Raw genomic sequence first — 264765 nt, 5'->3', positions numbered from 1 at the left:
CTTTGCTTCTCTCTCCACAGATGCTGCCAGACCTGCTGAGTATTTCCGGCACTTTTTTGGTTTTATTTCAGATTTCCAGCATCTGCAGTATTTTGCTTTTACTTCAAAACTACTTAATTGGCTGTAAACTGCATTGAGATGTCCTGAGCTCAGGAATGGTGCTATATAAATGCAAGTTCTTAGAATGACGCTGAATGGATAGTTAAAGTATAAAATTTCTGCGTCAATATTCTGATAAATATCCTTCGAAATCCTGACAATATTTCAAATAAACACTTCGCTTCTGGCTGTGAACATGTCTTCCTCCAAACAATCACTGGTACTGATGTGTGTAATGATGGAGACCTGAGGGGGCAGTTAAAGAATGCAGGGCTCATGAACATTGAATTCCCGAAACAACACCACAAAGGCTTTGAAGTCTTTCATAAAGACTGACAGAGAATCCATTGTCATGGAAATAGATGATTCAATTCAGTGAGTAATAACAAGCCTGGCCAGCACTAGGCAGTGGCTTTGTGTGAACTAATGTGTTAAACTGTGGCTCTGCTGTCACAGGCCTGATATTCCCCGAATGGGACTAAATGGGTGGGTAGAGTTCATGATTGGATAGAGTGTACCAGAGCTGTGGAAGGAGATTAAATGAGTGGGGAGAGTCAATGATCCTACATGGGCTGTGGAAGGAGTGGCATTGATGGGCTGAATGGCCTTTTTTCATTTCGATCCTTTCTTGTGTTTCTAATTATGGTGGCTTGAACACAGAGAGAGTGAATATCTAAATGGAGTGAATTGCAGAGTAAAGATTTTCAAATGGAAATTTGGTGAGAGTAGAAATTAAGTGCAGAGGGGGAAGGAGGTGTAAGTGATTAAAATCTAAGGGCAACAGCAAAAGAGAAGGACGGAGAGAGTGAAGCTTTCGAAATAGAGAAATTTAAGTAAATAAACAGTTAATTTCCATAAAATGGCTGAAAAATGAGACCCATTGCCTGCAAATCCTGTGCCATGTGGGAACTCCAGGACACTTTGTTACCTTGGATAGCCACAAGACAGGCAGTGCTTCTGTCTGTTTGAGCACAAGTTCAGAGTTTCTAATCTCGAGGGGCTGAAATCTCACGTTCCAGGAGGTGATCACCCCACAGCCACAAAGAGTCTAGGAGGACAGTAAGTGGGTGGGCTATCTGGAAGGATAGGAGGAAGGGGGAAGCAGTGCAGGAATCCTCCAGTGGTATGGCACATTGCTGAATACTGTTGAGGGTGACGACACCTTAGGAGGATGCAGTCCAAAGCATATCCATGGCACCAATGGAGTAAAGGACTGCACAGGGAGGCACAGTAAAGTTTAGAAGTGCAGTGGTCATAAGGGATTTGATAGTCAGGAGGTTAGACAGGTGTTTCTGCAACTGCTGACTTGAATCCACATGATGTGTTGCCTCCCTAGCACCAAGGTAAAGGACATTACTGAATTGGTGCAGGAACATACTGCAGGAGAAAGGGGAACAACCAGAAGTCATGGCCTAAGCTGGAATAAATGACATAGGAAAGAAAAGGGTTGGGATCCTACAGATAGAGTTCCAGGAGCTAGAGAGGAGGATAAAGAGCAGGATATCAAAGATGGTATCTCTGGATTACACCCAGTGCCACATGCTGGTGAGTATAGAAAGAGCAGGATAAAGCAGGATAACACATGGCTGGAGAAATGGTATAAGAGGGAGGGCTTCAGATTCCTGGGGCATTGGAACCAGTTCTGGGGCAGGCGGGTCCTGTACAAGATGGATAGGTTGCACCCGAACAGGGCTGGGACCAACGGCCTCGCAGGAATATTAACTAATTCTGTGGAGGAGGGTTTAAACTAATTTGGCAGGGGGATGGCTGGAAGGAATGTGCTTAAATGCATGGAGTATGACAAGATTGTGTAAACTACAAACAAATTGCCAGGTGGTGGGATTATATTATGGTCAGTTGGCTCAGAGAAGGGCAGGAATAGAAACATAACATTCCTGGCTGCAATGTATGCTGGAGGAATAGGGAGGGAATAAAATAAGGGGGAGTGGTAGTGTTGATCAAAGAAACTGGAATCAGGTGGAAGACTCTGGACTGGCTGGAGTCACACCTAGCACAAAGGAAGATGGTTGTGGTTATTAGAGGCCAATCATCTCAGCCCCAGGACATCACTATCAAGGGTTCCAATGATCTTCAGCTGCTTCATCGAATGACGTTCCCTCTATCATAAGGTCAGAAGTAGGGATGTTCGCTGATGATTGCACAGTATTCAGTATTCATTCACGACGCCTTAGAAAAGGAAGAAGTCCATGCCTGCATGCAGCAAGACCTGGACAACATTCAGGCTTGGGCTGATAAGTGGCAAGTAACATTTGTGCCACACAAGTGCCAGGCAATGACCGTTTCCAACAAGAGTGAATCTAACCATCTCCCCTTGTCATTCAATGGCATTACTATTGCTGAATCTCCATCATCAACATCCTGGAGGGTTACCATGGACCAGATACTGAACTGGACCAGCCATATAAATACTGTGGTTACAGGAGCAGGTCAGAGGTTGGGAATCCTGCAGCAAGTAAATCACCTCCTGACTCCCCAAAACCTGTCCACCATCTACAAGGCACAGGAGTGTGATGGAATACTTTCCACTTGCCTGGATGAGTTCAGCTCCAACAACACTTGAGAAGCTTGACACCATCCAGGACAAGCAGCCCGCTTGATTGACACCCCATCCACCACCTTCAATATTCACTCCCTTCACCACCGACACACAGTGGCTGCAGTGCATACCATCTACAAGATGCATAGCAGCAACTTACCAAGTCTCCTTCCAAACCGCAACCTCTAATACCTAGAAAGACAAGGACAGCAGATGCATGGCAACACCACCACCTGCAAGTTCCGCTCCAAGTCACATACCATCCTGACTTGGAAATACACCTCCATTCCTTCATTGTCACTGGGTCAAAATCCTGGAACTCCCTCCCTAACAGCACTGTGGGTATACCTCTCCCACATGAACTGCAGCGGTTCAAGAAGGAAGCTCACCACCACCTTCTCAAGGGCAATTAAGGATGGGCAATAAATGCTGGCCTTCCCAGCAATGCCCGCATCCCATCAATGAACAGAAAAAGTACCAGGGATGAGGGACTTCAGTTATGTGGAGAGATTGGAGAAGGTGGGATTGCTGTCCTTGGAGCAGAGCAGGTTAAGGGAAGGGTTAATAGAGATGTTTAAAATTATGAAGGGTTTTGATAGAGTAAATAAGGAGAAGGTGTTTCCACTGGCAGGAAGGTTGGCAACCAGAGGACACAGACTCAGGTAACTGGCAAAAAAACATGAGGGGAGATGAGCAGAATTTATTTTATGCAGTGAGTTGTTATGACCTAGAATACACAGCCTGAGGTGGAAGCAGATTCAATAGTAACTTTCAAAAGGGAATTGGATAAATACTTGAAAAGGAAACATTTGCAGGGTTATGGGGAAAGAGGCAGGGAGTTGGACTAATCGAATAGTTCTTTCAAAGAACCAGCACAGGCTTAATGGGCCCAATGGCCTCCTTATATGAAAATGTACAGAAAATCAAAAAGTAAAGCAAAAATAAAAACCATAAAACACACAAAAAGAAACTTCCACAACCTCGGTGTTACGACCTGGTGATGAAGGTGTCTAGGGGTCCCTCTCAGCCTTCACCTGGTCTTACCGTTACAGGGTTTAATTTTAAACACACTGTTTTTAGCTCCCCCTTGGTGAATCCTTGATCATTGCTTTCCAATTATAAGGCAAAGAAACCAGCACAAGCAGGCTTTCTTAGGTTTAAGGAAGAAATCCTGAAATGTATTAAACTTGAACTTAAACTCTAATTCGGTTGATGCCTACGAATACACGACACATCCACACTAGCATGCATATTCGATACACACATGCAAATAGAGACAGAAAAGAGCGGAAGGAAAATAAAGTGGAAATATTTGAGGCAATATTTGAAGAGTTTTTGTTACGGTTCTTCGAGCTCACTGTAGAGTCCTTGATTGTAGGTAGATCTTGCTTTTCGTTGGGGCCCAGTATTCTTCTTAAACCTTATTCGCTGTAGGAGACTTTTCTCTCTTGGGGTTTATGTGTCTCCAGAGGCTTGTGAGAAAGAGATGGGAGCAGACAGGAGAAATCCTCTCAGTCCAGGAGCAAACAGTCTTTTCTGAATTCAAACTCTCTGTGGCTAGTTCAAAAGAAAACCCTGGAACAGGCAGGAAGTCATATGACCCACTGGTCTAACCAGTCCTGGCCCTTGTGGATTATATCCACCTTAGCAGGCCCTGGAATGCGCTTCCTTACCTTCGATGTCTGTTAGTATGTAAATTTTTTTTCAGCCACGGCTAATCTGTTTAACAAGTCGTTTCCTGGCTCCAACAACAGTTAAAAATCAATGTTTATGACAAAATTGATGTGCCTCATTCTTGGCAGGTGGGGACCTTGCATGACATCAGACTCAGATAATATGAACCAACGCTTAGGAGTAATTCCACACAGTCTGACTGAAAGACAAGGGGTGATACAGAGATGGCTTGTCCAACATCCAGTACTGAATGAGAAGAAATTTCCTCCAACTAAATATTGGAAAGATCAAACCAATTGTCTTCTCCCTCAGCTCATCTGCTGCTGAATCCCTCATCCATGCCTTTGTTATCTCTAGTCTTAACTATTCCAATGCTCTCCTGACCAGTCTTCCATCTTCCACCCTCCATAAACTTGAATTCATCCAAACTCTACTGCCTGTATCCAAACTCACATTAAGTCCCATTCACTCATCACCCCTGTTTTCACTGACCTACCTTGGCTCCTGGGCTGGCAAAGCCTTTGTTTTAAAATTCTTATCCTTGTTTGAACCCCTCCCTATCTCTGTTACTTCCTACAGCCCTACAATCTGTTATGTTTAATCCGTGTTGCTGGATATATTATATATATATATGATTTATCTCAGAGTAATGCAGATATGACACTTGTATTAAATCACCAACTAGTTTATTTACAGCACTTTTAAATATCTCAGCACTTACAAGATCTCAGTGTAATGTTTTCTCAGAACAGTCCCTGTTTAGTAGAACATTCCAGCTCTGTCTCTTTTAGTTTCAGTTTCAAACTCTTAAGCTCCAGCTGTAGGCTTGAGCAATCAAGCACAGTGAACACTGAACAGACTAATACAATCAAACCTAGATCAATCCAACAGTACATTTTCCCCCTTTTGACTAAAGACATTATTTTTAATTAGAAATCGTCATTGAGATAGGAAGGTCTCTTAGGTCTATAATTAGATTTATGATTTTGAAGTTGTGGATCTGTTTGATCAGCTTGATGAGGCAGATTATCAATATCACTCGTAGGAAAAGGAAATGTATCCTCATAACAACCATCCTCAAAATATCCTGCTCTGCTCCCTATCAAATGTCTCGCATTCCACTTGGTGCTGTCATCCAGCAGATAAGCATTGGTACCTAGCACTTTTTAATCTGCTTTGGGCCTGATACTGATGAAGCAAGTTTGTGGTCATGATTTGGCCGTTTGATTCAAAACCAATCTCCAACTTTAAATTGTGGTTCCCTTGCACCTGTACGTTTGTCAAAGTATGCTTTTGTTTTACCTTGCCACTTTGTTTCATCTGTTTTCACTCTGACATCCTCGTTATCTGGTAGTGATGGCTTAAGAGTAGTCAGTGGCATATGAAAGTTACAACCTATCATAAGTTCAACTGCTGTCTTTCCGGTCAGAGAGTCTGTAGGCTTCACTCCAGCTGTTGTCACTCTGTAACCTAGAAAGTCAATCTCGGGTGCTGCAAATGTGCATTTGTCCTTATTGAGCATCAAATTGTATTTTGCAAGTTGAGTGATCACTGCTGATAATTGTTATATTTTTATATTTTATATTTAGAGACACAGCCCTGAAACAGGCCCTTCGGCCCACCGAGTCTGTGCCGACCATCAACCACCCATTAAAACTAATCCTACATTAATCCCATATTCCTACCACATCCCCTCAATTCCCCTACCACCTACCTACACTAGGGGCAATTTACAATGGCCAATTTACCTATCAACCTGCAAGTCTTTGGCTGTGGGAGGAAACCGGAGCACCCGGCAGAAACCCACGCAGTCACAGGGAGAACTTGCAAACTCTGCACAGGCAGTACCCAGAATCGAACCCGGGTCGCTGGAGCTAGCTTTGTTCGTTCCGTGAACACCAACGTCATCAAGTAGGTTAAGCGTTCCCTCAAATCCGACAAGACTGAAGAAACGATCTTCTGGAATGCGCCTGGTGCTGAACTTAGTCCACAGGGCATCTGTGGTACTGAAACACACCTTCATGGGTAACAAAGGCTGTAAGATATCGGTTTTGTCCTGCTAGAGGTATCTGAAGATAACTCTCATATATCAAGCTTTGTGAAGACTGTGGAGTCATGAAATGATGCTGACAGTTCTTGAATTGTTGGAAGTGGATACTTGTCTGGTTATCTGCCTTTAGGTCAATGCATAGTCTAAGTTCTCCATTCTTTCATCGTGCAATGACTAGATCCATGGCGATGAGTCAATTCACTCAATGATACCATCTGCTTCTAGTCATTTCTGCTCCGATGACACTTCAGTACCGATTGCAAATGGCAGCCATCTCAAATTTTGTGAAACTGGTTGAATTGATGTGTCAACACGCATGACAGTACCCCTTGATCTCCCCAAATCCAGTAAATAAGGAAAGATACTGGTGTGTATAATCTGCATCATCAATCCCATTAATGTGTGTTCCAATGGGTTCAGCGTGTTTGAATCCGAGCCTATTGAAAAGGTTTACCCCAATAAGGCTTCGGCCTTCAGCTACATAGAATGTGAACCTGTCTAGGGTGTAATTTCTGTAACATATTGGAACTGTGATCATCCCCGAAACTGGAATGATAGTGTCGTCATAAGCTTGAAGAGTGTATGTCGCAGGAGTGAGAGAGAATTGCAAAAAATACCGATGTAGAGTTTGTCACTCAAAATAGTTACTTTTGTGCCAATATTGATAAAAAGTGACACTGAAATGACTGCAATCTCGACTGAGCTCTCTTTAAAGTGACCTGGTGCTTTACTTTTTGTGATGGTAAATAAATGTTGTACCTCACTCTCAGGAAGAGACTCCCCCACATGTTGAACCAATGAAGTATTTTTCTTCGACAACCTGCACATCTTTGCAAAACGGTTCCACTTTAAACATGAGTTACACTTTTTTTCCTCAAGCTGGACCTGGCATTGTGACTCAATGAGCATTTCCACAATTTGGGCCCAATTTTGAAGGTAACTGGCCGTGATGGGGCACTTTTAGATGAGGTTGCTGAGGTCTTCTTGTCCATAATCCTTGCACTGAGGCTGGTTGGACAAGCTGTGTCTGCAACCCTTAGTCCAAGGATGCATGTGTGCGTAGCCTCTTTGAATCTAACATGGCAGATTCGATCTGGACTGCCAAGGTTATGGTTTTTTCCAAGGTTAAACCATCATCCTCCATGAGAAGACGTTCCCTAATTCTTTGAATTGAAGTCTTTTCAATTAATTGGTCACAAATTAGTTCATTGGTTAATGTGACAAATTTACATGTAGATGCCAATTGCTGTAATGCTGTCACATATTGTTTAATGGGCTCACCATTTCCCCGGGATCTCTGGCGGAATGTGTATCGCTCTATCATCACACTTTTCTTTGGCCCAAAGTAGTTTTCGAGAACACTTACTGCCGTATCAAACATGGATGGATCTTCTGTGAGCTGCTCAAATATCCGCTGGCCTTCTGTTCTGCGACAATGTATAAGTATCGCTTTATTTCTTATAGATCGCTGCTATATCTGGGCTGTCCATCCACGTAGCGAGCAAGTAGGTCTTGAACCCTGAAATCCATCACTCCCAGCACAAGGGAGGATTTTCCTGTGTTGAAAAAAATGGTTCTGGAGCTGATAGCATTAAATTTTGCTGAATCAGCCTTGTAGCTACATTTTTGTTATATTTATGCTGCGTTGCTGGATATATTATATATATATATCTGATTTATCTCAGAGCAATGCAGATATCACACTTGTATTAAATCACCAATTAGTTTATTTATAGCACTTTAAAATATTTCGCCACTTACAATATTTCAGTATAATGCTTTCTCAGAATAGTCCCTGTTTAATAGAACATTCTAGCTCTGTCTCTTTTAGTTTCAGTTTCAAACTCTTCATCTCCAGCCATAGGCTTGAGCAATCAAGCACAGTGAGCACTGAACAGACTAATACAATCAAACCCAGATCAATCAAACACTATACAACTTTCTGTGAAGTCTGTGCTCCAATTCTAGCCTCATGAGCATCCTGATTTTAATCACTCCACCATTGGCGGCCCTGCCTTCAGCTGCCTAGGCCCTAAGCTCCACAGTTCCCTCCCTAAACCTCTCCACCTCTCTGCTGCTCACTTCTTGTTTAAAGCGCTTTCTTTGCCTCTTTGAACAGGTTTATGATCACTTGTCCTAGTATCTCCCTTCTTGGCTTGGTTTCAAATTCTGTTTGATAATGCTGCTGTGGAGAACCTTTTATGACGTTAAAGGTGCTATATGAATGCAAATTATTGTAGTTGTTGAAACATTGATAGTTACATGAGGTTCATTATCAGAGGCACAGGGAGCCTTTCCATAGCTCATCCAAAGGCCAATTCCTCACGGATGAGTCTTTACGCTAAAGGTGTTCAACCATAGGAGAAGAATCACAACCTCATCTGATCCTGTCGTCACCCAATATTTACACCCATACACCCACACACACACACATACACACACACACACCATACACACCCACCACACACACACCCACACACACATACACACACACATAAACACACACACAAACACACACACACACATAAACCCACACACACACATAAACCCACACATACACACCCACCACACACACACACACACATAATCCCACACACACACACACCATACACACCATACACACCCACCGCACACACACACCATACACACCCATCACACACACACACATAAACCCACACACACACACCATACACACCCACCACACACATACACACACACACCATACACACCCACCACACATACACACACCCACAACACACACACACACCCACAACACACACACCCACCCACCACACACACCCACCCACCACACACACACCCACACACACCATACACACCCACCACACACACACACACATAAACCCACACACACCATACACACCCACCACACATACACACACCCACAACACACACACACACCCACCCACCACACACACACACCCACCCACCACACACACACACCCACCCACCACACACACACCCACACACACACACACACACCATACACACCATACACACCCACCACACACACACACACATAAACCCACACACACACACCATACACACCCACCACACATACACACACCTACAACACACACACACACACACACCCACAACACACACACACACCCACCACACACACACACACACCATACACACCCTCCACACACACACCCACCACACACACATTACACACCCACCACACACACATTACACACCCACCACACACACACACACCCACCACACACACCCACCACATACACACACACCCACCACACCCACCACACACACACCATACACACCCACCACACACACACACATAAACCACACACACACACACATTACACACCCACCACACACACACACACACACACACACCCACCACACACACACACACACACCACACACCCACCACACACACACACGCACACCATACACACCCACCACACACACACACCTTCAATGTGCCGTATTGTCTACTCCTGCTCCTATTTCTTATGAATTAATTTTTATACTGATCAACGTCAGGAATTTTAATGCTGGGGTGGAACAACTTCCATCTGAGACTAACACAAAAGCAAAATACTGCAGATGCTGGAAATCTGAAACAAAAACAGAAAATGGTGGAAATACTCAGCAGGCCAGGCAGCATCTGTGGAGAGGTCAAATGTTAACTTCGCACAGATGCTACCTGACCTGCTGAGTATTTCCAGAATTTTCTGTTTTTGTTCTATTTCAGAGTTCTGGGCCTGAAATTTCGTTCTGCGGTTGGGAGCCCGATCATTTCTGGTTCTCACCCCCACTCCGCGGCAGTGTTGCTGACACAACGCTATTTTCAAATGCAAAGGACCTAATTGGCCAGGGCGCAAGAATGGGCATCTAATTAGCAGCATTGGGACTGGCATGGAGGCGGGACTTGGTGAAGGAGGGCCCTTTGAAAGGGCGAGCATTAGCCATTGCTGGACTTGCCACTCACAGAAGAAGTGGAGCAGCAGGGAACTTCTAGGAGAAGCAATAGAACAGGCAGGCGTTCACCAACCTCCCCATGATTCTCAGACGCCTCCCTCAAGGCATTAACGGAGGCTGACAGTGAGAGGAGAAACGTCTTCTTCCCACCATCATGGGGAAGAAATCACCAAAGGAAACAAATATAGGCATGGATGAATGTGGCAAGTGAGGTTGGTGGCAGGCGAATGACCCGAACGACATGGGTCCAATGCCGGAAGAGATTCAACGCCATCATAAGGTCTGGAAAATGAGTGACAAGCGGCAGCTGGATGCCAGGTGACCAGCTCTGTATGCAGCAGAATGCAGGCGGACTGAATATCCATAGGTCTCCCTAACATTGTCAGATCAAGTGGCCAGTTCTATCACTGAGATAGCAGCCAACCTCACACATGTAGCAATATTCAGAAGGGGGCATCGCTGAGGAGCATGCCAGTTCATGTGAATGTCATGCTGGAATAGGCGAAGGAGGGCATCCTGCTCATGAATCTTTCTCTCCTCATCCTGCAGGAAAAGCGAGCCCACAATGCCTGCAGAATGGCCAGAATGGGTGATGGTGTGCCTGACCTGCACAGTCTTACGTAAATGAAGAAGGCAGCGCTGGATATTGCCAGGGTGCCGACATACCAGTCTGTGGGCAATGGGGAGATGGGAGGCCGAGATCAACCCGGTTATTTGATAGCACTATCTTGGGGTGAAGGGCATGGAGGACATTCTTGCCCAATTCCCACTTTAGCTCTTCGACCAGCAAGGCCCAAAACCTTCTTTGTTTAAATAGGCCCGTCTGTGTCATAGTGGATGTCATCCCCTGGCCTCTTGAATATGGTATCCGTGACCTGCCTGATAGTGTGATGAGCTGCTGATTGCGAGATGCCACCCAGATCTGCATCTGATCCCTGGAACGACGCGGTTGCGTCAAACTTCAACCCTATGGTGATCTTGACATCTGTAGGTAAGGGACTGCCATGGGGACCACGATCAGAGCAGAAGTGTAGGGAATCATCTTTCTGGATTGGTGCAGCCTCTAATGGCACTGCCACTCTGTCATTTGAAGGTAGTTGTCTCATGGGCAGTAGACCTGATGTTTCGGGTTGCTCCTGCTTTGCTCCTCTGGCCTTCTCCTATCCAGGAGGTTGCATCTGCTGAAGCTCATCTGTCCAATGCAAGAGTAGCCTGTTCCCATCTCAGTTCCTTCAGCTGGGGTTCCTTTGTTCACCAGAGCCTCCCCTGCCAACCCCAGCTGCCCAAGTGATGCCAGCGATCTCACGTCCCTCTCCAGATTCCTACCACTCACCACTGACAAATGCAAGTCTTCCAGCTCCAGCAATGGCTACTCTGTGGCACTGTTTGAACATTGAGCTTTATTCTGCACTTCTACAATATGTTAAACAGCCTTTCCAAATGCCATTTTCCAGACATTGCCCTTTCCCCTTGTCCTATTGAATATCACAAACTGCTCCTGCCAAGCCTGTCAATGAGCTCCTCAACAAGGTTAACAACCAATTAATAGGAGACGTGGAAGTTTCTCTTTCCCCTTCTTCCCAGTGTCCCTTTCAAAATCACTTTGCATTCCGGAGGCATTGGGATCTTGAGACGCTTTCCAGGAACGTGATATTCAATCTGTGCCCACACCCGTACTCACCACCAGATCATATTGAAAATCCAGCCACCACCCCCCACCCCACTCCCTCCCCACCCCCGTGTGTGTGAATCAAACAGCTAACAGGTTTAATGCAGAGTAAAACTCCCATCAAATATTCTCAGGGTAGATAAAGCACAGGTTAGATACAGGTTTTCCCTCTACACTGTCCCCATCAAACACTCCCAGGGCAGGTACAGCATGGTTAGATGAAAAAATGGGTTAGATGCAGAGTAAAAAGCTGCCTCTACACTGGCCCATTAATGTGCATCAGTCTGAATTAGGAAGAGCCTCCTCACTGCACCAATATTTCATTTTCTGGTGCAAGGTGAAATAGAATAAAATATTCATCACGATAAAAGTTCCAATTTTCTGAGTTTAAGTACAGGATCAGGATCAATGACCCTTCCGATGAAGGGTCACTGACCCGAAACGTTAACTTTGCTTCTCTTTCCACAGATGCTGCCAGACCTGTTGAGTGATTCCAGCATTTCTTGTTTTTATTTCAATGTCCTCAGTGACGGTTTGCTAGAGCTGTTGGGGAGGGTTTAAATTAACTTGGCAGGGGGATGGGCACCAAGAAATAGCATTAGAAAGGAGAAACAAGGTGCACAAAGAAGTGCGAGAGGCAGGTAGCACTACAGTAAGAAATAGTAAGGCATTATAGGGTGGGGTCAGACAAAGAAGGAGTGCAATAAGGTCTAAATTAGGTCTAATTTGTACAATGCTTTCGTGACAGTTTCCTGGAACAATACATTGTGGAACCAACAAGGGATAAAGCTATTTTAGATTTAGTATTCTGCAATGAGGCAGGGTTAATTAGTAAACTCACAGTGGCGCAGTGGTTAGCACCGCAGCCTCACAGCTCCAGCGACCCGGGTTCAATTCTGGGTCCTGCCTGTGTGGAGTTTGCAAGTTCTCCCTGTGTCTGCGTGGGTTTCCTCCGGGTGCTCCGGTTTCCTCCCACATGCCAAAGACTTGCAGGGTGATAGGTTAATTGGCCATTATAAATTGCCCCTAGTATAGGTAGGTGGTAGGGAAATATAGGGACAGGTGGGGATGTGGTAGGAATATGGGATTAGTGTAGGATTAGTATAAATGGGTGGTTGATGGTCGGCACAGACTCGGTGGGCCGAAGGGCCTGTTTCAGTGCTGTATCTCTAAAAAAAAAAATATCTGCTGGGAAAGTGATCATAATACAATTGAATTCCATATTAAGCTTGAAAGTGACATCCTCCAGTCCCAGACACAAATCTTAAAGTTAAACGAAGCCAATTGCTTAGGAATGGGGGGAGAGCTGGCTAAGGTTGATTGGGTAAATAGATAAAAGGTATGGTAGTAAATTAAGAGTGGGAAACATTTAAAGAAACAATTCAAAATGTTCAACAAACATACATTCCATTAGAAAAGAGAAACTCAGAAAGAGAAACTCAGCAAGAAACATCCATCTCTGGCTTACTAAGGAAGTTAAGAATAGTGTTGGTCAGATGGTTTCACAGGTCGGCACAACATCGAGGGCCGAAGGGCCTGTACTGCGCTGTAATGTTCTAATTCTAATTCTAAAAAGTATTAAATTAAAAGAATATGCTTATAATGTTGCAAAGAATTGTCGTAAGTCTGAGGATTGGGAGTGTTTTAGAAACCAGCAAAGGGCCACCAAAAATTTGATGAAAGGGAAAAAGTAAAATATGAGAGCAAACCAGCCAGAGATATAAAAAAATAGATTGTAAGAGCTCTTTCAAGTATATAGAAAGGAGGAGAGTAGCTAAAGTAAATGTTGGTCCCTTAGAAGCAGATACAGGAGAAATCATCATGGAAAACAAGGAAATAGCGGAAATATTGAATAAATGTTTTGCATCTGTCTTTGCAGTAGAAGACACAAGTTATATACCAGAAATAGAGGGTAACCTAGGGGCTAATAAGAGTGAAAAAATTAAGGTAATTGATATCAGAAGAGAAAAAGTATTGGAGAAAAATCCCCAGGACCTTATGGCCTACATCCTCAGGCTCTAAAAGAGTTAGCTACAGTGATAGTGGATGCGCTGGATATGATTTTCCAAAATCCCCTAGATTCAAGAACATTCCCTGCAGATTGGAAGTTAGCAAATGTAACACGATTATTCAATAAAGAGGGAGAGAGAAAACAGGGAATTACAGGCCAGTTAGCGTGACATCAGTCATCAGGAACGTACTGGAATCTATTATTAAGGAAGTCTTAACAATGCACTTAGAAATTTGTAGTATGATCAGACAATGTCAACATGGCTTTATGAAAGGGAAATTATGTTTGACAAATTTATTAGAGTATTTTGAGGATGTAACAAGTAGGGTAGATAAATGGGAACCAGTAGATGTAGCATACTCAGGTTTCCAAAAGGCATCAATAAGGTGCCACACAAAAGGTTAATATACAAGATAAGGGTTCATGGAGTTGGTATGGGTAATATATTAGCAAGGATAGAGGATCGGTTAACGGACAGGAAGCAAAGAGTAGGGATAAATGGGAAATTTTCAAGTTGGCAGGCTGTAACGAGTAGAGTGCTGCAAGGATTAGTGCTGGGGCCTCAGCTATTTACAATCTATTTAATAACTTAGACGATGAGGCAGAGGCAAATGTATCTAAGTTTGCTGACGATACAGAGCTAGGTGGGAATGCAAACTGCGAGGATGACACAGTGAGGCTGCAAAGAGATATAGACAGGTTAAGTGAGTTGGCAACAAGGTGGCAGATGGAGTATAATGTTGGGGAGTGTGAGGTTATTCACTTTGGTCATAAGAATAGAAAAGCAGAATATTTTTTAAAAGGCGTGAAACTTGTAAATGTTGATGTTCAGAGGGACTTGGGTGTACTCATACAAAGAACACAGAAAGTTAGGGTGCAGGTACAGCAAGCAATTAGGAAGGCAAATGGCATGTTGGCCTTTATTGCAAGGGGTTTGGAGTACTAGAATAAAGAAGTCTTGCTACCATTGTACAAGGCTTTGATGAGACCACACTTGGAGTACTGTGCACAGTTTTGGTCTCCACATCCTCAGACCCAATGAGAAAGGAGGCATTGCTGGATCTGGTTCTGGGGAATGAAGTAAGTCAAGTGGATCAAGGGGCAGTGATAATAGTATCATAAGGTTTAGGTTATTTATGGCAAAGGGCAAGGAACAATAGAGCCATAGAATCATAATGGTACAGAAGGAGGCCATTTGTCCCATCGAGTCCATGCCATCTCTCTGTAGAGTAATCCAATCAGTCCCATTTCCCTGTTTTATCCCTGTAGCCCTGTAAGTGTATTACTCTCAAGTGCCCATCCAATTTCCTTTTGAAATCATTCATTGTCTCCACTTCCACCACCCTCGTAGGCAACAGGTCCTGATCTGCTGCCCAAAAACTTAAATCTGTGTCCCTGAGTCCTTGTACCATCAGCTAATGAGAACAGCTTTTCTTTGCCTACCCTATCCAAACCTGTCATAATCTTGTACACCTCTATCAAATCTCCCTTCAATCATCTTTGCTCCAAGGAGAACAACCCCAGTCTCTCCAATCTAACCTTGTAGCTAAAATCCCTCAACCCTGGAACCATTTTGGTAAATTTCCTCTACACCCTCTCAGGCACCCTTATATCCTTCCTAAAGTGTGGTGACTGGAACTGGGCACAATACTCTAGTTGTGACCTAACCAGAGCTTTATAAAGGTTCAGCATAACTTCCTTTCTTTTGTGCTCAATACCTCTATTTGTGAAGCCCAAGGTCCCATATGCTTTGCTAACTACTTTCTCAATATGTCTTGCCACCTTCAAAGTTCTATGCACATGAACCCCCAGGTCCCTCTGTCCTTGTACACTCTTTAGAACTGTACCATTTCGTCTATATTGCCTCTCCCTATCCTTTTTGCCAGATTGCATCACCTCACATTTCTCTGTATTAAATTCCATCTGCCACTTGTCTGCCCATTCTGAGAGCCTATCTATGTCTTGTTGCAGTCCATTGGTATCATCCTCATTGTCTGCCACACCACTGCAACTCACTGTTTTCTGTCCTTAAGCTAATTTTTCTGGAGTAAAAAGACTTAATTGGAGGAGGGCCTTTTCATGGGATGAGAACAGATCTGTCCCAGGTAAATTGGAATCAAAGATTGTCAGGCAAAATTGTAACAGACTTTAAAGAGGAGATGGTTCAGGTACAGTCGAGGTACATTCCCACAAAAGGGAATGGCAGGGCAACCAAGGCTAGAGCTCCCTGGATGACGAAAGAGATAGAGAGTAAGATGAAGCAGAAAAATGGTGTGTGTGACAGATGTCAGATTGATAATACAAGTGAGAACCAGGCTGAATATAGAAAGTTCAGGAGGGAAGTGAAAAAAGAAATAAAAGAGGTAAAGAGGGTGTCTGAGAAGAGTCTGACAGCTAACGTAAAGAGAATTCAGGGCCTGAATTTTCTCCAAGGGAAGGATGTCCTTTCGCTAGGACCAAAAGCGGGACCCAACCCACATGGGCAGCCGGCGGGACCCTGGGCAGCATTTTACCAGTGGTGGCCAATTAGGAGACCACCGGCGGGATTGCTATCCAATTGAGGGCCGGCAGCTCAGCAGCACCACCAATAGAAGTGGCTGCTCCTGAGGTTGCAGGAAGAGTGAGGGTGCCTCCGTGCTGAGGCAAGCAGGCCCCGGTGATCGGGAGAGAGCACCCTCTAGCAGAGGTAACCACAGGGGTGGCCATTGCCACCGGCAGCCCCTCCATGAGACATGGAGAGGCCATAAAGGAGGGCCCCCCCTGGGAACTTGCTGGGAGGTTGCCAGGTTTACCTAGCAGTGTCCCCATGTGGCGTTGGCCCCTCCCACGCCGCTAAAATCTCAGTGAGGACAGGACGTGGCCCTCAGTTTGGCAATTAATTGGTTTAATTTGTTACCTGCCGACTGGAGGCGGGTGGCCGCGCTGCTGACATTCTCACCATTAGAAACATCCCACAGTGGCAGGAAGACATCGGACTCTCTTCCCAATGCCTGCCACTGCCATTTTCCAAAGCTTCCTTCCTCCCAGCCTGTCTCCAAAGGGCTGGTGAAATCCAGCCCCAAAAGTAACAAGGTATTCAGAGGAGTGGCGGTCTGATTAGGGACCAAAACGGGGTATTATGCATGGAGGCACAGGGCATGGCCGAGGTAGTAAATGAGTATTTTGAATCTGTCTTTACCAAGGAAAAAGGTGATAGCAGAGTCATAGTGAAAGATGAAGTAGTTGAATTACTGGATGGACTAAAAATTGATAAGAGGGGTTATTGGATAGGCTGGCTGTACTTAAAGTTGACAAGTCACCAGGACCAGATGGGATGCATCCAAGGATGCTGAGGGAAGTAAGGGAGGAAACTATGGAAGCACTGGCTATAATCTTCCAATCCTCCTTAGATAAGGGGGTGGTGCCAGAGGACTGGAGAATTGCAAATATTACGCCCCTGTTCAAAAAGGGTGTCAAGATAAAGCCGGCAACCACAGGCCATTCAGCTTAACTTCAGTGCTGAGAAAGCTTTTAGAAGTGATAACCTGGAACAAAATTAACAGTCACTGGGACAAGAGTGGATTAATGAAGGAAAGCCAGCATGGATTTGTTAAAGGCACATAATAGGCGTGCCAGCAAAGTTGAAGCCAATGGAATAAAAGGGACAGTGGCGTCATGGATACAGAATTGGCTGAGTGGTAGGAAACAGAGAATAGTGGTGAACACATTTTGGTAGGAAGAATGAGAAAAGGCAATATAAAATAAAGGATACAGTTCTAAAGTGGATGTAGGAACAGAGAGATGTAGGGGTATATGTGCACAAATCATTGATGGTGGCAGGAAAGGTTGAGAAAGTGGTTAAAAAGGCATATGGGATCCTGGGCTTTATAAATACAGGCATACAAAAGCAAAGAGGTTATGGTGAACCTTTATCAAACTCTGGTTCGGCCTCAGCTGGAGTATTGTGTCCAAATCTGAGCACCACACTTTAGGAAGGATTTAGATTTTTTTAGATTTAGAGATACAGCACTGATACAGGCCCTTCGGCCCACCGAGTCTGTGCCGACCATTAACCACCCATTTATACTAATCCTACACTAATCCCATATTCCTACCACATCCTCACCTGTCCCTATATTCCCCTACCACCTACCTATACTAGGAGCAATTTATAATGGCCAATTCACCTATCAACCTGCAAGTCTTTTGGCTGTGGGAGGAAACCGGAGCACCCGGAGGAAACCCACGCAGACACAGGGAGAACTTGCAAACTCCACACAGGCAGTACCCAGAATTGAACCCGGGTTGCTGGAGATGTGAGGCTGCGGTGCTAACCACTGCGCCACTGTGCCGCCATAATGTGAACATTTTACAGAGGTTGCAGAACAGATTTACAAGAATGATTCCAGAGATGACAGACTTCAGTTGCGAGGATAAATTAGAGAAGCTGGGGTTGGAGAAGAGAGGGTTGAAAGGAGATTTGATAGAGCTGTCAAAATCATGAGGGGCCTCAACAGTGTAGATCAGGAGAAACTGTCCCCATTGGCAGAAGGGTCAAGAATGAGAGAACACCAATTTAAGATGAGTGGCAGACGAAGCAATGGTGACATGAAGATGAACTTTTCTTTTTTATCTGGCAAGTATTTTGGATCTGCAATACACTGCCTGAGAGTGTGGTGGAGGCAGATTCAACTGTGGCTTTCTAAAGGTTATCGGATGATTATCTGAAGAGAAAAAAATTGCTGGGCTACAGGGAAAGGGAAGGGGAATGGGACTAGCAGAGTTGCTCTTGCAGAGAGCCAGCATGGACATGATGGGCTGAATGGCCTCCTTCTGTACTGTAACTATTCTATGATCATCGAGATATTCTATGATTTTAATCAAGTAATAGACCATATAATGACAATGCTGTATCCAAATGGGTAAGTGTGCTCATTTACTCAAAATCATCCACTGTTTCAACAGAATAAGGACAAACTAGTTGCCCTCCAGCCAACTCGGAACAGGATCACTTAGCAAAACGCTAACTGTCTACACCTCTGCTTTAAACAGACTCCATCATAGAGATACACACTGTGGGAGAACTAGCTCATGATGTTGGGGAGGAGACACAGGGTGAGTCACTGACATTGGTGAGGAAGGGATTCCAGTGGTTGGGGAGCCAGCTGGTACAAAGTCGATGGCCAACAAGCTGAAACAATAGAGTAACAAGAAAAATGCTGACTGTTTACTTCCTCTTTAATCATGTTAGTTGATCCATTTATAAAGACACAAGAACCACAGACCAACACTCATCAAATATCTGTCTTTGATTACCATAAACTTATCACCACTCATGTCTACATTTTGGTTAAAATTAATGCAGAGAAAATGATAGGCCATAGTATAGATGTTTCTCTTGGATGGAATGTTATAGAGTACATAACTCTGATATTGTGAGTATGAGTGAGTACACTGCAAAGTGTACCTGTGTGCTATATTTCTGGAATTCAATGCTGCATTGGTTGGCATTATTGGAGCTACATGTCGTGTTATGAAGGTGCTTCCATTTTTTGTAAAATTTTTTTGAGGACTTGGGTTTTCAAACTGAAAAGGATTCCATAGATGCTGGACTTTGTTTTTTTGTTAAATAGAGGTCATCGGAAGGTCTTTTGGACTTGGTTTGTAAACAACCTTTACCAGAAGTCACCTGTCTTCAGATAAGTACCCAGCAGGGGACTTTTTGACCTGGGAAAGATGTTACAGAGAAGTGACAGGTCAAGATTTATAAGGGTCAGGAGGCTTGACTCTTGCGATATTGTTTTTGGTTTTGCTTTGGACAGTCAGTTGGGGGTGTGGAGTGTTTTGAAAGGAGTTTTAAAAAAATCAACCTGCCAAGGACAAAACCCCAGCTCAGCCTTTTCCATCTCTTTGAAAAGCCTGCCAGCTTTTCCAACTCTGAGAAGCGAGTGTGAGAAATAGAGAAACTGATGCGATTTTTCTCCTGAAAAGCCTGCCAGAAACCCCTGTTGTCACATTTCTCCTGGGTAGCTTGTCAAACTTATCTTCAATGTCACCTGAAAAGAACTGTTTTAGAGAGATACCAGTGACAGCCGTCTACGCATATTTGGGGCGCCAAACCAAAAAGGAACAATGGACATCTTTCCATAACCTCTTTTTTCTTCAAGAATTAGCAAGTATTTGGCCAAAGTATTCTTTTTTGTATTTTTTTTGTAACAGAACCCTAAAGAGAAAATCTCTATTTTTCAGTTAACCAGTGTATGTGTGTGAGGGGCTAAGTAAAAAAAGGAAACTTTCATATTTCACTCTGTGTGTTAATGTATTGCTTCATTACTGGTTATGCCTTGTTTTATAAGAATCCTGGTTGGTGTATTTTATTCTGGAATAAAGAGTAGAGTATATGATTGACTGTAACGGTAACGGTAAACATTTAAGTATATGTTATGACCTGTGGAGTAGTTGAACTAGAAAAGACAGTGCACTCCTCCCACCTCAGTCGTAACAGGGTACATAACTCTGATATTGTGAGTATGAGTGAGTACACTGCAAAGTGTACCTGTGTGCTATATTTCTGGAATTCAATGCTGCATTGGTTGGGATTAGTGGAGCTGCATGCCTGCATTGTTTGGAATTCCTGGAGCTGCATGGCTGCATTGATTGGGAGTAATAGAGCAGTGTCGCTGCATCATTTAGGATTTCTGGAGCTGCATTGCTACTGTAGATCAGTGTGTTGTACAACTGTGATAGGCTTATACTAATATTGAAAAAAGTCTTGTTTATATAGTAAATATCTCTGAGGAATGTCCCCAAACACTTGCAAAATTACTTTTGGAGTGCAAACTTCCAATTTATGCACAGCAAGATCCCACTGAAAGCAATGAGATAAATGATTAGTTAGCTTTTTTCTTGTCGTAATGATGTTGATTGATGGATTAATATTGACTAGGACATTTGGCTGGGAGTGTATGGGGGGGGGGGGGGGGGGGGAGGCGGTGAATTGTGTGGTGGGCTGGGGGGGTGGGGGGTGGTGGGTAAGGGGGTGCTCTCTTGCTCTTCTACTGCCAACCTTTTCCAACCACTGGAGAAGGGTCCGACAGTGCAGTACTCCCTCAGTACTGCATTGGAGTTTCAGCCTGGATTGTAATGATGCAGCCCTGGGAGTGGGAATGACATGTCGTGGGGATTGCAGGGGACTGTGCTGGTCGCACTTTATCCGGAAGCTGCCTTGACTTTCCCTGAAGTTCAGTGGCTGGGTTTGATTCAGGCTGTCGCCCCGGGTGAGGGAGGCGGTGTGTTCTCATCCTGCCCCAGCAGGTGAGTAAGGAATGCTGCAGTTAGTCAGAGGGTGACGCTGTGCCTCATCACCAGGTACATACCTGCACGGAGAGAGAGGAAAAACAAACTTCTCCTAACTCTGGGAGGGACTGCATTCGGGCTCCGATCCACCAAGCGAGACAGTTAAAGTGGGAAGGAGAATAGCCCAAGTCAATATTTAACCAGGACAGTCATCTCCAGCCGGCTAGTAACTGAAGGTAGGTGAAGTTCAAGGGTTTGGGGAGTGGGGCTGAGCTGCTCACTCGGGAGGGAGTTTGAGGAATTTGGAGGGTTCGCTCCAGGACCAGAATTTGTTACAATTAAGACGAAGTTTTTACTTTTGATTGTACCGAGGGCAGATCAGAGCGGGAGAAAGTGACAAATTCGCCCTGGGACTGCGAGGGAAACTGACCAGAGGAGGCACCCAGATCCCGGGGGGAATTCGCCCTGATCCCGGGGGGAATTCGCCCTGATCCCGAGGAAACTGCACACTGAACCCGGGGGGGATTGCAATCTGAACCCGGGGGCAATTCCAGTCTGATCCCGGAGGAAATTCCAGTCTGATCCCGGGGGGAATTGCAATCTGAACCCGGGGGCAATTCCAGTCTGATCCCGGGGGCAATTCCAGTCTGATCCCGGGGGGAATTACAGTCTGATCCCGGGCGGAATTGCAATCTGATCCCGGGGGGAATTGCAATCTGAACCCGGGGGCAATTCCAGTCTGAACCCGGGGCAATTCCAGTCTGATCCAGGGGGCAATTCCAGTCTGATCCCGGGGGGAATTACAGTCTGATCCCGGGGGGAATTGCAATCTGATCCCGGGGGGAATTCCAGTCTGATCCCGGGGGGAATTGCAATCTGAACCCGGGGCAATTCCAGTCTGATCCCGGGGGGAATTACAGTCTGATCCCGGGGGGAATTCCACTCTGAACCCGGGGGCAATTCCAGTCTGATCCCGGGGGGAATTACAGTCTGATCCCGGGGGCAATTCCAGTCTGATCCCGGGGGGAATTACAGTCTGATCCCGGAGGAAATTCCACTCTGATCCCGGGGGGAATTACACTCTGATCCCGGGGGGAATTACACTCTGATCCCGGGGGGAATTGCAATCTGATCCCGGGGGGAATTCCACTCTGAACCCGGAGGAAATTCCAGTCTGTTCCCGGGTTTGAGTTCCCCTCCAAACCGACCTTTTGATTTATTCCTTTCTGCCCATTGGCGAAGTTGGATCGGCAGCGGCGGACCCCTCTGGTTGTCCCGACTTTCCTGAACATCATTCCGAGTCTGTTCAACTGAACTCATCTGCGAAGGAGCAAGGATTTGTTTTAAATTTCTAAAACCTAACAGGATCTGGAGATGGATTGGCAGGTTTAAAGTTGTTTGTGGGGTCAGGTGTATTTCAGGAAGATTTTTACATTTGTCTCTTTTGGTGAGAGTTTGTTTTTTAAACTGTGCCGCCCTCAACGACTTTTATGAAAAAGCTGAGCCCTTCCACCGTTATAAGATAAAGTGTTTCAACTGTGACCAGCCTGGAATGAGTCTGGGGTTCAGTCAGGGGAGGGGGAATGAGTCTGGGGTTCAGTCAGGAGAGGGGGAATGAGTCTGGGGTTCAGTCAGGGGAGGGGGAATGAGTATGGGGTTCAGTCAGGGGAGGGGGAATGAGTCTGGGGTTCAGACAGGGGAGGGGGAATGAGTCTGGGGTTCAGTCAGGGGAGGGGGAATGAGTCTGGGGTTCAGTCAGGAGAGGGGGAATGAGTCTGGGGTTCAGTCAGGGGAGGGGGAATGAGTATGGGGTTCAGTCAGGGGAGGGGGAATGAGTCTGGGGTTCAGTCAGTGGGAGGGGGAATGAGTCTGGGGTTCAGACAGGGGAGGGGGAATGAGTCTGGGGTTCAGACAGGGGAGGGGGAATGAGTCTGGGATTGAGTCAGTGGGAGGGGGAATGAGTCTGGGATTCAGTCAGTGGGAGGGGGAATGAGTCTGGGGTTCAGTCAGTGGGAGGGGGAATGAGTCTGGGATTCAGTCAGTGGGAGGGGGAATGAGTCTGGGGTTCAGTCAGTGGGAGGGGGAATGAGTCTGGGATTCAGTCAGGGGAGGGGGAATGAGTCTGGGGTTCAGTCAGGGGAGGGGGAATGAGTCTGGGGTTCAGTCAGTGGGAGGGGGAATGGCTCTGGGGTTCAGTCAGGAGAGGGGGAATGAGTCTGGGGTTCAGTCAGTGGGAGGGGGAATGGCTCTGGGGTTCAGACAGGGGAGGGGGAGGGGAACTGGGCCAAGGTGCTATGTGAGGGGATAAGGTTAATACCTTGGTGAAGATTTTCGCCGGTTCGGAAATCCTGGTGAAAATACAAATGTACTTTGAAACTGACAGGAAGTTTGCAATTTTACCAGAAATGTTGTTTACAGGATGGGGTCTGACCCTCCCTCCAAGTGTGCATCACACCAACTTTCTTCCCTCACCCTAGTTCCTGAAGCCATGGACTCTTGCAGGGTACAGATGATAGGTACTGTCTATCCTCCGGTACCCCATCCTTATGTTAGACCTAGTGTCAGTGTTCTGCTTGCAAAGACTTTATCTAATCCTGTTCTCATCTGACATCCACACATGGGTACTGGGACAGGGATGCATCAGAGGGAAAACTCTGGCTGATATCCACCTCCTTATAACAGTGATGGATAGAAGGTACATTCATATAGTGCCTTTTGGCACTGGCATAATGGGGCAAATGGCCTCCTCTGTGCTGTAAGATTCGATGATGATTTTTATCACCACCTCAGGTGCATCAAAGTACTTCAGTGAAACCAGTTGATCCCGCAGTCAGCAAATTGAGATCCAGTTACAAAGAGACTAGCAACCCTCACCCAAGTGAACAGTTATTTTATTGATGTTGGTTGAGAGATAAATATGGAGTGGGGCTAGAACCCAGGACATTCTGACTCACAGCTAAGAGTACAACAGTGGTGGCTGAGCCCAATCACAGTATCCCCATTGCTTTTCTGGCTCAGAACAGAAACTCACCAGAGGCTGGGATTGAATATGGGGCCTTCAAGTCTGTTGGCGCAGCACCTTTCCCTGCTAGTCTATTGTGAAACTATCATCTTCTGTCTATTTAGGCTCTGTAATTGTAGCTGGTTCTGCAGTATATATTTGGAAAACTGGCCCTATATTTTATACAGCCCTAATCATTGTACATTCTGTTTATTGTTTGCAGGCCCCATATCCCACAGATTCCTAGTTCCCTTTGTAATCTATGGGTTCCTGGATTACTGTCTATTCCATACATTGGTTGGCTTGACAACGTGATGCAGTGGGTTAATGCAGTGTCCATTCAATTCTGGGACTTGGTCCCAAATTCATCCCTGAAACAGTGAAGACTTCCTTTTTCTCTCTGGAGGATGAAGAGTGTCTTCATCACTTTAGCTCTGATTGGTTAAAACTACTTCCTCTCTCTTTGAGGGGTATAGTTTTATCTCTGAGGGGCAAATTTACTCTAATGAGTGAAGATCCCTCTCTAATGAGGGATGAAAATCTTTCTGCCTAACAAGTGATGAATTTGGTCTCTGAGGTGAAGATTTTCAGAGTAAGGCTATTTTCTTACTCTCTAAGATGTTGTCTTTACTGGGTGAAGGCTGTTCTCTGTCTCTCTGATGTTGTGATTGGATAGACGCTGTATTTTTACCTCCAGGATCTGGAATCAAGTCCGTCGGATGTGTCTAGATGAAAGCTTCTTCTTTCTATTGGCTGGAGTGGTCCTCCATGGCATAAGTTTGGGCTGGTTCCATCCTGTTTCCCAATGAGTGGGGACTCACAGCACAAAGCTGCTGTGGTCTGCAGTCCTTCAGAGCAGATCGACAATGGAAACATTCATTTTGGTGCACTGGACAATCTCTGTAAAGTTCAGTACTCTTCTTGCCTCAGCTGAGATCACTAACATAGGAACGGAGGAGGCCATTCAGCCCCTTCAGCATGTTCTGCCATTCAGTTAGATCACAGCTAATCTGCACCTCAAGTCCATTTACCCACCTTTGTTCTATATCTGGAGAAACCGTGGAGGAGCAGAATGATGTATTAAGGTTCCAAGTACAGAAATCACTAAATACAAGTGGACAGATACAGTTTTATAACTGGAGAGTAGCTACAAGCAGTGTGTAACTGAATCATGGAGTCATTTACGGCACAGAAGGAGGCCATTCGGCCCATGGTGTCCATGCAAGCCCTCCGCGGAGCAATCCAGTCAGTCACACTCCCCCATTATTTTCTTCAAGTGGCCATCCAATTTGGAGGTATTCATAATCATGAGGGGTTAAGAACGAGAGGGCACAGATTTAAAGTATTTGGTAGGAGAAGCAAAAGTGACATGAGGTAAAACTTTTTCATGCAGCGAGGCGTTAAGGTCTGGAATGCGCTGCCTGAGAACGTGGTGGAGGCAAGTTCAATTGAAGCATTCAAAAGGGAATTAGACAGTTATAGGGAAAGGAAGAATGTGCAGGGTTATGGGGAGAAGGCGGGGGAATGGAACTGAGTGAATTGCTCTTTCAGAGAGCTGGTGTGGACATGATGGGCCAAATGGCCTCCTTCTGCACTAACAATTCTGTGATTCTGAATTTCCTTTTGAAGTCATTGATTGTCTCCACTTCCAGCAACCATGTGAGCGATGAGTTCCAGGTCATTACCACCCACTGCGTAAAAACGTTCTTCTTCACATTCCCCCTGTATTTCTTGCCCAAAGTGTCCCCTAGTTGTTGTACCATCAGTTAATGGGAGTAGTTTTCCTTGTCTAACTTATCTAAGCCCTGTTATAAACTTGTAAACCTCTATCAAATCTCCCCTCATTCTCCTTTGCTCCAGGGACAACAACCCCAGCTTTTCCCACCTAACCTTGAAACTAAAATCCCCCATTCCTGAAACCATTCTGATAAATCTCCTCTGCCTCCTCTCAAGGACTCTCACATCCTTCCCGAGTGTGATGAACAGAACTGGACGCAATACTCCAGTTGGGGCCTAACCAGAGCTTTATAAAGGTTCAGCATAACTTCCCTGCTTTTGTACTCAATGCCTCTATTTATGAATCCCAAGATCCCATATGCTTTACTAACCACTCTCTCAATATGTCCTGCCATCTTCAAAGATTGATGTCCATGCACCCCCAGGTCCCTCTGTTCCTGCACACTCGTTAGAACTGTGTCATTGTGTATATATTGCCTCTCCCTATTCCTTCTGTCAAAATGCATCACCTCACATTTGTCTGTATTAAATTCCATCTGCCACCGCTCTGCCCATTCTGCTGGCCTGTCTAGTTGCCCAGTTGTAGAAGGTTCATATCATCCTCACTATTTGCCACACCTCCAAGTTTGGTGTCATCGACAAATTTTGAAATTCTATTCTATATTCCATCCATTCAAACCGGAAGAACCCAGCGTTAATCTCTTGGCCTTAGTGCTCCAGAGAACAGGGAGGGGAAAAAAAGAAAGCTTGCATTTGTGTATCACCTTTCACTACCTCAGGACATCCCAAAGTGCTTTACAGCCAATAAAGTACTTTGGAAGTGTAGTCACAATTGTAATGTAGCAAACATGACAACCAATCAGTGCACAGCAAGATCCCACGAACAACAATGTGAAAAAGATCAAATGATCTGTTTTGTGAGGTTACTTGAGGGAAAGATAATGGCCAGGTCATTGGGGATAATTCCCCTGCTCTTTATAATAGTGCCATGGAATCTTTTACATCCACCTGGGAGACCAGACTGGGCCTTGGGTTAATATCTCATCTGAAGGACACTACCTCTGACAGTACAGAACTCCCCCAGTACTGTTCTGGAGTGCCAGCCTGGATTATGGCTCAAGTGGAGTGGAGCTTGAACATACAGCCTGCTGACTCAGAGGCTAGAGTGACACAGTTCACAAGATCTTAAATGCAGCACCTCAAGTAAATAAGGTCAGAAAGAAACTAACCGATACCAGGCCTTTACAACAGAAATATGGAATATAAAGTCAACATGTCATGGTGAATTTACATCAAACCTTAGCAGGACCACAGTTGGTGAACTGTGTACAGTTTTGGGCTCCATACTATAAGCAGGTTGTGTGAACAATGCAGATTCACTAAGCTGGTATGAGGAAATAAAAATACAAAGAATGATGTGAAAAATTGAAGCTGTTTTCATTGGAACAGAAGAGATTATATGGGGTGATTTGATATGTGCTTAAAATTATGAAGGAAGATAACACGGTAGCAATGGAACCAGACTGACTTTGGTAACTGAGAGGTATAGAATAAGAGGATATAGATAAAAGATCAGCTGTTAAGACGTTAAGAACGGGAGCAACCTTATTACACAGAACACCTTATTACACCTTCAAATCTGAATTATTGTTGGAGATTTAACATAAATAAATATTTTCTTTTACTTATTGCTTCTACCACTTTTGCCCCTCTCTTAATTCCAACTTTCTCTCCCTCTCCATTTTCTGTACATGATTTGCCATTGAGTTAACTATTCAAACATATACTTCCTGATTCAGACTCTGTGCTCCTCATGAACGATTCTCCAATCTGATTGATGAAGGAGAGACACAGCCTCTTGCCCAATTCACACAGGTCCCAGATCCCCTGTAGAGGATCTGTGCTGAAATGGCTCTCTAATTACTGTAAGTTCCATTGCAAAAGCCTACAATATTCTAAGGACAAGTGTTGGTGCAATGAATGGCCAGTGCCACTCATTCAACCCTTGACTACAAAATCTGGGCTGATGTATTTTTGGGCAGAAATGGGTCTGAGGGATATGGTGAGAAGGTGGGCAGGTGAGGGTAATCTTTGAAAACGTGATGGCTTGTTGGGTCAAAGCAATGTTTCCTCTTCCTAAAAGTTCTTATTACATGATAAAAATGGAAGAGATTGTGAATAGAGGATTGATCAGTAGCATAGTTGAACCTCTATCTAATAGTGAGTAGGAACCATTAACTCTTTGTGTTTCATCAGGAGATGGAGCGGTGGAAGATATGGTGCTCGGTGGTGATCGTGGTCCTATCAGGAGCTGTGTGTCAGGGGGACAGAAGTGAGGTTTCTACTTTTATCTCTGCTCTCTCCTCTTCTTTGACATTTTCCCAGTGAGGAACTCACCTCTATGGCCCAGGAATTCCCTGTCGGGAAAGATCACTCTGCCAGAATGGCTAAACTCTAGGCATACCTGGTGCTGGGACTCAAAGGGGCAGATCACTGGCTGTCAATTTTGAGTACCTGCATCGCTGGCAGCGATGAGCAGGGAGAGGGTGCGTGGGGTGGTTATGGTGGTGGGAAGGCAATTAGTAGGGGAGAGATGATTAGGAGAGGGGGGGAAACGATTGGAAGGGAGGGGTGACTTGGAAGGGAGGCAATTGAGATGGAGAGAATGACCAGGAGAGGCAGGGAGGCGATTGAAAGGGGCCAGAAATGGCATTCGTCACTTACATTCAGGAAAGTATTTTTCAATATATTTACCTTTTTTGGTGATGGTCCCTTTAAGGAATTGCAGTATAGTCCAGAAGTAAAGCAAGTTATTCAGGTGCAGATGTCTGACTGTATGTCTGGTTTGATCTCTGACTACTTGATGCTGAGTGTTTGACGCTATTTCAAACTTTCTTTTGGTTTCAGGCAATCACTGCATTCTCAGTCGAGCTAAAACCTGCACTGAGTGCATGAGAGTGAACAAGGACTGCTCATACTGTGCTGATGAGGTAACTTCGAAAAACCACAGCACACCCACCCCTCGTCTACACCCCCTCCCACACCTCCAAACACAACACCCCCCCCCACCTCCAAACTACAACAGACCCCCACCTCCAAACTCCAACAGAACCCCCCACCTCCAAACTTCAACAGACCCCCCCCACCTCCAAACTCCAACAGACCCCCCACCTCCAAATTCCAACAGACCCCCACCTCCAAACTCCAACAGACCCCCCCACCTCCAAATTCCAACAGACCCCCCACCTCCAAATTCCAACAGACCCCCACCTCCAAACTCCAACAGAACCCCCCACCTCCAAACTCCAACAGAACCCCCCACCTCCAAACTTCAACAGACCCCCCCACCTCCAAACTCCAACAGACCCCCCACCTCCAAACTCCAACAGACCCCCAACTCCAAACTCCAACAGACCCCCCTCAGCTCCAAACTCCAACAGACCCCCCAGCTCCAAACTCCAACAGACCCCCCCCCACCTACAAACTCCAACAGACCCCACACCTCCAAACGTCAACAGACCCCCCCCACCACCAAACGCCAACAGACCCCCCCCACCTCCAAACCCCAACAGACCCCGCCCACCTCCAAACCCCAACAGAACCCCCCCACCGACAAACTCCAACATACCCCCCACCTCCAAACCCCAACAGAACGCCCCCCACCTCCAAACCCCAATAAACCCCCCACCTCCAAACCCCAACAAACCCCCACACCTCCAAACTCCAACAGACCCCCCCACCTCCAAACTCCAACAGACCCCCTCCACCTCCAAACTCCAAGAGAGCCCTCCACCTCCAAACTCCAACAGACGCCCCCACCTCCAAACTCCAACAGACGCCCCCACCTCCAAACCCCAACAAACACCCCCCACCTCCAAAAACCAACAGACCCCCCCCCCACCTCCAAACTCCAACAAACCCCCCCATCCTCCAAACTGCAACAGACCCCCCCCCACCTCCAGACTCCAACAGGCACCGCTACATCCAAATTCCAACAAACCCCCCCATCCTCCAAACTCCAACAATCCCCCCCCCCACCTACAAACCCTAACAGACCCCTCACCTCCAAACCCTAACAGACCCCCCCCACCTCCAAACTCCAACAGAACCCCCACCTCCAAACCCCAACAGACGCCCCCACCTCCAAACTCCAACAGACCCCCCACCTCCAAACTCCAACAGACGCCTCCACCTCCAAACTCCAACAGAACCCCCCCACCTCCAAACTCTAACACAGACAGCCCCCACCTCCAAACCCCAACAAACACTCCCACCTCCAAACCCCAACAAACCCTCCCACCTCCAAACTCCAACAGAAACCCCCCACCTCCAAAGCCCATCAAACCCCCCCACCTCCAAACTCCAACAGACCCCCCACCTCCAAACTCCAACAGAACCCCCCCACCTCCAAACCCCAACAAACCCCCCGACCTCCAAACCCCAACAGACCCCCCCAGCTCCAAACTCCAACAGACCCCCCCCACCTCCAAATTCCAACGGACTCCCCACCTCCAAACTCCAAGAGAGCCCCTCACCTCCAAACCCCAACAGAACCCCCCCCCCCAACCTCCTAACTCCAACAGACCCCCCCACCTCCAAACTCCAACAGACCCCCCCCACCTCCAAAGCCCAACAACACCCCCCCCCCGACCTCCAAACACCAACAGACTCCCCACCTCCAAACTCCAACAGAACCCCCACCTCCAAACCCCAACAGACCCCCCCCATCCTCCACAGCCCAACAGACCCCCCACCTCCAAACCCCAACAGACCCCCCCACCTCCAAACCCCAACAGACACCCCACCTCCAAACCCCAACAGACCCCCCACCTCTAAACCCCAACAGACCCCCCCACCTCCAAACTCTAACACAGACAGCCCCCACCTCCAAACCCCAACAAACCCTCCCACCTTCAAACTCCAACAAACCCCCCCCACCAACAAACTCCAACAGACCCCCCACCTCCAAACTCCAACAGACCCCACCCACCTCCAAACTCCAACAGACCCCTCCACCTCCAAACTCCAACAGAACCCCCCCACCTCCAAACCCCAACAAACCCCCCCACCTCCAAACTCCAACAGACCCCCCACCTCCAAACCCCAACAAACCCCCCCCACCTCCAAACACCAACAGACTCCCCCCCCACTTCCAAACTCCAACAAACACCCCCATCTTCCAAACTCCAACAAACCCCCCCATCCTCCAAACTCCAACAGAACCCCCACCTCCAAACCCCAACAGCCCCCCCCATCCTCCAAACCCCAACAGCCCCCCCCATCCTCCAAACCCCAACAGACCCCCCCACCTCCAAACCCCAACAGACACCCCACCTCCAAACCCCAACAGACCCCCCCCACCTCCAAACTCTAACACAGACAGCCCCCACCTCCAAACCCCAACAAACACTCCCACCTCCAAACCCCAACAAACCCTCCCACCTCCAAACTCCAACAGAAACCCCCCACCTCCAAAGCCCATCAAACCCCCCCACCTCCAAACTCCAACAGACCCCCCACCACCAAACTCCAACAAACACCCCCGACCTCCAAACCCCAACAGACCCCCCCAGCTCAAAACTCCAACAGACCCCCCCCCCCACCTCCAAATTCCAATGGACTCCCCACCTCCAAACTCCAAGAGAGCCCCTCACCTACAAACCCCAACAGACTCCCCCCACCTCCAAACTCCAACAGACCCCCCCCACCTCCAAACTCCAACAGACCCCCCCCACCTCCAAAGCCCAACAACACCCCCCCCCGACCTCCAAACACCAACAGACTCCCCACCTCCAAACTCCAACAGAACCCCCACCTCCAAAGCCCAACAGACCCCCCCATCCTCCAAAGCCCAACAGACCCCCCCATCCTCCAAAGCCCAACAGACCCCCCACCTCCAAACCCCAATAGACCCCCCCACCTCCAAACCCCAACATACACCACACCTCCAAACCCCAACAGTCCCCCCACCTCTAAACCCTAACAGACCCCCCCACCTCCAAACTCTAACACAGACAGACCCCACATCCAAACCCCAACAAACTCTCCCACCTTCAAACTCCAACAAACCCCCCCACCAACAAACTCCAACAGACCCCCCACCTCCAAACCCCAACAGAGCCCCCACCTCCAAACTCTAACACAGACAGCCTCTACCTCCAAACCCCAACAGACCCCCCCACCTTGAAACTCCAACAGTCCCCCCCACCTCGAAACTCCAACAGACCCCCTACCTCCAAACCCCAACAGAACCCCCCCACCTCCAAACCCCAACAAACCCCCCACACCTCCAAACACCAACAGACCCCCCCACCTCCAAACTCCAACAGACCCCCCACCTCCAAACCCCAACAAACCCCCCCCACCTCCAAACACCAACAGACTCCCCCCCCACTTCCAAACTCCAACAAACACCCCCATCTTCCAAACTCCAACAAACCCCCCATCCTCCAAACTCCAACAGAACCCCCACCTACAAACCCCAACAGCACCCCCCATCCTCCAAACCCCAACAGCAACCCCCCATCCTCCAAACCCCAACAGACCCCCCCACTTCCAAACCCCAACAGACCCCCCCACCTCCAAACCCCAACAGACACCCCACCTCCAAACCCCAACAGACCCCCCCACCTCCAAACTCTAACACAGACAGCCCCCACCTCCAAACCCCAACAAACTCTCCCACCTCCAAACCCCAACAAACCCTCCCACCTCCAAACTCCAACAGAAACCCCCCACCTCCAAAGCCCAACAAACCCCCCCACCTCCAAACTCCAACAGACCCCCCACCTCCAAACTCCAACAGACCCCCCCACTCCAAACCCCAACAAACACCCCCGACCTCCAAACACCAACAGACCCCCCCACCTCCAAACTCCAACAGACCCCCCCACCTCCAAACCCCAACAGAACACCCCACTTCCAAACTCCAACAAACCCCCCTATCCTGCAAACTCCAACAAATCCCCCCATCCTCCAAACTCCAACAGACCCTCCCACCTCCAAACCCCAACAGACCCACCCACCTCCAAACTCCAACAGACCCCTCCACCTCCAAACCCCAACAAACACCCCCCCACCTCCAAACACCAACAGACCCCCCACCACCAAACTCCAACACCCCCCCCCGACCTCCAAACACCAACAGACCCCCCCAGCTCCAAACTCCAACAGACCCCCCCCACCTCCAAATTCCAACGGACTCCCCACCTCCAAACTCCAAGAGAGCCCCTCACCTCCAAACCCCAACAGAACCCCCCCCCAACCTCCTAACTCCAACAGACCCCCCCACCTCCAAACTCCAACAGACCCCCCCCACCTCCAAAGCCCAACAACACCCCCCCCCGACCTCCAAACACCAACAGACTCCCCACCTCCAAACTCCAACAGAACCCCCACCTCCAAACCCCAACAGACCCCCCCCATCCTCCACAGCCCAACAGACCCCCCACCTCCAAACCCCAACAGACCCCCCCACCTCCAAACCCCAACAGACACCCCACCTCCAAACCCCAACAGACCCCCCACCTCTAAACCCCAACAGACCCCCCCACCTCCAAACTCTAACACAGACAGCCCCCACCTCCAAACCCCAACAAACCCTCCCACCTTCAAACTCCAACAAACCCCCCCCACCAACAAACTCCAACAGACCCCCCACCTCCAAACTCCAACAGACCCCACCCACCTCCAAACTCCAACAGACCCCTCCACCTCCAAACTCCAACAGAACCCCCCCACCTCCAAACCCCAACAAACCCCCCCACCTCCAAACTCCAACAGACCCCCCACCTCCAAACCCCAACAAACCCCCCCCACCTCCAAACACCAACAGACTCCCCCCCCACTTCCAAACTCCAACAAACACCCCCATCTTCCAAACTCCAACAAACCCCCCCATCCTCCAAACTCCAACAGAACCCCCACCTCCAAACCCCAACAGCCCCCCCCATCCTCCAAACCCCAACAGCCCCCCCCATCCTCCAAACCCCAACAGACCCCCCCACCTCCAAACCCCAACAGACACCCCACCTCCAAACCCCAACAGACCCCCCCCACCTCCAAACTCTAACACAGACAGCCCCCACCTCCAAACCCCAACAAACACTCCCACCTCCAAACCCCAACAAACCCTCCCACCTCCAAACTCCAACAGAAACCCCCCACCTCCAAAGCCCATCAAACCCCCCCACCTCCAAACTCCAACAGACCCCCCACCACCAAACTCCAACAAACACCCCCGACCTCCAAACCCCAACAGACCCCCCCAGCTCAAAACTCCAACAGACCCCCCCCCCCACCTCCAAATTCCAATGGACTCCCCACCTCCAAACTCCAAGAGAGCCCCTCACCTACAAACCCCAACAGACTCCCCCCACCTCCAAACTCCAACAGACCCCCCCCACCTCCAAACTCCAACAGACCCCCCCCACCTCCAAAGCCCAACAACACCCCCCCCGACCTCCAAACACCAACAGACTCCCCACCTCCAAACTCCAACAGAACCCCCACCTCCAAAGCCCAACAGACCCCCCCATCCTCCAAAGCCCAACAGACCCCCCCATCCTCCAAAGCCCAACAGACCCCCCACCTCCAAACCCCAATAGACCCCCCCACCTCCAAACCCCAACATACACCACACCTCCAAACCCCAACAGTCCCCCCACCTCTAAACCCTAACAGACCCCCCCACCTCCAAACTCTAACACAGACAGACCCCACATCCAAACCCCAACAAACCCTCCCACCTTCAAACTCCAACAAACCCCCCCCACCAACAAACTCCAACAGACCCCCCACCTCCAAACTCCAACAGACCCCACCCACCTCCAAACTCCAACAGACCCCTCCACCTCCAAACTCCAACAGAACCCCCCCACCTCCAAACCCCAACAAACCCCCCCACCTCCAAACTCCAACAGACCCCCCACCTCCAAACCCCAACAAACCCCCCCCACCTCCAAACACCAACAGACTCCCCCCCCGACTTCCAAACTCCAACAAACACCCCCATCTTCCAAACTCCAACAAACCCCCCCATCCTCCAAACTCCAACAGAACCCCCACCTCCAAACCCCAACAGCCCCCCCCATCCTCCAAACCCCAACAGCCCCCCCCATCCTCCAAACCCCAACAGACCCCCCCACCTCCAAACCCCAACAGACACCCCACCTCCAAACCCCAACAGACCCCCCCCACCTCCAAACTCTAACACAGACAGCCCCCACCTCCAAACCCCAACAAACACTCCCACCTCCAAACCCCAACAAACCCTCCCACCTCCAAACTCCAACAGAAACCCCCCACCTCCAAAGCCCATCAAACCCCCCCACCTCCAAACTCCAACAGACCCCCCACCACCAAACTCCAACAAACACCCCCGACCTCCAAACCCCAACAGACCCCCCCAGCTCAAAACTCCAACAGACCCCCCCCCCACCTCCAAATTCCAATGGACTCCCCACCTCCAAACTCCAAGAGAGCCCCTCACCTACAAACCCCAACAGACTCCCCCCACCTCCAAACTCCAACAGACCCCCCCCACCTCCAAACTCCAACAGACCCCCCCCCACCTCCAAAGCCCAACAACACCCCCCCCCCGACCTCCAAACACCAACAGACTCCCCACCTCCAAACTCCAACAGAACCCCCACCTCCAAAGCCCAACAGACCCCCCCATCCTCCAAAGCCCAACAGACCCCCCCATCCTCCAAAGCCCAACAGACCCCCCACCTCCAAACCCCAATAGACCCCCCCACCTCCAAACCCCAACATACACCACACCTCCAAACCCCAACAGTCCCCCCACCTCTAAACCCTAACAGACCCCCCCACCTCCAAACTCTAACACAGACAGACCCCACATCCAAACCCCAACAAACTCTCCCACCTTCAAACTCCAACAAACCCCCCCACCAACAAACTCCAACAGACCCCCCACCTCCAAACCCCAACAGAGCCCCCACCTCCAAACTCTAACACAGACAGCCTCTACCTCCAAACCCCAACAGACCCCCCCACCTTGAAACTCCAACAGTCCCCCCCACCTCGAAACTCCAACAGACCCCCTACCTCCAAACCCCAACAGAACCCCCCCACCTCCAAACCCCAACAAACCCCCCACACCTCCAAACACCAACAGACCCCCCCACCTCCAAACTCCAACAGACCCCCCACCTCCAAACCCCAACAAACCCCCCCCACCTCCAAACACCAACAGACTCCCCCCCCACTTCCAAACTCCAACAAACACCCCCATCTTCCAAACTCCAACAAACCCCCCATCCTCCAAACTCCAACAGAACCCCCACCTACAAACCCCAACAGCACCCCCCATCCTCCAAACCCCAACAGCAACCCCCCATCCTCCAAACCCCAACAGACCCCCCCACTTCCAAACCCCAACAGACCCCCCCACTTCCAAACCCCAACAGACCCCCCCACTTCCAAACCCCAACAGACCCCCCCACCTCCAAACCCCAACAGACACCCCACCTCCAAACCCCAACAGACCCCCCCACCTCCAAACTCTAACACAGACAGCCCCCACCTCCAAACCCCAACAAACTCTCCCACCTCCAAACCCCAACAAACCCTCCCACCTCCAAACTCCAACAGAAACCCCCCACCTCCAAAGCCCAACAAACCCCCCCACCTCCAAACTCCAACAGACCCCCCACCTCCAAACTCCAACAGACCCCCCCACTCCAAACCCCAACAAACACCCCCGACCTCCAAACACCAACAGACCCCCCCACCTCCAAACTCCAACAGACCCCCCCACCTCCAAACCCCAACAGAACACCCCACTTCCAAACTCCAACAAACCCCCCTATCCTGCAAACTCCAACAAATCCCCCCATCCTCCAAACTCCAACAGACCCTCCCACCTCCAAACCCCAACAGACCCACCCACCTCCAAACTCCAACAGACCCCTCCACCTCCAAACCCCAACAAACACCCCCCCCACCTCCAAACACCAACAGACCCCCCACCACCAAACTCCAACACCCCCCCCCGACCTCCAAACACCAACAGACCCCCCCAGCTCCAAACTCCAACAGACCCCCCCCACCTCCAAATTCCAACGGACTCCCCACCTCCAAACTCCAAGAGAGCCCCTCACCTCCAAACCCCAACAGACCCCCCCCCCCAACCTCCTAACTCCAACAGACCCCCCCACCTCCAAACTCCAACAGACCCCCCCCACCTCCAAAGCCCAACAACACCCCCCCCCCGACCTCCAAACACCAACAGACTCCCCACCTCCAAACTCCAACAGAACCCCCACCTCCAAACCCCAACAGACCCCCCCCATCCTCCACAGCCCAACAGACCCCCCACCTCCAAACCCCAACAGACCCCCCCACCTCCAAACCCCAACAGACACCCCACCTCCAAACCCCAACAGACCCCCACCTCTAAACCCCAACAGACCCCCCCACCTCCAAACTCTAACACAGACAGCCCCCACCTCCAAACCCCAACAAACCCTCCCACCTTCAAACTCCAACAAACCCCCCCCACCAACAAACTCCAACAGACCCCCCACCTCCAAACTCCAACAGACCCCACCCACCTCCAAACTCCAACAGACCCCTCCACCTCCAAACTCCAACAGAACCCCCCCACCTCCAAACCCCAACAAACCCCCCCACCTCCAAACTCCAACAGACCCCCCACCTCCAAACCCCAACAAACCCCCCCCACCTCCAAACACCAACAGACTCCCCCCCCACTTCCAAACTCCAACAAACACCCCCATCTTCCAAACTCCAACAAACCCCCCCATCCTCCAAACTCCAACAGAACCCCCACCTCCAAACCCCAACAGCCCCCCCCATCCTCCAAACCCCAACAGCCCCCCCATCCTCCAAACCCCAACAGACCCCCCCACCTCCAAACCCCAACAGACACCCCACCTCCAAACCCCAACAGACCCCCCCCACCTCCAAACTCCAACAGAAACCCCCCACCTCCAAAGCCCATCAAACCCCCCCACCTCCAAACTCCAACAGACCCCCCACCACCAAACTCCAACAAACACCCCCGACCTCCAAACCCCAACAGACCCCCCCAGCTCAAAACTCCAACAGACACCCCCCCCCACCTCCAAATTCCAATGGACTCCCCACCTCCAAACTCCAAGAGAGCCCCTCACCTACAAACCCCAACAGACTCCCCCCACCTCCAAACTCCAACAGACCCCCCCCACCTCCAAACTCCAACAGACCCCCCCCACCTCCAAAGCCCAACAACACCCCCCCCCCGACCTCCAAACACCAACAGAACCCCCACCTCCAAACTCCAACAGAACCCCCACCTCCAAAGCCCAACAGACCCCCCCATCCTCCAAAGCCCAACAGACCCCCCCATCCTCCAAAGCCCAACAGACCCCCCACCTCCAAACCCCAATAGACCCCCCCACCTCCAAACCCCAACATACACCACACCTCCAAACCCCAACAGTCCCCCCACCTCTAAACCCTAACAGACCCCCCACCTCCAAACTCTAACACAGACAGACCCCACATCCAAACCCCAACAAACTCTCCCACCTTCAAACTCCAACAAACCCCCCCACCAACAAACTCCAACAGACCCCCCACCTCCAAACCCCAACAGAGCCCCCACCTCCAAACTCTAACACAGACAGCCTCTACCTCCAAACCCCAACAGACCCCCCCACCTTGAAACTCCAACAGTCCCCCCCACCTCGAAACTCCAACAGATCCCCTACCTCCAAACCCCAACAGAACCCCCCCACCTCCAAACCCCAACAAACCCCCCACACCTCCAAACACCAACAGACCCCCCCACCTCCAAACTCCAACAGACCCCCCACCTCCAAACCCCAACAAACCCCCCCCACCTCCAAACACCAACAGACTCCCCCCCCACTTCCAAACTCCAACAAACACCCCCATCTTCCAAACTCCAACAAACCCCCCATCCTCCAAACCCCAACAGCACCCCCCATCCTCCAAACCCCAACAGCACCCCCCATCCTCCAAACCCCAACAGCAACCCCCCATCCTCCAAACCCCAACAGACCCCCCCACTTCCAAACCCCAACAGACCCCCCCACCTCCAAACCCCAACAGACACCCCACCTCCAAACCCCAACAGACCCCCCCACCTCCAAACTCTAACACAGACAGCCCCCACCTCCAAACCCCAACAAACTCTCCCACCTCCAAACCCCAACAAACCCTCCCACCTCCAAACTCCAACAGAAACCCCCCACCTCCAAAGCCCAACAAACCCCCCCACCTCCAAACTCCAACAGACCCCCCACCTCCAAACTCCAACAGACCCCCCCACTCCAAACCCCAACAAACACCCCCGACCTCCAAACACCAACAGACCCCCCCACCTCCAAACTCCAACAGACCCCCCCACCTCCAAACCCCAACAGAACACCCCACTTCCAAACTCCAACAAACCCCCCTATCCTGCAAACTCCAACAAATCCCCCCATCCTCCAAACTCCAACAGACCCTCCCACCTCCAAACCCCAACAGACCCACCCACCTCCAAACTCCAACAGACCCCTCCACCTCCAAACCCCAACAAACACCCCCCCCCCACCTCCAAACACCAACAGACCCCCCACCACCAAACTCCAACAAACACCCCCGACCTCCAAACCCCAACAGACACCCCCAGCTCAAAACTCCAACAGACCCCCCCCACCTCCAAACTCCAACAGACCCCCCCCACCTCCAAAGCCCAACAACACCCCCCCCCCGACCTCCAAACACCAACAGACTCCCCACCTCCAAACTCCAACAGAACCCCCACCTCCAAAGCCCAACAGACCCCCCCATCCTCCAAAGCCCAACAGACCCCCCCATCCTCCAAAGCCCAACAGACCCCCCACCTCCAAACCCCAATAGACCCCCCCACCTCCAAACCCCAACATACACCACACCTCCAAACCCCAACAGTCCCCCCACCTCTAAACCCTAACAGACCCCCCCACCTCCAAACTCTAACACAGACAGACCCCACATCCAAACCCCAACAAACTGTCCCACCTTCAAACTCCAACAAACCCCCCCACCAACAAACTCCAACAGACCCCCCACCTCCAAACCCCAACAGAGCCCCCACCTCCAAACTCTAACACAGACAGCCCCTACCTCCAAACCCCAACAGACCCCCCCACCTCGAAACTCCAACAGACCCCCTACCTCCAAACCCCAACAGAACCCCCCCACCTCCAAACCCCAACAAACCCCCCACACCTCCAAACACCAACAGACCCCCCCACCTCCAAACTCCAACAGACCCCCCACCTCCAAACCCCAACAAACCCCCCCCCCACCTCCAAACACCAACAGACTCCCCCCCCCACTTCCAAACTCCAACAAACACCCCCATCTTCCAAACTCCAACAAACCCCCCCATCCTCCAAACTCCAACAGAACCCCCACCTACAAACCCCAACAGCACCCCCCATCCTCCAAACCCCAACAGCACCCCCCCATCCTCCAAACCCCAACAGACCCCCCCACTTCCAAACCCCAACAGACCCCCCCACCTCCAAACCCCAACAGACACCCCACCTCCAAACCCTAACAGACCCCCCCACCTCCAAACTCTAACACAGACAGCCCCCACCTCCAAACCCCAACAAACTCTCCCACCTCCAAACCCCAACAAACCCTCCCACCTCCAAACTCCAACAGAAACCCCCCACCTCCAAAGCCCAACAAACCCCCCCACCTCCAAACTCCAACAGACCCCCCACCTCCAAACTCCAACAGACCCCCCCACTCCAAACCCCAACAAACACCCCCGACCTCCAAACACCAACAGACCCCCCCACCTCCAAACTCCAACAGACCCCCCCACCTCCAAACCCCAACAGAACACCCCACTTCCAAACTCCAACAAACCCCCCTATCCTGCAAACTCCAACAAATCCCCCCATCCTCCAAACTCCAACAGACCCTCCCACCTCCAAACCCCAACAGACCCACCCACCTCCAAACTCCAACAGACCCCTCCACCTCCAAACCCCAACAAACACCCCCCCCACCTCCAAACACCAACAGACCCCCCACCTCCAAACTGCAACAGACCCCCCACCTCCAAACCCCAACAGAACCCCCGACTTCAAAACTCCAACAAAACCCCCCATCTTCCAAACTCCAACAAACCCCCCCCATCCTCCAAACCCCAACAGACCCCAACCTCCAAACCCCAACAAACCCCCCCATCCTCCAAACTCCAACAGAACCCCCACCTACAAACCCCAACAGCACCCCCCATCCTCCAAACCCCAACAGCACCCCCCCATCCTCCAAACCCCAACAGACCCCCCCACTTCCAAACCCCAACAGACCCCCCCACCTCCAAACCCCAACAGACACCCCACCTCCAAACCCTAACAGACCCCCCCACCTCCAAACTCTAACACAGACAGCCCCCACCTCCAAACCCCAACAAACTCTCCCACCTCCAAACCCCAACAAACCCTCCCACCTCCAAACTCCAACAGAAACCCCCCACCTCCAAAGCCCAACAAACCCCCCCACCTCCAAACTCCAACAGACCCCCCACCTCCAAACTCCAACAGACCCCCCCACTCCAAACCCCAACAAACACCCCCGACCTCCAAACACCAACAGACCCCCCCACCTCCAAACTCCAACAGACCCCCCCACCTCCAAACCCCAACAGAACACCCCACTTCCAAACTCCAACAAACCCCCCTATCCTGCAAACTCCAACAAATCCCCCCATCCTCCAAACTCCAACAGACCCTCCCACCTCCAAACCCCAACAGACCCACCCACCTCCAAACTCCAACAGACCCCTCCACCTCCAAACCCCAACAAACACCCCCCCCACCTCCAAACACCAACAGACCCCCCACCTCCAAACTGCAACAGACCCCCCACCTCCAAACCCCAACAGAACCCCCGACTTCAAAACTCCAACAAAACCCCCCATCTTCCAAACTCCAACAAACCCCCCCCATCCTCCAAACCCCAACAGACCCCAACCTCCAAACCCCAACAGACCCCCCCACCTCCAAACTCTAACACAGACAGCCCCCACCTCCAAACCCCAACAAACTCTCCCACCTCCAAACCCCAACAGACACCCCCACCTCCAAACCCCAACAAACCCTCCCACCTCCAAACTCCAACAGAACCCCCCCACCTCCAAACCCCAACAAACCCTCCCTCCTCCAAACTCCAACAGACCCCCCACCTCCAAACTCCAACAGACCCCCCCACCTCCAAACCCCAACAGACACCCCCACCTCCAAACCCCAACAAACCCTCCCACCTCCAAACTCCAACAGAACCCCCCCACCTCCAAACCCCAACAAACCCTCCCACCTCCAAATTCCAACAGACCCCCCCACCTCCAAACACCAACAAACCCCCCACCTCCAAACCCCAACAAACCCTCCCACCTCCAAACCCCAACAGACCCCCCCCATCCGCCAAATTCCAACAGACCCCCCACCTCCAAACTCTAACACAGACCGCCCCCACCTCCAAACCCCAACAGACCCCCCACCTCCAAACTCTAACACAGACTGCCCCCACCTCCAAACCCCAACAAATCCTCCCCATCCTCCAAACCCCAACAAACCCTCCCCATCCTCCAAACTCCAACAGACTCCCCCACCTCCAAAGACTAACACAGACCCCCCCACCTCCAAACTCTAACACAGAGTTCCCCCACCTCCAAACCCCAAAAGACCCCCCCATATTCCAAACTCCAACAGACCTCCCCATCCTCCAAACCCTAACACAGACCCCCCCACCTCCAAACCCCAACAGCCCCCCCACCTCCAAACCCCAACAGAACCCCCATCCTCCAAACCCCAACAGACCCCCTATCCTCCAAACCAACAGAAACCCCCCATCCTCCAAACCCCAACAGACCCCACCCCATCCTCCAAACTCCAACAGACCCACCCCATCCTCCAAACTCTAACACAGACCCCTCCCCCCACCTCCAAACCCCAACAGACCCCCCCACCTCCAAACTCCAACAGATACCCCCCCCCCCCCACCTCCAAACCTACTTTGATCTGGACCAGCCTGTGATATCTACATTTGAACGAAGGTCTTGTGGATGATTTCCTCTTATCATTGAGCTGTGTGCCGCTCTTCTGTTCTTTAACAATATGTTGTATCTTATGGATCCAGAACAAAGATGTACTGTTCTGATCTAGAACAACATGGTATAAAATGGCACAATTAATACAACTGAAGATTACATTATGAAATTTGTTCAATTTTGGCAATCAACGGGATGGTATAGCGTGACCAAAATTATTTCTAAATTCTTCATTCCTTAAATGGTTAAAGCCTACAGATCAGATCGAGTGTGTAAGGGGTGTGCGGGTGGGAGGTGGAGTGGGGTAGGAAAGCTGACCAGAATCAATCTATTTTATTGTTCATAAATAAAATGAATGGCATGATGGAGAGGAACGCTCCAAGCTGAGGCAAATACAGAATGGACACCTTCCAGCTCAGGCAAATTCTTTGGAAGAATCCAATTGTTCTCACTCAAAGAACATTAACTTCAATTTCTACGGTCATAAAAACATCCCGAGAGGGGAAATGGACCCTGACAAGAGTGCGAGTGGGGACTGAAAGCACATTTGCAAGGATAGGTTCTGAGGAGGCCTTCAAAAGGTGGGTAAAGGAGTGACAGTAGGGAGAGGATTCGGGAGAGAGTCCCCAAGAGTAGGGACTGGAGAGCTGAAACTATCATCAATAAGCAAGGGGCTTCAAGAAGGGAGGTGGGCAACTTACACAGCACCACTGTTGGAGCATCATACCGTGTAGGCAGGAGGAAGCTGTGGAGAGATTCTGAGTTTGTGTTGGGGCTTAAGGAGCCAGTGGAGGTTTGAGGGGTGATGTGTTTTGCTGAATGAGCTGAAATGGTTGCAATCTTTGGTGTTTCTTGTTTTACAGAAAATTTATTTCTCCAGATGTGATCTGCAGATCAACCTGCAGTCGAAATGCAAACAGATTATCCAGATGACGAGCTCGATGAAGATAAACTCGGTATGTCCCCCACAGGGTAGGAGATGATGCACAGTCTATAGTCAGTGAGCAAGGAAGCCAGACCTGAAATATTCCCTCTCAGAGAGGAAGTCTTTCCATCAGGTTCTCTTTACTCCTCTCACTCCTGAATGTGTTGACTTTTGCTGCGACACAGTTTACGTCAAATTGGCTGCCCCCCTGTTCCCCTCCTCCTCCTGTCCCCCTCCAGTCCTGGCAACTGTCCTTCAGGTGTGAGAAGCTAGTTCACCACAGGGAACAACACATCCCAATCAAATGCTATTCTTCCCTCACACTCAAGGAGTGACCAGGAGTAGACGCGTTGCCTTATTTCACCTACCTTAGCCCATGGACAGTGACTTTGAGTAAAGCACCTCCACTGCTGTACCAACTGGGACCTTCTATATCTGTATGACTATTTTATTCCTGCTCCCCTGAAAACCATGACTCCATGCTAGGGTATGACACTGTGGGGATATGGTTCTGCGAGGGTGTGATTCTACTAAGGTATTGTTCAATTGGGGTGTACTTTTGGGGTATGGCATTGTTGGTGAACTGTTCTATTGGAGTATGGTTCTACTCAAGTCTAGTTCTACTAGGGTATTGTTTTATGGGGATATGGTTCTTTTGGGGTATGGTTCTGCTGGGATGAGACCCTGCTGCAGTATGTTTCTGCTGGGGTGTGGTTTTTTTGGGGCTGGCCACCTTTGGGTGCTTTGTCAAAGAAGCCATCATTCATGTGAAGGTGGTGACTGTGAGTGCCATTGGAATATTCAATCACTGTGAACTATGAAACCACGAATGTCCTCGCCCGACATCCAGATGCAAGCTTCTCCATCAGGGATGGCTGGACAGCAATTAGGAGCAAAAGCCCTGGCTGGTTTTCTCCTCCCTGCCCCAGGGCCACTGATACCACTGACTGAGATCAGCTACCTGAGTACAGTCTGGGCTCGAAACTCTTCCTGGTTTCTCAGTGCCTGGAAAAAGCCCACTGAGCCACTGAGGTGCAGTTTATCTGTGAAATACATTGAAGATCAATACACCCTAAATCCCCCAAATCAAATGTCCTTTAGTCATAGGAACATGCAGCACAGGAGGAGGCCATTCAGCCCATCATGCCTATGCTATCTCTTTGAAAGAGACCCATTCACCTGCTCTTTCGCCATAACTTCATAATTACTTTCCTTTCCAAGTATTTATCCAATTCCCTTTTGAAAGTTACTTTCACAACAACGCATTCCAGAACAACTTGCTGCATAAAATAATTCTCCTCATAAACCCACCAGTTCTTCTGCCAATAATTTTAGGTCTGTGTCCTTCAGTCATCAGTTGACAGTGGAAACAGGTTCTTCCTACCTGTCAAAACCCTTTGGAACATTTCTAATTTGGAACATTTCTAATTTCATCTGCACTATTCCTAAAGTGTGATGCCCAGAATTCAACACAATACTCTAACTGAGGTTTAACTATTGATTGATATAGGTTTAGCATAATTTCCTTGCTTTTGTACTCTATGCCTCTATTTAGTCCTCTTGCTAAGTTTTCTAATATTCTTCCCTCAGGTCACCACAGTCAGCAGTATTGTATTCTTTCATTTCAGTTGTGGCCCAGTGGTGACAGTCTTGCTCCTGAGTCAGGAAAGTTGATGGGTTCAAATTCTACTCCTAGAATCATAGAATGGTTACAGCCATTCACCCCATTGTGTCCATGCCAGCTCTCTGCAAGAGCAAGTCAGGTCATCCCACGCCCCTGCCTTTTCCCTGTAGCCCTGCAGTTTTTCTCTTCAGATAATTATCCAATTCCCATTTGAAATCCATGATTGAATCTGCCTCCATCACACTCTCAGGTAGTGCATTCCAGATCCTAACCACTCGCTGCGTAAAATAAGTTTTTCCCCATGTGGCCTTTGGTATGTTGCCATTCACCTTAAATTGGTGTCCTCTGGTTCCGTATCCTTCTGCCAATGGGAACAGTTTCTCTCTATTTACTCTGACTGGACCCTTCACAATTTTGAACACCTCTATCAAATCTCGTCTCAACCTTCTTTTCTCTAAGGAGAGAAGCCCCATTTCTCCAGTCAATCCTTGTAGCTGAAATCTCTCATCCCTGGAACCATTCTCGTAAATATTTTCTGCACCCTCTCTAAATCCTTCACACGCTTCCTAAAGTGTGGTGCCCAGAATTGGACACAATACTCCAGTCGAGGCCAAACCAGAGGTTTATAAAGGTTTATCATAACTTCCTTGCGTTTGTCGCTCCTGAGACTTGAACACAAAAATTTAGGCCGACACTCCAGTGCAGCGCTGACCGAGTGCACAAATTGGCTGTTATGTTTCCTACATTACAACAGGAACTCCACTTCAAAAGTGCTTCATTGTCTGTAAAGCACATTAGGACATTCCAAGTCTGTGAAAGGCGCAATATAGATGCAAGTCTTTCTTTCTCAGGCAACTAAAATCAATACCAGAATCAAGCAGAACCAGATCTCACCACAACAAGTGTCCATGAAACTGCGGGCGGGGGACGAGAAGACAGTGGACATTGAGGTCTTTCAGCCAGAGGAAGCTCCAGTCGATCTGTATTTCCTCATGGACTTCTCCAACTCGATGAAGGACGATTTGGATAACTTGAAGAAACTGGGCCTCAAGCTGGGTAAGCAGCAGAGCGTTTAGTACAAAATTGTTTCTACATTTGACCCATTGCACCAGCCATAACATTGTCATAGTCCCGGGGGGCTGTTAGTTTGTTGTTAGTTGCCACGAATGCTTCTTGAAGGAACAAACAGACTGCGCTAATTGGAGGGGGTCTCCAGCATGGATTGGTATAGTATAGGCCAAAGTGTCAGCTGTAGCTCAGTGGTAGCACTCTTACCGCTGAGGCTGAAGGTTGGAGGTTCAAGTCCCACTCCAGGGACTTGAGCACAAAATTCAAGTTGCTACTCCAGTATCGTACTGAAGGGGTGCTGCACTGTCAGAGGTGTGGTGAGATGTTGATCCGAGACCTTACCTGTCCTCTCAGATAGTTATAAAATATTCCATGGCACTGTTTTGAAGAAGTGCAGCAGAGTTCTCCCCAGTGTTCTGGCCAATATTTACCCTTCGACATCACTGTAAAACAGGTTATCTGATCATTATCACTTAGCTGTTTGTGGGAGCTTGCTGTGCACAAACTGGCTGCTGTGTTTCCTACATCACAAAAGTGACCACGCTTCAAAAGTAATTAATTGGCTGTAAAATGCTTCGGGATATCCTGAGGCCATGAAAGGCTCTATGCAGATGTGAGTCTTTGATATCAGTATGAATATTTCTACATCCCAAATTCTCATTGCTTGCATTTGACAGCTAATGTTGTGCGGAATATGTCAAGTGACTACACCATCGGCTTTGGGAAGTTTGTTGACAAAGTGACTGTTCCACAGACAGATATGAGACCTTCAAGGTAAGACTTCATGGTTATCAGAGACCTAAGGGGAGTGATGTGCAGACAGTGACTCTGTGTTTCTGCTTCTGTGTTTTGTGTGTATACATATGTGTCAGAGTTTGTGATGTATATGTAGGCTTGTAAAGATACAAATTCACACCCAATCTCTTACTTTTTTATTAATTCCTGAGATGAGAGCATGTCTGGTAAGGCCAGCATTTATTGCTCATCCCTAATTGCCCTTGAGAAGGTGGTGGTGAGCTGCCTTCTTGAACTGCTGCAGTCCACGCGGTTCAGGTTTTTGAGTCAGTAACAGTGAAGGAACAGCGATATAGTCCCAAATCAGGATGGTTTGTGGCTTGGAGGGGAACTTGCAAGTGGTGGTGTTCCTATGCATCTGCTGCCTTTGTCCTTCTAGGTGGTAGAGGTCACAGGTTTAGAAGATGCTGTCGAAGGAGCCTTGGTGAGTTGCTGCAGTGCATCTTGTAGATGGTACACACTGCTGTCACTGTGCGTCGGTGGTGGAGGGAGTGAATGTTTGTTGATGGGGTGCCAATCAAGTGGGCTGCTTTGTCCTGGATGGTGTCGAGCTTCTTGAGTGTTGTTGGAGCTGCACCCATCCAGGCAAGTGGAGAGTATTCCATCACACTACTGACTTGTGCCTTGTAGATGGTGGACAGGCTTTGGGGAGTCAGGAGGTGAGTTACTCGCCTCAGGATTCCCAGCCTCTGACCTGCTCTTGTAGCCACGGTATTTATATGGCTGGTCCAGTTAAGTTGCTGGTTATTGGTAACCCCCATGATGTTGATGGTGGGGGATTCAGCGATGGTAATGCTGTCAAGGGGAGATGGTTATATTCTGTCTTGTTGGATCATTGCCTGGCACTTCTGTGGTGTGAATGTTACTTGCCACTTATCAGCCCAAGCCTGGATATTGTCCAGGTCTTGCTGCATTTCTACACGGAATGCTTCAGTATCTGAGAAGTCGCAAATGGTGCTGCATATTGTGCAATCATCAGCAAACATCCCCACTTCGGATCTCATGATGGAGGGAAGATCATTGATGAAGCAGCTGAATGTGGTTGGGCCTTGGATACTATCCTGAGGAACTCCTGCAGCGATGTCCTGGGACTTAGATGATTGGCCTCCAACAACCACAACCATCTTTCTTTGTGCTAGATACAACTCCAGCCAGCAGAGAGTTTTCCCCCTGATTCTCATTGGCTCCAGTTTTGCTGGGAATCCTTGATGCCATACTCGGTCAAATGCTGCTTTGATGCAGGGCTCTCCATCATTGAGGATGGGGATATTTCTGGAACCTCCTCCTCCTTTTATTTGTTAAATTGTCCACCACCATTCACAACTGTATGTGGCAGCACTGCAAAGCTTTAATCTGATCTGGAGGTTGTGGGAATACTTTGCTCTGTCTATTGCCTGCTGCTTCCACTGTTTAGCATGCATGTAGCCATGTATTGTACCTTCACCAGGTTTGCACCTCATTTTTAGATATGTCTGGTGCTGCTCCTAGCATATTCTCCTACACTCTTCATTGAACCAGGGTTGCTCCCCTGACTTAATAGTAATGGTAGAGTGAGAGATGGCTAGGCCAGAAGTTGCAGATTGTGGTGGATATAATTCTACTGCTGCTGCTGATGGCCCACAGCACCTCATGGATGCCCAGTTTTGAGTTGCTAGATTTGTTCTGAATCTATCCCATTTAGCACAGTGGTAGTGACTCACAACATGATGGAGGAAACAATGGGCAGAAGGGCCTGTTTCTGTGCAGTAGAACTCTATGAGGGTATCCTTAGTCTGAAACCGGGACTTCATCTCCACATGGACTGTGCGGTGGTCACTCCTACCAATACTGTCATGGACAGATGCATCTTCGCCAGGTAGATTTGTGAGGACATGGTCAAGTAGATTTTTCCCTCTTGTTGGTTCTCTCAGCACCTGCCACAGGCCCAGTCTGGCAGATATGTCTTTCAGGACTTGGTCAGTTCAGACAGTAGTGGTGCTACTGAGCCACTCTTGGTGATGGGCATTGAAATCCCCCACGCACAGTTCATTCTGTGTCCTTGCTACCCTCAGTGCTTCTTCCAGGTGGTGTTCAACATGGAGGAGTACTGACTCATCAGCTGAGGGGGGCGCAGTAAGTGGCAATCAGCAGGAGATTTCCTTGCCCATGTTTGGCCTGATGCCATGAAACTTCATGTGGTCTGGTGTCAATGTGTAGGACTCTGAGTGGCACTCTCTCCTGACTGCATGCCACTGTGCTGCCACCTCTGGTGGGTCTGTCCTGCAGGTGGGACGGTTCATACCCAGAGGTGGAGATGGATGAGTCTGGGACATTGGCTGTAAGGTATGATTCAGTGTGTATGACTGCGTCAGGGTATTGCCACTAGTCTGTGGGACAGCTCTCCCAATTTTGGCACAAGTCCTCAGATGTTAGTGAGGAGGACTTTGCAGGGTCAACTGGGCATGGTGTGCCTTTGTCGTTTCCAGTGCCTAGGTCGATGCCATGGTGCCAGGTGGCCCATCTGGTTTTATTCTCATTCAACTTTGCTCTTCGCAGTTTGATACAACTGAGTGGCTTGCTAGGCCATTTCAGAGGGCAGATAAAAGTCAACCACATTGCAGTGGGTCTGAACTCACAGGTAGGCCAGATGGGTTTTTATGACAATCTGGTAGTTTCATGATCACCTACTGAAACCAGCATTTTTAGTCCAGAATTATTAATTAATTGAACTTAAACTCCTCCAGCTGCCATAGTGGGATTTGAACTTGTATCTTTGAAGCTTTAGTCTGGATTATTAGACCAGTAATCTGCTACCATGAGTGGTGACTGTGTTTAGTGACTTATTATGTAATCAATGCAGGATGATATAGAAGAATTGGGTGCTTATTCTACAATGGATACAGGGAGATAATATATTGGGTGTGACATTATTGTGGTTTCTCCGCCCAAACAAAATGCTAGAGTTTTACCTAAGATCTTTGCATGAAAAAATAATGAATCAGAAACTGGCAAGCAATAACAAAATAATTTCTGATGATACAGGGGGATTCTCCTCCATGATCTACCCATATTTTATAGACTGTGGGGAAAGAGCAGAGGAGTGGGAGTAATTGGATCACTTTTTCAAAGAGCCAGCACTGGCATGATGGAATGAATGGCCTCCTCCTATGCCCTTATCGATTCTAAAGGGCTAGACTTTAATGAGGTTTCTGAAGGAGGAATGTCGAGGGAGTCATTCAGAGGGAGTTAGAAAGTTTACGCTAAAGTACATAAAGACCCTGCTACTGAGTGGGGGGAGGGGGGGAGAGGGGTGAGACGTGGGTGGGGAGAGTCAGGGTGGACAGTATGGGGATGGAGAGGGTAGGGGAGTGGGGAGATAGGGGAGAGGGAGTGTTTAGGGAAGACGTGTGAGTAGGGGAGAGCGGTGGAAGCCTTTGGAAATTCGAGTTGCATGAGACAGATAACAGAGAAATGACAAGATCACAGGAAAAAATAATAAATGGGAATTCTTTCGTGCAACTCCAGTCAAAGGATAATTTTTATGTTCCAGGCAGCTCCCTTTTTGTAGGACTTATTTCTTAAAGGCAGACAGCAGTAAAAATCATTGACACTAGGTGTGACCAGGAACGCACCATCAGCACTAAACTGGAGATAAGAGAACTTTACTGCCTCTTTGCTTCAGAAGGTCGCACCCCAAAGAGTTTACAGTTTATATCAGAGTACAAGTAAGTTTGTTATCATTTATAAAGTACAATAAAGTGGCAGACCAAAGCCAGGCAGGGTGTGCCCAGATGAATGGGAGAATTGTTCCATTCAAATGGAGTGAAGACAGTAAGTCACAGATCCATGGGATACAGAGAATAAATTCATTGAGCAAGAGTTCTGAGTCTTCTTTCATGCTCGTGAGGGGCTGGAATTAATCACTTGTCTGTATATTTATCATTGAAAGGCCTCCAGCAACTTCCTGTGCTCAGGGAATCTCTCTCTTTCTCCTACTGCCTCTGTATCTCTCCCTGTGTCTCCCTCTCTCTGTCTCCATCTGTCCCCTTCTCTCTCTCTCACCCTCGCTCTCTCTTTTTCCCTCTCTCCCTCCCTCCTTCCCTCTCTTTCTCTCCCTCTCTCTCTCCCTCCCTCTCTCCCCCCCTCTCCGTCATTCTGTTTCTGTTTCTCTGTCCCCCTTTGTTTCTGTATATCATTCACTCTCTCTGTGCCTCCTTTTATCTCAGTGCCTGTCACTCTCTCTCTTTCTGTCTCTCTCACTCTCTGTTTATATTTTTCTCTACACAAGCATATTTCCTTAAAGGGCAATGTCAAATACAGTCGCTGTATTTGTTCAGTGAGGACGGTATAGTGCAACCTAAACTGATCCATACAAACATACGCATTAGGAGCAGAAGTAGGCCATTTGGCCCATTGAATCTGCTTTGCCATTCAATAAGATCATGGTTGATCTGTTTGTGTTTCGAATTCCACATTCCCATCTACCCCTGATAACCATTGATTCCCTTGCCTAACAAGAATCTATCTACCTCCGCCTTAAAAATATTCAATGACCCCACCTCCACCACCTTCTGAGGCAGAGAATTCCAAATTCGCACAACCCTCTGAAAGAAAAAAATTCTCCTCATCTCTGTCCTAAAAGGGCGACCCCTAATTTTAAAACTGTGCCCCCTAGTTCTGGACTCATCTACAAGAGGAAACATCCTTTCCACACCCATCTTGTCAAGACCGTTCAGGATCTTATAAACTTCAATCAAGTCTCCCCTCACTCTTCGAAACCCCAGTGAAAACAAGCCCAATCTGTCCAATCTTTCCTCATAGGATAACCCACTCATTCCAGGTATCAATTCAGTAAACCTCCTCTGAACCACCTGCAACACATTCACATCCTTCCTTAAATAAGGAGACCAAAACTGCACACAGTATTCGAGATGTGGTCTCACCAATGCCCTGTATAACTGAAGCATAACATCCTTACTTTTATTTTTTTTTTTACTTTTTAAAAAAAATTTTTTATTTTCAATTCCTCTCATAATAAAGGATTGCAATCCATTAGCCTTCTTTATTACTTGCTGTATCTGCATACTTCTTGTGACTCATGCACTAGAACACCTAGATCCCTCTGCACCTCTGAGTTCTGCAGTCGTTCTCCGTTTAAGTAATACTCTGCTTTTTTATTCTTCCAGCCAAAGTGAACAACTTCACATTTTCCCACATTATACTCCAGCAGCCAGATTTTTGCCCACTCACTCAACCTATCTATATTGGTCTGCAACCTCCTTATGTCCTCTTCACAACATACTTTCCTACCTATCTTTGAGTCATCTGCAAAACTAGTTACTATGCCATCGCTCCCCTCATCTAAATCATTGATATGAATTGTAAAAAGTTGAGGCCTCAGCACAGACCCCTGCGGGACTCCACTCATCACATCCTGCCAATCAGAAAAGGACACATTTATGCATACTATCTGTTTTCTGCCAACCAGCCAATCTTCTATCCATGCTAATATGTTACCCACTACATCATGAGCTCCTACTTTGCACAATAACCTTTTATGTGGCACCTTGTCAAATGTCTTCTGGAAATCCAAGTACAGTACGTCAACGGGCTCCTTTATCCACAGCGCATGCTACCCCTTCAAAGAACTCCAATAAATTGGTTAAACATGATTTCACTTTCACAAAACCATGCTGACTATTCCCGATTACCTTGGTTTTTTCTGAGTGCCCAGCTATAACCTCCTTAATTATCGATTCTAACACCTTCCCCACGACAAATGTTAAGCTAACTGGCCTATATTTACCTGTTTTCTGCCTCCCTCCACTCCTTGAATAGAGGGGTTATATTTGCTACTTTCCAATCTGATGGAACCTTTCCAGAATCTCGCGAGTCCATCATATTGGAGCCGAGTTCAGGGTTGTTTCATGGAAATGGAGAGCAGTGAAGTGCCTCCTTATTGTTTTGTCTGAGAATGTGAGCTTCTCACTTCTGATTGGCCTATTTAAATAAGCCAATCAAGTTCCCAGTTTTTAAACAGAGATATTGGGCCTAAATGTTTAGTTCCCGCCGGGGGCAGGAACGGAGGTGACAGGTGATGAGACTAGTGGCACGGCCAGCATGCTGGTTTCCCACCGCCGGCGAATTCCCAAATGTGTCCAATTAAGGTAGTCAAAGAACTCATTGAGAGCTCATAGAGAAAAAGTCTGAGACTTTGGCAGGGGCGCACGGGCTGCACACTGGGTCAGGAGCAGACCAGATGAATGGAGCCAGCCATGCCTTGCCCAGGGAATTAGGTGGGTCCATAAAAGGGAAAACAGGGCAGTGGGGAATCAGCCATTGGCACACAGGTGCCATCGGGTCTGCGCATGTTGCAGGGACAGTGTTGACTATATGCTTGGGTGGTGCAGGGGGTCATCACCCTCCTGGCATCGTGGAGGCATAAGGAAACAGCAAGGTTTCCATACACAATTGGGAGGTTATCTGAGCACAAGGAAGGCAGCAGCTGGCAATGGGAGAACAACTGTCAGATTGCAGGTCCTGTGGAGATGAGCAGCAACATGCTCCACAGGAAGGGCAAAGCTCTTGGTATTAGAAAGGCAGAGGAGAGGGATGAGGGGCAAGAAGAGCACAGAGGCCATACCCTCACCACAGACTATACTGCCAAAGATGGAGCTACCTGGATTTGTCAGAGAACTAGGCTGCAGGAGACTGCAACTCTCCAGTCAGATGGTCACAGAGATTTATGCCCTCATGGTGGAGGACCTCACTGCATTGCTTGCCATGCCCTGCCAGTAGCCATCAAAGTCACTGTGGCCTTGAACCTCTCTGCCTCTGGCTGCTTCCAAGAATCAACTATAGACCTTAGTGGTGTCTTGCAAACGGCTGCACCTCGCAGGTCACTCATCCCCTGTTTGTGAGAGCTGGGCAGTGCATTCAATTCTGGCTGGGGCCTCTCAGGCACAAAGGGCAGTGGGTTTCACCTCCATCGCTGGATTCCACAGGTGCAGGGCATCATTGATTGCACCCATGTGGCCATCAAAGCACACAGTAACCGGCCAGTGAGATTCATCAACAGGAAGGGCCTCCACTCCCTCGGCATTCAACTGGTCTGTAACCACAACAAGAGCTTCCTGCATGTGTGCACTCGCTATCCTGGCAGCTGCTATGAATCCTTCATCTTCCGGCAGGCTGGGCTGCCACAGCTCTTCATTCTCAACTCTGTGGATGGATTCTAGGGGACAAGGGATATCCTTTGAAGAGCTGGCCACTCACCCCTTTACGTGACCCTGAGACAGAGCCGCAGAGGTGCTACAATCACAGCCATCTGCTCACAAGGACCACCATTGAGTAGGCCATCAGGCTTCTGAACCTGTTGGGTGGGGCCTGGACCGGTTGGGTGGTGCCCTGCAGTATACGTCTGCAAGGGTCGCTGTCATTGTGGTGGTCTGCTGCAGTCTCCATAACATGGCCCTCCAGAGTCATATGGACCTTGAAGAGGGTGAGGTCTTGGAACAGCACAGCTCATCGGAGGAAGAGGAGGAGCAGGATGTGGGAGAGGAGGAGGAAGAGGATGATGCAGGATCTTGGGATTCATAAATAGAGGTATTGTGTACAAAAGCAGGGAAGTTATGCTGAACATTTATAAAGCTCTGGTTAGGCCCCAACTGGTGTATTGTGCCCAGTTCTGGTCACTACACGTCAGGAAGGATGTGAGGTCCTTAAGAGGGTGCAGAGGAGATTTACCAGAATGGTTCCAGGGATGGGGGATTTTAGTTATAAGGTTAGGTTAGAAAAGCTGGAGTTGTTCTCTTTAGAACAAAGGAGATTGAGGGGAGATTTAATAGAAGTCTGCAAGATTATGACAGGCTTAGATAATTAGACAAGGAAAAACTGTTCCCATTAACTGATAGTACAAGGACTAGGGGACACAGATTGAAAGTTTTGGGCAAAAGATGCAGGAGGAATATGAGGAAGAACTTGTTTATTCAGTAGGTGATTATGATCTGGAACTCGCTGCCCATGATGGTGCTGGAAGCAGAGATGATCAAAGACTTCAAGTGGATGTTGGATGGCACCTGAGAGAAATAAACTTGCAGGGCTATGGGAATCGAGCCAGCGAGTGGGACTGACTGCATGGAGAGCTGGCATGGGCCGAATGGCCTCCTTCTGTTCCGTAAATGGCCTCCTTATATGCTGGAAACGACTCTACGACTTTCTGAGAGGTGCCCCGGCTGCACGGGGAGGTGCCCGGGCCTGGTGAGGGACTTGAGGCTCTCATCAGGATGCCGTCAATGTCATCTGATCCAGGCACGTTTCAGCTGAAGCCTTCTAACCCAGGAGGACAGCGTGGTCTGGATCTCACTTTGAGCTGCCTGTGAGAGCATTAGCATTGAAGATGCAGCCTGCAATAGATTCACTCTTACCACCAGTGAAGGATGCACATCTGTCCAGAGGTTTCACTGTGCCCGTTCACAGACCCTTTCTCCCCTTCACCATTTCATCCCTCTTTTCTTGTCCCGCCATTAAAAAATGGAAGCTCACAGGTCTGGCGTCATGCGTCAATATTTACATTGTGTCGAAAGGTGGGGAAAGTGCGCAGTTACAGGTGAAACAAATGCCAGTGACCCACTCAGTGCTCTGCCCGATGCAGTGATCTCCGCTCTAGCTCACTTCTGCATGGTGCTCCTTTTGTGGCCTCAAAATAGGTGGAGGCATCCTGCTTGCTTGTCCCTGCTGGCGACTGAGTTGCTTGTGGCGGTCGTCCTGGTCGTGTAGCTGCCAGGAGGGGCACCTTCAGAGGCTGCTGCGCTGGCATCAATGGCTGGGCCGTCACTGGGCCCTCCTGCATATATGGTCCCTCATCAGCGTGACCAAAGAGGTGTCTAATGATGATGATGGTGGTGCCCCATGAGAGGTGGCACCCTCATCCCCCTCAGAGACTGCCTCAGCCCTTGGCTGGTGCACCAGATGGAGGGGAGAACCGGCTGAGATTCAACTGGCAGCCCCTCCAATCATCTCTGTGCCATCAGTGCCACTGACTGGTCAAAGCTACAGTGTGGCATGCATCCTGTGAGCGCCAGTACACAATTCCTGCATGCCCTCAGAGTGCTGCTGCATCTGGCTCTCCATGACATAAAAACAGAAAATTCTGGAAATACTCTGCAGGTCTGGCAGCATCTGTGGTGAGGGAAGCAGAGTTAACGTTTCAGGTCGATAACCCTCCATCAGAACACATTGCTGTGCTGAGGCTTCCATTGCAGCTGAGTCTTTTACTCAGGATTTAAACTGTCGGACAGGCTGCAGTGCAATGTACCCACTTCAACTTCGCATTCCAGTTTCGATTCACCCTCTCCAACTTCCCCAATTTACTTGTGGTCAGCAACCCTGGCGATCTCCATGGTTCTATCTTCCATTGCAGTGACAATGTGTAGTATGGGAACACCTCCTCTTGTCTGCACTCTTTCACGGGCATTGTGTGCCCATTTCTCTTGCAAGGACAAAAGAGAGCGAGATACTGCTGGCCTCTATGTATCAGTGCTGGCAGGTCCTCAGCAGCACTATGGCTCTGAGTCTTGCTGAGGAGTCAGTAAGTACCCTGGGCAGACACTCCTCCCATGTTCTGGAGCAGCATGAACCCTCAGCTGGAGTATCTACTGGAGGTTGAATACTCAGAGGCCTGTCCTGAGGGTCTGGTGTGGCACTCACCTTACCAGAATGAAGAAGCTCATTAAACCTCTTCTTGCTCTGGACCCAGTTCCTGCTGACCGCATTCCGTCTGCTCACGGTCTCAGCCACCTCGATTCAGGCCTGCTTGGTCTCAGAGGATGGCCTTCTCCTGCCACCCGCAGGAAAGAGGACCTCCCTCCTCTCCCTAACTGCCTCAAGGGGGACCTCCGGGTCAGCATCAGCAAAGTAAGGGGCATCCCTGCCCCAGGCTCCAGCCCTCTGCCTTTTCTGCTCCATGAGTAACAGTACCACAGCAAATGGTTCAGTGCAACAGCAGCCACAGGAGTGGCTGCCATGGTTTGTTTAAATCAGGCCCGGACTCTTTCCATTCCGCTTCCGTTCCTGGATCCATAGCCACTAATTGGCCACCCAACCCATCCTCCAGCCAATCAAAAGTCCACAACCCCAACACCCTCCCACCCCCACTCCCGTGAAAATCGGGGGCAGGATTGGAACCCGGCAACTGTCCAGACGTCTGTTTCCCGAGCCCGGAAGGAAAATCAGGCTCATTGTTGAGTAACATGCTGGAATTGATCACCGACACTGGCCTCCTGATTCAAAGCAGAGCATCTGCAACTGCTCAATCAAAAGTCCAGATTCTGTTAAAAATCAGTTTAATAACTCTCAATTACATTCCAATCAGTCTACACAGAACGAAAGCTTGGAGGTGATTGAGGATTTGTACAGGCACAGAAATTAAATGGAGAAGCTGAGTCAGAGAGTGTTCAGTGAGACTAGAAAGGCTGGGATTGCTCTCCTTGAAGCAGAGATGGTGAAGGGGAGATTTAATATAGCGTTTAAAATTATAGAGGGTTTTAATAGAACACAAGAACACAAGAAATAGAAGCAGGAGTAGACCATATGGCCCATCGAGCCTGCTTCACCATTCAATACGATCATGGCTGATCTTGGGCTTCAATTCCACTTTCCTGCCTGCTCCCCATATCCCTTGATTCCCTGCAAGACCAAAAATCTATCTATCCCAGCTTTAAATGTATTCAATGATGGAGCATCCACAACCATCTGGGATAGTGAATTCCAAAGATTCACAACCCTTTGAGTGTAGTAATTTCTCCTCATCTCAGGTGAATGATTGACCCCTTATCCTGAGATTGTGTCCCCATGTCCTAGATTCCCTGACCAGTGGGCACAATCTCTCAGCTTCTACCCTATAAAGCCCTTTCAGAATCTTGTATATCTCAATTACATTGCCTCTCATTCTTCTAAACTCCCAGAATATAGGCCCAATTTACTCAGCCTCTCATTATAGGACAACCCCCTCACCCCAGGGACCAATTTAGTAAACCTTCGCTGCACTGCCTCCAGTGCAAGTATATCCTTTCTTAAATGTGGAGACCAAAACTGCGCACAGTATTCCAGGTGCGGTCTCAGCAAAGCCCTGTACAAGTTTAGTAAGATTTCTTTATTCCTGTACTCCAATCCCCTTGCAATAAAGGCCAACATGCAATTTTCCTTCCTAATAGCCTGCTGCACCTGCATGTTAACTTTGTGTGTTCCTTATATGAGTACCCACAAGTCTCTCTGAACATCAACACTTATCAGTTTTTAAAAAATATTCTGCTTTTCTATTTTTACGACCAAAGTGAACAACTTCACACTTCCCTACATTATACTCCATTTGCCATCTTGTTGCCCACTCACTTAACCTGTCTATATTTCTTTGCAGCCTCTCTACATCCTCCCCGCAGCTTACCTTTCCACCGAGCTTTGTATCATCAGCAAACTTAGATACATTACTCTCTGTCTCTTCATCCAAGTCATTAATATAAAATGTAAATAGCTGAGGCCCCAGCACTGATCCTTGTGGCATCTCACTATTCACTGCCTGCCAGTTTGAAAGTGCCCCATTTATGCCCACTTTCTTCTTCCTGTCTGTTAACCAATCCTCTACCCACACTAATATATTACCCACAACACCATGAGCCCCTATCTTGCCTATTAATCTTTTATTTGGCACCTTATCGAATGCCTTTTGGAAATCCAGGTATACTACATCTACTGGTTCCCCTTTATCTACCCTACTAGTTACATCCTCAAAAAACTCTAATAATTTTGTCAAAATTATTTGTAAAACCTTTCGTAAAATCATGCTGACTTGTTCTAATCATACTATGCTTTTCCAAGTGCAGTGTTAAGACTTCTTTAATAATAGTTTCCAGCATCTTCCCAAGGACTGATGTTAGCCTAACTGGCTTGTAGTTCCCTGTTTTCTCTCTACCTCCTTTCTTGAAAAGCGGTGTAATATTTACCAACTTCCAATCTGATGGGACCATTCCTGAATCTAAAGAATTCTGGAAAATTAAAGCCAGCTCATCCACTATCACTGTCGCTATCTCTTTTAGAACCCTACGGTGTAGGCCATCTGGTTCTGGGGACTTGTCAGATTTTAGGCCCTCAAGTTTCTCCAATACTTTTTCTCAGCTGATATTAATATCCTTAATTTCCTCACTCTTTTTAGCCCCGAGGTTACTGCCTATTTCTGGTATGTAACTTGTGTCTTCTACTGTGAAGACAGACACAAAATATTTGTTCAATGCCTCGGCCATTTCCTCATTTCCCATGATTATTGGGCCTGTTTCTGCCTCTAAGGAACCAATGTCTACTTCAGCTACTCTCTTCCTTTTTATGTACTTATAAAAGCTCTTACAATCTGTTTTTATATTGCTGGCTAGTTTACTTTCATATTCTATTTTTTCCCTATTTATCAACTTTTTGGTGGTCCTTTGCTGGTTTATAAAACACTCCCAATCCTCAGACATGCTCCTATTTTTTGCAACATTGTAAGCCTCTTCTTTTAGTCCAATACTCTCCTTAACTTCCTGAGTGAGCCACAGATAGATCTTTCTGGGCGAGTTTTTGTGTTTGAATAGAATGTACTTTTGTTGAACCCTTTGAATTGTTTCCCACTGTTCATTTACTGCCGTACCTTTTAATCTATTTACCCAATTAACCTTACCCAGTTCTCCGCTCATACCTTTGTAATTGGCTTTAAGTTTATGATTCTTGTCTGTGATTGAAATGTGTCACTTTCAAACTTATCATGAAATTCAATGGTATTATGATCACTATTTCCCAGTGGATCTTTTACTACAACTTTGCTAATTAATCCTGTTTCATTACACAATACGAGATCTAAGATAGCTTTATCCCTAGTCAGTTCTACAACATATTGCTCCAAGAAACTGTCATGAAAACATTCCACAAATTCATCTTCTAGATCGTTGTTGCCAATTTGATTGTCCCAGTCTATATGCAGATTAAAATCCCCCACAATTAATACATTACCTTTGTTACAAGCTCCAATAATTTCCCGTTTAATGTGCTGTCTAATAATTTAACTACTGTTAGGGGCCTGTAAACTACTCCCACCAGTGTTTTCTGACTCCTGCTATTCCTAATTTCCACCCAAACTGATTCTACTTCACGATCTTCTGAGGCCCAGTCCCTTCTTATTAATGTCCTTATGTCATCCTTTACTATCAGGCTACCCCTCTTCCTCTGCCATTCTGTCTGTCTGTCCGAAATATTGTGCACCTGGAATATTCCTTTCCTAACCTTGATCTCCTTGTAACCATGTCTCAGTAATGACAATTAGATCTAGATCATTTACCTCTATTCATGCCACTAGTTCATCTATCTTATTAAAGATGCTTCGAACATTCAGATAAGTGAACTTTAATTTCATTTTTACAATGACCTTATTTGCCAATGTAGAATTTTTGTTAAACTCTCTGTCCCTTCCTGTCCCATTCTGTTGGCATTTACCCACATTACTACATCATTATCCTGCTCTGAAGCCCTGACCTCTCTCTGTGGATTTCTAAATTGCCCTTTATCTAAACCCTCTCCACCTCTGTTAGTTTAAAGCCCTGTCTACAGCCCTAGTGATGCAATTGGCCAGGACACTGGTCGCAGCCCGTTTCAAGTGAAGCCCATCCCAACGGGATAGCTCCTTCTTCCCTGAGTACTGATGCCAGTGCCCCAAGAATTGAAACCCCCTTCTTCCACGCCACTCTTTGAGCTACACGTTTAGTTTTCTTATCTGCTTGACCCTGTTCCACATTGCTCAGGTAAATAAGGAGAAATTATTTCCAGTGGCAGGAGGGTCAGTAACCAAAGGACACATTTAAAATAATTGGCAAAATAACCGGGAGGGAGATAGGGGCATTTTTTTTACAGTGAGTTGTTGTGATCTGGAATGTGCTGCCTGACAGAGTAGATTCAATAGTAACTTTCAAAAGGGTATTGGATAAATACTTGAAGAGAAAGAAATTGCGGGGATATGGGGAAAGAACCAGGGAGTGGAACTGATTGCATGGATGGGATTTTCATTCCAGAGGTGGGAAACAGAAAACAGGTCTGGTTTTATTTTCAAATGAGTAAGCCCTTAAGAGGTATGGAGATGGATTTCCTGTCCATGTGGAGCCAGTGGGATTGAAAAGGGAGGTGGGTCAGATCAAGTGTGGGACTTGTGTAGACTTCCACGGCAGCCATCAATGAGGCTGCTTGTTGTCCTGAAGGAGAGATCTGTTTTCCACAGCACCAGAGGGAAGTGAGATGTCATCGGGAAACTGGAGGCCTTTCACTAGGGGCAGGATAGACCCTCGCTTCATTGATGCTGACCTGGATCTAATGCTGGTGGCCATGAGGGAAAGGAGGGAGGTTCTCTTCCTGGAGGGTGGCAGGAGGAATCCACCCTGTTGTGCAACCAGGGCACCTCTCTGTTCAGTGCTATCCGCCTCAGGCCCCTCTTCCTCCTCTTCTCTTACCTCCTGCTCCTCCCCCAGTGAGCTGTCTCCTTCCAGGGCCTCACTGTCCTCAAGGTCCACACCTCTCTGCAGGGCCATGCTATGGAGAGTGCAGCAGACCACCACAATGACCAAGACTCTTGCAGGAGCATTTTGGAGGGTGCCACCCAACCGGTCCAGGCACCAGAATCACCTCCTCAGAAGCCTGATGCTCAATGATTGTCCTACAGAGCAGGTGGCATTGGTTGTTTTGCCTTTGCGGCTCTGTTTGGGACTGTCGTAGAGGGGTCAGTAACCAACTCTTCAAGGGATTTCCCTTGTCCCCTTGGATCCATCCACACACTATGGGGGATGGTGAAGATCCAAGGGAGCCTGGACTGGAGGAGGATGAAGGAGTCATGGCAGCTGCCAGGAAAATGAGTGCACACATGGAGGAAGGTCTTGTCGTGGTCACAGACTAGCTGGATGTTGAGGGAATGGAGGTCTGTCCTGTTGATGGATCTCACTGGCTGGTCACTGGGTGCCTTCATGGCTACATGGGTGCAATCGATGACCTCCTGGACCTGAGGGAATCCATTGATGGAGGCAAAGCTCAAAGCCCTCTATGCCTGTGCAGGCTCATCTCTGTCAAAGTGGATGTATTCCCCTGTTCCTCAAGTATGGCATCCGTTACCTGCCTGATGGAGTGATGAGCTTCCAATTGCAAGATGCCACCTAGATCCACAGCTAATCACAGTGATCCGGTTGTATAGAAATTCAGGGTGACGGAGACCTTGATGGCTGCAGATCGGGGCGAGGCCTCACGTCATTGTGGATCAGAGCACATAGGATCGAGAGTATCTTCTTGGATAGGTGCAGCCTCCTACGGCACTGGCACTCTGTCTGGTAGCTGACTCTTGGGCTGTGCACTTGATGTCTTGAGTAGTGCCTTCCTCCCCTTGCAGCAAACACCACCCCCCCCCACCCTACTGTGCTCCTCTGACCTCCTGCTATCCAGGAGGTTGCATGTGCTGCAGCTCAACCTGGCTGTTTGTCCAATGTCAGAATAGCCTGTTCCCATATCAACTCCCTCAGCTGGGCTTTGTGCATTCACCAAGCCTTCCCCTGCCAATCCCAGCTGCCCCAGCGATGTCAGCACGTTCATGTCCCTCTCCAGATTCCTACCATTCACCACTGAGCAAAGCAAGTCTTACAGCTCCAACAATGGCTTCTCTCTGAAGGAGCTGAACTTTCTTTTGAGCCTGAACTATCTTAATCAGCTCTCCCCATAGCCCTCATGGCCCCTGCTGCGCTCACAATTTGTACACCCCTGCGTGTTCCAGACATAGTGTCTCCATGTTCCCTACCTTTAAAAAATGGGAAACTGCAGCAAACAAGCCTGTTAATGATCTCCTCAATGAACTCCACAGGCACTTAATTGGAGGTGTGAGGGGTTGCTGTTCCTACCCGCCCAGCATTCCTTTAAAAATGCCATCGCGTTCCGGAGGCAGCAGAACCCAGTGCTGACCACCGAGAACACGATCTTCAAATCGCATACACACCCACTCCTGCCCCGGGGTCTTTAAAAACCTGGCCCAATATCTCTACAAAAGAACCAGCTCAGGCACAATGGGCCGAATGGCCTCCTTCTGTGTTGCATCATTCTATAAGTAGGACCGGTGGAAGTCAGCCCCTCTCACTCTCTCGCCAGGTTAGAGTGTCCTTTTCCTTTGTGATTGGGGTGGAAAGCAGTTCGACCTGGGTCCCTCCCGCTGGGATTCGGCTCTAGTTTCTTGGGGGATGGTGGGAATTTGTTGTCCGTATCCATATCACACCCTGTCGGCTTTTCCCCTGTTCCAGGCTCAGGCAACCCTGGCCCAACAGCGATGCCCCATTCTCCTTCAAGAATGTCATTCCTCTGACAGCGGATGCCAATGAATTCATCCAGGAGCTGAAGAAGGAGATTATTTCTGGGAATGTAGATGCGCCGGAAGGTGGATTTGATGCAATTCTACAGGTTGCTGTTTGTAAGGTGAGTCTGTTTGCTCCGGAATTCTTTAGATCCTTTGCTCATGTTTCCCTGTGTTATGATGTTGTGACGACAGGTTTAAATATATTAAGAAATAGGAGCAGGAGTAGACCATAAGGTCTGTTGATCCTGCTCCGCCATTCAATACAATCTTTGGCTTCAACTCCGCTTTCCAGCCCTCTCCCCATATCCCTTGATTTCCTGAGAGGCCAAAAATCTGTCAATCTCTGCCTTTAATATATTCAATGATGGAACATCAACAGATCTCCACCTTGTAACCATGTCTCCGGAATGGTGATTAGATCGAAACTATGTAAAAAAGCAGCACGTCCTTCCCCCTCTGCACTGAATTCCCTGCTTAGCACTCGGCTCAGGAAGCACTCCATCCTCGGACCACACTGTGTTTCCTCATTAAATGTGCTATGTTGTGACCAGTGGGGAATATTTAACCATCACCACTAGAGGAGTCTGCAGTGTATCGTGGGTTGGACATTGGCTGGGGAGGTTCCATGTGAAGGGATGTCACCATTTCCAGCCAGTGAACAGTGTGCAGGGGTGCAAAATGGAGACAAAATTTCAACATTCTTGCAAACACTGGGGGATCAATTATTTTGTATCTAACCAATGCTGTACTTGTCCTGGAAAAGTTTGAGATGACAGTGGGTGCCCCAAAATATGTCTCATTTTAAGTAGATTTTATAAAAGTATATAATATGTGCAGTGTTTTTGCGGCTCTCAGTACTGTACCCCAGTGCTATATAGTGACAGACCTGTACCCACCAGTACTGTACCCCAGTGCTATATAGTGACAGACCTGTACCCACCAGTACTGTACCCCAGTGTTATACAGTGATAGACCCGTACCCACCAGTACTGTACCCCAGTGTTATGCAGTGACAGACCTGTACCCACCAGTACTGTACCCCAGTGTTATACAGTGATAGACCTGTACCCACCAGTACTGTACCCCAGTGTTATACAGTGATAGACCTGTACCGACCAGTACTGTACCCCAGTGTTATATAGTGACAGACCTGTACCCACCAGTACTGTACCCCAGTGTTATACAGTGATAGACCCGTACCCACCTGTGCTGTACCCCAGTGTTATATAGTGACAGACCTGTACCCACCAGTACTGTACCCCAGTGTTATATAGTGACAGACCTGTACCCACCAGTACTGTACCCCAGTGTTATACAGTGATAGACCCGTACCCACCTGTACTGTACCCCAGTGTTGTACAGTGACAGACCTGTACCAACCAGTACTGTACTCCAGTGTTATACAGTGACAGACCTGTACCACCAGTTCTGTACCCCAGTGTTTTGAGTGAGAGACCTTACCCACCAGTTCTGTACCCCAGTGTTATACAGTGACAGACTGGTCCCCATCAGTACTGTACCCCAGTGTTATACAGTGAGAGAACTGTACCCACCAGTACTGTACCCCAGTGTTATACAGTGACAGACCTGTACCACCAGTTCTGTACCCCAGTGTTACAGAGTGACAGACCTGTACCCACCAGTTCTGTACCCCAGTGTTATGCAGCGACAGACCTGTACCCACCAGTACTATACCCCAGTGTTATACAGTGACAGACCTGTACCACCAGTTCTGTACCCCAGTGTTACAGAGTGACAGACCTGTACCCACCAGTACTGTACTCCAGTGTTATACAGTGACAGACCTGTACCACCAGTTCTGTACCCCTGTGTTATACAGTGACAGACCTGTACCCACCAGTTCTGTACCCCAGTGTTATACAGTGACAGACCTGTACCCACCAGTTCTGTACCCCAGTGTTATACAGCGACAGACCTGTACCCACCAGTACTGTACCGCAGTGTTATACACAGACCTGTACCCACCAGTACTGAACCCCAGTGTTATACAGTGACAGACCGGTACCCATCAGTACTGTACCCCAGTGTTATACAGTGAGAGACCTGTACCCACCAGTACTGTACCCCAGTGTTATACAGTGACAGACCTGTACCCACCAGTACTGTACCCCAGTGTTATACATTGGCAGACCTGTATCCACCAATACTGTACCCCAGTGTTACAGAGTGAGAGAACTGTACCCACCAGTACTGTACCCCAGTGTGAGACAGTGACAGACCGGTTCCCATCAGTACTGTACCCCAGTGTTATACAGTGAGAGACCTGTACCCACCAGTACTGTACCCCAGTGTTATACATTGGCAGACCTGTACCCACCAGTACTGTACCCCAGTGTTATACATTGGCAGACCTGTATCCACCAGTACTGTACCCCAGTGTTAAAAAGTGAGAGAACTGTACCCACCAGTACTGTACCCCAGTGTTATACATTGGCAGACCTGTACCCACCAGTACTGTACCCCAGTGTTATACAGTGACAGACCTGTACCCACCAGTACTGTACCCCAGTGTTAAAAAGTGAGAGAACTGTACCCACCAGTACTGTACCCCAGTGTTATACATTGGCAGACCTGTACCCACCAGTACTGTACCCCAGTGTTATACAGTGACAGACCTGTACCCACCAGTACTGTACCCCAGTGTTATACATTGGCAGACCTGTACCCACCAGTACTGTACCCCAGTGTTATACAGTGACAGACCTGTACCCACCAGTACTGTACCCCAGTGTTATACAGTGACAGACCTGTACCCACCAGTACTGTACCCCAGTGTTATACAGTGACAGACCTGTACCCACCAGTACTGTACCCCAGTGTTATACATTGGCAGACCTGTACCTACCAGTACTGTACCCCAATGTTAAAAAGTGAGAGAACAGTACCCACCAGTACCCCAGGGTAATGCAGCTGAAATATTGTTGACAGATCCATTCAGTCTGTTGGTTTTATTATTACAGTGTCTCTGAAGAGTGACATTCATGTGAAGAGTGTAGAATTGGCAGTATTGGAATGTATTATGCCCTCTCAGTGCACAGTGAAACTGTACTCCTGGATCAGTTCTCTTACGCCGCGCAGAGGCACCGTACTCCTGGATCGGTCCTCTTACAGTACACAATTGGGATGTACTTCCCAGTATGCAGGTTTCCCTGTGGATTACAAGAGCATCTGTCCTGTTCTAATGCTGATGCATTGCATTATGGCAATGCTAAACTTACCATAAAACTCTTACAGTGTTGTCTGGAGCTTTATTTCATGTCCTGTTTCCCTTTAAAGTGCATTATTGAATACTCTATCCTGCATCAATGCTTCACGCATTGCACTGTCTCTTTGCAACGACAGTAATGATACATGTTTCTGTTTGATTCATTCCTATACTGAGCAGAGTATTCTATTGTTTGCAGGAACACATTGGTTGGAGGAGTCAGAGTACCCACCTGCTGGTCTTCTCCACTGAATCTGCCTTTCATTACGAGTCTGATGGCTCCAATGTCCTCTCTGGGATCCTAGCACGGAATGATGAGAACTGCCATTTAGACAGGACAGGCACCTATAGTGAGGATACATCGCAGGATTACCCATCAATTCCAACTCTGGTTCGCCTCCTTGGGAAGCACAGCATTATCCCAATCTTTGCAGTTACTAACTACTCTTACTCTTATTATGAGGTAAGATGTCTATCAGGAGAAAACAGGGCTAAACTTGTGTAACACTTTCCACAGGGCACATTGTATATTACATGACACATTGTATATTACAGGACATGATGTATATTACAGGGCGTGTTGTATATTACAGGACATAGTGCAATTTACAGGGCATATTGTACATTACCTGACATGGATGTATGGTACAGGTATGGATGGATGTTGTAGAACATGTGTATTACAGAACATCTTCTTTATTCGAGGGTTAATGGCGAGACCCTGAGAAATAAAGGCTCACTGTCTATACAGATTATATTACAGGGCATTTAAAGTCCATGATACAAAATTAGTGTTTGGACACTGTATATTATTCGTATGTATTATTACTTTATATTACAAGAGTCTCTATAATGTACATTACATGATGTGTTATACAGAATATAGTTGAGCGTTAGTCTCTAAACTAAGTAGGATGCATACTATACAGCACATATTACAGGATTTGATACAGTGTATATTACAGGGGGTGACACCATTTTTATTTCAGGTTGTATGATTCAGTGTATATTACAGGGTGTATATACAGTGTATATTACAGGGTGTGTGATACTGTGTATATTACAGAGTGTGATACAGTGTCTATTACAGGGTTGATGCTGTTTATATTACAGGGTGTATGATTCAGTGTATATTACAGGGTGCATGATTCCATGTATATTACAGGGTGTATGATACAGTGTATATTACAGGGGTGCTGCTGTTTACATTAAAGGTGTATGATACAGTGTATATTAAATGGTGTGTGATACTGTCTATATTACAGGGTGTGATGCAATGTATATCACTGGGGGTTTGATACAATGTATATTACAGGGTGTGATACAAAGTGCATTACAGCGAGGTGTGATACAATGTATATTACAGGGGATGTAATAGTGTGCATATTAAAGGGAATGGTACAGTGTATATTACAGGGCATAATACCATGCATATTATAAAGTGTGATACAGTGTATATTACAGGATGTATGATACAGTTTATATTACAGGGTGTGATATAACGTATCTTACAGGTGGTGATGCCATGTATATTACAGGATGTGTAATACAGTGTATATACAGGGTATGATACAATGTACATTACAGGCTGTGTGATAAAATGTATATTACAGGGTATGATACAGAGTACATTACAGTGAGGTGTGATACAATGTATATTACAGGGGATGTAATAGTGTGCATATTAAAGGGAATGGTACAGTGTATATTACAGGGCATAATACCATGCATATTATAGAGTGTGATACAATGTGTATTACAGGATGTGTGATACAGTTTATATTACAGGGTGTGATATAATGTATATTACAGATGGTGATGCCATGTATATTACAGGATGTGTAATACCGTGTATATTACAGGTTATGATACAATGTACATTACAGGCTGTGTGATAAAATGTATATTACAGGGTGTGAGAAAGTGTATGTTAAAGGGGGTGTGATGGAGTGTATATTACAGGGGTGTGATACATTGGGTATGATACAGTGTATATTACAGGGGTGTTATGCAGTGTATATTACAGGGTGTTATGCAGTGTATATTATGGGGTGTGATGCACTGTATATTACAGGGGGTGTGATACAGTGTGTATTATAGAGAGCAGTAACATGTATATTACAGGGTGTGTGATCTTGTGCAAATTACAAGCTGTGTGATACAGTGTATATTACAGGGTATGTGGTCAGGTGTAAATTACAGGCTGTATGATACAGTGTATATTACAGTGGACATAATACAGTGTATATTACAGGGTGCAATACAGTGTATATCAGAGGATGTGTGATACAAAGTATATTACATAGTGTGACACAGCATATATTACAGGTGGTGATACTGTGTTTATTACAGGGTGTGATACAGTGTATATTACTGGGGTGTGATCCCACGTATACTACAGGGGTGGGGTGATGTCCTGTATTTTACAGAGTGTGTGATACATTATATTGTACATGGGGTGATACAGTGTATATTATAGTGTGTGTGATACCATGTATATTACAAGGTATGTGGCACTCTGTATATTACAGTGTGTGTAATACAGTATATATTACAGGGTGTGTGAGACTGTGTATATTACAGGGTGTGTGATACCATGTATATTACAAGGTATGCGATACTCTGTATATTACAGTGTGTGTAATACAGTGTGTGATGTGTTGTACATTACAGTGCATGATATTGTTTATATTACAGGGAGTGATACTGTGTATATTACAGTGTGTGTAATACAGTGTATATTACAGGGTGTGTGATATGGTGTATATTACAGGGTGTGATGCAATGTATATTACAGGGCGTGTGATACTGTGTAGATGACATGGTGTGTGATACAGTGTATATTACAGGGTGTGTCACATGTATATGACAGGGTGTGAGATACTGTGTATATAACAGGGAATGTAATACAGTGTGATAATTAACTTAATGACACTTGTTCTAATCTTACCAATGATTCTTCTCCAAAAGTCCCGGCCTTCCAGGCAATGATACTTTGACTCACAGCACATGTAGAGGTTCCAACTTTAGCATGCATCTTTTTTTTCTAGAAACTGAGAGAGTATTTCCCCGTGTCTGATATTGGGCTGCTCCAGGAAGATTCCTCCAATATAATCGAGCTGTTGCGCAAAGCATTTGAGGTAAAGCATCTTCCAAGCACTGTTTCCATGAAAACAAACTCACCTATTGTACATACCACATTGTAATGTTACTTGCCGGGTGTGTATACGACAATGTAATGTTACATGCCTGGTGTGTACACCGCATTGTAATGTTACATGCCTAGTGTGTATACAACACTGTAATGTCACATGCCTGGTGTGCATACCAAATTACAATGTTACATGCCTGGTCTGTATACCACATTGTAATATCACACGTCTGGTGTGCATACCATGTTGTAATGTCACATGACTGGTGTGTATACTATATTGTAATGTCACATGTCTGGTGTGTGCATACCATGTTGTAATGTTACATGCCAAGTATGTATACCATGTTGTAATGTCACATGTCTGGTGTGTGCATACCATGTTGTAATGTTACATGCCAAGTATGTATACCATGTTGTAATGTCACATGTCTGGTATGTGCATACCATGTTGTAATGTTACATGCCTAGTGTGTATACCATGTTGTAATGTTACATGCCTAGTGTGTATACCACATTGTAATGTCACATGCCTGGTATGCATACCATGTTGTAATGTTACATGCCTAGTGTGTATACCACATTGTAATGTCACATGCCTGGTATGCATACCATGTTGTAATGTTACATACCTAGTGTGTATACCATGTTGTAATGTCACATGTCTCGTGTGTGCATACCATGTTGTAATGTTACATGCCAAGTATGCATACCATGTTGTAATGTTACATGCCTAGTGTGTATACCATGTTGTAATGTTACATACCTAGTGTGTATACCATGTTGTAATGTCACATGTCTCGTGTGTGCATACCATGTTGTAATGTTACATGCCAAGTATGCATACCATGTTGTAATGTTACATGCCTAGTGTGTATACCATGTTGTAATGTTACATGCCTAGTGTGTATACCACATTGTAATGTCACATGCCTGGTATGCATACCATGTTGTAATGTTACATGCCTAGTGTGTATACCACATTGTAATGTCACATGCCTGGTGTGTATGCCATGTTGTAATGTCACATGCCTGGTTTGTATACCACATTGTCTTGTCACATGCCTGGTGCATATACAACATAGTAATATCACATGCCAAGTGTGTATACCACATTGTACTGCCCCACAACATATGTATCTTGCTGCAACTTCATTGTAACTGTTGCGCTGTGATCTCTTATAATAGCAGTACAGTGCCCTCAGTCTTTGTTACTGATCAGTGTGTGTCCTGTCTCCTTCCTTCTCTAGAACATCCGCTCAAAGATGGAAATGCAGCCTGAACAGATCCCCAAAATAATGAGGGCTAAAATATCATCATTATCGTCTACCATGTCTCAGAGCGACTCTTCTATCTTCACTGTGACCCCAGGAGAAGTGGTAAGAAATCTGAGGCTAGGACCGCAAAGATCAACTGAGTAAGGCAGTACTGAGCCATTTAAAAAGAATTTCAATCCTTTCCGTGGGAAAATGGCATGAATTCCCAAAGCAGGACACAAGAACAACAACTTGCATTTATATAGTGCCTGTAATGTGGAAAGATGTCCCAAGGCACTTAACAGGAATGTTATCAAACAATATTTGACACCAAGCAACCTAAGGAGACACTGGGAGGGGTGACCAAAAGCTTGGTCAAAGAGGTAGGTTTGAATGAGTGTCTTATAGGAGGAGAGAGGTGGAGAGGTTGAGGGAGGGAATTCCAGAGCTTAGGGCCCAGGCAGCTGAAGGCATGGCTGCCAATGGTGGAACAAAGAAAATAGACAATGTGTAAGAGGCCAGAATCGGAGGAGTGTAGTTATCTCGGAGGGTTATAGACAGGGGTCGGCAACATGTCCGTACGCGGATACCAGTGTCTGTGGTAAAGAATTTTGAGGTCCATGATGATTTTAAATGTCTTGCTCCAAGCCTTTAAACTTGTGTTTTAAAATAACCTAGCAACATTTAAAATTACCAAGAGAGAAAGTAATTAGAAAGGATTGGGCAGAGCCCTGGGGAAAGAGCTTGCACAGACATGCAACTGTTGGCTGCTGTGAAGTCCATATGCTACACCTGTACAGACAGGCTAGGATTCTCGGCCGACCTTTCACCTTTCCGTAGTGACACAGCCCAGATGAATTTGCAGGATTTCATTTTGAAAGAGGTGAGAAACGGAGAAAATTGCAGAATCACGGGTTAATGGAAGGGGGTCCCGATCTGGTGCGCATAAAGGGGCTGCCGGTCAATGGAAGTGGGCCCAGGTCCCATAAAAGGGCCACTGGCCGGGAATCAGTTTCAATCAGCGTTAAAGAGGCAGCTGGTCTGCGGAGGCTCAGGTTCCATGAATTTTTCATCATCTGGGCTATTTCTGGGGTGGAACTGGTACCTTGACAATTGTTATTTGCATTTTGGGCACTCAACGTTGAAATTATTTTGCATTTAAAGGTCTGATCATTTTCAAACAGTTTGGACACCATTCCTGTTTTTGTTTGTGAGGGAGGGTCTTGACCTGGAGAATCAAAATCTGTCTCTCTCTTTGCAGATGTTGACGGACCTGATTCCTGTAGTTTCAGTGTTTTCTGTTCTGGTGATGGTGCTGAATGTTAAGGTTGCTATGACAGCCAAGCTCTCCTGCACATTTGACAAGATGTCATTCACTCTTCAACTCTTGCCACTTTCAGTTGCCAATTTGTCCTGGTCGTAAATACATATAAAAGATAGCAGAATTTGCAAGAAAAACATGTCCAGACAGCACAGTAATTGCTCTTGATTTTTCTTCTGGGATTTCTTTCCAGTTTCCAAGGGTAATTGAGTGTGAAACCAATATTTTAATGCAATTTACCACTATGACCATCTATATTCCCCGCAGCAAATTATTTCACAGAGTATTTTTATGGTTTAGCTGGCTGGCTAAATGCTAACACAACATTACCACTTGGTGTAGCTAGCTCTAATCTGTCAACAAAGGTAATTCACATTGGCATTGCATACTGTTTTGCTTGCTAACGAGCGAATACAGTTCTGCTGCTCTCCATTGATGTTTGTATGCATTGATGCTTTATTTATAGAGAGCAATGTGTTTTAAATCAGACTGTGCATTAGGTTGGTTATACACTTTTTATATAGATTAATTCCCCCATGTCTGTGTCTGAATCAATAACTTGGTAAGATGTCTGTGTTGCAACATGTTGGTGCCTCTCTGGTTATAGGACTGGAGGAGGTTACAGAGATAGGGAACATTGTAGGGCTGGAGGAGGTTACAGAGATAGGGAGGATTGTACAGCTGGAGAAGACTAAAGAGATCTAAAAGGGCTATAGGTTTGGAGAAGGTTACAGAGATTTCTTTTTCACTCATGGGATGTGGGCATCACTGACTAGGGCAACATTTTTTGCCCATCCCCAATTGACCTTGAGAAGGTGGTGGTGAGCTGCCTTCTTGAACTGCTGCAGTCCATGTGGGGTAGGTACACCCACAGTGCTGTTAGGAAGGGAGTTCCAGGTTTTAACCCAGCAACAGTGAAGGAACGGCGATATAGTTCCAAGTCAGGATGGTGTGTGACTTGGAGGGGAACTTGCAGGTGGTGGTGTTCCCATGCAACTGCTGCCCTTGTCCTGCTAGGTGGTAGAGGTCGCGGGTTTGGAAGGTGCTGTCTAATGAGCCTTGGTGCGTTGCTGCAGTGTATATTGTAGATGGTACACACTGCTGCCACTGTGCGTCGGTGGTGGAGGGAGTGGAGGTTTGTGGATGGGGTGCCAGTCAAGTGGGTTGCTTTGTCCTGGATGTTGTCGAGCTTCTTGAGTGTTGTTGGAGTTACACCCATCCAGGCAAGTGGGGAGTATTCCATCACACTCCTGACTTGTGCCTTGTCGATGGTGGACAGGATTTGGGGAGTCAGGAGATGAGTTACTCGCCACAAAATTCCTAGCCTCTGACCTGCTCCTGTCGCCACGGTAATTATATAGCTACTCCAGTTCAGTTTCTGGTCAATTGTAACCCCCAGGATGTTGATAGTGGGGGATTCAGCTTTCGTAATGCCATTGAATGTCAAGGTTAAATTCTCTCTTGTTGGAGATGGTCATTGCCTGGCACTTGTGTGGTGTGAATGTTACTTGCCACTTATCAGCCCAAGCCTGGATATTGTCCAGGTCTTGCTGCATTTCTACAAGGACTGCTTCAGTATCTGAGGAGTCGCAAATGGTGCTGAACATTGTGCAAGCAACAGCGAACATCCCCACTTCTGACCTTATGATTGAAGGAAGGTCATTGATGAAGCAGCTGAAGATGGTTGGACCTAGGACACTACCCTGAGGAACTCCTGCAGTGATGTCCTGGAGCTCAGATGATTGACCTCCAACAACCACAACCATCTTCCTTTGCGCTAAGTATGACTCCAGCCAGCGGAGGGTTTTCCCCCTGATTCCCATTGACCTCAGTTTTGCTAGGGCTCCTTGATGCCATACTCGGTCAAATGCTGCCTTGATGTCAAGGACAGTCTCTCTTACCTCACCTCTTGAGTTCAGCTCTTTTGTCCATGTTTGAACCAAGGTTGTAATGAGGTCAGTAGCTGAGTTGCCCTGACGGAACACAAACTGAGTTTCAGTGAGCTGGTTATTGTGAAGCAAGTGCCGCTTGATGGCATTGTTGACGACACCTTCCATCACTTTACTGATGATCGAGAGTAGACTGATGGGGCGATAATTGGCCGGGTTGCATTTGTCCTGCTTTTTGTGTACAAGACATACCTGGGCAATTTTCCACATTGCAGGGTAGATGCCAGTGTTGTAGCTGTACTGGAACAGCTTGGCTAGGGGCGCGGCAAGTTCTGGAGCACAGGTCATCAGTACTATTGCCGGAATATTGTCAGGGCCCATAGCTTTTGCAGTATCCAGTGCCTTCAGTTGTTTCTTGATATCATGCAGAGTGAATCGAATTGGCTGAAGACTGGTATCTGTGATGATGGGGACTTCAGGAGGAGGCCAAGATGGATCATAATCTTGGCACTTCTAGCTGAAGATTGTTGCAAATGCTTCCGCCTTATCTTTCGCACTGATGTGCTGGGCTCCCCCATCATTGAGGATGGGGATATTTGTGGAGTCACCTCCTCCAGTTAGTTGTTTAATTGTCCACCACCATTCACGACTGGGTGTGGCAGGCCTGTAGAGCTTTGATCTGACCCTTTAGTTGTGGGATCACTTAGCTCTGTCTATCGCATGCTGCTTACACTGTTTGGCGCACAAGTAGTCCTGTGTTGTAGCTTCACCAGGTTGACACCTCATTTTGAGGTATGCCTGGTGCTGCTCCTGGCATGCCCTCCTGCACTTCATTGAACCAGGGTTGGTCTCCTGGTTTGATGGTTATGGTAGAGTGGGGGATATGCCGGGCCATGAGGTTACAGATTGTGGTTGAGTACAATTCTGCTGCTGCTGATGGCCCACAGCGCCTCATGGATGCCCAGTTTGATATTGCTAGATCTGTTCGAAATCTATCCCATTTAGCACGGTGATAGTGCCACACAACACGATGGAGGGTATCCTCGATGTGAAGACGGGACTTTGTCTCCATAAGGACTATGCGGTGGTCACTCCTACCAATACTGTCATGGACAGATGCATCTGCGGCAGGCAGATTGGTGAGGATGAGATCAAGTATGTTTTTCCCTCTTGTTGGTCCCCTCACCGCCTGTCGTAGGCCCAGTCGAGCAGTTATGTCCTTTAGGACTCGGCCTGCTCGGTCAATAGTGGTGCTACTGAGCCACTCTTGGTGATGAACATTGAAGTCCGATGCCCAGAGTGCATTCTGTGCCCTTGCCACTCTCAGTGCTTCCTCCAAGTGGTGTTCAACATGGAAGAGTACTGACTCATTTACTGAGAGGGGGGCCAGTAGGTGGTGATCAGCAGGAGGTTTCCTTGTCCATGTTTGACCTGATGCCATGAAACTTCATGGGGTCCGGAGTCAATGTTGAGGACTCCCAGGGCAACTCCCTCCTGGCTATATACCACTGTGCCATCACCTCTGCTGGGTCTGTCCTGGCAGTGGGATAGGACATACCCGGGGTTGGTGATGGTGGTGATGTGGTGGGGGGAGGGGCGTTGTAGGGCTGCAGGAGGCTGCAGTGATACCGAGTGTTGTCTAGCTGCAGGAGGCTGCAGTGATAGGGAGTGTTGTAGGGCTGCAGGAGGCTGCAGTGATGGGGAGTGTTGTAGGGCTGGAGGAAGTTACAGAGATAGGGGGAGTCATGGGTTCTCAGAATGGGAAATAGACCTCATCACGATGCAGAAATATTAAAAGTCTGAGGGAGTTTGAGTCCTTGTCATGAGCTCAGGATTGCATGCGGTTGGTGTGGGTTGAAATGCCGAGCTGACTTTGTCTTCAGAGATGAACTCTCGGGCCAGCCTGGAAAGAGCTTGAGTGTAATTGCTGTTTCTTTTTTCTGTTTGCAACCAGAAAAAGTTCAAGCTTAATGTGAAAGCTTTGGATTACGTTGGTGAAAATCATGTGTGCACCAATCGCAAGGAGGACCATAGAGGAAACATAATTGTCAAACCCAGTACTTTCACAGATGCTTTGTCAGTAGATGCCTCCCTTCTGTGTGACCAATGTCCCTGTGAGCTGGTAAGGTCCTATCGCCACATGTTATTTCAGAAACTGGAATTGGTATTTCACATTCTCACCCGTTTTTCTTATTGGTCTTCTATGATTCATCTACAGACTGCGGAGGTGAACTCCCTCAAATGTAACTACAATGGTGACTTTGCGTGTGGGCAGTGCTTGTGCAAGGGTAATTGGTAAGAGAAACAAAACACTTCTATATTTTGATTAGAAAACATCAGGACACAGCTGTGTAGGAGTGTCCATGAAAGAAAAGGAATGGATTTGCATTTCCATAGTACCTTTCAGGACACCCCCAAAGAGCTTTCGAGCAAATGAAGTACTTTGGAAGTTTAGTTGCTGTTGTAATGTGGGGAGTCAGTAGCATAGTGGTAACGTTACTGGACTAGTACTCCAAAGGCCTGGACTAATGCTCTAGAGACATGAGTTCAAATCCCACCACCACTGCAGCTGGGGAATTTAAATTCAATTAATTAATATATCTGGAATCAAAAGCTACTTTCGGCAATGACGATCTTGAAACTGCCAGATGGACATAAAAACCAATCTGCTGGAAATCTGCTGTCCTTATCCGATCTGGCTGACATGTGTCTCCAGACCTACAGCAATGGGGTTGACTCTTAAATGACCTATGAAAAGGCCTAGTAAGCCACTCAGTTACATCAAACCACTAAAGAAAAGTTGAATAGAATAAAACCTGACAGACTACTCAGCATCGGCCTCGGCACCAGATACAACAAAGGCACACCCTGCCCTGTCGATCTTGCAAAGTCCTCCTCACTAACATCTGGGGACTTGTGCCAAGGTTGGGAGAGCTGTTCCACAGACTAGTCAAGCAACTGCCTGACATTGTTCATACTCACCGAATCTCCCAGACTCCTCCATCACCACCAGTGGTGGCAGCACTGTGGTATACAGTCGGGAGGGAGTTCCCCTGGGAGTCCTCAACAATGACTGTGGACCCCATGAAGTCTCATGGCATCAGGTCAAACATGGGCAAGGAAACCTCCTGCTGATTGCCACCTAGCCACTGCCCAACCCCCCCTTCAGCTGTTGAATGAATACTGCTCCTTGTTAAACACTACCACCTTCTCAACAGCAGTTAAGGATGGGCTATATCCCAAGAACAAATTTTTTTTTAAAAGCACTTGGAAGAAGCACTGAGGGTGGCAAGGGCACCAATTGTACTCTGGATGGGGGACTTCAATGTCCATCACCAAGAGTGGCTCAGTAGCACCACTACAGACTGAGCTCTGAAGCACATACTTGTCAGACTAGGCCTGCGGCCTGTGGTAGGTGGTGAGGGAAAAACCTACTTAATCTTGCCCTCACCAGTCTATCTGTTTTAGATGCATCTGTCCTTGACAGTATTGGTAGGAGTGACCACTGCACAGTCCTTGTGGAGATGCAGTCCCGTCTTCACACTTAGGATACCGTCCATCGTATTGTGTGGCACTACCATGGTGCTAGATGGAAAAGATCTAGCAGCTGAAAACTGGGCATCATTGAGGTGATGTCGTCCATCAGCAGCAACACAATTGTATTCAAACACAATCTGTAAACTCACCGCCCAGCATATCCCTCACTCGACCATTACCATCAAGCCAGGAGACCAACACTGGTTCAATAAGGAGTCCAGGAAGCATGCCAGGAGCAGCACTAGGCATGCCTAAAGATGAACTGCAAACCTGGTGAAGCAACAACACAGGACTACATGCATGCTAAACAGCTGAAGCAGCATGCTACAGACATAGCTAAGCGATCCCACAACCAAAGGATCAGATCAAAGCTCTGCAGTCCTGCCACATCCAGCCATGAATGGTGGTGAACTATTAAGCAACTAACAGGAGGAGGAGGCTCCACAAAATCCCCATTCTTACTGATGGCAGAACCCAGCACGTTAGTGTAAAAGACAAGGCTGAAGCATTTGCAACTATCTCCAGCTAGAAATGCCCAGTTGATGATCCATCTCCGCCTTCTCCTGAAATCCCCAGCATCACAGATGTCAGTCTTGAGCTAATTCGATTCACTCCATGTGCTATCATGGAACAGCTGAATGCACTGGATACTGCAAAGGCTATGGGCCCTGACAACATTCCAGCAATAGTACTGTAAACTTGTTCTCCAGAACTAGCTGTGCCCCAAGCCAATCTGTTCCAGCACAGCTACAACACTGGCATCTACCTGACAATGTATAAAATTTCCCAGGTATATGCTGTACACAAAAAACAGGACAAATCCAACCTGGCCAATTAACGAGCTACCAACTAAGATCTAAACATTGCTTAACTGGAAGCCAATGTAGGTCAGTGATGACAGGAATGATAGGTGAACGGGACTTGGTGCGAGTAAGGACATGGGCAGTAGAGTTTTGGATGACCTCAAGTTTACATAGGGTAGAATGTGGGAGACCAGCCAGGAGTACATTGGAATAGTCCAGTTTAGAGGTAAAAAAGGCATGAATGAGGGTTTCAGCAGTAGAAGAGCTGAGGCAGGGGCAAAGTCAGGTGATGTTATAGAAGTGGAAATTAATGGTCTTCGTAATGGTACGGATATAGGGTTCGAATCTCATTTTGGGGTCAAATATGACACCAAGGTTGAGAATGGACTGGTTCAGCCTCAGCCAGTTGCCAGGAAGAGGGATGGAGTTGGTATCCAGGCAACAGAGTTTGAAGCAGGGACTGAAGATAATGGCTTTAGTCTTCCCTATATTTAATTGGAGGAAATTTCTGTTCATCCAGTACTGGATACAGAGAAACTATTTCTTCTGATGGGGGAATCAAGAACAGGGGGGAATAACCTTAAAATTAGAGCTAAGCCATTCAAGGGTGTTGTCAGGAAGCACTTGTTCACACAAAGAGCAGTGGAAATCTAGAACTCTCCCACCAAAAAGCTGTTGAGGCTGGAGGTCAAGAATGAGATCGAGAGATTTTTTTTGGTAAGGATATTTATTAAGGGATGTGGAATCAAGTTGGATAAATTAAGTTGAGATACATATCAGCTATTTGAATTGAATGGTGGAACTGGCTGGAGGGGTAGAATGTCCTGCTCCTGCTGCTAATTTCCCAAATAGTCAGAAAAAGTAACCTTTTCTTTCCTCTTTTACAAAACACACAACAGTCAGTGATTGAAGGTCGACATTTCACTAATGTTAAAACTCTACCTTTCCTCCCACAGGCGAGGCCAATTCTGCGATTGTGACATCAGTATTGAGGGAGATATTACAGCCTGCAAGAATCCCAATGACAACTCCCAGATTTGCTCCAGTCGTGGCGAGTGTCAGTGCGGCATTTGTCACTGTTTTCCATCAGAGAACCATCTAGAAAGAATTGACGGAGACTATTGTGAATACAGCAACCTGCTCTGCCCACGATTTGCCGGCTTTACGTGTAATAGTGAGTGATACCATGGCCCTTATTATAAAGGATCGGGGTGGGGGCATAGAAATTGAGGTCACAAAGCATATCTTTCCCTGGATTTAAAAACTAACAGCACTAGGATATATATATCACCGTAGCAGATTCTCAGCAAGATCCAAAGTGCTTCTATTTTGAAGGAGGCTCGTGTTTCCCTGCAATGCAAACGCGGTGGCTGTTTTGTACACAGCAGGATCCCACATACAGAAAATAATCCTTTTTGTAAGCCGGCTGTTTGAGGGATAAATGTTAGCCAGGGTACCAGGGAGATCACACTGTTCTTCTTCTAATAGTGTTATCGGCTCTTTTTAACATCCATCCAAGATGGCAGACAGTTTCATAGAATCATAGCATTTGCAACAATCTTCAGCCAGAAGTGCCGGGTTGATGATCCATCTCGGCCTCCTTCTGAAGTCCCCAGCATCACAGATGCCAGTCTTCAGCCAATTCAATTCACTCCGCGTGATATGAAGAAACGACTGAAGGTATTGGATACTGCAAAAGCTATGGGCCCTAACAACATTCCGGCAATAGTACTGAAGACCTGTGCTCCAGAACTTGCCGCGCCCCTAGCCAAGCTGTTCTAGTACAGCTACAACACTGGCATCTGACAATGTGGAAAATTGCCCAGGTATGTCCTGTATACAAAAAGCAGGACAAATCCAAACCGGCCAATTACGCTCCATCATTCTACTCTTGATCATCAGTAAAGTGATGGAAGGTATCGTTGACAGTGCTGTCAAGTGGCCCTTGCTTCACAATAACCTGCTCACTGACGCCCAGTTTGGGTTCCGTCAGGGCCACTCAGCTCCTGACCTCATTACAGCCTTAGTTCAAATGTGGACAAAAGAGCTGAACTCGAGAGGTGAGGTGAAAGTGACTGCCCGTGACATCAAGCCATCATTTGACCGAGTATGGCATCAAGGAGCCCTAGCAAAACTGGAGTCAATGTGAATCAGGGGGGAAACTCTCCGCTGGTTGGAGTCATACCTAACGCAAAGGAAGATAGTTGTGGTTGTTGGAGGTCAATCATCTGAGCTCCAGGACATCACTGCAGGAGTTCCTCAGGGTGGTGTCCTAGGCCCAACCATCTTCAGCTGCTTCATCAATGACCTTCCTTCAATCATAAGGTCAGAAGTGGGGATGTTCGCTGATGGTTGCACAATGTTCAGCACCATTCGCGACTCCTCAGATACTGAAGCAGTCAATGTAGAAATGCAGCAAGACCTGGACAATATCCAGGCTTGGGCTGATAAGTGGCAAGTAACATTCGCGCCACACAAGTGCCAGGCAATGATCATCTCCAACAAGAGAGAATCTAATCATCTTCCCTTGATATTCAATGGCATTACGATCACTGAATCCCCCACTATCAACATCTTGGGGGTTACCATTGACCAGGAACTGAACTGGAGTAGCCATATAATTACCATGGCTACAAGAGCAGGTCAGAGGGTAGGAATCCTGTGGCGAGTAACTCACCTCCTGACTCCCCAAAGCCTGTCCACCATCTATCAACAAGGCACAAGTCAGGAGTGTGATGGAATACTCTCCACTTGCCTGGATGGGTGCAGCTCCAACAACACTCAAGAACCTCGACACCATCCAGGACAAAGCAGCCCGCTTGATTGGCACCCCATCAACAAACATTCACTTCCTTCATCACCGATGCACAGTGGCAGCAGTGTACCATCTACAAGATGCAGTGAAACAACGCACCAAGGCTGCTTAGATAGCATCTTCCAACCCCACGACCTCTACCACCTAGAAGGACAAGGGTGCACATATACACCCAGGTTCCTCTCCTCCTGCACCCCTTTAATGGTACCCTTTAATTTATAAAGTTTCTCCTCATTCGTTTTACCAAAATTTCACACTTTTCTGCATTAAATTTCACCTACCATGTGCCTGCCCATTCGACCAGCTTGCCTACATCCTCTTGAGGTTTATCACTATCCTCCTCAGTTCACAATATTTCCAAGTTTTGTGTCATCCGCAAATTTTGAAATTGTGCCTTGTACACCCAAGTCTAGGTCATTAATATATATCAAGAAAAGCAGAGTCCTAACACTGACCCCTGGGGAACCCTCCAGTCCGAAAAACAACCATTCACTGCTACTCTCTTGTTTCCTGTCACTCAGCTAATGTTGTATCCATGCTGCTACTGTCTCTTTTATTCCATGGCTCTAACTTTGCTGACAAGCCTGTTGTGTGGCACTTTATCAAATGTCTTTTGGAAGTGCATGTCCACTACATCAACCACATTACCCTCATCAACCCTCTCTGTTACCTCATCAAAAAACTCAAGCAAGTTGGTTAAACACGACTTGCCCTTAACAAATCCGTGCTGGCTTTCCTTCATTAATCCACATTTGTCCAGGTGTCTGTTAATTTTGTCCTGAATTATCATTGCTAAAAGCTTTCCAATCACTGAGGTTAAACTGATTGGTCTGTAGTTGCTGGGCTTGCTCTGACACCCTTTTTTGAACAAGGGTGTAACATTTGCAATTCTCCAGTCCTCTGGCACCACCCCTGTATCTAAGAAAGATTGGATGATTATGGCCAGTGCCTTCGCAATTTCCACCCTTGCTTCTCTCAGTCCCCTTGGATGTATCTCATCCAGTCCTGGTGACTTATAACCTTTAAGTACAGCCAGTCTATCTAGTGCCTCCTCTTTATCAATTTTTAGCCCATCCAAGTGTCTCAATTTCCTCCTCTTTCACCATGACATGGGCAGCATCTTCTTCCTTGGTAAAGACAGATGAAGAGTACTCATTGAGTACCTCAGTCATGCCTCCTGCCTCTATGCATAAATCCCCTTTTAGATCCCTAATTGGACCCACTTTAAAGTCTCATCTGAAAGATGGCACCTCCAACAAAGCAGCACTCTCTCAGTACCACACTGGGATTTAGATTGTGTGCTCAAGTCCCTGGACTCATGCTTGAACCCATGATGTTTGGACTACGATATGCCCAGTGCATGAAACCCTGAGCAGTGGGTAAAATAAATCACAGAATACCAAGGTATGATTGAGCTCAAAACAGCAGGAGGTGCGAGCTTCAGTTGGCAATCTGTGCAGGTAGGACCCCTTCCAAACAGCATGATTGGCCTCAACATCGAGGGATAGCAGTGAAGAATGTTGCCCGGGTTTGTCGTTCCTGACAGGATAGACATTTGGCTATCGTTACTGCAGGGTTATTGGTGGCTTATGGTGAAGCCTCCAAACATGGGAAAATACCTTGAAAGAAGGTGAGCAGGAAACTGTGGGAAAGGGCAGTGGTGAGTGTTTATTATATAATTATATTATATATTATAAAATTGAACTGAATTATCTAGTATTCCTTAAAAGGAAGCTGAAGGATTCCAGGGATCATATTCTCTAGGGATCAAACAGAGAGCCCATTCGGATCCAGGGATAAAAGACTTCTGTTGGCTGTGAGGACATAGTGGGGGTGAATTTCCTTGGAATTTCTCCCGATCTGCAGCTTTAACCAGCTGAAACCTAGCCTCCCCGAAGCTCGCCAATCTTAGGCTGGTGTCACCACATCTACGATGAAAATAAGCAACAAGGCAATCAGCATTTGAAAGAGTAAAGACAGGTTAATATTTGGAGACTCAGTGTCAGAACTCTGAGTTAAACCTGGCTTTTCCCTTTCAGATGTAGACAACTGATCTGTGTGTTACCAGCAATTTCTGTGTTTATTTGATCAAAACTCCAAATTGATCCAATTTGCATTGACCAATGGGTTTGGCAGTACGAGAAGCACTGACCAATGTGGTTGGCAGTATGAGTTGCACTGACCAATGGGGTTGGCAGAGTGAGTTGCACTGACCGATGAGGTTGGCAGAGTGAGTTGCACTGACCAATGTGGTTGACAATATGAGTTGCACTGACCAATGGGGTTGAAAGTATGAGTTGCACTGACCGACGAGGTTGGCAGTATGAGTTGCACTGACCAATGGGGTTGGAAGTATGAGTTGCACTGACCGACGAGGTTGGCAGTATGAGTTGCACTGACCAATGGGGTTGGAAGTATGAGTTGCACTGACCGATGAGGTTGGCAGTATGAGTTGCACTGACCAATGTGGTTGGAAGTATGAGTTGCACTGACCGATGAGGTTGGCAGTATGAGTTGCACTGACCAATGTGGTTGGAAGTATGAGTTGCACTGACCGATGAGGTTGACAATATGAGTTGCACTGATTTGTCAGGCTTTCCATTGTTGTGGTTTGGTCTGTTGACTTTTGTGCCCTGCATGTTTACATGTTGTAATAAAAATAGAAAATGCTGGAAATACTCAGCAGATCTAGCAGTATCTGTGAAGAGAGAAACAGAGTTAATGGCCAGAATTTTATGTCCCCCCACAGATCCTTTCGCACCCCCACTGCAATTTTACAAGGGACAGCGGCAAAAAATGGCCTGCCCACCACAGGTCAATCAAGGCCGTTAAGTGGCCAATTAACGGCACATAAGGGCCTTCTCCCGTCACCGCTGCGGGCGGGTGCCTCAGGCCCCAGAATGCCACTCAGTAAAACCTGGCAGCCTCCTTGCGAGTGGCCGGGGGTGGGCAGGGAGGGCCTTCCTGTGCCCCACGGAGGACCCCTGAAGTCCCAACCGCCCCCATTGAAATAAAGTCCCCCTCTCAATCGACCACCCCCCTCCCCCTTGCCTCTCCAGAACCTGGCTGATTATCCCCAGCAAGGCCCCAAAAACATACCTGTCTTCCGGGGCTGTTGTCCCAGCTGTGGCTGCGTTGCAATCCCAGCTGTGGCCACCGTTCCTGGTGGCGCTGCTGGGACTGAGAGCTACCAGCCCACTGATTGGCTGGCAGCTCTATTAGGCAGGACTTCCTGCCTCAGGGAGGTGGAAGTCCCACCCAAGGCCAATTAAGGGCCTGGGGAGCATAAAATCCTAGCGTGGTTCCCCAGGCCCAGCGGAGGCAGGCTCGCCCCCGACTTTTTGGTTGGTGAGCAGGCCCTCCTGCCCAACGAAAGATTCCGGCCAATGTTTCGGATCTATGACCTTTCATCAGAAGTGGGAAAAGTTGGAAATGTAATAGGTTTTAAGTAGGTCAAATGGGGGAGGGTGGAAAAAGAACAAAAGGGAAGTTCTATGATAGGGCAGAAGATGGGAGATATTAAATAGAATCATAGAATGGTTACAGCACACAGACGGAGGCCATTCAGTCTGTCATGTCCATGCCAGCTCACCTAGTTCCAGTCCCCTGTCTTTTCCCTGTAGCCCTGGAAATGTTTTCTCTTCAGATAATTATCCAATTCTCTTTTGAAGGCCTTGATTGAATCTGCCTCCACCGCACTCTCAGGCAGTGCATTCCAGATCCTGCATAAAAAAGTTTTCTCTCATGTTGTCATTGCTCTTTCTTCCAATCACCTTAAATCGCTGTCCTCTCGTTCTCTATCCAGTTGTCAATTTAAACAGTTTCTCCCTATCTCTGCCCACTGTCTCGATGATTTTGAACACCTCTATCAAATCTCTTAATCTTCTCCAAGGAGATCAGCCCCAGTTTCACCAATCTATTCAAGTAACTGAAGTTTCTCATTCTGGAACCAATCTTGTAAATTTTTTCTGTACCCTCTCTAATGCCTTCACATCCTTCCTAAAGTGTAGTGCCCAGAGCTGGACACAATACTCCAATTGAGGCTGAACCAGTGTTTTCACAGGTTTATCAAAACTTCCTTGCTTTTGTATTCTATGCCCCTATTTATAAAGCCCAGGCTCCCATATCCTTTATTAACCACTTTCTCAAACTGCCCTGCCACCTTCAATGATTAATGCACATATACACATATAGGCGTTTGATAAGGTTCCCCATGGTAGGCTGATGGAGAAAGTGAAGGCGCATGGGGTCCAAGGTGTACTAGCTAGATGGATAAAGAACTGGCTGGGCAACAGGAGACAGAGAGTAGCAGTGGAAGGGAGTTTCTCAAAATGGAGACATGTGACCAGTGGTGTTCCACAGGGATCCGTGCTGGGACCACTGTTGTTTGTGATATACATAAATGATTTGGAGGAAAGTATAGGTGGTCTGATTAGCAAGTTTTCAGACGACACTAAGATTGGTGGAGTAGCAGATAGTGAAGGGGACTGTCAGAGAATACAGCAGAATATAGATAGGTTGGAGAGTTGGGCAGAGAAATGGCAGATGGAGTTCAATCCGGGCAAATGCAAGGTGATGCATTTTGGAAGATCCAATTCAAGAATGAACTATACAGTAAATGGAAAAGTCCTGGGGAAAATTGATGTACAGAGAGATTTGGGTGTTCAGGTCCATTGTTCCCTGAAGGTTGCAACGCAGGTCAATAGAGTGGTCAAGAAGGCATACGGCATGCTTTCCTTCATCGGACGGGATATGGAGTACAAGAGTTGGCAGGTCATGTTACAGTTGTATAAGACTTTGGTTTGGCCACATTTGGAATACTGCGTGCAGTTCTGGTCGCCACATTACCAAAAGGATGTAGGTGCTTTGGAGAGGGTGCAGAGGAGGTTCACCAGAATGTTGCCTGGTATGGAGGGCGCTAGCTATGAAGAGAGGTTGAGCAGATTAGGATTATTTTCATTAGAAAGACGGAGGTTGAGGGGGGACCTGATTGAGGTGTACAAAATCATGAGAGGTATAGACAGGGTGGATAGCAAGAAGCTTTTTCCCAGAGTGGGGGGATTCAATTACTAGGGGTCACGAGTTCAAAGTGAGAGGGGAAAAGTTTAGGGGGGATATGCGTGGAAAGTTCTTTACGCAGAGGGTGGTGGGTGCCTGGAACGCGTTGCCAGCGGAGGTGGTAGACGCGGGCACGATAGCGTCTTTTAAGATGTATCTAGACAGATACATGAATGGGCAGGAAGCAAAGAGATACAGACCCTTAGAAAATAGGCGACAGGTTTAGATAGAGGATCTGGATCGGCGCAGGCTTGGAGGGCCGAAGGGCCTGTTCCTGTGCTGTAATTTTCTTTGTTCTTTTGTTCTATACCCCCAGGTCCCTCTGCTCCTGCACCCCAGTTAGAATTGTACACTTTAATTTATATTGCCTCTTCTCATTCTTCCTCAAAAAGCAGTGGAAGCAGAGTCTTTGAATATATTTTTAAGGCAGAAGTAGATAGATTCTTGATAAGCAAGGGGTGAAAGGTTATCGGGGGTAGGTGGTAACGTGGATTAATCAGTTCAGCCATGATCTTATTGAATGGCGGAGCAGGCTCGAGGGGCCGAGTGGATTACTCCCATTCCTAATTCGTATGTTCGAATGTTCCTACCAAAATGAATCACTTCACACTTTTCTGTATTAAATTTCATCTGCCACTTGTCCACTCATTCCATCAGCCTGTCTCTGTCCTCTTGAAGTCGATCACGATCCTTCTCGCAGTTCACAATACTTGCAAGTTTTGAGTCATCCCCAAATTTTGAAATTGTGCCCTGTACACACAAGTCTAGGCCATTAATACACATCAAGAAAAGCAATGGTCCTAGGATTAACCCCTGGGGAATCCCACTATATACCTTCCTCCAGTCCAAAAAACAACCGTTCACAACAACCCTCTGTTTCCTGTTACTCAGCCAACTTCATATCCACAAATATTGTACACTAAATTGCAAGAAGTACACATAAGTCACTGTTTCGCCTGGAAGAAATGTTTGGGGCCTTGGACGATGAGGAGGGAGGAGGTAAAAGAGCAGGTGTTGCATCTCCTGTGTTTGCATGCAATGATGCCTTGGGAAGAGGACGGGGTGTTGGGGGTGATAGTGAAGTGGATCAGGGTGTCGCAGAGGGAACTGTCCCTTCAGAATGCTGAAAGGGGAGGGGAGAGGAAGATGTGTTTGGTGGTAGCATCACGGTGGACGTGGCGGAAATGGTAGAGTATGATCCGTTGAATACGGAGGCTGTTGGGGCGGTAGGTGTGGACAAGGGGAACCCTGTCACAGCTCGGGATGGGTGAGAGCAGAAGTGCGGGAAATAGGTCAGACACAGTCGAGGGCAACCACAGTGGGGGGGCAATCATCAGTTGATGAAAAAGGAAGACATTGTGAAGCACAGATGTGGACAGTCACATCGTCGGAACAGATGTGATAAAGACAGAGAAACTGGGAGAATGGAATGGAGTCCTTACAGAAACAGGGTGTGAGAAAGTGTAAGGTCAAGGTTAGTGTGAGAATCAGTGGGCTTATAATGATTATTGGATGATAACCTATCACCGGAAATGGAGAGAGAGAAGTCAAGGAAGGGAAGAGAAGAGTCTGAGATGGACCATGTGAAGATGAGAGAAGGGAGGTAATTGGAAACAAAGTTGAAGTTTTCCAGGTTGGGGCGACAGCAGGAAGCAGCACCGATACAGTCATCAATGTACCGGAAAAAGAGTTGGGGAGGGGGCCTGAGTAGGACTGGAACAAGGAATGTTCAACATATCCCACAAAAAGACAGGCATAACTAGGACCCATGTAGGTACCCATAGCAACACCTTTTACTTGAAGGAAGTGAGTGGATTTGAAGGAGAAGTTGTTCAATGTGAGAACAAGTTCAGCCAGGCGGAGGAGGGTGGTGGTGGATGGGGACTGGTTGGGCCTCTGTTCAAGGAAGAAGCGGAGAGCCCTCAAACCATCCTGGTGGTGGATGGAGGTGTAGAGAGATTGGACGTCCATAGTGAAGAGGAGGCAGTTGGGCCCAGGAAAATGGAAACTGTTAAAGTGACAGAGGGCGTCAGACCTGCTGAGTATTTCCAGCATTTTCTGTTTTTATTTCAGATTTCCAGCTTCCACAGTATTTTGCTTTTGTTTAAATGTTGTGTTTGATTCAGTTTCTGTTCTGGTTTTTCCACAGATCATGGTGAATGTTTAAAGGAAAAGTGCGAATGTGTAGAGGGATGGACGGGCAACTCATGCGAGTGCCCCATCAGCAATGACACATGCATTGACCCCAATGGGGTAAGACTGGAATTGCATTACAGCACCACAGACACATTGGGCAGTAGCTAGACTCTGGTGATGGTGACTTGACCATCTGTCTCACATCCCGCCTGGGATTCGTTTGTGTAGGGTGTAAATGAGATACTCATTCACCAAAGACCACTTTTACCCCCTTCCTTTTTCAGATCATATTTAATTTCATGGATCTGGTGTGTGATTCTCTTCAAATGATACCTGGGGCTTCCAGGGTAAATTATGAGGAGAAGTTGCATAGTGGTTAGCACCGCAGCCTCACTTGTGTGCTAAAATGTCCAGTATTCATTTGTCACACTGTAGAATGTTACACTTGGAGATATCCATGGAGCCAAGGCATGATTGAGCCCTGTTAACGTTACCTTGCTTTCTGCTGGAACAAGCCTGGGAGGTGATACTTTGTGTTAGAGCTCCCTCTGCTGTCATATGTAGAATTGCCAAGACTTCAAAACTCCTCAGGGTTTTTTCCAGAATCGTTTCTGGGAGTTTCCTAGCTGCCTTTTTTGGGGGGGGAACATTCCTATCCACCCACCCAAACCAAACAAATGATGGCCATGAGGAGGATTTGGGTGCAGGGACTTTCTGTAAAGCAGAGTTCCCAGGTATCTCACCTGTATTTTCCTGATTACAGGGACTCTGTAATGGTAAAGGTGACTGCATCTGTGGAAGATGTGAGTGCGAAGAAAAAAATACTGATCCAACCTGTGGCTCCATGACCTACTTGGTAAGTGAAGATCGTTTAAGGCATTTATACCAGGCCTTTCCTTATTTCAGGATGTCCCTAAGCGTTTCACAGCCAATGAAATACTTGTTAGAGTGTCACTATTGTAATGTAGAAAACGTGGCAGCCAATTTATGCACAGCAAGCTCCCACAAACAGCAATGTGGTGATGACCTGACTATCGTTTTAGTGATATTGCTTGAGTCTTAAATTTTGGCCAGAAGAACTCCCTGCTCTTCTTTGAATAGTGCCTTCGGATCCTTTGCATTCAGCTGAGAGGGCAGACAGCGCCTTGGTCCACAAGGCAGTACCTCCAACAGTGCAGCACTGTCTCAGTACTGTGCCGGAGTGTCAGCCAGAATTAGAGACTCATGTCTGTGGAAAGGGGTTTAAACCCCTGACTGAGAATGGGGAGTACTACCACTGAGCCATGGCTGATGTATACCCCGGTTGCTTAAACCTCTTCCCTTTCATTCTCATTCTTTAATTCATTCAGTTAGTCAGCCACTCTTCCATTCCCATTCTGTACAATTACAATGAATTAAGCTTCTTGCTGGTTTTAGGGAGTGAAAATTATGAAAACATAGGGTGTACTGTAGGTGAATAGCAAGTTACTTTGAGAGGAGTGATAGTTCAGGAGTAAATTCCCATTGTTGATAAATGGTGATTTTGGGATGTCTGCCGGGCTGGATTTTCATAAGATTTCTGCCTGCACCCCAACCCCACCTGGACCCTGGTCTGGTTTCCCGGGTGGACTTCCGGTGGGAAGCAGGTCAGCAGGCCAAAGCTCACCATCAGGACTCGGGAAGATAAAATCCGATGCTGCTCTGGGAAAACCACTGTTTCATAAGCCCTGGGCAGGGAGGTTCAAGGTTTCTTTGTGGGGCGGGAGCAATCAGGCCTCCCTTGGCCTTCAAGAAAACCTTCAAATAAAGCAAACTTACCTCAGCCTCCAGAGGCCCTGATCATGTCTGTCACCAGATTTCACTTATGCTTGTGGCACTTACTTAACCCTGAGTGAAAATTGCCTCAAGGTCCAAATGATGTCATCGGACCCCTGACCTTTGCATATTTGTGAGGCCTACGTTTTCCTCCAGTGCCTGCCGAAGCCCATGTGTTAAAATGGCAGTGCGTGGGTGCATTTAGGGGACACAGAGATATGGACGCTGTTCCCAATTTGAAACCCTCCCCGGCACCCCAATGCCTTTCCATTCTTATTGTGAGTTGGGGGTTAAAATCCGAGCTCTAGGCTCCATGAGTTTTCCACCGAGCCACTTCCAGAGATTCAGGAACAAGGTTGCATCCCTCTCTAATGGAAGCTGATCCGTTCTCCCTCTCTGTCTCTTGCAGAAACTCCTAGGCCTGTGTGAGGACACTCGCACCTGTGTGCAATGCCAGGCCTGGAACACTGGGGACAAGAAGGGGCAGAATTGCAAGAAGTGCACAAATGTGTTCAAGTTAGTGGAAGAACTGAAATCAGGTCAGTCTGAACAATATTGAATAATTGGAAAAGGATATTCGACCCAAGGTCTTACTCTTCTCCAGAAATTGTCTCTTTAACCCATTAATCATATCCAGTTAGACATCCTTCTTTGGTAGCATATTCTACTACATGAGGAAGTTCTCTCAAATTCTCTTCCTACTCATAAGCTTCTCATTTTTTAAACTTATAATCATTTGGGTTTAAAACCATCATCTCGGTCAATGATATTCCCTGATCAGTTTTGCCAATTCCCTTTGTAATCTACAAATTGAAGTTCTAACGTGCTTCACATATACTGCGAAGTGCGCTCACTGTTGCCCGATGGGCAAAGGATGCAGCCAAATTTACGCACAGCACGATCCCACAAACATCAAATGGGATGACCGCCCAATCTTGAGGGATGAATGTTGCTAGGGCACCGGAGGAGCCTTTTCTTCCCATAGTGCCTGAGAGGGCAGATTGGGGCCGCGGTTTAACATGTCATCTGGAAAGACGGCATGTCCGACATTGCAGCACTCCTTCAGTACTGCACTGGAGCATCGGCTTAGAATGTAGGCTCAAGTCTCTGGAGTGGGGCTTGTACCCACAAACTGCAGGTGAGGGTACGATCGAGTGAGGCATGTGAGACTTAAAAAGAGTTTTATTTTGTGCCTACAGAACAGCTGGTGACGGAGAAGTGCGAGTTCCGTGATGAGGAAGATGACTGCACTTTTTACTACACAGTGGAAAAGCTTCTAGGTGGCAACACTACTTATGTAGAGGTTCTAAAGAAGAAAGGTGTGTGGGAAATAAAACTGGAATTTCAACATTTATTTATTTTAGAGTTTTTAGGTTTCCAACCCTCTGATATGTTGAGAATAAGGACGAAAATATATGAGCAGTTTGAGACCTAATATGTGGTGAGTGTAGCATACATGGGAGGAACAGGTGACTTTAAACAGATGGTTTCCAAAGCTCTTCACCGCTGGGGATTTACCTCACCTCATGATTGGGTCTGGCGTTGAGTAATCAATAGAGATTGATTGCTGAGATTAGTCAACAACTCCATTATCGCTGTATCATGTGACTATCAGGATGATAGAAGGTGAATGAGGTGGACCGAGGTCTTTTCTTGTCTACTTTCTGGTGAAATGATACAGGAACAAGAACAGGTCAAACTTGCTCGACGCTCTCACCTTCTCAGAGAATCAACAAGCTTTATGGCATCAAAGGAGACTATTCAGCCCGTCGTGTCTGTGCTGGCACTCTGAAAGTTTCATCCATTCCATTCTCACCATATTCCCCAATCCATTCTCACCATATTCCCCAGTCCATTCTCACCATATCCCCCACATTCTCACCATATTCCCTATTCCATTCCCACCATATTCCCCAGTCCATTCTCACCATATCCCCCACATTCTCACCATATCCACCAGTCCATTCTTACCATATCCCCCACATTATCACCATATTCCCCAGTCCATTCTCACCATATCCCCCACATTCTCACCATATCCAGCAGTCCATTCTTACCATATCCCCTAGATTCTCACCATATTCCCCAGTCCATTCTCACCATATCCCCCACATTCTCACCATATCCACCAGTCCATTCTTACCATATCCCCCACATTCTCACCATATTCCCCAATCCATTCTCACCATATCCCCCACATTCTCACCATATCCACCAGTCCATTCTTACCATATCCCCCACATTCTCACCATATCCACCAGTCCATTCTTACCATATCCCCCAGTCCATTCTCACCATATTCCCCAGTCCATTCTCACCATATCCCCCCCATTCTCACCATATCCACCAGTCCATTCTTACCATATCCCCCACATTCTCACCATATTCCCCAGTCCATTCTCACCATATTCCCCAGTCCATTCTCACCATCTCCACCACATTCTCACCATATTCCCCAGTCCATTCTCACCATATTCCCCAGTCCATTCTCACCATATTCCCCAATCCATTCTCACCATATTCCCTAGTCCATTCTCACCATATTCCCTAGTCCATTCTCACCATATTCCCCAATCCATTCTCACCATATTCCCCAATCCATTCTCACCATATCCCCCACATTCTCACCATATCCCCCACATTCTCACCATATTCCCTAGTCCATTCTCACCATATTCCCCACATTCTCACCATATTCCCCAATCCATTCTCACCATATTCCCTAGTCCATTCTCACCATATTCCCCACATTCTCACCATATTCCCCAATCCATTCTCACCATATTCCCTAGTCCATTCTCACCATATCCCCCACATTCTCACCATATCCCCCACATTCTCACCATATTCCCTAGTCCATTCTCACCATATTCCCCACATTCTCACCATATTCCCCAATCCATTCTCACCATATTCCCTAGTCCATTCTCACCATATACCCCACATTCTCACCATATTCCCTAGTCCATTCTCACCATATCCCCCACATTCTCACCATATTCCCTAGTCCATTCTCACCATATCCCCCACATTCTCACCATATTCCCTAGTCCATTCTCACCATATTCCCCAGTCCATTCTCACCATATCCCCCACATTCTCACCATATTCCCCAGTCCATTCTCACCATTTTCCCTAGTCCATTCTCACCATATTCCCTAGTCCATTCTCACCATATTCCCTAGTCCATTCTCACCATATTCCCCAGTCCATTCTCACCATATCCACCAGTCCATTCTCACCATATCCCCCACATTCTCACCATATTCCCTAGTCCATTCTCACCATATTCCCTAGTCCATTCTCACCATATTCCCCAGTCCATTCTCACCATATCCACCAGTCCATTCTCACCATATCCCCCACATTCTCACCATATTCCCTAGTCCATTCTCACCATATTCCCCAGTCCATTCTCACCATTTTCCCTAGTCCATTCTCACCATATTCCCTAGTCCATTCTCACCATATTCCCCAGTCCATTCTCACCAAATCCCCCACATTCTCACCATATTCCCTAGTCCATTCTCACCATATTCCCTAGTCCATTCTCACCATATTCCCCAGTCCATTCTCACCATATCCACCAGTCCATTCTCACCATGTCCCCCACATTCTCACCATATTCCCCAATCCATTCTCACCATATTCCCCAATCCATTCTCACCATATTACCCAATCTATTCTCACCATATTCCCTAGTCCATTCTCACCATATTCCCCAATCCATTCTCACCATATTCCCCAGTCCATTCTCACCATATCCACCAGTCCATTCTCACCATGTCCCCCACATTCTCACCATATTCCCCAATCCATTCTCACCATATTCCCCAGTCCATTCTCACCATATTCCCTAGTCCATTCTCACCATATTCCCTAGTCCATTCTCACCATATCCCCCAGTCCATTCTCACCATATTCCCCAGTCCATTCTCACCATATCCCCCACATTCTCACCATATTCCCCAGTCCATTCTCACCATATTCCCTAGTCCATTCTCACCATATTCCCTAGTCCATTCTCACCATATTCCCTAGTCCATTCTCACCATATTCCCCAGTCCATTCTCACCATATCCCCCACATTCTCACCATATTCCCTAGTCCATTCTCACCATATTCCCCAGTCCATTCTCACCATTTTCCCTAGTCCATTCTCACCATATTCCCTAGTCCATTCTCACCATATTCCCCAGTCCATTCTCACCATATCCACCAGTCCATTCTCACCATATCCCCCACATTCTCACCATATTCCCTAGTCCATTCTCACCATATTCCCTAGTCCATTCTCACCATATTCCCCAGTGCATTCTCACCATATCCACCAGTCCATTCTCACCATGTCCCCCACATTCTCACCATATTCCCCAATCCATTCTCACCATATTCCCTAGTCCATTCTCACCATATTACCCAATCCATTCTCACCATATTCCCCAATCCATTCTCACCATATTCCCCAATCCATTCTCACCATATTCCCCAGTCCATTCTCACCATATCCACCAGTCCATTCTCACCATGTCCCCCACATTCTCACCATATTCCCCAATCCATTCTCACCATATTCCCCAGTCCATTCTCACCATATTCCCTAGTCCATTCTCACCATATTCCCTAGTCCATTCTCACCATATCCCCCAGTCCATTCTCACCATATCCCCCACATTCTCACCATATTCCCCAGTCCAATCTCACCATATCCCCCACATTCTCACCATATCCACCAGTCCATTCTTACCATATCCCCCACATTCTCACCATATTCCCTAGTCCATTCTCACCATATTCCCCACATTCTCACCATATTCCCCAATCCATTCTCACCATATTCCCCAGTCCATTCTCACCATATACCCCACATTCTCACCATATTCCCTAGTCCATTCTCACCATATCTCCCACATTCTCACCATATTCCCTAGTCCATTCTCACCATATCCCCCACATTCTCACCATATCCACCAGTCCATTCTTACCATATCCCCCACATTCTCACCATATTCCCTAGTCCATTCTCACCATATTCCCCACATTCTCACCATATTCCCCAATCCATTCTCACCATATTCCCCAGTCCATTCTCACCATATACCCCACATTCTCACCATATTCCCTAGTCCATTCTCACCATATCCCCCACATTCTCACCATATCCACCAGTCCATTCTTACCACATCCCTCAGCTCCTCTTTCTCAAAACCTCTTCAATTCCCTTTGACTTCTTGTTACACTCTCCACCTCAGTGTCTTCCTTTTGTGACTCAGTTCCCCATTGGGTGAACAAATTCCTTCAATTTCCTTTCTTTCTGTTAAAGTCCTCATTTTAATTTGCATTCCCTGGGATTTGAACCTTCCACCATAGGGAATGGGTTTTGTTCAATTCCTTTAACAATCACAATGCCTTAAATTAGATTCCCCTCAAACTATTGTTTTCTGAAGGAAGCAAGAGTGAAACCTTTGCAAAGATTGGTGATAAAGCATTACCAGCCAGCTTGCTCTTGGAGATTCAGTGGGTAAGTGTGGCAGAGGAATCTAGTTTGGAGAATTGCAGCCATAATTCCAACAAATCCCAATTCATGAGGGGCATGTAGTTCCTGATCTTGATCTAATGATCTTGGGGATGGGGGTGGGGTGGTGGCGGAGTGGTGGAATGGGTGGACTGGCTTCAGAGACTCCCCCCTTATCTTTTTTGGAAATGTTTCTCCTCCATCTCCTGAAGGCACTGATTCTTACTGGGGTTGGTACGATTCCACAGTCAAGAGCAGCCCTCTGATCGTCATGACAATGAGTGTCAGAAGGTTGATGGACCCATGGATGGGGGCGTCGCTGCTCAACATTGTCCTCACCTGCTATGCTCTTTACAATAGGTGGTTCCTGTGATTAGGAGCATAGAGAGCCCCAGATAATTTCCTCCACTTCTCCCCACCCCCTCTCGCCTATGGGCACTGGGGCAACTTATGGGACTCCCAACATTGCTCTAGCTGAAATCTGTGAACTCAGGACAAACTAGTAACTAGACCTGGAAACATCCCTGTCCATGTTGCACTGTGCTTTAGCCCACTGATCTATGGTCCCAGCATCAATGTGTGTTCTGATGGCCTCAGAAGAATATTTTTTATCAGTTGTTCTTGAGATATGGGTGTTGCTGACAGGGCCAGCATTTGTTGCCCTTGTCTAATTGCCCTTGTGAAGGTGCTGTTGAGCCGCCATCTTGAACTGGTGCAGTCCGTGTGGTGTAGGTACATCCACAGTGCTGTTAGAGAGGGACTTCCAGGATCTTGACCCAGTGTCCATGAAGAAACACCAATATATGTCCAAGTCCAGGTGGTGTGTGACCGGAGGGGAACTTGGAGGTGGTGGTCTTCCTATGTGTCTGCTGCCCTTGTCCTTCTAGATGGCAGAGGTTATGGGTTTGGGAGGTGCTATCGAGGGAGTGGATGCAATGACCCCTAATGTTTTACTCTCCTCCTCCAGATTGCCCCCCAGGAGGTTTCCTCTGGCTCATTCCACTCATCATATTCCTGATGCTGTTGTTGGGTCTCCTGTTGTTGCTCTGCTGGAAGTACTGTGCCTGGTGTCAGGTGAGTGATCATTTCCCTAGTGTGGAGAGGAGACCTGACTTGTTGTGGGCCAGCTATCACTGGGTGTTCAAACATTTCAGAATTTTGGGAACTTCAGCATAGGCGCCACATATTTTGTTACATCTTGTATCTGGTTGACGGTCCTCTCAGGAGAATTGGCTATCACTTGGGATTGTTTTAGACTAGGTGGGATGGGGACAAATCACCTTCAGAAAATTGAGTTGCTGATTGGCCTGGATAATGAATTGTCACATTGGGGATTGGGCCTTAGAATTGGAATTGGGCCTCAGGTCAAGTTGAGTTGGGTAAGGGAGCTCAGGTTTGGAGATAGAGCTTCAGAATTAGGGGTTTGGGTGTCACATGGAGTTGGGTTCCATCTCCGAGCTCAGATTTTCCCAGACCGGCCTTTGTGTTAGCTTCAGTTCTGTTCTGTTCTTTAAATTCTCGCTATAAGTTGATTTCTAGGTTTTGAAGGCTACCAATTTAAAAATTTGTGAGCAAAGAGATATTATCCTAAGCCAGAAATGTATTTTTGTTTATTAAAGGCTGGTGTGGCTAATGTTGACTCTCTGTCTTCACAGGCCTGCTGTGCAAGGCTGCCATGCTGTGCAATGCTACCATGTTGTGCTGAAGGTAACCTCAGTCTTGTGTAATCACGGCCAAGAGTTTGATTTCTTAAATTAATCATGTTGTGAAGAATCTCAGGCCTAGAAACTGGATCAGGGGTAAAACGGGTGCTGAAGGGTCCAATATAGCACGCAACATGCATACGTTCATGCCACATTGCCACGCACCATATCGGTTAGAGTGCCCTGCAGCACCAGTCTGGAAGAGGTGGATATGCAAACCTGGGGCCTAATGCCCAGTTCAGGCCCCGTTCTGATTTTGGATCGCAACGGACTGCTGCAAGAATCCTGTAAACCAAACTCAGCACGTCATCCAATCTCTCAGAAAAATGTTCTTTTAACATGTGTTTTCATGGAGTAATTTAATAAACTGGAGAGGACCATTCAGCCTCGTGTGTCTGTTCCACCATTCAGTTAGATCCTGGCTACTCTGTACTTCAACTGTAGTAATCCACCTTTTCTCCATGTCCTTTGATACCCTTACCCAACAAAAATCTATCAATCTCAATCTTGAAAGTTCCAATTGACCCCTAAAGCCTATTGGAGGAGATAGTTCCAGATTTCCATTATTCTTTTTGTGGAGACGTGCTTCCTGACATCACCCCTGGGCAGCCTAGCTCTATTTTAAGGTTATGTTCCCATTGTTCTGGACTCCCGCACCTGAAGAAATAGTTTCTCTGTATCGCGCCAGCATGTGCTTGTTGAGTGCTATATAGTCTGTGTAATCTGTGTATTCTGTGTAATTCTACCCTACCAAATCCTTTAATCATTTTAAATACCTCATTTGGATCACCCCTTAATCTAATTTCACTTCAACTTTTATTTTATCTGCCCTTGGTTCCATTTCCAGGTACCAAGGTTGGGTTTAAGGAAGACCATTACATGCTGCGTCAAAGCATGCTCACCTCCGACACCCTGGACACACCAATGGTACGGACAAACAAACCAGTTGGGAGGGACGTTGTGAGGTGGAAGGTGATGGATAATGTGCACAAAGAGGCTACTATACGGCCCCAGGCAACCAACCACGACGACACTAGTGAGTATCGAGCAGACTCGGCTCGGGTGGGGAGGGGGAGGGGCTCGGCATTTCTGAATGGGAAGAGCACTAAAGCTACTCAATGGCTTTAAAAGTAGCATGTTGGTATTCTCTCTGTTAAAACAGTCCTTTGGGACTTCCATGCTAGCCTGTATCGTGCAGCAACAACAACATTTATATAGCGCCTTTAACATAATAAAACATCTCAAGAAACTTCACAGGAGCATAATCAGGCAAAAATTGACATCAAGTCGCATTAGAAGACGTGATCAACAGCTTGGTCAAAGAGTTAGGTATTAAGGACTGTCTTAAAAGAAGAGAGAGAAATAGAGAGGTGGTGAGCTTTTAGGCCGAGGCATCTGAAAGCATAGCCACCAATGGTGGAGTGATGAAAATAGGAATGTGCAAGAGGCCAGAATTAGAGGAGTGCAGAATTGGAGGAGCAGTGGATTAGGAAAGGCGACATCTTTCAATGCTGTACAGCCAATTGAATTCCAAAAGTCAGGAATGTGGGAGCAGTGCAATGTTTTTCATACTCCTCTGTCAAGAGCCAACATTTTTGTTCTGTAGTTTCCAAATTTGTTTCCCCATTTTTAATCTCCCAACAAGGGCAGGTTTTTTAATTTGCATTGAACTGCATTCTGCAACTTGAAACATTATTGGACGATTTGTGGTCATGGAGCAATGGACCAAATGGTTACTTTTATTCCTGGCTTTGTGTCTTACCCATTTCATCCCAAGCAATATACAGAGCGGAACTGGTTCAACATCACAAGAGGAGGGTCTTTAAATCAAACTCCTAGTAGTATGAGAATATACAACGCCTGAATGATAAGAAGGACCCATCAAACTTGATGGAGTCATGCTGAGTGCTGGAGCTCTATTGCTAGCTTGTCTAATGTTTAAATACACAGTCCAGTCTGGGTGAGCCTGGTACAAGGTTCAGTCCCTGGGCCATATTAATTTATTCTGCTGTTGTTTGAGTACGACAATGAATGAATGAATTTAGCTTCTCGGCCGCTTAGTATTTACAAAAACCTCCACCTCCTTAGCAACCATGGGCACCTCAACACAACTGATCTCCTAACATGAGGCATTACTAAAGCAATTTATCCTTCATCAGCATCTCATTTGAATAAACTCACCCAAATATGGGCAGGCATATTCCATGTTTGCCCATCACTTTGAGAGGAAAATTCCTGAAGTGGCTGGACTGACCCCTCGCCAGGCCCACCCTGGTACTGTCCAAAAATAGGCAGGTAACAGGGACAAAAAGTTAGCCCACCAAGACAAATTCTGTTCTGTCAAGCAAGTGTGACATTTAAGAAGTGTGCACTAAATGCAAGACTTTTCATACAGTAATAGATGATTCTGCCTAATTTGCTTTCCTTGTTGAACTTTGAAACTTTATCAGCATTTTCTGATCCTGGTTCTACTTTTTACTTTCAGTTCTGTACAACCTGTCACTGCGAGCAACTCGAGTATTCAATGATGAACTGAGAAAACCAGACTCAAAGGAGTTTGATCAGCTGAGACTTCATGTGGAGGAGAATGTAAGTGTGCACACGAACGTACGACAGTGCATTTAGCAGGACTGTATGGAGTGTCTGCCCTCTCCCAATTGCCCCTGTTCATTTTTCAATCTGAGTTTTTTTTAAACCCCATCTAACATGTACTTTCTTCTGTTTAAAACTCATTTCTTTATTTCAGTTAATCCAAACACTGCAAGAAATCTTTCTTCAAAGTCTCACAATATATTAGAATTCAGGTTTATTCTCTGATATTAGTCAATCTTCTGTGATCTTACCGACAATGATTCAATCCCCATTTTAAAATGTCTTCAATGTTATTATCCAATATTAATCCCATTGTCCCAGTTTATAATGGAAACTGCCTGTGTAAACTTTAACCAGTGGTAGAATGACATGTTTAAATAGGCAGTTTCCTTTGTAGCTGTGGGCATAGGAATTTATAATGGAAAAGGTTGACAGGAGTGTGCACAGGTGTGAGATTTTTAATATTGTGTGTGTGTATTTATATACATTAAATTAACAGCATTAAAAACTCATTTGAATGTGAGGTCTGCCTTTAATGGGTAAATGTATCAGCCAGTGAAGCACTTAAGTCATATAGAATAGAAGGCTGAGGTTATAGCTGCTGGTCTGGTCTAATGTAGTATTTGGAGGCAGGGCAAATTACACTCCTTGGGTTCAGGTGAGGGGTAAGAAATAATTGGCCAGGATTCTGGGTCCTAATCACCCTCCAGTGAGTTTTGTTGGAGGTGAGGACAGGATTGGACTGTGATGCCCACTGTGACTAAATAGCTTGTGATACTCATGTGAAGAATGAGCATTTGGGTGAAGTACTGGACAAAGTCTAACACCTGTCCGTGAGAGTGAACAGGAGAAATTGGGGGTGAGGGGAGGTGGGCTGGAAGTGTGGGGCACAATGAATGATACTGTGCAACATGATTTACAAGGGCTTGGTCAGTGCATCAGAACCACAGAGAAACCTACTTTCGGCTACTTTACCCTCCCTTTTTCTTTTACTTCAGAGATAGGTATTTCCTTTATCTGCCCCATGTCCTCTGGGACACTACTGCTCGCAGGTGGTTGTCCAGCTTCTTCTGCACTCCCCTGTGGCACTTCAACTAGGTGAGGCATCTCCCTCACTCTTGATGTTAATAGCGATGGCTGACTCTATTCAGACCTACAGCTATTGAACACATGGACAACATACTGCATCACCAGCAGGATTCATATCTGTTTCTCTAATTCTCCCATCAAAGCCCCTCTCTCTAGGTGCTGGTGTGCTGTTGGGTTTGTGCATGTGGAGGTGATGTGTCTGTGCAGTATCACATTCACTGTCAGTGTACTGGAGTGACAGTGACAGTCTGGAGTAATTGTTCATGTTGCATTTAAGGGGAATCTAGATAAGCTCATGAGGGAGAAGGGACTACAGGATAAGCTGATACGATGAGATGGAGAAGGTAATGTGGGGAGCATAAACACTAGTTGGACAAATGGCCTGTCTCTGCTGTAAATACTCTGTAATTCTATGAATGTTTGATGTTATGGCTGACCTCTGACCTATGTGTCTTTAGCTCAATGAAACATATAGCTCTGTCCCAGGGGTCCAGGCCATCCGGAATATCAAGTTTAGGTAAGGACTCTTCCCTACCTCTCGAGTCTCTCTCAGTTATTGTGTGTGTGCCTCTCTCTCTCTCACTACTTTCTCTCGGTGCTTCTCTCAATGATGCCAACTCCACCCTTTACTAAATCAAGAGATTTGGTATAAAAATCATGAGGTTTTTTTTCAAACATCAACCAATACAAATTGACAGTTGGTTTATAAATCTCATTAGTGGCTTATTTAATCTTGAACAGATCAGACCTCTTTATAAAAATGATATTACTGAAAATGCTTTAGAAAGAACTTCTATAATTTCCAACCTGCCTGTTGTTGGGACCTCAGTTGAGACTGTTAATTTTAAAATAAGGGATAGGAATTCCCCAGATCAATTTAAAGAATTACACAAGATTTCACATTTTAAGACTTTTACTATAACCAACTAAACTAAAAATCAACATTAACTAAACAGTACTCAGTAGTTGGCTAATACACTAAATTACAGAGAAAGATATTTCCCATTAACTTATTAAAACACTTGAAAACCCCACACCACATTTATACTTTACGCAGTCTTCTCATTGAGTTGGTATCGGTGCAGTTCTCAAACTTTTCCCAGTTGTAATGGGTTGGATCTCCCAGTTCTTCTAAAAAAAAAAGTCCTCTTCACTCACTTCTTCCGAGCACACTCAACTGGTCTTCTGTTACTAAGGCAATCTCTGGTAACTCTGTTGGTCTTTTATCCTCCATAAGCCTTGACCTTCAAACCGGGTTCAAACCTTAGCAGCCTCTCACTGTATCAGTGGCCTGAGAGCAGTTGTTTTCTCTCTCTTCCGTCTGAGGCCGTGCAGCTCCTGCTGGTTTCTTTATTTCTTCCTTTCGTCCTTATAGCCTGTCACACTTGGGAAAGCCTGTAGAATTTATTCAGAACAAAAGTCAATATTCAGAGTCCATAAGTCTGGCCATATCAAAACCACCCGAGCCTTCCTTTGTTTCCAGGTGTTAACAATTGCAACTCAAATTTGCATTTCAGAGCCCTTGGCTCCCTGTTTATGATCTGAGTGTCTGGGAGAGCAAAACCCTTTGTCCGTCAGGTGTTACAACCTTGCACTCTGCTTTCAAAAGGGTCTTTGATTTGGGTTCCTTGCTTGCATGGTAACTGAGACCCCTGGCTTATTTCTGGGTAGACTTCGGGTGAGGTCACATTTCTCCTCTGAATCTGTTTACACTGCATTAAAAATCATAGTTTTTTTAAAAAGCAGAATCATACTACAAAGTCCAGCGTTCACAACAATGTGTTTAAGAAGGATCCACTCTCCCATCACAGTCACCATTGGCTGAAACAGCTGCCACCTTATAGGGTGAAACTGTATACCAGCTTAATGCATTAATAAATTAAAAATATATTTATCTACAGTGGAGTAACTATTATCAAATCCAAATCTGAGTTATTCAAAATTTGATAGTGGCAGTTATTACAAACATGTGAACAACAACTGACAGGTTAGACCCTCTGATCCACCCAACCTGTCCCACACAATTGCAATGCCTTGTATATCACTATGTACATGCTCCCCAACCATAAAATGTAAAGATTTCAAATATCAGTTTCAATCATTATTTTTATTTGCAATATCTTAAAATAAGTTAATATAACAAATGGATATGGTCATGTGGAATAATAGATACTTAGTGGACTGTACAGTTATGCTGCTGTTTTAGGACCAATAGAGAACAATTTAAAATTCTACAGTCCTCCTTGAGCAGGGACACATTGCAAAGTGCTCTACATTGAAGAGTGCAAAACAGTGGATGCTAAACAGGAAGGGGAAGCTCAAAAATAAAGAGCAGGTTGGGGAATGAAAGGCACAATGGAGGAAAAGTTTTTAGGGAGTTTTTTTTAAAGCAGAAAGAGTGGAGAGAATTGAATAGAGAGGCCAGTGTTAGTTGTGTAGTAATGGAGTACTTAATTGTATTCAGGTGGTGGGCATTAACTGGGGATTCACTTGTGCCCCTATTAATAAACACAGACTGAAATTGTGGTTTTTGGGTAAGGAGGTGCGTCTTTGTAATGTGTATCCCTGTAAATAAAAGCTTATAAAGTGCGTAAGGATTAGGCTCCAGTTGTATCCGTCATTGCCTGTCTGTCTGGATTAGAACAAGGAGGACTGTTGTGGCTAAATGAGGGGCCGCCAATAGTGACAAAGTGAAAAACAGTAAGAAACTCTGAGAGGAGTAGGGGGATCATGCAGGAATTTGAAAATTAGGCCAAAAATTTCAGTCAACTCCTTAGGGCTTCCACAGTGCCCAGGGTAAGAGAGAGAGAAAGGCAGCACTAGCAATCTGGCAACTCCCACCCCATCCCCACTCCCCAGTTCCAGCCTTTCCCCTTACCGCTTTAAAATAAAAAGCCAGCAGTAGCTCCGGGACCTTGCAGAGCTGCTCTCTGTAATCAAGTCAACAGTCAGCAGACAGAGAGTCTGCAACCTGAACAAGAATCGATTGGAAAATGACAGGCAGGGTACCCACAGTGTTCCACTCTGTCCTCACAGCAGATCAGCCATCATGCCACAGGTGCAGATTCAAAAAACATCTCCCAAAATTGTTCGTCTACCATGGCATTGAATACAATTGATTTCTTTTGTTTAAATTGCCTCTTCCTCTGGCCTGTAATTACCTGCTTGTCTCCCACTCTCTTTCTGCTCATTTTCTCTGCCTCTCTGTTTCTCTCCTAACCTTCCTTTCACATATATTTGAAAAGATAACAAGAAGCAGGGAGTGAGTTCAAGACTGTACTAGAGGCTTTGAATGGCTGTTACAGTTTATGAAATCATCTGACACTTCTGCACTCGTATTGTAATATGAATTACCCAAGTAATAAGTTTGATCAATTTAGTTTTGATGTAAATTTAAGATACATTAGTGCAGTGTTTATATTACTGAGGTAATATTCGAGAGACCTGGATTAATAATCCAAAGTATGTGAGTTTAAAACCCACCATGGCAATCTGAGAATTTCAATTTACCCGTAAAAATTTGGTATCATTTAAAATGACCATGATTGTTGTAAAACCTCACTTGTCCTTTAGGGAAAGAAACCTGCTATCCTTAATTTTGAACCCATCTCCCGCCCCCGACTCACGTTCACATCCAAAAATTCAGTTCTTACACTGACTGTAATCACAAATGTGCTTTGCTCTCTCTGTCTGTCTGTCTCTCTCTCCATCCCTCTTTCCACCCCACCCCCCAACAACCTTCTTGAGATTTATCATAGTTTGGTAGAGGCTGTAACACTGAGATTGAGAATTTATCTGATTCAAACCTAAAATTCTTCTTCTGTTTTTTAGGCTTCAGCCAAAGTCAGGAAAGAGGTAAGTGATTTCTTGACACCAGCCAGTGGCCACAAGGCACTTTTTAAGTGCTCTTGCCTTGTCATTTATAAATTGTCACTGTCTGAACTACACCTCCAAGCTGACATCCACCTCACTTCGAAAGGTCACCGACCTGAAACGTTAACTCTGCAGATGCTGCCAGACCTGCTGACTATTTCCAGCACTTACTGTTTTTATTCCACACCTCATGCCTCTCCTGCAGAGCTCACTCTGAAACACTGACATCACCTACCTTGTTCACAGAGTTTAAACAGACTTTTGAAATGACCTTTTCTCACATTAAAATGATGTGTCACGGTTGGCCTATTCCACTGGCACCAGCTGACTTTTGGCACCTCAAGCATTTGCCTTTCTTCATATGTGGACATAGACGTTACATTTCACTGGCTGTTCATACTTGGCTTGATCCTGTTCTCACCCACTATCAGGAATCAATGGATAACAATCAGGAGAGGGAACCTGGGCTGCTGTCTATTCACCTCTCTAACTTTCAGAACTGAAGCTAAAACTGACTTTCTCCCGGGAGTCATCACACATCAAACTATAAAACAAAGGAAAAGAACGACTTGCATTTCTATGGCGCCTTTCACAACCTCAGGATGCCCCAGAGCTCCATACAGCCAATGAAATACTTTTGAAGTGCAGTCACTGTTGTCATGTAGAAAATGCCAATTTGTGCACAGCAAGCTCCCACAAGCAGCAAATGTGATAGACAACCAGATAATCTGTTTTAATTTTGGTTGAGGGATAAATATGGAGAGACCTCTGCTGCTGTTCTTTGAATAGTGTCATGGGATCTTTAACCTCCACCTGGGAGGACAGACAGGGCATCGGTTTCACATCGCATCCAAAGTACGGCCCCTCCAACAGTGCAGCACTCCCTCAGTACTGCACTGGGTGTGCCAGCCAGCCTGAGTCATGTGCTCAAGTCTCTGGAGTGGGTGACCTGAGACTTGAGCACATAATCTTGTGGTGGCTACAGTGCCGCCACTGAGCCAGGGCTGATCTCGCGACGGACCAGTGAGTCGGACTCAGTCCCTCCCTGCCCTGTGCTTTTACCTACTAGGCCATCCAGAGGAATTTAATACAAAGGGTCCCATCCCTTGATAAACCGAAGGTGCTGGACAGTATATCAAGGCTGCAAAAGCCTGTTGACTCTTGATGCCTTGATCATTTGTGCTCCCTGGGTCTATTTTGTGAGGCAATGGGCCTTATTAACACTTGCACCACTTGCTATACAGCCCAACCTCATGAGCCAACAGTGATGGAGTAGATTCAGCGTTATGGGGTCAATATTTGCATAGAATCATAGACTCTTACAATTCAGCCCATTGTGCCGGTACTGGCTCTTAGAAAGAGCCCAATTGCTCCCACTCCCCCGTTCTTTCCCCATAGCCCTGCATTGTAGTTTCCTTTTCAATTATTTATCCAATTCCCTTTTGAAAGTTACTATTGAATCTGCTTCCACTGCCCTTTCAAGCAGTGGTCTGGTTACTGACCCTCCTGTCAGTGGGAACAGTTTTTCCCTATTTATTCTGTCAAAACTGCTCAGAATTTTGAACACCTCCATCAAATCCCTCCTTAGCCTTTGTTACTCTACAGGGAACAACCCCAGCTTCTCCAATGTGATAAAAGCAAAATACTGCAGATGCTGGAAATCTGAAACAAAAACAAAAAGTGCTGGAAGTGCTCAGCAGGTCAGGCAGCATCTGTGGAGAGAGAAGCAAAGTTAACGTTTCAGGTTTGTGACCTTTCATCAGAACTGGCAAAGGTTAGAAAATAATTGGGTTTTAAGCAAGTGAAGGGGAGGGTATGGGCGAGAGAACAAAGGGGAAGGTGTTTGAGAGGGCAGGAGAGATTAAATAACAAAGCTGTCCTGGGACAAAGGCAAAGCATGTGTTAATACTTGTGGTGAAAGACAAAGCATTAGTCCAGAGAGAGTGTTAATAGTGGAATAATGAGCAGTTCTGACTACATGAAAAGCAGGCACATGGTTAAAAAGTAAAATATTTTTTAAAAAGGCCAGTCAGGCTCTGAAGTTATTGAACTCAATGTTCAGTCCACAATGCTGTAGAGTGCCTAATCGAAAGATCAGCTGCTGCTCCTCGAGCTTGCGTTGCTGTTCACTGGAACATGGGTGGCACAGTGGCGCAGTGGTTAGCATTGCAGCCTCACAGCTCCAGGGACCTGGGTTCGATTCTGGGTACTGCCTGTGCGGAGTTTGCAAGTTCTCCCTGTGACCGCGTGGGTTTCCGCCGGGTGCTCTGGTTTCCTCCCACAGTCAAAGACTTTCAGGTGATAGGTAAATTGGCCGTTGTAAATTGCCCCTAGTGTAGGCAGGTGATAGGGAATATGGGATTACTGTAGGATTGGTATAAATGGGTGGTTGTTGGTTGGCACAGACTCAGTGGGCCGAAGGGCCTGTTCCAGTGCTGCATCTCTAAATAAATAAAATAAATAAATAAACACTGGAACAGGCCAAGGACAGAAATGTGGGTATGAGAGCAGGGCGGGGGGTTGGGGGTGTTGAAATGTCCAGCAACCGGAAGCTTGGGGTTATGCTTTTGGACTGAGTGGAGGTATTCTGCAAAGCGGTCACCCAATCTGCATTTGGTCTCCCCACTGTAAAGGAGACCACATTGTGAGCAGCGAATACAGTATACTACATTGAAAGAAGTACAAGTAAATCACTGCTTCACCTGAAAGGAGTGTTTGGGGCCTGGGATAGTGAGGAGAGAGGCGGTAAAAGGGCAGGTATTACACCTCCTGCGATTGTATGGGAAGGTGCCGTGGGAAGGGGACGAGGCGTCGGGGGTGATGGAGGAGTGGACCAGGGTGTCGCAGAGGGAACGATCCCTTCGGAATGCTGACGGGGAAGGGAGGGGAAGATGAGTTTGCTAGTGGCATCACGCTGGAGGTGGCGGAAATGGCGGAGGATGCTCCTTTGGATGTGGAGGCTGGTGGAGTGGAAAGTGAGAAAAAGGGTAATCCTGTTGCGTTTCTCAGAAGGACGGGATGGTGTGAGGGCAGAGGTGCGGGAATTGGGCTGGACACGGTTGAGGGCCCTGTCAACCACAGTGGGGGGGGGGGGAATCCTCGGTTGAGGAAAAAGGAAGACATATCAGAAGCACTGTTGTGGCAGGCAGCATCATCAGAGCAGATGCGTTGGAGATGGAGAGACTGGGAGAATGGAATGGAGTCCTTACAGGAGGCAGGGTGTGAAGAAGTGTAGTCGAGGTAGCTGTGGAAGTCAGTGGGCTTATAATGAATATTAGTAGACAGCCTATCCCCAGAGATGGAGACAGAGAAGTCGAGGAAGGGAAGGGAAGTGTCGAAGAAGGACCATGTAAAGGTGAGAGAAGGGAGGAAATTGGAAGCAAAGTTGATAAAGTTTTCCAGTTCGGGGCGGGAGCAGGAAACGGCACCGATACAGTCATCAAAGTACCGGAAGAAGAGTTGGGGGAGGGGGCCTGAGTAGAGTTTCTATGTTTCTATGACTGGAACAAGGAATGTTCGACATATCCCACAAAAAGACAGGCATAACTAGGCACCTTCCCATACAATCGCAGGAGGTGTAATACCTGCCCTTTTACCTCCTCTCTCCTCACTATCCAAGGCCCCGAACACTCCTTTCAGGTGAAGCAGTGATTTATTTGTACTTCTTTCAATGTGGTATACTGTATTCGCTGCTCACAATGTGGTCTCCTCTACATTGGGGAGACCAAGCGCAGACTGGGTGACAGCTTTGCGGAACACCTCCGCTCAGTCCGAAAGCATGACCCCGAGCTTCCGGTTGCTTGCCATTTCAACACTCCCCCCTGCTCTCATGCTCACATCTCTGTCCTGGGATTGCTGCAGTGTTCCAGTGAACATCAACGCAAGCTCAAGGAGCAGCACCTGATCTTTTGATTAGGCACTTTACAGCCTGCCGAATCAAACACCTTCCCCTTTGTTCTCTCCCCCACCCCCTCCCCCTCACTTGCTTAAAACCTAATTCTTTTCTAATCTTTGCCAGTTCTGATGAAAGGTCACAAACCTGAAACGTTAACTTTGCTTCTGCAATCTCTGCTTGGAACTGAACGGCGCGCTTGCTAATTCTGACTATTTTCCACACAGGCAGGACCTGACTATTGTCAACACACAACTACCCGCCTTGCGTTCCGCAGAGACACAGATCGTGAATTTAACTGAAGACAAGGTTACCTCAGGAAACTTCAACAGTCTGAAAGTTACTCCCGGCTACTATACAGTGGCATCTGATCGAGGTGAGATTAAAGCAGGAAAATGTACATCGCTCAACTGTACACCGGATATTTTCCTTCAGGAAAATTGAGGAATGGGATCCAAGGAGTGGTTCACTGGGCAATTTGGGAGCAGGGATTGTGGGGTAGATCACTAAAACTGGAGTTGACTGCAAGGAGTGGATCACCAGGACTGGAGTTGACAGTGTGGGATGGATCACCAGGACTGGAGTTGACAGTGTGGGATGGATCACCAGGACTGGAGTTGACTGTGTGGAGCGGATCACCAGGACTGGAGTTGACTGTGTGGGATGGATCACCAGGACTGGAGTTGACTGTGTGGAGTGGATCACCAGGACTGGAGTTGACTGTGTGGGATGGATCACCAGGACTGGAGTTGACTGTGTGGAGTGGAACATTACGACTGGAGTTGACTGCGTGAGGTGGATCAGCAGAACTGGAGTTGACTGTGTGGAGTAGATCACTAGGGCTGGAGTTGGCGATGTGGAGTGGATCAATAGGACAGGAGTTGTCTGTGTGGAGTGGATCACTCGGACTGGAGTTTGCTGTGTGGAGTGGATCACCTGAACAGGAGTTGACTCTGTGGAGTGGATCACTAGGGCTGGAGTTGACTGCGTGGCGAGGATCACTAGGACTGGATTGACTGTGTGGAGTGTATCACTAGGACTGGAATTGACTCTGTGGAGTGGATCACTAGGACTGGAATTGACTCTGTGGAGTGGATCACTAGGGCTGGAGTTGGCTGTGCAGAGTGGATCACTAGGGCTGGAGTTGGCTATGTGGAGTGGAACATTACGACTGGAGTTGACTGCGTGAGGTGGATCAGCAGAACTGGAGTTGACTGTGTGGAGTAGATCACTAGGGCTGGAGTTGGCGATGTGGAGTGGATCAATAGGACAGGAGTTGTCTGTGTGGAGTGGATCACTCGGACTGGAGTTTGCTGTGTGGAGTGGATCACCTGAACAGGAGTTGACTCTGTGGAGTGGATCACTAGGGCTGGAGTTGGCTGTGTTGGGTGGATCACCAGGACTGGAATTGACTGTGTGGAGTGTATCACTAGGACTGGAATTGACTCTGTGGAGTGGATCACTAGGACTGGAATTGACTCTGTGGAGTGGATCACTAGGGCTGGAGTTGGCTGTGCAGAGTGGATCACTAGGGCTGGAGTTGGCTATGTGGAGTGGATCAATAGGACTGGAATTGACTGTGCAGAGTGGATCACTAGGGCTGGAGTTGGCTATGTGAAGTGGATCAATAGGACAGGAGTTTGCTGTGTGGAGTGGATCACCAGGACTGGAATTGACTGTGTGGAGTGGATCACTGGGACTGGAGTTGACTGTGTGGAGTGGATCACTCGGGCTGGTGTTGAAAGTATGCAGTGGATCACCCGGACTGGAGTTGACTGCTTGGCGTGGATCACTAGGACTGGATTGACTGTGTGGAGTTGATCATTAGGGCTGGAGCTGGCAGTGTTGGGTGGATCACCAGGACTGGAATTGACTATGTGGAGTGGATCACTGGGACTGGAGTTGACTGCGTGGCGTCGATCACTAGGACTGGATTGACTGTGTGGAGTGGATCTCTAGGACTGGAGTTAACAATATGCAGTGGATCACAAGTACTGGAGTTGATAGTGTGGAGTGGATCAGGACTGGAGTTGGCTGTGTGGAGTGGATCACTAGGATTGGAGTTGACAGTACACAGTGGATCACTAGGACTGGAGTTGACTGTACACAGTGGATCACTAGGACTGGAGTTGACAGTATGCACTGGATCACTAGGACTGGGGTTGACCCTATGCAGTGGATCTCTAGGACTGGAGTTGACAGTATGCACTGGATCACTAGGACTGGGGTTGACCCTATGCAGTGGATCTCTAGGACTGGAGTTGACAGTATGCACTGGATCACTAGGACTGGGGTTGACAGTATGCAGTGGATCACTAGATTTGTCCATAAACATATCATTCCAGATTGTGAAGATGATAGATGGAGGTCTGTCACCTGAATGAATTTCAATCTCCTCACACTTCTCCTCAGGTCTGTCCCTAGGCCAGGGATTTAACTTATAAAAGCAGGTGTTTGACTGTAAGGAGCATGACTGAAATTGCTGGGTTTGGAATCACCATCTATGTTCCTTGGCCTCTCGGCAGATGCTCATGGGCAGGTGGAATTCCAGGATGGGGTTGAATCTGTTGATGTGCGGGTCCCACTCTTCGTGAAGGATGAAGATGATGATGAGAAGCATCTGCGAGTGGAGGCCGTGGACGTTCCACAGGGGAATGCGGAGATCGGCAAGCGATTTGTGAACATCACCATCATCAAAGAAGCCCGTAAGTCTTTGGGAATCTCACCTCAGCCTAGATGGCTCTGGTTCAGCTCAGCTCCCTGTCTTCAACTTGCCCAAACCCCATTCCAGTTCTCTCAGCTCTTGTCTATTCATCTTTCCAATGGCATACTACTCTCGAGATTACTTTACCTCCATTTTCTCCTGAAGGGACTAAAAGGCCAAGCTCCAGTAGATCAGTCCATGCCCATTCTTTATGACTGAGGCTGAATGACGCTCTATTCAACGGTGAGAGGCAACGCAGCCGAGGGCAATTCTGCCCTTACCTGGTGGCGTATGTCTGTGTCATCTGGCAGGAGCTGGTGAACTGTAAGAGGCATCACAGCCCAGCAGAGTTCTGTCCTTGCCTGACAGCGTATGTATGTGCTCTCTGGCAGGAGATGCTGGATTGTGATCAGTAGTGGGGATCTTGGTCCGATTATTTTTCTTAACTCTTAGCTAAACCAGGAGTGCTCTTCCCAATTGTGGTGCTGCCAATGATTAATTAGCTCTGCAAAGCCCAGGAAACAAACCTGGTGTTTCTTCTGGTCTGTATATCTCAGTGCCAGACCACACAATTACAAAATGAGCCATTATAGAGCATAGCTGTCAGGTTGGCCACCTTCTCTCCTTTTCCCTCTGAAGTGTCAACTCTGAGTTATGGGTCCACAAGAAGCAGTTGCCTCTCATGCAAGTGGCCATTTACAATAGATGAGTTTAGGCAGCAAGTGGCAGTAGGACATTTGTTCATGTAAGGCATCACAGCTGAGCCTGCATATATCCCCACCCCAACACCTCCGCATGCGCTCCCTTCCCGGCAGGTCCAGCAGTTGTGCTTGAAATCCATTAACTTCTGCCAGTTGGCTGGGAAAACGTCAGCAGAAGATCGGCAGAAATGCCACAACCAGTGGGTAATCTTGTTTATCACGGCGCCATTTGACGTGTGTGTGTTTCTGCTCTTTCCAGTAGCCAAAAGCATCGTCACCTTCCTGCAACCGTCCTACACATGCCAGCGGCAGGACCAAGTGGCTAAAATCCCCCTCTTCCGGGAGATAATTGAGGATGGACGCACACAGGTCTCCTATAGGACAAGAGATTTCACCGCCAAGGCTGGCAAGGTATGGCTGATACATGGTGGCATAGCTTGGGGAATCTTGGAGTGTACAGTCCCCACTGGCGGCAGTCTATATTGAGCAAGAACAAACCAATGGCCTTTTCTATGGTATGGTCTCCATATTACATTTGGAGTGCTGTGCACAGTTCTGGTCTCTATAATTACAAAAAGATATTGAGGCACTGGAGAAGGTGCAAAAAAGATTTAAAAGCATGGTATCAGAACTGAGAGATTATGCCTATTAGGAAAGATTGAACAGGCTGGGGCTTTTTTCTCTAGAAAAGAAAAGATTGAGGGATGACCTAATAAAAGGCCTTAAAATTATGAAGGAGTTGATGGCGTAGGCACAGTATTATGATCCCCGTGGAGACCACCAACAAATGGAAAGAATCAAATCCACCAATTGACCCCAATTTTGGAAACCAAACCAAACGGACAAGATTTCACTTTTATAAATTTTACTTTAACACTAAAACCAAAACCAACATAAATTAAACATGAAGCAACAGACAGATCATAGTCAATATATATATTACAAATGACACCTTAACTATCAGATACAACAGAGATGGGTCTCATGGTATTGCTGGGCAGTCCACCCAGCATATGTGGCAACAATTACAGTTACACAGTTCTTCACAACTCTGAGGTTCTTCAAGTAGATTTTCAGCTCCTTTCTTCAAGGATTTAGCCACTCTTCTTCCAACAGCAGTTCCCTCTCAATCTGACCTCCACGGATGCAGTCTTCACCACAAGGCGCACTTCTCCAGAACCTCCTCAGCTATGCTCACAACAGTCTTGATAGCATGCATTTACCAGTATTCCCTTTATCCAAGTCCTCCAATAACGACCTGTGCACTGTATGGCCAGATCTGACTAGTCAGCTGCTTTAAGTAATAGAAACAGCTCCTGGATTCAGTCTTCATTTTCTTCTGCTTGCTGGTGCTCCGCTCTTGCCTGATCTGGGAAGGACTCTGTCTCCTTTTACCTGGTTCCAACCAGTGTCAGTTTCCTCAGAAACCTGAAGTTGTTTTTTCCAGCTTCTGTTTCAGTCTTGGTTTCCATTTCTCGTTCAGTTCTATTTTCTGTTTCAATTCTAGTCCCGTTTCAATTCTAGTTTCCTTCTCAGTTAGGGTCTAAAAGAAAACAAGCTTTTCAACCACTGATTCCATTACAGTAGATGCTTCCACTTGTGAGAGAGATCAAAACTAGGAGCCACGAATATAAGATAGTCACTAATAAATCCAATAGGGTATTCAGAGGAAATTTCTTTACCCAGAGGGTGCCTGATACCACATTGAGTAGTTGAGGTGAATAGCATAAGATGCCTTTAAAGGGAGAAAGGAATAGAAGGATATGCTGACAGAGTTAGATAAAGTAGCGTGGGAGGAATCTTTCGGAGGAGATGTTAAACTGAGGCCCCATCTGCCCTCTCTGGTGGATGTAAAAGATCCCTTAGCACTATTGAAAGAAGAGCAGTGGTGTTCTTCCTGGTGTCCTGGTTAAACTTTATCCTTCAACTAACATCATAAAAAAAAAGCAGGTGGTTTGGTTGTTATCAAATTACTGTTTTTCGGAGCTTGCTGTGCACAAATTGGCTGCTGCATTTCCAGCATTACAACAGTGACTGCACTTCAGAGAGTGCTTAAGGTCTGTAATGGTTGTGAAGGAGCCCAGAATATTAACGGTGCCTGGGTCTCAGGATATCTTATTCTGTCTCTGGTCTCAGAATGTGTTACGTAGAACTAAACAGGAGTAAACAGTAAACACAGGAGTAAACTACATGACCCCTCAAGCCTGCTCCACCATTCAATACGATCGTGGCTGATCTTCTGGCTCAACTCCACTTTCCCGCCTGCTCCCCATATCCCTTGATTCCCTAAAGGACCAAAAATCTATCTCTCCCAGCCTTAAATGTATTCAACGATGGAGCATCCACAACCATCTGGGGTAGCAAATTTCAAAGATTCACAACCCTTTGAGTGAAGAAAGTTCTCCTCATCTCAGTCCTAAATGATCGGCTCCTTTATCCTGAGACTGTGCCCATGTTCTAGATTTCACAGCCAGGGGAGACAATCTCCAGTGTCTACCCTGTCCAGTCCCTTCAAAATCTAGTATGTGTCAATGAGGTTACCTTTCATTCTTGTAAACTCCAGACAGCAGAGCTCCAATGTGCTCATCCTCTCATTATGTGTGTATTGGTGCCTGGATGGTGTGTTGAATGTTTCCTGTGTGTTCTAGGGGAAGGTTTATGACTCCCTGTGACCTGGGGTATTCACTCACTTTTATCTTAGAATCATAGAATGATATAACACAGAAGGTGGCCATTCAGCCCATCGTGCCTGTGCCGACTCTTTGAAATCCAGTCCCCTGCTCTTCCCCCATCGCCATGCAAATTTTTCCCCTTCACGTATTTATCCAAATATCTTTTGAAAGTTACTATTGAATCTGCTTTCTTTCAGGCAGTGCATTCCAGATTACAGCAACTCACTGTATAAAAAAAAGTTTCCTCAGGTCACCATTGGTTCTTTTGTCAATTCCTTTAAATTTGTTTGCCAATCCTTCTGCCACTGGAAACAGTTTCTCCTTATTTACTGTATCACTCTTTCATAATTTTGAACACCTCTATCAAATCTCTTAACCTTCTCTGCTCTAAGGAGAACAACTTGTCTGCACCCTCTCTAAGGCACTTGACATCCTTCTTAAGGTGTGCAGCCCAGAAATGAACACAATCCTCCAGCTGACACCTAACCAGTGATTAATAAAGGTTTAGCACAACTTCCTTGCTTTTGTATTCAATTCCTCTATTAATAAAGCTAAGAAACCCATATGCTTTAAGACCCTTCTCAACTTGTCCTTCCACCTTCAAAGATTTGTATACATATACCCCGGTCTCTCTGTTCTTGCACCTCCTCCAGAATTGCACCATTTAGTTTATATTGCCTCTCCTCATTCTTTGTACCAAAATGTATCACTTCACACTTTCTGTCTCTTGCAGGATTACGTATCGACAGAGAACGAGGTCACGTTCCACCCTGGAGAGACCCGCAAGGAGATTCCCGTCAAACTCCTGGAGCAGACAGAGATTGATACCCTCCTGGGAAACGAGCAGGTCAAACAATTCCACCTGGAGCTGTATAAGCCCCGAAATGGGGCAAAGCTGGGGAAGTTTCCCAACACCACTGTCATCATCGCCGATGAGAATGGTGCGTTCAATTGTTGCCTTGTTTGTCAGTTAACCCCTTCTGCTTCCTGCACCTTTTGTTTTCCGCTACCCGGTCACCCTTCCACCTTCTCCTCCCCGCTGAAAGAGCTGGCTCTTCCTGGTTACAGTTGGCCCAGGCAAAGGCCATTGACAGCTGTGCCCAAGCAGCTGTTCTTCTGTACGAGCAGAAAAGTGAGTGCTGAGAGGCATGGCTGCAGACGAGTCCAAATCTGTCCTTGTTTAACAAGTATAGATGTATACACACACACATACGCATGTGCCACACTTGCACACCCACATGTATACATACATGGGGGCACACCCTTGTTCTAGTGGGCACACCCTCCCGCATTTGTGCCCATACAGGAACATGCAGGCATACATGGGTGCACACATGCATCCTTGCACACGTGTACACACAGCACACAGGGACATGTGCATATGCACTTATTCTCTTTCTATCAGGGGACATTCACTCCCTCCATAGCCCGAAGGTGCTGAGCAAACTGCCATGCTCCCTAATGACACCCTGATCTGGGTCTGAACCCGGGAGCTTCTCTCAGCTACTCCCAGACTTAACCATCTCAGTGATCGTCAAGGGAAGCCGGTTGAATTCCACTTTTGGTTACTGTAATGGTAACTCAAAACTCAAACTGGCTGCACTGGCTTAATATTATACCAGTTCAGGGGTAATCTGGGGGGACTCAGGAGAGCAATGCCCCCTCTCTGGATGTGTCTATATTGCACTGGCTGCTGTCCTTCATACAGTAGGCTGTAAACCCAATGTAAACTTCCCGATTGTGTCACGTCTGGTGGCTGAGGAGTATAGTTTGGGATCTGTCCCATAGATGGCCTGACAAACTTTCCTTGGGATTGTCGCTACACAAAACCAATCAGGAGTGGGTAGACGACCACAGCACAGAATCAACACAGAAGCAGCTCAGGAGGGGCACATATTCACGTGTTTCTTTTTATTGAATCCTTTGATGAGAGTTTTACTGCTGTTCAGAGTGACAGATGTGTGTTTATTTATGTGTGTGTCGATACCCATGTGTGTGTGAATCCACATGTTTGTGTGTATGTGTGTATAAGAACATAAGACCATAAGAAATAGAAGCAGGAGTAAGCCATATGGCCCCTTGAGCCTGTTCCACCATTTGATAAGATCATAGTGACCCTTGACCTCAATTCTACCTTCCCATATTTACCCCATATCCCTTGATTCTCTTAGTACCCACACATTTAATGATCTCTGTCTTGAATATACTCAACAACTGAGCATTCGCAGCCTTTGGCATAGAGGATTTCAAAGATTCACACCCTTTGAGTGAAGTAGTTTCTCCTCATCTCAGTCCTAAATGACTGACCCTTTATTCTGAGACTGTAACCCCTAATTCTAGACTCTCCAGCCAGGGGAAACATCCTCCCAGCCCCCATGCTCCCGTCAAGCCCCTAAAGGATTTTATATGTTTTAACGAGATCACCTTTCATTGTTCTAAATTCCAGAGAATATATGCCTAGTCTACACAATCTTTCCTCATAGGACAATCTCTTCATCCCAGGAATCAGTCCAGTGAACCTTTGTTGCACTCCCTCTAAAGCAAGTATGTACTTCCTCAGGCAAGGAGACCAAAGACAGGTGTGGTGTTACGACCGAGGTGGGAGGAGTGCACTGTCTTTCTCTAATTCCACTTCGGCATAGGTCACAACATATATTTAAATGTTTACCCAGTTACTGATAGGGCCAATTATATACTCTATTTTTATTTCAGAATAAAACCCACCAAACAGGTTTCTTTAATAAACAAAAAAATTAGTAATTTATTATGAAACAAGATTTATCCAGTAAAGATGCAAAACATTAACACACAGATTGAAATATGAAAGCTCCCCTTTAAAATTAGCCACACACATATACATGCACCGGTTAAAGAAAAAATAAAGACGTTTTCTCTGCAGAGAGCTTTTTACAAAAAAAGGACAAAAAAAAACTTTGGCCAAACACTTGTTAATTCTTGAAGGAGAAGGAGAAGATATGGAATGATATCAGTTGTCCCTTTATTCTGGCATCCCAAATACGCATAGATGGCTGTCACTGGGATCTTTCTGGAGCAGTTCTTTTCAAGCGGCGTCGAGAATTAACCTGGGAGGCTTTCCAGGAGAAATGCAGCATCACTGGATTTTTCAGGTTTCTCTGGGAAATGGAGAACAGATGAGCTGGGTATTTCTGTTTTAGCAGGCTGACCCCCAACTGACTCAAAACAGTATTCAAAATGAAACCAACTCTTGACCCCCCATAAATCTTGACATGTCACTTCTCTGTAAACAACTCCCATAGTCAGAAGGCATCTGCTGTTTACGTAGCTGAAGACATGTGACATCCAGTAAATATAGTTTTTAAACAGAAAGCTCAAGTCCTTCCAATGACCTTAAAAAAAAAATTCCTGCATCTATGGAATCACTTCAGTCCTCCGAAGGAATCTATTTCTACAATCTTCAACCATGAGTCCTCAAAAAATATTTAAAAATAGAAGCACTTTCATAACAGTGGTCTTACCAAGGCCCAATATAAGTGTAGTTCAACTTTTTTAAGGTTATACCCCAATTGCTCATAATAAAGGCTAACATACCCTTTGCTTTCCCAATTGTTTGCTATACCTGCATGTCAACTGATGTGATTCATATAGGATACTCAAATCCTTCTGAATACCAACATTTCCCAGTCTCTCACCATTTAGAAACTATTCTGCTTTTCCATTTTTTCTACTGAAGTAGATACTTTACACTTCTCCACATCATATTCCATCTGCCACGATCTTGCCCAATCAGTTAAGCTGTCTAAATCCTTTTACAGCATCCTTGCATCCTCCTCACTGCTTACTTTCCCACCTAACTTTGTAACGTCAAGAGCAATTAGGAATGGGTGACACCCACAACCCACGAACAAATTTTTAAAAACCTAGCCACATTACACTTATTGATTTAATGTGTGAACAGCTGATGCCCAAGCTCTAATCCTTGTGGTACCTCACTAGTTACAGCCTGCCAACCCCCAAAAAATCCATTTATTTTGACTTTCTCTTTTCTGTCCATTAACTAATTCTCAATCCAAACTGCCCATGTGTACCTGTGTCTGTGTGTACTTTGTGTGTGTGTGTGTGCATGTATGCGTGTGCATGGAAAGGGGTTACGTTTGTTGCTTTTTGTGTTCCACAGAATTGGATGCATATAGTTTGAGTGCACCACTTTGGGGAGGGGAGACAGTCTTAAGGGCATGGACAAGATTAATAGGCACTTCACAGAGTGAGGAACCCAATGGGTCATTCTTCTATAAACAGATGGCTGACTGTCTTAAAGAGTGAGACATGATGGTAATTTATTAACGCATCCTTGTGTCTAATATCACAGAGAAGTCAATGATGAATCTCAACCAATCTATGCTCCCGATCAACTCCCCACCTCTCAATTTGAAAGCTCATCCAATTGACAGCAGGAGAATCCAGGTGAATTGGAGCCCGCCCCTGGGTGAACCGTCAGGCTATAAGGTAAGACTAAGCTCTGTACCAGGGGTACCTGAATCACCAGCCCAGGACACTGCCCCCAAATCCACTGTCAGTTTAGACCATAAAGTGTCACCACTGCAAACCCTTAGATGCTCATCAATATTCACTTTTAAAAACAGAATCCCTGGAGGCATTGCAGTCTTCCAGTTGGATAAACCAAAGGAAGCACAGCAAGGATCAGGCAGGCAGCAAAGGAGAGACCAGGGACTGGTGTGGGCCACGAGGGCACAGAGAATTGGAACCAAAAAGTATAACTGTATAATAGTTTGACAGACTATCTTTGTGGGATAACTAACTGGGCAATAATATAACTAAGTGGGCAATTAAACTAATGGGCAGAGTGTTATGACCTCAGTGAGATTGTTAATGTGAAAAATATGAGATATGAACCCCCCCAGACCGATTTAAGGAATTACACGACAGGATTTCATGTTTTAAGACTTTTATTATAACTAAACTAAAGGAAATCCCATTAACCAAATAACACGTTGTAATTAAAAGCAAAATACTGTGGATGCTGGAAATCTGAAATAAAAACAGAAAGTTCTGCAAATACTCAGCAGGTCAGACAGCATCTGTGGAGAGAGAAACAAGGTTAATGTTTCAGGTCAGTCATGTTACAATCATGTTACAAAGTCCAGTGTTCATAACAAGGGTAAATAACTGGACAATAGGTTTCGGAGCTTGAGCAGCAGTTGGTGTCACTGCGGTGCATCTGCGAGGCTGACAGCTATGTGGCTAGCATGTTTCTGGATGTGGTCACTCTGCAGATTAAAGGTGTGCCGGCAGAGAGAGGCTGGGTGACCAGCAGACAGTCATGCAGGGTCAGGCAGATAATGCAGGAGTGCCCTGAGTGCATTTCGCTGTCCAACCAGTATTTAGTTCAGAATACTGGAGACGGTGATGGTTTCTTTGGAGAATTGTTTTTTTTCATTCTTTCATGGGATTTGAGCATTGCTGACAAGGCCAGCATTTGTGGCCCATCCCTAATTGCCCTTAAGAAGGTGGTGGTGAGCTGCCTTAATGGACTGCAGTGGTTTAAGAAGGCAGCTCACTACCACCATCTCAAAGGCAATTAGATTAGATTAGATTAGATTAGAGATACAGCACTGAAACAGGCCCTTCGGCCCACCGAGTCTGTGCCGAACATCAACCACCCATTTATACTAATCCTACACTAATCCCATATTCCTACCAAACATTCCCACCTGTCCCTATATTTCCCTACCACCTACCTATACTAGTGACAATTTATAATGGCCAATTTACCTATCAACCTGCAAGTCTTTTGGCTTGTGGGAGGAAACCGGAGCACCCGGAGAAAACCCACGCAGACACATGGAGAACTTGCAAACTCCACACAGGCAGTACCCGGAATCGAACCCGGGTCCCTGGAGCTGTGAGGCTGCGGTGCTAACCACTGCGCCACTGTGCCGCCCTTAGGAATGGGAATAAATACTGGCCTTACCAGCAATGCTCACATCCCATGAAAGAATAAAAAGAATGCAGTCAGAGCCAAGACCACAGCAGCTTGGGTGACTTAGCTGTGCAGGGTGGGAGGAGGAACATTGAAAAAGCAATATTGATAGGAAATTCAATAACTGGGGGAACAGCCAGGCATTTCTGCAGTGACAGACGTGACTCCAGGTTGCGTGTTGCCTCCCCAGTGCAAGGATGTCACTGAGCAGCTGCGGAATATTCAGAGGGGGGAGGGTGAACAGTCAGAGGTTATGGTCATATTGGACCAATGACTTAGGTAGAAAGAGGGATGAGGTCCTCAAATTTCCAGGAGCTAGGGAAAGAATTAAAAAGTAGGACCTCAGAGATAGTATTCTCCAGATTACTCCTGGTGCCACACACAAGTACAGAAATAGAAGGATAGTGCAGCTGAATGCGTGGCTGCAGACATGGTGCAAGAGGGAGGCTTTGGATTCCCAAGGCACTGGGAGCAGGCGTGGGGGAGGTGGGACCTCATCAAGGCTGGGAGCAGTATTGTCACAGGAAGGTTTGTTAGTGCTATCGGGGTGGTTTAAACAAGCTTGGTGGGAAATAGGGACCTGAGCATAGATTCAGAAGGAGCAGAAACCATGCTGGAAATGAAAGGCAGAAAATTAGTAACTGAGTAAGGAAGGTCGAGGAAACAAAGGCTAGAAAATAGGCAATAACTAGTTTTTCACTGATCAGTGGTAAATACTTAAATGCAAAGAGTCTAGTAAATAAATCAGATGAGCTGAGGACACAGTGGTAGGGAAATTATTAGAGAGGATTCTTCGGGACAGGATTTACTCCCATTTGGAAACAAATGAACTTATTAGCGAGAGGCAGCATGGTTTTATGAAGGGGAGGTCGTGTCTCACTAACTTGATCGAGTTTTTTGAGGATGTGACGAAGATGATTGATGAAGGAAGGGCAGTGGATGTTGTCTATATGGACTTTAGTAAAGCCTTTGACAAGGTCCCTCATGGCAGACTGGTACAAAAGGTGAAGTCACACGGGATCAGAGGTGAGCTAGCAAGATGGATACAGAACTGGCTCAGTCATAGAAGACAGAGGGTAGCAGTGGAAGGGTGCTTTTCTGAATGGAGGGCTGTGACTAGTGGTGTTCTGCAGGGATCAGTGCTGGGACCTTTGCTGTTTGTAGCATATATAAATGAATTGGAGCAAAATGTAGCTGGTCTGATTAGTAAGTTTGCGGACGACACAAAGGTTGGTGGAGTTGCGCATAGTGATGAGGATTGTCAGAGGATACAGCAGGATATAGATCGGTTGGAGACTTGGGCGGAGAAATGGCAGATGGAGTTTAATCCGGACAATTGTGAGGTAATGCATTTTGGAAGGTCTAATGCAGGTGGGAAGTATACAGTAAATGGCAGAACCCTTAGGAGTATTGACAGGCAGAGAGATCTGGGTGTACAGGTCCACAGATCACTGAAAGTGGCAATGCAGGTGGATATGGTAGTCAAGAAGGGATACGGTATGCTTGCCTTCATCGGTCAGGGCATAGAATATAAAAATTGGCACGTCATGCTGCAGTTGTACAGCTTAGTTGAGCCACACTTGGAATATTGCGTACAATTCTGGTCGCCACACTACCAGAAGTATGTGGAGGCTTTGGAGAGGGTACAGAAGAGGTTTACCAGAATGTTGCCTGGTCTGGAGGGCATTAGCTATGAGGAGAGGTTGGATAAACTCGGATTGTTTTCACTGGAACGACGGAGGTGGAGGGGCGACATGGTAGAGGTTTACAAAGTTATGAGTGGCATGGACAGAGTGGATAGTCAGAAGCTTTTTCCCAGGGTGGAAGAGTCAGTTACTAGGGGACATAGGTTTAAGGTGCGAGGGGCAAAGTTTAGAGGGGATGTGCGAGGCAAGTTCTTTACACAGAGGGTGGTGAGCGCTTGGAACTTGCTGCCGGGGGAGGTGGTGGAAGCAGATATGATAGCAACGTTTAAGAGGCATCTTGACAAATACATGAATAGGATGGGAATAGAGGGATACGGACCCCGGAAGTGCAAAAGGTTTTAGTTTAGACAGGCATCAAGATCGGCGCAGGCTTGGAGGGCCGAATGGCCTGTTCCTGTGTTGTACTGTTCTTTGTTCTTTGACACAGATAGACACTTGGAAGTATGATATTATAGCTATTACTGAAACGTGGCTTAGACAAGGGCAGGATGGCAGCTCAACATTCCTGGTTACAGGGTTTTCAGAGAGGGGAAGTAATAAAAAGGAGGCAATTGCAATGTTGGTTAAAGAAACAATTGCGACTGTGAGGAGGGAACCTCAAATGAAGCCGTATGGGTTGAACTGAGGAACAAGAAAGAAACAATTAAATCACATTGCTGGGAGTGTACTGTCGACCCCTAAACAGTCAGTGGGAGATAGAAGAGAAAATATGTTGGCAACTTGCTGAGAAGCAGAAACAAAAGGCCAGTAATAGTAGGGGATTTCCACTACTCTAATATTAACTGGGATAAATTCAGTGCAAAAGGTATAGAGGATGCAAAATTCTTAAGATGCATTCACAGAATCGCAGAATTGTTACAGCACAGAAAGAGGCCATTCGGCCCATTGTGTCTCCGAACGAGCAATTCACCTAGTCTCACTCCCCCGCCTTCTCCCTGTCACCCTACACATTCTTCCTTTTCAGATAACGGTCTAATTCCCTCTTGAATGCATCGATTGAACCTGCCTGCACCGCACTCTCAGGGAGTGCATCCCAAACCTTAGCTACTCGCTGTGTGAAAAAGTTTTTCTTTATGTCGCTTTTGCTTCAGAAGAACTCTTTTTAGCCAGTATGTAGCAAGCCCAACAAGAGAAGGGGCAATTCTGGACTTTGCTTTAGGGAATGAATCTGGGCAGTCTGTGCATCCCAGGCTGTGAAGGGAAGCAAGGAAAGAAATAACGGAAGCTCTGAACATCATTTTCCAATGCTGTCTGGCTACAGGACTGCGAATGTTGTACCGTTGTTTAAAAAGGGAGGTAGGGATAAACTGAGTAATTACAAGTCAGTCAGCCTAACCTCAGTGGTGGGCAAACTATTGGAAAAAACTCTGAAAGAGAGTAGAAATTGTCAGTTAGAGAGGCACGGATTTGTTCAGGGAAGGTCATGTCTGACTAACTTGATTGATCTTTTTTAAGGAGGTAATAAGGAGGTCGATGAGGGCAGCCTGTTTGATGTAGTCTACATGATTTTAGCAAGGCTTTTGACAAGGTCCCACATGGCAGACTGATCAGAAAATTAAAAACTCATGGGATCCAAGAGAAAGTGGCAAGTTGGATCCAAAATTGGCTCAGTGGCAGGAAGTGTTTTTGTAACTGGAAGGCTGTTTCCAATGGGGTTCCACAGGACTCAGTACTGGCTCCTTGCTGCTTGTGGTATATATCAATGATTCAGATTTAAATGCAGGGGCATGATTAAGAAGGTTGCAGATGATACGAAAACTGGCTGTGTGGTTGATATAGTGAAAGAAAGCTGTAGACTACGGGAAGATATCAATGGACTGGTCAGGTGGGCAGTAAAGTGGCCAATGGAGTTCAATCCGGAGAAGTGTAAGGTAATGGGGCAAACAAGGCAAGGGATTACACCATAAAAGTATTTTGAGAAGTGTAGAGGAACAGAGGGACCTAGGTGTGCATGTCCATTGATCTCTGAAGGTAGCAAGACAGGTAGATAAGGTGATCAAGAATAAAGGAGGCCTGGAGTATAAGAGCAGGTTATGCTAGAACTGTAAAAAAAAACACTGGTTAGACTGCAGCTACAGTACAGCGTACATTTCCGGTCACCACATGACAGGAAGAATGTGATTGCACTAGAGAGGGTACAGAGGAGATTTATGAGGATATTGTCAGGAATGGAGAATTTTAGCTGTGAGGAAAGATTGGATAGGCTGGTGTTGTTTTCTTTGGAACAGAGGTGGCTGAGGGAAGATTTAATTGAGGTGTATAAAATTAGAAGGGGCCCAGACAGAGTGAATAGAAAGAAGCTATTTCTGTTAGCAGAGAGGTCAATCACTGGGGGCATAGATTAAAGTAATTGGTAGAAGAGTTAGAGGGGAGTTGAGGAGGAATTTTTTCACCCAGAAGGTGATAGGGATCTGGAACTCACTGCCTGAAAGGGTGGGAGAGACAGAAATGCTCATTGCATTTAAAAAATACTCGGATATACACTTGAAGTGCTGTAACCTAGAGGGATGCAGACCAAGAGCTGGAAGATGGGATTAGACTGGCTAGCTCTTTTTGGCTGGCAAATGGGCCAAATGGCCTCCTTCTGTGCTATAAAGCTTTCTCTGTTTCTATAACTGACTGGGTGATATAACTAATTGGGCATTTCTTTTCAGCTGAAGTATTGGCCTGAAGATGACCAGTTCGCCTCTCAGGTCATAGACACGAAGAATACTTTTGCTGAGCTCACCAATCTCCAGCCGGGTTGTGATTATGCAATGGACGTCCTAGCCTACAATGCTCGCGGTGCTGGTCCCCGTTCCAACATCACTCGCTGCTGCACTCTGGATGATGGTAAGTCAGTTTTGAGCCACATTAACAGTTGTTGTGGGATAGGTCGGAGCTGTGCACCTGTACTGGAAGGAGCACCTGTAAGGGTAGAGAATTGACCCTTGTCTACATGGCTCTCATTAATGCAATCAACATCTGACCTCCCTGCCTCCTATGGAAGATTCCCTTTCTATTTTTTGGAATATGGTAGTGTAGTGGTTATGTCACGGGACTGGTAACATAAACAACATTGAACAATTATAAAGGTCCGCTTATTTTAGTGCAAGGACCACATGACAACTCGGAAACTAGTTTCTTGTGCTTTTGCTACAACGAGGTCTAGTGGTATTTACAACCCATAAGAACTGAATTTCCTCATCTCCTTTTCCCACTCTAGCCATGCCTGGGGGGGTGGTGGAAGGAGAAGGGGGTGGGAAAGAGGTAGAGTGTTAAGTGTGAGAAGGCGAATGCTGAGGTCAAGGCTTGCTGCAGGCGTATTCCTGGGTAACAACTCTTATCAATGCCTTGCACTTACTCAGAGACAAACTCTCGCGTTTTCTCACACTTGCAGACACTCATTCTTGCTCATTGACACACTCTGCGATTTACAATTGCACATGTCAGCCTGGATTATGTGTTTTAAGTCTCTGGAGTGGGATTTAAAATCACAATCTTCTGACTCAGATGCGAGAGTTTCGCCATTGAGCCACAGCTGACAACAGAACATGAAACAAAAGTGCCAATGTCTCCAGGGTCCACTGGTCTCTGCCCTGGTGTGGCCACCAGCTTGTGTGCAATGACCAAGCTGCTCTGAGGGTGTGATGGATGGATACTGTCTCTTCTACTTCAATTGGGAGAGAAGAACCAGTCATGGGGACATAAACAAAAACATAGAAGAAATATAGGAACAGGAGGAGGCCATTCAGCCCCTCGAGCCTATTCTGCCACTCATTGAGATCATGGCTGATTTGTGACCTAATTCCAAATACCTGTCTTTGCTCCATATGTATTAATAGCTTTGCTTAACAAAAATCTATCAATCTCAGATTTCAACTTAACGATTGATCTAGCATCAGTTGCTGTTTCTGGAACAGAAGTCCAAACTTCTACCATCTTTTGTGTGTAAAAGTGTTTCCTAATTTCACTCCTTAAAACGTCTGGCTCCAATTTTTAGACCATGCCCTCCAGTCCTAGACTCCCCAAGCAATGGAAATAGTTTCTCTCTATTTACCCTGTCTGTTCTTTTTAATGTCTTGAAAACTTCGATCAAATCGCCCCTTAACTTAAATTCCAGGGAATCCAGCTCTAGTTTGTGTAATCTCTCCTTGTATTTTAGCCCCTGGAATCCAGGTATCATTCTGGGAAATCTATGCTGCACTCCCTCCAAGACCAATATATCCTTCCTAAGGTGTGATACCCAGAGCTGCTCAAAGTACTCCAGGTGTGGTCCAACCAAGGCTTTGTGTAGGTCCAAAATTAAATAACCTCACATTTACCTACATTGAAATCCATTTGCCATAGTTTTTCCCAGTGAATTAATCTATTAATGGCTCTTTGTAATTTTATGCTTCCATCTACACTGCTTATAATGCTGCCTATCTTTGTGTCATTGGGAAATTTGGATATGTAGCTTTTTATCCCCTCATCTATGTCATTGATAAATACTGTGAATAGTTAAGATCTCAATGTAGATCCCTGCGGGACACCACTAGTCATATCCTGCCAATTAGAGTACCTGTCCATTATCCCAACTCTTTGTCACCTTCAGCTTTAGCTAATAGTCTCTTATGAGGGACTTTATCAAATGCCTTCTGGAAGTCCATATAAATAACATCCATAGACATTCCCCTCTCCATTACTTTAGTCACCTCTTCAAAAAATTCAATCAGGTTCCTCAGGTATGACCTACCCTTTACAAATCCATGCTGGTTCTCTCTGATCAGCAGAACATTTTCAAGGTTTTCAGTCACCTTGTCCTTAACTATACATTCTAGTTATTTCCCGACAACAGAAGTTAGGGTAACTGGTCTCTAATTCCCTAGTTTCCCTCACTCACCCTTCTTAATTAGCGGAGTAACAAGTGCAATTTTCTACCCTAAAGGAACAGTTCCTAAATCGAGAGAATTTTGGAAGATTATACTTAGGGTATCTGCAATGTTTTCACCAATTCTTTTAAAACCCTGGTCGGAATCCATCTAGTCCTGGGGATTTATCATTCTTCAGTGCCAATGTGGTTGACTCTTTCATGCCCTCTGAAATAGTAGCAAGCCACTCAGTTGTATCTAACCGCTACGAAGTCAATAAAAAGGAATGAAACCCATCGGACCACCCGGCATCGACCTAGAAACGACCTAGGCACCGGAAACGACAATGGCAAACCCAGCCCTGTCGACCCTGCAAAGTCCTCCTTACTAATATCTGGGGGCTTGTGCCAAAGTTGGGAGAGCTGTCCCACAGACTAGTCAAGCAACAGCCTGACATAGTCATACTCACGGAATCATACCTTACAATGTCCCAGACTCACCATCCCCGGGTCCGTCCTGTCCCACCGGCAGGACAGACCCACCAGAGGTGCTCGTACAGTGGTATACAGTAGGGAGGGAGTTGTCCTGGGAGTCCTCAACATCGACTCTGGACCCCATTAACTCTCATGGCATCAGATCAAACATGGACAAGGAAACCTCCTGCTGATTACCACCTACCGCCCTCCCTCAGCTGATGAGTCAGTACTCCTCCTTGTTGAACAGCACTTGGAGGAAGCACTGAGGGTGGCAAGGGCACAGAATGTACTCTGGGTGGGGGATTTCAATGTCCATCACCAAGAGTGGCTCAGTAGCACCACTACTGACTGAGCTTGCTGAGTCCAAAAGGACATATCTGCTAGACTGGGTATGTGGCAGGTGGTGAGGGAACCAACAAGAGGGGAAAACATACTTGACCTCATCCTCACCAATCTGCCTACCGTAGATGCATCTGTCCATAACAATATTGGTAGGAGTGACCACCGCATCGTCCTTGTGGAGACGAAGTCCCACCTTCACATTGAGGATACCCTCCATCGTGTTGTGTGGCACTACCAGCGTGCTAAATGGGATACATTTTGAACATATCTAGCAATGCAAAACTGGGCATCCATGAGGCGCTGTGGGCCATCATCAGCAGCAGAATTGTACTCAACCACAATCTGTAACCTCATGGCCCGGCATATCCCCCACTCTACCATTACCATCAAGCCAGGAGACCAACCCTGGTTCAATGAAGAATGCAGGAGGGCATGCCAGAAGCAGCACCAGGCATACCTCAAAATGAGGTGTCAGACCACCTCCAGGCGCGTATCCATTGTCTCTCGAGATAAGGAGGCCCAAAGAACCTGGTGAAGCTACAACACAGGACTATCTGCGTGCCAAACTGCGTAAGCAGCATGCAATAGACAGAGCTAAGCGATCCCACAACCAACGGATCAGATCTAAGCTCTGCAGTTCTGCCACATCCAGCCGTGAATGGTGGTGGACAATTAACCTGCTCAGTGATACCCAGTTTGGGTTCCGCCAGGGCCACTCAGCTCCTGACCTCATTACAGCCTTGGTTCAAACATGGACAAAAGAGCTGAACTCAAGAGGTGAGATGAGAGTGACTGCCCTTGATATCAAGGCAGCATTTGACCGAGTATGGCATCAAAGAGCCCGAGCAAAACTGAGGTCAATGGGAATCAGGGGGAAAACCCTCCGCTGGCTGGCTAGCGCAAAGGAAGATGGTTGTGGTTGTTAGAGGTCAATCATCTCAGCTCCAGGACATCACTGCAGGAGTTCCTCAGGGTAGGGTCCTAAGCCCAACCATCTTCAGCTGCTTCATCAATCACCTTCCTTCAATCATAAGGTCAGAAGTGGGGATGTTCGCTGATGATTGCACAATGCTCAGCACCACTCGTGACTCCTCAGATACTGAAGCAGTCTGTGTAGAAGTGCAGCAAGACCTGGACAATATCCAGGCTTGGGCTGATAAGTGGCAAATAACATTCACACCACACAAGTACCAGGCAATGACCATCTCCAACAAGAGAGAATCTAACCATCTCCCCTTGACATTTAATGGCATTACCATCACTGAATCCCCCACTATCAACATCCTAGGGGCTACCATTAACCAGAAACTGAACTGGAGTAGCCATATAAATACCGTGGCTACGAGAGCAGGTCAGAGGCTAGGAATCCTGAGGCGAATAACTCACCTCCTGACTCCCCAAAGCCTGTACACCATCTACAAGGCACAAGTCAGGAGTGTGATGGAATACTCTCCACTTGCTCCAACAACACTGAAGAAACTTGACACCATCCAGGACAAAGCAGCCTGCTTGATTGGCTTCCCATCTACAAACATTCACTCCCTCCACCACCGATGCACATTGGCAGCAGTGTGTACCATCTACAATATACACTGCAGCAATGCACCAAGGCTCCTTCCAAACCCGTGACCTCTACCAACTAGAAGGACAAGGGCAGCAAATACATGGGAACACCACCACCTGCAAGTTCCCCTCCAAGTCACACACCATTTGACTTGGAACTATATCGCCGTTCCTTCACTGTCGCTGGGTCAAAATCCTGGAGCTCCCTTCCTAACAGCACTGTGGGTGTACCTACCCCACATGGACTGCAGCGGTTCAAGAAGGCAGCTCACCACCACCTTCTCAAGGGCAATTAGGGATGGGCAATAAATGCTGGCCTGGCCAGTGACGCCCACATCCCATGAATAAACAAAGAAAAAAAAATTCTTCATTTTCTCCAGTCAAGCAGTGGCTCGATTTTAAAATTCTCAACCCTTCAAATCCTTCCCTGGCCCTGCCCCTTCCTATCTCTGTAATCACCTTCAGCCCTATAACACTCCCTAGGTCTTTGTGCTCTGCCAGTTCTGGCCTCTTGAACATTCCCCATTTTAATCACTCCACTATTGGCAGCTGTGCCTTCAGATGCTTAGGCCCTACCTAAATCCCCCACCCATCATTTCTCTTCACCTCTCCTTCTTCCTTTAAGATGCTCCTTAAAACATGCCTCTTTGACCCAGCTTTTGGTCACCTGTCCTAATTTATTTTTTATTTAGAGATACAGCACTGAAAAAGGCCCTTCAGCCCACTGAGTCTGTGCTGACCAACAACCACCCATTTATACTAATCCTATATTAATCCCATATTCCCTACCACATCCCCACCATTCTCCTACCACTGACCTACACTGGGGGCAATTTACCATGGCCAATTTACCTATCAACCTGCAAGTCTTTGGCTGTGGGAGGAAACCAGAGCACCCGGCGAAAACTCACACAGACACAGGGAGAACTTGCAAACTCCACACAGACAGTACCCAGAATTGAACCTGGGTCACTGGAGCTGTGAGGCTGTGGTGCTAACCACTGCGCCACCGTGCCACCTGTATTTCCTGGGAATGTTTTATTAGGTTGTATTATATAGGCTGAATTCAGTGTGGCTGTTTGGAGCACGAATGGTGGCAATGGCGGGGAGGGGAGGAAGGGTAATCATGTTGGAAGCATCTGCCCATAAATCAGGATTTTGTCAGGGTGGGGGGGCGGAAGCACCAAGATGGAATTGCTTCCCAGACACGACGTGAATATACTTTAAATTGCTGAGCACTTACTTTTAATACATTTGTATCTAATTCATCGATATTCAGTGGGGGGCTTGGGATTAAGTGGATGTGGGCTGCTGTTAAAAGCTGATGGCACCAAGGCGAGGCTTCAGTGCCACGACAGGTAGGCAGCCATGTCCAGCACTGTACAGGGACGAGGGGAATGCAGAGGCTGCTGTTGTCCTGCAGTACAATGCACTCTGTAAGGGACTGGTCAGGCTCTCAGGTGATCTTTAAGGCGGTGGGTGGGGGGGGGTCTTGTTCTCAGGTACTCTGTGAGCGGGGTGGGGTTCTCGGGTGCTCTGTCAAGGGGGGTCGGGTCCCGGGTGCTCTGTAAGGTGGGAGTCGGGTTCTCAGGTGCTTGGGACTTGGTGCTTTGCAAGTGGGGGGGCTTGGGTTTTGATGGCTGTATTGGGTAAACAAACTGTTGGGTGAGATGTTTCATTGCCCAAACTGCTGGATGAGAGAGTTGACCACAGCAAGGTAGGGCACTGAGGACCATCAGGGAGAGGCAGCCAGAAGAACTAGCAAAAGCTCAGTTCCAAGTCAGGGTCGTCCTTCATCGACAGCGTTCTCTAGGCCCATTGGTCACCTGACATGGGTCTCAGACACCCCGTCTTTTTGGACCCCCGTGGCGTGATGAGGTGCCTCGATGGAGAGAGGGGCAAGAGGCAGCTGCCCTTGCCCATGAAGCTCCACGACAAAAGCAACCACAGCCAGCAATGCCAACAAGGGCCCACCTAAACGAGAGCATGTACTGGACTCGAATCAGCCCCCTCCACATGTCTGAGCAGCATTGTCAGTAAAGAGCTGCCCATTAAAGACATGACAACTGACGCCTGTGAGGGACCCTCACAATGCAGCAGAGCAGAGGTATAACACTTGCCATGGGGCCACCCGAGCGACCATTGCGCAGGCCATTGCGCTGCTGACGATGAAATTCTGGTGCCTCGATTGATCCGGTGGAGCCCAGCGGTATGCCCCAGCAAGGGTTGTGCATATCGTTGTGGTCTGCTGTGCTCTGCACAGTTTGTCATTGCAGAGGGGGAGGGGAGACCCTGCATGCGTTGACATGACTGAGCGACACTCCTCCAGCAACAGGGAGGAGGTGGAGGAGGGAGATGATGAAGCAGCACTGGATGTTGAAGCCCTGGCACCAGAGGCCTGGGAGATTGAGCAATGGGCCAAGGACAATCTCATAATCACCCACTTCCAGCACCTGATGGCCACTCAGAATAAAAACAATCAAAACCCACCTCAGTGCATGCAGTCTGTCGCATCCTTTCTATTTGTGTTCCCTGCCTAGCACCCAGCTGAACCACACACTAGTGCCCATGGGAAACCCTATTCAAATGAGGGCTGTGCCTACATTGGCATTCATTAAGGGGGAAGGGTGAAGCCAGCAGCTCACAATTAATGCATGATAGAGGAGTCACTTTTACACAACGAAGGTTAATGGCTTGAACAAAAGAACTTTATCTGATGCAGCACATGTCAAATTTCAACACCTGTGAACCTTCAAGTGTGTCTATGTGATTTTATTAATACATTTATGAGTACTTCTGAAAGGTGTAACCCCCTGCGCTGGCAGCTGGGCTGGAGGCAGGCTGCTGATCAGGCTGCCCCTTGGCCTGGGATGACGTCGTCGGCCGTCTGAGCAGAAACCCACCGAGGTGAAAGTATCTGTGCTGGTGGAAGGTGCAGGAGAGTCATGGGACGGTGCATCCTCTGATTGTTCCTCCTCCTCAGAAGTAGACAGCTCTCCTCCTTCAGCTGGAGTCTCCTCCGACTACCGACCTACATGAGAGAACACAAACATGTATGGGTTAGGCTGTGCAAATCTTGTCATTCTAACCATATGTGATGTGGGTCTCTAGACGTGAACTGCATGTGGATGGAAGCTAATCCTCACTCTCTGGTGCACAGACTCCAGCCTCTCCATCAGATATGGAGCGACTGCCCTCGGTCCCAGCCAGTTCTAATGCCTCTTCCTCTGCCATAGAGAGAGGCCGAAGATCTGGAATGACTCTACTAGTGCAGGCTGTCTCCCTCCTGTTGTGGGCCCTCTTGTCCTGCAAGTGGAAAGAGGGAGAATGTCATACTTCGTAGAGAGATCAACATGACAGTTCTGCTATGTCAGCCTCTCGTCTCCTACTGAGGTATTGCATATAGCTCATGCTAGCAGACATTCTCAGAGGGGTTTATGGGGGCTGATCTGTGAAAGTAGGTGGCCTGGGACCGAGATGCAGCCGTGCATCTGTCAGGATGAGGAGATGTCTCACCCCCTCTACCATCACCATTGTGGTGCCTCCCTCCCCATGCCATGTTTCCTCCAGCATAGCCACTTGAAATCAGTAATAAGGAGAGAGGAATGGAGCACTCACCTTAGCAGAACGCAGCAGGTCATTGACCCTCCTAAGGCACTGTACCCAGTTCCGGGGTGGGGGGGGGGGTGGTGACCCCACAGCTGCTGACCTTCTCAGTGATCTCCATCCAGGCTGGCTTGGTCAGGCGGGAGGACCTCTTCTTGCCATTGCTGAGGAAGAGAATGTCCCATCTTTCCCTTGCAGCCTGGAGGAGAATCACGAGGGAGGCATCACAAAACTGGCCACCCTGTGTCTTGCCTCTGCCATCCTGCGGGGTCCACCTCAGGGGGTTGGGGGGTCCAGAGTCAATGCAACACGGGCCTCAGTTTTGACGAGCTAGCAGCAAATGAGAGTAAGGAAGCAATGCAAACAGGGCTGGCAGGCCTTTAAATATGGCACCAGCACCCGCTTTGGAGTCATCTGATGCTGTATTTGGCATCTCACATCCTGCCCCCGCTGCATGATTGGACGGGCCCCACGCCTCTATTGTGCAAAATGGCCGCCCATCATGTGATCGCAGTGGGGCATCTGCCCACATGACTAGTGGGAACGGCACATATTTCCGGGTCTGCCATCAGGATCCACAGCAGGCTCACTAAATTCATCCCTATAAAGCAAGTTGGTGTTATGGTTGTTGTTCATTACTGTTAATTTTGGTGAGTCCTCTTCTCTGATTCAAGGTTAGTTTCCTTGGGATGTCTGGCATGATGATCCCTTCCTTTGCTGTAAATACTGCAAGGAGTTTTTTCAACATGCCTGCCATTTTCTTCTTTTCATTGACTATATCATCGTGATCAAGGGGTCCACATTGCTCCTGACCACATACTTTTTCCTAACATAATAGTAAAAACATTTTGTGTTGATTTTGATATCCCTTGCAAGTTTCTTTTCATTCTCCCTTTTCGTAGTTATCACTATCTGTTTTGTTATGCTTTGCTTTCTTTGTACCTCTCCCAATCACAAGGATCTGTGCTATTTTTTGCATTTATGGATACTTTCTCTTTTAGTTTCATGTTGTCTCTTGCTTCTTTAGTTGTCCACAGCTGTCTTTTGGCAAGTAGAGCTTTTGCCCACTGGAGGCAGAAACTGGTTCTACAACACAAATTCTTTTTTTGAACGTCTCCCACTGATCCTGTTGTTTTAACCATTAACAGATTTGTTTATTGTGGACAGTCTCGGTCTCATCACAATGACGTCAGCCTTACCTAAATCTAGAATCTTAGTAGCCGATTTGCATTTCTCCCTTTCAAACATTGAAACTTGATCGTGTAAGATCGCTGTTGATAAATGTTCATGGACCATTATGCTGATAACTAAATCTGGCTCATTACTCATTACTGGATCTAATATGGCCTGCCCTCTTGTTGATTCTAGGACATATTGCTGCAGCAAAACTATCCTGAACACATTCAAGAAATTCACTACCTTGCTGACATGAGCTAGTTTGCTTATCCAATCTATGTGAAAGTTAAAATCCCCCATTAAAACCACTCTGCCTTTACTACATCCTCATCTAATCTCTGCATTTATACAATCAGTCACTTCACAGCTACTACCAGGGGGCCTATACACAACTCCCACTGCAGTCTTAAATCCTTTTCTATGTTTTAATTATATCCATAAATTCTGCACAGCTTGCTTATCTCTCATTACATCCTCTCTTATCATTGAAGTGATTTCATCCTTAATCACTAAGGCTACTCCTCTCCCTTGACCATTTTCCTTTTCGTTCCTGTAGGTCTTATAACCCGGTATATTTAGTTCCCAGTCCTGATTGTTTTGCAGCCATGTTATACACTCCAAGTTGAATTTGCACCTGCAAGTTATTCAATTTGTTCCTTATATTCTGTGCATTTGTGTAAAGAACGCTTATTTTGATCCACATATCCTTCTGCTCTAATGTTTTACTCACAAGTTTTTTATTTTATTCTCCAGTGTAGCAGAAAAGGATTGCTTCCCATTGGGCTATCCTTCCATAGTCAGTGGTTGCACCAGCAAGGTAAAAAAAGTCTTTCATTAACATGTCCTGCTGTCTGATATTACAGCAAATCAAGCAACGATTCCCCTCAAGCAAGGTGCCTTCTCCATCGACTCCCCGCCTACCAACGTCAAAGCTCAGCCAATTGACAGCAAAAGAATCCGTATGAATTGGATCCCACCGCCGGGCCGACCAACAGGATACAAGGTAATGGATCCCTGACCATCATAGAACCACAGAACCATAGAAAAGTTACAGCACAGAAAGAGGCCAATTCAGCCCATTGTGTCTGAACCGGCTGAAAAAACTAGCCGCTCAATCTAATCCCACCTTCCAGCACCCGGTCCGTAGCCTTGCAGGTTACAGCACTTCAGGTCCAGGTCTAGTTACCTTTTAAATGAGTTGAGGGTGTCTGCCTCCACCACTGATCCAGGCAGCAAATTGCAGACACCCACTACCCTCTGGGTGAAAAAGATTTTCCTCATGTCCTCTCTAATCTTTCCATCAATCACCTTAACTCTGTACCCCCTGGTAATTGACCTCTCCATTAGGGGGAAAAAGGTCCTTCCTTTCTACTCTATCAAGGCCCCTCATAATTTTGTACACCTCTATTATGTCACCCCTCAGCCTCCTCTGTTCTAAGGAAAACAACCCTAGCTTTCCTCATAGCTGCAATTTTCAAGCCTGGCAAAATTCTTGTAAATTTTCTCTGTACTCTCTCCAGAGTAATTATGTCCTTCCTGTAATGTGGTGACCAGAATTGTATGCAATACTCCATCTGTGGCCTAACCAGTGTTTTATACAGTTCCAGCATTACATCCTTGCTTTTGTATTCTACATCTCAGCCAATAAAGGAAAGCATTCCATATGCCTTCTTCACCACTTTATCTGCCTGTCCTGCCACCTTCAGGGACCTGTGGACAAAATATGACCCTAGGTGCCCTTGAGAAGATGGCTTGAGTGGCTTGTTACACCACTTCAGAGCTGGGATAAGAATCAAACTGGAGTTGACAGGAGTCACAGATGTCAAACTTGGTAAGGATGGCTGGTTTCCTTCCCTAAAGGGCATTAGTGAAACATCAATAGCACGCTTATTGGATAGGATGTGAGCAGCGAGGTAATTGTGTCAGGGGTGAGTGAGAGGGACTGGATATGTACTTAAAAAGGGCTGTGGGAAAGAAGTGAGGAATGGTATTAATTAAATAGCTCTTTCAAAGAGCCAGTACAGGCAGGAGGGGCCATTTAGCCTCCTTCTCTGTGCTGTATGATTCTCGGACTTCCTCCTGATTGTATGAACTGTTGATTGATGCTGTTGCCATGTGAACAGCAACAATGGCCAATGTCTTCAAAAGGTACCACACAGTAGGCTCATGATAAAGGTGTGTGGAGTCAGGAGACAAATAGCTGTGTGGATAGTAAATTGGTAAAAAAAATAGAAAACAGAGAGTATAGGTCAAGGGCAGTTATGCAGATTGGAGGAAGGTAGAAAGCAGTGTTCCACAAGAATCAGTACATTACATTAATGGTTTGGACTTAACTCACAACAAGTAACTCAATATCAAAATTTGCAGATGATACCAAACTGAGGATCTAACTAACACTGAGGAAGAATGTAATATAATACAAGAAGACATTAGAACATTTGAAGACTGGGCAGTTAAGTGACAATTGAACCTTGATGTAGATAAAGGTGAGGTGATAGGTGGTAGGAAAAATATAGACATCACCTACACCTTAGAAAGACAAAAAACAAAATGGGGTAGAAGAGGAAAGCGATCTAGAGAGATAGATGAACAAATCATTCGAAGCAGCATCACAGATCGGCAAAGCAATTAAACATTCTAACAAAGCACTGGGATTTATTTCTGGGGGTAAGAATTCAAAAGAAGTGAAGATATGCTCAGCTTGTATAGGATCCTGGTCAGGTCACACTTATAGTATTTGCACAGAAGTGGTCTCCATACTATAAAAAGGACATAGAAGCACTGGAAAAAGTGAAAACAAGATTTACTAGGATGGTACCAGATCTTAGAGACTACAGCTATTGGGAGAGATTGTTTTATTTTAGAAAAGAGATTTAGAAGTGACCTGATTGAGGTCTTTAAGATTATGAATGGATTGGACAGGGTAGATTAGAGAATGTTCCCACATGTGGGAGAACCCAGAACTATAATTACATAATTACAAGGTCGTCACTAATAAATCCAATAGGGTATTAAGGAGAAGTTTATTTATGCAGAAAGTGTTTAGAACGTGGAACTCACGAACACAGGAAGTGGTTGAGACAAATAGCTTAGATGCTTTAAAAAGGGAGCTGGACAAGATCATGACAGAAAAGGGCATAGAAAGATATGCTGACAGACTGAGATGCAGCAAATGGACCGGGAGGAGATTCGCTTGGGGGAGACAGTGGCGTGATGATAATGTCACTGAACTAGTAATCCAGAGGCCCATGCTAATGCTCTGGAGTCACGGATTCAAACCCCACCACAGCAGCTCGTGGAATTTAAATTCAATTAGTTAATAAAAATCTGGAATTGAAAGCTAGTCTCAGTAACAGTGCCATGAAACTATCATCATAAAAACGCATCTGGTTCACTAATGTCCTTTAGGGAAGGAAATCTGCTGTCCTTACCTGGGGTCTGGCCGGCATGTGACTCCAGACCCACAGCAATGTGGTTGACTCTTAACTGCCCTCTGAAATAGCCTAGCAAGCCATTCAGTTGTCAAGGGCAACAAATGCTGGCCTTGTCAGTGATGCCCATATCCCATGAACGAATAACAAAAAAAACCCACCAGCGCAAACGAGTTGGGCTAAATGGCCTGTTTCTGTGCTGTATATTTTATGTAATTCTATGTAATGGTCAATGCTGTCATTCCAGAGAAGCTGAATAGATCAGGATAATTAATTAGTGCTTCTTCTTGCACAGGTGACTTATTGGTTTGAAGGCGATGAGAATTCTGCTCAGCTCATAAACACAACTGCGCCATCTGCCGATCTCACCAATCTCTACCCATACTGTGACTACGAAATGGACGTCTTTGCCTACAACGCACTGGGTGCTGGTCCCCGCTCCGAGATCGTTAAGTGTCGCACACTGGAAGACTGTAAGTAACTTCTGAACAACATTAAGAAAGAAAGAGCTTGCATTTCTATAGTGACTTTCATGAACTCTGGACATTCCAAAGTGCTTTGAAGCCAATGAATTACTTTTGTAGTAACTGCTGTAATGTAGGAAATGCTGTAGCCAATGTGTGCACAGCAAGCTCCCACAGACACAGTGTGATAATGAACAGTTAATCTATTTTAATGATGTTGGTTGAGGGGTAAATAATGGCCAGGACACCAGCGAGAATTCCCATGGGATCTTTTACAGCCACCTGAGAGGGCAAATGGGACCTCGGTTTAACATCTCATCCAAAAGATAAAACTAGCTTCTGATGCTCCTCTTGTTTATCATCTGAATACAGATTACACAGGAATTCTGTTGGGGGTCAGGTAGTTTCTGGGAGTTTCCACATTGTCTTGTAAGAGGCAGGACTTCTGACATGCAGTGGGACGGGTCTCCCTAAGACAAGAATTACTCCCTTCCCCACCCGCCTCCCCCCCCCACCCCTTACCATGCTAACCATTAATTCTCCATCTCTTTCGCTCTTGTTTTCCTCCATCACCCTCCATATTCTCTTCCATCTCAAGCTTCAGACCTAACTCCTGCTCCCTCAACCCCACTAAACTGCTGGCCTCCCAACTTCCCTTGCTGGGCTCGTGTTAGCTAACATTATAAATAGCTCTTCCTCCCCAACTACTGTACATTCCCTTTAAAAACATGGCATCACAGGTAAGGAATGAGTACTCAGGTGAGGTACAAGGCTTCCTGGCACCTGTGGAATTGTTAGCAACTTCAGTGGAGGGAAGGGGGGGTTAAGTGGGAAGAGGAACAAAAAGCAGGGAATTGAAAACCAATACTACAGTCTTAAAAGTCGAATGACATTTAATAAAGAACAAAGAACAAAGAACAGTACAGCACAGGAACAGGCCATTCGTCCCTCCAAGCCTGCACCGATCTTGATGCCTGTCTAAACTAAAACCTTCTGTACTTCCGGGGTCCGTATCCCTCTATTCCCATCCTATTCATGTATTTTTCAAGATGCCTCTTAAATGTCGCTATCGTATCTGCTTCCACCACCTCCCCCGGCAGCAAGTTCCAGACACTCACCACCCTCTGTGTAAAGAAATTGCCTCACACATCCCCTCTAAACTTTGCCCCTTGCACTTTAAACCTATGTCCCCTAGTAACTGACTCTTCCACCCTGGGAAAAAAGCTTCTGACTATCCACTCTGTCCATGTCGCTCATAACTTTGTAAACCTCTATCATGTCGCCCCTCCACCTCCGTCGTTCCAGTGAAAACAATCCGAGTTTATCCAACCTCTCCTCATAGCTAATGCCCTCCAGACCAGGCAACATTCTGGTAAACCTCTCCTGTATCCTCTCCAGAGCCTCCACGTCCTTCTGGTAGTGTGGCGACCAGAATTGCACGCAGTATTCTAAATGTGGCCTAACTAAAGTTCTGTACAGCTGCAGCATGACTTGCCAATTTTTATACTCTATGCCCCGACCGATGAAGGCAAGCATGCCGTATGCCTTCTTGACTACCTTATCAACCTGCGTTGCCACTTTCAGTGACCTGTAGACCTGTACACCCAGATCTCTCTGCCTGTCAATACTCCTAAGGGTTCTGCCATTTACTGTATACTTCCCACCTGTATTAGATCTTCCAAAATGCATTACTTCACATTTGTCCGGATTAAACTCCATCTGCCATTTCTCCGCCCAAGTCTCCAACCGATCTATATCCTGCTGTATCCTCTGACAATCCTCATCACTATCCGCAACTCCACCAACCTTTGTGTCGTCCGCAAACTTACTAATCAGACCAGCTACATTTTCCTCCAAATCATTTATATATACTACAAACAGCAAAGGTCCCAGCACTGATCCCTGCGGAACACCATTAGTCACATCCCTCCATTCAGAAAAGCACCCTTCCACTGTTACCCTCTGTCTTCTGTGACTGAGCCAGTTCTGTATCCATCTTGCCAGCTCACCTCTGATCCCGTGTGACATCACCTTTTGTACCAGTCTGCCATGAGGGGCCTTGTCAAAGGCTTTACTGAAGTCCATATCGATAACATCTGCTGCCCTTCCTTCATCAATCACCTTCGTCACTTCCTCAAAAAACTCAATCAAGTTAGTGAGACACGACCTCCCCTTCACAAAACCATGCTGCCTCTCGCTAATAAGTTCATTTGTTTCCAAATGGGAGCAAATCCTGTCCCAAAGAATCCTCTCTAATAATTTCCCTACCACTGTCGTAAGGCTCACCGGCCTATAATTTCCTGGATTATCCTTGCTACCCTTCTTAAACAAAGGAACAACATTGGTTATTCTCCAGTCCTCTGGGACCTCACCTGTAATGTCAATCAAACGTTTAAATAGATTTTAAAAAGTGAACAAAAGACAGAACAGCACAGTTGGGGATATAAGAACAGATGATCTGAATCCTCTTCCAGAGTGAGGTATCTCAGCCAGCTGGCACCCCCACTGGGAGTGGTGGGCGCTTCTGAAGCAGGTAGGGGACAGTGAGGGCGCCTCAAAATGGAGGTGCTTTCTACAGCATTCTGAACATTTAAAAATCATTCAGGACCACAGCTGTCAGGTCATCAGTACGGGACTGCTCGTGGCCACGGCTGTGGCCCTCTCATCCCCGCAGCTCGGTGATGGGGGATTGAGCGTTGGTATCGCTGGCCCCCTGGACTGATGCTGGAAGGTGGTCTCCAGGTACCTGCTCCAGCCTCATTGCAGGGGCCCATCCACCATTGGAAAGATCCCGGTTGCACCATTAATTTTCTCCCAATTGGCCCCTTAATGGGCCTATTTAGCTACTCGCTGCTGCTGGGCAGGTAGCCATTGTCATGTTGACCTGGCCGACAGCAAGATTGCTTGGAAGTGGGAACGCCTCAGATAGCCAACCTAACATGTTGATTTCCAAGTTTCTTCCTGGTCCCGCCTCCTAACCTAGCTCCATAGGGCTGGGAAGATGCCACTCAATATCTGTGATTTCCCACTTATTGAAATAAATGAGTAGAAAGATGGCAATAGACCTGAGATTCAGATGTTCACGCACAGCAGGCAAGGTGCCAGCTCCTCATGCTCCGGATGTTCATCCTCTGGTGGTTGACTCTAGGTTCTCTCCCTTTCTCTGACTGGCCATGGGTCCAGCTCTCACTGTGATTGTACACCAGTGTGGGATAGTGGTGGGACTGCTTGCAACATTTAGAAAGGCACAAATTAATCAAGGACAGTGAGCATGATTTTATTAAGTGAACTTTGTGTCTAACTTGATTGAATTTTTTGAGGAGGCAACAAGGAGATTTGAAAAGGTCCTACATGGCAGACTGAACAGAAAAATAAGAGCCCCTGGGATCCAAGGGCAAGTGGCAAGTTGGATCCAAAACTGGCTCAGTGTCAGGAAGCAAAGGGTAATGGTTGACTGGTGTTTTTGTGACTGGAAGGCTGTTTCTAGTGGGGTTCCACAGGGCTCAGTACTGGGTCCCTTGCTGTTTGTGGTATCTATCAATGAGTTAGACTTAAATGCAGGGGACATGATTAAGAAGTTTTCAGATGATATAAAAATTGGCCATGTGGTTGATAGTGAAGAAGAAAGCCATAGATTGCAGGAAGATATCAATGGACTGGTCTGGTGGGCAGAAAAGTGGCAAATGGAATTCAATACGGAGAAGTGTGAGGTAATACATTTGGGGAAGACAAACAAGGCAAGGGAATATGCAATAAATGATAGGATACTGAGAAGTGTGGAGGAACAAAGTGCATGTTCACAGATCCCTGAGCAAAGATTGGAGAAGCTAGGGTTGTTTTCTTTGGAACAGAGAAGGCTGAGTGGAGACTTAACTGAGGTGTATAAAATTATGAATGGCTTGGACAGAATAAATAGGAAGGAATTATTTCCCTTAGGAGAGAGGTCAATAACCGGGGGCAAAGACTTAAAGCAATTGTTAGAAGGATTAGAGGGGAGTTGAAGAAATATTTTTCATCCAGAGGATGGTGGGGATCTGGAACTCACTGTCTGAATGGGTGGTAGGGGCAGAAATCCTCATCGCATTTAAAAAGCACTTGGATATACACTTGAGGTGCTGTAAACTATAGGGCTACGGGCGAAGAGCTGGAAAGTGGAATTAGGCTGGGTAGTTCTTTTTAAGCCGGCACAGACACAGTGGACCAAATGGCCTCTTTCTGTACCATAAATTTTCTATGTTTCTAGTGGGGAACGCCCATGTACAGCATTCAGTACTGTCACTTATGGCAAGAGTGTCAGCCTGAATACGAGTGGGTGTCGAGCCTAGAATTTCAGATACTTAGGGTTGTGTTATTATCAGTTTGTGCAGATTATCAGGTGAGTTTCTGTCGATACCCCCAGTGCATTCTGAGGAAAACTAACACTGATGTTCTTATCCTCTCCTCTTAGTACCAAACGAGCCGGGACGACTGGCATTCAATGTCATTTCACCAACTGTGACGCAACTGAGCTGGGCCGAGCCTTCAGAAACCAACGGGGAGATCGTAGAGTATGAAGTCACGTACGCAGTGGTGACTGATGAAAATAGTGAGTACCTCTCATAGTAGAGAAACACGCTGGACTGAAATTGCTACACGCTCTCCCTTGCTTGCTGTCTATCTGAAACCCCCACTCCACCGCCCTCCCCTCCGCTACCTAGGCTTCACTTACCCAAGGACCACTCTGATTCTAACAATGGTCCAATTTTGATCTCCTCTTAGCAGGCAAGTTGTTTGTGCCTCACCAGCTCTATTACAATGAGGTCTGAGGTCCAATATCAGGGTGGGGGGAACCTCAGCCCCTGCCATTCTGGCCATGTATCCTGTGCTCTCCCTCCGCACATACCCAAAAGTAGACACGCCCAATTTTCTCGGCCAGATCCTGGTGCTTTGTGATGAGTGGGTCTGGGTGTCGCAAACTTTTGTCATATGTTATATTTTGCAGAAAGCAACAGTTCTGTTCTGCTGTGCATCTGAGCAAGAAGACAGGCCAGTATGTTACTGTTTCTGATGGTTTTGTTTGCTCTGTGTGTGTTTCTGACAGAACCCATTGGACCCAAAAAGACAGTGACAATCAATAAACCAAAGAAGAGGATGGTAGTGATCGAGAATCTGAAAGAAGAGCAGCCATATCGATACACGGTGCGAGCCAAGAACGGTGCTGGCTGGGGACCCATCCGAGAAGCCACGATGAATCTCTCAACACAGCCGAAACGACCAATGTCCAGTGAGTGAAGCACTGTTGAAATCTCAAATACACAGCAAGTCTCAGAGAGAGTGTTAAATACGCAGTTAGGGAGTTGACACACACAGCGGGGAAATCATCTGCTACACACAAACAAACTAAAAGTGACAGACAGGAAAAGATCTATTGATCCTTCCAGCGAGCTTCTCTTTGTGATGCCTTATACATCACGATATATACACTCCACATCCCACTCGAAATGCAATCTCCAGGGAGAGGCGAGAAACCAGGTGAAAGCCCAGGTTAATTGGGGGGGAAATAGGGAAGATTCCTCTCCTACCCACTTAAGGCAATGGACATTAGTCCAGGAGATCATTCATTAACATTACCAGGTGCCTGCCTCATGAATGAGGTGATCTCCGCCCCAGCCAGAAACAGGTCTAGCTCTCACTTGAAGGAATTCAGTGAATCACTATTCAACCCATGAGAGGGCAGTATGTTCCACAGATCCAATATTCTCCAAAACAGAACCATTTCCTCTTCCTTACATTCATCCTAGATCTGCCTTTACATAACTTGAGATTGTGAGCCCATCTCAGCTCTAACCTCTGACCCTCTCATAACCTTGCCTCTCATAGGAACATAGGAAATAAGACCAGGAGTAGACCATTTGGCCCCTCAAGCCTGCTCCGCTATTCAAGCAGGTCATGGCTGATCTTCTACCTCAGGGCCACTTTCCCGCACTATCCCCACATCCCTTGATATCTTTAATATCTAGAAATCTATCGCTCTCTGTCTAGAACATACTCAATGGCTGAACCTCCACCACCCTCTGGGGTAGAGAATTCCAAAGATTCACCACCCTCTGAGTGAAGAAATGGCTCCTCATCCCAGTCCTAAATGGCCTATCTTTTATTCTGAAACTCTGTCCCCTGGTTCTAGACACCCCCCCCCCTCCCCCGGCCAGGGGAAACAGCCTTCCTGCATCTACCCTGTCGAGCCCTGTAAGAATTTTGTACGCTTCAGTGACATCACCTCTCATTCTATTAACCCCTTGAGATCATAGGCCCAATCTCCTCAATCACTGCGCATAGGACATTCCTGCCATCCAGGAATCAGTCTGGTTGAACTCCGTTGAACTCCCTCTATGGCAAGTTTATCCTTCCTTAGGTAAGGAAATCAAAATTGTACACAATACTCCAGGTGCAGCCTCACCAATGCTCTATACAATTGCAGCAAGACTTCTTTACTCCTGTACTCAAATCCTCCTGCTCTAAAGGCCAACATACCATTTGCCTTCCTAATTGCTTGCTGCACCTGCATGTTGGCTTTCAGTGACTTATGAACAAGGTCACTCAGGTTCCTTTCTCTCACCATTTAAGAAATACTCCGCATTTCTGTTTTTCCTACCAAAGTGGATAACTTACATTTTTCCACATTATATTCCATCTGCCATGTTCTTGCCCACTCACTTAGCCTGTCTAAATCCCCTTGAAGCCTCTTTGCATCCTCCTCACAACTCACATTCCCACCTAGTTTTGTGTCATCTGCAAACTTGGAAATATTACATTTGGTCCCCACATCCAAATCATTGATATAGATTGTGAATAGCTGGGGCCCAAGCACTGATCCTTGTGGTATCCCACTAGTCACAGCCTGCCAACCTGAGAATGACCCGTTTATTCCTACTCTCCGTTTTCTGTCCGTGCTAGTACATGGGATTGAGGTAATGAACCTGGTTCATAAGTCACTGAAAGCGAACATGCAGGTGCAGCAAGCAATTAGGAAGGCAAATGGTATGTTGGCCTTTAGAGCAGGAGGATTTGAGTACAGGAGTAAAGAAGAGCTAAGCGATCCTACAAGCAATGAATCAGATCTAAGCTCTGCAGTCCTGCCACATCCAGTCGTGAATGGTGGTGGACGATTGAACAACTGACAGGAGGAGGTGGCTCCACAAATATCCCCATCCTCAATGATGGGGGAGCCCAGTACATCAGTGTGAAAGATAAGGATGAAGCATTTGCAACAATCTTCAGCCAGAAGTACCGAGTTGATGATCCATCTTGGCCTCCTCCTGAAGTCCCCAGCATCATAGACACCAGTCTTCAGCCAATTCGATTCACTCCACGTGATATCAAGCAATCACTGAAGGCACTGGATACTGCAAAGACTATCGTCCCTGAGAAAATTCCGGCAATAGTACTGAAGACCTGTGCTCCAGAATTAGCCACGCCCCTAGCCAAGCTGTTCCAGTACAGCTACAACACTGGCATCTACCTGACAATGTGGAAAAATGCCCAGGTGTGTCCTGCACACAAAAAGCAGGACAAATCCAACCCAGCCAATTACTGCTCCATCAGTCTACTCTCAATCATCAGTAAAGTGATGGAAGGTGTTGTCGACAGTGCTATCAAGCGGCACTTGCTCAGCAATACCTTGATCACTGATGTTCAGTTTGGGCTCGCCAGGGCCACTCAGCTCCTGACCTCATTACAGCCTTGGTTTGAACATAGACAAAAGAGCTGAACACCTGAGGTGAGATGAGGTGAGAGTGACTGCCCTTGACATCAAGGCAGCATTTGACCGAGTATGGCATCAAGGAGCTCTAGCTCTAAACTGGAGTCAATGGGAATCAGGGGGAAAACTCTCCACTGGTTGGAGTCGTACCTAGTGCAAAGGAAGATGGCTGTGGTTGTTGGAGGTCGATCATCTGAGCTCCAGGATATCACTGCAGGAGTTTCTCAGGGTAGTGTCCTAGGCCCAACCATCTTCAGCTGCTTCATCAATGACCTTCCTTCAATCATAAGGTCAGAACTGGGGACGTTTGCTGATGATTGCACAATATTCAGTACCATTCGCAACTCCTCAGATACTGAAGCAGTCCGTGTCCATATGCAGCAAGACCTGGACAATATCCAGGCTTGGACTGATAAGTGGCAAGTAACATTTATTATTTATTTATTTAGAGATACAGCACTGAAACAGGCCCTTCGGCCCACCGAGTCTGTGCTGACCATCAACCACCCATTTATACTAATCCTACACTAATTCCATATTCCTACCACATCCCCACCTGTCCCTATATTTCCCTACCACCTACCTATGCTAGGGGCAATTTATAATGGCCAATTTACCTATCAACCTGCAAGTCTTTGGCATGTGGGAGGAAACCGGAGCACCCGGAGGAAACCCACGCAGACACAGGGAGAACTTGCAAACTCCACACAGGCAGTACCCAGAATTGAACCCGAGTCGCTGGAGCTGTGAGGCTGCGGTGCTAACCACTGCGCCACTGTGCCGCCCTACAAGTGCCAGGCAATGACCATCTCCAACAAGAGAGAATCTAACCATCTCCCCTTGACATTCAATGCCATTACCATCACTGAATCCCCCACTATCAACATCCTGTAGGTTACCATTGACCAGAAACTGAACTGAAGTAGCCAGATAAATACTGTGGCTACAAGAGCAGGTCAGAGGTTAGGAATCCTGCGGCGAGTAACTCACCTCCTGACTCCCCAAAGCCTGTCCACCATCTACAAGGCACAAGTCAGGAGTGTGATGGAATACTCTCCACTTTCCTGGATGGGTGCAGCTCCAACAACACTCAAGAAGCTCGACACCATCCAGGACAAAGCACCTGATTGCCACCCCATCCACCACCTTCAACATTCACTCCCTTCACCAGCGACGCACAGTGGCAGCAGTGTGTACCATCTACAAGATGCACTGCAGCAAAGCACCAAGGTTCCTTCGACAGCACCTTCCAAACCGTGACCTCTACCAACTAGAAGGACAAGGGCAGCAGTTGCATGGGAACACCATCACCTGCAAGTTCCCCTCCAAGTCACACACCATCCTGACTTGGAACTATATCGGCGTTCCTTCACTGTCGCTGGGTCAAAATCATGGAACTCCCTTCCTAACACCATGTGGGTGTACCTACCCCACATGGCCTGCAGTGCTTCAAGAAGGCAGCTCATCACCACCTTCTCAAGGGCAATTGGGGATGGGCAATAAACGCTAGCCTTGTCAGTGATGCCCATATCCATGAAGGAATAAAAAAGTCTGTAGTTCCATATTTTCTCTCACCCTCTTTTCTTAAATAATGGGGTTACATTTGCTACCTTACAATCTGCAAGAAACAATCAATAGAATTTGGGAAGATGACCACCGACACACTCACTATCTCTACAGCCACCTCTTTCAACATCTGGAATGTAGGTCATCAGGTCCAAGAGATTTATCAACTTTCAGTCCCATTAATTTCTCCAGTACTACTGTTTTACTAATACTAATTTCTTTCAGTTCCTCATTCTCGCTAGTCCCTGGGTTCTCTAGTATTCGTGGGAGGTTTCCTCCGTAAAGACAGATACATAGTATTTGTTTAGTTTCTCGGCCATTTCCTTATTCCCAATTATAAATTCTCCTGTCTCTGCCTGTAATGGGCTCACATTTGTCTTTGCTAATCGTTTCCTTTTTACATACCTATAGAAGCTTTTACAGTCCATTTTTATGTTTCTCACTATTTTACTTTCATATTCTACTTGCCTTCATCAGTTTCTTCATCCTCTTTTGCTGAATTCTAAAATGCTCCCAATCCTCAGGCTTACTACTTTTTTGGCAACTTTGTAAGCCTCTTCCTTTGATCTAATACAATCTTTAATTTCTCTTGTTAGCCATGGTTGGATCACCTTTCCTGCTAGGTTTTTGTGCTTCAAAGGAATGTAAATTTGCTGTAATCCATGTATTAATTCTTTAAATGTTCACCATTGCCTGTCTTCCGTCATACCTCTTAATGTAGTTTCTCAAGCTACCACAGCCTATTTGCCCCTTATACCTTTGTGGTTTCTTTTGTTTAGATTTAAGACCCTAATTTCAGATTGAACTACATCACTTTCAAACTTAATATAAAATTTATCATATTATGGTCATCTTCCCTAGAGGCTCCTTTACAACAAGATTATTAATTAGCCCTTTCTCACTGCACAATACTAGATCTAAAATAATCCGTTCTCTAGTTGGTTCCTCAACATACTGTTCTAGAAAACCATCTTGTATACATCTCGGTCTGATGGAAGCAGAGTTCCCTTGAGGTGCCTGTGTCTGCACCCATCCCTACTTGGAGAACAATCCCCCACACACCTCCAACATTTACAGATCTCTCTACACGTAGCAAGTGGAAAGGGCATATGCTGTGAGGGGCCATTAGAGGAGCATTAACACTACAGTCTAGAGTTCAGGTGGCTAGAGCGGAAAACCTCTTTGAGGGATTCAAGATAGTAAGTGGGTTGATAAGGGAATATTACTGCAAAAAAAGGTCAGGAACATGCAGCCAGAGGATATAAATTTCAAGTAGTGCAAACAAAATTTAGAACTAATTTAGCGAGATTGCTTTTACATAGAGGAGTAACAAAGAACTCGAAGTTATTCAAATTACAACAGGATGCAATGACAGGAGATATATGGAGATATATGGCTATATTTTCCTATCTCTACTGCCCACTTGTTTGGCTGTGATGGTCGAATACTGGACACCTGTGGAAGTTTCCCCTTGTGAGGTTGCCAAGGTTACGCCCCAAAGTGTTTTTTTTGGTGGGCAATACCAGCAATAGCAATATTTGCCTCAAACTGGCTGACACCCCATTTTAATATTAATGGGGTGCGTTGGGGGGGGGGGGGGGGAGGAGGGGGGAACACACAGATCAGCCATGATCTAACTGAATGGTGGAATAGACTCGAGGGGCTGAAAGGCCTACTCCTGTTCCTATGTCCTGCTGCCCTGCAGATTGATTGGTTGGAAGAATTTCGATTTCAATTGACCATCTAAGGTTGCTAGGCAATATCAGATAGCATGGAAGTCATGGCAAGAACACAGTAATATAAAAGGAAGAATATTTTAACCATTTTTAACATCTATTTCCTTGTTAACACTTAGGTTTTCATGATCTTTGTACCAAATGATGTAGATTATTTACTCCCAATCCCTCCCAACAGTATTAATATCAATGGGTTTCCCAATGGGAATTCCCCATATAATACCTCTGGGAGAAGAGGAGGTCCCATGGTAGTATATTAGGCAGGTCAGACTGTATGAGGTGCTCTTCATCCAAACCCTTCTACCAGCACGTCCATATCTGCAGACAGAGATCAACATACTTCACTTTGCCAGGCAGTTAGTGCAAGTAGAAGCTCTCACTGTCCAAAGGGAGCTGGAACAACTACACCCAAATGGCATGACTAAGAGATATGAATGCTGGACTGACTAATGTTGGAAACTTCCTCAGAAGCAATCCAATCACAGTATGTCCTGCTTTATATGGTACTGCATGCTGATCAGGAGCAAGCATCGGCTGATCAAACATATCCGCCAAGATGCCACAGCCAAATCTTCAGCTCCTGGCATCCACCTGGCAATTCGTAGCTGTCTCCTCGGGGTCTGGGTAATCAGAGAGTCTAATGCAGAGCTGTGCCATGTGATGCAAGGACCACTGTGGCTACCATGCAGAATATGCTGGCATAAGCACTGGCAATAATGGTCAGCTTGGCCTCCAGCTCCTCATAGGGGATGGTGCCGCAGAGTGGAACAGTGGACCACTGTTCTCATGACGATCTGTGCAGCACCACCTTGACTTCAGTAGCCACCAAACATCAGCCAGGTGCTGGGCTACCCCGTCACTTGCTTGCAGACTTGTGTCTACCCCTTGAGTATCCTCTCCCATCCTTTTTTGCCTGTCCCTCCTCACTCCCCTCACCCTTCAGCCTTTACCACTGATGGGTTGTGATGCTTTCTGGGGCTCTCTAAAGGATTTGGGAATTTTAGTTCCCCTATTTGTGAAACTCCAGATTCATTGTCCTTCTTCCTTTAAATTTGACTTGGGGGTGTGAATTTCCTCAGGGCTGTCAATATCTTTGATGGCAGTTCAGTGGAAACCCTGTTTGCATGGGCTAATGGGGTTTCTGCTCATGTTACAGCAGGAGAAGTTCCAAGAAAGTTTTCTCCCTTTAAACAAGTTCCAATGTCTGGGAGACATGTATGCACCTACCTGCTATACATACTGATGTCACCCACAGTCAGGAATTGTCCAGCTCCTTGTAGTGAGCAGCAACAGACACCTACAGAAATAGGGCTAGCCCAGCCTCCATGGCATTTGTAAAGGCTTCTATTGAAATGGCAGAGCCCATCATTTTAATAGAGGCCTTTCATTATCACTTTGGATACTGGGATAGCCCTGCCTCTATAAGATACAAGAAACCACTTTCAAATTCATTAGTCAGGAGATAAAGGGTCAGAAACACAAAATGATAACTCAATAAATGCCTTCTGGCTGCCCCTTCAGCCCAATGACAGACTCAGGTTACCGCTTTTAACCATGCCTGGTGAGCTGATACCTTAGGTCCATGACTCAGGACTGGAAGCTTCACACCAATATATAAGTACAGAAGGGAGAAAAGGATAGAAGGTTATGCTGTTGGAGTAAGATGAAGTAAGGTGGAGCTTAAACACCTCATAGACCCAATTGGGTCGAATGGCTTATTTCTGTGCTGTAAATTCTAGGCACTGAATTGTTTGATGCCAACAGCTCTGAAAATACATTTTAAGGTATAATGTTGTGTTTGCCAGCTTGTCTGTTTTAAAAAGAAAGTGAGAAATTCTCCTTACAGGTTGTGGCACTGGCCATAACAGGCCTGTTGAATGCCTCTGCCAGAGTACAGAAGGGGCTCCATTTAATTGTCTGTTTGTCATCTGCAGTTCCCATCATCCCAGATGTTCCCATTATTGATGCGGAGGCACATGATGAGTATGAGAATTTCCTGATGTACAGCTCAGACGTAATGCGATCACCCCGACCCAGCATTTCTGACGACACAGGTATGACCCTATACATTGCCAGCTCGTACGTACTTTAACACCAATAACTGGCATCATTGCCTCCACATTACAGCAAAAAGAGGATGATTGATTTTTAACAATAATATCGAACCTGCAGTGACAAGAATGGGGCCTTGTCTACAGAAGAACATAAGTAAGTCCGGAGAAGGAAAATGCCATTCAGCCCATCAAGTCCAGTCCACTATAACTGTTGTATCATGGACAACCCCACCAATTGTCATCTGTACCTCCCTATTTTTAGTAATAATTCCTGTTCCTTTTTTGTCTCTGTCAGGGACATTCTTCACTATTATAGATTTTACTCTGCATTTATCCACTTTAAAATCCCAATAGCTAGATCTAAATTCCATTTCTATATTTGGTCCATATCTCTCTGAAGACAAAGCTTCTCCTTTCTGTTCATTACTTGTTTATAAAAATTTGTGCATTCAGCAAGTTTAATAATGGCTACTACAGATACCCTGTTCCAATATTATTCACAAACAGTGTGAGCATCAGGGCTCCCAGAACAGATCCCTGGCGAATGCCATTCAGTACTGTTTCTCAGGAAAATACCTCCTTTTTAACACGAGTCTTCCTCGTCTGCTGTTAAGAACGTGCATTCATGTCGTACCTTCTCTCCTCCCTCAGGACATCCTAAAGCACTTTATGTTCAAGGTATTACTTTTTGAAGTGTGGTCACTTGTTACATTGTGTATGCCAAAACAATTCACAATCCATCTAAACAATCTGCCATCTATTCTGCAAGCCTCAACCTTTCCTGCTTACGTGAGGAACTTTGTCACATTCCTTTCAAAATCCACATAAACTAATACTAATTACCATTCCTATGAGCTGTTTCCCTCTCCAAGAATTCCCATAGGTTTGTAAGACATAATCCATTGATCCCTTACTTATGCCGGCTGCTCCCAGTGACATCTTTGCTCTTTGAATACTTGTTGATAGCTTCCTCTAGGAGGTCTTCCTGCATTTTCCCACTCTGGATATGAGACTAACTGACCTGTAATTCCCAGGTTTGGGTCTTATTTCCTCTGTAACTGAGAGTCCATCTTCCTCCAGCTCTCAGCCATTGCTGCAGTCTTTAGGCACCTGTGGTGCTAAAGGATCACCCAGAGCTCTTTAATCCCTCAAGAATTCTAGAATATATCCTAACTCACACAGGAGCCTTGTGTTTAATGTATCCTGTTTGTACGTCACACATTCTTTGCTGACTTCTACATGAGCCGAGGATCCCTCAGCCCATTTACTGTGGCTGGGATTTGTTTCCAGTCCTTTGTGAAAACTAATGCAAAGAATCTATTCTATATCCTTGTCATAGCCTGACCATCTGGAGCAGTGTTACCCAATTTATTTTCAACAGACCCACATGTTCTTTGACCTTCCTCTGTCATTAACAGTTTGAGAACTGCTTTCAGTCTGTCTGTGATTTATCTCTCACTTTTTCTTAATACTTTCTTTAGCTACCTTAAGATGTCTTTTGCATAACAAAACAAGAAAGTCCAGAGTGGGAAAAGCCCACGCCTTCCCTGAACACATTGACTCTAAAATCCTTGCCTTATCTACAAAGCCTTCCATAGTCTCAGTCCATTCTGCTACTGTAACGTCCTCCAGCTCTATGGCCCTGATTATATGCTCCATTTTTCCAACTCTGGTCTAATGTGTGTCTCCACTCTTTCTGTTCTACTGGTGGCAGAGCTCTTAACCATCTTGAAATTCTCTCTTTCTATATCTCTTCTACCTTCAAAAACATCCTTAAAACTTAAAAAGTTGTCTGTTATCCACCACTTACCCCACTTCCATCCTATTCCTAACCTCAGAACATTTTGTTGTATGATCTGTTGATGGTGGTGTTGATGATTCTGAAGCTGATACTCTTGTTTCCAATGAGGTTGATGATGATGAAGTTATTGACGTTGTCTTCATCACTGTATGTGATCTCCTATTGTAAAGGCCACTACATTCTTTCTCCTGGTCTCAATAATGGTGCCATGAAACCATTATCGATTGTCATAAAAACCTATCTGGGTCCCCAGAGAAAATCAAATAGTGCTGTTAATATTCCCACAGCTCTCAATCTTTTTATCAACAGATATAAATCAAGCTCCCTTTTAGAGGTGACATAGGTGCCAATGTTCAGATGACATCTTAAACAAGGCTCCACCTCCCTCTTCCTATGGTTCAGATGAATGTGAAAGATCCCATGATGCTAGTCAAAGAGCAGAGCCTTCTGGTGTCCTTGCTAACATTCCTCCCATAACCAACATTTCCTGATTCATTTCCTGCGGTGGTGTACTAGTAATTTCACTGGACCAGTAATCCAGAGGCCCTGGCTAATTCCCTGGGAACACAGGTTCCAATCCCACCACGGCAGCTGGCGGAATTTAAATTCAATTAATTAATAAAAGTCTGGAATTGAAAGCTAGTCTCAGTAATGGTGCCATGAAACCATTATCGATTGTCATAAAAACCTATCTGGTTTACCAATGTCGTTTAGGGCAGGAAATCTGCTCTCCTCACCTGATCTGACCGACATGTGACTCCAAACCCACAGCAATGTGGTTGACTCTTAACTGTCCTCTGAAATGGCCGAGCAAGCCACTCAGTTGCCAAGAGGAATTAGGGATGGGTAACAAATGCTGGCCTTGCCAGTGACGCCCACATCCCATGAAAGAATAAAGAAAATGCATCTCATTTGCTGCAGCAACATCATCAATAGTAAATCATGCAGCAAAATGTTCCAAGTTGTATGCTAATTGATTGCATTTGCCAACATGAGAGCACTTCAAAAGTAATTAATTGGATGTGAAGTGTTCTGGGATGGCCTGAGGGAATGATAAAGTGTAATGATAGATGCAAGTTCATTTTGCCTTTCAAGTTACCTTCTCTGGGAGGCCGCTCTAATATCTAAATTTGCATCTTTCTAGTTTGAAACTGTCCTCTCATGGTTTTAGTTTGAAGTCATGTCTATATTTATTTTTCCTATACTGTTTACTGTCCTCTATGAGGTTGCCTCTCAGCTGCCTCCTTTCAAGGTGGAACGGACAAGTTTTCCTCATGCCTCTGACACTCAGGATTCGGGTCATGGTTCTGCCCTGCATCACCTCTAGCACTTGAATATCTTCTCTGCATTTTTGTGACCAGAAATGGCCACACTACTCAAGGTGTGGTCTGATCAGATCCCAGGACAGTTTGATCATGAGCTCCCTGAATTGCAGTCTATAGTTTTGACTATATGGTTCAGCATGATTTTTGTTTTGTTAATTATTGCTCAGAGATTGGACACAGCAACTACTTGCTACTTGTATTTATGTAACGTTTTAACAAAGCAAAACTTCCCATGGCACTTCACAGAGAGTTATCACTTAAAATTCGTCACTCACGACCAAAAGTTTGGACAAAGAGGTAGATTTTAAGGATTGTTTTAAAGGAGGTCGGAGGGATAAAGAGGTTTAGGGAGGAGATTCCAGATTTTAGAGCCTTGATAGCTGAAGGCATGACCAACAATGGTGCAAGAATTAAAATCAGGGATGCTGAAAGAGGCAAGGATTGGAGGAGCATAGTTATCTTGGAGAGTTGTAGGGATGGAGGATGTTACAGAGATAGGCAGGGACAAGGCCATGAGGGGATTTGAAAACAAATATCAGAATTTAAAAATTGAAAAGTTGCGACAGGGAGCCAACGTAGTTCGGCAAGTGCACAGGTGACAGGTGAATGGGACTTGCCACAAGTTAAGATACAGGCAGCAGACCTTTGGGTGACCTCGTTTATGTAGGGTGGAAGGTGGAAGGCAGCCAGGAGAGCACTGGAATAGTTAAGTCTTGAGGTGACAAAGGCATGGATGAGCTGAGGCAGGGTTGGAGTTGGGTGACGTTACAGAGGTGGAAGTTGACAGTCATGGTGATGGAGTGCATATGCGTTTGGAAGCTCATCTTGAGATCAAACAAAATACCAAGGTGTGAGTGGTCTGGCTCAGCTTCACAGAGTTGCAAGGGCAATGGATGGAGTCGATGAGCAGGGAACACAGTTTGTGGCGGAGACCAAAAATAATGGCTGTGGTCTTGCCAATATTTAGTTGGAGGAAATCTCTGTTCATCCAGTACTAGATGTCGGACAATCAGTGTGGAAAATCAGAGACAGTAGAGGGGTGAAGTAGCCAAGATGAAGGTAGTGAGATAGAGTTGACTGTCATCACCCTATGTTGGAACCTGATATGTTTTCAGATGATGTCATCGAGGGGCAGCATGTAGATAAGAAATAGAGGGGGGGGGTCAAAGATAGATCCTTTGGGGACACCAGAGTTAATGGTGTAGAAATTCAAAGAGAAGCCAATAGAGGTGATTCTCTCAATAGTTAAGAATGGAACCAATGAATGCAGTCCCACTCAACTGGACAATGCAGGAAATGCACTGGAGAAGGATTGTGTGGTAACCTGTGTCAGAGGTTGAAGACAAGGTCGAGAAGGATGAGGAGGGATAGTTTATCATAGTCATAGTTACATTGGATGTCATTTGTAACTTTGATAAGGGCTGTTTCAATACTGTGGCAGGGGGAGAAATATGATTGGACTGAATCAATCATGGAGTTGCAGGAAAGATGGGCACGGATTTGGGAGGTGCCAGCATGTTCAAGGACTTTGGAGAGGAAAAGGAGGTTTGGAGATGGTGTGGATTTCCAAGGTCAGAGGGGCCAAGTGTGTTTGTTTTGAGAAAAGGATGTTGATATCAGATTTGAAGGGCAGGTGACAGTACTTAAGGAGTGGGAAACATTAACTACATCAACTAACATAGGGGCTAGGAAAGGAAATTTGATGGTCAACAGTTTGGTGGGAATACAGTCAAGGGAGCAGGAGATGGGTTTCATGGACATGATGAGCTTGGAGAGAACCTGATGAGAGATGAGATAGAATCTAGAGAAAGATGTGAGGATGGAGGAGGTAGGGGAAAGTGGTATAAGAAGACGGTTCTGGTGGAGAAGAGAAGCTAGGAGTTAACTTTGCATTCCAGGATGATCTTTGAACAGTGAGCAGTTTTAGCAATGGAGAAAAGGATCTAACAGTGCTTTATGTGGTCCAACCAGATAGGGCGATGGAAGATTAAACCAGTTGTCCATCATAGACATTCATACCTGGAAATTGAGTTTAAAACAAAACCCTGAGATCTCTTTCAATCTCATCCTTGGCTACTTCAACATGTATGGTGTCCATGTGATGTCCATTCTGCAGAACTGACTCCTAGTTTGTTTTCATTGAGTGTTTATATTTTGTTTACATGGAGCTTCTGAATCCAAGTAATTGATACTAATCAGAAATAGCAGTGGTCTAAACACTGAGGCCTGGGACTCCCCACTTAGCTCTTTGCTCCAACTCAACAGAATTCCTCTAAAAAACATCCTTCAAATTTCCACCTGTCTGCCATTTCCTTACCCAGTCCCTGGTTTACCCCTGAATTACCACAACCTTAAGCTTAAATAGTAGTCTTTGGTGCAGAACTTTGTCACATGACTTTTGGAAGTGAGCAATCCAGTTGGGATGTCACTTTCTCAAAGAATCCAAGGTCAAGTAGGTTCTGAATCTACGTTGGCTGCTGTTCACGAGATTATTACAGGGATTCTTCAGGTTTGCTCTTGATAATTGATTCTATTAACATACACTATACTGAAGTAAGACACATGGATCAGTAGTTACCTGGCTTTGCTTTGTCCCTCTTTTTGAAAATGGGCAACACATTACCCTATACATAAAGAATGGGGATTTCTTCAATCTTCATTGAGTCCCTCATAATGACCATCAATCCTCATAAATCTGAGTATTTGGGGACATGTGTGCCTGCGTGCGCAGATGCACATGCATGTGCATGGGCATGTACATGCATGTGTGTGCATGTATATTTGTGTCTGTACATGCGCCATGTGGGCAGCCCTCTGTAGTGGCTAGGCTGCTTCTTTCTATTCAAGCTGTCCCATTGGGTGCCTCCCATTGGGTTAGGGTCTATGGGTGTGGATGTGCTCGGCTGAAGCTGAACCATTTTCTGGCACTAAATACCAACACGAGTCATTAACTTGTTCTGAAAGGCTCCAAATGGCAGCATGTCCAACTGCTGGGTGATGAATTCGATGGGCGGAAGGTAACGTGGAAACTACCAGTGGAAGTGATACCCCGCCTTTCCTCTAGCTCTTCCCTGACGCGTGCTTCCTCAGACATTGAGAGCCTCCTCTCCGAAGACACTGTGTATTCAGACACCATGAGGAGGAGGGCTGCACCCCAACCACAGGAAGGTCAAGGTGAAGATCTCACACTGCTTCTTTCATTAACATACTTGTGTTTCTGGGCAACTTCCTCAGTGGTCTGAGAAACTTCCTGCCCTCAAGTAACCTCCCAACTTGGCTGAGTACACACCATTAACTGAATGGAGATGCATGCAGAAGGGGTCAAGGTCACTTCGCACTCTATGCATGCAGACGGGGTCAGGGGTCAGTTAATAGTAATGAGCAAATGCACGTGCTGCCCTCATGCCTGATGGTCCTTGCTACAGCTGCTTACAGACTGTGAGCAACATAGAGTTATTGGAGGTGGGGACTGCTGCTTCTGAATAAACAGTGTGGGAAGAAGGGCTGACTTCAGTTTCTGGCGGGAGTGGGCAACAATCCTCGGTGCAAGCGTCTTGGTTGGCAGTCTTTAACTGCCATCAGTCAGCTGTTCAGCTATCTCAGGTGGAAAGCAACAACTGTCTAACCAACCAGAGGAGTTGGAGGTGATAATCTAGTGACTCAGAGGCACCAAGAGAGGGCTTCTGGTAGCAAGGTAAGTTGGTGGGGGAGGTGGGGGGGTGGAGGGAGGGGGTGCTGTTGTGAGGATCTTGCAGCTGCTTTGTGGTGGGGGCACGGGGGAGGGGGTCTAACCTGGGGCTGCAGAGTCCCAGACTCTCCTTGAGGGGCCCAGAGTAAAGGCCTGCTCGGGTCAGCAAATGAAACCGGACCCGGCCCGACAGAACCACATCCGACCCGAGCCCAACCTAGTCCGAGTCCTTTCATTTTTTTTCCTGCACCCGACCTGACCCGACCAACGGAATGTTCAGTTAACCCAGCTTCCGTTTTTCACTTTTTGAGCTTGTGCAGATAAGCAACAAAAACTGTAACTGGACTTGAAAGGTTGTTTAAAAAGTACATTAAGATTGGAGCCACGTACTGGAGGTGGTGAGCCAGAGATTGATACCATAGAAGTCAGTGATTATTTGGTCACTAGTTAAACAGAAACCCATGGAGTTGTGCCCAGACAGGTTGTGCCACACTGTACCAGTATCTGTATTGCTTAAAATAAACACAGCATTGCCCGAAGGCTCAGAAAATATCATTATACATTACCTAGACTCCTGCTTTACAGGTTGAAATACTTGCTGCAAGTTTATCCAGTGAGAAGCTGAAAGATGCAAAGACCAGGAAGTTCCTGAGTGATTAATTATTATAAAATATACATTCCGATATTAAAGAGGTTGTGATCTACGATGGAATCGCTCACTGCAGACTAGTGCGGAGTGTTTTCCGCCTTGATGTCCTGGCTGTCACTGGATCATGAGTCCAGGCCTCTGGATTACTAGTCCAGTAATCTTTGGAATGTCTCTCCTTGATTTAATATTTTAATCTGGAAGGTCAAATTTACAAACAAAAATATTAACTGATTTAAGACTGCTTTGTATTTAGCTGTGTCACATGAATTAAGAAATTTAAATATATTCAAAATTATATATCAACTATTAAGTACTAATGCCCAGCTTTGTATATAAAAAATGCCTCTTCATTTCATTAATTATCCATAAACACTGAGGCCACATTAAACTAAAAGCAGCGATTTATCAGATCTGACATTTAATTAATTAAATATATTCCAAATTCAGAGCATAATTCGTTGTCTTTCCCCTTTAAATCTCTTAATTTACCTTACAAGCCTCCTTTACTTTACAATCTTTATTCAATACAATATGTTTTGAGGCAGCCACAAGAAGTCTTGCCAACCCTAATGGGATGCAGTCAATTCATTTGAAAACTGTGCAATTAAAGAAAAGGGCCAAGTTCCTATTAATGCAGATTGAAGCTGTTAAACTGCTTTTGTCGCCAAGAATACAAAGCGCAAAGGAAAACCAAGAGATAAACCAAAACACAAAAAGGTTAAATTTGTGTCAATGAAAAATAGAACTCATTAAAAACATTTTATTACATAACAGTGCAGCAACTGATTACATTGTAAGTATTTCATTAAGATTAAAACGGCAAAGACCTTCAACACCCCTAGAATCAGGAAAGGGCAGGAAAGGACTAACCGGATAATTATGAGCCTGGGGCTGAGTTCTGCTACAATGTACACAAGAACCGTTTATTGATTAGTACACAGTAAGTTGAAATACCAAGCAGAGTAGGAAGCACACTTCAAAAGGTCTGCAGTTTCCAGTGTTTCACTAACACAATTGTAACACAAGACTGTTAGAGTGTGTCCGACCCGAACCCCGATGCCAGACCCGGAAGAATGACCCGACCCAAACACGACACATGTTGTCGGGTCCCGTCAGGTTTGGGTCGGGTAGCCATGCTGTAGCCCAGAGGATCAATCCTGCCCCTCTGGTCACGATAAGATTTTTAGCTTGCCTTGGGGGCTTCCGACAGTTTTACCTAAAGCTGGGGGTGGTACATACAGGGGCCCCATGAATGTCATCTGCCGACAAAAATGGGGAACCAGTGGGATCAGAGTGGGCAATGAAGCTTCTGCAGTTTAACTGCTGCCTCCCACATCCTTTCTTGAAAATTGGGGAGAATCAAATTCCCCTGAAAGAATTTGAGATTCAAGTGGCTACTCTCCTCTGAATGCAGACTGAACTTTACAATATGGAATCTGCAGCTAAGGGGTCAAGTTATTACCTCAATACTACCAGCTAGGGACAGCTGGAAACATTTAATAAAATGTGAAAAGGTTTGCAGCCAGGGATGTAGTTTGGTAATCGATGTCCTCTGGTGATCAGACCTCTCTATAGGCCTCTTACTGTGTCATTCAGAAATGTTTTGGAAGCTTAGAGGGACTTGAGCTCCTTTCCTCTCCAATCTGTGTAAAGGTTATGCTGCCTCCTTGTTCAAGCTGTCATGCATTTCCGACATTACAATAATGACTACACTTCAAAAGTGCTTCATTGGTGTAAAACGTTTTGGGAGGTCCTGAGATTGTGAAAAATGCTATGTAAATGCAAGGCGTCTGTTTCTTTTCTTTCTGATGATGCGGGCTCCACCTCAAGCCCTAGAGGTGGGCAGATGTTGGTGAGGTTTCTTTGACATCGCTTTTCAAACCCATTACCGCTACCATAGAGGCCTGCTTTAGGTTGGGTAAAAGAACCCGACCCGAACCCAACCGAACCAAAGTGGACCCGACTCGACCTGACCATCCCTTTACTTACCTTCCTGACACCGAACCTGGTGGAACCTGCAGCGCATGCGTGATGACGTCATAGTGACATCACTCGCTCACTGCGCAGACTCAGTTCCATCCCGGATTCCCAGCTCAGGTAAGTTTTTTTTATTTTTAATACTTACCAGCAGAGCACTTACCATGTGTGTCCAGCCCGACCCGACCCGTACTGGACTCAGCCCGACCCGACCCAAGCCCGAAAGCTGACCCCGGAAGATGGGCCCGGCCCAACCCAAACCCGAGACATGTCGTCGGGTCCCGTCGGGTTCGGGTCGGGTTGCAGGCCTCTATGCTACCATCTAGAAGAACGAGGTTCACACCACCACCTGGAAGTTCCCCTCCAAGTCACACACCATCCTGACTTGGAACTATATCGCCATTTCTTCGCTGTCGCTGGGTCAAAATTCTGGAACTCCCTTCCTGACAGCACTGTGGGTGTACCTACCCAAAAGGACTGCAGTGGTTCAAGAAGGCAGCTCACCACCACCTTCCCAAGAGCAATTAGGGATCATCAATAAATGCTGGCCTAGCCAGCAATGCCCAAATCCCAAGAATGATTTAAAAAAATTTAGAATATGCAGAAAAGGACGGAGTGGGAGCGGAGTGGGGCAGTGTTGAGCACTGTGTGCAGAAAGCAGCTCAGCCGAACAGTTCCCAATTTCAGTCTATTTGGACTGTGAACCAATCACGCTGCTCTGCAATCCAGTATCATATGTGTCTTAGTTGTTGAATTTTATTTCCTTTTCTTCCCCTCTGCTGAGTGCAAGAAGAGCTGTGATGCCGGATGGATGGTTTCATTGGTATATGTCCACTCTCATCACTATGTCTGCACCCACAACCCATGGACCACTACCCCAAAATCAGCAGGCCCATTTTTCCCTAGCTGTGTCTCCTCCTCCTTCTTACATAGAAATATAGAAAATAGGAGCAGGAGTAGGCCATTTGGCCCTTCGAGCCTGCTCCGCCATTCATTATGATCATGGCTGATCATCCAACTCAGTAACCTGTTCCCACTTTCACCCCATATCCTTTGATCCCTTTCGCCCCAAGAGCTATATCTAACTCCTTCTTGAAAACATGCAATGTTTTGGCCTCAACTGCTTTCTGTGGTAGCAAATTCCACAGGCTCACCACTCTCTGGGTGAATAAATGTCTCCTCATCTCAGTCCTGAAAGGTTTACCCTGTATCCTTAGACTATGACACCTGGTTCTGGACTCCCCCACCATCGGGAACATCCTTCCTGCATCCACTCTGTCAAGTCCTGTTAGAATTTTATAGGTTTCTATGAGATACCCCCTCACTCTTCTGAACTCCAGCGAATATAATCCTAACTGACTCAATCTCTCCTCATACGTCAGTCCCACCATCCCAGGAATCAGTCTGGTAAACCTTCGCTGCACTCCCTCTATAGCAAGAACATCCATCCTCAGATAAGGAGACCAAAACTGCACACAATATTCCAGGTATGGCCTCACCAGGGCCCTGTATAATTGCAGCAAGACATCCCTGCTCCTGTACTCCAATCCACTCGCTATGAAGGCCAACATACCATTTGCCTTTTTTACCGCCTGTTGCACCTGCATGCTTACCTTCAGTGACTGGTGTATGAGAACACCCAGGTCTCGCTGCATATTCCCCTCTCTCAGTTTATAGCCATCCAGATAATAATCTGCCTTCCTGTTTTTGCTACCAAAGTGGATAACCTCACATTTATCCACATTATACTGCATCTGCCATCTTGCCCACTCACTCAACTTGTCCAAATCACCCTGAAGCCTCTCTGCATCCTCCTCACAACTCACCCTCCCACCCAGTTTTGTGTCATCTACAAATTTGGAGATATTACATTTAGTTCCCTCATCTAAATCATTTATATTGTGAATAGCTGGGGTCCTAGAACCGATCCCTACAGTACCCCAATAGTCACTGCCTGCCATTCGGAAAAAGACCCATTTATCCTTACCCTTGAATAAAAACAAGAAATGCTGGAAATACTCAGCAGGTCTGGCAGCATCTGTGGAAAGAGAAGCAGAGTTAACGTTTCGGGTCAGTGACCCTTCTTCAGTTCCAGCATCCGCAGTATTTTGCTTTTATCCTTACCCTTTGTTTCCTGTCTGTCAACCAATTTTCTATCCATTGCCTTCATCGGTCGGGGCATAGAGTATAAAAATTAGCGAGTCATTCTGCAGCTGTACAGAACTTTAGTTAGGTCACAATTGGAATATTGTGTACAATTCTGGTCGCCACACTATCAGAAGGATGTGGAGGCTTTGGAGAGGGTACAGAAGAGGTTTACCAGGATGTTGCCTGGTCTGGAGGGTATTAGCTATGAGGAGAGGTTGGATAAACGCGGATTGTTTTCACTGGAACGACGGGGGTGGAGGGGCGACATAATAGAGGTTTACAAAGTTATGAGTGGCATTGACAGAGTGGATAGTCAGAAGCTTTTTCCCAGGGTGGAAGAGTCAGTTACTAGGGGACATAGGTTTAAGGTGCGAGGGGCAAAGTTTAGAGGGGATGTGCAAGGCAAGTTTTTTACACAGAGTGCCTGGAACTTGCTGCTGGGAGAGGTGGTGGAAGCAGGTACGATAGTGACGTTTAAGAGGCATCTTGACAAATACATGAATAGGATGGGAATAGACGGATACGGACCCCGCAGAAGGGTTTAGTTTACACAGGCATCATGATCAGCGCAGGCTTGGAGGGCCGAATGGCCTGTTCCTGTGCTATACTGTTCTTTGTTCTTTAATACACTATCCCCAATCCCATGCGCTTTAATTTTACATGCTAATCTCTTATGTGGGACTTTGTCGAAAGCCTTCTGAAAGTCCAAATAAACCACATCCACTGACTCCCCCTCATCAACTCTACTAGTTACATCCACGAAGAATTCTAGTAGATTTGTCAAGCATGATTTCCCTTTCGTAAATCCAGGCTGACTCTGCCCAATTCCACCGCTATTCTCTAAGTGCTCTGCTATAAAATCTTTGATAATGGACTCTATAATTTTCCCCACTACTGACATCAGGCTGACTGGTCTATAATTCCCTGCTTTCTCTCTACCTCCCTTTTTAAATAATGGGGTTACATTAGCTACCCTCCAATCTGTAGGAACTGTTCCAGAGTCTACAGAATCTTGGAAGATGACCACCAATGCATCCACTATTTTTTGGGCCACTTCCTTAAGTACTCTGGGATGCATACCATGAGGCCCTGGGGATTTATCAGCCTTCAATCCCATCAATTTCCCCAACACCATTTCTCTGCTAATACTGATTTCTTTCAGTTCTTCTCTCTCACTAAGCCCTGTGTTCCCCAACATTTCTGGTATGATATTTGTGTCCTCCTTTGTGAAGACAGAACCAAAGTACGCATTTAGTTGGTCAGCCATTTTTTTGTTCCCCATAGTAAATTCCCCTGTTTCTGACTGTAAGGGACCTACATTTGTCTTCACCAATCTTTTTCTCTTCACATACCTATAGAAACTTTTACAGTCAGTTTTTATGTTCCCGCAAGCTTGCTCTCGTACTCTATTTTCCCCTTCTTAATCAATCCCTTGGTCCTCCTTTGCTGAATTCTAAACAGCTCCCAATCCTCAGGTCTGTTGTTTTGTCTGGCAAATTTCTATGCCTCTTCCTTGGATCTAATGCTATCTCTAATTTCCCTTGTAAGCCATGGTTTGGCTACCTTTCCCATTTTACTTTTGTGCCAGACAGGGATAAACATTACCCCCAATGCCAACAGCATCTCTCCTCCCAATCACTAGAGCCCAATGCCACCATCCTCCAGTGCAACAGCAAGTCGTCATTCTGAAATTGCAGGCACTTCCATGAGAATACATTTTTGATAAGTTTAGAAAAGGGGTGGGGGTTGGGTTTGCCAGATCTGTTCATAATTCTCACCTTACATCGTAGTACTGGTACCCAAAGTATGTTGAATGTTGATCGGTCAAGGGTTGCAGGTTCCTGGGTGAAGTAGAGCAGGTACCTGAGTGAGGTGGTGCTGGTAGCCAGGTGGAGTGGAACAGGTACCCGGGTGGAGTGGAACGGATACCCAGGTAGATTGATGTGAGCATCTGGGTACTACCTGGGTGGAGTGGAGGAGGTACCCTGGTGGAGTGGAGCAGATAACCAGGTGGAGTGGAGCGGGTACCCAGCTGGAGTGGTGCAGGTTCCCAGGTGGGGTGTTGCAGGTGGAGTAGTGCGAGTACCCAGGTGGAGTGGTGTTGGTACCCGGGTGGAGTCACTTTGATGTCCAGTGCCGGGTTGAGAGTTGCTGACGCCCTATGCTGGGCAGAATTGAGGACTACTTTACAATTGCTTTACAAATTTAATTTCGTCTCCCCCACAGACCTGCAGATGAATGCGAAATGGGAGATGAACTCTCTGTTCCCTGGAAGTGCCAGCAGCACCCTTAATCGGAGCATCACCACTACTCACAATCAGCAGTACTCCAGGATGATAGGTGGATCCTCCATGTCCTCAGAGATCCACACTACCATGATGTCAGGACCAGGTTAGTATGAGCCAAGTCAGTGTGTAACCCACTGTGTAGTGAATACCTTTCACCTCCTGCTTCTGACTCACAGCATCAGCTAAAAGTTAAACCGAGTCTACAGTTAAAGTGCAAGATAACTCACGCTGACTTCTGGAATTTGATTTGTTGTAAATTTGAGAGAGAAAGCTAAAGTAACTGAATAATCTGAATAAGAATTGAGGGCAATTTATCTTCCAGTTTGGTCTCTTCCTCTTCTCAAGATACTTACTCTTACTGGCTTAAAAAGTGAACTGACATTCATACAGTGCCTTCCACATCCCCTTTGCATCCCACTGGGTAGGTTTGAACGTGCTATCAGTATTGTTGTGTAAGGTAAAGCTCCATATGTGCCAGCTGCCCTCCAGTGCCTGCCTCAGAGGCCAGTCATCATATGTGAACCATGACAGTGAGTGCTGGCAGTATATTCAAACAGGGCAGACATCACCCAACAACCCACTTCCCATCAGTGGTTAAGGCTCAGCTTGAGTATGTGTCCAGTTTTGGGCACCACCTTTTAGGAAGGATGTCAAAGCTTGGAGAGGGTGCAAAAGTGATTTACTAGAATGGTACCAGGGATGAAGGACTTCAGTTATGTGGAGAGACTAGAAAAGCTGGGAGCGTTCTCCTTGGAGTAGAGAAGGTTGGGGGAGACTTAATGGAGGCATTCAAAATTATAAGGGAGAAACTGTTTCCACTGGCAGAAGGGTCAGTAACCAGAGGACACAGATTTAAGATAATTGATAAAAAATCTAGAGGAGCAATGATGAGAATTTGTTTTATACTGCAAGTTGTTGAGGTCAGTAACACACTGCCTGAAAGGAAGCAGATTCAATAATAACTTTCAAAAGGTAACTGGATAATGCTTGAAGGAGGAACATTTGCAGGGTAATGGGTAAAGAGCAGGGGAGTCGGGCTAATTGGATAGGTCTTTCAAATAGCCAGGGTATGACAGGTCGAATACTGTGCTCTAACCGTGGCGGATTTGACCCTTCTCGCGGTGGGAGAGGGGAAGCAGGTACCTGAGCCAACTGTAACGCACTAGTGGGCAAGAGAGATGCTTTGTCACCTGACTCTCTGGTGTTGGGAAAGTACGCAAGGCTTCACTGATACACATAAACACATGGAAAATGCTGGATGAGAAATGACAAGTTACCCATTGGATAGACACATGGATGAAAATGGAATAGTGTAGGTCAGATGGTTTCACAGGTCGGCACAACATCGAGGGCCGAAGGGCCTGTACTGCGCTGTAATGTTCTAATTCTAATTCTAATTCTAATACTCTGGCCCAGTCACAATGTCTTAATGGTCGATGAGTAAGACACTCTTCACATACCTGGGCTTATGTCATCTCCTGGAAGAAGCAAACAACCAGATAAAAACCCAATGTGAGAAATAAAATCTGTAAAATTCCCCTCTGGCACCAATCCAGGATTTGTTATATTGATAAACTAAACTCACTGTCCTGTAGAATTTGACAGGTCATGCTGCTTGTTACCCTTTGAATATTACGCCTGATTCACCCTGATATCTGTCCACAACACTGGCAAATGCAGCGTCCACCCATAAAGTTCCTCTGCTGTTGCAGCATCTCTACTGGGATGGGTCAATGAACACAATTGCTGGAGTGATACACACCCAATGCCACATGCTAGGATACACGCAGCACTGAGCTTTCTTGGCCAGTCATCCTCTTCTCTCCCCATTGCCACTGCCAATGTGAAGTGTTAGCACCAGTCAGTACCTGCAGGATGAGTGTGAGTCGCTGCTTCTCACTTTCATACAGTGGCTTGGCCATTTGTGTTTCAGAAGATTCCTTTCCCCACCCTAATCCCATTCTCTCAGTACATTTTGTACTGTCCCTTATCTATAGCAAATGCCCTTCAATTCATCCTGTTCAAAACAATGGCCAACAAAATGTTTTCAAAGTTACAATTTTGTGAAGTCAGAAGGAGCAGAAGTGACTCCAACAAATATTGTGGGTCACTATTGACTGGGCACTCCCCCTCCTCTTCACCCCCCCCCCCCTTTCGTCTTCACGCACTTCCCACATCTTCACGCACTTCCCACATCTTCACACCCTTCCCACGTCTTCACAGCCTTCCCACGTCTTCACACCCTCCCCACGTCTTCACACCCTCTCCACGTCTTCAACCCCTTCCCTTATCTTCACAGCCTCCCCTCATCCTCTCACCCTCCCCTTGTCTTCTCACCCTCCCCTTACTTTCACCCCTCCTCTTGTCTTCACCCACCCCCCTCCTCCACACCACTATCTTCCCCCCTCCCCTCATCTTCACCTCCTCTTGTCTTCAACCCCTTCCCTCATCTTCTCACCCTCCCCTTATCCCTCAGTTTTACCTTTCCCTTTCACCCACCCCTACAACCACACGCTCAGTACCTAACCGCAGACCGCCTCAGCATTGGAGCCAGATGGAATTGGACAGGCCATAATTGGCAAGTAATTTAAAGGAGGATATGAGGTTTGATTTTGATTATTCTTCGATTGGGCTATATCATTAACTCTCCCATCTAAAATATCTAAAACTGGGATCTTTACAGAGACACCAGTAATTCTACAGTATGCACTCCCCAGTGACCTCCTGGGTAAAGTTCTGACCAATATGGAATGGAGCTGTACAATGCAGAACAAGGGGCTAGGCTGTTCAGGGGTGATGTCAGGAAGCCCTTCTTCACACAAAGGGCATTGGACATCTGTAACTCTCTGCCCAAAAAGCTGTTGAGGCTGGGCGAGGGAGGTGGGGGGGGGGGGGGGGGGGTGGGGCTCAATTGAAAATTTCAAAACTGAGATTGATAGATTTTTGTTAGAAAAGGGATTTTAAGGGTTAGGAGTTAAGGTTCAAATCAGCCATGACCTAATTGAACTGTGGAACAGGCTCAAGGGGCCGAATGGCCTCCTCCAGTTCTTGTGTTCCTGTAAGGTCTCAGATTCCACTCGGTCCGTGCTGAGTTAACTAATCTCAGGCAGGCAGCTATCAGGGTGACCATGATTATTGACCCTGGGTTAGGGAGGGACAAAATCCTGATTGCTATCTAATGAAAAGGTGCACCTGAGTGTCTGTTGGACAATGAGTTTCACAGTCAAACATGCAGGAGGAATGGCCATGAGGTAGAGACTGTGGAACTGTACCCCAGACAAAAGCAGCACCTTCAGGACTTAAGGATTGGAAAGACTTGGGTATCTCTGACTGCTCCAGTACTGGTTTCCTGAATTCCTGATAGATGTTTGTTTGTGCAGAAACACCAATGTATGGAAAGAAGGGAGTTAACTACACGATCACACAGCAGATGATTGGAGGGAGGAGACGCACTGAATCCGAGGATGTAAATGCTGCTCTTGAGAACCTGGAGATGGTTCTACATGGTTAGGCTTCTTCCAATACATTTCCATAAATTCAGTTTCTTATTCACAATTATTACAGCCTGGGCTAATGTTTGAAGAAACCTACAATGGGACCTGTGGAATGCAATGGTTTAGGTACTTGCTTTGTACCTCTGGACCCTGAGCTCAAATCCACCCAGACTGATGGGATGTGAATCTCCTCTACCAACTATATTAATGAGTTCTGGTTAATGTCAACCTAATTCCTAGAAGCCCACAGCTCAAAAAAACAGTCTCTCGGTCTACCTGAATAACAACAACAAATTGCATTTATATAGTACCTTTAACGTAATAAAACAACCCAAGGCACTTCACAGATGCATTATTAAACAAAAATTGATACTGATTCACGGGAGGAGACGTTGGGGCAGATGAACAAACGTTTGGTCAGAGATAGGTTTTAAGGAATGTCTTGAAGGAGGACAGAGAGGTGGCGAGGAGAAGTTTAGGGGGCAATTTCAGAGCTTACACCCTTAGCAGCTAAAGGCACAGCCACTAATGGTGGAGTGAAGGAAATCAGGGATGCGTAAGAGGTCAGAATTGGAGGAGTGCAGATATCTCAGAGAGTTGTAGGGTTGGAGGAGGTTACAGAGATAGGGAGGGTTGAGGACATGGAGTGATTTCAACACAAGGATGTGAATCTTAAATTCTGCACATTGAACTCACCAATTCACCATCCTGCAGTCCCTTTGGGAGTCCGACATCAATGTTTATCTTGATGTTGCAATCTTTCTAAATGGCCATAGGATGACTCGTAAGGGAAATGGGAAATGTCTCAATAGTGCAATAGGTTAGACTTGCAGTTGTGACAGTGTAGAGGAACTTTTACTCTGTACCTAACCAGTGCCCATACCTGCTCTGGGCATGCTTGATGGGACAGTGTCGAGGGGGCTTTACCCCCGATCCCACCCCCCACCCCTGCGCCTGCTCTGTATCTAACTCATGCTGTACCTGCTCTGGGAGTATTTGATGCTGACACCAGGTGCTTGAATTGTAAAGTGTTCCATTTTCCAGCGCAAGATTTCAAAAGCACAACAATTAAAGAATAATAATAACCACTGGAGGCTTAGAGTCCCTGTAGGTAACAGCCCTTATGCTCCAGCTCTCAGCATTGGAAACTGATCTTACTGCAGACCAACTCGAAGATTCTGATTCTGCCTTAAACTCTTGGATGGGTGGGGGAGGGTCACTGAGGTTGGACTAGAGCGAACACCTGCCTCATGGATGTGCCCCTTGGACTCCCATCGCACAAGCCCCCGATCAGGTGGTATTTGTATAACCCAACAGGATCTCCTGCCATTCGGGGAATCCCCTCCGCTGCAGAATTGCCAGTAGCTCCTCCATACCCATCGATTGCTTTCATGAACCCACACCTTTTAATAGCTAATTAGTGCCACTCACCCAGACCCCCACCATGCTCTTACCAATGGCCGACTCCAGCAGTCAACCATGATATCCAGTACTGCAAAGGCGCAAATGGAGGGAATACTTTGGATGACATATCTTACCCATTTGCGTGACATCATTAACAGCTTATTCTGTGGCCAGCCCCATGACCGATAGACATCTAAGGGGTGGGTATTGTAAATGGGCCCACTCCACTGCTGGCATGACATCACTTTTGCAGACATGAAGCTGCAGAACTTTGGGCTTTGGTCAACTGGATAGATGTTTTAGGATGTTAGACAAGGCCCATAAAGAGGGTTATTGCCTGTGCAGAATGTCAGCTCCAACACTGCAGTGGCCTATGTTTGAATGTTCATCTAATTTGAGACTTTCCCACTTTTTTGCATTTATTTCTCTGTCTTCTTCCCTGCAGAAAACAGATCTCCCGGGATCCCAGACACTCCAACTCGACTTGTGTTCTCTGCGCTCGGAGCAACCTCATTGAAAGTCAGCTGGCAGAAACCTCAATGTGACCTGGAGGTCCTGGGCTATCAAGTCACGTACCAACCTCTTCTGGGAGGTCAGTACTGTCTCACTGCAATCCGTGAACCACAGCCGCCAACGGAAGCTCTGTACCTCACCGACTCTCTCAATGTCTGAACTGGTTCCCAGCGTGGTTTGATGGGAAGGTGGCAGTTTCTCAATGTCTAACATTGCAGATTAGAAATGAAAAATAATCGAATATGTTTGTAGAGAATGCGACATAGACAAACAGAGTGACTGGTATATAGGCAGAGGCAGACATACACATATACAGAAGGACCAATGTACAGGAAGAGACAGAGATATACATAGAGAGACCAGATTATAGGTACAGGCAGACAAATATATGGGCTCTGGAGATGAACCCCGCCCCCCCCCCCCAACCCCCATGCAATTAGGGCAGAGGGGACTCCCAATTCTAAGGTGAACCTGTGCTGACCCAAGGCAAGCTGAAATCAATGAAGTAAGAGGTATTTTGGACAAACCAAGGCAGACAGGAGTTGGGGTAACTGACATGTAAATGCAAAAGCTATCAGAAAGCATGTGAGAAGAGAGAGTGTGATTGTTTTTGAGATGTGATTTTGTTCTAGCCATGATGTGATGAAGTTGAACTGACTCAGTTTCTTATGATTTTCCAGATGAAATTAAAACAATTGGAATCTCGAACCCCAATGAAAATTCCCTGATCATCAATGATCTTCTACCCAACTACTCCTACATATTCAAGGTCAAGGCTCTGAGTGAAAAGGGGTGGGGTCCAGAGCGAGAAGGAGTTATCACCATTGAATCGAAGGTGGACCCGCTGAGCCCTCTCAGCCCAGTCCCAGGTAATTGTCGGACTGACCAGCTTGAGGGACCTGCCCTCGATATATTTCCGTGAGTTGCTGTTAGTGAAGAATGAAGCGTTGCATTGTTACGGGGGTAAGGAGTACAATCTGGAATCCTGGAGGATTCTCTTTAATCTACACAAACTTAGATTTGTTCTGAGTTAAATGTAATGCCATGAGACAAGCCACTTGGAGTGTGTACTCATTAAATAACTTGGTGTGTTGCGCCATATGACAGGAGGTTGGGCCAATTCAAGAGACCAAAGTAAGCAAGGATTGGAGAAAAATAATTCTAAAGTTGGCTTGACTTCTCTAATGCATGTTTATCTTTATTTAGCCCTCAAACAACACCATTATCACAAGGTTTGTGGGACCTTGCTGTGTGTCAATTGACTGCTGCCTTCATACATTAGTACTGCTAAAACTTGCATTTATATAGTGCCTCTAACATAGCAAAATGCCTCAATGCACTTCACAAGGGTTTGGCAGTGGACCACAGAAAGAGATATTAGGACAGCTTGTAGGGATGGAGGAGGTTACAGAGATAGGAAGGGGCAAGACAGGATTTAAAAATGGATGAGAATTTTAAAGTTAAGGCAGAAGCCAATAGAGGTCAGCAAGTACAGGGGTGATGGGTAACGGAACTTGGAGTGAGTTAAGATACAGTCTTGGATGAGCGCAAGTTTATGTAGGGTGGAAGATACAAGGTCAGCCAGGACAGCAGTGGAATGGTGGGTCTTGAGGTAACAAAGGCATGGATGAGGGTTTCAGCAGCAGATGAGCTGAGGCCAATGCAGAGTTGGACTCTGTTGCGGAGGTGGAGGTCTTGGTGTTGGAGCAGATATGCAGTCAGAAGCTCATCTCTGGGTCAAACACAAACCAAGGTGTGAACAGTCTGGCTCAGGTTCAGACAGTTGCCAGGGAGATGGTGTAGAGAACGGAGTTTGTGGCAGGTCCAAAGCCAATAGCTTTGGTCTTCACAATATTTAGTTGAAGGAAATTTCTGCTCATCCAATACTAGATGTCTGACAAGCAGTGTGACAAATTAGAGACAGTGAATGGGTCAAGAGGGGTGATGGTGAGGTAGAGCTGAATGTCTTCAGTGTTACATGTGAAACCTGACGCTGTGATTCAGATAATGTTGCCAAGTGGGCAGCATGTCGATGAGAAATAAGGGGGAATGCCAAAGATAGATCCTTGAGGGACTCCAGAGTTAACGGTGTGAGAGTGGGAAGAGAAGCCATTGTATGTGATTCTCTGGCTACGATTTGATAGATAAGAACAGAACCAGGCAAGGGTAGTTCCACCCAGCCAGATGATGTAGGAGAGGCACAAGAGAACAGTGTGGTGAACTATGTTGAAGGCTGTAGACAGGTCAAGAAGGATAGTTTATCATGATCAAAGTCACATCGTGACTACAACATAGTGATTACAACCGTGACTACACTTCAAATGTACTTAATCGGCTGTAAAGTACTTTGCGGTTGTGGAAGGTGCTATATAAATGCAAGTCATTTGTTTCTTTTCTTTCAGGCCCATTGTTTGAGGTCCCAATGATCTAAACCCAGTCCGAGAACCATGCGAGTGATCCTGATCTCTTGTTGGTGCTCGTGCTATGTTTGTAGAAGTATTCATTCATTCAGTTTTTTCCATCAAGTTGCAGAGTGGAGAGACCCACCATGTGTCACCTATACTGCAAGGTGTAGGACTATTCTTCAGATTGGTGAATACTCCCTGATTTTTGTCAATTCATTTAACAGTCACCAATTTGTCAAGGCTCGCGAGTAAAAGACCAATTTCCCAATATCTATATTTTTGAATTGTTTGTTCATGTGCTGTTGGCAAAGCCGGCATTTATTGATCCCCTTCATTGTCCTGAGAAGGTGGTGATGTACCTTAAGTAGTGTCATTGTTGTCTTTACAACTAAGTGGCTTGCCAAACTATTTAAATGCTGTTAAGAAACAACTGTGTCGGGGTGGCTGGTTCTGTGTCAGGGTGGCTGGTTCTGTGTAGGGGTCGCTGGTTCCCTTCTCTGAAGGACTCCAGTGAACCAGATAGGTTTTTACAATGATAGTTATTACTAGAATATGTCAATTAATTCAGTTTAACAACTTGCCATGGTGGGATTTGATTCCACAACATCAGGATCACCAATTGAGCACCATAACCATTACCCACAACCTTAGATTTGGTTAAGCTTTGTTGACTGACAGGTACATATAGTGCAGGACACCAGTAAAGTTTAAAAAGATTCATAGAATCTTACAGCACAGAAGGAGGCCATTCGGCCTGTGCCGGCTCTCTGTAAGAGCAACTCAGCTAGTCCCACTCCCCCACCTTTTCCCCACAGCCCTGCATTTTTTTGCTGCAATTATCCAATTTCCTTTTGAAGGCCAGAATTGAATCTGCCTCCATCACATTCTGAGGCAGTGCATTCCAGATCCTAACCACTTGCTGTGTAAAAAAGTTTTTCCTCATGTCGCCTCTGGTTCTTTTGCAAATCACCTTAAATCAGTGTCCTCAGGTTCTCGACCCACCTGCCAATGGGAACAGTTTCTCTTCATTTCCTCTGTCCAGGCCTTCATGATTTTGAACACCTCTATCAAATCTCCTCTCAACCTTCTCCTCTTAGGAGAACAACCCCAGCTTCTCCAATCTATCCACGTAACTGAAGTCTCTCATCCCTAGAACTTTCTCATAAATCAGATTAAGAAAAAAGATGAAGTAAATCAGAAAGTAGTAATGATGCCAACCTTGGGTTTTAAAAGCCAGTAGATAGTAGGAAGAAGGGAAAACTGGAGGAGGTGAGAAGTCCAGCTTGGTTCAGCTGGTAGCACTTTCACCTCTGAGTTAGAAGGTCATGGGTTTAAGTATCATTATAAGACCTAAGGTCATAATCCAGGCTGGCACCCCAATGCGGTACTGAGAGAGCACTGCATTGTCACAGATGCTGTTTTTCAGATGAATCATTACGTGAAGGCCCTGGCAGCCTGTGAAAGTATAAGATCCCATGCTGAATTACCCTGCAACAGTGACTACACTTCAGAAGTAATCATTGGATATGAAGAGCTTTGGGAAGCATTTTCTAAATGTAAATTCAGATTCCTGCTCACAGTTTTGAGGTTCTGAGAATAAATTAGGACAGCTGACAACATAAAAATCTCTTCTGTTTCATTCTGCTTGTTCTCTTCTGAAGGCACCTGCTCCTTGTACAGGTCGACCTGCAGTCAGTGCTGTTCAAATGACCATCCTTCACCTTTGAGCCTAGATGGTGAGAACTGACAGACTGTTTTACCAGTGATGGCTTCACAACTGAATGTGATCCTGCCATCAGTCATTGTCCAACACCCATGCTCCAAGCAGCGAGGGTCATTGGATAGTGGTCAGGATTGAGAACGCTGGCCCAAATTCTAGCCCAGGAGTGTTGAGTACAATTTTACTGACCCCAACGTCCAGCCTAGCTGAGGTAAGATAACTCGGCATGGACCAGGGGTTAGAACCTGGGACCATGTAGACCTGTGTGGCTACACGCCATTAGGCATTCATCAACTGTGCTATCAGGGACCTGGTGCAATGACCTTGCTGCGGTAGCTGTTGGTAATTTATTGCGTTACAGGCTGATGAGTGCAGTTCTGCTCTGTTGGAGTAATGGAATACATCCTAACTGCCCCTGTTCTTTCCCTGCAGGCTCTCCCTTCACATTAAGCACACCCAGTGCTCCAGGACCCCTGGTATTTACTGCCATTAACTCTGAGCTGCTCAAACTGAGCTGGGAGAAACCCCGTAAACCAAATGGAGACATCGTGGGCTACCTGGTGACCTGTGAACCATTGGATGGGCAAGGTAAGCACCAAAACAATCCTTAATAATCACCTGTTTCTCTTGCAGGAAGTTACGACCTTAGCTCAATTCATAGCAGCCTTACCTCTGGTTGTGAGTTTGAGACCCACTGCAGACATTTGAGCACAAAATCCTGGCTGATACTGAGGAGTGCAGCACTGTCAGAGGTGTCGTCCTTCAAATGAAACATTAAACCTTCTCAAGGGTAATTAGCGATGGAAAATAAAGGCTGGCCTTGCCAGCCACCTCACGTCCCAAGGACAAATAAAATAAAATTCTGCTCCCATCAGCACAACTTGATGTTCCTAACTTAACTGTTATCGGCAAACAAATATCCAAATCTCTATTCCTTCATCCAAGTCATTAATAAATATGGTGAAAAGCTGACACCTCAGTACAGATCCCTGTTGAACACCACTTATCACATCGCCATTCTGAGTACACACCCTTAATCCCTACTCTCTGTCTCCTACCTCCCAACAATTTCCAACCCATATCACAAGGCTACCTCCATTAACTAAAGTTGGGATATTTCACAGATGATGAAACTGTGAGGCAGTCTCATCCTTACAGGTTGACAAGGTGCTTTCAGGTGAACTTTACCTGTCAGACTTGCCTTGTTTGAAGGATGCAACAGGGTATTTACGATGCACTAACACTCGTTCTCTTCATTCTGTTACTGCAGTCATTGCAAAAGCAAAGTTTTAAAAGTCAAAACCAAGAAAAAAGCAGGAAATGCTGGAAATCCACAGGGACAGTCAGTCAAAGTCTGAGCAAGAAAAGAAAGGTTAATATCTTGGAGGTAGATGATTCCACCCAAAATATTAACCTCTCTTCACTCATGCTGCCAAACTTGCTTTGAACTTCCAGTATTTTCAACATTTTTGAGGCTTTAGGAGTATTCTTTCTGTCAGAAGGAAAACACAGAGAAAATATTCCATTCTTTGGACTGAAGCTCCCTCCTCCTTAACTTTCTTCACCCAATACACTGCTGTGAGGAGCACTTCAATGGCCCTGCTGACTCCTAAGGTAACAGTGCCTGCATGTTCCCATAGGTATCGCTGCCTGTGATCCTCGGTGTGGTCCTGTAGATATCATTCCCTGTGACCCTTGCTCCTTGTGTGTTCCTGTACGTATCACTCCCCGTGAATCCCCCAGTGTGTTCTTGTAGGTATCACTCTGTGACCCCCACTCTGTTTCTATATATATTTTTATGAATGCAACAAAGGTTCACCAGACTTGTTCCCGGGATGGTGGGGCTGTCCTATGAACAGAGATTGGGGAAACTAGGCCTATATTCTCTAGAGTTTCGAAGAATGAGAGGTGATCTCATTGAAACCTACAAAATACTGAAAGGGATAGACAGGGTAGATGCAGCTAAGATATTTCCCCTGATTGGGGAGTCTAGAATCAGGGGGAAGCCACTTAGGACAGAGAAGAGAAGAAATTTCTTTACACAGAGGGTTGTGAATCTTTGGAATTCTCTACCCCAGAGAGCTGTGGAAGCTCAGTCATTGAGTGGGTTTAAAGCAGAGATTGACAGATTTGTAAATACAAATGACATAAGGGGATATGAGGATAGTGTGGGAAAAAGGCATTAAAGTGGATGATCAGCCATGATCATATTGAATGGCAGAGCAGGCTCGACGGCCTGAATTGCCTACTCCTGCTCCTATGTTCTTATGTATTACTCTCTGTGACCCCCAGTCTGTTCCTGTATGCATCATTCTCTGCGATTCCCCCAAGTATGGTCCTGTAGGAATCACTCACTGCGATCCCCAGTGTGTTTCAGTAGGTATCACTCTCTGTGACCCCCAGTCTCTTTCTGTAGGTATCACTCTCTATGACCCCCAGTCTGTTTCTGTAGGTATCACTCTCTATGACCCCCAGTGTATTTCTGTAGGTATCACTCTCTGTGACCCCCAGTCTGTTTCTGTAGGTGTCGCTCTCTATGACCCCCAGTGTATTTCTGTAGGTATCACTCTCTTTGACCCCCAGTCTGTTTCTGTAGGTATTGCCCTCTATGACCCCTAGTCTGTTTCTGTAGGTATCGCCCTCTCTGACCCCCAGTCTGTTTCTGTAGGTGTCACTCTCTGTGACCCCCAGTCTGTTTCTGTAGGTATCACTCTCTGTGACCCCCAGTCTGTTTCTGTAGGTGTCACTCTCTGTGACCCCCAGTCTGTTTCTGTAGGTATCACTCTCTGTGACCCCCAGTCTGTTTCTGTAGGTATCACTCTCTATGACCCCCAGTCTGTTTCTGTAGGAATCGCCCTCTCTGACCCCCAGTCTGTTTCTGTAGGTATCACTCTCTGTGATCCCCAGTCTGTTTCTGTAGGTATCACTCCCTGTGACCCCCAGTCTGTTTCTGTAGGTATCACTCTCTGTGACCCCCAGTCTGTTTCTGTAGGTCTCACTCTCTGTGACCCCCAGTCGTTTCTGTAGGTATCACTCTCTGTGACCCCCAGTCTGTTTCTGTAGGTATCACTCCCTGTGACCCCCAGTCTGTTTCTGTAGGTATCACTCTCTATGACCCCCGGTCTGTTTCTGTCGGTATCGCCCTCTATGACCCCTAGTATGATCCAGTTGGTATCAGTCTCTGTGACCACCCCCACCAGCACCACCCTCCCCACCCCCTGCTCTGATATGGTCGTGTAGCTATTTCTCTCTCTCTCTCTCTCTGCTGGAGTGGCTCCGAGTGTTTGGTATCAGTAGATGCCAGACTGCGGTTAACAAAAAAACCTTAACAACTTGGCCCACATTGTATCTCAATTCCTCCAACAGATGAGATCAAGACCTATCAAGTGGAGGGTGATGATGTAGAAATGACACTGATGGTGCCTCACCTCAGTGAAAATGTTCCATATAAGTTCAAGGTTCAAGCAAGGACGACACAAGGTTATGGTCCAGAGCGTGAAGGGATAATAACCATCGAGTCACAGGATGGAGGTAGGAGTCAGCACAGTAAGCGAGGTATCACTCGGTAATAATGAATACATCACATACAATTGTCTCTAATGCCCTGAATATTTCTGGTCTGTTTATTAGTCACTGCCTTAAACAGCTGAGCCCTTGGCCAGACAGTTAATTTGACAGGCAATCAATCAATCTATCTATCTACCTTCCTTCCTTCCTACCTACCTTCCTTCATACATACGTACGGTTGCAGTGGTGGAGGGGTTGTGCAATGTTCCAGTTGTTGACAATATGAATCTGTAAAGATAACATTTAAAAATTAGAAAATGGAGAGTATAAAGGAGAATTTTGGACAACATTTTTCACCAAAGCACATTTAAGCTGTGGAAGAAACTACCAAGTGAGAACAATGTAATGAAAACAGGAAATGCTGGAAATACTCAGCAGGTCTGGCAGCATCTGTGGAGAGAGAAGCAGAGTTAATGTTTCAGGTCAGCGACCTTTCATCAGAACTGGCAAAGGTTAGAAATGTAATAGGTTTTAAACAAAATAAAGTGGGGGTGGGGCAAGAGATAACAAAAGTGAAGGTGTTGATAGGACAAGGTCACAGACAATAACTGACCAGAAGGTCATGGAGCAAAAGCAAACAGTATGTCAACACCCACTCCCCCCTTGCTCTCATGCCCACATATCTGTCCTGGGCTTGCTGCAGTGTTCCAGTGAACGTCAATGCAAGCTCGAGGAACAGCATCTCATTTCCCGATTAGGCACACTACAGCCTGCCGGACTGAACATTGAGTTCAATCATTTCAGAGCATGACGGGCCCCCCTTTTTATTTTTAGTTTTTTTTATTTGTTTATTTTATTTTAGTTTGTTTCATCATTCCTTTTTTATAACCACTGTTTTTTTCAAGTTTGTGCTTTGGGCCAGGGCTGTTCATTTTTCTGTCCATTAACACCCTCTCTGCACTAACGCTTTGTCTTTCAACACACCATTAACATACTGTTTGCCTTTGCTCCATGACCTTCTGGTCAGTTATTCTCTGTGATCCTGTCCTATCAACACCTTCACTTTTGTTATCTCTTGCCCCACCCCTGTTTTATTTGCTTAAAACCTATTACATTTCTAATCTTTGCCAATTCTGGTGAAGGGTCACTGACCTGAAACGTTAACTCTGCTTCTCTCTCCACAGATGCTGCCAGACCTGCTGAGTATTTCCAGCATTTCTTGTTTTTATTTCAGATTTCCAGTATCTGCAGTATTTTGCTTTTATATTAGAACAATAGAATAGACAGTTTATGTGTGGTCAAGAAATAACTGGAGGGATTGAAGGATATGATGAGAAAGAACATGGTGAGGAGGGAGGGAGTGACCAGGTGAGGAGAAAGTGAGGGACCTGGTGAGGAGGGACTGAGGGACCCGGTGATATGGAACTGAGGGACCTGGTGAGAAAAGACTGAGGTACCTAATGAGGAGGGTGTGTGGGACCTTGTGAGGGGGCACTGAAGGATATGGTGAAAACCTTTGTACAACATTTCTTCGACATATTTATGGAAGGATGTTGATGGTTCCTAGTGGCCTTTTCTGTTCCATGTTGTAATAGCCATGTTCTGATTTTGTTTCCTAGCAAACCTTTCTGAGTACAGTAAGCAGATGGTAATGAGGCATGAGGGATATACGGTACCTGGAAATATGAGCACACAGACTAGCCTGATGCACTCCACCATCGACCCCTTATTCTCAGGTATGTCCTGACTGCATTTGCTGTCATAACCCCACATAATTAAAACTGGCCTAGCGAATAAAGGTGTACTCAGTCTCTTGCAGTACGCAGCCTGGTATCCAGCCTGGTGTGGTACCCAGTCAGGAGTGGTTCTGAGCCTGCTATGGTAACCAGCCTAATGTGGTAACCAGCTGGGAGTGGCACCCAGCTAGGAGTGGTAACCAACCTGGTGTGGTACTCTGCCTGGTGTACTACCCTTTCCCCTGACTCGGTCACTATACTAATACTGAATATCTGGGTCTCCTGATCTGCTCTGAAACTAATTCACTGGTTTGGTTTTCAGAAGGAATGAGTGTCACGACACAAAGAATGGAAGGTGGAACATCCATCACCCAACAGATCACTCGGACAATGATGACAAGTGGAACAGTCACCAAACAGATGGAGAGGAAGTTCTATGAGGCCTGATCCATGGACTAGGTCCCACAAAGTCTCACACTCTGTACTGACTACTGCAGATTCTTTATGTCGAACCGCACCAGTGAAAGATCTCTGAAGCAGCCCCAATCTCTGCCTGCCTCTTAGCTTGTCAGCACCTTAGAAAAAAGGGATAAAGATGGACAGTTATGATGGATGTTTGATCCTGCTTGTACATTGGGTTGGCATTACTTGGCACTGTTATAATATCCTGTAATGTTTTCTGGTCTATTGAAGATGAACTTCAATCAAGGGAGACTCTGCATTCACCTTATCCTGAAATCTGTCCAAATTTTATACTGCCTCGAAACTTTACCTCACCCTCAATCCAGTTGATTTGCCCTGACTCCAGTCTCCCCAGGATGCAGACAAGGACACTGAAGATTCATGTGTTCTTTCTCAGCTCTTTTTGCAGTTGTTTGGTGCAGGGGGTTTGTCATCACCATCAGAAATTTCCCTTGGCCATTGCACCACTTGTTTCACGCTTTGGGTCACGTGTATCCAACACCAAACCTTCACTGTAGTTATTTTTCCACCCAGCTATAAACAACTAATTTTTGTAGAATGTGCAGGAAAACTTTCAATGTGAATTTGATTCAAGTCTCAATGAGTAATTCTGCTGTGTGGGTGTGAAAGCAATCCTCTGGAGTCTACATGTTTAGAGCAACACTCTGTTCTACGAGTATGCGAGTAATTCCCTGTGTTCTAGGGTTTGAGTTATTTCCTGTCCTCGGGGAGTAACTCAGTGCCCTCTGATTGTGAGAGTAACACTTGTTCTGCCTGTAGGTAACACATCCTGTGTCCCCCAGTGTTTCCCTGCTGTTTTCATTTCAATGACTTGAGGTCTTGTCAGGCACTGTTGACTCATCCCACTTTTGGTGCTGAGTTGCCACTCATGTAAAAGGCCCTCATAACTTACAGATCCTTTATCAACTCTGGATCTGCCACAAATGGCAGCAAGCTCCAGTAACTCCCCGTCACCACGGAGACACTTGTCCTGTGCGCTGGGATTCACAGAGAGCTAGTGAATGCTTGGGTTTAAGGACTGTATGGAATGTTGGGATTTACACAGAATGTACAGCGTCTGTGGAGACTGAGCTTCCTGACACAGAGAGCGGGATGGCTCCTAAAGTTTTGTATCTCCCCTACCCAATCAGGTGCTGAACTGCGACGCTTGCTTCTTGTATCCTCCATATTGGATAGAAACATATCAAATCCACTGCACCGCCTCCCAACTACTTGGCAATTTTTATACTGTGCGACCAAAATGCTACAACAGCTCTTAAAAAGTTTACATTTTCGATACTAAACATGTATTTATATTCTAATGTCTCTGGGCTATATTTTTGGAATTTTCCGACAGTACTGCACACTATCCAAATGCCATAGATTTGGGTTTAACTGTCCCACAATCCAGCTAGTGCAGATCTGTATTGCTCAGTCCCTCCAAAGACTCATTTAGTTAAGGTTATATTGTATGGAGCCTGACAGATCCATGTTTAATTCCAGGTCTAGTCTCAGCTGGGGCAGACCTGGTGCCATTGCAGGCTACAATTGTTCACATTGGGGGGAGTGGAGAGGGAAATGTGCTGATGATCCTGCACCTGATTGCTATCCCATGCATACTGTGGTTAGTGGGTGAGCTCTGGATCGGGCTGAAGACTGGACACTTGGGCCAAGGTACCAGTGGGTACCGGCCACTGGTGGAACTGTACCCAGCAAAAGTCAGCACTGTCAGGAGAGGAGGGGGTGACACAAACTGAATAAAAATGTTGGAACAATGGTGTCAGGGGTGGAGTTGGCCATAGATTGCTCTGCATATGGCTTATCCGGTGAACCCCTCCTTGTAAACACTGATATGGGTTTTTGTACATGTAATGAAATGCTTCTTCTGCACTTATAATATATAACTGTCTCATAGACTGGTCTCGATTTTCTTTTCTTTCCCAGTAATATTGTTTTTTAACTTTCTCCAGCAGCACAGTATTTAGAAAACGTAAAGCGAGCATTTAATTGGAGCGCCCTTGAATTCAGGAGCTGTTGCTGCATTTCTGCATATAGTATCAATCCAACAGACCCAGCCAGTATACCAACAGCAAAGCCTCTCATGCGCCAGCTTCTCCGGAACTCTCTCCCTACGGGTGGCCAATGTTCCAATTCGGCAAATTTGCACTTCCTACGAGTAGAAACCTCACAAGTGCACAAATATATACAGGGTAAACATGTGAATAGGAGTTTCTATGAGAATTCAACCCCTCAAGCCTGCTCAACTCCATTAACTGAACATAGCTCTGTAATTCCTTGATTCACTGAAAAAATTGAAGAACTTGTATTTATATCGTGCCTTAGCACATTCTTACCATGTGCTGAATCAGCAGGTGTGGTACTTTTAGGCAAATGCAGCAGCTAATGTAAGATCAGCAGGTGAGATAAATGACAATATTTGAATTTATGTAGCACCTTTAATGTAATAATGGGATCCTCAAGAGGCCAGTATTAGAGGACACAGATATTTCGGAGAGTAGTGGGTAATGTCCCCTCTAATTCCCCTTTGCTGTGCGCTGCCTGTTTGATTCACTGTGCAGTCCCTTAAGATAACTCCACAGCCACACATGCTTGCATCTTAAAGGGACTGCTGCTTGTGTGTGGCCTGTTTGTCCCGTTTGTGCGTGGCCTGTTTGTCCCGTTTGTGTGTGGCCTGTTTGTCCCCTGTTTGGCTAGGCCAGCGTTGCTCATCCCTAACTGCCCTTGAGAAGGTGGTGGCGAGCTGCCTTCTTGAACTGCTGCAGTCCATCTGGTGCGGGTACACCCACAGTGCTGTTAGAGAGGGAGTTCCAGGATTTTGATCCAGCGACAGTCAAGGAACAGCGATATATTTCCAAGTCAGGATGGCGCGCGGCTTGGAGGGGAACTTGCAGATGATGGTGTTCCCACACATCTGCTGCTCTTGCCCTTCTAGGTGGAAGAAGTTGCGGGTTATGAAGATGCTGTCAAAGGAGGCGTAGTGAGTTGCTGCAGTGCATCTTGTATTTGGTACAACCTGCTGCGACTGTGCATCAGTAGTGGAAGGAGTGAATGTTTAAGGTGGTTGATAGGGTGCTGATCAAGCGAGCTGCTTTGTCCTGGATGGTATCAAACTTCCTCAGTGTTGTTGGAGCTGCACTCATCCAAGCAAGTGGACTGTATTCCATCACACTCCTGACTTGTGCCTTGTATTTGGTGGACAGGCTTTGGGGAGTCAGGAGGTGATTTACTTGCTGCAGGATTCCCAACCTCTGACCTGCACCTGTAACCACAGTATTTATGTGGCTGCTCCAGTTCAGCTCCTGGTCAATGGTAACCTCCAGCATGTTGATAGTGGGGGATTCAGCAATGGTAATGCTGTTGAATGCCAAGGGAATATGGTTAGATTCTCTCATGTTGGAGATCGTTATTGCCTGGCACTTGTGTGGTGTGAATGTTACTTGCTACTTATCAGCCCAAGCCTGAATGTTGTCCCGGTCTTGCTGCATATGAACACGGCTGCTTCAGTATCTGAGGAGTTACAAATGGTACTGAACATCATACAATCATCAGTGAGTATCCCCACTTCTGACTTTATGATGGAAGGGAGATTATTGATGAAGCAGCTGAAGATAGTTGGGCCTGGGACACTACCCTGAGGAACTCCTGCAGCAATGTCCTGGGGCTGAGATGATTGGCCTCCAACAACCACAGCCAACTTGCTTTGTGCCAGGTATGACTCCAACCAATGGAGAGTTTTCCTCCATTCCCATTGACTTCAATTTGGCTATGGCTCTTTGATGCCATACTTGGTCAAATGCTGCCTGGACATCAAGGGCAATCACTCTCACCTTGCTTGAGTTCAGCTCTTTGTTCATGTTTGGACCAAGGCTGTAATGAGGTCAGGAGACGAATGGAGGTGTGTCAGGATGTTACAAATTGACTGCAACAGGATGTAGATAGACTAGCAGAACAGGCAGACAAGTGGCAAATGGAATGTAGTACGGAGAAGTGTGAGGTGCTGCATTTTGGCAGAAGGGATAGGGAGAGGCAATATAGAGTTAATGGGACAGTTCTAAAAAGTGTGCAGAGACACAGACACCTGGGAGTGCATGTGCATGGATCTTTGAAGGTGTCAGGGGAGTGTTTAGCAAAGCATATGGGATCTTGGGCTTCATAAATAGAGATGTTATGCACAAGAGCAGGGAGGTTATACTGAACCTTTCTAAAACTCTGGACAGGCCACAACTAGAGTACCACATCCAGTTCTGGTCACCACATTTTAGGAACATGTCATGAACTGTTTTTCTTTCCACAGATGCTGTCTGAATATTTCCAGTATTTTCTGTTATTGTTTCAGATTTCCAGCATCCACAGCATTTTGCTTTTCTATAGGTGGAAATAGGCGCTGTTAGTGATGGCATAGAAATGTGATCGGAAGCTCATCTCGGGTCACATATGACGCCAAGGTTGCCAACAGTCCGGTTCAGCCTTAGACAGTTTCCAGGGAGAGGGATGGAGTCAGTAGCTAGGGAATGGAGTTTGTAAAGACAATGGCTTTGGTCTTCGCACTATTTAATTGGAAGAAATTTCTGCTCATCCGGAATTGGATGTTGGACAAGTAATGTGGCAAATCACAGATAATGAAGGGGTCAAGAGAGGTGATGGAGAGATAGAACTGGGTGTTATCAACACCTATGTGGAAACTGTCACTGTGTTTTCAGATGATGTTGTCAAGGGGCAGCATGAAGATGAGAAATAGGAGGGGACCAAGGATAGATTGGGAGCCGGAAGAGAAGCCAGTGCAGTTGATTCTCTGGTTACAATTAGATGGATCAGAATGGAACCATAGAAGTGCAGTTCCAGCTGGACGGTGGCAGAGGGGTGTTGGAGGAGGATAGTGTGGTCAACCGTGTCAAAGGTTGCAGACAGACCAAGAAGGACGAAGAGGGATAGTTTACAACAGCCACAGTCACATAGGATGTTGTTTGTGACTTTGTTAAGAACCATTTTGGTACTGTGGCAGCGCCGGCAACCTGATTGGGAGGATTCAAATATGAAGTTCCCAAAAAGATAGGCACAGATTTGGGATGTGGTGTGTTCATGGATTCTGGAGAGGAAATAGAGGTAGGCGATGGGGTGGTAGTTTGCAAGGACAATGGGATCAAGGGTTTTTTTTTTTTTTGAGAGGGCTGATGACAGTACATTTGACGGAGAAAGGAGCAGTACCCGAAGAGAGAAACTGTTAACAATATTAGCTAAAATAGGAACTAGGAAGGGACGTTGGATGGTCAGCAGTTTAATAGGAATAGGGTTAAGGGGAGCAGAAGAATGGAAGGCAAAACTGTAACTGAACAATAGGCTGATTTTAAAGAGGAGATAACTCGAGTACAGTCAAGGTACATTCCCACATGGGGGAAAGGTAGGACCAATAGATCAGAGCTCCCTGAATGATGAAAGAAATAGAGAGCAAGATGAAGCAGAAAAAGGGTGAATATGATAGATGTCAGGTGGATAATACAACTGACAACCAGCTGAATATAGAAGGTTCAGAGGGAAAGTGAAAAAACAAATAAGGGAATCAAAGAGAGAATATGAGAAGAGACTCACGACTAACATAAAAGGGAATCTAAAAGTCTTCTACAGGCACATAAATAGTAAAAGGATGGTAAAAGGAGTGTGGCCATTAGGGACCTAAAAGGGGATTTACACATGGAGGCAGAGAGCATGTATGAAGTGCTAAATGTCTTCACCAAGGAAGAAGATGCTGCACAAGTCATGGTGAAAGAGGAGGTAGTTGAGACACTGGATGGGCTAAAAACTGAAATAGGTTAGAAAGGCTAGCTGTACTAAAGATGCTAAGTCTGGATGAGATGCATCCAAGGATACTTAGGGAAGTAAGGGTAGAAATTGCAGAGACACTGGCTATAATCTTTCAGTCCTCCTTAGATACAGCTGTGGTGGCACAGGACTTGAGAATTGCAAATGCTACACCTTTATTCAAAAGAAGGGTGTAAGGACAAGCCCAGGAACTACAAGCTAGTAAGTTTAACTTTGGTAGTGGGAAAACTTTTAGAAATGATAACTTGGGACAAAATTAATAGTCACTTGGATAAATGTGGATTAATTAAGGAAAGCCAGTACAAATTTGTTAAGGGCAAATCGTGTTTAACTAACTTGCTTGAGGTTTTTGATAAGTTAACAGAGGCTTAATGAGGGTGATGCAGTTGATGAGGCGTACATGGACTTACAAAAGGCGTTTTGTAAAATGCCATATAACAAGTTTTTCAGCAAAGCTAGAGCCCATGGAATAAATGGGACAGTAGCAACATGGATTTGAAATTGGCTGAGTGACAGGAAAGAGAGTAATTGTGAATGGTTGCTTTTCAGACTTTTCAGGAAGGTATAATGTGGGGTTCCCCAGGGGTCAATGTTGGCACCCTTGCTTTTCTTGATATGTATTATTGGCCTGGACTTGGGTGTACAGGCCACAATTTCAAAATTTGCAGATGACACAAAGCTTGGAAGTATTGTGAACTGCAAGGAGGATAGTGATAAACTTCAAGAGGATAGACAGACTGGTGGAATGGGCAGGGAAATAGCAGAAGAAATTTAATGCAGAAAAGTGTGAAGTGAATCATTTTGGAAGGAAGAATGAAGAGAAGCAATATAAACTGAAAGGTGCAGGAGCAGAGGGACCTGGGAGTATATGTTCACAAATCATTGAAGATTGCAGGGCAGGTTGAGAAAGAGGTTAATAAAGCATATGGGATCCTGGTCTTTTTAAATAGGGGCACAGAGTACAAAAACAAGGAAGTTATGATAAACCTGTATAAAACACTGGTTTGGCCTCAATTAGAATATTGTGTCCAGTTCTTAGCACCAGACTTTAGAAAACATGTTAAGGCATTAAAAAGGGCGCAAAAATGTTTTACATGAACAGTTCCTGGGATGAGGAACTTCAGTTATGTGGATAGATTGGAGAAGCTGGGCTGTTCTCCTGAGAGATAGAGATGTTCAAAATAATGAGGGGTCTAGACAGATAGGAACAAGCTGTTCCCATTGGCAGAAGGATCCAGAACGAGAGGACACTGATTTAAGGTAATTGGCAAAAGAAGCAACAGTGTCATAAGGAAAAACTTTTTTTTTTAAAAAACAGCGTTACGAGGATTTCCATTTTTGTATTAAAACCTGGTATTGTATATTTTTAAAAACTGGAAAAAGATTTCAGTGGACATGAAGACATCTGAAGATAGCTGAACTTAATGGATGTTTTTGAAAGGAAGTTCAACAAAAGTTGAACTAGTAAACAAGGAATGGAAAACAGGTAATTTCAAGGAAACCAGGAGGGGGTTGACCTAAGTGCTACCCTCTGTTGTGACAAGAGAGAATGTATGACTTGGCATGTGACTTGTTTCTGGAGGTTTTGGTTTCATTTTTGAACTTTAAAAGCCAGTGAGTTTTTACAAAAGCAGGCAACTGGAATTTGTTATGGATCTGCCAGGAGAGCAGAAAAACCAGACAAGTATTATCTCTGTAAAGAATCTTTGCTCTTGAAAAGCAAAAGCTTGTCTGAAGTGGTACTGTTGCCTCCTGCATTTTTGAAGTAACCCTGAATTTGCAGAAATCTTGTATCTTTAAAAACACTTTTGCATCAAATGCGAGAACTGACACCTGTTGCAACACCTCTGATGGAAGACCTATGTGAAGCCTTCTACCGTTAAAGTTCTTTGAACACCTACCCAACACAGACTGTTCATCGACCTCACCTGGAAAGGTTTTGAGTGGCATCCAACTATTCGACTTTGGGACACCTCACCAAACCGAAGAACTTCATTCCAGATCATGGCAGTCTAAGCTCTTTATTCCTTTAATTCCTATGAAACAGCTGCAAACAAAAATCCTTTTTTCCCCCAGTTAACCGGTTTTTGGATGTATGTGCATGAGGGTCAGGGAAAAAATAAGGAGCTTTAATATCTCAATTTGTATATAGATTTACGTTCTTATTGGTTAAGACTTAGTTTTATAATAAACAGTTAATTTTGTTGTTGATTGGTGTGCTTTATTCTGGGGACAAACAGAGTATCTAATTAACATTAATTCTGCTTCTCTCTCCGCAGATGCTGCCAGACCTGCTGAGTATTTCCAGCATTTCTTGTTTTTATTTCAGATTCCCAGCATCCGCAGTATTTTGCTTTTATATTGGAGTATCTAATTGGCTGCTTTGGTAAGTGGTAAAATTTATTGATATGCTGTGACCTGTGGAGAAGTGGGAATGAACTAACAATGCACTCCTCCCGCCTTGGTAGTAACAAGGTGAGTGGTTAGCATCCGGAATGCACTGCCTGAGAGGATGGTGGAGGCAGATTCAATCAAGGCCTTCAAAAGAGAATAGGATAACTATCTGAGGAGAAAAAAATTTGCAGGGCTACAGGGAAAAGCAGGGGATTGGAACAGGTGAGTTGCTGTTGCAGAAAGCCAGCACAGACAGGATGGGTCAAATGGCCTACTTCTATGCTGTAACCATTCTATGCTTCTATGAAATGGCAGAGGCAGATGATCAGACGGACTCAATCTTAGTGACAAAAAAGTCCGTGAGCTCTTCGCATTTGTTGTTGGTAGTAAGTATGCGGTTCAGCAAATGAGTAGCTACAAAAATACCATGGGGAATGGAGGGCTAAAGGTTATAGTGTTGGAATTTTGCAAATATGGCTGTAAGCGAATTGGGGGAATTTTTTCCAGGAGCAGACACAAAAGAGTATGATTGGGATAGAGACGGGAAGGAGGGATGAGAGTGAAGAGTGATGCAAGAAAATGATCAGAGATGGCCTTATCTGTGATTGATTCAATGGGAATAACAAGGCCATGTGACTTGGCAAGGTCAAGGGGGTGGCCATGAATATGGGTTGGGGCATTTTTCTGGAGGGAGAAACTGAGAGAGGATAAGAAAGCAGTGAACGCAGGAGAGAGCATTACGAGTTGAGATGGAGTTTGAAATTACTGAGGATGAGAAGTCATCCAGTGCGGAGGCCAAAGGAGGAAAGTTGTGAACATAGAGAAAATTCTTATGGAACTTGGTAGGTAGTAGAAAGGAAGGATTTTAAATGAGATGAGAGGAGTGAAAGGTGAAATGTTCAAAGGAGAAGAATGTGCCAGAGGAGTAGAGAAACAGATTTAGATGTGATTTGGTGATAAGAGCCACACCAAAAATAAATAACCAGTCTCTTAACTTTCACCAAAATATGAGGGGTTTTGGTAGCACTGAAAATAAATATTTCCTTATTAATAACAAACTGAGCAAGTGGTTAACTTTGAAGTTCTGTACACAAGATCTAAAAAAGGATCTAGAGGTGTTACATACATGGTAAATGGTGCTAGAGGATATGCTTATCTTGGCAATGTCTTAAAGGTGTGTTCCCAGACCTCGAGTGAAACATGCAGCAGTCTGGTTGCCACTTCCCAAATAGGTTTGTCTTCTAGGGAGTGCGCACTCTGAGCACTCACTTTATGCAGCAGCTCCTCCACTGGCCAGGTTTCAACATTCTCCTGTTCTAGTACTCACCCCACAGATTCTACTTCCTGCTTTTGCATTTATTGCACCAGCTATCGGCTTTTTCAACCAATTTTATCCCCCCAACAGTTGTCTACCATCGCTCAGTAGCTAGCATTCTTGACTGAGTCAGAAGGCTATGGCTAAAGTCCCACTCTATGGACTTTGGCACAAGTTATAGGTTGACATGCCAGTGCAATACTGGGGAAGTGCTGCACTGGCAGAGGTGCTCTCTTTCAGATAACATGTTAAAATGAGAACCTATCTGCCCTCTTAGGTAGATATAAAAGATCCCACAGGAAAAAATTGCAAACAACATAATGAACTCATGAAAAAAAAACCCAAACAGACGAGGCGCACGAGTGAAGCAGCAGGGTGACATGGAACAATCGGAGCAGAATCCACATCAGTTTAATTCATTTCGGAATCAGCATCAGTTTCAACTCTTTTCAGAATCAGTGTTGTCCGTTTTAATTTAGTTAAGTTCAAAAGTGAGGATTCCATCTTTTACGACCGAAGAGGAAAGAGACTGCTTAAGATCCCCATCTAAAACTACATGTAGAGAGAGACTGGAACTGACCCAAGATCATCTCCCTACCTGAGAAATCAAACCAGACTTTTGCAATTGAAGGTAACAGAGATAACCAGAGAAGACTAAAGCACATTCATCCTCCTGAACCTGGAGCTTTTTTTCTTCAAGCAAGTTTTACAATGAACTCTTCTAAACTATTAGACCCCCAACTCATGTTACATTTTTTTAATCTCTACTTCTTCTGTGTGTATACATAAGTGCCTGAAAGTGGTTGAAGTTGCATATATTTTTTCAGGTATTATGTAATAAACATTTATCTTTTAAATTTATGAGAATATGTGTCATTTGGCTGTTTGTTGACCATTAAAACATTCAGGGGTTAAAACACTTTTAAAAAATGCCATCTTTGGGCAGTTAAGATAAAATAGGAGAAAACCATCCTTATCTCCCACTTGTCCGAAACATGTTTATAAACTGGCAATGTTTCCTATATTATAATGGTGACTACACTTCAAAATTGTACCAAGTTGGCTGTGAGATTCTTTGGAATGGCCTGAGTTTGTGAAAGGTGCTGTATAAATCCAAATCTTCATTTGGCATGAGGTTGAGGTTAACAGGGAAAACATTCTGGTTTTGTGCTCATCAATCCAGACCCACTATCAGCACAAGAGCAGGAATTGAACTACGCTCTTTGCACAATATTTGTACTGTTAGTGTGAAAATTGTGAAATTCTCTGAACAATTGGGGAATTATCTCCAATGTAGAGTGCTGTTGCAATGAAGGAATTTTACTCTGCACCTAACCCCTACTGTATCTGAGCTTGATACTAACATGTATCTCTATTTAGAAAATGTTCCATTCATCAACACAATGGTTATTCATCTTGAACCCAAATAATAGCTGGAGTATTAAAACAAGAATCCATTCCCAACAATCAAATTGGTCCCATTGCTGGTATTCCCCAACTCAGGAGCAGGAATGCAATTATTCTGGTTCAAACGACAACAGACCTGCGCCCATTTTACCGGCAACATCAACCATCCATTAGCAGCAGTGATGGTGTCTCAACTGATATCCAATTGGTCCAAAAGAGTTTTCAGAGTCAGCAAAAAAATAAAAACAGCAGCAGCCAGGGAAAGTGGGGATTTGGGTGGGGGGGGGGGGGGGGTGGGGGGTGTTGTGCAGAACAGCCCCAACAAACTCCTGCATTTAAATTTGGTCAACACTACATTAAAATAAACTGTTGTGAATGCTTAGTGTGCCAATATGGTTTGTATTATGGGTGAGGCTGAGTGTATGTTATGGATAGTATAGTTGAAGGGATGATCTAATTGAGGTGTTTAAGATGGTTAAAGGATTTGATTGTTTCTCTCCAACTACTCTATTTCCTCTGGTGGAAGAGTCTAGAACAAGGGGGCATAACCCCAACTTTAGAATTAGGCTGTTCAGGGGTGATGTCAGGAAGCACTTCTGGATTTCCACTACCCTTTAAATGAAGAAATACCACCTGCACTCCCCAACCAAAAAAAGCTGTTGAGGGGCACAAGGGAACAACTAAATTTCAAAACTGAGATTATAGAACCAAAGCAGGTAGATGGAGTTAAGATACAGATTATTCATGATCTCATTGAATGATAGCATAGATCTTTGTTTCTGAAGTTACAGGTCAACCCATTTCTCTAAGGAAAGCTCTGTCTGAAGTTAGCCAATGTTTTCAAAAAAGTCAAGCACTTTATCTATATAAATATTATAGGACACAACACATTTGTGAAATTTCTTTTAAACCATCAGCTTAAAATAGCAAACATTTCAGACCAGTGTGAAGCATTTGTACAGCAACAGCATAATCTCTATACTTTTGAATGGCAGAACAGGATATCCCAGACAACAGCTGGACTGTGATACACATGAAACATACCCCAAACTTTACTGCAAAACAACAGAGAAAACAAATTGTACCAAATACCAATGAGCAACAGTTTCACCACATACTAATGTGCACTATGACCACGGCTCAGACAGTCAATTCTTGTTTCAAGTCTTCCCTGGTTGGCTCAGTGGGTAAATGCATGGTCCAGTGTAGCAGAGGCACGCAAAACAGAAAGTCCCACTCATCATAACGCAGTGAGCTCTGGTGAGACATTGTATGGTATCAATAACCTGCCAATGCTCGCAGTCTAAGCTCACTTGAAAAGAATGGTCATGTGGATAAAGTATTAGGGGGAGGGAGGTTTAGGTGCCCATGGAATTATATCCCAGTAAGAGTTAATTCCTCCAAGAAAACAAAAAAAAATTTCACCTAGAACACCTTTACTGACAACACAACCACTAGATGGCACACTACTGGCATATGCACCAACGCTACGTCATTGGCAGATGTTTGGGCACACGGATGACTTGGGCAACCACTCTGCGCTGTCAGGAGACAGCGCCTAAAAGACTGCTACATACAGTGACATTGGGAGAGAGGCACTATGTGAAATCTCAACTAGTACAAAATGTCAGGAACATTGGAATAGGAGCAGGACGTTCAGCTCCTCATGCCTGTTCCACCATTCAATTAGATCATGGCTGATCACTATTTTAAGGTGATTGGTTGAAAGATTAGAAGGGACACGAGGAAAAACATTTTCACCCAGAGAGTAGCGGGTGTCTGGAATTCGCTGCCCAGATTAGTGGTGGAGGCAGAAACCCTCAACTCATTTAAAACATACCTGGACCTGCAGCTGAGGTGCTGTAACCTGCAAGGCTACGGACCAGGTGCTGGAAGATGGGATTAGATTGGACAGCTAGTTTTTTTTCAGCCGGCACAGACACGATGGGCTGAATGACCTCTTCCTGTGCCATAACTTTTCTACGGTTCTATGGTTCCAACCCTTAATACCCTTAACAAGCAGCTCTTGGTTTGGAGAGCCTGAGTTAAGGGCTGGTGACTCCTGCATACTAGTTACAATATTGCAGAGGATAGGCAGCCCTTAGACATCTCTGCACTATGGCTGTTTTGGGCTGTGTGATGGAGCACTCCATCCTGAGCTAGCCCTCGTGGTTCGGGGCTGCAACGGGTCCAGGAGCGAGCCAGCTTCAGTTCTTTTCACCTCACGCCAGTCAGCTGTTGACAAGCCGTTTCTCCGAGGAATGTTTTCTCTCTCTCATGATGTTGAGCGTTTTTCTTTCCTAAGCAGGGATCAGGTGAGTATTGCTTTGCTGATTATTAAACAGATCTCTGGACAGGGAAATGTTGAGTGTCTGTGGTCAGGTGGTGAGTGGAGTGAACCTGCCCTTACAGTTTCAGTACATGGGCACCCCTGGACGGTTTAGTGATATAGAAGGTCGCAGTTCCGCTGTACTTGTCCTGTTAATGAGAGACAGTAGTTTATGTTCTGGAATTAACTGGTTAGAAAGCCAATTTTGCACTGAATATGTTTCAGGCAACAAGCTAAAAAGTCACCTCATGTGACTGGAAACAAGCAGGAGCTATAATGCTTTTTATTAATATTTGCTGTCTGAAAGGGAAACCACAGGGCAGTGTACATTATACTGAAAGAAACAGAGGGAGACTAGGGGAAAAAAGGGGACTCAAGGGAGAGACATAACAGATGCATAATATCTTCTATTCTTGTAAGAGCAAGAGGAAGTTAAAATCCCAAGTGTCTCACTTGGGATTGAGCAGGACAAAAAGCAGAAAGGAGTTAAAATGTTAACTAGAGCACATCAATAATACACCAATGTGCGCAATCCAGACTTTGAAATGAAAGAGTGTCTCCAATTGGGCTCAAAATTAATACCCCCAGAATGGATGAATCATAGAAAGTTTACAGCACAGAAAGAGGTCCAGTGTGTCTGTGCTGGCCGACAAACAAGCCACCCGGCCTAATCCCACCTTCCAGCATTTGGCCCTTAACGCTGCAGGTTACGGTACTTGAGGTTCTACGCTCGCGGGTGGTTAGAGAGACAAGAGAAAAGATTAACGAAGCACTGATGGTCATTGTAAGGAGTCAATTAAGATTGAAAATGTTCTGGTCCATTGAATCAAACAAATACAGTCCCCATGTCTCAGCAAGGATGATAGAGGCACACCCGACAACTACAGCTCCATTAGCAGGGCCATTACAGGCAACTAAGTCTTATCTAACAAATATTCATCAATCTCAGTCTTGAAAGTTCCATCTGACCCCCAGCATCCACAGCCTTTTGGGGAAGAGAATTCTAGATTTCCACTATCCTTGTGTGGCAATAAAATGCTTCCTGATTGCACTCCTAAATGGCCTAACTCTAATTTTAAGATTGTGCTGGATTCCCCACTTATGGAAATATTTAACTTTATCTATCCTTGTGCTCTCTCCCTCTGCCTTTTTACTTGTTACCTTAATACGCTGAATAGTTTTATCCACAGCTGCAACATCCACTAAAGTAACCGTACAGCCGCCAAAGCCTCCTCCAGTCATCCGACTGCCATAGACTCCCTCACCATCCATCGCCGCAGCAACCAGCTCATCCAGCTCCCGGCAGCTAACTTCATAATCATCCCTGTAAAAGAGAAACAGGAGAGGAGGGGGACATCCTGGTTAATCCTGCTGTTCTTTCTTTTCTACCCCAAAAGTATCGACCCAGGGTGCTGGCGGCCGATACCTTTCCCAATCCCCTGTTCTTCGCGTATACGCCTAGACAGCAAGTGCTGATATGATCCTCAGTCACAGCCAAGCCCTTATCCACATCTACACTCAATCTATGGTGTGCCAGATAGTGATTTGGAGTAGGGACCCTCTCCAATTTTTCCATCCCCAACCCAGGAATGTTGAAGCTAATTGTACAGCCCACAATATGTCCCAACTGAGAGCAGCCATCTCAAGACAACAGTTGGAATTAAAACTGGGACCAATGTAGATTTACTTCAAGGTCTGACACACATGTAGGAGGACAGTTGACAATATCAGACTCGTGGAGCCATCCAGTCCCAAGTGTACAATACACCCTTTATTTCTGAATATCCAACTTGACCAAGCTATGCTGGCTGTGAGGCTGCAGTAGGAAGTACATCATCTGATGTCAAGCCAATACAGTCACTGGCAAATGGCTGTGAAATTTTCATACTGTGACCACTTGGGCTGTGAAAACTACCAAGCCACATTATAGATTCTAGCTTTCCAAACAACTTCCAGTATTTAGAATATTTGAAGTGTTTAACACTGGAGTACAGTACTGGTGGGTACAGGTCTGTCACAGGTGATGGTAGCAGTGCGAATGGTTAGAAATGAATTCACAGCATCACATGGAAATTATATCAATATTAAAATACGCTGGTTTGCTATTTTTCATATCAGTACTAATATGTGAGATTACAAGCGATTAATGGCAATTCTTGCAGTAGTGATCAGTTTTGACAATGGAGGAAACAAGCTGCAAAGTGTCAAGATTGCACCATTTCACATTCCTATGCCACATTCCTAGGTACCTCAGTGAATTGTGGCTCTGCACCATCAGCCTGCCGAATGCCTGATAATCCCTGGATGTCAGAGCTTCAGCCGCATCAGTTGTCCGTCTGATTTCACTGATGACATGACGGGCCCTGCAATACACCTCGGCGTCCAGATGTGCTTCAGCTGCTGTGATGGGGACGGTGGGGAAGAGGGAGGGGGGGGGGGGGGGGGGGCGAGAGAGAGAAAGAGGGGGGTGCCAGAGAGAGAAAGAGGGACAGAGAGAGAGAGAGAGAGAGATATGCTTGCACATGAGGGGACAAGTGGTGGGGGGGGGTAAAAGAGAGGGGAGTGCAAGCGAGAAGGATGAGGCATGCACGGTGGTGGAAAGAGGGCACAATTTGGGGGAGATGGCACAAAACAGCGAGCACAAAGGCACAAGTCAGGGGATGGAGGGGCAGGAGAGGGGAAGAGGGCACAAGTGAGGGGGGAAGGGAGGAAACGCAAGCAGGGACGGGGGGAGGGGAAAGACAATGGCGCAATCGGGTGTGGAGGGAGGTGAGAGAGGGCAAGAGAACGGGGGGGGGGGGGGTGGTGGGGAGAGGCGGGGGAGAGGGGAAGAGAGAGTGGATGTAAGCAGAGACTGATTATATCAAGGAATGAACAAATGTACATTTCTATAGCATGTTTTACAACTTCAGGATGTCCCAAAGTGCTTCAGAGCCAATGAAATATATTTGAAGTGTTGTCACTGCTGTAATGTAGCAAATGTGCCACTCACATTCCTAACAGTCAACACAAGGGAAAAAAACATTGTATTATGGGAAAAGAGTGATATCAGAGGGTATAGCTCTGTTGTGGAGCTAATACCAGCACAGGCCCAGGGCAGTGAATGGCAGCCTAAGCTTCAATTTCTGACCCCATAAATCAGCATTAGGCTGTTCCGCTGCAACTGAAGGTCCTTTGTGTACTTGAGCTGGCTGTCAGCTGGAAACTGGTGCTCTGTGGGACTCTAAGACAGTAGCAGGGTTCTTTCAGGAACAGGAATGTAAATAATGGGGGTAGTTTTGGTCAATGGTGAGCTTTTAAAAATTCATTGATGGGATATGGGTGTCACTGGAAATGCTGTCATTTCTTGCCCATCACTAATTGCCCTTGAGAAGGTGGTAATGAGCTGCCTTCTTGAAACGCTACAGTCCATGTGGAAAAGGGATTTCCACAATGTTGTCAGGAGTTATGGGATTTTGACCCAGCAACAATGAAGGAATGGCCAATATATTTCCAAGTCACGATGGTGCGTGACTTGGAGGCGATAGTGTTGCACTTGCCTTCTAGGTGGAGGTTGTGGGTTTGGGACATATTGCCAAAGAAGCATGAAAATGGGGAGAGATGTAAATTGGCTGAATCAATAGCTAAAGTCATAACTACCCCAATGAGCTGAAGTGCAGACTTTAAAAGAAAGACTTACATTTATATAGAGCCTTTAAAGACCTCAGGATATCCCAAAGTGGTTTACAGCCAATTAAGTAACAATTAAATATCTGTGGGAGAGAAATCACCAGCTAAGAAGCAGAGATCCCCTGCTGTATGATAGTCACTCCCCTCCTCACCCATACCAGATCAAGCCACTACCTCACCCATACCAAGTCAAGCCACTACCTCACCCATACATTCTACACCATGATCTTCCCAGTGATGGAATCCATCACACTCACACCCTTCTTAAACCAATCCTCCCAGTACTTGATTTTCTCCAATCACCAACATGCCTTCTCCACCTGCCCCACTCCTCCTCTTCAAAACAAATGCAAAACCCAAGCTGGTCCTCACCTTTCAAATCAGCCATAGAAACATCTCGAAGACTCTCTTTCCTCAGCGCCTTTGCAGCCTCCATGCATTGCATGCGCCGGGTTGGGTACTCACTGCCCGTCAGGGTGTGTCGTACATTGGAGTTTGTGATCAAGACCACCAAGTTGGGGTCAGTGAGAGGCACAGGGGTCACTTCCAAAGACCTAAAAAGATAGAAGAGTATGAGGTTAAACAGCTCCAGCCCCCTGAATTCAGCTGGCTCACTCTGAGGGCAGCAATAAGCAAAGATCCCAAAGAGTCACATGATGCACAGAATTAACCTGACACCTTCCTTGCCAATAAAGGACAGTCCCAGTGTTGGAGGGAAACTCACCAGCTTATTTCTGGCCTTTTCTGTGAATTTTGTAGCTCTTTAAACTGAGGGATGTTAGTGTTGGGCAATTCAGGTACCCATTGTCCTCAAACACTCCTAGGGCTAGTACAGTACAGGGTTAGAGACAGAGTAAAGCTCCCTCTGCACTGTCCATTCAAACACCCCCAGGGTTGGAACAGCACAGGTTTGATACACAGAATACAAGAATAGAACAATAATTCAGGGTACATTTTGGTTTGAGCACAATTTAGTTTAATTGGATCATTAATGCTTTATTAATGGTGCCCTCCTCGAGGGGACACATAAAACTGATGCTTGTTTGGTCTCAGAATATCACAGAATTATTACAGCACAGAAGGCGGCCATTCGGCCCATCGTGTCCACACTGGCTCTCTGAAAGAGCAATTCCCTCAGTTCCATTCCCCCACCTTCTCCCCGTAACCCTGCACATTCTTCCTTTTCATATAACTGTCTTATTCCCTTTTGAATGCTTCAATTGAACCTGCTTCCACCACATTCTCAGACAGTGCATTCCAGATCCTAACCACTCACTGAACCTGCTTCCACCACACTCTCAGGCAATGCATTCCAGATCCTAACCACTCACTGAACCTGCTTCCACCACATTCTCAGGCAGTGCATTCCAGACCTTACCACTCGCTGCGTGAAAAAGTTCTTCCTCATATCACTTTTGCTTCTCTTACCAAATACTTTAAATCTGTGCCCTCTCGTTCTTGATCCTTTCACGAATGGGAAGTTTCTCTCTATCTACTCTGTCCAGACCTTTCATGATTTTGAATACCTCTATCAAATCACCTCTCAGCCTTCTCTTCTCCAAGGAAAACAGTCCTAACTTCTCCAATCTATCTTCATAACTCAAATTCCTCATCCCTGGAACCATTCTCGTGAATCTTTTCTCTACTCTCTCCAATGCCCTCACGACTTTCCTCAAATGTGGCGCCCAGAATTGGATGCAATACTCCAGCTGAGGCCGAACTATTGTCTTATACAAGTTCAACATAACTTCCTTATTCTTGTACTCTATGCCCCCATTAATAAAGCCCAGGATACTGTCTGCTTTAACTGCTCTCTCAACCTGTCCTACCACCTTTAATGACTTATGCACATATACACCTTGGTCCCTCTGCTCCTGCACCTCCTCTAGAATTGCACCCTTTATTGGCTCTCCATGTTCTTCCTACCAAAATGAATCACTTCACATTTCTCTGCATTGAACTTCATCTGCCACCTGTCTGCCCATTCCACCAACTTATCTATACTTTTGAAGTTCTACACTATCGTCCTCACAGTTCACAATGCTTCCAAGTTTTGTATCATCTGCATACTTTGAAATTGTGCCCTGTACACCGAGGTCTAGGTCATTAATATATATCAGGAAAAGCAAGGGTCCCAACACTGATCCCTGGGGAACTCCCCTGCAAACCTTCCTCCAACCCGAAAAACATCCATTAACCACTACTCTTTGTTTCCTGTCCCTCAGCCAATTCCGTATCCATGTTGCTACCATCCCTTTTATTCCATGAGCTGCAAGTTTGTGCACAAGTCTGTTGTGTGGCACTGTATCAAATGCCTTTTGGAAGTCTATGTACACCACATCTACCCTCTCTGTTACCTCCACAAAAAACTCCAGCAAGTTAGTTAAACATGATTTTCCCTTAAGAAATCCATGTTGGCTTTCCTTAATTAACTCGCATTTGTCCATGTGACTAGTGATTTTGTCCCAAATTACTTTTTCTAGAAGTGTTCCCACCACCGAAGTTAAACTGACTGGCCTGCAGTTGCTGGGCTTATCTTTACACCCTTTTTTGAACAAGGGAATAACATTTACGATTCTGCAGTCCTCTTGCACCATCCCTGAGTCGAAGGAAGACTGAAAAATTATGGCCAGTGCCTCTGCAATTTCCACCCTCAGTATCCTTGGATGCATCTCATCCAGCCCTGGTGCTTTATCTACTTTAAGTACAGACAGCCTTTCTAATACGTCCTCTTTATCAATTTTAAACCCCTCTAGTGTCTGACTTACCTCATCTTTCAACATTGCCAGGGTTGCATCTTCTTCCTTGGTAAAGACAGATGCAAAGTATTCATTTAATACCTCAGCTATGCCCTCTGCCTCCATGTGTAAATACCCTTTCTGGTCCCTAAGCAGCCCCACTCCTCCTTTTACCACCTTTTTACTATTTATATGCCTATAGAAAACTTTGAGATTTCCTTTAATGCTAGCTGCCAGTCTCTTTTTATGCTCTCTTTTTGCTTCTCTTATTTGCTTTTTCACTTCTCCTCTGGACTTTCTATATTCAGCCTGGTTCTCAATAGTATTTTCTACCTGGCATCTGTCACAAACACACATTTTCTTCTTTATCTTAATCTCTACCTCTTTTGTCAACCAGGGAGCTCTGGCCTTGTTTGCTCTACTTTTCCCCTTCGAGGGAACATACTGTGACTGTGCCCGAACTATCTCTTATTTGAAGGTACCCATTGTTCATCTGCCCGTTCTCCTGCCAGCTTTTGCAGTGGTTAGCACCGCAGCCTCACAGCTCCAGCGACCTGGGTTCAATTCTGGGTACTGCCTGTGTGGAGTTTGCAAGTTCTCCCTGTGTCTGCGTGGGTTTTCTCCGGGTGCTCCGGTTTCCTCCCACATGCCAAAGACTTGCAGGTTGATAGGTTAATTGGCCATTATAAATTGCCCCTAGTATAGGTAGGTGGTAGGGAAATATAGGGACAGGTGGGGATGTGGTAGGAATATGGGATTAGTGTAGGATTAGTATAAATGGGTGGTTGATGGTTGGCACAGACTCGGTGGGCCGAAGGGCCTGTTTCAGTGCTGTATCTCTGAACTAAAAACTAAACTTATTCACCCCCAGCTCCATTCTTACCCCATTGAAGTTGGCCTTTCCCCAGTTAATTATTCTTACCCTGAATTGCTCTTTGTCCTTTTCCATAGTCAGTCTAAACCTTATGATACAATGATCACTATCCCCTAAATGATCTCCTACTGATACTTGATCCACTTGGCCCATCTCATTCCCAGGAACCAGGTCTAGCAGTGCCTCCTTTCTCATTGGACTAGCAACATACTGTTGTAGAAAATTCTCCCTAACACACTCTAGGAACTCTTGCCCCTCACTGCCCTTTGCACTATTATCCCAGTCTATGTTTGGATAATTAAAGTCCCCCATTAAAACTACTCAATAATTTTTGCACCTCTGTAATTTCCTTGCAGATTTGTTCCTCCACGTCCATCACACTAGTTGGTGGCCTAAAGACAACACCAAACAATGTAACTGCACCTTTTTTGTTCCTCAGCTCTAGCCAAATTGATTCTGTCCTCAACCCCTCTGGGACATCCTTTTTCTCCAGCACTGCAGTGCTCTCCTACATCAATACCACCACCCTTTCCTTTTCTAAACACCTTGTATCCAGGAATATTTAACGCCCAGTCCTGCCCTCCTTTGAGCCAGGTCTCTGTTATAGCCATATTTCCACATGTCAATCTGCACCTCAGTCTTATTCCCACACTCCATGCATTCACATACATGCACATTAACACTGATTCAGACTTTATTACTTTCTCCCTTACTCTGACCTCACCTAATAACTTATTATTCCCTACTCTCGTGCTATCTATCTCCCCCAGTATTCTGTGCACCTTGGCATTCCTCTCTAATACTTGCTCCTGGTTCCCACACCCCAGACGAGTTACCAGCTTTGCTTTCCTTCAATCTGAGCTCCCTCTCAGGTTCCCATCCCCCTGACAATTTAGTTTAAACCCTCCCCAACAGCACTAGTAAATCTCCCTGCGAGGATATTCGTCCCAGTCCTGTTAAGGTGTAGCCCGTCCATCTTGTACAGGTCCCACCTGCCCCAGAACCGGTCCCAATGTCTCAAATCTGATGCCCTCCCTCCTACACCCGTTCTCCAGCCACGTGTTCAATTGCTCAATTCTCCTATTCCAATGCTCACTTGCATGTGGGACTGGGAGTAATGCTGAGATTACTGCTTTTGACGTCCTGTTTTTTAATCTCCTTCCTAGCTCCCTAAATCTGCTTTCAGGACCTCATCCCCCTTCTTACCTATGTCATTGGTACCAACGTGGACCACGACCTCTGACTGTTCACCCTCCCCCAGAAGAATGTCCTGCAGCCTCTCCATGACATCCGGAATGCTGAACTACAGAGGGAGGCTGAGATCAGAGAGATTGAGACAGAGATATGATGAGAAAGTGGGTCGGGGTGGTTAGTAGACAAGGATAGAATGGGTCCGAATGTCCTTTTCCCAAGTTCATGGTTGATCTTCTACCTCAGCTACACCTTTCCAGCCTATCTCCACATCCGTTGATTCCCTTAGTATCCAAAAAGTCTAATCAACCTCTGACCTGAATATACTTAATTACTGAATATTTACAGCTCTCTGGGATAGAAAATTCCAAAAGTTCACAACCCTCCGAATGAAGAAATTTCTCCTCATTTCAGTCCTAAATTGCCAACCCCTTATTCTGAGACTGTGACCCTGAGTTCTGGACTCCCTAGCCAGGAGAAACATCTTCCCAGCATCTACCCTGTCAGGCACATCAAGAATTTTATATCTTCAATGAGATCACCTCTCATTCTTCTAAACTCCAGAGAATATAGGACTAATCTACTTGATCTGTCCTCATAGGACAATCACTTCATCCCAGGAATCAGTCTAGTGAACCTTTGTTGCATTACCTCTAAGACAAGTATATCCTTCCTTAGGTAAGGAGACCGAAATGTACACAGTACTCCAGATGCGGTCTCACTAAGGCCCTATATGATTGCTGCAAGACATCTTTACTCTTAGAACCATAGAAAAATTACAGCACAGAAGGAGGCCATTCAGTCTGTTGTGTCCGTGCCGGTCAAAAAAACTAACCGCCCAATCTCATCCCACTTTCCAGCACTTGGTCCATAGCCTTGCCGGTTACAGCACTTCAGGTGCATGTCCAGGTACCTTTTAGAAGAATTGAGGGTTTCTGCCTCCACCACCATTCCTGGCAGTGAATTCCAGACACCCACCACCCTCTGGGTGAAAAAGTTTTTCCTCATATCCAACCTAATCCTTCTACCAATCACCTTAAATCTGTGCCCCCTGGTAATTGACCTCTCCACTAGGGGAAAACAGGTCCTTCCTGCCTACTCTATCTAGGCCCCTCAATTTTGTACAGCTCTATTAAGTCACTCCTCAGCCCATCCAATCGTTCATCATAGTTGCAACCTTCGAGCCTCAGCAACATTCCTGTAAATCTCCTCTGTACTCTCTCCAGAGCAATTATGTCCTTTCTGTAATGTGGTGACCAGAACTGTATGCAATACTCCAGCTGTGGCCTAACCAATGTTTTATACAGTTCCAGCATTACATCCCTGCTTTTGAATTGTATACCTCAGCCAATAAAAGAAAACATTCCATATGCCTTCTTCACCACTCTATCTACCTATCCTGCCACCTTCAGGGACTTGTGGACATGCACTCCAAGGTCTCTCACTTCTTCTACCCCTCTCAATATCCTCCCATTTATTGTGTATTCCCTTGCTTTATTTGCCCTTCCCAAATGCATTACCTCACACTTCTCTGGATTGAATTCCATTTGCCACTTTTCTGCCCACCCAACCAAACCATTGATATCATTCTGGAGTCTACGGCTATCCTCTTCACGATCAACTACATGGCCAATTTTTGTGTCATCTGCAAATTTCCCAATCATGCCTCCCACATTTAAGTCCAAATCATTAATATTAATTTAAGTCCACACAAACAGCAACGGACCCAACACTGAGCCTTGTGGAACGCCACTGCAAACAGTTTTCAGTTCACAAAAACATCTGTCGACTTCTACCCTTTGCCTCCTGTCACAGCCAATTTTGGATCCAACCTGCCACACTCCCTTGTATCCCTTTCATTTTACTGACCAGTCTGCCATGCGGGACCTTGTCAGATGCCTTACTAAAATCCATGTAGACCACATCCACTGCACTACCCTCATCAATTCTCCTTGTTACTTTCTCAAAAAATGCAATCAAATTAGTAAGACATGACTGTCCCTTAACAAATCTATGCTGACTATCCCTGATTAATCCATGTCTTTCTAAGTGGCAGTTTATCCTGTCTCTCAGAATAGATTCTAACAATTTACCCATCACCGAGGTCAAACTGACCGGCCTATAATTATTTGGCCTATCCCTCGCACCCTTTTTAAATAATGGCACAATGTTCGCAGACCTCCAATTGTCTGGTACCTCTCCTGTATCTAGTGAGGATTTGAAGATGCTCCTCAGCACAGCCGCTATTTCCTCCCTGGCTTCGTTTAACAACCTGGGATGCAATCCATCCGATCCTGGTGATTTATCCACTGTCAAGGATGCCAGACCCTCTAGTACTTCCTCTCTCATTATGCTTATTGTATCTAATATTTCACACTCCTCCTCTTTTACTACAATGTCTACATCAACCCTCTCCTTTGTGAAGACAGAGACAAAAAACTCATTAAGAACCCCGCTCACATCTTCTGCATCCACATGCAAGTTCCCCCGTAGATCACGGATAGGCCCTACCCTTACCTTAGTTATCCTCTTGCTCTTAATGTACTGATAAAACACCTTTGGGTTTTCCTTGATCTTACCTGCCAATAATTTTTCATGTCCTCTCTTTACTTTTCTAATTTCCTTTTCAAAGTGATTCCTGACAATGCAGCAGCCCGCTGACGTCAAAGTGCGCCAAACTGTGCACATGCGCAGCTATATCTTGCCAGGACTAAGTGGCACATGTGCGGGATTACGTCATCACGTATCCCCACATGGTCCATCTTCGCGCATGCACGATAAAGCGCCATCAGGTATCCAGCTCCCCCACCCCCACTCGGCTGGAGGAAGTGGTTGAATGGGAGACTTTGAGGCTGGAACTCGAACCCCATCACTCGCTCATGCCCACTAGCTGCTTTCCCCCCTTGCAACTCACTCCAGGCCTTGACACTTCTTCCTTTCAGCCGCTCGCTCCAGACCTCGCTCTTGCCCCACTCCCCCCCCATTCCCCTGTCCGATCGTTCCCCGCATCCCCGCCCCCCTCCCCCCCCACCTGCTAGCACTAGGCCGCGCCGCTTCCCTCCTCTTGGCCACTCGCTCCCCCCCTCCAGCTAGTACTAGGCCACGCCGCTTCCCTCCTCTTGGCCACTTGCTCCCCCGCACTCCCCTCCAGCCACTAGCACTAGGCCGGGCTGCTTCCCTCCTCTTGGCCTCTCGCTCCTACGTCGGCCTGTGTGCCTCGCCTTGCTTCTTCGGGTGGTGTGTGGTGACTGATCAAAAGTGGAAGCAAGTGACCGAGGGGAGGGAAGCGGCGCAGCCTATAACTAGCAGAGGGGTGCGGGAAGCCAGCGAGCGGAGAGCGAGGTGGCGTGAGCGGGGAACAATCGGCCAGGGAAGTTGGGGGGGGGGGGGGGAGCAGCGAGGTCTGGAGCTAGCGGCTGAGGTGGAGGTGACCGATAGGGAGGAGGGGAGAAAGTGAGTTGCCGAGGGGTGAAGAGTGGCCAGTGGGGCGGGAGCAAGTTGCTGCGTTTGGCTGAAATCAGTCCTGGTCAGTCATATAAACGAATCACAATAACGAATTGGCAGCACGATTTATACTCTGCCCGATTTTCTTTTCCATTGATCAGGGTGCCAATTCACTATCTCCCAATGGAAATTCAATCATAAAATTCCTTATGTATTTACTAGGATTACTGGAATATTAAATGGATCTGAGGGATACAGTTAGCATCCTATAACTACATAGTAGCATATTACTAGGCTTCCATTCTACTTAATGCAAGGTTAGTTTGCTAGAATGATCTAGCCATAAGCATTTCCTGTGATAAACTGAGCAGCGCCATCTTTAATCCTGGCAGCTGCCCGAACGTCGCAGACATTGACGTTCCAGTTGAAGAGCCTGCATTTGCACATGTGCAAGTACTGCGCCACCTAGTGGTTGTGCTGACAGCAAACGCAGCCATTTCTTTTTTACTTCAACCTGCGCTTTCTATACTCCTCTAGGCTTTCTAAAGTATTAAAATTTTTATGATTGTCATAAGCTTTCTTTTTCTGCTTTAACTTACCTTGTAAGCTTCTAGATAACCAGGGCAGTACCATCCTTTATCTTTGTGGGGACATGCTTACACAGTGCCTGTAGAATCTCGCTTTTGAATGTTTCCCACTGGTTTGCCTTCAAGTAGCTGTATCCAGTCGACTTTTACCAGGTCACCTCTCAGCTTCTTAAAATTTGCCTTCCCCCAATTTAGAACTCTTACTCCTGTTTTATCTTTGTCCTTTTCCATGATTATGCTAAAACGTACCGTATTTCTGTAGTACTCTTATACTCCAATCCTTTGTAATAAAGGCTAACATACCCCATTTGCTTTCCTAATTACTTGCCATACCTGCATGTGAACTTCATGTAGTTCATATGCAAGAACACCCAGATCCCTGTTCTGTAGTACTTTTCAGCTGCCACTAGAGGTCAACACGCTGCAGGAAGAAAACGTGTACTGGTATGGGACTGAGGGATGGAGGTTTCAGGAATCAAAAGTCCAAGTTTGCAGACAGGTGTGATGGGTGATCAAAAAGTTTAGAAGCTATTTGAAGGAAGCACTGGAGGATGCAGTGATGGAAGTATTTCCATGGGAAGAAAGAACTAGGATGTGTGCAGTATCGGTTACAGGGCAGGGAAAATAAAAATCGGTGAAGTTGGAGGTCACCACAAGGTCCAGATGTGGAACAGAAAATGTGCTTCAGCCAAGGAGAGTGAATTGCCAGCCAGGCACCAGACTGTAGCTGAAGCTGAAAAACCAGAAACAGTCCTATCACAGGCTCAGAAGGGAACAACGATGATCAAAGTTACCTAAAATTTAAGCAACAGAGCAGCAGATCAGAGACTCAGCAGCTGAGCGTAATAGCGTAATCCAGTATAGTCCAATGCAGAAACGCAGTCTTGATGCCCAGAGAAGGCCAGGAATTTGGAAACCAGATTTGAGAAAAGATCCACCACTCACGGAGGAAAGCAAAGAGGAGGCATGGTTGGGGGATGAGCAGAGGCAGTTTAAACTAGAAGCTAATTTAGTTGGGGCTAAAATGCACCCAATATTACAGCCAGGGGAACTTAAACAGTGGAAGAGAGGAGATTGGGGGAGAAAGCACAAAGAATGGCAGCAGACAAGGTTAGACATGCAGTGAGGAGTTTCCTAGGGAACTGACCAGCCAGGAGCAAGCTCATCAAAAGCATCTTTTACATCGATTTGAGATGGGACCTCAGTTTAGTGCCTTATCTGAAATTGGCACTTAAGACAGTGCAGCACTCCCTCAGTACTGCACTGAGCGTCAGCCTAGATCTAGTGCTCAAGTTTCTAGAGTGGGACTTGAACCCATACCTTCTGACTGAGATGACTGTGCTATCACTGAGCCACAGGGATTAGAGTCAGACCACAGACCACCCTCAGTAGAGGTGCATTGCTTCCTTGGCTCACCTGCAGTCAATAAGCAAGGCATGATTCTTTTTCCCCATCACCGAGATGAACTGGTCCATGATTCCACAGGGCATGGAGGCAAACGTGTGCTCGGCTTTCTGGCAGGTCAGAGCCTTTTCCACTAAATTCTCATCGTCTGATTATCAGAAAGTTAAAACATAGTCAGGGTTCATTGGCGCTGTTCCTTCCTACACCAAGATGCATGCTTCCTCTGTGAGAAATGCTCCCCATTCCTAGAATGTATATCACTACACAATCCATACCACCCCTTCTCTCCCATCCCAAAGTCTGTGCCACACTTAGCATGTCTGTCCTCCAAAGCCAATGCCAGAGTTTAGAGCAATGTTCTTTGAACTAGCCAAAAAGAAAGATTCTGTACTTTTCCCCACAGCAAACCTGCATATGGGAGACATTGGCAAGGCCCAACCACTTGCCCATCCCTAGTTGCCCGAATTACTAAGGCCATTTCAGAGGCCACTAAAAGTCAACCACAATGGGGACTAGAGTCATGTGTAGCAGGTATGGCGGCAGGTCCCTTCCCTGAAGGACATTAGTGAACCAGTTGGGTTTTTATGACAATGCAGAGGTTTTTATGGTTATTTTTCCTGATGCCAACCAGATTTATCGAACTAAATTTATCAACTTGTCCCAGTGGGATTTAAACTCATGGCCTCTAACTTGCCAATACAGTACCACGACCACTATACTACAATACCCATACAACCTTCAAAAGTCTAGGATGTTTATCTACCAGGGCAGGACGACAATCCAGGCCAAGATTTTGTGCAACCATCAGTCCTGCTCTGTAATTGCTGGGAACAGGGTAGATTAGTCACATCTGTTCATCGAGCCAAAGAGCAGGGAATGTTTATTGAGCAATTACATCACATGGCCACTTGAGTACCTCCATTACTCAAACTCAACAGCTGGACTGGAAAGGACCAAGTATTCCAAGGAGTCCTTTGTCATTGGACCTTTTTGGGAGTGGAAGAAGCAATGAGGTATGGTAGAGGCCCATTCACTTTCCATTTATAAAGCAGTTCGTCTCACTCACCTGGACAGATCTGCTGTAGGAAGGTATACATGGCCACTTCCAAAGACGCCGAACTGGACAGGCCTCCTCCTAATGGGACATTACTTGCCATCACCGCCTTAAACCCAGGGAGCGGGCCTGCTACAAAAATACAACACAGAGCAAAAAACATTCAAGAAAAAAACTATACTGTATAGTTAAATCAAATCTACTGGATAACAAGTAGTGTCCCTGGTGTATCAAACATTAATTATATTCTACTTGGTAGCACACCATAAGAAATTTTACAGAAAATATCTACTAACCGGCAATTATAAACCACGTAATGGGAAACAAGTGGTAGACAGATTAACAAATAGATGGTATCGTATCTCTAACATTTCAGATCAGAGGGGGCAAATCTGCACTGAGTTCGCAATAATCTCACAATGCCCCAGTACAGCCTATATCTGGAGGCAGACGGATCTGCTCATGCCTTCATAGCGGAACATGATGTTAGCTACAGGTCCGAACACACTCACTGCTAACAGCACATTATCAATGTAACTGTCTTCATCTCCAATATCACACACCTTGAGAATCGTCAATGAAAGCAAAGCAAAACTCTCCTATTGGCTCTCCAAAAGGCACAATAGGGAGCAGAAGCTCTAACCTCTCTTCCTTCTGCCTTCACCTCCAAAATGTGCAAGAAGCTCATGGACTTCTTTGTCACCAACAATAGCTTGCATTTATATAGCGCCTTTAACATAATAAACTGGCCCAAGGCACTTCACAGGAGTGTTAGCAAACAAAATTTGACAGTGAGGTACATAAAGAGATATTGGAACAGGTGACGAAAAGCTTGATCAAAGAAGTAGGATTTAAGGAGTGTCTTCAAGGAGTAGAGAGGCAGAGGGGTTTAGGGAAAGAATTCCATAGTTTAGAGCTGAGGTAGTTGAAGGCATGACTGCCAATTGTGGAGCAAAGAAAATTGGGCATATGCAAGGCCAAAATAGGACAGCAAAAATCAGAGTGTTGTAGGGTCAGAGGTGGTAACAAAGATAGGGAGTTGTAAGGCCATGGAGGATTTGAAGTCAAAGATCAGTTCAACTACGTCTGTAATCTTGGACTGAGTTAAACCTTGTTTGTATTAAATAGAGCCCAGCAGCTTCCAAGTTGTGATACATTTAAACTCCCTTTAAGTCTGCAACTAATGAACTTTGTCAAGTTATTCTTCACTCAGGTCCTTTGTGCACTTTTAGTGCCAACATTTATTAACACCATGCTTCTTCTTTGGCCTCCTTGTCTCAGGAGACAATGGGTAAGCGCCTGGAGTGGCTATAAAGTCCAATACTAGAGTGACAGACTCTTCCACAGGTGCTGCAGGTAAAATTGGTTGTCAGGGCTGTTTCGCAGTTGGCTCTCCCCTTGCACCTCTGTCTTTTTTCCTGCCAACTGCTAAGTCTCTTCGACTCGCCACACTTCAGCCCCGCCTTTATGGCTGCCCGCCAGCTCTGGCGATCACTGGCAACTGACTCCCACGACCTGTGATCAATGTCACAGGACTTCATGTCGCGTTTGCAGACATTTTTAAAGCGGAGACATGGACGGCCGGTGGGTCTCATACCAGTGGCGAGCTCGCTGTACAATGTGTCCTTGGGGATCCTGCTATCTTCCATGCGGCTCACATGGCCAAGCCATCTCAAGCGCCGCTGACTCAGTAGGGTGTATAAGCTGGGGATGTTGGCCGCCTCGAGGACTACTGTGTTGGAGATACGGTCCTGCCACCTGAACAAAAAACAGTACAGCACAGGAACAGGCCATTTGGCCCTCCAAGCCTGCGCCCATCTTGATGCCTGCCGAAACTAACACCTACTGCACTTCCGGGCCCATATCCCTCTATTCCCATCCTATTCATATATTTGTCAAGATGTCTCTTAAACGTCGCTATCGTATCTGCTTCCACCACCTCCCCTGGCAGCAAGTTCCAGGCACTCACCACCCTCTGTGTAAAAAAACTTGCCTCGCACATCCCCTCTAAACTTTGCCCCTCGCACCTTAAACCTATGTCCCCTAGTAACTGACTCTTCCACCCTGGGAAAAAGCTTCTGACTATCCACTCTGTCCATGCCACTCATAACTTTGTAAACCTCTATCATGTCGCCCCTCCACCTCCGTCGTTCCAGTGAAAACAATCCGAGTTTTTCCAACCTCTCCTCAATGCCCTCCAGACCAGGCAACATCCTGATAAACCTCCTCTGTACCCTCTCCAAAGCCTCCACGTCCTTCTGGTAGTGTGGCGACCAGAATTGCACGCAATATTCTAAGTGTGGCCTAACTAAGGTTCTGTACAGCTGCAACTTGACTTGCCAATTTTTATACTCTATGCCCCGACCGATGAAGGCAAGCATGCCGTATGCCTTCTTGACTACCTTATCCACCTGCGTTGCCACTTTGTGACCTATGGACCTGTACGCCCAGATCTCTCTGCCTGTCAATACTCCTAAGGGTTCTGCCATTTACTGTATACCTCCCACCTGCATTAGACCTTCCAAAATGCATTACCTCACATTTGTCCGGATTAAACTCCATCTGCCATTTCTCCGCCCAAGTCTCCAACCGATCTAGATCCTGCTGTATCCTCTGACAATCCTCATCACTATCCGCAACTCCACCAACCTTACTAATCAGACCAGCTACATTTTCCTCCAAATCATTTATATATACTACAAACAAAGGTCCCAGCACTGATCCCTGCGAAACACCACTAGTCACATCCCTCCATTCAGAAAAACACCCATCCACTGTTACCCTCTGTCTTCTGTGACTGAGCCAGTTCTGTATCCATCTTGACAGCTCACCTTTGATCCTGTGTGACTTCACCTTTTGCACCAGTCTGCCATGCGGAACCTTGTCAAAGGCTTTACTAAAGTCCATATAGACAACATCCACCGCCCTTCCCTCATCAATCATCTTTGTCACTTCCTCAAAAAACTCAATCAAATTAGTAAGACACGACCTCCCCTTCACAAAACCATGCTGTCTCTCGCTAATAAGTTTGTTTGTTTCCAAATGGGAGTAAATCCTGTCCCGAAGAATCCTCTCTAATAGTTTCCCTACCACTGACATAAGGCTCACCGGCCTATAATTTCCTGGATTTTCCTTACCACCCTTCTTAAACAAAGGAACAACATTGGCTATTCTCCACTCCTTTGGGACCTCACCTGTAGCCAATGAGGATGCAAAGATTTCTGTCAAGGCCCCAGCAATTTCTTCCCTTGCCTCCCTCAGTATTCTCAGGTAGATCCCATCAGGCCCTGGGGACTTATCTACCTTAATGCTTTGCAAGACACCCAACACCTCCTCCTTTTTGATAATGAGATGACTGAGACTATCTGCACTCCCTTCCCTAGGCTCATCATCCACCAAGTCCTTCTCCTTGGTGAATACTGATGCAAAGTAGTCATTTAGCACCTCACCCATTTCCTCTGGCTCCACGCATAGATTCCCATCTCTGTCCTTGAGTGGGCCAACCCTTTCCCTGGTTACCCTCTTGCTATATATATATAAATATAAAAAGCCTTGGGATTTTCCTTAATCCTGTTTGCCAATGACTTTTCATGACCCCTTTTAGCCCTCCTAACTCCTTGCTTAAGTTCCTTCCTACTGTCTTTATATTCCTCAAGTGCTTCATCTGTTCCTAGCCTTCCAGCCCTTACAAATACTTCCTTTTTCTGATGCCAAGGATTCTCTGGAGGCAGCGAAGATGGAATGAATTGAGACGTCGCTCTTGGCTGACATACGTTGTCCAGGCCTCGCTGCCATACAGCAAGGTACTGAGGACACAGGCTTGATACACGCGGACTTTTGTGTCCCGTGTCAGTGCGCCATTTTCCCACACTCTCTTGGCCAGTCTGGACATAGCAGTGGAAGCCTTTCCCATGCGCTTGTTGATTTCTGCATCGAGAGACAGGTTACTGGTGATAGTTGAGCTTAGGTAGGTGAACTCTTGAACCACTTCCAGAGCGTGATCGCCGATATTGATGGATGGAGCATTTCTGACGTCCTGTCCCATGATGTTAGTTTTCTTGAGGCTGATGGTTAGGCCAAATTCGTTGCAGGCAGCCGCAATCCTGTCGATGAGATTCTGCAGACACTCTTCAGTGTGAGATGTTAAAGCAGCATCGTCAGCAAAGAGAAGCACCCTGATGAGGACTTTCCATACTTTGGTCTTCGCTCTTAGACGGGCAAGGTTGAACAACCTGCCATCTGATCTTGCGTGGAGGAAAATTCCTTCTTCTGAAGACTTGAATGCATGTGAGAAGAAAATCCCAAAAAGTGTAGGTGCGGGAACACAGTCCTGTTTCACGCCACTCAGGATAGGAAAGGGGTCTGATGAGGCGCCGCTATGCTGAATTGTGCGTTTCATATGGTCATGGAATGAGGTGATAATACTTCGTAGCTTTGGTGGACATCCGATCTTTTCTAGTAGTCTGAAGAGACCACGTCTGCTGACGAGGTCAAAGACTTTGGTGAGATCACGAAAGCAACGTAGAGGGGCATCTGTTGTTCGCGGCATTTCTCCTGTAGTTGGCGAAGGGAGAACAGCATGTCAATGGTTGATCTCTCTGCTCAAAAGCCACACTGTGCCTCAGGGTAGACGCGCTTGGCCAGCTTCTGGAGCCTGTTTAAAGCGACTCGAGCCAAGACTTTCCCCACTATGCTGAGCAGGGAGATTCCACGGTAGTTGTTGCAGTCACCGCGGTCACCTTTGTTTTTATAGAGGGTGATGATATTGGCATCGCGCATGTCCTGTGGTACTGCTCCCTCCTCCCAGCACAGGCAAAGCAATTCGTAGAGTGCTGAGAGTGTAGCAGGCTTAGCACTCTTAATTATTTCAGGGGTAATGCCATCCTTCCCAGGGGCTTTTCCGCTGGCTAGAGAATCAATGGCTTTACTGAGTTTCGATTTTGTTGGCTGTACGTCCAGCTCATCCATGACTGGCAGAGGCTGGGCTGCATTGAGGGCGGTCTCAGTGACAACATTCTCCCTGGAGTACAGTTCTAGGTAGTGCTCAACCCAGCGGTCCATTTGCTTGCGTTGGTCAGTGATTGTGTCCCCTGATTTAGATTTGAAGGAGGCGATCTTCTTGATGGTTGGCCCAAGAGCTCTCTTAATGCCATCATACATTCCTCTGATGTTTCCACTGTCTGAGGCCAGCTGAATATGACTGCATATAACACCATGAAGAACAGATTAACTGGTCATTCGTTCCATTGCTTTACTAAGTAGCTTTTGAGGTGGTCCACAAAGTAACTCATTGTACACGAAGCTCTAAATGCAACGCTACATAAATCCAAGTTCATGCTTCCTACCGACTTAAAATGCAACTCTGGCAAGGGACCTGGAGTAAAGACACCAGCATATCTAAACACACATAATAGCTGTAACAAGGGAGAAGGTAAAAATATATTAAAAAAGGACATTTTAGCATTAAAAGCAATTTTTCAGAAACGAGTGTCAGACCATAGAACGGCCTGTTTCTGTGCTGTACATTCATCCCAACAGCTCCACACAAATCTTCTCCCACCCTCTTCATCTCACCATCAGCATAACCTTCTATTCCTTTTGCTGTCATTTATATATCTAACTTCCCCATGAAGGTACCTTGCCTCAGCTACTCCCTGTGGTAGTGAGTTCCGTATTCTAACCACTTTCTGGGTAAAGAGGTTTCTCCTGAATTCCTGATTGGATTTATTAGTGACTATCTTATATTTATGGCTCCTCGTTTTGGACTGCCCAGACCTGAAGAAGTCACAGCCATCACCAGATGCTATGTGTCGTATTACCTCTGTAATGTTGAATAACTCCCTTCACGTAGTTGGCCCAGCTAGGTAACCCAGGACTCAGAGGGTTTGCTTCAGTAGGCACAGGAAATTCCAATCGCTTTGGTTCATCCGCTTCCTTTGCTGTGGTAAGTAATGAGATGATCCCATCTGCACTCTGACACCCAATCACCACAGTGACCATCGGAAGAGCCTAAAGGATTAACAGATCATTAGCAGCCCACATCAACAGTTACCAAAATCGAGTCAACTGAACAACAAAGCCTGAAGAATGTCTCTTATCCCTTCTGTTCAGCTTCTCTTCCTCGTGTTCAGGCCTCCACTTAGTGCATGCCGTGTTCAGTACCAGCAAGCATTTTTGTCCAAACAAGATTTTGAATATCTACAGCACCTTGCACGGTCTCAGGAAGTCCCAAACGTTTTACGACCAACACAGTAATCTTGAGGTGCGAGCACTGGGAAAGGTGCGGGTGCCTATCTGAACACAGTGATGTCCCAGAATCAGCAATTAGGTTATCTGGTTGAGGGAGTGATGTCCGTCAGGACACTCCCTGGGAGAACACGCTGTTCAGCTGCACCCATTCCACCAACATTCCCTTCACCTCCCTTCCAGCTCTTCCCTTCACCCGTCTCCCCACTCTGCTTGCCCCCACTCCTGCCCACCCAACCCCCTCCTCTCTCCACCACCCACATCTCTACCCCCTCGCCCACCCCCATCTCCCATACCCACACATCTCCCTCCTGCCTCCCCAAACACCCAGGCTCCCCACACTGCCAAACCTCCCCCACACCCCCATTTCCCCACCCGCTCATTCACCCTGTGCCTCATCTCTCCGCCCGCCCCTTCCCTCCCCCAGTGCCCCATTTCTCCGCCCGATCCTTCCCTCCTCCTCCAGTGCCCCATCTCTCCGCCCGATCCTTCTCTCCCACAGTGCCCCATCTCTCCACCCGCCCTTTCCCCCAGTGCCCCATCTCCCTGTACGCCCCTTCCCCTCAACCCAGCCCTCCCCCTTATCCGCTCCACAAACCCAACCCTCCTCCTATCCCTCCTCACCCCTCCCCACACCCCCAGCATCCCCCCCAATCTTCACTCCTCCTGTATTCTCCATCCCTCCCCTCTGCCCCACCGTCCTGCCCCCTCACCCTAGCCCTCCTCCTCTCCCCGCAGAAGCCCCTACCCCTCCAGCTCTCCTCCTCCCCCAGCCCTCCCCTCTTACCCCCCCCCCACAGCCAGTCCTCCGCTCCCCTCTTCCCCCCCCCCCCCCCCACAGCCAGTCCTCCCCTCCCCCCCACTGCCAGTCCTCCCCTCCCCCCCACAGCCAGTCCTCCCGTCCTCCCCCAACCCCACCCCCCCGAGCCAGTCCTCCCCTCTTCCTCCAACCACCCCCCAGCCAGTCCTCCCCTCCCCCCCCCATCCAGTCCTCCCCCCCGCTCTCCCCCCATCCAGTCCTCCCCCCCGCTCTCCCCCCCCACCACAGCCAGTCCTCCCCTCCCCCCCCCACCACAGCCAGTCCTCCCCTCCCCTCCCCCCCCCCACCACAGCCAGTCCTCCCCTCCCCTCCCCCCCCCCCACCACAGCCAGTCCTCCCCTCCCCTCTCTCCCCCCCCCCCCACAGCCAGTCCTCCCCTCCCCTCTCTCCCCACCCCCCCCCACAGCCAGTCCTCCCCTCCCCTCTCTCCCCACCCCCCCCCACAGCCAGTCCTCCCCTCCCCTCTCTCCCCCCCCCCCCCCCACAGCCAGTCCTCCCCTCCCCTCTCTCCCCCCCCCCCACAGCCAGTCCTCCCCTCCCCTCTCTCCCCCCCCCCCACAGCCAGTCCTCCCCTCCCCTCTCTCCCCCCCCCCCCCACAGCCAGTCCTCCCCTCCCCTCTCTCCCCCCCCCCCCCACAGCCAGTCCTCCCCTCCCCTCTCTCCCCCCCCCCCCCCACAGCCAGTCCTCCCCTCCCCTCTCTCTCCCCCCCCCCCCACAGCCAGTCCTCCCCTCCCCTCATCTCACCCCTCTACCCCCAGCCCTCCCCTCATCCCTCTCTTCATCCCTCTACCCCCAGCCCTCCCTTCATTCCTCTACCCCCAGCCCTCCCTTCTCCCCCCCACCCCGCCCTCCCCTCACCCCTCTACCCCCAGCCCGCCCTCCCCTCACTCCTCTACCCCCAGCCCACCCTCCCCTCATCCCGCCCTCCCCTCACTCCTCTACCCCCAGCCCACCCTCCCCTCATCCCGCCCTCCCCTCACTCCTCTACCCCCAGCCCACCCTCCCCTCATCCCGCCCTCCCCTCACTCCTCTACCCCCAGCCCACCCTCCCCTCATCCCGCCCTCCCCTCATTCCTCTACCCCCAGCCCGCCCGCCCCTCACCCCTCTACCCCCAACCCTCCTCTCCCCTCATCCCTCTACCCCCAGCCAGCCTTCCCCTCATCCCTCTACCCCCAGCCCTCCCTTCTTCCCCCCAGCCCGCCCTCCCCTCACCCCTCACCCCTCTGCCCCCAGCCAGCCCTCCCCTCTCCCCATGCCCCCGCCCGTCCCCTTCCTCCCAGCCCACCCCCGACCACCAGCATACTCCTCCTCCACGTCCACGCCCCCGCCCCCCGCAGCACGCTCCATTCCCCCTCCCCACCCACCTTACCCTCACCCACCACAGGCAGCACAAAACCCTGGTTATAGTCCGTGTGCTCCCCGATGAGATTCACTCTTCCCGGGGCCGCCACGCCAATACCGGGCTCACAGCCCGGGTAATTCTCCCTGAAAACCCGCAGCGTCTCCTCCAACAGAGCCGCAACCCCGGGTTCCGCCATCATTGTCAAGCAACCGCTCCCTCCTGTCAATCAAACCGCATTGGCCCCGCCCAGTAACGGCTGCGCCTCCAGTTCCGAGCTTCCTATTGGCTACCAGGGTACACCGCCCCTGCATGACAACTCCCTGACTCCGCCCATGTATCAGTGCTGGCCCCGCCCCAGATCCTGATTGACAGCTGGGTTCACAATTACTCCACTATTTAATATTCATTCCAGGTATGTGGGCATCATAGGCAAGGCCAGCACTTATTTAAATATAGAATCCTTCTATGCTGGAACCATTTTATGCTTGTAGCCATTCGGCCCATCATGTTTGGGCCAGCTCTCTGCAGGAGCAACTCAGTTAATCCCACCCCTCTGCCTGTTCCAGTCACCTGCAAATTCTCAAGTACTTAGCCAATGCCCTTTTGAAAGTTCAGACCCTTCATGATTTTGAACACCTCTATCAAATTTCTTCTCAACCTTTTCTCTAAGGGAGCAACCCCAGCTTCTCCAATCTATTCACATATTTGAGGTCCTCATCCCTGGAACCATTCTCATAAATCTCTTCTGCACCCTCTCTAAACCTTTCACATCCTTCCTAAGGTGTAGTGCCCAGAATTGGGCACAATACTCCAGTTGAGGCCAAACCAATGTTCATCATAATTTCATGGCTTTTCTACTCTGCGCCCCTATATATAAAGCCCAGGATCACGTATGCCCTTTCAACCGCTTTTTCAACCTGCCCTGCCACCTTCCACGATTTATGCACACATATTCCCAACTCTCTCTATTCCTGCACACCCTTTAGAATTGCACCCTTTATTTTATATTGCCATATTGCCTCTCTTTGTTCTTCCTACCAAAATATATCACTTCACACTTCTCTGCATTGAATTTCATCTGCCACATGTCCACCCATTCCACCAGCATGTCTACGTTCTGCTGAAGTCTATCACTATCAGCCTCACAGTTCACAATAAGTCCAAGTTTTGTGTCATCTGCAAATTTTGAAATTGGGCCCTGTACACCCAACCCTATATATCAAAAAATCAGAGCTCCTAGTACCGACGCCTGGGGAACCCCGCTGCATACCTTTCTCCAGTCTGAGAAACAACCATTCACCACTAATCTCTAATTCTTGTCACTCAGCCAACTTCTTATGCATACTGCCTTTCCCATTTATTTCATGGGCTTCAACTTTGAAAGTCCACATAGATCACATCAGCTGCATTGCCCTCATCAACCCTCTCTGTTACCTCATCAAAAAACTCAAACAAGTTGGTTAAGCAGGATTTACCTGGCTTTCCTTAATTAATCTACATTTCTCCAAATGACTGTTAATTTTGTCCCGGATTATCATTTCTAAAATATTTCCCACCACCAAGGTTAAACTGGCTGACCTGTAGTTTCTGGGTTTATTCTTACACCATTTTTTAAACAGAAGTGTAACATTTGCAATTCTCCTGTCATCTGGCACTAAAGGTCGGCTACCTGACACGAACCCGACGGGACCCAACGACATGTGTCGGGTTCGGGTCGGGTCGGGTTGCACTTCCAGGTCCAGCATTCAGGCTCGGGTCGGGTCGGATCGGGTCGGGTCGGGTCGGACACGCTCTATCACAGGTAGGTGGCTCCACTGTTAATGTAATTTTTGCACTAGAAAGGTGGTTTTGTTATAGTTATTTTAAGCTTTGCAGATCAGCAACAAAGTGAAAAACGGAAGGTAAGTTAACTGATGGTCAGGTCGGGTCGGGTCGGATGCAGAAAAAAATAGAAGGATTTGGGCCGGGTCGGGCTCGGTTCAGATGTGGTTCTGTTGGGCTTGTATCGGGTTTTTTTTGCAGACCCAAGCAGGCTTTTATCTGGCACCATCCCCAAATTTAAGGAGGATCGGAAGATTATGGCCAGTACCGCTGCAATTTCTACCCTTACTTCCCTCAGCATCCTCAAATGCATCCCATCCAGTCCTGGTAACTTATCGATACGACCCTACCAAATTCACGGCCATGAAATTTGCGTCACGGACCGTGAAATCTCGGGTCCTCCATGAAATCAGCCATTTTGCAAACATTGCGCGTTTTAATGATTGACCCAAGTCTCAACTCACTGATTGGTAGACGAGGGAGCGCTTCCATTGCAGTTTTGAGAGAAGCAGTCTCAAGTATTGACAGACAAGTGAGAATGGCAGAACGAGCAAATCAAAAACAGCCAAAACCATTACTGTAGCACATAGAGTGGAATAATTTGGAAGCCAAATTCTGAATGCCAATGTTGGAATACTGTTTTGTACAAGCTGCAGAGTTTTATTGGATCACACACAGCGGGCAACGGTTCAGCGCCACTTGGAGTCCGAAACCCAACGCAGCAGAAAGACAGCATCCAACACTGCACAGCTGGAAAAAGAAAATGCAAAAAAAAAATTCCATTTCTTTTTCCAGAGTCAATAGAGAGCTCAGAAAATTGTCAGTTGGTTACGATGGAACTTGTGGATGCTTTTGCAAGCTTCAACATACCACTATAAAAACTTGATCACACAAAACTGCGGGTATTCATTCAACGTAATGTGCAAAATGGCTGCTTGCCAAGTGCAAATAAACTATGACAGGACCACCTACCAAATGCTATTGCTACGCATTGTGAGGGGATTAATCTCAACGAGTATTTTGCAATTAGAACATAGAACATAGAACAGTACAGCACAGTACAGGCCCTTCGGCCCACGATGTTGTGCCGACCCTTTAACCTACTCTAAGATCGAATTATTTGTGATGAGTCCGCCGATAAACAAGACAACTATATGCTGCACGTTTTGTTTGATTTTATGTCTGGTAAGGCTGAAGATGTACAGTCAGAAAAGCTAACAACAATGCTTGTCAACTGTGCCCACTTAAAAGCTGTTAATTACACCACAGTTTCCCAAGCAATAATCAAAACTCTTCCAAAATATGGTACAGATTTCAATAAAGTGTTTGCTTTCAATAGTGACAATGCAACTTACAAAATCTTTTAAATCTGTGCTCCGAGGTGAAATGCCTAATGCTGTCCATATTACATGTAATGCACGTATAATTTCTCTTGTCAGTGAACTGAGGAAAAGCAAGTTTGATAAAGTCGACAAACTGGTCAGCTACATTTAAAAAATCTTCAAACAATGCCCTAGCCCCAAACTTTAACACAGGCAATACATTGCAAATGTGGCTGAAATGGCTGAATTTAGGGAACAAAACATTGCCCTTCTTCTGGAGCCAGTAATTACGTTGGAATTCTTGGTTTCAGGTAGTACAGTATCATAAAGCGCACCTGAAATACTACTCAGACTTTGTCTCAGAAGAGCTTACACTGACACTGAAAACACAGGTTTTAACAAACATTGTAAACCTTCTAAACAATTGTCAACTTAATGAAGAGGTTCAGTTTGTTGCCAAGAATGCTACACGACTGATGGATTTAATCATTTGGTTTGAATCTCAACACGTAACAATCCACAAAGCTTACAATGAAGTAATGGATGTACTGTTCTGGGCTGAAGTTATGTCAAGCTTTTCTAAAAAATACTCTTTATCAATTTTCTAACACATCCAGTATCTTAACTTCCTCTTTTTCACTATGCCTCCAGCAACATCTTCTTGCTTGGGAAAGACAGGTGTAAAGTACTCATTTAGTACCTCAGCCATGCCCTCTGCCTCTGTGCGTCCCTAATCGGCCCCAGCCCTCCTCTTACTACCCTTTTACAATGTATTTGCCGATAGAAGAATTTTGGATTCCCTCTTTTCCCCTCATCCCTAGTTTGACCCTCCCTAGTTGCCGTTTGAGAAAGTGGTGGTGATCTGCCTTCTTGAACTGCTGCAGTCTGTGTGGTTTAAGCACACCCACAGTGTGGTTAGGGAGGGAGTTCCAGGATTTTGACGCAGCGACAGTGAAGGAACGAGGATATGTTTCCAGATCAGGATGGTGTGTGATTTTGCAGGTGGTGGTGTTCCCATGTGTCTGCTGCCTTTGTCCTTCTAGGTGATAGAGGTTGCAATTTGGATGTTGCTGTCGAAGGAGTCTTGGCAAGTTGCTGCAGTACATCTTGTAGATGGTACACACTGCTGCCACTGCACACTGGTGGTAGAGGGAGTGAATGTTTAAGGTGGCAGATGGCCTGTCAAGCAAACGGACTGCTTTGTCCTGGATGGTGTCGAGCTTCTTGCTTGTTGTTGGAGCTGCAGTCATCCAGACACATTGTCAAAGACGAGGAATAAAGGGTTGGGCATTTAGGACTGAGATGAGAAGCAATTTCTTCACTCAAAGGGCTGTGAATCTCTGGAATTTTCTACCCCAAAAAGCTGTGGATAGTTAGCCATTGAGTATCTAACATCACTTGAAAAAGCCCTTCAAAACACTCCTACAGGGGATGCAGAAACCAAGTGGACCCACATCAGAGAAGCCATCTATGATTCAGCAATGACCACCTATGGCAAACGTGTAAAGCAGAATACAGACTGGTTTCAATCTCACTTTGAAGAGCTGAAACCTGTCATAGCCACTAAGCGCATTGCACTGTTGAACTACAAGAAAGCCCCCAGCGAGTTAACACTTAAAGTAGCCAGACGTGCTGCACAAAGAACAGCCAGGCGCTGTGCAAACGACTACTGGCAACACCTATGCAGTCGTATTCAGCTGGCCTCCGACACCAGAAACATCAGAGGAATGTATGATGGCATTAAGAGAGCTTTTGGTCCAACCATCAAGAAGATCACCCCTCTCACGTCTAAATCAGGGGACATGATCACTGACCAATGCAAGCAAATGGACCACTGGGTGGAACACTACCTAGAACTGTACTCCAGGGAGAATGTTGTCACTGAGACCGCCCTCAATGCAGCCCAGTCTCTGCCAGTCATGGATGAGCTGGACGAACAGCCAACAAAATCGGAACTCAGTGATGCCATTGATTCTCTAGCCAGTGGAAGGACGGCATTACCCCTGAAATAATCAAGAGTGCCAAGCCTGCTATACGCTCAGCACTCCATGAACTGCTTTGCCTGTGCTGGGATGAGGGAGCACTACCACAGGACATGCGCGATGCCAATATCATCACCCTCTATAAGAACAAGGGTGACCGCAGTGACTGGAACAACTACCATGGAATCACCCTGCTCAGCATAGTGGGGAAAGTCTTCACTCAAGTCATTTTAAACAGACTCCAGAAGCTGGCTGAGCGTGTCTACCCTGAGGCACAGTGTGGCTTCCGAGCAGAGAGATTGACCATTGACATGCTGTTCTCCCTCCGCCAACTACAGGAGAAATGCCACGAACAACAGATTCCCCTCTATGTTGCTTGCATAAATCTCACTAAAGTCTTTGACCTCATCAGCAGACGTGGTCTCTTCAGACTACTAGAAAAGATCGGATGTCCACCAAAGCTACTAAGTATTATCACCTCATTCCATGACCATATGAAACGCACAATTCAGCATAGCGGCGCCTCATCAGACCCCTTTCCTATCCTGAGTGGCGTGAAACAGGGCTGTGTTCTCGCACCTACACTGTTTGGGATCTTCTTCTCACTGCTGGTCTCACATGCGTTCAAGTCTTCAGAAGAAGTAATTTTCCTCCACACAAGATCAGATGGCAGGTTGTTCAACCTTGCCCGTCTTAGAGCGAAGACCAAAGTACGGAAAGTCCTCATCAGGGAACTCCTCTTTGCTGATGATGCTGCTTTAACATCTCACTCTGAAGAGTGTCTGCAGAGACTCATCAACAGGACTACGGCTGCCTGCAACGAATTTGGCCTAACCATCAGCCTCAAGAAAACAAACATCATGGGACAGGACGTCAGAAATGCTCCATCCATCAATATTGGCGACCACGCTCTGGAAGTGGTTCAAGAGTTCACCTACCTAAGCTCAACTATCACCAGTAACCTGTCTCTCGATGCAGAAATCAACAAGCGCATGGGAAAGGCGTCCGCTGCTATGTCCAGACTGGCCAAGAGAGTGTGGGAAAATAGCGCACCTCTGGTATCAGACCCACTGGCCGTCCATGTCTCCGCTTTAAAGATGTCTGCAAACGCGACATGAAGTTCTGTGACATTGACCACAAGTCATGGGAGTCAGTTGCGAGTGATCGCCAGAGCTGGTGGACAGCCATAAAGGCGGGGCTAAAGAATGGTGAGTCAAAGAGACTTAGCTGTTGGCAGGAAAAAAGACAGAAGCGCAAGGAGAGAGCCAACTGTGTAACAGCCCCGACAACCAATTTTATCTGCAGCACCTGTGGACGAGTCTGTCACTCTAGAATTGGCCTTTATAGCCACTCCAGGCGCTGCTCCACTAACCACTGACCACCTCCAGGCGTTTACCCATTGTCCCTCGAGACAAGGAGGCCCAAGATATATTCAAGACAGAGAATGATAGATTCTTGGATATTAAGGGAATTAAGGGATATGGGGATAATGCTGGAAGGTGTAGATGAGGTAGAAGATCAGCCATGATCATATTGAATGGCAGACCAGGCTCGAGGGGCCAAATGGCCTACTCCTGCTCCTATTTCTTATTTTGTTACCTAGAATACCCAATGTCTGAGCAGCTTTTGTAGCCTCAGAATTTGTGTGACTGGTCCATTTAAATTTCTTGTCAATGATGATCCCCAGGATGTTGATGGTAAACATAGAAACATAGAAAATAGGAGCAGGAGTAGGCCATTCGGCCCTTCGAGCCTGCTCCACATTCATTATGATTATGGCTGATCATCCAACTAAGTAACCTGTTCCCACTTTCTCCCCATACCCTTTGATCCCTTTAGATCCAAGAGCTATATCTAACTCCTTCTTGAAAACGTACAATGTTTGGGCCTCAACTGATTTCTGTGGTAGCAAATTCCACAGGCTCACCACTTCTGGGTGAAGAAATTTCTCCTCATCTTAGTCCTGAAAGGTTTACCCCATATCTTTAGACTATGACCCCTGGTTCTGGACTCCCCCACTATCGGGAACATCCTTCCTGCATCTACCCTGTCACATCCTGTTAGAATTTTATAGGTTTCTATTAGATCCCCCCCTGACTCTTCTGAACTTCAGTGAATATAATCCTAACTCAATCTCTCCTCATACGTCAGTCCTACCATCCTAGGAATCAGTCTGGTAAACCTTCGCTGCACTCCCTCTATAAGGACACCAGAACTGCACACAATATTCCAGGTGTGGCCTCACAAAGACCCAGTATAATTGCAGCAAGACATCCCTGCTCCTGTACAAAAATCCTCTCGCTATGAAGGCCAACATACCATTTGCCTTTTTTACTGCCTGTTGGACCTGCATGCTTGCCTTCAGCGACTGGTATACGAGAACACCCAGGTAGGGAATTCAGTGCTGATAATTCCATTGTATGTCAAGGTTAGATTTTCTCTTGCCGGAGATGGTCATCTCCTGGCATCTGTCAGTGCAAATGTTGCTTGCCACTTTTCAGTCCAAGCCTGAATGTTATCCGGGTCTTGATACATGTCACCACAGATTGCTTCATTATCTGGGGAGTTGTGAAATCATCAGTAAACATCTGACCTTATGATGGAAGGAAGGTCATTGATGAAGCATGACTGTAGATGGTTGGGCATAGGACACTGGCCTGAGGAGCTCCTGCAGTGATGTCCTGGGACAGAGGCCACAACCATTTTCCTTTGTGCTAGGTATGACTTCTGTCAATGAAGAGTCTCATTGACTTCACTTTTACTCAAGAGCTCTTTCATTCCACACTTGGTGAAATGCTGTCTTGATGTCAAGGTCAGTCACTCTGTCACCTCTTGAATTTAGCTCTTTTGTCCATGTTTGGACCAAGGCTGTAATGAGATCTGGAGCTGAGTGTTCCTGGAAGAACCCAAACTGAGCTTCAGAGAGCAGGTAATAAAAACAGCAAGTGCTGGAAATACCCAGAAGGTCAGGCAGCAGCTGTGGAGAGATGTGGGGTGGCACAGTGGCGCAGTGGTTAGCACCGCAGCCTCACAGCTCCAGCAACCCGGGTTCGATTCTGGGTACTGCCTGTGCGGAGTTTGCAAGTTCTCCCTGTGACCGCGTGGGTTTCTGCCGGGTGCTTTGGTTTCCTCCCACAGCCAAAGACTTGCAGGTTGATAGGTAAATTGGCCATTGTAAATTGCCCCTAGTGTAGGTAGGTAGTTGGGGAATTGAGGGGATGTGGTAGGAATATGGGATTAATGTAGGATTAGTATAAATGGGTGGTTGATGGTCGGCACAGACTTGGTGGGCCGAAGGGCCTGTTTCAGTGCTGTATCTCTAAATAAAAAAAATAGAAGCAGAGTTAAAGTTTCAGGTCGTGACCTTTCATCAGCACTGGGGCAGTGGGTAAATTAGGGGAGGTTTGGCTCACTGGGCTAGGGGAAGAGAGGGAAGTAGCAGAGGCAGCTGAATTGATGGTCTTGACCTTTGGGACAAAGAAGTCCATTTGCACTTGCAATTGGAGATAAAGGTGGAGCAGATTCTGGAGTGCTGTTTAAGAAGAGGGTTTCGATGGGAAAGAGAAGTTAGGGGTTATCTTTGTATTCCACAATAATCTTTGAATAGTGAGCAATTTTAGCAACGGAGAGAGGACCTGATAGCACTTTATGTGGTCCAACCAGATCTGGCGATGGATGGTTAAACCAATTGCCTGTCATAGACATTCAAATCTGTGTCCATTGGACTTAAGCCATGGCTCTTTTGATAACACCCACGCCCCTGAGTCAGAAGGTTTTGTGTTCAATTTCCATAAAAAGATCCCACGGCACTGTTTTGAAGAAGAGCAGGGGAGTTATGCCTGGTGTCCCTGTGGAAGTGAGCAGAAAGGCATGGCACTATGCTTAATGGGAAATATAGCCAAGTTAGGAACAGTAGCTTTGCTAAGCTTTGATTTTAAGTAGCAGAAACCACAATGAAATAGTTAAAAGTAAAGGCAGAGCGTGTGAGACTGTAAAGACTAGCCGACACTGGTAATTGCCAGGACATCTGTTCTTTATGGCCTGATTGCGTGACTCCCTGTGGTTTGGAACAAATGGACTCCTGTGAATCAAATGATGTCCATCCCTGTGTGAGTGATAAGGAGTGTTAGGCCCCTCTTATCTTCGTGAACTGCCACTACTTGATGTAGCTGCACACTGCACAAAACACTCAGGAATGTACACCTAATAGAGATAGCAGGATGTGCCGCAATTACTTGTCACAAGGTAGAGACAGACTCATGATCCATGTAGGGAGTGAGACCAGCATGGTTATTGATGATTCCTACGCTCTTGTTAATTAGTTTGCTAGTCCGCTTTGTTTTATCTTGCTGGTACAAAACAATATTTTATTAATAACAAGTATGTATTGAGAATGGAGTGTATTGTAACCTCAGTAACAGATGTACTGCATGTCACCACGTGGGTGAAGTCGAATTGTACCGCACTGATTGGTTAAACAAGGAGGTGTAGCATGAATCTTAATGTATAAACAGTAGTACCTGTATCACAAACTTTACTTACTCTGAGGGGGGGACCCGACAGACTCTGGTGGAGTCAGTGCCGCTGTTCTCAGAGTAAGTCCGCTGGCGACTGCGCAAATAAAGTAATTGATTTTACCTACACATCCGACTCGGTATATTTACTGAACCAGACTGAAGGCAAAAAGAACTCAGATTAACATCCCGATCAATATTATTCCTCAATCAGCATCACAAAAATAGATTATTTGGTCATTATCACATAGGTGTTTGTTACACTCACGTAAAGTGCAGTGATTAAAAATACAAGAACTCAACCTGAAGAGTTATAAAAATTGACTTTTCTTTTTAAAAAATGGACAATGTGCTTCAAAATGGCCACGAAAAGTCAAAAGACCTGACCTTGTAGACTCAATCTGTCTTACTGTCTGGAAAGGACAGAAAGGTACTTCCAAGCTAAGAGGTGTCAATTACTCCCATCCTGAACCCATCAAGAGACATTTTTGAATTGAATGAATTCTTCTAAAACAAAGAAGGTGTGAAGCAGCCACGCCCTGGGTCATTGTTGGTCACCACAGGGAGGAAGATCTATGTCTCCCAACCGAGACAGGATGTGAGAGATGTTTCGCTTAAAAAGTAGTGTTCTGGAGAGAGAGAGAAAAAAAGAGAATCAGGACAAAACATCACTAAAGCTTGTCCAGTTGAGAGCTTGGAGAAAATCCAGCACACCAAAAGGAAGGTGCCCTGTTGTGAGTTCTACACTTCAACTTGTGCAGCGGAGAACTGAAAATGATCCCCTGTCTTCAGACTGAAATTTCAAACAACAGAGAAATCTACAAACACCCCAGGCCTGCAATTTTAAAGAGAAATTAACCTCCAAAAAGATTCAACCCCCAAAACCTACCTCATTTCAAACCACTTACCACTTTTCCTTTCTATCTGTCTCGTGTGTATATGGGCATGTGAGTGAATGTGTGAGTGGGTGTGGTTGCGACAGTTTTGGGATATTGAATACTTGCTCAATAAATAGTTAATCTTCTGTTTTAAACCTACAAGAAAACCTGTCGCTGTCTATTTGACAAATAAAACACAAAGGGGTTAAACCCTAGTAACAACACTTGCTGCTGTCAGTTGGGAGTTGAACAGTGGGAACCACCCACACACCTCACCATGTGGCCATCACATGTTGCTTATGGGAGCTTGTTGCATGAAAATTGGCTGCCATGTTTCCTACATTATAACAGTATTGAAAAGTATTTCATTGGTTCTAAAGTGCTTTGAGATGTCGAGGTCGTGAAAGGTGCTATATAAATGCAAGTCTTTTTTTTTTCTTTATTTAGCAGATTAGTAGCTGAGGAATGTCATGATGAATGGAGGGCCAAAGGCTAGATCGTTGGGAATTTGAAAGTGCAGTGGTAAGTGACTTGAGGACACAGAAGAATGTGGGGTTACCTGCAGACTTGTCTATTCCAAAACGCTGCTGCCCGGCCTCCAATTTCCCACCCTCCATTATCTTGAGCTCATCCAAAACTCTGTTGCCCATATCCTAACTCAGACCAAGGTCAGAATTTAACGCCCTCCATCCCACTCTCCACCCCCCAGCCACAGGAGTGAGCTGAAAGTTGGGGGGGGCATAAAATCGAATGATCTTCCAGCCCAACCTCCCACCCAGCCCTGCCACAGAGCCCGACGTTGGGAGCTTTGTAAAATCCTGGCCAAGGTGAGAGGCCCTCTTAAACTAACCAAGGAGAGGTTTTTGGGACACAGGAATGAGCCTTCCCTGTTAGACTACATCTCCATGTTCCATCAGCAGCTCATGAGAACCTGTGTGGTGGCTCAGGAATGCCTAAAAGTCCTCCCAGACAGCTATGAAAATGCAGGCAGATAAACATGCCAAGACCAGAACATTTTGGCCTGGAGACCATGTGTTAAGTGCTACTACCAATACAGGGTGAACCACTGAAAGCCTGGTTCAGTGGCCCATACAGAGTAGTAAATAGGATTAAGAGTGATGTCCCTTAGTATGCTAATGAGCTAAGTTCCCGAACGCAGTCATGTGACTCAGCCAGAGTCACTCTCCGATTATAACACCCAGAGTAAGGTTCTGTACTCTATATAATAGTTTAGCTGTAAACCTGTTTGAGATCTTCAACAAACTGGACTCCACACCTCTCATTTATGTTGCCTCAGACAAAATAAAAGAATTCATTATATGGTGGCAGCAGTGGTGAGAAGACAAGTCTGAGGTTGAAGACCATGTTTAAAACAACTCTGAAAACAACCTTTTCTACAGCCAGTAGAGAGAACGTTCAAGAAAAATACTGGCTCAAACTATGAAAAAAGAAAAACGTACCTCAAGCTGTAGAAGACAGAGCACAGAATGACAGGGTGCAAGTAAATCAGGTGAGTTATTGTGCCGACGGGCAAGGGATACTGCTTTAAAAAAAAAAGCTTTTAAGTCCTTCAAAAGATTGCTTTTTTTTTTCAAAAGCTCCATGTAGAAAAAAAATGGGAAGGCCCGACTCCTTTCACAAGCTGATCGATGTCGGCGCCTTTACAGGAGACATCTGTTCAAAAAAATGTTGGAAACCCCAGATCACTGCAGAGCCTTCCTTCATGCAGCCAAAGTTTTTTTTAAAACCCATTAAACTACTTGAGCGTGAATAAGAGCTTCCATTTACAAAGCCACAGTAAAAAAAAATTAAGCCACTCGAGTGTGAATAACATAAAAACTCTAAAAAAAAAATCCATTGACTGCCTATTGAACAGCTGTCAAAACAGAAGTGCTGGAAGCAAAATAAACACACAGCACTAACAAACGCCTGCTCCTGTTAATCGAAGCAGCTAGTATAAATAACAGAGTCTCTTAAAGGAGAAACAGCGCAGAGTCATAGAACAAGTCTTAAAGCAAGTTTTAAAGCAAAAGAACACAGAAATATGGATACCAAATTTCTCGGCATAAACTGGAAGGCCTTGGATATCCTATCCAAGTTCCAACTGTTCAAACAAAGAATGCAGTTATTCTTCAGACCAAATAATTGTAGAACCAGAAAAACAGGCTGTAAAAATACTAATAGCAATTGGAAATGAGGGATTACACAGAATCAACACCTCCAGACTATCAGAAGATGACCGCAAAGATATGGAAAGTGCTAGAAGATCAGCTCTGATTATGAGTGAATTTTAGAATTCACCACATGGAATTGATGTCCTACAGGCTACAGCCACAGAAATCAATAGACCAGTTCATCAGTAGATGCCGTAGTAAGGGCAACAAATGTGAATTCCCAGAAACTGAGCTGTCGGACAGAATAATGGAGCTAGTGATTGTATCGACACCAATTGAAGTCTTTCAGAAAGGCCTCTTGGGGAAAAATAAAGGTCAATGCATTGATGAGCTGCTGGAAGATGGCAGGAAATATGAAGCCATTGTAGCTGTACAACAGCACCTGCAAGCACTAGGTGAAGCCAACAGTATCAGCACCAGGTCGAAAAGAGCAAGCAAGCTGTGTGGTAAATGCGGTTGGTCCTACTCATGGCGAAGTTGTCCTGCATTTCGTGACCTATGCAAGGCGTGCAGTGCAAAAGGACACTGGGCCCGCCTCAGTGAGAAATCTGGCTTCAAAGACGCGTCCAGAAGCTGCAGCAGGACACAGACAAACAGATGACAAATATAACAATAGGGCAACAACAGCAACAAAAGTGCCACAGACCTGCATAAATGCAAGCCGATACACGAAGTCCATAGTGAAACAGACCTGAGACAAGACTCAACGAGAGGTAACTCTCAGCCAGAAGATGAACAGGCATTCCACATTGTGAACCTGACACATCACATTGATAAAGTCAAACAACAGGAAGCTTTCGCCACTATTAGCATCATATGCCCAAAGAAAGCTGGCAAACATACACTCACGGTCAAGATTGACACCAGCACTAGTGCAAATATCCTACCAGTCCGAATACTCAAAGATATGTACCGGAGGCGTTGGAAATTAATGATACAACTGACAACTGACAAGTTATCTGCATACAATGAGTCATCCATCCCTTGCAGTGGCATTGTTACAACCAGGTGAGAAAGGTGTCTAGGGGTCCCTCTCAGCCTTCACCTGGTCTTACTGTAACAGGGTTTAATTTTAACCACACTGTGTTTTTAGCTCCCCCTTGGTGAATCCTTGTTCACCGCTTTCCGATTATAAGGCAAAGAAACCAGCACAAACAGGTTTTCTTAGGTTTAAAGAAGAAAGGTTGAAATTTATTAAACTTAAATTCTAATTTGGTTAATGCCTACGGATACACGATGTGCCCATGCTAGCATGCATATGCGATACACACATGCAGATAGAGACAGAAAAGAGCAGAAGAAAATAAAGTGGAAAGGTTTGAGCCAATATCTGAAGAGTTTTTGTTATGGTTCTTCGAGCTCACTGTAGAATCCTTGATTGTAGGTAGATCTTGCTTTTCGTTGGGGCCCAGTATTCTTCTTTGACCTTGTTCACTGCAGGAGACTTTTCCCTCTTGGGGTTCATGTATCTTCAGTGGATTCAGAGGCTTGTGAGAAAGAGATGGGAGCAGACAGGAGAGATTTTCTCAGTCCAGGAGCAAACAGTCTTTCTCTGTCCAAACTCTCTGTGGCTAGTTCAAAAAAAACCCTGGAACAGCCAGTTAGTCATGTCACCAGCTGGTCCAACCAGTCCTGGCCCCATGCATCACCCCAGCAGGCCTGGAATGTGCTTCCCCACCCCTCATTGTCCAGTGATCAACATCCATTGTGAGTTGAATGTGTCAGGGAATGGTCCTTAATCGACACAAGCACTGTCTGTTAATATGCAAATGTCTTTTCCAGCCACGGCTGATCATTTCCTCGCTCCAGTAACAATTTAAAATCAATGTTCATGACAAAATTAATGTGCTTCATTCTTGGCAGGTGGGGTCTAGCATGACAGGCACACTAACAATGCAATGCAGATATGGCAAGTCATCATGGAAACCACAAACATTCTACCTTGTAGACTCTAGCAGTGGCAGGACTACCAGCATGTAAGAACCTCAACATCATAACTATGCACGAGAGCATTGCAAACAGGAAATCTCCAAGGACCAGAACCCACTCGCCACCAGCAACAGCACTATGCAGCGCCTTCACTTCTGCTCTATAGAGAACCGACAGCACCACAACAAGCCAAAACGGACAGGTATTTCCATGAAACCAGTATTCTTTCCCGAACAAGTCCTCAACCTTGAGCCCCAAGCTTTCAGACACAGAGGATGAGGAGAGGCAAAGGATACGCAATGTCCTGAAGAGGCAGAGGAGGAATGAGTTGAAGAATCATCTATTGGTTCTTTGAGATGAGTTGCCGGAGCAACAGAAACGGAATGCAGAAAGGGAGAAACCTCAGAAAAACAGCAACAGCTGAGGTGCAAATTCACCGATCAAGAATTGTCAAACCACCAAAAGGATCTATGGACTTTCAAGACGCTGCACGTGCAAAGTTCATAACCTCTATACCTGTGTAAATATGTTTGATTTTATCTAATATTATGTGTTTTTACTTTTAGTATATGAGCCTTATATTTGGAAAGAATGGGCATGTTGTATGATTGCCTTTAAGAGTGATGTCCCTTGAAGATCTTAGTATGCTAATGAGCTAAGTACCAGAATGCAGTCATGTGACTTGTAGCCAGAGTCACTCTGCAACTGTAACACGCAGAGTAAGGTTCGGTAAATAGTTAGCTCTCTACTGTATATAATAGTCCAGCTGTAAATAAACCTGTTTGAGATCTTCAACCAACTGGACTCCGCACATCTCATTTATGTTGCAACAGCCAACTTAAAAGAACTCATTACAAGGATTAACAAGGTGAAATATTTAATTGATGCCCCAGATGGTAGGAAAAAGCAAAGGCTGTGCCACATCAATAATGTTAAAGCGGTATCACAGCTGGGAAGTGGACAAACAAGCACAGGTCTGTCAGACAGTGAGGAAAGAGGAGTGCAAAAGGGATGAGTTAGAGGGAGGCCTGGAGGATTCCCAAATCAAACCCCCTACTTTCCAGTTAGCTTACACTGAAATGCTGGGGAAAATAGATACTGTACTCTCCTATTTAAATGCAGAACAAAGAGGAGACATAACAAGGCTGCTCACAGCCTTTAAAGAGATCTGTAGGGACAAACCAGGGTACACAACCCTAACCCTACACGATGTGGATGTAGGAGAGACCCCGCCCATAAAGCAAAATCCTATCGCCTAGGTCCCAGGAAACTGACCCAGGTTTGGGAGGAAATCCAGTGTATGCTGAAAAATAAGCTAATTGAGCCCAGCCAGAGCAGGAGGAGTCCTCCTATTGTGCTGGTGTCCAAGCCCGATGGCTCAACAAGACTCTGCATTGATTACAGGACGGTTAATGCAGTGACCAGAGCTGACTACTACCTAATTCTCCACCTGGAAGACAGTATTAATAGAGTAGAAAATATCATCTACCTAACCAAAATAGACTTGTTAAAAGGATACTGGCAGTTTCCCTTAACCACCTGAGTTAAAGAGATCTCGGCTTTTGTCACCCCAGGCTGTTTATTCCAGTGCTGTGTGATGCCCTTTGGATTAAGAAATGCCCCAGCTACCTTCGAAAGGCTGATGAATCAGGTAGTAACTGGCCTGCCCAACTGTGTAGTGTACCTGGATGATCTGTTATGCACAGTGACACCTGGGTGTGTTGGGGGGGTCGGGGGGGGGGGGGGGTGGTGGTTACCTGACCAGTTAGAAGCCCTCTTCTGAAGGTTACAGTCAGCTGACTGAGAGGTAAATCTTGCAAAGAGCAAGTTCGCTAAAGCTTAAGTAACCTACCTCGGGCATATTGTGGGTCAAGGGAGAGTGTTGCCCAGAGCAGCAAAGGAGCAAAGGTATAGGCGCTGATGGATTTTCTTGTCCCCACGGCCAAATGGTAAATAATGCAGTTTTTGGGAACGTGTGGATTTTACCACAAATTCGTCCCAAACTTCAGCACCATAGCTGCCCCACTGACTGACTTATTACAGAAAAGAGCAAAGGTAGTGTGGTCAGGGAGGTGCCAAACAGCTTTCGAGAGACTGAAAGCCACCTTAACCAACAAACCGGTGGTGGCAGCTCCAAACTTTAACAAAGCATTTTCAAGTGGCAGTTGATGCTAGTGACCTCGGGGTAGGTGCCATCCTGCTCCAAGTTGATGAGTCAGGCATTGAGAGACCAGTTGGGTACTTCTCCAAAAAGTTAAACAGACATCAAAGGAGATAGTCTACTTTGGAGAAGGAAACTCTGGGACTGTTGCTGGCTCTCAAGCACTTTGAGGTATATGTCCAAAATGGATATAGGGAAACCATAGTTTATAAAGACGACAATCATTTGACATTTGTAGAGAAATTCAAAACCTAGAATGCAAGGCTATTTCGATGGAACCTGCTTTTGTGACCCTACCACCTAAAGATTACCTGCATTTCAGAAAAAAACAATGTGATGGTTGATGCTTTATCCAGAGTTTAACTCAGCACTGAGTCATCCCAGATGAAAGCTTAACCAGAACATAACTATAGAAACATAGAAAATAGGAGCAGGAGTAGGGCATTTGGCCCTTCGGGCCTGCTCCACCATTCAAAAAAGATCATGGCTGATCGTCTAATTCAGTACATAGCAGTGTGAGATTGAAAAGTGAGTTTTCGAGGATGACTGTGCGTGTACAGTTCCTTTTTTTAAATTTACAACCTATTAATGAAATGCTCCTGTCGTCACATTTCATTCCGCATAGTGTGGATGGGTCACGGAAACATACTATATCAAGTGATTTTTTAATCCATCAGCTGGAAATCTGAATTAAATTTTTAAAAAGGAAAAAAGGAACAAATAAACGGTGACTGCAAGCAGTTAAAATGGCCACTGCAATTTGCCGCAATATACTCCACATTTCAATACATCAAGGTAGAGATGAATTGCCTGGCCAGTCCCCTCCAGAAAATGACTTGGGGAATTTTGAGCGAACCACCTATCCTGCTCTCATTAACAAGACATTAAGGGCTGGATTTTATTGGCCCCTCGACGCCGTGGGTCGCGGCCCGGGGGCCAGTAAAATGCTGCGGGGAGAGACCCGCCTCCGCTCGCAACGTCGAGAAGGGCTCACCGCATATTACCAGCGACAGTGGGACCTTGGTTGACCCTCCCGCTGCATGGCGGCGGCACCACAATTAGCATATGGTAAGGACTACTTACCTATGCTGATTATGCAGCCCGCCGCCTCTCCACTGACACTTCCGGATTTTTCATTGAACGGGCGGCCGTCACGTGCTGTCCTGTTCACAATCTGGAAAGCCAGCGGGTCTTCAGAGGCAGGAGTTGTCGCCAGCGAAGGTAAGTTGTGTCATTCAGGGGTCTCACTCTGCATTATGGAAGGGAGTGGGGGGGGGGCGGTGATATTCAGGGGTCTAACTGCATTCTGAAAAGGAGGAGGGTGGAGATACACAGGGGTCTAACTCTGCATTCTGGAAGGGGGGAAATTAAGGGGTTTAACTTTGCATTCTGGAAGGAAGAAGTGGGGGGGGGGGTATACACAGGGGTCGCACTCTGCATTCTGAAAGGGAGGAGGGTCTGGGATTACTGGAAGGAAAGCTATGCTGGCCTGAAGGGAGGTACTATGTACCATCCCTCTGTTAACAGCGTATGCTCTACGTTTGAGACGGGGCAATGACACACTAGGCACTCTGTGTGTGGGGAGGGTGCCAGAAAGGGCAGGAGCATTAAGGTTTTATGGATGGTGGGGGCAAACAATTCAGCTGGTAGGATCTTGATGTGGTCATGTTGTGCCACTCTGAGTGTTGGCCAAGATGGGCAATGCCATGGTACGCCACATAGTTGATCCAGGAAAGCAGCTGATGTACCCGTCAACACCAATTCATGCTCTGTTAGGAACCTTCGAATACATGCAGTGTTCAACTTTATTTATCATTTGGAAATAGGTATGGCTCATCCTACATTATGTGATCCTCTGCACGTGAGGATCTGTATGCACCAGAGGCAATATCAACAGGCAGGTGCGAACCATGTAGAGGCCTCTGGTCGTGAGCAGCAGCCCCCAAGGGGAGCCTGCCATTACGTTTGCCGTGCATCTACAGGCCCCACATGACATGCCCTCGGATGTCAGAGCACCAGTGTCAGAGGCGATTGCGCATGTAGAGAGGGTGGTGACACGCCTCTGTGCCCTGCTCAAGGATGACCTGCAGCCCATGGGCTCCGGTGGACATCCCACGCCTTTGTTCCTCATAGTGGCAGCGGTTCTCAAGCCTGATGCCTCTGCAGTCTTTCAGGGGCCCACAGAGACCTTTGTGGGGTCACACAGTCAGCAGTGCACTGCTGCATCAGGGAGGTCACCAATGCCCTGCACCGGAGGGCCAGTGAGGATGTCCGCTTCAGGACGGATTCTCACAGCCAGGCCCAGAGGGCCATTGGTTCTGGCACCATTGCCGGAGAACCATAGGTTGTAATGTTCATAGACTGCACTCATGTGACCATGAGGCCTCCCGCCAGGCTACCACCTGCAGACATCACCATTAAAGGAGCCCTCTCAATCTAGGTGAAGCTGGTATGTGAACACCGCAGATGCTTGCAGCGAATGTGTGACTGCTTCTCAGGCAGCTGCCATGACACCTGGGTCTTGCACCAGTCCCGGCTGCCACTGCTGTTCACTGAACTGGCTCAGATGGAAGGGTAGCTTCTTGGAGATAAGGACTATCCTTTGCAGACATGGCTCCCAACACCAGTGAGAGACTCCACCACTGCAGCAGAGGAGAGATGCAACACCAGCCACTGAACTACATGAGCCACCATTGAGTAGGAGATCGGCATGCTGAAAGAGCGCCTCCAATGCCTGTATGGATAGGGTGATGCCCTGTACTACGGGCCGAAAAAGCCAGCTCCTTTCTTTGCTGCTCTGCACAACTACGCACCCAATAGGGGCCAGGCCTGGCATGATAAGGAGAGACGTCAACAGGATTCCTCCTTGGATTATGAGGACACTGAGGACCTACTTCATGAAAGACACATGGGAGGGCAGATGGCACCCAGGCTCTGCACGCAGGGCTAGCAGTGAGGTAGGGATGTACGGCAGTGTCTTATCAGACATAGGAACTGACATGAGCTCTGCAAGCCACACATCACCCTCGCTCTCCTGCTGTGCACCAGTCCACATCTGCAGCATCCCTGTGTAAACCATTAGCGGCAGTAGCTGACTGAGCCAATGTCCATGTCACAGCAACCGTGGAGACCTCATGTGTAATGGTGGCATGGCAATGATGTTATTGCATACGTTGGCTCTCCTGAAGGGCCAACAGTGCAACGGGATGTGACATTGGCGCTACATGCTGGCACACATCATTCACACAGAGAAAAGGACATACATGTTGGTGAGGAACATTTAGTGAAAGTCGTATTTACATTGCTGTGACACCCGTGCATTCCCATTTGTTTCAGTGTGTTCTCTGTAAACCTCTGTAATACCTTTTGTGGTCTATTTAAGTCTCATGTCCTGGAATGTGCAAAATTAAAATTATTCACCCAGGTGCAGCACGCCTACAAGAAGGAATGTTACACTTGAGCAGGAGAAGAGGATCGCAACTTCACAGGACACTGGGACACAGCCTGGTAGATATGTGGTGCCAAAGCGTAAAGTGCTGGGGTAACTCTGCAGGTCAGGCAGCAACTGTGGAGAGAGAAGCAGAGTTAACTTTCAGGTCTGTGAACTTGGACAAGCTAACTCTGCTTCTCTCTCCACAGATGCTGCCTGACCTGCTGGATCTCTGCAGCACTTTCTGATTTGCTGCCAGATTGACAGCAGCCCCACTCTTCAGCAGTCAGGTAAGTATCCTTTGACAGCTGTGAGGAAGCAGGTGCTGGGGTGCTTAAAATAGGGCCCCAGCACCTGATGCACAACTGTCAAAAGTTCTCACTGCGCCAAATGTCCCATCTCTCCCCGCGTAATATGGGGAGGGCGGCTCGGCGCCGTGATTCTAATGTGATTAATATCGCTGGGGCTCGGCGGCAGCCGGCAAATGTTGGCGCACCGCCGAGTTCAAAGGGTGCCACCACGGATGGCAACGCCCCAATAAAATTTAGCCCTAAGGCATCACTTGGGTCATTAAACTGTTAGAGACAAACCACTCAAAACTAATTACTGGAACAATGGAACCCTGGTTGAGAGAAGGGAATTTTTAGACATGAACTAATTAAGTTGCAAGAGGAAATACACACTGTACCATCATGTTGAATCACTGGGTGATGGTCATGTGACAGGGCCACCATCTGTGTGTTTAAGCTGGTGTTGTCTCTGCAGCAACAGAGACAAGCAACTGGACACCAACCACAGTACACCCACGTGGGGTCCCTGCCACCTCTCTCTCTCTCCAGTCCACCTTGCAAGCTTCGAACTCTGCCTGCTGGCTATAACCACCTGGGCCTATCACTGCTGCAGACAGAGACCCCATGAAGGAAATCATCTGCCTCGCTGTTCTCCAGGAGAACTACTGAACCAGCTGGCCACACCTGCAAGCCGGACGCCTCAGGACCACCGAGTTCAGCTGGAAGCCAGCCGAGTCACCAAACTGCACAGATTGTCTACCCTTTTTTATTGCACCGCATTTTTAATTCAACCAATCTATCCTTCCCCACTCTGTAACCTATTTGTGTGTGTGTGTGTGTGTGAACCTCGAGTGTGTTTATGTGTGAAAGTTGGAGCATAGTATATTGTTTTACTTTGATCAGTTTAAGTACATAAAAACTAACTCTTTCTTTGTTAAATTCACGAAAACCTGTCCGATTGGTTCTTTTATGATTATAGCACGTAAATAGTTAAACACTCACTGAATTGACAAGCATAGCCACTTTAAAAAATAAATAAACCCTGTAGCAATCAAACAAGGAACGGGACAAGAGGGGAGCCCTTTGGTCCATCCTCATCTGATCATAACACTGCTGTGTTTGGGAGTTTCCCAAACTTTTTGGCAGTTTGAGTGCTTTTCAGGGGGTTTCCTGCTTTTTGCCCTCGCATTCAGCCTGAGTGAAGGATTGGGGTTTTCTCTTTGAGGTCGATACCTTAAGAAAATTACTTCAACCTTCGCAAAGGGTTTTTAACTCATCTGATTGCTGGATTATATTTGCAGGTGACCACGCTTCTGTGGTGCAGCCTGTATTTCAGCGCTCTGACTCCCCCACATCTGCCGATCTCCTCATAACCTCTTCTGTATGTAAGTGTTTTGTTACTTCTGTGCTAGTTTTCTCTTTAAATTTCTCTGTTGTTCCCCTGGTGTTTCTTATTAAGGTAAGGAGATCATTAAATTCTCCTGGTCGCTTTCACTGTTGCCATCATGTTGTATTGTTGGGTTTGTATGAGTATCATGGTAGTGTTACGACCGACCGCTCCAGTCAAAGCCCCCAATCAAAATAGATGATTCTGATTGTGGTGGGACCAACGCACTGTTAATTCAATTCCGTCGCTCCACAGATCAGCTAACATATCATTTACACTTTCCAAATTAAAGAAAGACCCAACCAAATTGTACCACCTATTAACCCCTGAATGAGGCTAAACAAACCAGGTGTCTTTAAATCAAAAAATTAACTCTTTAATTAGAAGAACTAAATTCTTAAACATTATGAAGATATAAACAACATTTAAAATAGAAAAAAATTGGAGTCCTTGCAAATTTACAGTCCAATGTTGCTTGAAGTCCTCACAGGATGTTGCTTTCCTTCTCCAGCGAATTTCGATAATTAACGACTTGCAAACACTTTCAACAGAATCAATCGGACTTTAGCATTTTTGAGGGATAAAAGATTGCCACAGTCTAACTTCCCTTTCTGCAATTTAAATTACCAGAGATCTCTGTTTTGGCTTGACTTTGTTTTTAGAATTTTGAGAGATAATAATTAAACAGACTAAAATCCTATTCATTCAGTTTAAATGGTTGAGAGCTCTTTTTCAGGTTCCAACACCAGCTGTGTCTGCATGTCTCTGTCTGTGTGTTCTGTTAGAACAAACTGTCTTCAACTAAAAAGCCAGTTCAAAACTGAATTGTAACAAATGTATTGCATGAGACTCACTCTCAGTGGCTGTATCTATGGGAATGAGAATGCATGCTTTGAATCGCAGTCTCCAAATGGCTGTTTCTAAGGCAACGAAAATGGACCTTCCTATAACTCCTGAGGCTTGCCGGCTCTTAAAGCAATTCTGATCCTTGGCAAGCCTTAAAGGCAAACCGCATAGTCCCAAAAGAAAAACTACAGGACCATGACAGTAGGGCATTCTAGAGAAAGTCATAGACTCTGATAAAGGTTAACTAACAAGTCTTTATTATTTACAGTTACCAAATACACTCTCAGGAAACCACCTAAACTAGCATCCTTCGTGCTGCTATACCTTCTTCTTCTCAAGCCTATCTCATGTGATGGTTGCATAATTGCTTGGACAGTGGGAGGGGTCTCTCTCACTGGCTTCGATATTAACCCTTTACATCCTTATACTTATCTTTTATGTCGCTTATCTTTGGAACCTGGGATTTGATCCAGCTTAGGTTATGTCCTTGTTGCTCCTGGAGCCTCAGCTCCCAGTAGGGCTGGACTCACATCGCAAGACTAACATTAATGAGCAATTTAACTCTATTGGCTGGTGTTGGAAATGGTGGAATACGTGTGTGGGGATAATAGGTACAATTTTTACAAATATTTTGTAAAACATTTTCAGGGACAATAATATAGTCTTTGTAAAGAGCTCTGGCCTGTTAGAGATTCAGTTGTGCCAACTCCACCGTCTCATAAAACATGAAACAAACTCATAAAAATCAAGACATTTGACATAAAAGTCATGAGCTGCATTTTTTTCAAACATAAAATATAAATTGACAGTTGCTTTATAAACCTCAATTGTGGCTTATTTAATCTTTAACAGGTCAGTGCTCTCTACAAAAACTACATTACTGCATCTGAAAATGCTTTCTAAACAACTTTTTAAAATGTCCTACCTGTTTGGGTATTATCATAGCCCCACCTGAGACAGAGGCATCTGTTGCCACATTTCTCTTCTCAGAGGCCAATGAAACTGCAGCAAAAGAAACTGGATGCAGATTTCAGGCCTCACAGCTGCTAGGATGGTGGGCAGGGACAGGAGAGGGTTCATCATCATATTAATGCCTATATAATGCCTATGCCTATCATTTTTATGTCTATCAGTCTGTTATCTCTTATACACTTAAATGAATTGGGCTGTAACTTTTTTTAACGTCTTTGTGAGTACTTACGTGTTCATTATCAATGTACTGTCTGCATCTATGTGTGTCTATCTATGTAACTGTTATGACCTCAGTGAGACTGTTAACGTGAAAAACATGAGATATGAACCCCCAGACCAATTTAAAGAATTATATGACAAGATTTCACGTTTTAAGACTTTTATTCTAACAACTAAACCAAAAGAAATCCCCATTAACTAAATAGCTCTTTGTAAGTAGCTCAAATTACAAAGAAAGGTATTTTCTTTACTTATTAAAAATACTTGGCAACCTCACACCACACTTATACATTACACAGTCCTTTTTGATGGTGAAATCTTTGCAGTTAAAAGTCCCAACCTCCTCCCAGTTGCAATGGGTTGGATCTCCCAGACTTTTTCAAAAATCAATGTCCTCTTCGCTCACTTCTCCAAGCATTACCAACCTGTGAATAAGGCAATTCCTGGTTATCCAGCTGGTCTTCTACGTCTCTGCAGATTTCAACCTTCAAAATGGGTTCAAGTCTTTGCAGCCTTTCGCTGTATCAGGCGTCTGAGTGCAGGTGCCCGCTCTCTCCCTCTCGAGGCTGCAACCACTAGTTGTCTTCCTTCTAGCCTGCTCTGAGGCTGCAACTACTGGGCCTCCTTCAGAAAATCTGTTAAATTTATCTGGGCTGAAAAATCAATAGCTTATTGCCCCTTTTTCAATATGTAAAGTCCAGAAGTCTGGTTTCACAGAGCCACCTGGGCCTTCCATTGTTCCCAGGTGTTAACAGCTGCCTGGTACATTTGCACCTTCAGAATCACTGACTCCTTGCTTACAGCCCGAAAGTCTGGGAGGGTGAAACCCATTGTTCTTCAGGTGTTACCCCTGGAGTCCCTGTTTTTTTTTTAAAGTCTTTGCTCTGTGTTCTCCGTTGTCCTGGTAACCAAGATTTCTGTCTTGTCCTTTAAAAGAGTGGATGTGTGGTCACCTGACCTTCTGGACTCCATCTTAAACTTTTAAAAATTACAATTTTATAAACATAATCATGTTACAAAGTTCAGCATTCATAATAGTAACTGTGTTATTTGTACATGCATTTGTGCCTATCTGTTTATTAGTTTATAAGTATTTAATCTTACGTGTGTATGTGTTGTTTATAGTCCACACTGGATACAGGTGTGGTGCCAGAGGATTGGAGGACTGCTAATGTTGTACCTCTGCTTAAAAAGGGAGCAAGGGATAGACCGAATAATTAGAGGCCAGTCAATCTAACCTCAGTAGTGGGCAAATTATTGGAATCTATTCTGAGAAACAGAATATCGTATAAACTATCACTTAGAAGGGCACAGATTAACAAGGATAGCCAGCATGGGTTTGTTAAGGGAAGATCTTGTCTGGCCAACTTGATCGAATTTTTTGAAGACGTGACGAGGAAGATAGATGAGGGTAGTGCAGTTGATGTGGTGTACATGGATTTTAGCAAGGCTTTTGACAAGGTCCCACATGACAGACTGGTGAGAACAAAAAGGCCATGGGATCCAGGGAAATGTAGCAAGGTGGATAAAAAAGTGGATCAGTGGCAGGAAATAAAGGGTAATTGTTGACGGGTGTTTTTGCGACTGGAGGGCTGTTTCCAGTGGCTTTTCGCAGGGCTCAGTACTGGAACCCCTGCTTTTTATGGTATATATTAACGATTTGGACGTAAATGTAGGGGGCATGATCAAGAAGCTTGCAGACGACACAAAAATTGGCCTGTGGTAGATAGCGAGGAGGATAGATGTAGGCTGCAGGAAGATATTGATACACTGGACAGGTGGGCAGAAAAGTGGCAAATGGAATTCAACCCGGAGAAGTGTGAGATGATGCATTTGGGGAGGTCAAACAAAGCAAAGGAATACACAATTAATGGGAAAATACTGAGAAGTGTAGAGGAAGTGAGGGACCTTGGAGTGAATGTCCACAGATCCCTGAAGGTAGCAGGACAGGTCGATGAGGTGGTTAAGAAGGCATATGGAATCCTTTCCTTTCTTGCTATAGAGGGAGTGCAGCGAAGGTTTACCAGACTGATTCCTGGGATGGTGGGACTGATGTATGAGGAGAGATTGAATCGGTTAGGATTATATTCACTGGCGTTCATAAGAGTGAGGGGGGGGGGGATCTCATAGAAACCTATAAAATTCTAACAGGACTTGACAGGGTCGATGCAGGAAGGATGTTCCTGATGGTGGGGGAGTCCTGAACCACGAGTCATAGTCTAAGGATACGGGGTAAACCTTTCAGGATTGAGATGAGGAGAAATTTCTTCACCCAGAGAGTGGTGAGCCTGTGGAATTCGCTACCACAGAAAGCAGTTGAGGCCAAAACATTGTATGTTTTCAAGAAGGAGTTAGATATAACTCTTGGGTCTAAAGGGATCAAAGGGTATGGGGCAAAAGCTGGAACAGGTTACTTAGTTGGATGATCAGCCATGATCATAATGAATGGTGGAGCAGGCTCAAAGGGCCGAATGGCCTACTCCTGCTCCTATTTTCTATGTTTCTATGTTAGCCGGGGTATAGAATATAAGAGCAGGGAGGTTATGCTGGAACTGTATAACTCATTGGTTAGGCCACAACTTGAGTACTGTGTGTAGTTCTGGTCACCTCATTACAGAAAGGATGTAATTGCACTGGAGAGGGTATAGAGGAGATTTACAAGGATGTTGCCAGGACTGGAAAAATGCAGCTATGAGGAAAGATTGGATAGGCTGGGGTTGTTCTCCTTGGAACAGAGAAGGCTGAGGGGAGATCTGATCAAAATGTACAAAATTGTGAGGGGCCTGGACAGAGTGGAGGTGAACCTTAGCAGAGAGGTTAGTGATGAGGGGGCATAGATTTAAAGTGATTGGTGGAAAGATTAGCGGGGAGACGAGGAAAAACCTTTTCACCCAGAGGATGATGGGGGTCTGGAACTCACTGCCTGCATGGGTAGTTGAGGCAGAGACCCTCAACTCATTTGAAAGGAGTCTGGATATGCACCTCAAGTGCCGTAATCTGCAGGGCTACGGACCAAATGCTAAAGTTGGGATCAGACTGGGAGGCTCGATTTTTGGCCGGTGCAGACACAATGGGCCAAGTGGCCTCTTTCTATGTCATAAACTTACTATGATTCTATAAATACATTTATTTATGTGTTATTGATCACAGCATTTATGTATCTCCCTGTCAGTTGTAAATGTCATTCTGTGCAGTTGTATTGGTGATCATTGTACTTGACTGTACCTCGGTGTTATGTTTGAATTTATGGCTTTGAAAGTATCTCTGTTTTTTGACTCTATTTGCTTGTTTCTTTTTGTTGTTTCAAATCCCCGCCCACTCCCCCTGGCTGTGAGATAATAACAACAACAACATCAGCCATCGGAAGCAGTGTTCACCGGCAGTATATCCTGCTTGCTGGCTGCCAGCGGACTGTAGTACCAGCAAGGTGGGGGAGGCAGGCAAGTTGGAGCCGGAGCCTGATCATGGGCCCTGATACTGACATAAGAAATGCCTGAACACCCCCCACCAGTCACCCAGCCAGATCCTGAGGAGTCGGAGTGAGGGGGCGCGGTGGGGGTGGGGGTGGGGGTGGGGGCGGGGGGCGGAAGTCAGGCACAGCTCAGGCCTGAGAGCAAGACAGCTCCAGGCTTCAGGCTCGGCAATGCAACATGCTTTGGGTAGGGCCCAGTTCCTCTGGAATCAGCTCTCAGAGTCTTAGGCACGTGTGCATGTAATCCCTGTCAAAAGTCCCGTGATTAGAGAGCTCTCACATGAGATCAATTTCACTTCAAAATCACATCTCTTGAGATAAAATCATGTGAGTTGACAAGTCCAGAGATTAAAGAAAATACTAATGAGGTTTCTAAACCAACTATATCGGTTTGTGTTTGTAAAAAAAAATCAAAACATGATTTTTATACAAAATCTCCTGATTTTCGTCTGAGTTTGTCCCTTGATTTATGAGATGGTGGGGGTGCCATGTTTGATGATCTCGTTGAATGACTGAACCCCCGATCAATCAGAGGACTGGGGGTGGAGCCAACTGTACCCCTTATCAATCAGAGGACTGGGGGTGGAGCCAACTGTACCCCTTATCAATCAGAGGACTGGGGGTGGAGCCAATTGTACCCCTTATCAATCAGAGGACTGGGGGTGGAGCCAACTGTACCCCTTATCAATCAGAGGACTGGGGGTGGAGCCAATTGTACCCCTTATCAATCAGAGGACTGGGGGTGGAGCCAACTGTACCCCTTATCAATCAGAGGACTGGGGGGTGGAGCCAACTGTACCCCTTATCAATCAGAGGACTGGGGGTGGAGCCAACTGTACCCCTTATCAATCAGAGGACTGGGGGGGTGGAGCCAACTGTACCCCTTATCAATCAGAGGACTGGGGGTGGAGCCAACTGTACCCCTTATCAATCAGAGGACTGGGGGGTGGAGCCAACTGTACCCCTTATCAATCAGAGGACTGGGGGTGGAGCCAACTGTACCCCTTATCAATCAGAGGACTGGGGGGTGGAGTCAACTGTACCCCTTATCAATCAGAGGACTGGGGGGTGGAGCCAACTGTACCCCTTATCAATCAGAGGACTGGGGGTGGAGCCAACTGTACCCCTTATCAATCAGAGGACTGGGGGTGGAGCCAACTGTACCCCTTATCAATCAGAGGACTGGGGGGTGGAGTCAACTGTACCCCTTATCAATCAGAGGACTGGGGGTGGAGCCAACTGTACCCCTTATCAATCAGAGGACTGGGGGTGGAGCCAACTGTACCCCTTATCAATCAGAGGATGGGGGTGGAGCCAACTGTACCCCTTATCAATCAGAGGACTGGGGGTGGAGCCAACTGTACCCCTTATCAATCAGAGGACTGGGGGTGGAGCCAACTGTACCCCTTATCAATCAGAGGACTGGGGGGTGGAGCCAACTGTACCCCTTATCAATCAGAGGACTGGGGGTGGAGCCAACTGTACCCCTTATCAATCAGAGGAATGGGGGTGGAGCCAACTGTACCCCTTATCAATCAGAGGACTGGGGGGTGGAGCCAACTGTACCCCTTATCAATCAGAGGACTGGGGGTGGAGCCAACTGTACCCCTTATCAATCAGAGGACTGGGGGTGGAGCCAACTGACCCCCCCCCCTCCCCCACCCCCGCACCGAGGGATGATGGCTCTGATTGCACATCAAAGTGTAGTAGGTTGGGCATAGACAACGCCAGACTGATCAGCAACGTAGTGATGAAGCATCTGGGATTGCATTCCTGTCAGAGGAACCTTCTCTGCCGTGATCTGAGATTATATATATTTTTTTGGTAGGATGGTTATTTTGGAGAGATCAGTGTGTGAGTATACACTGTACAAGCTTCCTGTATGTGCCTAACACAGTCTCCAAATTAAAATGTTGTCTGTGAAAGTAGATAAAAGCTTCCAAAATTTTCATACCTGAAAGCATGTTTCCAGTTTTTCCAATCCTTTTTATGTTTACTACGTGATGTTCTCAGGATTTGAGTGAGGTTTAGCCGAGTTTGGTATAGGATATGAGGCAAAGACAGAGAGAGAAAGGCTGGAATTTTATGTTGGCAGGAGGCTCCGCCCACTGACCCAAAAGTCGGGGGCAAGCCCGCCTCTGCTGGGTCTGGGGAGAAAGGCCGGGAGTTTTTGCTCCACGGGCCCTTAATTGGTCTTGGGCGGGACTTGCACATACTTGAAGCCGGAAGTCCCGCCTAATGGAGCTACCAGCCAATCAGCGGGCCGGCAGCTCTTAGTCCCAGCAGCGCCACTTGGAGTGGTGGCCACTGCTAGGACTGCGCCCAGCCACAGCAAGCAAGGTGATGGATGGCCCTGGAAGAAAGGTAGGTTTTTGGGGTTCACTGGGGAGAATCGGCTGAGCCCTGGCAAGGCAAGGGGCATCGGTTGGGGGGCGGGCTGGTGGGGAGTGTTGTGTGGTGGGGACAGTTGGGGCTTCGGGGCTGGCCCTCCATGGGGCACAGGGACTGGGGGTGGAAGCTAACTGAACCCCAATCAATCATGGGACTGGGGGTGTGGCTAAATGTCGTTACTTGTCCATCAGGAATGCTGGAAATCCTCAGCAGTTCAGGTGGCATTCGTGGAGAGAGAAAAACAAAGTTAATGTTCCAGGTTGATGATCTTACATCAGATTTGTCAAACAGGACATCTTCCTATATTCCAACAGTTAGTCCTGACCATGATCTAATTGACAGGTGGGTTCACAGTTTGGTAGGAAAAATGAAGAGAGGCAATATAATCTAAAAGGTACAATTCTAAAGGGGGAACAGAGTGACCTGGGGTATATGTGCACAAATCGCTGAAGACTGCAGGGCAAGTGGAGAGGTTAAAAAGGTACACAGGATCCTGGGCTTCATAAACAGAGGCAGAGAGTACAAAAGCAAGGAAGTTATGGGGAACTTTTATAAAACAATGGTTCGGCCTCAATTGGAATATTATGTCCAATTCTGGGCACCACACTTTAGGAAGGATGTGAAGGCTTTCGAGAGGTACAGAAAAGGTTTATGAGAATGGTTCCAGGGATGAGGGACTTCAGCTCCAAACGTAGACTGGAGAAATGGGGCTTCTCTCCTTCGAGAAAAGAAGGTTGAGAGGAGATTTGATAGAGGTGTTCAAAATTGTGAGGGGTCCAGTCGGGGTTGATAGAGAGAAACTGTTCCCATTGGCAGAAGGATCCAGAACCAGAGGACACCAATTTAAGGTGAATGGCAAAGAACCAAAGGCAACATGAGGAAAAACTTTTTTTACACAGTGAGTGGTTAGGATCTGGAATGCACTACCTGGGAGTGTGGTGGAGGCAGATTCAATTGAGGCCTTCAAAAAAAACTCGATAATCATGTGAAGAGACACTATTTGCAGAGCTACAGGGAAAAGGCTGGGGAGTGGTACTGGGTGAGTTGCTCTTGCGGAGAGCTGGCATAGACATGATGGGCTGAATGGTCACCTTCTTTATTGTAACCACTCTTTGACTTTAATCTATGAGACTCCAGTGCAGTACTGAGGGAGTGCTAACTGTTGGAAGTGGCATTTTTAATTGAGATAAAAGCAAAATACTGCGGATGCTGAAAATCTGAAATAAAAAAAAGAAATGCTGGAACCACTCAGCAGGTCTGGCAGCATCTGTGGAGAGACAAGCAGAGTTAACGTTTCAGGTCAGTGACCCTTCTTCAGAACTGACAAATATTTAAAATGTCACAGGTTATAAGCAAGTGAGGTGGGGGTGGGGCAAGAGATAACAAAGGAGAAGGTGTAGATTGGACAAGGCCACATAGCTGACCAAAAGGTCATGGAGCAAAGGCAAACAATATGTTAATGGTGTGTTGAAAGACAAAGCATTAGTACAGAAAAGGTGTTAATGGACTGAATATTGAATAGCAGCAAGTGCAAACATGAAAAAAAACAGTGGGTAAGCAAACTGAACAAACTAAGATGAAATGAAATAAATGCAAAAAAAAAGGGTTGTAAAAAATGTAAAAAAGAAAAAAAGAAAAAAGTAAAAACAACTAAAAATGAAAGTAAAATGGGGGGCTGTCATGCTCTGAAATTATTGAACTTAATGTTCAGTCCGGCAGGCTGTAGCGTGCCTAATTGGTAGATGAGATGCTGTTCCTCGAGCTTGCATTGATGTTCACTGGAACACTGCAGCAATCCCAGGACAGAGATGTGAGCATGAGAGCAGGGGGGAGTGTTGAAATGGCAAGCAACCGGAAGCTCAGGGTCCTGCTTGCGGACTGAGCGGAGGCGTTCCGCAAAGCGGTCACCCAGTCTGCGCTTGGTCTCCCCAATGTAGAGGAGACCAAATTGTGAGCAGCGAATACAGTATACTACATTGAAAGAAGTATAAGTAAATCGCTGCTTCACCTGAAAGGAGTGTTTGGGGCCTGGGATAGTGAGGAGAGAGGAGGTAAATGGGCAGGTATTACACCTCCTGCGATTGCAGGGGAAGGTGCATGGGACCATGCTGTTCAATATTCAGTCCGTTAACACCTTTTCTGTACTAATGCTTTGTCTTTCAACACACCATTAACATATTGTTTGCCTTTTGGTCAGCTATGTGGCCTTGTCCAATCTACACCTTCTCCTTTGTTATCTCTTGCCCCACCCCCACCTCACTTGCTTGTAACCTGTGACATTTTTAATATTTGTCAGTTCCGAAGAAGGGTCACTGACCCGAAACGTTAACTCAGCTTGTCTCTCCACAGATGCTGCCAGACCTGCTGAGTGGTTCCAGCATTTCTTGTTTTTATTTTTAATTGAGACGTTGAATTTAGCCCCGCCCAGTCTGCTGATTGACAGGTCTGCACAGTTAGTCCCGCCCCAGTGTCTGATTGACAGGTGTGCAGTTAGCCCCGCCCAGTCCGCTGATTGACAGGCCAGTTCACCGATAGCCCCGCCGAATTTCTGCCTCGTGACTGGAAGCTGCGCCCTCCCGGGGCGGCCTGGTTTGTGAGGGAGTTAGATTAGACGGGTCAGGTGGTTTGGAGTGGCTGCGTTTCTGGTGGCTCGAGCCACTGACGAGAGAGGAAAATGTCGAGAAAGGAGCCACTACTTGGCGCCCTGAAGGGTGAGTGTGACAGCGGAGGCGTCCGAGGGTCTACAGCAAGGGGCGGGCGGAGGGGGTGGGGCCTGGAGTTGAGGAAGGGGAGGAGCCTCGAGCGCGCGGGCGGAGGCTTGGAGGAGGGGTCTGGAGCAGGAGAGGGGGAGCTCTGAAGCGGGAGCGGGGTGTCTGGAGGGGGTCTTGGAGTAGGGGTCTGGAGCGGGTGGGGGGTCTTGGAGGAGGGGTCTGGAGCGGGTGGGGGGTCTTGGAGGAGGGGTCTGGAGCGGGTGGGGGGTCTTGGAGGAGGGGTCTGGAGCGGGTGGGGGGGGCTTGGAGGAGGGGTCTGGAGCGGGAGGGGGGGGCTTGGAGGAGGGGTCTGGAGCGGGTGGGGGGGGCTTGGAGGAGGGGTCTGGAGAGGGTGGGGGCTTGGAGGGGTGTCTGGAGCGGGTGGGGGGGGCTTGGAGGAGGGGTCTGGAGCGGGTGGGGGGGGCTTGGAGGAGGGGTCTGGAGCGGGGGGAGGGGTCTGGAGCGGGCGGTGCTTGGAGGAGGGGTCTGGAGCGGGTGGGGGGGGGCTTGGAGGAGGGGTCTGGAGCGGGTGGGGGGGGCTTGGAGGAGGGGTCTGGAGCGGGTGGGGGGGGCTTGGAGGAGGGGTCTGGAGCGGGTGGGGGGGGCTTGGAGGAGGGATCTGGAGCGGGTGGGGGGGGCTTGGAGGAGGGATCTGGAGCGGGTGGGGGGGGCTTGGAGAGTGGGTCTGGAGCGGGTGGGGGGTCTTGGAGGAGGGGTCTGGAGCGGGTGGGGGGTCTTGGAGGAGGGGTCTGGAGCGGGTGGGGGGTCTTGGAGGAGGGGTCTGGAGCGGGTGGGGGGTCTTGGAGGAGGGGTCTGGGGCGGGTGGGGGGTCTTGGAGGAGGGGTCTGGAGCGGGTGGGGGGGTCTTGGAGGAGGGGTCTGGAGCGGGTGGGGGGGTCTTGGAGGAGGGGTCTGGAGCGGGTGGGGGGGGCTTGGAGGAGGGGTCTGGAGCGGGTGGGGGGGGCTTGGAGGAGGGGTCTGGAGCGGGTGGGGGGGGCTTGGAGGAGGGGTCTGGAGCGGGTGGGGGGGGCTTGGAGGAGGGGTCTGGAGCGGGTGGGGGGGGCTTGGAGGAGGGGTCTGGAGCGGGTGGGGGGGGCTTGGAGGAGGGGTCTGGAGCGGGTGGGGGGGGCTTGGAGGAGGGGTCTGGAGCGGGTGGGGGGGGCTTGGAGGAGGGGTCTGGAGCGGGTGGGGGGGGCTTGGAGGAGGGGTCTGGAGCGGGTGGGGGGGGCTTGGAGGAGGGGTCTGGAGCGGGTGGGGGGGGCTTGGAGGAGGGGTCTGGAGCGGGTGGGGGGGGCTTGGAGGAGGGGCCTGGAGGGGGGTCTGGAGCGGGTGGGGGGGGCTTGGAGGAGGGGTCTGGAGCGGGGGGAGGGGTCTGGAGCGGGCGGTGCTTGGAGGAGGGGTCTGGAGCGGGTGGGGGGGGCTTGGAGGAGGGGTCTGGAGCGGGTGGGGGGGGCTTGGAGGAGGTGTCTGGAGCGGGTGGGGGGGGCTTGGAGGAGGTGTCTGGAGCGGGTGGGGGGGGCTTGGAGGAGGGATCTGGAGCGGGTGGGGGGGGGGCTTGGAGGAGGGATCTGGAGCGGGTGGGGGAGGCTTGGAGAGTGGGTCTGGAGCGGGTGGGGGGGTCTTGGAGGAGGGGTCTGGAGCGGGTGGGGGGGGGCTTGGAGGAGGAGTCTGGAGCGGGTGGGGGGGGCTTGGAGGAGGGGTCTGGAGCGGGTGGGGGGGGCTTGGAGGAGGGGTCTGGAGCGGGTGGGGGGTTTTGGAGGAGGGGTCTGGAGCGGGTGGGGGGGGCTTGGAGGAGGGGTCTGGAGCGGGTGGGGGGGGCTTGGAGGAGGGATCTGGAGCGGGTGGGGGAGGCTTGGAGAGTGGGTATGGAGCGGGTGGGGGAGGCTTGGAGAGTGGGTCTGGAGCGGGTGGGGGCTTGGAGGGGGGTCTGGAGCGGGGGGCTTGGAGGAGGGGTCTGGAGCGGGGGGAGGGGTCTGGAGCGGGTGGGGGCTTGGAGGGGGGTCTGGAGCGGGTGGGGGGGGCTTGGAGGAGGGGTCTGGAGCGGGGGGAGGGGTCTGGAGCGGGCGGTGCTTGGAGGAGGGGTCTGGAACGGGTGGGGGGGGGCTTGGAGGAGGGGTCTGGAGCGGGTGGGGGGGGCTTGGAGGAGGGGTCTGGAGCGGGTGGGGGGGGGCTTGGAGGAGGGATCTGGAGCGGGTGGGGGGGGCTTGGAGGAGGGATCTGGAGCGGGTGGGGGGGGCTTGGAGGAGGGATCTGGAGCGGGTGGGGGAGGCTTGGAGAGTGGGTCTGGAGCGGGTGGGGGCTTGGAGGGGGGTCTGGAGCGGGGGGGGCTTGGAGGAGGGGTCTGGAGCGGGGGGAGGGGTCTGGAGCGGGCGGTGCTTGGAGGAGGGGTCTGGAGCGGGTGGGGGCTTGGAGAGGGGGTCTGGAGCAGGGGGGGGTTGGAGGAGGAGCCTGGAGCGGGTGGGGGCTTGGAGAGGGGGTCTGGAGCAGGTGGGGGAGGCTTGGAGGAGGAGTCTGGAGCGGGTGGGGGGTCTTGGAGGAGTGGTCTGGAGCGGGTGGGGGGTCTTGGAGGAGGGGTCTGGAGCGGGTGGGGGGTCTTGGAGGAGGGGTCTGGAGCGGGTGGGGGGTCTTGGAGGAGGGGTCTGGAGCGGGTGGGGGGTCTTGGAGGAGGGGTCTGGAGCGGGTGGGGGGTCTTGGAGGAGGGGTCTGGAGCGGGTGGGGGGTCTTGGAGGAGGGGTCTGGAGCGGGTGGGGGGTCTTGGAGGAGGGGTCTGGAGCGGGTGGGGGGTCTTGGAGGAGGGGTCTGGAGCGGGTGGGGGGTCTTGGAGGAGGGGTCTGGAGCGGGTGGGTGTTTGGAGGAGGGGTCTGGAGCGGGTGGGTCTTTGGAGGAGGGGTCTGGAGCGGGTGGGTGTTTGGAGGAGGGGTCTGGAGCGGGTGGGTGTTTGGAGGAGGGGTCTGGAGCGGGTGGGTGTTTGGAGGAGGGGTCTGGAACGGGTGGGGGCTTGGAGGAGGGGTCTGGAGCGGGTGGGGGCTTGGAGGAGGGGTCTGGAGCGGGTGGGGGCTTGGAGGAGGGGTCTGGAGCGGGTGGGGGCTTGGAGGAGGGGTCTGGAGCAGGGGGGCTTGGAGGAGGGTTCTGGAGCAGGGGGACTTGGAGGAGGGGTTTGGAGGAGGGGTCTGGAGCGGGTGGGGGCTTGGAGGAGGGGTCTGGAGCGGGTGGGGGCTTGGAGGAGGGGTCTGGAGCGGGTGGGGGCTTGGAGGAGGGGTCTGGAGCGGGTGGGGGCTTGGAGGAGGGGTCTGGAGCGGATGGGGCTTGGAGGTGGGGTCTGGAGTGGGTGGGGGGACTTGGAGAGGGGGGGTCTGGCGGGGAGGGGGCTTTGGAGCGGGTGTCTTGGAGGAGGGGTCTGGAGCAGGTGGGGGAGTCTTGGAGAGGGGATCTGGAGTGGGGGCGCTTGGAGGAGGGGTCTGTAGCAGGGGGGTGCTTGGAGGAGGGGTTTGGAGCGGGTGGGGGGCTTGGAGGAGGGGTCTGGAGTGGGTGGGGGAGGCTTGGAGAGGGGGTCTGGAGTGTGTGGGGGCTTGGAGGAGGGGTCTGGAGCGGGTGGGGGCATGGAGGAGGGGTCTGGAGCGGATGGGGCTTGGAGGTGGGGTCTGGAGTGGGTGGGGGGACTTGGAGAGGGGGGGTCTGGCGGGGAGGGGGCTTTGGAGCGGGTGTCTTGGAGGAGGGGTCTGGAGCAGGTGGGGGAGTCTTGGAGAGGGGATCTGGAGCGGGGGCGCTTGGAGGAGGGGTCTGGAGCAGGGGGGTGCTTGGAGGAGGGGTCTGGAGCGGGTGGGGGGCTTGGAGGAGGGGTCTGGAGCGGGGGGAGGGGTCTGGAGCGGGTGGGGGCTTGGAGGGGGGTCTGGAGCGGGTGGGGGGGGCTTGGAGGAGGGGTCTGGAGCGGGGGGAGGGGTCTGGAGCGGGCGGTGCTTGGAGGAGGGGTCTGGAGCGGGTGGGGGGGGCTTGGAGGAGGGGTCTGGAGCGGGTGGGGGGGGCTTGGAGGAGGGGTCTGGAGCGGGTGAGGGGGGCTTGGAGGAGGGGTCTGGAGCGGGTGGGGGGGGGCTTGGAGGAGGGGTCTGGAGCGGGTGGGGGGGCTTGGAGGAGGGATCTGGAGCGGGTGGGGGGGGCTTGGAGGAGGGATCTGGAGCGGGTGGGGGAGGCTTGGAGAGTGGGTCTGGAGCGGGTGGGGGCTTGGAGGGGGGTCTGGAGCGGGGGGGCTTGGAGGAGGGGTCTGGAGCGGGGGGAGGGGTCTGGAGCGGGCGGTGCTTGGAGGAGGGGTCTGGAGCGGGTGGGGGCTTGGAGAGGGGGTCTGGAGCAGGTGGGGGTTGGAGAAGTGCCTGGAGCGGGTGGGGGCTTGGAGAGGGGGTCTGGAGCAGGTGGGGGAGGCTTGGAGGAGGAGTCTGGAGCGGGTGGGGGGTCTTGGAGGAGGGGTCTGGAGCGGGTGGGGGGTCTTGGAGGAGGGGTCTGGAGCGGGTGGGGGGTCTTGGAGGAGGGGTCTGGAGCGGGTGGGGGGTCTTGGAGGAGGGGTCTGGAGCGGGTGGGGGGTCTTGGAGGAGGGGTCTGGAGCGGGTGGGGGGTCTTGGAGGAGGGGTCTGGAGCGGGTGGGGGGGCTTGTAGGAGGGGTCTGGAGCGGGTGGGTGTTTGGAGGAGGGGTCTGGAGCGGGTGGGTGTTTGGAGGAGGGGTCTGGAGCGGGTGGGGGCTTGGAGGAGGGGTCTGGAGCGGGTGGGGGCTTGGAGGAGGGGTCTGGAGCGGGTGGGGGCTTGGAGGAGGGGTCTGGAGCAGGGGGGCTTGGAGGAGGGGTCTGGAGCAGGGGGACTTGGAGGAGGGGTCTGGAGCAGGGGGACTTGGAGGAGGGGTCTGGAGCAGTTGGGGGCTTGGAGGAGGGGTCTGGAGCGGGTGGGGGCTTGGAGGAGGGGTCTGGAGCGGGTGGGGGCTTGGAGGAGGGGTCTGGAGCGGGTGGGGGCTTGGAGGAGGGGTCTGGAGCAGGGGGGCTTGGAGGAGGGGTCTGGAGCAGGGGGACTTGGAGGAGGGGTCTGGAGCGGGTGGGGGCTTGGAGGATGGGTCTGGAGCGGGTGGGGGCTTGGAGGAGGGGTCTGGAGCGGATGGGGCTTGGAGGTGGGGTCTGGAGTGGGTAGGGGGACTTGGAGAGGGGGGGTCTGGCGGGGAGGGGGCTTTGGAGCGGGTGTCTTGGAGGAGGGGTCTGGAGCAGGTGGGGGAGTCTTGGAGAGGGGATCTGGAGCGGGGGCGCTTGGAGGAGGGGTCTGGAGCAGGGGGGCGCTTGGAGGAGTGGTCTGGAGCAGGGGGGTGCTTGGAGGAGGGGTCTGGAGCGGGTGGGGGGCTTGGAGGAGGTGTCTGGAGTGGGTGGGGGAGGCTTGGAGGAGGGGTCTGGAGCGGGGGGAGGGCTTGGAGGAGTGGTCTGGAGCGGGGGGGCTTGGAGGAGGGGTCTGGAGCAGGTGGGGGCTTGGACAGCCTGGTGCGGGTTGGGATAAGGGGGGCATGGAGCGGGTGGGGGATTCAGGGAAGGGGGGCCTGAAGCGGTTGTATGGGTGAGGGATGTGGTGGCGAGAGTGTGTCCTTAGGCGGGACTGTGGCAGTGAGGCATGAAGTCGGGGTGTGACGGGGAGGCCTGGTTCACAGGGCCTTGCCTGTTCAACTCGGGTCGGTGGGTCTTTTTGAACATCACAATGCCTTCAGGGACTTCCGTCCAGCTCACAGAATTTCCACTTCCACTGGCATAATTTAATGGGTAGAGAAACTAAACCCACAATTACTGTCAAAGGGTTCGAAGTGGGGAGAGGTAACATCAGGAAGTATTTCTTTATTCATAAGCTGGAAATGGGTGTCCAGGGAAGGTGCTTGTAGGAAAGCAACTAGACTCCGAAGCATTGTCTTTCTGAATTTACCAGTGTTTACCAAATATCCGACATTGCGCTCTTTTTTTCATTGCATTACCCAATAAATCATTGCTGCAAAATAGTGAGAGATAAAATGAAGATTGATTTCGGGGTTTTGGTAGACTAGGGGGAGTAAGAGATTTCGCCATGTTAAGCATGCTTAATATCTCCAGCAATACTGGAGTCAATGGGAATTGGGGAAAACACTCTGCTGGTTGGAGTCATATCTGGAACAAAGGAAGATGCTTGTTGTTAATGAAAACAGAAAGTGCTGGAAATACTCTGTAGGTCTGGCAGCATCTGTGGAGAGAGAAGCACAGTTATTGTTTCAGGTCTGTGACCTTTCTTCGGAACTGGTTGTGGTTGTTGGAGGTCAATCATCTCAGTGCCAGGACATTACTGCAGGAGTTCCTCAGGGTAGTGTCATAGGCCCAACCATCTTCAGCTGCTTCGTCATAAGGTCAGAGTGGGGACATTCGTTGATCGCTGCACCATGTTCACCATTTGTGACTCCTCGGATAGTGACGAAGCTCGTGTCCATATGCAGCAAGACCTGGACAACATCAAGGCTTGGGCTGATAAGTGGCAAGCAACATTCGCGCCACGCAAGTGCCAGGCAATGACCATCTCAAGCACGAGAGAATCTAACCATCTCCCCTTGTCGTTCAGTGGCATTACCATCACTGAATCCCCACTATCAACATCCTGGGGGTCACCATTGACCAGAAACTGAACTGAACCTGACACATAACTGTTGTGGATATAACAGCAGGTCAGAGGCTAGGAATTCTGTGGCAAGTAACTCACCTCCTGATTCCCCAATGCCTGTCCACCATCTACAAAGCACAAGTCAGGAGTGTGATGGAATACTCTTCACTTGCCTGGATGAGTGCAGCTCCAACAACACTCAAGAAGTTCGACACCATCCAGGACAAAGCAGCCCGCTTGATTGGCACCCCATCCACCTAAAAGCCTGCTACCTGACCCGAACCCGACGTGACCCGACTACATGTATCGGGTTCGGGTCAAGTTGTGTTGCACTTCTGGGTCTGGCATTCAGGGTTGGGCTGGGTCGGACGCACTCTATCACAAATAAGCGGATCCAATGTTAATTTTTGGACTTGAAAGGTGGTTTTGTTACAGTTATTTTAAGCTTGTGCAGGTCAGCAACAAAGTGAAAAACGGAAGGTAAGTTGGTCGGGTCGGGCGCGGCAAAAATGGAAGGACTCAGGCTGGATCGGGCTTGGGTGGATGTGGTTCTGTGGGGCTCGGGTTGGGGTTTTTTTTTTTTGCATACCCGAGCAGTCCTTTACATCCAACACCTTCAACATTCACTCCCTCCGCCACTGACGCACAGTGGCAGCAGTATGTACCATCTACAAGATGCACTGAAGCAACTCACCAATGCTCCTTCAACAGCACCTTCCAAACCCATGACCTCTACTGCCTAGAAGCCCAAGGGCAGCAGATGGGAACAGCATCACCTGCAAGTTCCCCTCCAAGCCATGCACCATCCTGACTTGGAACTATATCGCCGTTCCTTCACTGTTGCTGAGTCAAAATACTGGAACTCCCTTCCTAACAGCACTGTTGGTGTACCTACCTCACGTGGATTGCAGCAGTTCAAGAAGGCAGCTCACCACCACCTTCTCAAAGGCAATTAGGGATGGGCAATAATTGCTGGCCTAGCCAACGATGCCCACATCCCATAAACAAAATAAAAAAAAAAATTACTGCAGCAGAAAATTTATAGCCAGGACACTAGAGTATAAATTGGACTGATTCAGGCTCGAACTGCGTATTGATCTGGCACACCTCTGCTAACAACTTTCATCTTTCACTCTTGTCTCCTCTTTCCTTTGCACCTTGCCCCCTATCCCCTCTGTTCCCATTCTGTCAGTGAGTCTCTGCAACTTCCTTTTTCACTTTCCCATTCTGTACCTGTGCCTCCGCATTTCCCTGATTTCCATTCTTCCTGCCAGTCTTTCTATTTATGTGTTCCCTTTACTTCCCATCCTCTCTATTTCCCTTCCCACAGTCTCTCTGTATCTCTCTATTCTGATTTCCCATTCCCCTAACTGAGTCTCTCTGTACCTCTCTCTATTCCTTCCACCGAGAAGCAGAAACAAATTGGGGCCTGACGCTGAGCCCAGCTTTCAGCAGCCAGTCCATATGATGTGAGGCTGATTTTACACCCATTGTTGCCACTCTTCGAAAGCCAAAACCAACACAAGTGAGGTTTGATTCAGGAACTTGGAAGACAGTGCTGATAAATTTTGCTATTGCTACTTGAGATCTTTAAAATGATAAAGGCATTTGATAAAATAGACACAGAGAAATTATTTTCTTTGGAGGAATCCAGAATAAGGGGGCATAATGTTAAAATTATAGTTGGGCCATGTAGGAGTGAAATCAGGAAGCACTTTTTCACACAATGGGTAGTAGAAATCCAGAACTCAGTCTCTCAAGAGGCTGTATATGTTGGGAATAATTGTAATTTCCAAGACTGAGGTTGATAGATTTTTCTTGGGTAAGGGTGCCAAGGGGTATGGAACAAAGACAGGAAAATGGAGTTGAGGTATTGATCCACCAGAATGGCCTCTTCTTGTTCCTATGTTAATTCACTGTAACTGTTAAATAATATCAAACCAATATCTTAATCAAGCATTGCCTCCGCATCAAGGGAGACAAAGGAAGTGGATAAAAGTAGAGTTCTGTTTTTAAAAACCAGACAGGCCGGTCCAAGTGTAGAAGGGTGGGGCTGCCGTAACCAGTCTGTGCTTTAAACAAACAATGAACATGCTTTAAGTCTCAGTCATGCTAAGGACGTCTCTGCACTCTTGGCTGCGTAGGTTTTGTTTTTTTGTTTGGGCTCATGAAATTGCAGGGGATACGGTAACATAGTGGTTATATTGTTGGACTGGAAATCCAGAAGCTGGACTAATGTGAGTTTAAATCCTACTGTGATTTCAGTTTAAAATAAAAAGCCTGGAAATAAAAAAGTGGCCTTGAAGATTATTGTAAAAATCCAACTGGTTCTCTAATGTCCTTTAGGGAAAGAAATCTGCCGTCCTCACCTGGTCTGATTTACATGTGACTCCAGACCCGCAGCAATGTGGTTGACTCTTAACTTTTCGAAATGGTCTACAAAGCCACTATGTAGTACCAAACTGCTATGCTCGCAGCGGTTCAGGAGGCGGTTCACAACTATCCTCTCAAGGGCAATTAGGGATGGGCCATAAATGCTGGCTTTGTTTGGTTCGAGAAAGGGCTACCCAGGAATGGTACATGGTTGGAGAGGTTTCGTGATTGAACTCTGCCTGCCCTCACCAACATCCACAAGCAGGACTCGTGGAATAGGAATGAGGATGAACAATTTTTTTTTTGTTCCGCACACTGTGGCCCAGGGAGGCGGAGGCCAGTTGTAGCAGGTGAATTGCTATCACTGACTAAACCAGTACAGACTGGAAACAGAATCCAGGATCTCTGGTCTGGATAGATTAGTGCTACTTCAGACCGTTGCCCATTGAGCCATCTGGGGAACACTCTTGAGTCAGGATTAAACTTGAGTTGCATGATGTGAAGTATGGAGTGATCTCATTGAAGGTAGTGTACTCTTCTGGGAGTGATGTTGAACACAACACTATAATAGCACAGATGGAGTGCCTTTGTCAATCTATCTTCCATATTACTCTGATTGTACTTCCCAGAAAAAAGAAAAAGACTTGCATTAATATCGCATCTTTCATAACCTCAGGATATCCTAATGCACTTTACCGCCAATTAAATAATTTTTGAAGCCACTATTGTGATGTCAGGAATACAGCAGTCAACTTGCACAAAGCAAGATCACACAAATAGCAATGTGATAATGACTGGGTAATCCGTTTTTCTTTCATGATGTTGGTTGAGTGATAAATATTGGCAGAACTCCTGCTCTTCCTCGAAATTTTGCCTTGGGATTTTTACATCCATCTGAGCGAGGTCAGCCGCGGCCTTTGTTTCACAACTCATCTGAAAAATGGCTATAATATCATATCTGTCACACTGTCGCTGTTGCAACTAGGATTATTTAGACTTCTGGTAACAAGCTAAAGGAAAAAACATTAAACTCAATACACTTGAGTGTTGTACCCTGCCACCATTGATTCTTCACCCTACTGTTTAACAGCTCAAAATGCTCTTTCTAAAAATAACTCTCAATTTGAAAAGACAATAGATGTAATTGCGTCGCTGGATGTTTTTTACAACTCAACTAGATATGGTAAGAACATTTCACATCCACCATTGCGCTTTGAAATCCTGGTGATATTGGAGTGGGTCACAGTGTTAACACTGAATATTGTTTGCATAACGGGACACAGTGCTTTTGCTGAACACTGAAAGGGGAAGCAGCACTATTGCTGTGGACTAAAAGAGGACCCAGTGCTATTGCTGAGCACTAAAAGTAGGAATAGTCCTGTTGGTGCATACTGAAAGGGGAAGCAATCCTGTTGGTTAGTCCTCAAAGGGGGAACAGTGTTGGTGAGTACTGAAAGGGAAACAATGCTGTTGGTGAGTATCATGTAAGTATGCTGTTGGTGATGTTGCACTTTCTCAAATGCACGTGGTATAGTAACTGATGACACATACACAGCAAGGGCACAGTGTTCAGCTGAACATCAAACATACTGATGATTTTGTTGTCTATGTTACATAACTCTGGAACTTTGGTCTGGAACACTTAGTAAATTATTCATCTTGTCCATGGGCAACTCAGTAGCATTTGACAGAGTCTGGCACTATGCTTCTAATCAACTCAGCATCAAATGACCTCTCATCAAAGCTGTGTTCACAGCTGCTCTGTTTTCCCAGTAACCTCATTGTACTATGATTGACCTTGTGCTGGTTTTCCATTAAACATATGAACATACAAATTAGGAGCAGGAGTAGGCAATTCGGCTGCTTTGAGTATGCTTTGCAATTTAATGAGATCATGGCTGATCTGATTGTGGACTCAACTCCACTTGCCCGCCTACCCCGATACCCTTTGACTCCCTTGTTAGTCAAGAATTTATCTACCTCAGCCTTAAAAATATTCAATGAGACTGCCTCCACCACTCTCTGGGGAAGAGAGTTCCAAAGACTCTCAACCCTCAGAGAAAAACATGTCTCCTTAAATGGCCGACCCCTTATTTTTAAACTGAGTCCCCTAGTTCTCGTCTCTCCCACAAGGGGAAATATCCTTTCAACATCCACCCTATCATGTCCTGTTAGGATCTTAAATGTTTCAATAAGATCACCTCTCGACTTAACAAGGGCTTTGTTCTCCCCTACTTGTTCATTTTTATATCACCAAAGCTAGCATCATCCTATTGTACATTACATATTAATTAGATTAGATTAGAGATACAGCACTGAAACAGGCCCTTCGGCCCACCGAGTCTGTGCCGAACATCAACCACCCAATTATACTAATCCTACACCAATCCCATATTCCTACCAAACATCCCCACCTGTCCCTATATTTCCCTACCACCTACCTATACTAGTGACAATTTTATAATGGCCAATTTACCTATCAACCTGCAAGTCTTTTGGCTTGTGGGAGGAAACCGGAGCACCCGGAGAAAACCCACGCAAACACAGGGAGAACTTGCAAACTCCACACAGGCAGTACCCGGAATCGAACCCGGGTCCCTGGAGCTGTGAGGCTGCGGTGCTAGCCACTGTGCCGCCCTAAATGTAACTAATCGTGCTGAATGTCATTTCTGATTGATCAAAATGTTGCTTCTTATCCTTGTTATTCAACATCCAACCCTATCCACTCTTGCTGATGATTCCATTCTAAGTTCCTTCAGATTGCACATCCACAATGCTGACAATCTACATCCCTTGAGTGGAGAGCAGTGAAGATGATTCCAAGTGTCAGGATTGTGAGGAAAGGTTAAGCATGTTGGGGGTTTTCTTATTTGAAATTCAAGGTGATTTAATTGAAATTTTCAGGACCATGAGGGAATTGGTAAAATTGATCCATGAAAATTGCTCTTGATGGCAAAACGATCAAATACGAGAGGGATACAAGTGAAAAAAGGGAAGTTAATATTAAGGTGGGGGGGGGGGGGGGGGTGCGGGAGGATGGTTTTCTTACCAACAGTGCATCAGAGTTGGAGGTTAAATTGCCAGAGAAGGCGATTGAAGCACACAGGGCCAAAAGGAAGTCTGGAGAGAGAAGACATTGAGGGATATGCTAAGAAAGTAGACATGAGGATCCCTGGGTATGTCCTGTCCCACCGGCAGGACTGACCCAGCAGAGGTGGCGGCACAGTGGTATATAGTCGGGAGGGAGTTGCCCTGTGAGTCCTCAGCATTGACTCCGGACCCCATGAAGTCTCAGGCCATCAGGTCAAACATGGGCAAGGAAACCTCCTGCTGATTACGGTCTATCGCCACCGTGCCCCCCACCCCACCTCAGCTGATGAATCAGTACTGTTCCATGTTGAACACCACTTGGAGGAAGCACTGAGGGTGGCAAGGGCGCAAAATGTGCTCTGGGTGGGGGACTTCAATGTCCATCACCAAGAGTGGCTTGGTAGCACCACTACTGACCGAGCTGGCTGAATCCGAAAGGATATAGCTGCTAGACTGGGTCTGCGGCAGGTAGTGAGGGAACCAATAAGAGGGAAAAACATACTTGACCTTGTCCTCACCAATCTGCCTACCACAGATGCATCTGTCCATGACAGTATTGGTAGGAGTGATCCCTGCACAGTTCTTGTGGAGACGAAGTCCCATCTTCACTTGTTGTGTGGCACTGCTTCAGGCAAAATGGGATAAGATTTTGAATAGATCTAGCAATGCAAAACTGGGCATCCATGAGGCACTGTGGACCATCAGGAGCAGCAGAATTGTACTCAACCACAATCTGTAACCTCATTGCCCAGCATATCCCCCACTCTACCAGTACCAACAAGCCGAGGAATCAACCCTTGTTGAATGAAGAGTGCAGGAGGGCATGCCAGGAGCAGCACCAGGCATACCTCAAAATGAGGTGTCAACCTGATGAAGCTACCACCCAGAACTACTTGCATGCCAAACTGCAAAAACAGCATGCGATAGAGCTAAACAATCCCACAACTAACTGATGAGATCTAAGCTCTGCAGTCCTGCCACATCCAGCCGTGAATGGTGGTGGACAATTAAACAACTAACAGGAGGAGGTAGTTCCACAAATATCCCCATCCTCAATGATGGGGGAGCCCAACACATCAGTGCAAAAGATAAGGCTGAAGCATTTGCAACAATCTTCAGCCAGAAGTGCCGAGTGGATGATCTCTGCCTCCTCCTGAAGTCCCCACTATAACAGATGCCAGTCTTCAGCCAATTCGATTCACTCCGCGTGATATCAAGAAACGACTGAAGGCACTGGATGCTGCAAAGGCTATGGACCCTGACAACGTTCCAGCAATAGTACTGAAGACTCGTGCTCCAGAACTTGCCGTGCCCCTAGCCAAGCTGTTCCAGTACAGCTACAACACTGGCATCTACCCTGAAATGTGGAAAATTGCCCAGGTATGTCCTGTACACAAAAAGCAGGACAAACCCAACCTGGCCAATTACCGTCCCATCAATCTACTTTCAATCATCAGTAAGGTGATGGAAGGTGTCATTGACAGTGCTATCAAGTGGCACTTGCTTAGCAATTAGCTGCTCAGTGACGCTCAGTTTGGGTTCTGCCACGGCCACTCAGCTCCTGACCTCATTACAGCCTTGGTTAAAACATGGACAAAAGAGCTGAACTCGAGGTGAGGTGAGAGTGACTGCCCTTGACGTCAAGACAGCATTTGACTGAGTATGGCATCCAGGAGCCCTAGCGAAACTGGAGTCAATGGGAATCGGGAGGAAAGCTCCGCTGATTGGAGTCATAGCTAGCGCACTGGAAGATGGTTGTGGTTGTTGGAGGTCAATCATCTCTGCTGCAGAACATCACTGCAGGAGTTCTCAGGGTAGTGTCCTAGGCCCAACCATCTTCAGCTGCTTCATCAATGACCGTCCCTCCATCATAAGGTCATAAGTGGGGATAATGATTGTGCAATGTTCAGCACCATTCGTGACTCATAGAAATGCAGCAAGACCTGGACAGTATCCAGGCAATATCAGTGGCAAGTAACATTCGTGCCACGCAGGCGCCAGGCAATGACCATCTCCAACAAGAGAGAATATAACCATCTCCCCTTGACATTCAAT

General features: G+C 46.8%; 3 protein-coding genes and 1 long non-coding RNA gene across 8 annotated transcripts in view; 2 read left to right on the top strand and 2 right to left on the bottom strand.

Moving 5' to 3' along the window:
* Positions 1-21298: 21298 nt before the first annotated feature.
* Positions 21299-183340, top strand: itgb4 (integrin, beta 4). 5 transcript variants are annotated; one of them, XM_068057841.1, is made up of 42 exons: positions 21299-21319; positions 28296-28371; positions 28947-29029; positions 43995-44087; positions 46532-46736; positions 47426-47522; positions 63860-64031; positions 67338-67601; positions 70189-70278; positions 71540-71668; positions 76710-76877; positions 76974-77050; positions 80052-80269; positions 89118-89221; positions 89868-89960; positions 91308-91437; positions 92098-92217; positions 97381-97487; positions 98069-98120; positions 98964-99152; positions 100602-100705; positions 102256-102314; positions 105629-105652; positions 109790-109938; positions 112088-112267; positions 113227-113378; positions 116373-116580; positions 119988-120124; positions 125980-126157; positions 136184-136323; positions 139047-139224; positions 143663-143800; positions 144296-144478; positions 152190-152309; positions 166124-166288; positions 169566-169691; positions 171529-171675; positions 172277-172465; positions 176154-176309; positions 179088-179252; positions 180848-180964; positions 181287-183340. In XM_068057841.1, exons 2-42 carry the CDS (start codon positions 28299-28301, stop codon positions 181409-181411), a joined length of 5604 nt encoding a protein of 1867 aa, XP_067913942.1. In that variant the 5' UTR covers positions 21299-21319; positions 28296-28298; the 3' UTR covers positions 181412-183340. The 5 variants fall into 5 exon arrangements, with proteins under 5 accessions (XP_067913942.1, XP_067913943.1, XP_067913941.1 ...); XM_068057842.1 differs by lacking the exon at positions 21299-21319 and adding an exon at positions 21337-21537 and having other exon boundaries at positions 181290-183340; XM_068057840.1 differs by lacking the exon at positions 21299-21319 and adding an exon at positions 21337-21537.
* On the bottom strand, positions 102693-110074 carry LOC137384196 (uncharacterized). The gene is made up of 2 exons (XR_010977539.1): positions 109877-110074; positions 102693-103192 (listed from the first exon to the last, which is right to left on the bottom strand). It is a non-coding gene; the product is annotated as an uncharacterized lncRNA (long non-coding RNA).
* Positions 183341-193270: 9930 nt separating the features above from the next.
* On the bottom strand, positions 193271-218299 carry galk1 (galactokinase 1). Its single transcript, XM_068057846.1, has 8 exons — positions 218118-218299; positions 215490-215679; positions 209683-209802; positions 208629-208764; positions 198751-198932; positions 196959-197109; positions 195871-196033; positions 193271-194858 (listed from the first exon to the last, which is right to left on the bottom strand). The coding sequence occupies exons 1-8, from the start codon at positions 218277-218279 to the stop codon at positions 194787-194789; spliced, it is 1176 nt and encodes a 391-aa protein (XP_067913947.1). The 5' UTR covers positions 218280-218299; the 3' UTR covers positions 193271-194786.
* A 32146-nt stretch (positions 218300-250445) lies between these two features.
* si:ch211-250n8.1 (uncharacterized) overlaps positions 250446-264765 on the top strand; it is a 95701-nt gene continuing 81381 nt past the window's right edge. Inside the window, exon 1 of the mRNA XM_068058673.1 lies at positions 250446-250579. Coding sequence (XP_067914774.1) covers positions 250543-250579 — 37 coding nt within the window. The 5' untranslated portion in view covers positions 250446-250542. The remainder of the gene's footprint in view (positions 250580-264765) is intronic.

The sequence above is a fragment of the Heterodontus francisci genome, chromosome 26 (assembly GCF_036365525.1).
Source record: "Heterodontus francisci isolate sHetFra1 chromosome 26, sHetFra1.hap1, whole genome shotgun sequence".
Classification (NCBI taxonomy): Eukaryota; Metazoa; Chordata; class Chondrichthyes; order Heterodontiformes; family Heterodontidae; genus Heterodontus; species Heterodontus francisci.
The sequence above is the reverse complement of the archived record's forward strand: the minus strand, read 5'-3'. Positions and strand labels throughout refer to the sequence as shown.

What these genes read in the sequence shown, in the direction of transcription:
- itgb4 (XM_068057841.1), top strand. Translation starts at nt 28,299, where the DNA reads ATGGAGCGGTGGAAGATATGGTGCTCGGTGGTGATCGTGGTCCTATCA. An exon ending in GCTCATACTGTGCTGATGAG is followed by an intron (nt 29,030 to 43,994) that starts GTAACTTCGAAA and finishes CTTGTTTTACAG; the next exon opens with AAAATTTATTTCTCCAGATG. An exon ending in TGAACCATTGGATGGGCAAG is followed by an intron (nt 176,310 to 179,087) that starts GTAAGCACCAAA and finishes TTCCTCCAACAG; the next exon opens with ATGAGATCAAGACCTATCAA.
- galk1 (XM_068057846.1), bottom strand. Translation starts at nt 218,279, where the DNA reads ATGATGGCGGAACCCGGGGTTGCGGCTCTGTTGGAGGAGACGCTGCGG. An exon ending in CCTACAGCAGATCTGTCCAG is followed by an intron (nt 208,765 to 209,682) that starts GTGAGTGAGACG and finishes TCTGATAATCAG; the next exon opens with ACGATGAGAATTTAGTGGAA. An exon ending in TTCTATGGCTGATTTGAAAG is followed by an intron (nt 197,110 to 198,750) that starts GTGAGGACCAGC and finishes TCCCCATCACAG; the next exon opens with CAGCTGAAGCACATCTGGAC.